This window comes from Chamaea fasciata, unplaced genomic scaffold, assembly GCF_029207755.1.
Source record: "Chamaea fasciata isolate MVZ Bird 193981 ecotype frontalis unplaced genomic scaffold, bChaFas1.0.hap1 SCAF_13, whole genome shotgun sequence".
NCBI classification, from domain to species: Eukaryota; Metazoa; Chordata; class Aves; order Passeriformes; family Sylviidae; genus Chamaea; species Chamaea fasciata.
In genome coordinates, this window is record NW_027094098.1 from 18201646 (window position 1) to 18489388 (window position 287743).

General features: G+C 44.7%; 1 protein-coding gene across 3 annotated transcripts; it reads left to right on the forward strand.

Annotated features, from left to right (window-relative positions):
- Nucleotides 1-82263: 82263 nt before the first annotated feature.
- CHL1 (cell adhesion molecule L1 like) lies at nt 82264-218088 on the forward strand. Of its 3 annotated transcripts, XM_066195711.1 has the most exons (30): nt 82264-82463; nt 91927-92065; nt 113725-113806; nt 132253-132361; nt 160013-160202; nt 162073-162178; nt 164335-164525; nt 172678-172800; nt 173537-173707; nt 175524-175571; nt 177467-177587; nt 180343-180527; nt 186210-186341; nt 186921-187058; nt 188219-188330; nt 189007-189173; nt 190729-190894; nt 192083-192207; nt 194299-194400; nt 194598-194795; nt 195938-196008; nt 198631-198853; nt 200369-200484; nt 200641-200845; nt 201077-201199; nt 203052-203231; nt 209868-210029; nt 210689-210820; nt 211567-211639; nt 213544-218088. In XM_066195711.1, exons 5-30 carry the CDS (start codon nt 160112-160114, stop codon nt 213758-213760), a joined length of 3678 nt encoding a protein of 1225 aa, XP_066051808.1. In that variant the 5' UTR covers nt 82264-82463; nt 91927-92065; nt 113725-113806; nt 132253-132361; nt 160013-160111; the 3' UTR covers nt 213761-218088. The 3 variants fall into 3 exon arrangements, with proteins under 3 accessions (XP_066051808.1, XP_066051809.1, XP_066051810.1); XM_066195712.1 differs by lacking the exons at nt 82264-82463; nt 91927-92065; nt 113725-113806; nt 175524-175571 and having other exon boundaries at nt 130271-132361; XM_066195713.1 differs by lacking the exons at nt 82264-82463; nt 91927-92065; nt 113725-113806; nt 209868-210029 and having other exon boundaries at nt 130272-132361.
- Nucleotides 218089-287743: the final 69655 nt, after the last annotated feature.

The following is a 287743-nucleotide window of genomic DNA, read 5'->3' on the forward strand; positions in this document are numbered from 1 at the left end:
GAGTGTTCCAGAGAGCCTCTCATCCCAAAGAGCAGGTAGGAATGGGGAGATTTCTGTTTGTTGGGGTTCCCAGTGCCAGATTTAGGATTTTGGGAATGGGATCTGAGACAACAGCTTTAAAATTTAAGATACATTCGTGTGGTGCAGCTGTCCTGGCTCACTGGATGGCATCTGAATAATGATTACTTTACTTTTTTTTTTTGTCCCCAGGGAGTACAAATCTGGGGAAAAAAGATCATTTGGACAGGATTCGGTATTGAGGAGTGGTCCTTGCTGTGGTGGCAGAGGGCTGAAGGGATTTTAAGTTCTTTTGTATTTTATCAGCTGTACTTTTGCACTCTATAGCTATTTTTAAGCCAAAGTGGAAGATGAAATTGTAAGATAAATACTAAAATGAGAAGAAGAGAGACCAAGGAATCTCTTAAGAAAGTCAATTGTTAAGACTCTTTCTTGTAGTACTGACAAGTAAATCCCTCAGCATCCTGGGGATCTGTTTTTTTCCAGGAGAGGACACCATGGATGGCACCTGCAGCTGAGAGCTCTGAGATCTGGATTTTGGGGAAGGTAACTCAGCTCTTGGCATCACGGAATGCTGAATCTGGGATGTGAGAAAGGCACAGAGTTCCACAGAGGGGACCTGTGAATAAAGGGAATTTCTACAAATGGAAGGAAACCAATCATGAAGGATCTTGGAAGTTTTTCCTCCAAGTGCCTTGGGAGGTTTTTAACCCCTTGTTCCCAAACTCTCACAACAGCTCTAAGGCAAAGCAGGCTGTAGAAAACACTAAAAACTTTGTTTTAATGGTTTTCCACTCCTTTACCCTGGGAAATTGGTGGCAAAGCAGCCCTGAGTCCATCAGAAGCGGCAGAGCAGGGCTGTGATTTTTGAAGATTTTTCTCCCAGGAGCCCAAAGCAGGTGGAATCCATCAAAGGCAGCTTTGAGGTCGGGCTCTGTGAGAAGCTCCCATGTCTTTTCAAACACGAAGTGGTAACGAGGAGTGAAGCTCTGGCTGTCACTCATCTCTGCAGCCACAGCTCCTTCCCTTAATGACTCCCAGGTAAACACAGGAGTTAATTCAAGCTCTGAGGACATTAAGGGCAGTAGAATAATCCTTAGCGTGCTCTGAGCCTTGTTCAGTGATGCTCTGCTTTAAAGTTTGCTACTTGGAAATATTTTTTTTGCCGTGGGATTGAATGTGTAAAGCTCAAATTAAAGGAATAAGTCATCACTCCTCAAAGGAAGCCGACAAACTTTGTGTATGTTTTTTTTTTTTTCTGCTGTAGTTTTTTAATTTGCGTCCTCCTCGTCTTGCTGCCGCTGCAGTGCAGAGTTCCCAAATAAGCTGAGAACAGCCTTATTAATCTCTGATTAGACAGGCACCTCTTTAGTTCTTACCAGAAAGACTTAACAAGGGCAGGAAGGCAGCAAAAGCTTCAGCTGAGCTCAGAGAACAACTCGAAAGTTTCACATAATGAGCTGCTTAAATAATGTCACACATTTTGCCATTGTCAAATTAGGCAATTTTTATTTTTTTCCCATGCCTTATTTCACTTGCAGGTACCTAAAATATTGAAGGCTTCACTTACTGAGTTCTTTTCATTTCCTTTCTTTCTTAAAAATGGAGAGGGGATTTACCTGAAACAGGGTGAAAGATCGTGACAAGGTTAAAGGTCTGGAAGTTAAAAGTTACACAAGGGAGTGAAATTGCATTTATATCAACGAAACCTTTCTGACCTTTGAGGTCAATGCATTTATGGCTGGTTTATTCCAACTCAGGTGTTTTATTCAATAATAATGGATGCTGGGGTTTGAGACACCACAATTCCTTCTCCCTGTTTTGGTTGGCTGAGAGAAGGAGAAGCATCAATCCCTCCTGTTTTCCAGATCAATTAGGAAGTGGAGGCAAAGAACTAAAATTCCTCTGAGAATCTTGGTTTAAACCTGAACCCTGATCTTTATTTTGGGTTTCCTGGATTACATCGAGCTGCTACGGAGTTGTGGTGCTGCAAATGTGGGGTTTGTTCTCCCTCTTGTGTTCATTCCCAACCCTTATTGCACTCAGAGCCGGGAAAGTTCATCTTTGAACCTGTTCCAACTCTAATTCTTCTTGTCACGGGTGAAAAAAACCGAGTCAAATTCTTGGTGAAGTTACTTAAATTAGTTTACAAAACAGGATGTTTTGAAACTTACAGGAGATTTCAATTTCTCTGCTGAAGGAAAAGACTGGAGAGAAGAAAGGGGAACTTTCTCTCACGCTAAGAATCTGAACTCGTAAAAATTTTCTGTCCTTCCTTGTGTTTTTCACTTTTTGTCCTGCACCACTAAAGGTTTACGGAAGTGAGAATTTACACAGTGAATGGAGTGCTCCACTGAGCAATGTGCTGGATGTCCAGCATTTGTGATAAATAAAATTCCCCCACATAGAATTATTTGCATGATTCCAAGTTAGTTCAAGTTTTCATTGCATTTGGGATCTCTGAGAGCATCCCTTGCCCCCCCCCCCCATGTGTTTTCTTCTGCAAAATCTGGCACTATCCTCAATAATTATGAAATTGCAGCCTGATTTTTTTATTACAGGACAGTGAACGTGGCAGTGATAATAAGGAAAGGTAAAATCAGAGGATAAAAAATAGATATGACCATAAAGAGTCATTTTTAAATATTGAATAGGGTGTAGTTCAGTGTATTAAAATGCAGTGCCTCGTTCTGCCAGCAGTTGACTGGCTGTAAAATGCTCTGGGGTCTTTCAGGATCTCAGCTGATTACCCTGTGCTCTTTCCCTGAGTCAGAACACGAATTTCTGCAGATCCTCTCATATGTACATTGCTTTTTACAAGCCTCGGCACATCATTCCTGTTTTTCCAGGCGGTGCAAATCCCATCAGGAGTGACAGCTGCTTTTACCCCGTGCCCCACACGCTGGATGACTTTTCCTGGAGTGATGTTGTTGCTCTCCTATCTGCAGCCTGGCAGCTCTCAGGGCTGTGTTTGATGCTGCAGGTAGCCAAGGCAGCTGTATTTTCACCAGATAATTGGGTGTTAAGATGCAGAGGTGAAACTTGCAGGCAGCTGTGAGAAAGTCCCAGCTGCTGCTTTCCTGCATTGCTTCCCCACGAAAGAGTTTTGAAACCTGGTCCGTGGTAAATCGTACTGGAGTGATGGGAGAACGCAGCAGGGAAAGTCACAGAAGGGCAAAGAGGGAGAGTTAAAAACCAGCCAGTTCATCAGGGTTTTATTAATTACATTTTTCAGGAAAGACTTGTCCTGCTGAATTACAGGGTAGTTTGATAAGCACGGTGCAGTCAGCACACGTGAGGTTATTTTACTCTTGGAGATTGAGGGGTGGATAATTAATGACTCTGCATCATTACTGGGTTCCAGCAGGGATTCAGGGCTGAGCTGGGCTGGTTTGGCAGAGGACTGGAGGAGGAGGAGGAGGAAGAAGAGGAGGAGGAGGAGGAAGAAGAGGAAGAGGGGGAACAGCTTTTCCTGGTGAATCCCCACTGCAGCTTGAGGAACTTGCACTGTGTCACCTCTGCAGGTGTAAGACAAACCTGCATTTTCCCACTCATGGATCTTCATAAAACCATGGAATGGTTTGGGTTGGAAGGACCTTAAATCCCACCCAGTGCCACCCCTGCCATGGCAGGGACACCTCCCACTGTCCCGGGCTGCTCCAAGCCCCAATGTCCAACCTGGCCTTGGGCACTGCCAGGGATCCAGGGGCAGCCACAGCTGCTCTGGGAATTCCATCCCAGCCTCTCCTCACCCTCACAGGGAAGAATTTCTCCCCAATCTCCCATCCATCCCTGCCCTCTGTCAGTTTAAAGGCATTTTCAATTTTCTCCTGGTTTTCTGTGTTTCCTTTCTCCCCAAGGCTGTCCCAGCAGAGGCTGGACCAGCAGCACCCTGATGTCAAGGAAAGACAATTTCTCTATTTCTCTGCATTCCAGCTGCTGTGGTCAAGGTTTTCCTCCTCCTCTTTGCTGCCCGTGGTGCCAAAATAAATGTTGGAATGCTGGAAAAGAAACCATGGGAGGGAAATTTTAAAATCCATGATTCCTGAAAGTTGGGCTGGCTCCCTGCATAAACTCTGAGGTGCAGTTTAGAGCAACCTTCAAGCAGCACTGGATCACCAAATCACGCTAAACACATGCAAATTGTCAAATTATCTCTCTGATAATTCCCCCTAATTCAAAGCCCACGCCAGAAAAAAAAAGCCTATTATTAATTCTTTTTTTTTTCCTTTTAAAAACTAATGAGATATTTTCTTGCTTTAATTGACAAAAATAGGTTTGATAGTTTTGAAGCATTTAATTATTTTGCTGCTATCTTTGATCTGTCATTTGCTTGATTAGCTCAAATGTTGAAGGGAAAGGTTGTTTAGAAAAGGGAAATCTTCTGAGTTTAATTTTGAAAATGCCAAAAGAAGATCTTTTGGTAATCTTATCAACTTAGGAAATGTTCTGATTTGCAGAACTTGCTGTTTGTTTCGGGTTTTTTTTTTCCTGCAGGAGCTTTGGTTTTGAGGATTAATAATTTTTCATTAAAAAGGGATTTTTTAAATTGTTTTCCAGACTGATGACTTCTGTTCTCCTGCTAAAGTGACACACTGTGATGTTTTAGAGAGAGAGACACCTCAAAAACTCACTTTAGGGCAAGTGGACTTCAGAGTTTTATCAGAGTCCAACTTCCCAACAAATCCGTCTCTTTACAGAATTTTCCTACAATTCCCATGCAGTGATCTGGTTTGCTTTGTTCTCAAATATTCTTCAAACTCCCAGCGACTCTCATCAGATTGCTCTGCAGAAAGAACTGAGGAACACACAGAATTATTTTTGGAAGAGAAACACTTTCCGTAATTGGTGCTGCAGAAGGGGCCAGGTTTATTAGCATATGATTGCATTTGGGAAGTCTGAAGTGCTGCTTTAATTGGAAACTAATTTGACAAAGAGGAGGGCAGACACATTGTCCAAATTAAGAAACAGAGAAATAAATATGCCCGAAAGAAAGTCCTGGTGGTGTTTAAATTGAGTGGGAAATACAGAGATATCTATCTTGGAATATTTCAAAGAGCAGGGATTGCTGTGAAGTCCCAGCTGCATCATAGAAACAAAACACTTTGTCAGAGCTGCATGTCTCGACAAAGAGTGAGTCGCCCAGAACACAGAGGCTTCATGAATTTGATTTTTAGGAATAAAACTGATTTGATTTAGAAATAAAATGTACCATTGCTATGGAATGTCTGCTTCTCCTGGAGCTCTCCTCTCCCTGCTGAGATCACTGAGGCTGTTGTGACCCTTGGAGGTGTCCCAGGAGCTCTCCCCAGGGCCAGGAAGGTGATCCCACCACAGGAGTGCAGTGGGCACGGGCTCCCCACGGGGTTTCAACTGTGGAATTGAAGATGTTAAGGGAAACTTCTCAGAGAGTGGTTGAATTATTCTGATTTTTTCATTCGTCATGTTGGTAACCAGAGCACACAAAAACTGAGGGTTTCCTTTAAAATCCAAGTTAGCTGGGTTTTGATCACATTGATATTTCCTGTATTTGTTTTCCAGGCATCCAAGACATCGGACAAAAAGGGGTGAGAAGCAAAATTCAGAGTAGTCCATAGGAGTGAGATGAAATGCAGAGCCAGGTTCAGTGTCCCGCAGGCAGGCTCAGCCTGAGGAGCTCAGGAATTCAGGAATTCAGTGCCTTGTGACCCCTCATGGCTCTGGAGTGGACAACCACACTCTTCCCTCTGTTTTTAAAACTCCCTGTGTTTCTATATTCACAAATCCTCACTGATCTTCCACCCATTTTCTCAGGAGGATGTTCCCTCCTTTTCCTAGGCTTGATCTGGGCCCTATAGGAAGAGTTTTTCATTTTAGCGTATTTAAGTTATTTAATGTGAAAACTTAACTTGAAAAACTGATTCTGATTCATCCTCTGTGCCCAAGGAAAGTCTCTAAAATTACCTAAAAGTAAAAATAATTGCCTTCTGCCTTTCCAGGTCCGGATTTAGTAAAGGAATTGATCGACTTTGAGTGGCTGTAGAGCTGGCAGTGCAGTCTATTAATAGATTCACTCTGCAGAGGTCCTGCCCTCAGTTAAATAACCACTGCTGCCACTTGGTGGGACCTGTGGCCTTGTCACGAGGAGCAAAAAGAGACCCTGGCAGAACAAATGTCAAGTCAGCTCAGCAGCTGGGATGCAAATTGAGTTATTCCGGATAAATGACGCAGGTTCCACCTGCCAGAATGGGCCCGTTACTGCTCTTGTGGGGCCACTGCTTTTCCTGCAGGGATGTGTGGGAATCCTTCCAGCTTCCCGTGCTGCTGGAGGTTTGTGTGATGTCTTCATCCAGGAAGGAATAAGAAAATAGCACAGAAATGGATTCCCAAGAGGGATTGGCAGAGGGTAGGAAGGAAGAGCTTGGCCACCTTGGAAATGCTCATGGCTGGCATGAGCTTGGGTTGGCCTTCAAGCTGCCATAAAGGCTTCAGCACCCTAAAATCTGAAAAAAAAAAAAGAACTAAAAAGTGTCTCACAAACCTTTGTTTTCCTCCAAAGCAAATGGCTGAGGCGGAGTTTGGTCTCCTCTGCTGCGGCACCAGTGAAAAGGTGAGAGGAAATGGCCTCAGGTTGTGCCAGGGGAGGTTCAGATTGAGTTTCAGAAAAAGATTTTTCACTGAAAGGTTGGTCAGACGCCGGAATCAGTTGCCCAGGGAGGTGGTGATGGAGTCACCATCTCTGGAACTGTTCAAGAGGCTTCTGAATGTGGCTCCTGGGGACAAGGTTCAAGGGTGATTCTGGTGCTGCTGTTGGACTTGATGATCTTGAAGGTCGATTCTGTGCTCACTGCTTGTGGTTGTTTTGAGAGCCCAGGCGTGGAAAATAAACAATCTAATATTTAATAATTTAATTAATAATTTAATTAAATAATTCTCCATCAGCGCCGTGAATGCAGACCATGATTGGTTAGACCTCCAAGGAGGCGGCACAAGAGCCAACAGCATTGCCCATTTCCCTGTTCCTTGTTTTCAAGAAAAGAAAGGTTTAAAATCTTCCAGATCTTGCAAACTTTAGGAAGAATGCAGGCAACCACGGAATGCTTTGAACTCCCACAGAAGAAGGCTGTTAAAATCAGTCTCTGTTAGAAATTCATTCTGCTGCGGTGGCTGTGAATGTCCAAAGCCAGACTTGGACTAGATTTATGTGGAGTCATACATTATGTATCAGCTATAAAAAAAAAAAGAAAAAAGAAAGAAAGGAAGGAAAGGTTTTATGATTTAGCACTAAATTTTTAGAAAATAAAAATTCTGCTGAAAAAGGAGCTGTGCAACATTAAAAATGCCAGGCTTGTGATCAACACCTCCTCCTCCCCTCAGCTGTCTTTGATGCATTTCTATTTGGCCGCATGCTGGTCGGGGTTGTTAAAATTACATTTCACGTCGGAGTCAAAAGTCAACTCCAAAAGCTGTGGAATTAGCATTTAATTATGAAACAGTTAGAAAAACCAAGAGAAGCAGGATTTTGGTCTTAGTAAAATGAAAGACTAAAAAAACCAGTTATTTGTGAAAGGTTGATTGCTTGGACTCCATTGGAAAGGTGTTCAGCACTCGGAATTTTACCCTCCATGAACATCCACCAGGATGAGCAGAGGGATGGAGCAGCTCTGCTGGGAGGAGAGGCTGGCACAGCTGGGATTGCTCACCTGGAGAGGAGAAGCTTTGGGGTCACCTCACTGTGGCCTGGCAGGGCCTGAAAGAGCTACAGGAAACATGGGGAGAGAGAATTGACAAGGGATGGAGGGGCAAGACAATGAGAAAGGTTCACACTAAGAGGAAATAGGTTCAGATGGGATATTGGGGAAAATCTGTGGGGACGCCCTGGCACAGGGTGCCCAGAGCAGCTGTGGCTGCCCCTGGATCCCTGGAAGTGCCCAAGGCCAGGCTGGACATTGGGGCTTGGAGCAGCCTCGGACAGAGGAAGGTGTCCCTGCCATGGCAGAGGTGACACTGGATGGGATTTAAGGTCCCTTCCCAACCCAAACCATTCCAAGAATCTGTGACCTTTTAATACTTGAGAGTCTTTCCTGATAAAGATGTTTAAATAAATATTTGATAATGTCATAAAAAAAAAAATAGTTTCCCAAATACTTTCCCGAAGAGCAACAAGTGAAGATGCTCCCTACTTGGATCAGATAATTCTTTAAGTACAAATGAAACCAAGACCCTCATTTTGAACTTCAGGGCAGAGCTGGGAGCTGCAATGAGGTTTGGAAAGAGAGAAGTGGCTCTGCTGGAAGTTTGACTTGGGCTCAGAGTGCCTAGAAATAAATGGAAATCAATCACTGCTATAGGTCACGTTTGACAGCACTAAAACTTAATTAAATGGTGTAATTTTCTTTTCAAATTACAAAAGAGCCAGTAAATTGGGTAATTGTGAAACATTTCCACCCTGCTGATTAGAAAACTGAATACACAAAGGGATTTATTTTAAACTGAGGGAAGAGAAGGGAGAAGGGTGAGAGGAGAGCAGATGTGAAGTGTGTAGGGTGAGGAGTGGGATGTGTGAGACTGAGCAGCCCGTGGTTCCCCAGGGTTGTGTGGCTGTTGAGCTCTGTCAGCAGCACCTCCACGGGCTCTCGGATCTGCTTGGCAAGGCAGATTTTTACCAAAGTGGGTAAAAATGGTCTTGCTGTAAACAGTGAAACCTGGTGTGAAAGCATGGAAAAATTCAGCTTTATCCTTCAAACAGGCGCCGAAACTCCAGGTTTTGCTTCATCTCCACAAACACACCTGGAATTACCAGGGCATTGTCATATCACTGTCCTCAGGGGATGAGCCACACTCTTGTGGGGTGGTGTTTCATGGTCATTTCTGGATGTGTGCTCCTCAAGAAATACAATTTTGAGATGGGTCAGGCACCAAAGTGCAACTGCTTCCTTCAGGGACAGAACTCAGCCTTGCTCCCGGGGGAATATGTGGAAACAAGCCTACCTTTAAAAAGTTAATTTTTTTTTTTATTATTTTTTTTTTTTTTTTTTTTTGAGTAGGACTCGACACAAAGATCAGCACTTTATATCACATTGTTTGGATGACTTAGGTTCAGTACTAAAGCCTAAATCCGATGTTTTTGACTCATCAGCCTCAGCCTGAGTGACACCCAAGTGTCTCGCACTGAGAGCTGCCACAGCTGGTTCAGTCAAAGTTTTCAAGGAAGGATGAACTGGGCCCACAAAAAAAAGGGTGGAAAGCTGTCTGGAAAAAAAAAATAAAATTGGAGCTGCTCATCTGTTCTGCATCTCATTTACCTAAACTGTGCACAAGATGGAAACTTCAGGGGGTAGAAAACAGTTCAGAGGCTCTGATGAGCATGAAACCACTGAAATCCAGATTTCTTTCGAAGCACTGGGTTTTACTGCTAAAAGCACATGATCTTGTCATCTTTTTTTTTTCAAAAATATTGAATATTTATGCTACTTTGGGGTCAATTACAATTAAGTAAGTCCAGTTTATCTTTGTCTCACATGTGCATAAGAGTGAGAAAGTTGAAAATCTTCTTTGGATTATCCCAAAGGTATACTTAGATATTTACTAATAATGCTACGATATTTACTACTAATACTAAGATATTTACTAATAATGTATGTAAATACTGATATTTACATACTAATGTATGTAAATATTAGGCAATTCATTGTGGAAATGCTTTGAAAAAGGAGAGAAGAAAACAACCTCAGTTTGTTATACTTGGAAGCAGCTTTTCATTGGGAAGGTCTAGGGACTTTCTCTGCTTTTTGTTTAACACAAAGGAAAGTTATGTCGGATTTGTGGCTGTCTAGAAACTTCAACTAATGAAAATAAAGCTGTAAAAAAATTATGTTTCTCATATGTAGTTGTTGAAAACCCTAACTAATTTGCAGTAGTCGTTGGAAAGTTATGCCACAGAGCAATTACTACATAATTTAATGCTTGGCTCTAATTAATTTGTACAAAATACTGCTTTCTCAGCCTTTTTATTGGTGTGGCAAATTTACATTGCCTTTTTTTTTTTTTTTTTTTTTGCACCCTGTATATTGAAGCTCATGTAATTACTGCTCCTCCCGCTGAGCAATTAGTGGGAAGGAGTCCCAAAATTAAACTAAACAGTGCTTTAGAGGTGCTGTGAATTTCTGTCAGAGATTTTGAGCAGTGCCACACGTGAAGACATCAAATCCTTCCTACTAAAACTGTGGGCTTCAGTTTTAGAATTGTTAATTGATTTAATAGGCTGTTAATTGATTTAATAGGCTGCTAATAGGCTAATTATCAGCATTTCCTAAGTAAGAATGGAGAGTCAAATCACTGCATTTTCTTTCAGTGTCTAAATCTTTGAGCAGCTTGGATGGTTTTTACATCTTGCTCTGTACAAAAAAAAATAAATCCACTTATTAGGCAGATAAAAATAGAGAGAGAAGTTCATTTTAATGTGCGCCTTTAAAAAGCTTGATTATTCTCTGCATGTTTACCTTTTCAGCTTTATGGTTCTGTTTTCCCCAGTTTACTGTCTGACACTCCACTGAGCACCTCGTGCAAGGAATTTTATGGAGGCATAAAAGTGAAGCTGAACTATTTCAGTGGAACTGGTTATCTAAACAGGAGCTGGTATCTCCTGGAAAATTCCAAAATTCACACGTCTGTGATGATCCTTGTAAAATTCATTCTCTTCTCGCGTTCTCTGAGTTTGGCGATGTGTGGAGAAATCCAGGTTTCCTTTTGTTCCATCACATCATTCAATTTTCCAGCTGAAAGCCCCATCCCCATTTGTGATCCTGCCTTTCCATGGTGACACCCCAGATGGAGAATCATTTGAAGGTGAAGTGTACATTCTGAAGAAAGATGAACTCCACACTCCAAACTTGAGTTTTCAGTGAGTTTCAGCATAAAAAGAAATATTAAACCCCCAGAATACTTTAAGGCAGAGCTGCTAAACTTTTCCTGGCTTCCTATAAGTAGTTCTGCATCTCTGCCTCATGAGTCAGCCCAGCCTGGGTATAAATTTAATAAAATGCAGTTTATATTTTGTTAAAACCAAGCTGTTATTTTAAAATTCAAGTTTGTCTATTGGTTCTTAAAGTTGTATTAAAGATGCCACCTTTATTTCAGAGCAAAGCCAGGTATGAAAGTGATTTTATGGCATCTAATTTTTCAGTGACAGTCAGTGACCCTGGATTTTGGTTTTGCTGGGGGCTGAGATTCAGGAATATCAGGAATATCCATCCACAGCAGGAAGTGGCTGTTAGAGAAATTTGGGATAAAGACCCTGGGGATAGGTTGATTAAATCTTGTTGCCCGCGTTTATTGCTTCTTGATTTAGCTCCAGTTCGGGAGTTTGCAGCCTCGGGGGTGTGTTCACACCTATTCCTCTGCCTCAGGAGGGTTTTTTATTTGTAGGGTTTGGTCTACCTGTACATTAAAAATTCATCATTGTGGCTCAGAGTGCTCATTAACAATCACTCAAAACCAGCCCAGAGTGTCTCAGTCTCTGATTAGAAGGAATGGGAATGTTTTCATTCAAACCCCCTTCATGCTGGGGAATTTTGGATTTTACCGTTTTCCCAGGGAAATACTGGGGAATACAAATCCAGCAGTCAGTTTGACATGGAGTTATAATAAAAAAATGTATAAATCATAATAAGATATTGATGATAATAAAATGATAATAAACTCCAAACAAATGTTGTTGTTGCTGTAGGAGTTCATAGCGTTATAAAAGCATATTATAAAGTTGGCTTTTTGCAAATATTGAAATGAATACTCTATGTATAATTGTACTGTATTATCTTTTACTAATAGACTTTAGAAAGGTGATAAATGTGTATTTTCTGATTGTACCATAGTGTTAACAGTAAAAAGACTAGGTTTTTTTTTCTCTAAAAAGACTAGGTTTTTTTTCTCTTTGGAATATCTAAATTGACCAAATCAGAAGGTTTGGAGGTACACCTTGCATTCCTGCATAAAAGCTGCTGACTTTCTCTTATTCAAATGAAGATAACCAAAAACCTCAGGAGAAGAATTTCTGAGTCCCATGTCACCAGACAGAGTGGAGCCACCCACAGATGGATCTACCAGATAAAATGATAGGGGGGGAAGTGAAATCAAACCCAAAGAGAATGTCTGAATCATGCATTAGGGTCTATTGAATGTGTAACACAGAGATCCTTAAAAACAGAAATGTGACAGGGTGAAGGTGTGCTGCTGGCTGGCTTGATGCCAGGCACCCTCCCACGAGAAACTTTTGCTTTTCTGTCTCCCAAATTGTCTATTTTTATTTTTTATTAAACTTACAAATTTTTCTAAGAGACTCAAACTCGTTTTTCACTAGAGGGCCACAGACACCGCGGTGAGGTGACCCAAAACCTGGAGCCAGCTCTGCTGATCCCCGGAGCTGTGCAGGCTTGGGATCATCCAGGCACTGGGTGCTGTTTTATCAAAGAGAGCCCCCAATTCCCCGCAGACAAATCCTTTGAAACTGCCCTATTAGAACAGGAAATTGTTTTGTTATTGCCCCAATTTTCTCTGACAAACTACTTTGTCTAATGAAAAGGATCTGCTTTCTCGCTTAGGAGGGAAGTATTAATAACTCTAATTGCCACTTATTAGCAATTTTACAAGATGCTGAGCACATAAGTACACTTTCTAACAGTCTATAAAAAAGAACAGCATTAAAGATAATACGATCGCTGCTAATGGTTTTCTGGCTGGAAAACAGGATTTTTACAGAAATATTTGAACATTTCACATATGGCTGTACTGGGATGTGGAATGAGATCAGCAGCATTGGTATTTTCAGGGGAGAAAAATACCAAATTTTTGAGAAATTGAGAGGGAGAGGAGTCATCTGGTACAACTAAAAATTCTCCCTCTGAATTCTTTGCAGCCTCACAAGATTCAAAGTCAAGATCTGAGTGTTGCCTGGTGCTCTTCCTGATGGAAGCAGTTGTACAGAAGAAAAAAACTGCAGGTAAATGAGTTATAATCTTTATAAAGCAGTTTGGCACAAGCATTTCTGCAGGGTAACTCCTTCAGGAGTGTCTGCTCTGATTTGGGGACGTTCTGGTTTTATTCGGCACTGGCAGGCTCCAGTTTCTTCACGACAATTCTGTAATGAGGCTTTGCATACAAAACTTGATTTTTTTTTTTTTTTTTAAGTATGTTCTGGATTGGATAAGAATCGTCCTTTTAAAAGTTCAAATATCTAGTTTTAACTAAAACTGCTTGCTTTTGCATTGGAAAAAGGAGATATAATAATAGGTGTGTGTATGTAAACAGAAAATCACAGAATCATTAAGGCAGTAAAAGAACTGGTTCTGCTGCCACACAATTCCTGATACTCCGTATTTATTTATTTCCCGATCTCACACCAGCAAACTCCACAGAACGATGTCCTCAGTGGAGGAATAGCCTCTGATATAGATCTTTCCTCAATGGATTTGCCTTTGGAGGAACAGCAGGCATGGGAAATTCCTCTGGAAAGTGAAGAGCACGAAGAATAAAACGTTGTGACTGACACCAAACTGCTCCTCTCCCACCAGTGAAGATTTCTTCTCTCCTGTTTTGATCCAGGGTGTTCAGACCCCTCCATTTATCCCCCAAACACTCCTGCACACCGAGGTTTGTGGGTTTTTCACACCCAGCCTTGCCTGCGTCTGATAGAAAACCCTTCTGTCTGTGGGGAGAATGGTTCCATTGGAGCAGAGCACACAAGAGAACTGATAACGTGCCAAAGGGTGCTCCACATCCAAACGCTATGGCTGTGTCACCGTTAGGGAAAAACGTGTTTTCCAACACTCATTCAAGTCGAGGAACATCTCACTGGTGCTCAGTCAGATGAATGATTTATTTCGTGCCACGTTTTATGCCGGGCATTTCAAAGGGGCACAAAGGAGGCAGGAAATCAGGCAGGGAGAGCCGAGTGCCTAAATGAATTTAGCCATTCACATGTCCACGAGTACCTAAGTGGATTTCTTAAGGAAAATCAGCAGCGCTGCTCCTACAGATGGGCAATAAATCCTGTTTCATTACAGCCAGTGGTATTTTAAGATTTCAAATGAAGACCGATTATATCGAGTGAGATGCGCACGGTAAGTTGTCATTGTGTGGATGGATACACCTTGCTCTATTAAAATTGGATTTTTTAGGTTTGCTCCACGCTTTATTTTTGCAGCTCATTCCTGATGACAGTTCATTCCTCCCACACCACATTATAAATTCAGCTGTGTTTTAGCTTTGGATGGAACGGGGGGGAATGTGTGTGTTGGGGGGTGGGGAGGAACTTTCTTTCTCTTTCCCCCCCCTGTTTTCCTGTGTCAGTATTTTACACAAGGTCAATAACAAGCTCCAGTGTGTTTACAATTACCAAGAGGATGGGATTTGTTATTGTGCCCCGACAAATGTGCTGATGCCTCCATTATTTATGGAGAGGAGATAAAAATCGTGCAACGTTCTGAGACAGAAGTAAGGTGTGTGTGGTTTATATCTGTGTTTTTGATGAGTTCTCTTAATAGGCATTGGGCAATGCACAGACCTGTGACCGTGGGATGTAAATTTTTCCATGCAGTAAAGGTGTCAAAGGTTTGTGGGGTTTTTTACGACTCGCATTTATGCAACTTGGGGGGGAAAAAAAAAAAGAAAAAAAAAATCTGTCTTCCTGTAGAATTTAAAGCCGGAACTGGTTGGTTTGTAATGGCTGTGGTCTCAAGAGGTGTGAAAATAAGACAAACATATTCACTTAGTACTGAGGGTACTTGTTTGGAAAATTTTATATTGAGACTGGAATTTTTTTTTTTTTTTTAAGGGAGGTAATTCAGTTTTTAGAATTGCCAATAATATCTGTATTCTTGTGTTCATCTGGAATTGCTGAATTACATCAAGAGCCTTTGGGATGAGGAAGAAAAGAATCCAATGCTGGGCAAGGTTTTAGAGCCCTCACCCACCCCAGCAAGGGCTGTGGCACAGTTTTGGGACTGTCACCTCCTTTTCCTGCTGGGACACAGTGGGATCAGTATCCTGCCACCAGATCCCCATCTGGGGCTCCAGGAGCCATCAATGAATGTGTGCCCAGGGATAAGATGAGGAAAAAAAACCTGATTTCTACTGCTTGGAAAGAGGTTCATGCGAAACCCCTTTTATTTGGTCCATCCCTGTGACGCCAGCCCCTCACTCCCGACGGTGTCACCCTGGTGTGACAGCTCTGTCCCTGCTCCCCTGTGACGCTGTTTTACACCACAACGACACAGACTCCGAGATTCAGAAGGCTGAAAATGACTCTTTTACTTTTGGGATGTGTCTCCCTTTTATACTATTTCACACAGACCAATTCGATTGGTGGCACAAAAGCAAAACCCCTTCACTCACATTGGTCAGGGCAGAGGGACACCAAGAAGTCTCTCCTAGGGAAAGGAATGAATGACAAAGTCACAGTTACAAAAAACACTTCTCCTGTTTACAGAAAATTCCCTGGGAAAAGAATTTCAGAAAACCAGAACACCTCAGGCATGAAACCAGGGCTACACTCGTGTTCCACCTGTGGGTGCCACAGCAGTGGGGATGGCAACAGGAGCCACCTCCTGCCCCAGCTGAAGCTCCCAAAGAGCCATCCCAGCAAATATTCCTTCCTAAGGGTGGCATGGGAGGGATTTTGTTTCGGGAGAAACTCAGAGCACGTGTCTGAGATTTTAAATTTTAAATTTTAAATCTCTCTCCTTTTTTTCCCCTGAACTCGGGGGAGCAGGGAGTGCTTTGTCTCCTCCTGTGGCTGGAATTTGGGAGCTGTGGATCCCTGTGTCTGTGTGAGGAACAGCTCCTGGTCCTTTGAGCTTCTGAAACAGATAAGAGCGGATTCCTTCTGCTCTCATTGGCCGAAGTCACTTGAATATGGATTTTTCCCGAGGATTTGCTCCTTTACCTCCCTCCTCCCCTTCACAAGTCGCTGGCTAGATCCAGGCAGTGCTGCTCTTTCTGCCTTTATCATGAGATGTAAAATAATTTAATTTGTTTCGATTTTTTTTTTAATGAGAGAATTGATTTTGGACTATATTTTAACAGCTTGGTTTAGGTGGAAAAAAATGTTTGAAAGTGAAATTTGATTGAGTTTTGCTTTATGTTCATCTCACAGACTCTTTATTCATTCTTCAGCTAAGCTGGATGCTGAAAACCACTTTGAATTCCAGAGATGTACAAAATTCTTGTCAGTCTGTAAGAGATTCCTGAATGTTTTATTCCCTGGTGGGAAGGGAATATTTGCTAAGGCTGGGAGAGCCCCTCCATAACTGAGCATGGGCCTTTAGTGGGATGTGAAGTCTTTTCTCTGGAGTTATTTTAAAGATCTCGAGAGCAGCAGCTTTTTCATAATTGGGTGCTAAGAGTGAATTTTGTCTGGAACAAAGTTCTTTATGCACTTTTTTATTTTCTCTGCTGCCACTGCTGTGCAGCTCAATAATTCCATTTGTTTCAACACCGCCAAGCTACTTAAATTTTAAATTTTTTCTCCATCACACACTTCAGATCTACCTCAGCTGCTGAATACCTTATGCAGGAGGGCTGGCAAAGTTTCCTGCTCACACACTCAGCATTGTGTTGTGGATATAGAAATGGTTCCTGGAAGAATTTTTGATTTTCCAGAAAACAATGAACTCTTGAATACCGTATTAATAATTTCTATGTTGCTCTGAAATATGTTTGGTTATAACTGAGGTACGATGGGAACTTTTGAGCTAAGTTTTGCTTTGGAATAATCTCAGAAGAAATTCTTATTAAGGGAATGCAAACCTTTATTTCCTGAAAAATTTTTATGGGAATCTTGATGCATTTAGGACGGAGATACACTTGGATAAGGGGGAAAAGTTGTGCTTATTTAAGCTTTGAGTGAGAGGATTAAATTCTGCCTGGTGTGATTATGAAGCACAGAGCCTTTAATTGCATTTTGGGTGGCTTTGGGCTTTGTTTGTTTTTTCTATTCCTGGTTTATTAATGCTCAAATCCCAGAATGGTTTGGATTGGAAGGGACAATCCCATTCCACCCCTGCCACAGCAGGGACACCTTCCACTGTCCCAGGATACTCTAAACCTGTCCAGCCTGGCCTTGGGCACTGCCAGGGATCCAGGGGCAGCCGCAGCTGCTCTGGGCACCCTGTGCCAGGGCCTGCCCACCCTCCCAAGGAGGAATTTTTTCCCAATTTTCTCATCTCATTCTGCCTGTATCTCATTCTCCATTACTGTCTCTCCTAACGCCTTGTTATAGTCAAAATTCTGTTGGTATTTAGGGAAGCTTTGAGCAGCAATAGAGAAGGCAAAGCAGTCAGAAAACCAGAAAACTGACATTTTAGATCATTGTTGCTTTTCCTTTCGGTACAGTGAACGTTTGGTTGAAGGGTGAAGGTCAAGCTGAACTAAGCAGGAATAAATGACAGCACAGACCAGGTATAATCGGTAACTAAATTAACCTAAACAAGTAGTCAGGATGATAAACAAGACTCTCCTGACTTGTTAACAGCTCTTTTTAAAGTTTAAAGAAAACAAACAAACAAAAGTCAGAAGAAAATCTGTAAAATTGCTCTTCACTACCCAACTTACTACCCAAATTCTACTTTTGCTGAGCAGGGATGGGAAGGGCTCTTCAAAGACTGCCACAATTTCCATGCCTTTCACTCTAGGAAATGCTATTTATTATTTAAAGCCTTTTTTGTTAGTGTAGCAGCAAAAAGGGAAAGCAAATATTCACTTTAATGAAGTTCATTACAACTCTCTCATACACGGCAAAGTTAGTGACAAACTGCCAGAGGTTATAAATATCTGCTTATAAATATTTTAAAAAAAAAAATCAGTCATTCAAGCATCTCCTTGTCATCAGCAAAGCAAACTCTTTAAATTTACAAAAGCAATTCCTCTAATAAAGTGATGGTTCAGGGCTGCCATCAGCTCCTGCTGGTGATTTGTCACTTTGTGCTGATTCAGGCAGTGCACCGCTGCTGCTGACATTCCCTGGGAGGGAAATCTGGTCTCTCTCCAGGCAGGAGGAACATTTCCAATGAATATTCCTCACTCCTGGGCAAGCAGAGCCTGCCTGGGACTGGAAATGAGGAAGTTTTGTCCTGCTTTGCTTTGTGGTGAACCAGGTGCCAAGCAAATCCCAGGGGTAACAAACACTTTGGTGCATCTCAGTGAGTGAAGTGGAATAACAAATTGGGAGAGAAAAATCCTTCTTGTTTTTTTTTGCTTTTTTCCTGCACCTTTATTACCGTAGTGAAGTTTATGTGGTTTCAGGAAAACAAGGAAATTACCATTGATGTAAAAAGCGGATGGAAATAAGAGTCAAGAATTCCACTACCTATTTCTTACCCCCAGAAACTCCCCTGGCAGCCTCTGCAGGTTCCTCTGATGGAGTTGAGCCAATATTGCCTTTAGAGCAATTTTAGAGCAATTTTAGAGCAATTTTAGAGCAATTTTAGAGCAATTTAAAAACTTGGAGGCCTAAGAAATAACTCAGATACATGGGTGTAGAACCAGAAAATATCTGTCCTGCCGTGCTGGATTTGCACAAGTCACAGCTCGGGGGTCAATCAAATTAAATCAGGAGTCGCCTGAGTCATCCCTAAAGAAACCTGGGAATTGTGGTCCCAAAACAGCGGTGCAGGAATCAGCACAAAGTGACAAATCACCGGCAGGAGCTGATGGCAGCCCTGAACCATCACTTTGTTAGAGGAATTGCTTTTGTGAATTTAAGGAGTGTGCTTTGCTGATGACAAGGAAATGCTTGAATGACTGATTTTTTTTTTTTTTTTTTAATATTTATAAGCAGATATTTATAACCTCTGGCAGTTTGTCACTAACTTTGCCATGTATGAGAGAGTTGTAATGAACTTCATTACAGTGAATATTTGCTTTCCCTTTTTGCTGTTACACTAACAAAAAAAAAGGCTTTAATTCCAGAATTACTCTATATTTCTGCTCACAGGATGCTCCTGAATATCCCCATTACGGATCTGAAGCTCCCATCCTTCTGGGAACTCCTTTGGGACCAGAAAGTGGCTCCAAAGCTCCTTCTCCCAGCTCTCAGGACTCAAAAGACTTAAAGTGATGGCATTATTCTGCTTCTGCAGTGTGCATTCCAAACCCTCTAACAAACCCCAGCCTTGCCATGAAACCTGGGGTGGTGTAAAAACACAAAGCTGCCAAAACATAATGGAGTCTTAGAAATATTATTCCACAATGTTGGGGAAAATTTCTTAATATAAAAAAAAAAATCCCCAGTGTTGTTAAGGAGAGAGGATAACTCCAAATATTTGGATTAATCCTTCGATTTCTAAATATGGAGGCGTTGGCCCAGCTGTACAAACAACACCCAGCGTGCTGCTGTTCCATAAAACATCCTCACATTTCACACCCTCGCCCTGTTTTATGGTGTTGTTTTCATTTACCTGCTTTGCTCCTGTGTTCAGTTCACACACAGGTGTTTTGGGGGGGTTCCTTTTTTACTGTTTAATGCGAGGGGACCTCTGGAATTTCTATAAACATTAAGAGAGAGTAATGGGGAAAATTTAATATGTGTTTGCTGAGCTGGGGAAGGACAGGACTGCTAAAACAAGGGAGGAAAAAGGTAAAATGTGACTTCTTTGATTTCCCAAATCTAATAGAGCTGGGTGGAAGCTCTGCCTCCCATCCAATTTGTGCTGCCAGAGTGGCTCCAGCGAGCTTTTTCTAAATAAAATAAATAGGGATTCTTGGTAAATACAGGAATTAAGTGCACACAGAAGATAAGAATTACGGGGGAAAATATTAAAAAGGGGAGATTTTATAAAAAAAAGGGTTCTGCAGTTGTTAAGCATCCCGGCAGGAAGGCAGGGAGCTGTTTCCTCCCGGCATCACGAGAGGGCACTCAGCAATTGCATTTCAGCCTTTTCTGCCTCCACGTCAGACCCACTCCGCGTTTCCCTCCTCCAGAATAAAAGCGATTCCACACAAAGGTTTCACGGCAGGATTTGCTGCTGCTAAATAATCCTCAGCAGACATGTGAAATAATTGTTGTGCATAAACGGAGTTGTAAGACACTTCGGGGAGCGAAGGAAGTTTTAATTCCAAGTAACAGGTTATTTATTCGTGTCTGATCAGAGGCTGGGTGCTCTCGAGTCCAAACATTCCCGGTGCTCATCTGGGCAGGGCAGGGAGCAGCTCCCAGCAGAACATCCTCTGAGAGGAAAGAAAACCAAAAAACATTCTGGCAGAAAAGAGGATTTGCAGGGTTTGGGAATGGGGAATGTGTCGGGGAAAGGCGAGATGGGAGAGGAGGGCTGATCCCAAACACCAGCTCCAGCTCTGCCCCTGCCAGTACAGACAGGTAAACAGAAACATTTAAGAATAAATGCAAACAGTTAAACGTAAGTATTTAAGAAAAAATACAAATACAAACGGTTAAATGTAAATATTTAAGAATAAATACAAACAGTTAAATACAAACATCTAAGTATCAATACAAATACAGTTAAATATAAGCTTTTTAAAAAAATACAAACAGTTAGATATAAACATTTAAGTATCAACACAAATACGGTTAAATATAAGCTTTTAAGTATCAATACAAATGTCAAATATAAACTTTTAAGTATCAACACAAATACAAATGGTTAAATACAAATATTTAAGTATCAATACAGAGACAAACAGTTAAATATCAATCACTCTGGATATTAAGTGCAAAATCCACCAGCTCTGTGCTGGTGATCTGTGCTTTCTCTCCTACCCAAGAACGGTGGAATCACAGAACCCTCGATGATGGAAAATGTATCCAGGATCATTGAGTCCAGCCAGAGGGAAGAGAAATGGACAAAGTTTGTCCATCAGGACAAAGGTTTGGCTTTCACTGTGTGGTTGGAGCTGTGTGTAAGTTGTTGTGGCAACATTTTGTGGTGAGTGTGGAGCTCTCCAGCTCTGGAAGGCTCTCAGGAAATCCAGGAGAGGACAGAGGATCCTGCAGGACACTGGAGCATCCCAGTGCTGAGGCAGCTCCCATCAATGCTGTGGCAGGATTTTGCCTGCACTCATCAGTAATTGTTTGGATCAACCAATTAATTCTGTTGAGATTGCTTTTGGAGATTTTTTTTTTCAGGTAAATTACCTATTGGGAACACAGGCTGAGGTAGAGCCTTGAGCCCTGCTGTGCTCTCAGCTCTGAGCAGGGCTCCAAGCAAGTCTTCTTTGAGGTTTTCCATCACTCCACATCCTTTTTCCAGCTAAAAAATTGCTACTGAAGCATTTGGAGCTTCTCTTATCTCTGGTTCCATGTGCCATAAGCTCTCTTGTTTAACTTAAGCCCCTCTGTTTCCATCAGAGGCTTTCCCAGGGAGAGGACTGCCCTGGCATCCTCTGCCACCCTCCTTCAAAGGGGAGTCCTGAGCAATTCCGTGTGATCCAGGCAGTCCTTCCCTCTGTGCTATCACCAGGAAACACAAGGTTCTTAGCAGATGAGAGGTTGGGAAATTCTTGGCTGTTCAAGGCAAAAGCCAGGCACAGCAAATCTCTGTCCCTGCCTCTGAGCCTGGCTCAGGGTCCTTATGGTGGTGGCTTTGCCTTTAAGCCAAGCTGGAGTCACAAACCCAGAGTTTTCCTACTGGGGTGTTTTCTCCTTTTGTTAAAAGTCCATCATTTGGCTGCCACCAAAAAGGAATCTAAACTTTATCCCAATCAACCTGTTTGAAAGGAATTACATCCTTCAGATGAATGCGCTCTGAAAGGACAGATACAACGTTCAGAAAGTACTAAAATCCTGGGCCCTGACCCTAGAGAGGAGTGCTGCTGTTTTCCTCCTTCCTGTGCCATTCCTTTTGCTTTTCAAATCAGCTGTAGTCAAAAAAAAGGATGTGGTTTCTCTTTTTAGGAAAGAAAGGGGAGCAGGAAGTTTATTTATACTGAATCAAACATTTAATGTCCTTAAATGATCTGAAGTGTTCTAGATCTGAGTTAGAGTGCTGTTTGAGGTCTCAAGTTTGTGCAATCCTAAACCCCACAAAACCTTGATGTCCCGCACAGCTGCAGCATCACAGATGGATGAATATACAAAAGATGTTGGAGCTGCAAGGTCATGAACCAGAAAAGTTGCCCAACAAGAGTGCAGAGAACAGTGGGTCCTGTTCAGACCAGAAATCTTGTGGTTACAGCGTGGAAATGCCAGAGCTGTGATGGGCTCAGTCACGTGGGGTCCCTTCATCCTGACAGAGGATGTGTCATTTTCTTCAGGGGGAGAGCCAAGGGTCAGGCAAATGTTCAGGGGAAAAGAACAATTCCAAGTGCTGAGTCATTTCTGCGCCAGTTCTGAGAGCAAACGCTTTGTGTGCCGGGTTTGTGCAGCAGAACATCAAACGCAGGCACCAAAGCACAGACCTGGTGACACACAAAGGTAAAGGAATCAGGTGGGGAGCTGGCAGGGAAAGGCTCATCCTTTTCAAACCACAGCTCTGTGAGCGAGCTGTGCTGTGATTTTTAACGGGAAACAATGAGAAACAAAAGGCAACCATCAGAATTGGCCAGAGGAATTTTGCTGTAGTTGGTTGGGGAGATTTCTCTCTGTGACAGCGGAGAAATCTCAGTTGGTGGGTGAGGGAGAGTGAGTCAGACAAGCTGTGATTTTCCTGGGAAAAGGTTTAGTGAGAATGTGAGGGGAAAGAAAAACTCTAATTTGATGGTTTGCACTCCTTGGCATCTCTCCATCTCCCAGAGATCCCACGTGTTTGGCATGAGAAGCCTTTAAAGTTTGGAGTGTTCGTTTCACCCGTGGTCTGTGACCCTCCAGAAGGAGATTTCCCCTTTTCATGGAATGCAGCAACTCATCATCAGCCCCTCAACTCTCTCCAGTTGCCCAAAGCTGGTTTTCCTGCCTGCTGTAGCTAATAATCAATAAAGGAGGGCAAGAACATTGATTGGGGAAAATAAATGCCTTATGGAAAGATCTTATTGAGGCATTTGTGCCTCTCTCTTCCACGTGGGCTGCAGCTGCTAAAAATAACAGGACAGAAAACCAATTCCATAATACACCAGTGAAATTTTCATTCTTTTTTTTTTCTTTTTCTTTTTTTTTCTTGCCCAGATTTGACTTCTGTTGGTGTCATTTGAGGCTGAGGCCTCCCAGCTTTGCTCACTGCACTTGTTACACCAGGAATTTGCTGCAATTTGGCAACTTTGGGCAGAGCTGGTCCCTGCCAGCCTGAACAAGGACACCCAAAAAGTGGGATACCCAAAAGGCTTGCCTGCTCAAAATAACAGATAAACAGAGTGTTGGATTGGTTTGATAATTGCTGCTGGCAACTCGGCCGTCCTGCAAAAAGGGGAGAGGGAAAGGTTATGCTTTAAATGTGTTTGAATAAAGCGTTGTGTGCTTTAAATTTTTTAAACAGCTTTTGTGTAGAAATGAATTAACTAATTATTAGATTTTTTTATATTATCTAGGTAAAATTGAAGGAAAGTCTTTTAGTTTTGATTAGAAATTCAGAAATGGGAAAAACTGAAGGTCTATTTTAACTAATAACTTAGGGTAAAGGATATGCTTGTGTTTCTACAGCTTTTAGTTTGAAGTAGATTTCTTTGAAAAACGTGAAGTTTTATTAATTGCGGATACACGTAAACAATTTTAAGAGTAAAATACAACCTGGTTGTATGTATGTATCTTGTTAAATACAACCTGGGAATGTTTCATGCCTTCAGTAATCAGATATTTTTGATATATTTGTGGTACCTTCTGCAGGTTGGAGGAACTTGGCTTTAGGTCTGCAGGCTCCGAGGCTCTGGAGCAGTTCCAATGAGTAACGGTGGATAATTTAAAGGAATATTTTACTATTACAATTACTATAATCCTCTCATTATGTTGTGTTTTACAAATTCCAGTGGTAGCAGCAATGGAGTAGCTGAGAGTAACATTTCCTAATAAAGATCAGGGAAATGAAGATGACAATTGCTTCCCATTTTTCCTGCATCCTGGCATGATGTGAAAATTCACAGTAATTTCACTGCACAGAAATCTAATTAATCAATACATTGGAATTGCAGTCGCAGCAGCTACTAAAGTAGGGCTCAAGATTAATTTTTTTTTCAGCTCTGAGATTCAAACAGCCTTTCTCTTTAATTCCACAATGTATTTCAGCACACAAAGTGCTGCACTTAAATAGGAGCTGGATTATTTAATTATTCAAGTTGATTAAGGTGGGTAATTAAATGCTTCTGCTAATATATTATGTATTTTACATTTTATTTCCATTAAAAGTGATTTTTAAGTACAAACTAAAAGGATTATTTGAGTTTCCAAATCCACTTTTCTACTGCTTTTTTTTTCTGGATTGCCTGATTGCTCATCCCCCAGTATTTCCAGCTTTGAACCGAGAATCAGAACAAGCATTTATGGAAACCAACTCAAGTTCCCACATTTGCAGCTACTTGTTTTAGTAACTCTTTTAATCTGGCATTTTAATTCCACCTTTTCCAGTTGCCTGAAACACTGTGAGCAAATTACCCTCAGCAAGTCACCCGTATTTTCTAATTCACACAACCATCGTTTGATGTGCTGCTGATTTCTCATTTTGGGTGAGGTTTTTTTGGTTGTTGGTGTTTGGTTTGGCTTTTTTTTTCCTTCAAATTCTGCTTTCGGTGTAGGAAATGTCCAAGGAGAGGTTGGATGGGGCTTGGAGCAGCCTGGGATAGTGGAAGGCGTCCCTGCCCATGGCAGGGGTGGAACCAGGTGTAGTTTTGGGTTCATGTGGTTTTTGATGTCTTTTCTCTCCCTCAGCTGTTTGAGCAAGGCACCAGGCCTGAGGGATGAAGTCTCAGAGCAGTTTCTGTGTCTGGCTTCCCTCTGGAAGCTGGGAGCAACCAGTTAAAGTTGAGCAACTTCCAGCCAGGAAGTCTCCATGGCTACCAGAGGCTCAGGTTCTTTTCTAAGGACAGTGCAAAATCAGGATGTGAAAATATTGCAAAGATTCCTTGTGTCTTGTACATAGGGCAGTGAAATCCCTCCATAAAGAAATGAGCATTTATTTAAAAAATCATTTATAAAAACACGGGCTGGGATGGGGGGAGTGTTACACAGAATTATGATCTGAGCTTTTATATTTTTCATATGTTTGTAACCCTGCAGTTCTTCAGTGTAGAACTCTCAACTCCACACACAGTGTGAGCTGCTGCTTCCCCGTTTTGGGCAGACACAACAATTCCTCTCCAGGCCTGGCGATCAAGGACACCTCACTGCCTCAGGCCTCAGAGATGGGAACAAAAGTGAGTTGGGGGCAGAAAACTTGGGGTGAATGACTTCATGAGCTGAAGCTGTAATTGGAAGATGAACCCCCAAAATGCAAATGGGCCAAACTTATCAAGGTGTGAAAACTGTGACCTGGGGTCCATTTTTGGGTGCAACTCCTGGGGGGCTTTGTCTGCCCTAAATGCACCTGAAGGCCCTTCAATAAATAGAACAGCTTTTTATTCCCCTAATTCTGTCTGGCCTCTGTTTTCAGGGAGCCCCAAAAGGCATCAGCTGTAGGACAGGTTCCAGAGTCCTTCCCCACTCAGAGCATCCCAGCAAAGAGCAAAAAACCATCCAGGGTGATTGCTCTGCTTTGTGCAGGGATCACCCCGTGGCTGACAGAAGCCCTGGTGACAGAATGGGCCCTAGCCAAGTTTTAGGGCTGATCTCTTGTGCATGAATCGGGTTTCTGTTTGAATTTTGGCCCTCTGCAAAAGCTGGCTGCTCATTTTGCTAAGGCAAACCCGGAATACTAAACAGGTAATTAACTTCTGTTCTTTGCCAGGAGTCAAAAGGCAGTGCTCCCCAGGCTTCGAGGGCTGTTGAGGATTTTCATGAAGCTGAGCATTTAAAAAATATATCAGGAACACATTGCTAGAATTTGTATGCAGAAAACATCACCAAGTATCGCTGATATTCACAAATTATTTTATTAGTGCCTGTGTTTTTTCTTCTGGCTTATTTAAAAACGCTCTTTGTGGTGCAGTTGTGTTTGTTAAGAGGCTCCGAAGCTCTCTAATGAGCTTGGGGTGTCTGACTCACTGGTACCAGAGCATTTTCCTTCTTGCAAGTGGAAAGGAGTGAGCCAAGCGGGATGAGGAGAAGGCTCTGCCCCCAGGGCTCAAATGAGACCTCTGTGTTTCCCTGGGAGCAAAAACAGGAAGATGAACCCAGACTGCCCCAAAAACACCCTCATGAGCTCATTCTGCCTGTTTGGTCCTGGCTGCGTTTTTCTGTGGAAGGAGGAGAGGGTGGGAGGGAGGGAGGGAAGGGGCTGTGGCCAAGCAGCTCTTTGGAGAACAGCTCCTGCTCTCTGCTCAGCTCATGAAAGAAGAAATATTCCCAGTCAAAAAGAGAGATCTTAGGGAGCTCCAGGCAAGCTGGGCAGGAGAAGAATCAATTGGAAGCAGAGTAGGAGTTCTTGAGCTCCGTGATGAGGGAAATCTCAGGCTGACTCAGGGCAAGGCTGTGAGCTGAGAAGTTCTTTGCTATTCCCAGCAAAACAGTGGAGAGGTGCAAATAAAGATAAATCGCCTTGTTACACGGCCAGAGTGTGTAACTGAGGACTCCAGCCCTCTGAAATGGGGAATTCAAGACCCTGGGCTGAAGGAGCACTTCTTGTCCAACACACGACCTTGGAAAACTCATTAGGAGCTGTCCTGGAGAGCAGCTCAGCCACTGATTCCTCCCTGACCTGGTTTTCTCAATAAACGCCTGCCTGCTCCTCACCACCTGAGCTCTTCCAGAACCACCAGGCATGTGGGATTTGGAAGGACAAAAGAGATTTGGAAGCACCAGACCTGCATGTGCCCAACTTGCTGCAATATTTCTCTGAGCTGAGTGAGAGGAGCTGACAAGACAAAGCCTCTTGGAAGCTCAAGGCATCCCAGAGGGTTTGTAAAACAAGGAGTTTTTACAGGAAAATCGTAACTAAGAGAACCCACACTTGTTTAGCTCCTCAATTTAGACGGTAGGCTGCTGTTTCGGAGGATGTGTTTCCACGTGCTTAACACTCAGGGTGGTTTTGACATCCTCCAAGAGTACGTGGGTATTTTTAGGGCCATATTTTTTATCCCAAAAAATGCTCCAGCAGACATTCCTGTAGCCACCCTGGCAGAAACTGCAGCCAAAAAAGAAGGCAAAGGCACTGCTGCGAGGCAGCATCGCTCCAACCCCATGTGTTCAGGAAGCAGAGCAGAATTTCAGCCAAACCCAGCTCATCTCTCACCATTTTAAAGCTCTAAATGTCAGGAGAGCTTGGCAGCTGTCAATAGAAAGCATTTCCCCTTTCACACTGGTCATTATCTGAGTTTTATGCACGCTAAATTATTTATTAATTTGCCTTAATAGAAAGGAAATTGTCTTTTTTAAATCCCCCGCTAAAGAGCCGATGGGATATATAAACTGAATTATGTCCAATATTGATCTGATCTTGTGTATATATACTGACTTCCAGTCACTTAAAATTAATATAATTGACTCTAGAAGTGCGAGGCACGTTCCTGGAAGGCAGATTAATGATCTGGTGAAGTGATCAAGCACTTAGTGGCTTTGGGCTGATAAATCATTTCAGCTCCTTGCTACATAGGGCATTTAATTATGGTCATTTAACCACTGGTGACTGTTGTGCCACTGTATAAACTAAAGCAATCGAAACATTAACTTGAGAGTGGGGCTGGAAATTATTTTATGCACAGCCAGTTCCTGTATGAGCAATGCTGTCAGTTCAACCGGGACAAATTTGGCTCTTTGAAGAAGTCTCAAATATTTCAGGGAACTTATTTCTTATTTAGCTGTTAGTTTGAGGGGGTTACTAAATGTTTTTATTTAGTATTTCTCTGTGCACAAAGCAGACATTCAGGGTTATTTAGCAATACCCAGGCTGCCCAGGGAAGCTGTGGAATCACAATCTCTGGAAGAGTTCAAAAAAGGCACTTGGGAACCTGGTTTAGTGGTGGATTTGGCAGTGCTGGTTCGGTCTTGGAGGGCTTTTCCAGCCTTAAGGATTCTATGTTTATATCAAATCAGGAACGGAATAAACGCATCCTGTCCCAGCTGGGAGGAAGGGCTCCCCTGGGGATTTCACATCAGATCTCCTGCAAGTGCAACTGAACCAGTTGTTCTCGGGCTGCTCAGGTGTGAATTTGGGAGTGTTCCAATATTTTCCTAATGTTCTTCTTCGGCAGGGTCCCTTGCAGCGAGAAACCTTGCAGTGGAACCACAGGCTAATCAGTTTTAGCCCAGAAATAGGAATTTAAACCTGAAGCCCCAAACAAGATTCTTTTCTTCCCGCTGGAAATCACTTTTATCTGCAGAGCAGAGCTGGCAGCAGGTTTGGCTCTTCCCCAGGGAGAACCTGCCTGTGCTGGAGACAGAAAATCCTCCTTCCTCCCTGATTTCTGCATTCATGCTTGGAAAAAAAGTGCAAAAGTGCCTGCCTGCTTAATTTTACTGTTCTCTTTCTGCTAATCTCCACCTTGGAAATATTTTTAAGGGGGTGCAGAGGAATGAGAGGTTGATAGCAGAGGGCTGAGCCACACAGGCTCCGGTTTTTGGGGTTGTTTTAATAATAAATGAGATGAATTAGGGCTGGGGGCTGCAGGAGAAGCTTGGGGGCTGTCAGAGGGAGCTTGGGGTGCTCCTGTTGTTGCAGAACCCCACCTGATGACCCTTCCAGGGCTTTCCCTGGCTCCAACAGCCTGCCCTGCTCCCTGAGTTGGGTGTGCAATTATTGAGTGGGCTCGGAGCAACCTGGTCGGGTGGGAGGTGTCTCTGCCATGGCAGAGGGCTGGGATTAGATCAGCTTTAAAGTCTCTTTGAGCCCAAATCATTGGGATTCTGCCACTTTTGGGGTTTTGGAGGGAAAATCAGAGGAATTGCTGAAGCCAGGGGAGACCTTTTCCCCCACAAACCACAGAGGTGCTGCTGGAGTTCCTTTTGAGATGAGACAACTGTTACATAATTCTGCCGGGATTTTGGGGGGAATTGTTTGTTTTTCTGGAGTAACCAAGGCGCCAGTGCAGCTGATGCCTTAAGTTTGAGCTTTCATGTTTTTCACATTCTGTGCTGTCCAGGGGTGCAGTTCTGAGCCTCTTAGTGAGTGCTAGTGAGCTCTCTTCACAGAGCAGGCAGACAAAACAAATCCTTCTCCTGCTGCACACCAAGGACAACTTTCAGCCCAACAGCACAAACAAGGGTGGGCTGGAGGGAGGGACAAGAAGGATGGGAGCTCACAGCCTGGAGCTGGAATTGGACAATTAAACCCCAAGATGAAAATGGACCAAAACTTATCAAAGTGTGAGACCTGGTGACCGTTTGTCCATTTTGTGCCCATTTTGGGTCCACCTTGGGTGCGGCCCTGGCCAGGCTCTTGTCCTGCCCAAGGTGGATCCTAAAGGTCTTTGAATAAATCTCTACTTTATTCTCCAGCTCTGTGCAGTCTCTGTTCCAGCTCAGCCTTCCCAAGGCATCACAGCCAGTGGGAGGCTTTTCCCAGGGCTGGGAGGCTCTCCCTGCTCACTCAAGAACTTCCTGACAGCCCTGGTGTCTCCACACAGCCACTGCCAGACTCCTCAGTGTCCCTTGGTGTGGGAGTGGTGGCCTCGGGTGACCCTCAGCAGTGGCACTGGGCTGTCCCTGGCTGTCACATCAGGGGGAAGAGGAGCTGCTCCTCACCAGCCCACTGGCAGGGAATGTGTTCATGGAGCTCCTCTCCATGGGAAAGCAAATGCTGAGCGGCTGCAGCGGGCTCAAAAAGCACCCACTAATTAAATTAGGCTGAATTATTAACCTACGAGACTTAATTTTCTGTTTTCATGTTCTAGTCTGAGTGGAGAAATAGAGATATAAATACAAATAAGCCAAAGAGGCAATGCCACCAGGAACTCTCCGATTTTGTGAGTCCAGAGCTGCTGAGGTTGGCCGGGAGGTTTGGAGGGCACCAGGGAGGGAGGGAGGCTGGGGCTGAGGAGGGCTCTGGCAGTGAGGCCTCAAAATGGGTTTATTTGGTGATGTTTTACATGATAAATCATTAATTTTTTTGCCTAACCTTTTGTTGAACACGATTTTAGACCATTGATGCTAGAAATGGGCACTTAGTACTTTGGTCCTGGTGATGTCAAGGTTATTTCTGGCCCTTCTGGGGTCCTTCTCGGGATCCTTCTGGGGATCCTTCAGGTGTCTGGCAGTGAGGCCTCAAAATGGGTTTTTTTGGTGATGTCTTACACAGTAATTCATGGATTTCTGTGCACAACCTTCTGCTGAACACGATTTCATACCATTTGTCCTAGAAATGAGCACTGAGCACTTCGGTCCTGGCAATACCAAAGGTTATCTCTGACCCTTCTGGGGTTCCCACAGAGATCTCCCTGTTGGAGTTAATGTGCTGAACTAAAGATTGCAAATTACAATTAAACATTTGATGACGGGGAAAAAAACCTCTCAGATCCATCTTGGGGTGGACTGAAAACAAGGAGACCAGACAGGAATGAGGGGCTCTTTCCCCTTTTCTGCTGCTTTGGGTCAGTCTTTCATGGCGTCTCCTAAATGGACTGGGAATTCCTGCTGTAAGCAGGAGGAGGAGCTGTGAAAAGAGCGTGACTTTTGCTAAAATGTCACCGCAAGCTGTTCCTGGAGGAGGAATGAGGGAAAACAACGCCGTGGTGTGCGAGGCACTGCGATGCCTTTGTTCTGTGCCAGCACAGCTCCCAGGGCCCGAGCAGGATCTCAGCCCTGCTGCAGTGACATTTGTAAATGAGACAACGTGGCAAAGCCCGAGTTTGGCCAGGATAAAATGCTCTTTTTAAGGGTGGGGGATAAAAAAAAAAAAAAAAAGAAAAAAAAGAAAAAAAAAAAAGAAAAAAAAAAGTCTGGCTTAATGGAAAAGGGGAATCAGTCCAGGGGGGAAAAAGAATATAAAAAGGTTTAAGAAGCAAACCAGAATTTGGAAAGAGCAGAGCACGAATGCCAAATCACGCAGGAGAAAAGGGCCTTGCAGAGGTAGAATGAGGAGGGCTGGGAGGGAAGGGACAGGGAGAGGGGGAAAACAGCCTCTGGAATGGCACCGAGGCTTAGAAAGCTAAAATGAAAACAAAAGGCCAAGGGGGGACATTCACATGGATATAAGGAAGAATGAATGGCTGTAAGGCATTTGAAGAATGCCTCTTACAGCCTCTGAACTGAAGGATCCTTTTAAATTTGTTTGTTATGAATTTTACCCTCTGTCCTGTTTTGCTGTTTGGTCCGAGGCTGTTATGTGAGAAATACAGGGAGCTGCCATTATTCCCTGGGATTTCATGGGTCTTAGCACTGCTTAATGTCTCCTTTCATCGTGCTGGGGAAGTGACAGAGTGACTGGGGGTATCTTTGACCCCGTTTGTGCACCACGTCCCTCTGTGCTGTAACAAGGGCCAACTCTGAACCACAACATTTTAAAAACGCGATTTGGGGAGAGCAAGAGGAACAGCAGAAGCTGTTTGTCCCAGCACAAACCCTCAGCAGCAGCTGGTCAGGACTGGTGACCACCACCTTTGTTTTTTCCCCTTTGCACCCCTTTCTGCCTCCTGCCTAATGAGGCACGGGCCATTTGTGAGCACAGAGCTGCTGGGGCAGAGCTGGGAGTGTGCTGAGAGCTGCCCCCTGAGCAGGAGGACTGGCAGCAAGGCTGGAGAGGGACACCAGCACATCCATCCCGGAGGCCAGCCTACATCTGACCCGTTAGAGACATCCCCTGAGCTCCTCCAGGCTCCACCTGGAGGGGAAAACACCTGGGGTTTGGTTTATCTCTGCCCTCGGAGGGGTTTGCAGCCTGTTCCCATGAGAGGAGAGGGGCCAGGTGAGATTCTTGCCCTCAGGCATGGACAGAGGTGTAGTAAAGCAGTCCTCACACCCCCAGCAGGTGCTTCCAAACAGGGAACGAGTTTCAGTTTACCTTTAGACACTTTAGGAAGTTCACCTGGATTTTTCCATCCCCTCCTGGCAGTGACTGGCTCAGGGCCAAGAGATAAGCACCTACTGGACCTTGTCACCGTTTCTTCAAACCCTGCATCTCTCTCTAATGGCTGCAAGCCAGGTTGGCCCTCCTCAAACATTCCGTATTTAGGAAGGAGCACAGACGAAGAAGAGAGGCTTTTTGGAGTGTTTTAGCAGGGTGTCAGAGGTTTCTCAGACACAGCTTGTCTTTTGTTTTCTGTAACGTTTGTTATTTTTACTTATTAAACCTTTTGTTTACAAAACACCTCCGAGAAACAGTCTCACTCAATTAATTTTAGCCACTTCTCTGCACAGGCTGGACCCTCAGAGATTGATACATTTACACTCTGACCACCTGCTAAATGTGTATCACACAGGGACTGTCCACAGCCCATGGAATGATCTCCTGGGGGTTTGGCTGCTCCAGCCATCCGTGGGCAGCCCTTGGTCCTGCCATGCTGGAAGGATGTGGGACACAACTTCAGGGCACCCTGCGCCACCTCTCCACCCTTCCATGGTGGAGAGTGGAGATTTAGATAGAAATGGAATTCTCGACATTTTTCTCTCTTAATGGAGATGGGAAGCCGTGTCTTCCAACACTATAAATTAAGGGAAAAAAAATTCCAACAAAACAAAGGCTTTGACTGGCAATATAATTATAGCCTGGATTGATTATTGAGTTATTGCATTTTCTGTCATCATTTGATGTTGACTTACAAGAGCTGGATGTGCCTGCAGTGGCTGGTGGATTTTGTAACCAGTTCTTGCAGTTTCATTCCAGAGCTTTACACATTCCCCCATCAATCCTGTGATTTCATTAAATATGGGGTTTAAGTAAACCTCCAAACTGAAATTCATCTGCTCTGGCATTAGAACCGTGTGAAAACGAAACACATGGAAAATGATGGGTGAGATTGGGCTATTAAGAATAATTAATACCGAATTTAATTGACAATTACTTAGCAAGAGTGATATTTGGCTTTCAAAGGCCATCTACATTTACGGTGCTACACAGAACAATAAAAAGAAGCAATCTGTTTTAGGGAGATGAACATAAAGCGGGGGGGGGGAAATGCAAATGTTGGGCTCCTTTATCCTCGGGCAGTGCCTGCTGGAGCCGGGCAGGTACACGGTGGGAGGTGCTCACACCTTGATCACAACTTCAGAAGGCATCTCCTAATTGTTTCTGGTAGGAACAGGCTGGATTTGAATCCTTTTGGGAAAGGAGACTGAGAGAGCTTTTGGAGTTGGTGTTATTTACATATAAAAGATTCATCTGTTGTGTTAACGGAGCGGAGCTGCGGAGCCTGACTTCACCCACAGGCAGGTGACTCACAGCCCTGGATAAATTCACTTTTATATTCAATCCCTGGTACTCTGTGATGCCTGGGAGTATTTTTCATGGGTTTTGGTTGGTTTTTTTTTTCCTGTTCGTAGTTTGAACACTGATCTCCTACACTCTCCTTTGTTCCCATGCTCGTATTATTACCATTTTCTCACCCTTTAGGCTTTCCCCCCCCAACTTTGTGAAGCCTTTAGACGCAGACAGAAAGGAAAGGGGATAAAAATGGACAAATTAGTGAAAGACTCTGTAATGGAATGAATGAAAAAGCCTGAGCACCATAAGGAATCAGTAACTAATGAGTAGGAAGTACTGTACAGTATGTCATTCATTTAGCCCGCCCTGCTCAGGGTAGCAGCAGATGGTGCCCTGAGGGACTTGGATGTTCCCATCCATGCTCCAACACTACTAAAGAGGTGAGATGAGAAAAGGAGACGAGATGGATCACACCAATCAGCCCAGCAGAAAAATGATTATGATTACATAACTAATGACCCAGGGAATTAGACAATATCAAAAATAGGAAGGATGCCAATTTGTGCTGTGACACGTCTGAGCAGCACCAGCAACGTGGGGGCTGTGCAGTGAGAGCTGTGTGGTTAAGAAAGGAAGGGGGGGAGTTCCTCATCAAACCTTCAAAAACAACCCTTTGATTTGACAAATCCTTGACATTTTATTTATCCTTTTCTCTGGATGCTGAGAAAACCCCAATACTGGGCATTCCTGCAATAATCCTGCCTAGGCTGTGCACTTACAAGTTCTCTTTTTTTGCACATTTAGCTCAGCTGGAGACATGTCAGAACCTGGTTTTGCTCCAGTGGTGTCAGAGAGCTTTGCTGTAGGAATGGGACTGAGCGCCCAGCAGTGCAGCTGAGGAGCAGCAGCTGGACAGGGACTGTCGGAGTGGATCCTGCTCCTGCTGACGGCGCAGGGAGTGTGCAGCTCCCTGCTCCTCCAGGAACAGCTGGCACCTGGAATGTGCCATGGAAGTGTCCTCTGTAGGACCAGGCAGAGCTCCTGGTCACACCCCTTAAAAGGATGAGATCACGACCCTACAGAAAACTGACCCATCCCACATCCAGGTATTCCAGGGGAAGGAATATTGGATGAAATCTGAATTTACTCAGGAAAAGCTTTTGTTCAGCTGATCTCCCTCCCCCAGTTCTGATGTATTTTCTTCTCCAATTCATTGGTTTCTTTGTAGAAATGTCTGGACTGAGATTGCAAAACTCTTCCTGTCTGTGCTGCAATCCTGATTCCAGGATCCTGTTGGTGGCTCCATACGTGCCTGCCAGCTCCTCTGACGGAAAAAGCTGACTTTGTTGTCCCACAGCTCAGAGGTCTGGCAACAAAACGTGGAGCAGCCCAAAAAACGATCCGAAACTGCAGCTTTTTTGCCATCTGCTGGAAAATGTTAATGAGCTGATGATCTCATCCTCGATTTCAGACAGGTGCCCACATCCCCAAAAATGTGACGAGAAATGACATCTTTGTTGACAGTCTCATCAGATTAATTGGGACTTGAGGAGCGAGCTAATTCTCACATCAAGAGGCTCGAGAACGTACTGCGGGGAGCTGCGTGAAGAACCTTGAACCCCTGAAAAGATCATAACGGCTTTGATGGGCTGGATTAGGAAATCAATATCCACGCATTGCCATGCTAATCCCCCCAGGGACACTCATTAAACTCCGTTCAGAGCAGGGGCCACAGCAGAGTGTGTGCCATCAGGAGCCCCAGCACAGGGTCACGTTTCATTTGGATGCTTACAAACAGCTTCATACAAAACTAAAACGTTAAAAATATATATATATATTAGGCTCCCCAAACAGTGAATTTTGGGTGTTGAATGGAACCTGAGGTGTTAAAAGCACGAGGAAGGGCCAGGTTTTGCTGGTACAAATTAATGGGGAGAAACTCCAGGGAGGGAATGGGATCTGCTGGGTCATGGGTTCAGTCCTCTGCTGTCGGAGATGTCCGTGCCATGGAAAACCTTCCATGAGGTGCTCAAGTGCCACTTGAAAATTAATTAGAATTTTTGTCCTCTTGGGACTCTCTTCTGTGACCTTTCCCCAATAATGGGCAAGAGGCTGTCATCTAATTGCAGAATAAACATATTATAATTTATATCAATTTTTTCCTCTTTTTTTTTTTTTTTTTTTAACTTACAAATCCTTTTCACCTCACTGGGTGCATTTACAAACAGGAATATTTACTCTCCAAATAGATGGAGACTTTTCCCTCTAAGGCTGGTGGATTGCCACACTTGGTGGATGTAGTCCCATTAAAGCATTCCTGGTCTTTGCTCACCTCAGTATTCCTGGTTTTTTTGCACCAATTCCTGCAGGATTTGGGGCTTTTGAGCATCAGGATGATGCAGTGACATCACTTTTCCTGTGCTCCACATCACCATCATTCACCAGCTTCCACTGCTTGCCTTGCACAAACCTTCCAGTCCTGTTCTGGGACAGCAGATGTTTTTTTCCCAAGGAGCCAGCTGGGGAGGTGGCTGAAATCCTGCCAGGACAAGTGTTCTGGTGGTGTTACATTTGCCTGAGGGAAGGTGGGGAAAAATAATAATTAAAAAAAACCCAAAACAAAACAAAACAAAAAAACCCCTGAAATATCCTGAATAAACTCATTTATATTTTACTCTTCGGACTTCATTTTCTGTAAGAAGTTGCTGGCCCTGTAATTAAATAAATAGAATTATTTTTGTTCTAGGCCATTCTGGGATTCGCAGCAGAGATTCAAGTCACTGTTAATATTTAAATATTTTTGTAAAGAGGAAATAAAGCAGCAGCAGCATTTCAGGTTGGATATTTTAACCCCTCAAACCATTTTTGTGGGCATAAAAGTGTGCATGATACTGAATGTATCAGTTTTACTCCATAAATTCCTCACTATTCTTTCTATTTTTTTTAAAAAAAAAATATTTCTGTGGATAAAGACAGCACTTTCACAGCTCACCTGAAAGTCCCCAAATGTGGAAATTTAAAATTTTTAAAGATCAAAAAGACCCAGTGAGGCTGCTGTTACCTCTGTTTAATGCTTCACCTGGTGAATTACTTCCTATGGGGAAATGACTATTGCAAGTCCCAGATGAATTAAAAAAAAATAGGATTTAAATGTTTTGGGAATCAAGCAGAAAGAGGAAGGACAGCAAAAAGGGTTGGACGGTTTCATTCTCATTCTTTATCAAATCTCATATTTGTGTGTATTACTTGAAATACATGGTCAGCCAACAGGAATGATGGCAGAGGGTTTGGATTTGTTGGGCTTTTTGGTTGGTTTGGGGCTTTCTTTTGGTTGGTTTTTTGTTCCTGGCTTGTTTTGGGTTTTTTTGGTGTGTGCTTTGTTTTGGGGATTTTTTGTGTATATTGATTGAAATATTATACTTACTCATTATTATAATTAGTCTAGCTACTAAAAACCCCATTATATCACCTATTTAGGGAAAAAAAAGCAGGTTAGCCCAACACATATAACACCTCGATACGAAGTGAAATAGAACAATGTTTATTTCCAGGTTTTGTGAGCTTTGTAGCTGGCTTCCATCGGATTTTCCTGAGTTTACAAGATGGAGTGAGACAAGGATACTGTAACTCTTTTCCTCCTCAGTTGCTCCCATCGCCTTGTTTTACCCCATCATGATTTGCTGCAGCTTTCCCAATTCAAAGGGCGGCTGGGCTCCTTTTTTTCCCCTGTAAAACCTCTTTTTTCAGTTTCCCAGCTCCTGAACCCAGCCCCTGCTGTGGCTGAGGGTCACACCCAGCCCTGCTCTGGAATTTTCTCCAGCAGGAGAGGCTCATTCTCATCCCCCCCAGGATGCCCAAGTCCCTGTTTTGTGGGATGGTGTTATCAATTTGGACTTCAAATAAACATCTTACAGAGTGTCCCTGACTGTAAATTATAATTTTTTTTTCTTCTTCATTTGATCTCCCTGCTCTTTCTTGATCCTCAAAGCAGGCCTTGCAAGGCTCCGTTTAATTGATTATTTGGCTGTTATCTGTTTCATCTCGCATGATTATCAAACGCTTCCTGGGCTGGCTTTGGAAGGTTTGTTAGCAGAGGGATCAGCTGGATCAATGGCACAGAACAGAGATGTTAATTGCTTTGTCTACAGCCACTCTCACTTTTTAGTCCCCCTTGTCAATCCTGCGTGTCACGGTGGCGCGAACTCTTGAGAGACTCGCCAAATATGCTGCAAATTCAAATTCACTCTGTTGTTTTTGTGTTAGATGTGTGAGATTTAGCCTCAGCTGACACAGCCTTTGGGGGAAAATACCAAGTTTTTGGGCTCTTTTCTGGTATGAAACCAGATTTCATCTGTCGGTGCTGTTGAGTTCTGTCTTATTGAAATGTTAGCAGAAAGTTGTATAGAAAACAGGTGATGCTGCAATTCTACCCCCTCCAATTGTACAGGTTCCGCAAAAATTGCTTTTGTAGGGTCAGCGTGGGCCAGAGAGTCCTGGTGGGCGTGGAACTCCTCTGGCTCTGGGTTTAAAGGGACTTATTTCAATGGACAGCTAGAAATTCACACTCGTTTTCAACCTGATGGAAACCAAAATGTCAGAACCTTTAGAAAAGCTCTCTTGGTTTGCAGACAAGATAAAACTTGGAAGTTTAAATTAGGTGTTGGGAAGGAATTCTTCCACTGTGAGGGTGGGGAGGCCCTGGCACAGGGTGCCCAGAGAAGCTGTGGCTGCCCCTGGATCCCTGGAAGTGTCCAAGACCAGGTTGGACATTGGGGCTTGGAGCACCCTGGGACAGTGGGAGGTGTCCCTGCCATGGATGGAGATGAAATTAGATCATCCAGAAGGTCCCTTCCAACTCAAACCATTCTGTGGTGCTACGACTCTACAACCTTTCTCCATGGATTTATGTTTGAAAATGTTTTAATACATTTTTTTAAAGTATTAATGATATTTATTTCATGTGAGATGTGGGAGAAAACAATTACACATGAAGTTTCTAACCAGCTGCCATGTAAATCATAAAAGCTCATTGTTATCACTGGTGAGGAGCATCCCTTTATGAAAGAGATTATTTTGTTTATTTCGTGTTGTATAAGGAGATATTTGTCTGGTGAGAATAGCATAATTGGGAGCGAAACCCAGCAGATTATTTTAGGCGCAGGTGACAGGATGACAGAGAATTACGTATCATTACAGGAGACAGAGAAATTTGTGTAAATATTAATGCAGAAGCGGGGAAAAGAATGGAAAAAGTTGAAGGGGGAGTGAGGAGGAGAAAGAACATGGGTCGGGTCAAGAACGTGGCAGCTTTTAGTGCAATGCCAGGAATGTTTTAATGTGTTGAAGAGTGGTGCAATCAAAGGAGAGGTGATGGAGCCGTAGGACAAGGATGTGACTGGTTTGTCAGCTCGGGGGTTGGAGAAATTCTCTTTTTCTGTCTGAATCTCTCCCCTTTCACTCCTCAGCAGGAAGGAATTGAATTCTCAGGGGAAGTTTTGTTGTATTAAAAGGGATCGGCTGATTATGCTACAAACCTCATAGAAATCAACTGCTTGAACTGGAAATTCTGCAATAGGATCTGATCCCCTTTGGGATGGTGGCTTGGACTGAGAAATGCCCACACTTTGATGTTGCCTTCTCCTAGCAAACCTGGGAGCACTGAGGGGTTAACACAGGCAATACACTTTGTCTTTTTCTGTTTGTGTTGTTTAACCAACTTATCTTTGTCTGGATCCAAAACAAGAGGGAGCTTTTAAAGCCACATTATCTTCCCTCTCTTCCCAAGCCTTAGGTTTGAATAGAAATGTGTAAATAATTGGTCAATAGCAGGAGGAGGCACTTACTGACAATCGTGTGAGGAGCCTTCAAGGTCAGATCAGGAGAACAACCAGGGAGATCTCCTGTGAAGTTTGGTTTTATTCTGTTCCAGCATTTTTCTCCATCCATTTTGTAGCCGTTGTGGGGAAACGGAGGATTTAATGTGTTTATGTGTCTATTTTGTGTGTGTTTGTGCAGCACAGGTTGTGCACGTGCTCACTGGAGACACATCAAAGGCAGTGATTGATTTGGTAGACAATGACCAAACATGTTTAAAACACTCCTCGTTCTTGTAAATGATAATTGTTCCCTTTTTTTTTTTATCTATCCTGAATAAATTGCCCAGACACAAAGTGTCATTAAATGGTCCTCTTTTAGAGCTCACCATTTCCCCATGTCCAAATTTCAATATTAACACTGTGTTCCTTTGTGAATTGAGCTTTTATTCATTATATTCCTTTTTAGACTAATAGTTATTATTATGCTGCTCATACTTTAGCTTCAGAGCTAATTATAGTCTTTGGCTCCCTCCTTCTGGAATATAGATACTGATATATATTAATGCCACGTACCTTGCTCTCCAGCCAGCACTTATTTCACAAGGATGCTGTGATTTTGTCCTCTTACACCGACTAAAACATTCCAATTTTATTTTTTTCCCCCTTTTTTTGGCATTATCCTTCTGCCCTGCTGAAAAGCTTTATCTGGGAGAAATCTCTGCAAAGAGAGATCACACCCCTCCCTGCCAGGGTTGGAAATCCCTTAATACAGCCATGTACTGTCAACTCCGACATAATGAAAATGTCAATAGTGCTCAGATTGGAGCAGTTTAAAGGCACCGAAACAGATGTAGCTCCACACAACATAAATCTATTGAGCAGAGATGGGGGGGAGACTGCTTGCTCACACAGTCAGTAAAGAAATAAAAATAAAACCCAGCCTCTGACTGAAATTGGCCCTGAGAATCCTGCCAGCAAATTACGCAGAGGGATGAAGTCTGGCCCAGCAGAGTCGTGGTTTGGGTGGTTGGATCCAGGGGGATCCAAGGGAATGAGATCCCAGTTCCTGCTCCCTGCTGAGGGGATGGCAGACCCTGCAAGCCACACTTCAGCTCTCCTGGCCTTAACACAGCAAAAAAATCATGATTTTGTTCAACCTTCACCTCACTAAATCCTTTGCAGGTGGGGTAGAAGGTGGAGAGAGAAGTTCTGGTACAGTCACGGACACAATTCCAGTAGAGCAGACATGAAAGATTTGGAAAAAAAAAAAAAAAAAAAGGTTTCCTGAGGTTTTCCCTCAGGAAAACTTGAGCTCTTCCTTTCATTTGGCATTCCTGCTTTTGGATTAGCTTCTTCACATTTAGGTGGTTCTCAATCAAGAGGCACAGGCAACATCTGAATCCATTCAAGAAATTTAATGTCCTTTAAACAGTGCTTTGAATTTTCATTTTCATCTCCTGACAGGTCTTTTTAGATCGATGTGAGTAATACACAGTCCGTTAAGACCTGCAAAATAGTCACAAAATTACCCGAAAACTGCTGTTTAATAAGCAGTGGAAAAATAGCTCCCGTGGAAGTGAGTGACCAAAAGGTCACACAGGTCCCAGGATTTATGAGCAGGGTAGTATTCACACAATTTGTGCAATTCAGAAATTTCAGGGAGCACAGAGAAGACCCAGAGAATGGTGAAGTGGTTGGGAAATTTGTCTGTCAGTAGGAGACTGCAGGTGCAAAGGGAATATTAACAATTCACCCAATGAGTCTCTCTGCCTTTCCCTGTGAGAACCCAAATGTGGATAATCAGCTCCTTCAAAAGTTACTGTGAGATGCTTGTCAGGGGGAAAAAAAGAGTCATAGTCTCAGCAGGCAATTAACCATTTCAACAGCTGAATGTTTTTTTGTGGATTTCCTCTCAACAGCACTTTCCTTAGAAAAAATTATTCCACCTCCTCTATAAGATCTGCTTTGCTCCAGTGAGGATTTATTCAAAAAGCTTCCAGGAACAGTGAGAGGCTGTGAGGTAAAATTAATGACTGAGTGTGTAGATACCAGCAAGGTTTCTAAACTACTTGTAGTCCTGGAGAACTTAACAGTGCCCCTGAAAATAGTTCAGGAAAGGCTGGAGAGGCATCCTTTAAATTCAAGAGGATGTGAATAATGCTGTGGTGAGAGGCATGGCCTGTACTTGTGTTTACAGGGTTTTTTACTCGACAGAGCAGAGCTGTGATCAGCAGAGATCTCCTGAAGCAAATGCACCTCGGCCTCACATCCTGGCATGCACTTACAGGGAAAAGGGAACACTGATCCCATTTTTCCATGCATTCATCATTTCCTCGCTTGCCTTGCCTGCACACACACAGAGATCAGGATTTTCCTCTACATTTCCTCCCTGAAACCTATAAGCTGTTTGTATTTACCTCCTCGACGGCTTACTCTGGGTTGTTTATGGTATTTATTTACCTTCGAAATCGCTCTTAATTCAAAATCCCATTAATCCCGTTTAAGGGCTGGCCGCTTTGTGTGGCATTGATACCCTGCAAGGACACGCAGGAAGGACACAGGCAATATCTCTATTAATGGGAGATAATCTTATTAATGAGCGAAAATAAATCAGCCTCCTGTTCAAAAAGATAACAATGAGAAGGGAAATTACGCCACGAGGAAATGGAACCGCACTGGGGAGGTTTCCTTGTTGTCTAGAAATTCTCCTTTTAAAGAGTATTTACAGGACCGGGAGAAGAAATGCCTACAGCGCCCAATATTTCAGTGTTGTGGGTGGGATTTGTTACTCTTAGAGCAACGTTGTTGTAAATTAGTCTTTGCCAGATGCTTTGTCTTGTGGCCTAAATTGCTGTAAAACCCATTAGGGTGTATAATGCACATAAAAGGGACAGAGAGGAGTCGCAGAATCACTGCGATAAGGGATTATGTGTTCCTTGATTGTTATCCATTAAACAAAAGGAATTTCATCATCCCACTTGAATCTTGCCTTAGATGCTTGTGTTTGAATCCTTAATGAAGATTAAAGGCTGGAGCTGCAATCTGCCTGTGGAATTTCTCCTCCCTTACGTTATTGTTCATTAAATACCAGTTCTTCCTTTGTGCTGCTGCAGAATATAAAGGTGACAGGGAAGCGCCTGGGATGCTTTAAATCACAAATGCAGCTTTTGGGCTGTCCTTGGCCTCACTCGTGGGGCTGTGCCATTGTCCCCCTACTCCAGACTGAGAGGACACAGCTTGTTTATCGGCCCAGCAAAATGATGTATTTACTCTGAGATTCTCCAGCCTCGCATCCATGGCGTGGCTGTTCCTATCCTGCAAATGCTTCATTGTGGGCTGGAGTTATTGGGGAATTAGTGGGGTTTAGATATTCTCCCAAGAGCTGAGTCACACAACATCACTGCTAGCCCTGGCTGTGTGCACCAAAAAAATTGTAACCAAGCAACAAACTGCCTGTAGTATTTTATTTTTAGGAGGTTGTTTTTTATTATTTACACTCTTGGTTTGTTTGTCTGCTTGGTGGGGATTGCAGTAATACAAAAGAAAATTTAAGAATAACTTTCAAAACTATTTGCCAGTACAATTCCTGTGGATATTGCCATTCTCCCATGAAAATCCATGTGAAATACATCCTGTTATGAGTTTTGGGTTCAGAGTTAAAATGCTTGAAGAATTGATTAGAAAATTAGTGACCTGTGATCCGTTTGCCTCAGCTTTCCTTCCATCAGTTCATTTTCACTCAAAGAGCTGAAATTTCCTTCCTTACAATCTTGGCGCTGTGGTTGTTTAGCTCTGAGGATCGTGTCAGGGAATTTTCTTTCATTCAGCAGCTGCTGGATGTGTCACCAGCTGATCCTGAGCTGTCCCGACGTCAGCTGAGCTCCAGCAGATGGTGATGAGGAGGAGATGAAGGTCTGGCCCTTTTCAGGCTGTTTTTGAGGTCACTTCTTTTGGTGAAAAATCTGCTTCAGAAGCTTGGCAGGCTCGGATTTAACTCCTTCTACAGACTCTGCTTCTCGTGTGTTCTGGTGATGGTGGAGAACTGCAGTTCACAGAATCACAGAATCACTGGGTTGGAAGAGACCTCCAACATCATTGAGTCCAACCCAACCCCAACACCTCAACTAAACCCTGGCACCGAGTGCCACATCCAGTCTTCTCATAACCACATCCAGGGATGGTGACTCCACCACCTCCCCGGGCAGACCATTCCAGTAGTTTATCACCCTTTCCATAAGAAACTTTTTCCTAATATCCAAGCTTTCCTATTTAGGAAATACCCTAAATTTCCCTCGGTGCAGCTTGAGGCTCTGTCCTCTCGTTCTGTCAGTTGTTGTCTGGAGAAAGAGACCGACCCCACCTGAGCACGGCCACCTTTCAGGGAGTTGGGGAGAGTGATCAGGTCACCCCTGAGTCTCCTTTTCTCCAGGATAAACATCCCCAGCTCCATAATTTCCTTGTCTGGGAAGGATGAACCTCTGCTAAACTCAGCCTAGGGGTTTCTGGCTCCCCCAGAACTGGGGGTTTGAGTTCCTGGGTGATTCAAGAGAGAAGGATCCAGCTCAACTAAAGCCACATGCACAGACACCTGATCACATCACCCTGGAAGAAGTGGGTGTACTTCTGGCCTTTTTTCCTCCTGGAATCCCTGCTCCGGTTGGGCTGAGGTGCAGGTATTGAGTTTAACACCCTGGCTGTGAGTGAGTGAAGGAGGTGAAATCTGCTTTTGCCTTTTCCCGAGGTTCACTTTTCCGTGACTCATTTTTCCTTCTCTATTTTTTATTAGAGAAATTACAACTGTGCCCTCTCTGGGGTGCCTGCAGAGCCAGGTCTGGAGCTCTGGCAGTGTCACCTGTGAGTCTCTGACACTGTGAGTCCTGTTGTGATGTTTTTGTGTCACTGCAAACGGGAAGAAAATATTGTGAGGAGAATGCAGATCGAGCCACTTTCCTGTTCTTTCAGGTAGAAAGCGGATGATACCTCAGGGCTTCGTTGTTATTCTGTTTTTCTGAAAGCAATATTCAGGGGAACGTCTGCATCTGCTGAGCCCACCTCCTTTCCCTTCCCAGCTCAGAACTCTGTTTCTTTGGGGACACAACAAGAGCGCGAGGGCTGGTTTTAATATTAATTTAGAATCCCAGGGTGGTTTCTTTTCAAATAGAAAATTGCTCCCTGTGCTGAATGATGCTGATGCATGCAGGGCTCAGAAAACAGCCTCGTGTCTTGTTGAAGGCTTGGAAATTGGAAAAAAAATTTCAAGATATGATGAGTGTGTAGATTTCCTGATTCTTTTTGTCGTGTAAGAGCCTTGGAAGATGAGGTGTCGGGGCGATTTCATGCTGTGTGAGATCCTGTCGTCGGCAGAGTCTCTTTGGTAATGGAATTTGGGTTTTTCAAAGTACAGAGGCTGCTAAATCAGCCTGCATGAAAAGCCAGGGTTTAGGGCTTGCAATTGTGACACTTTCAATGAGAAGCTTAAAATCTGATATTAAAGATAGTGCTACTGCCCGGAAATGTCTCCAGAGGACAAAGGTGTAGGACAGAATGGCCAGTGGAGGAAAAATGAAATGAAATCTGGTTGCTTAGGGTTGAAACCAACTCCATCTCTAGCAGCAGGATAAGATCTTTCAGTCCACCTGAGTGATCAGGAGGTAAAACTGGTGCCTACTCTTTATTTCATTTTGCTGCCTCTTAAAAATCCTCTTTTTAATACAAATGTAACCTTCCCCCAGTAATCTTTAGTGGGCTTTTTACAAAAGGAAACTTTAAGTCAGAGTTTGAGTCCTCTATTATAAAGTTCCATTTTTGGGGCAAAATAGATTCCACTTCAAATTTCAAAGGGTTTGGAAGTCTATTGAAGATGGAGATAGGTGATTATTTTTTTTTTCCTGGGATTTTTCTCCCCAGTAAGGCACATGGCACTTTTGTCAAAACAGTAGTGAAAGTTCTACAGTCTTTCATGGTTATTTTTGATTCTGTGTTGATTAATTATGGAATCTTTGATTGGTTTGGGTTAGAAAGGGTCTTCTCATCCAACACCCTGCCATGGGCAGGGACACCTTCCACTATCCCACATGTCCAACCCAGCCTTGGACGTTTCCAGGGATGGGGATTATAAGCAAAACAAGCTGTTATTAAAACAACTGCCAAAAAAAAAAAAAAAAAAAAAAAAAAAATTGTGGATTTTTCCTTTAACCACTGTTTTGCAACACTTTTGAAAGAGGAGCCGAGGGTATTTGTGTGTGTGCTCACAATGAAGCCATGAGACAGAGATCCTGAGTGTAGCTCCAGTTAGAAAAATAGAAAATTTGACCAAGAAAATGTTGATTTCTACCATTTTCAGGGCGATGGAGTTTATCCACCTTCTCTTAAACAAGAAAAAAAAAAAAACGAAACCAAACTACAGGCTGAATGGCCTGGGGTTTGGAATGTTACAAAGACGAAATAGGTGTGACAACCCTGGTCCATTTTGTGGTGGATCCACGGGGTTCTTGAACCCCACTGTGCCTGGCAGAGGTTCCCCTTCCTGTCCTCTCCTTCTCTGCAGCTGAAGCTTCTGAACTCTGCACGTCCAGATTGCACAAACTCGGATTTAGGGCTGGGTGTTTGTTCTCAGGGTAAATATTTGTTATGGATCCCCGAGGCCTCAGCCTTCTGTTCCATGCATCCACAAACTCTCTCTGCCACCAGCTAAGGACGTGGGCTGAATTGGCATTGTCCCCCTCGGTGCTGTTCAGCTCCACATCCCCTGAGCTCAGCTCCCTGCTCCAATTCCTGTTGGTTTTTTATCTTCTTTTCTCTCTGTTAGAGCTGGGATTAATGCATGGGAGTCACAGTTTTGTGTTCAGACTCGGTGTTTATTAATTCTTATCTAAAATACAGCCTCACAAGTTGTGAGCTCCAACTAACAAATGGCCTCATCTCCAACTCTTTCCAAGGTCTTTTAGGCACTATTAATCCAATAAGGGGATGACATCCATATTATTTATACTTTTAACCCAATAACCAAACACTCGGGGTCTGCAGTGTGGACTTTTTAATCCAATTAGGACAAAAACACTCAAACCCATGAAGAAGAAGGTGAAAGAGGAAGAATTTAGCCAATCCCCCAAATCCTCCAGATTGCTCTCTACATGTTACTGTGTACTGGAATCTTTAAACTCTAAGTTTTCCACCCTGTGATATCACACACTTCTATTCAAACTCCACACCCATAATCCCAGCGCTGTCACTCAATTTTGGAAGCCTTTTCCACAGCCTCAGGTCAAACGCAGTGTTTGCTTGAGGGTCTTTCAGCACTGAAAACCTGAAATTCTCGGCCTCCAGGTTTCCAACACATTCCCAGTGCACATTTCAGCTCAGCGTCACTGCCCAAGCCAGGGCTGCCCACGGTGTTTGTGCCGCCCCTGCGATTTATTTCCATCCCCCTGCCCTGAGCCCAAAGCAGGAATCCTCGCAGTGAAGAAAATTGCCATGCCTGCGGACACCAAAGCTGGTTTGTTTTTTATTTTAACCCGAAGCAGGTCTGTGGCTCTTTCTGGTGATGCACGGCTTTTTCCCTGGGGGCTCTTTTACTTTTTCATGTTTCCTCCGGTCCTGCAGATGGTCGTGTGGGCTTCCAAGGGGATGGGCCAGGTGTTTTCCTACACTCGTGCAGAGCATCCACTGAGAGAGTTATTGCCTCACACAGCAAATGGATGTGGCTGGACTCATTTTTACGCTCTGCAAATGAAACCGTGGAGTTTATTCGGGCTGGTTGTTTACACTGAAATCCTTCATGAGCCCTTGAATTGTGGTGCTTAAAGATTTCTGTGGAGGGCTGGAGCAGAGGTTTTTTTAGCATAAAAAATAACAGTTGTTGAGTGATGGCACATGATCTCTGCTCCTTGTGTGAGCAGATGAGAGGGAGAGGGAGGCAGAAGTCTGAGGTAGGGAATATTTCTGTAAAATCCTGCAAAAAATAGGTCGATCGTAGGAATAAGAGAGTAGCTACAGCTTCTCACTCACACAGAACACAGGAAAACAGAGCCTGAGCAGGTTTCCTCTCAGGAGCTCTGAGGAGAGCAGAGCGATGGCACTGATGCCTTAAGTTTTTATCTTGTTTTTCAGATTCTGTGCTGCCCAGGGCTGTGGATTCAGGTCAGTTTTCCCAGCACCTTTGGGTGATGAAAACAAAAATCCCACTAAAACCCCTGAGTTGCCTCTTTCCTCCAGCACTGCCCGTCCTTTCCCCTGATAATTTCTGAAGGACCCTGGCTCGGGAGAAGATCTTGGCAGATGAACTCCTTGTTCTCTCTCGGAGCCTGTGCCGGGGAGGGGGGATGAGAACGGAGGGAAGACTGTGGTTCATTTGAGGTGCCCTCAATGGGCGCTCACAATTAACAGCTGAACGCATCAGTGCCTGCAAATAGCCTGACTGCCGTCATTCATGGCCCGACAAAAACCGGCCGCCTCATTAACATTTGGTGCAGCTTGAATGTTGAACTTTCTCTTTCCAGATTTCGGGGGCTGAGTCGGGAAGTCTTTCCCTCTCCCACACACACATCTGTTTGCGCGCTGGGAATGGATCTCTGGGAGGAGGGAGGCGAGGTTTGGCTGCTTTGTAATTTATTTTTTAAATGATTTTTAAGTTATTATCTATTTTATTTTATTTTATTTTATTTTATTTTATTTTATTTTATTTTATTTTATTTTATTCGTCACTGAATTGTCAAAGCGACCCAGCAGAGCTGGGATAACACCAGTTCTGAGGGAGCTGGTCCCATATTCCAGCTGCTGAACTCTGGGGCACGGCGCCGAGGGAGGTGCAGTGAGCAGGAATGTCAGTTTTAAACGGCTTCACACAAGACACAGAGGTTTAATTTAGTGGAAGAAGGTGGATAACAAACTTGCCCTATTCACTGGCACCGGGATCCCTGGATCAGATGGATTTCATGTGTGACTAAATATTCATGTACGAATGGCAATGGCCTGAAATCAGAACCCTGCCCAACACGGAACTACATCTGAGCCCTCTCTGCAAATGTGAATTAAATGGGAAAAGCAGCCACGCACCTGGGGGAAGGGCTTGTTCGCAAATCAAATTGAACATAAAAAGCTGAATAAATGCTAAAAATTAGGTTTTGATGAGAAAGCGCTTTTTTTTAACAAGGTCTGTGAGGATTTTGGGATTGTGTTGGTACATTTCCTGTAATGAAAACGTTCACGAATTGAGGCAATTTTTTGAGCATGACCATTTATTTCCAGTGAATGGATTAAAAAAAAAGCTTTGGGAACGCAGAAGGTGTGAGTTTAACTGCGGAATGTCAGAATTGCCACTGTGAAATCTATAATTCAATCTTGCTTTATCATCCTAAGCAAAAGATGGATTTCCAGTAATGGGTTGTCAGTTTTAAACGGCGCTGTAGCTTTTTGTAACAAGCACAAGTAGATTCTTGTCACCCAGACATGCAATATTTTTCCACATAAATGTTTTCCCTTGTAACATTCTGTCCTGCTGCCTGTTCTTTTTGAACAAGAGACCACTCTTCATGAGGATATTTCCTCACATCACCCAACACGAGGGGTGAAGGACTGAGAGTAAAATGCCTTTTTGCAATTAAAATCATCCAGTTTCGGTTGAAATCGTCCTTATTTATGCAGGGCAGCCGCTCATCATAATTTATTCAGTGATTTCTCTTTCTTCTGTACCTGAAGACAGGCCTTGCAAGTCAGAGGTTATAACCCTGCAAAAAGGAGCCAGTAATTACACCTGCCAGCATCTCCCCCTGGCCACTGGCACAACCACCCATCAAGGATAATTGACAAGTGGCTAATAGGATAAGCTTTTGTTCCTTTGGGTTGTTTTCCTGTGTTTCCCCCCTGCTTAGCAAGGGGAAATCCATTAACTGGTGAGGCTCCAGCAGGAATGTGCTGGTGGGCACACGAGGACTCGAGTCCTTGAAGCCACAGGGAAGGGACAAACATCTTCAAGGAGGAGAAATAGACGTCTTTCATGTTCTCTTTGACGTCTAAATGCCCAGCTCGGTGGCTGCTGGAGCTCAGCACGTGCTGGGGCTGCCCCACAGGAGCAGCAGCCGTATGGGCTCCACCTGAGCTGGGCTGGGCAACAGGTTTGGTTTTCCCTGGGGTTCAGCTCAACGAGGCTCAGCTCCCGGGTTTTCATTCGAGCAGCTGTGTGTGGGACAGGAGGAGACCCCTGAAGCTCTGGGAAGGGCAGAATCCACACCCTGAGAGCTGAGGGATGAAGAGGAGCACCCAACATCCCTCTTATTCCCATAGCAGTATCTGTTCACAGCGTGGTCAGAGCAAGCAGAGCTCACTGCTTGAGGCTGTCACAGCAAAGGTGTGAGTCCTGAGGCCAGGAAAAGGGTACAAGTCACGGGGACAGGATAAATCCCAGCTCAGGACACCCAGGGGGATATGGGGGATGAGGATGTCCAGCTCCAGCAGCGCTGACCAGGTTTGTGGTTTGCACCCCAGCCTGGCCCGTGGTGCTGCTCTGACGTGGGTCAGCTCCTCCTCAGGCAGAGGAGAAAGGGAATGTGAATCTTTCCTCTCTCCAGGCCAGATCCACAGCAATTCCTCTGCATTTCAGTCAACTTCTAAAGATGAAATCAAACCCAAAATTCCGCAGCAAAGGGAGACCTTTGTAGGTCAGAGAGCAGCCTGGGCAGTCAGTGCTCACTGGTTGCTGATAGCGCCTCTAAACCCACCTCTCCCTCAGCCTGGGGAGGTTCTTAATGTATTTTGCCAGAATGCCTGATTCCCCTTCCTGCATTTCCCCTTCTAGAGCTACCTCTGGCAGCTGCCAGTGCAGTGCAAGTGATGCCTTCAGTTTTATCTTTCCTGGATTTCAGGTTCTGTGGTGCCCAGGGGTTCAGCTCTGAGCTCACAGTCAGCGTCACTCAGCTCTGCACAGAGCAGGGACACAAAACAAATCCTTCTCCTGCTGCACACCAAGGACAACTTTCAGCCCCAAAAGCACAAACAAGGGTGGGCTGGAGGGAGGAATAAAAAGGATGAGACCTCACAGCCTGGAGCTGGAATTGGACAATCAAACCCCAAGATGCAAATGGACCAAAACTTATAAAAATGTGAGATCTTGTGACCAGTTTGTCCATTTTTGTGACCATTTTGGGTCCACCTTGGGTGTATCCCTGGTCAGGCTCTTGTCCTGCCCAAGGTGGATCCTGGAGGCCTTTTAATAAATCTCTCCTTTATCCTCCAGCTCTGTGCAGTCTCTGTTCCAGCCTTCCCAAGGCATCACAAGTGTGACATGCCTCATGCAGCTGCATTTACTGGAGTGCAGCGATGCTCTTCGGATCCACTTCAGGGCTCTCCTAAGTGCCCCATTCCTCCTGTGCCTGTTCGCTGGGGATTTCAGGTTTGTCCTATTGCCATTTTCCCCACACAGCTCAAGGTCTGCGTATCAAGGTGTGTTAAAATTTCTGAAGGGATGTTATTAACTCGAATTATTTGTGTTTAAAATATGCAAACCCATTAAGTCAAATCTCACCTGCTGGTTTCCTGCTGGATTTCGTTTCCAGAGCAAATCCTGTTACCTTTGAAAGAGCACAAAAAGTGGGTTCTAAATAGCTCCTGTTAGGAAAAAAATCAAAATTATGAATAAGGACGTTTCAAGCCCTTTAAACCATCTGCATGCTGCCAGCTTACCTATTGTGCCTTTAATTTAAAAGGAATGCTAAAATGAGTGCAAACACCGGAAATTATGGCTCTCTGTGGAATACTAATCCGAAATATTTGCATATTTCTGACATTTTAAAATCCCCCAGCCTCTCATTCCTCCATGCTGCCGTCAGGGCAGTTTTGAGGACATTCTGTGGTTGTGAGTAAGGAATGAGAGCTGAGAGGATCTCATCAGGGTGCTCTGTGTGACTTGGAGAGCCTCCTGTAATTCTGGGATTTGTCTGACTAAAAATCAATACTCCATCCCTTAACATGTAAGGAGGCTGTAAGAACCATGATTCCATCAGGAATGCAATAGGATTTTCTTTAATCGTCCTCTTTCTTTGTCCTGTTTCACACTGCCAGTGAGGACATTTATCCTCCAGCCAGATCCTAAAACCAAACAGGGTCAGGATCAGGCTGAAGGTGTGCTCAGCCCTTTATAAAACACCTGGGCAGGATGGTCTGGATGCCATAAGGAGAGAATTTTTGGAACAATTTGGAATTTATATTTAAGGCTGGATTTTCCCCAGCTTCTTCTGCCTCAGGTGACTGCTGACTAAAATGTTGTTCTCTGTGGATCACAGAAAACATGGATTTTCTAAAAGGAATGGGAAGGATGATTCTTCTGCTCACCTGTGAATGTGTTTTGTGGTCTGTTGCTGTAATGTGTAACTAATTTTGGTCCTGGGAACTGTGTTTTGGGGAGAAACCAGTGGCACCAGTCAAGTTTGGTTCTCAGGCTGGCCCTGCTTGGCTGCACTGAAGAATCTTGTCTAAAAACCAAGGCAAGACTAAATCAAGTACACAGAATAAAAATCAGTTCAACTTTCAAGTTGAAACAGATGTACACAGATTTACACAGATGTAAAACCGAAAGCAAAACGTGCCATTTTGGAACTTACTCCAACACTAACTCCACACTGCTGCAGACATTCCTCATTTCACTCCTTCATTTCCCCTGCAGAACTACCAAGGCCCAGAACTTCTGCTGGGCTTTATCAGGCCTTATCTCCATCACCCTCTCCACTAGTTCAGAAGGATGTGACTGCAAGCAATTAACATTTTGATGCACTTCACCACGCAGTTGCCAGCCTTTATTTTCTCCCCATTAAAATCGTTGGCTCAGTTTACAGCTGGCTTGGTTTTTAATCTGGTTTTAGCTATTCCTATGGTAATGGAATCCATTCAATTAACACTCTGTTGGCTGGAGGGGAATACCAATCATTAAGCAACGCCTGTTTGCCCTGCCCAAGCCTGGAGGAGGGTTTTTGCTTTTTGCTCTGTCAGGGGTGAAAATTTAGAAATTTTACGCTGTCAGGACTTCATTTTGTGAGGAACCCAGGTAATTATTGGGTTTCACCTGGCTGTTGGTGTGGGGAACCTCAGTGTTAGGATACTTGAGTGTAAAAGAGACAGTTTGGCTTTGGGCTTGTATTTGGTGGTTTGGGGTTGTTTTGTTTTTTTTTTTTTTTGAGAGAGAGCGTGTAATATTTTGGAGGTTTGGGGTTTTTCTGGTTGGTAGTGCATTTTTTTTTTTTTTCATTTCTCTTGGATTTTTGGTGGGTTTTGCTGGGTTTGTGGATTTTTTTGATTGAACCAACCGTGTTTTGTACAGCAAAAGAAGCCCGGTGAAAACGTGTTTGAATTGTGCAGCCCTGCCTTGTGAGATGAATAGCATGAGAGAACAGAGCAGAAACCAGTGAACCTGAGGTAGACTTGAACTTTCTGGACTTCTTTTGTTGTAGATTTCTTTTCGTTACCACGGGAGGCATCTCACTGTTGGTCCTGAATTCACAACAACGCCCCTCAGTGGGCTCAGTCACAGCCCTTGGGGGGAAGCAGACCTTGAATGCGGCAAGGAAAATATTCATAGAAATTTGACCAGGATAAGGAATCTTCCTGCCCAAGAGGGAAGGAATCCCACCTGGAAGGTGCCTGGAATTGGGGCACAATTATTTGGGAATCTCTGAGCATCCATCACTGACCCACCAGGTCTCCTCTGGCTGCCTCCACATCCTGTTCTTTTCTTCCCAACTACTTCAAAAAGGATGAGGATCATGGCCAATGTCCCTTTTTCATCTTTAATAGTTCTATTTTGGAGAGAAAGCAGGTCCAGGGGCTCAGATATTCTGGTATGTATTCATTGAGTGGTTGGACTTGATGATCTCAAGGTCTTTTCCAACCTTGGTGATTCCATGAGTCTATGAAAACATTAATAGGTCGGATAGGAATAAATCTGCCCTGCCAGAAATCCTATTTCAATTCATGGTGTGATCCACTGTTTTAGTAATCATGTGGACATTATGATGTTTTTTTTCCTGGGGAATCAAAAAGCAACAGACAAAGTGAAGAAAATCGACAGTGTAACAAAAAATGCAAAATAAGCTGTGTTTTCCCAAGTTCTGTTCTAGCAAACCTCAGTGCATAATTCACAGCAGTTTCACACTCAGACCCATTACACAACTGGTGCGTGTTTCAGGAGGAAAACGCACCAAATGTTTCCTGTTGGCAAATCTCACAAAAATCAGGGGTGGTTTTCAGTTTCACCACAAAACAGGAGAGCCACACTCCCGTGGTCTTGAATTTTGTGGTTGGAATGTTTCATTGCCAGAGGGGAAAGAAAAAAAAGCAAAAGGCAAAAAAAAAAAAAAGCTGAACAGCCTGTTCAATTAAAATCAATGGAAATTTTCCCAGGGACTTCAATGAAACTGAATGTGGGCACCAGATCAGTGAAGATGGCTGGAAATGGTCCGTGGAGAATTCCAAGGCAGGCAGCTTTGAACTGGATATGAAATAAACGGGAAAACCAAGTGCAAGTGGCTGCCAGTGGGGCTGTGATAAGGCAATGTGCAAACCCTTCCTCTGATAGTCCTGGAATTAGCTGCAATTAAGTGTGATTTTTGATGAGGAACACATGGAATTTCCAGTTCAGCGCCGTGAGTGGCGCTTGCGTGAAATTCCTGCAGCAAACTGGGAGTCTCTGCAGGTGCTCCCTAAGGCTGGCTGTGTGTACAAAGCCTGTGAAAACTCCAAATTTCCGAAAAGTGGAAGAAATTGGGATGCAATGGAGTGAAAGATTTGCCAAATTGGAGTTGGATGAGAGACTGGAAATGGAGGAAGCACCAAAACCTCTGTGAGAAACAGAAAGAAGAAATGTGCAGGGCTGCAGAGTGACACATGGAGTGTGCCAAGCCACCTCCTCTCTCAGGTGGATGCAATCCCTGAGCTCACCAAGGTCTATTTTGCTTTTATTTTCAGATTTATGCTCTGGTTCACCCAGTGCAAACATCAGGGATAACAATCAGGTAGCTGCTGGGGCATTTACACGCTCCATAAAGCTGGTGTACGCTGTAAATATGGTGCACACAGTAAATATGGTGCTAAAAGAAAAAAAAAGATTTTCGTATTTCTTCTCGCTGTCCCTTCCTTTCTTCTCTTTCATCTCCGTTATTTTGGGCTGGGTGAGGTGGTGTTCGACCTCACTGCTTTAAAAACTGCTCTGTTTGCATGTCCCTGCCTAGGCGGTGCCTAACTTAGGGGATGGTGAGGATCCCTTAAGGAATTCCCTAAAAAGTAACCTTAATTACTGTTTCCAGCTGTATGGAAATGTGCCTGCCCCTGGCAATGCAGGGGATGATGCTGAATGGTGACAACGTTGTCCTCCACCTCCTGAGCATAATAACTCCTGATCTTTCCTATTTCAGCACGTGGAGGGGCTGAGCCTGTCTCTGAATGCCCCCACATGTGCTTGCCCTCATAAATTATATCTGTACAGAGCATTTTCTCAGTGATTTTGCTTCAGGAAAAGGCAAGAAGCACCATGCACTTAATACCAGCTCCAGCCCAGAACTGATCATCAAAGGTGTCCTGGTTTTTAGAAAGCCTCACAGAAAGTAACTGAGCCACCTGCATTTGCAGGTGGAATTTAATCCAAATGGGAGCAGAAGAAATGTGCAGAATGAGCCCAGGAGTGGCTGGGCAGTGCTGCTGTGGCAGGGCAGGTGAGGGAGAGCAGGGGGAGCTCACCCAGCTGCTGGAAAATGATTTCTGCCCTCAAGGAATTTGTCGGGAGATGCTGTCAGCTGCCTGCACTTTGCAGTGACAGGGTTTGTCTTTATTCCCCCCCAAATAATGTGCCTGCCTGCATTTTAAAATGGGACAGAGGATTGTATTTTAGCTCCCAATTGATAATTTAATTCATTGTCAGGGGGTTTTTTGGATGAAGATTGCACCAAAGACGATGTTGTCTGAGCCCAGATGAAGCCTGTAGGCATCAGGTGGTTTGGAGCTGCGCTGTGACCACACTCCAGCCAAGTTTATGTTTAATGAACCTGCTGGCATCTCTGGATGTCCTGTGGGACCATCAGCCCTTCACTCTCTCTGCTGCTGAGACAAACTTCTTCATGTGGGGTGGTGCTTTTATTCGGGGGGGAGGGGGGCTTTTTACTGAGAATATTTGCTGGTTTATAGCTCTGTTTCTCTTTCCAGTGCCTTTCCCTTGTTCCTGTGGTGCTGGAGGCGAGTTCTGCCCTGTTGATTAAACGGGGATCAATGCAGAATTCCCTCACCATTACCCTGTGCATTTTTACATGAGAACAATTCATGTTTTGATTTACCATCAGCTCCTGCAGCTCAAACTGCTCCAAAGGTGGGGACACTTATTGCAGTCGTGGTCTTGAAGGACTTGACATTACATTTAATTCTGCAAATGGCAGAAGTGCTGAGGAATTTGGAGTTGGGGTGTGCCACACACATGAAAATCTGCATGTTTGTACCTGCAAAAGCCTTCCTGCAAATGCAGTTATTCTTTAGTAGGACTTAATTTGGGCAGCTGAATCTACCTGAGCCGGAGCTGGGATGAGCCATATCCGTGCTAGGAAGGTCTTTTAGCAAGGTTTTGTGTTTCAGACAGCCCTTACATAAAAATGATGAGTTAACAGCATTACCAGAATTTCATGCCTTCATGCCCACAATTTAATCCACAATTTATGGTGGGATCCAAACCCTGCAGCTGCTGCTGGCAGGAAACTTTTGTTCCTACCTTAGGAATTGCTCAGCATTTCCCTTTTGTCACTCAGCAGGGTGAAAACCACTGGGGGAAGATTCCTTTATAAAGGGCTGGAGAGCAGCGTGGTCACTTTGGTTCCTCTCTGCAGGAAGGGAAGCAGGACCCCACATCTGCAGAGTTTTTGGAGTTTTTGTCCAGCCCCTCCAACAGCAGAGGGTCACAGAAGGTCCTCAGTGAAGATAGTCAGCAGCATTATCCCAAAATTCCTTTCAGGGATGTGCAATGAGGAGCTGGACCCCACTGCTTTGACTCTGAGGTTACTCAAGTGAGTGAGAGCTTTGAGATTTAACTTCCTTGCTTTTCACTGGCAATGTAATTGCATCTGCGGCAGGAGATCCATGGAGTGACATTCAAAACAGGGACAATATTCCTGGACTGGAAATATCTTGGCAATAATTAGAGTGAAAAAAAAAAAAAAAAAAAAAACAAACAAAAAAAAAAAAACAAACAAAAAAAACCAACCAAAAACCTCCAAACAGAAAAGTAACAAATGGTGATGCCCTAAAATAAAAAAAAAGGGAAAAACACACATTTTTTGACAAATCTCTTCACCTAAGCCATGCAAGGTAGAGAGAATGTTTGTCAGAAGACTTATTTTTTGGGGAATCAATCTTCTCAAAGAGTCAGAGATGAGTTCACCCATTAAAATTGACAAACTGGCCACGTAATTTCAATGCACTCCATGCACACCTTCCTTCTCAGAGATGGATCACCCACTCCTGCCCAGTATTTTATTTTCCTTGGTGCAGAGGTGATCCCAAGGCAGACGTGAGGGTCATCCCTGTCTGGAGCAGTGTGGAAGTCCATGGGCTGTGCTGCTGGGAGGGTTTCATTTCCTGCTTTCTTAGGGCAGGATAAATTCCAGGTCTACCTAAAAGGGTTGTGCCAATGGGAAAAATGTGCACTGGTCACTGCTTCAAGGAGACGGATGATAAATGATAGAATGAGTTAATGGTTTGTGTTGGAGGAGACCTCAAAGATCCACCCAGTCCACCCCTGCCACAGCAGGGACGCCTCCCACTGTCCCAGGCTGCTCCAAGCCCCAATGTCCAACCTGGCCTTGGGCACTGCCAGGGATCCAGGGGCAGCCACAGCTGCTCTGGGAATTCCATCCCAGCCCCTCCCCACCCTCACAGGGAAGAATTTCTTCCCAAAATCCCATTTAAACCCACTTCTAAACACTTCCACCTTCCCTTTGCCACTGGGGATATTGTAGAGGGTCCTGTTCAGAGCCAGAGTTCCCAAAATGATTTTTAGAGACAAGGAGCTGGGTGTCTCCTGGAGAAGATGCTGAGCCTTCCTCAGAGAGGGAGAACATTGCAGGTGTTTCTTACTCATCCTTTACTCCCTGTGAGAAGCCACAATTTTCTTCAAAGTTGCTGAGAAACGTATGGCCAAAGCCCCCAACCCCAAAAATCTGATGGTGTGGGGACGAGACCAGGCTGAGCGTGTGCAGTGGGGAATCCCAGCACTGAACTCAGTCACACTTTTCCAACGCAATACTTTGGATTTCTTTAGCATGAGATTAATATGAAATACTTCTAGAGAAGGAAAATCAGCTGGTTCTCAAAGCCCCAGCACTTGGCATCCCAACAATTTGTACTGATAGCTCCAGGCTAACTATATTTTTTCTTGACAATTTATGCTGCTCAGCCCAAAACAGGAGATATAATTTGTCTGCAGATTCACGGGCAGAATGAAAAGTCGGCTTCCAACTGGATCTCAGGGCTCCACAGAAGGACCCTTGCTGTGGCCTGGTGCAATGTTGTTCTTTTATCATCAGATTTGAGCTCTAAAACTCTTCATTATAAGAGGCATTACTCCGATTCCATTTTCAGTGTTATTTATTGTTATTTCTAAAGCTATTACTTGGTGCATAACATTATTCCTTAGCCAGTCAGCAGGCCTGAACATGAAAAGATGCAAATTGCTGATATATCTGGCACTGAATATGTATGTTTGAAACCAAACTCTGCTACTTGTGAATAATCATTACTCTTAGCTCTCAAATCTCCAACTGTTTAAAAGACAAAGTTCATTAAGTTAATTACAATTTCTCGATGGCAAGTCATCCTGTTGGCAAAGTCACTCTCCATGGGAAAGCAAGAAAGTGGCAATGTAATCAGATGCTGCTGCAGAAAGCGGTTTAAAAAGGCAAAATGATTGAATTTAGTGCATTTTGAAACTCAAGGCAAAGGCAGTGTGTGCCAATCCCAGGTTGTCTGTGTCTTTCCTTTAGTCAAACAATTGATTTTTGTGTATTGTTTTTAAGTCGGCCACTACAATGGGTAATTCATCATCACTGGGAGATAGAAGCTCAAGCGGCCTCCAAAAATAATTGAATTTTTCAGAAATTCTCTAAGGGGGTGAAAAATCCATAACAGCCATTAAATCCTGCTCTTTGTAGAAGGAATATGAAATACTACAATTATGTTCAAGAAAAAAAACCAAACCCTCTTTAATTCCAGTTGCTGAGCCTAGAAGAAATAATTCGGTGTTTTGTTATGCTGCTCTACAGTTTCAATGGAATTTGAATGGAAAAATGTGATAACACATATCAAAAGATGTCATTTATAAGGGGAGAGAGGAAGCTGTTTAGGAATTCCAGACTGACAGATGCAGGAGATGACAGCCTTGATCTGGAGCTGTGCTGCGATCTGCACAGGAATTGGCGCTCCATGAATGAGGAAGCCTTTGGTGCCTGCCCTATCCTGGCATTTCTGTGGGATCTTCATTTCTAGAACATCTCCGGATCTCCTTTTCATTCTGCCCAGCTGTGATTCCCGGGATTCACTGTGCAATTTCAGGCCATGGGAAAGAGGAAAATCCACCTTGGAAAACCCATCTGCTCTTGGCAACATCATGATGCAGAAACAGCACCGAGAGCATGAGCAGGATCCAGGTTTGAGTTCTTTATTAAGATTTTTCAAGGCAAGTATTATCAAGAAGGTTTCCAAAACACATGAAGGGAATTAAGACAGCTTCTCCAAGGTATTTTGTTCCTCCCCTTGTACCTGTAGGATTTGAGTTGTCCCATCATCTTCAAAAATGGATCAAAATTCTTCATAATTCTGGTGTTTATCAGTAAGACTTGAGTTCTAGTGGTCCTACGCCGAATATTTGCTATCCAGGAGAGGTACGACAAATATCTGTGCTTACAAAGGGCTCACAAATATTAGGAGACGGATCCATGTTGTTGGAAATGAACCTACACTGGCGTGGGTTAAATGGGAAAGGGAGCAGATATTGAGGAGTAAATAGAGCTGTGATAATTTATTACAAGAGATTTTTTCTATATACAAAACAGCATGCTGTAAAGCAATAGATCATGTGAGATGAAGCCATAGCATGACAAGATGGATCATTTAAGATATTAAATGATGCTTTGCTGTGTACTGTTGTTCTCCAAAGTCTATTAAAAAAGTATAGGACAGGATATTTTTTCCCATCACTCTCGTGTGCTCAGACCTGGCTTAGTAAATCCACTGCATCATTAGCTCCTGACTGAGTTCAGCTTTTAGAACAGTTTACAGTTCTGGAACCATTTCACTGAGAATTGTCATTTTATTAGTGTGCATTTGGGAAAAAATCATTTGGGAACAAAGGAAAGCAGTGCCCATGCTGTGTTGTAGGATCCATACCCAGTTCTGGTGGGAAAATGTCGTTGTTTGAGTTCAGGTACAAAGACATGATTTTGTGTTGGCTCTTGAGATGCTTCTCCTGGCTGCTGTGGGGGTTTGCTCTCTCTCAAAGAGGGTACAAACCCCAAAATGTGTGTGGGGCAGGGTGGGGACACAAAGCAGGAGTCCTGCTTGGGGTCTGTCCCAATTGAAGGGTGAGCAGTTCTGTTTGAAGACCTCTGATGATGCTCCAGGCTTAGTTCTCAGTGTGAACACACTTCTAAGGCAATAAATCACAGAATCCAGAGGGTTTGGGTTGGAAGGGAAGTTAAAGATCATCCATTCCATCCCCTACCATGGGCAGGGACACCTTCTACTATCCCAGGCTGCTCCAAGCCCCATCCAACCTGGCCTTGGAGACTTCCAGGGATGCAGCCAGAATATTTCTTTTAATGTAAACCCAGAGTTATTTCTGTGGTAGCCAAGGAAATATTCACTGGGTTTGCCATTATCTGTCAGTTTTTATCTGAACCTGTCCCTACCAGTGACTCCCAGTCCTGGTTTGAGGCACTGTCACAAAGGAAGGGTCACGGAGTTGCCATTCTGGCTGCCCCCCTTGGAGAAAGGGAAGAGTGACTGCCAGTAATACCCTTGGCTTTATGAAGTGGAAACATCTTTATTTACAAAGGGCACTGGGATCATAAATTTGAGGCAGGGTTGATGGGGAGCTGGGTTATAACCCGAGGGGGGAAAGCAACTCTCGCTTCCAGCCACCCAACACCCAGCTGAGCTCGGCTCCATGACAGCCAATCTTTGCTCTGAATTAAACTATGATTTAGTTTAACTAAAACTCTCGGTTTTGGCTTTTCCCATTTTTTTTTTTCAAAGGCCGTCTTGCACTTTGCTCTCCTGCTTCTCGTGTCTTGAGGCATTTTGTGTTTCTGAGGCACAGAATTATGAGAGGCTGGATTGTCTTCCACTGAGGAATTAACTACTAGCCAGTGTTGAAAGAAGGAGATAGGATTTCATGGACCAGCGGGCTAATACGATGTGAAATCCCATTTTCCTATCAGCCAAGTGTCTACAGAATTCCAAGTTAATGTACTTTATACTATATGGTTGCCACCTGTTTATATTATCAGTAGTTTGAATATTTAAGCATGACACACTCCATTTCCTACCAATTTGCCTGTATTTCCAGAATGGCTTCTCCCAGTGTTTCCACACTTAATTTTTGGTCTCCTTTTTTTCCCCTCAAAATGAGTATTGTGGCTTGGCACGACAACATTTAAATTTTCATTAAAAAAAAATGATATAGCTCACAGCACAGATTTAATTGATCACACCCTTACCTGGTGTAAATCAACCCGAGCAGCATTAATCCTAACAAGATTTCTCGCCAGCTGAGGATGTGCTCCTGTGGATTTTTGTGCTCCCAAAGCCGGGGAAGAGCAAATCTTCAAAAAACCACCTTTGAAGATGAAAATCACACGTGGGGAACATCATAAATCTCCCGTAAGCAGCCCCCTGGTTTGGGTGCATACATTTAAATACGTGATGATCCCAGGGCCCGTGGAGCACAGCCGGGTGGGTGGGTGGCTGTGAGCACCCCGGGGTCGCCGGCTCGTCCCCACATCTGGACTAATAAACGGGCGACTGCAGTTAATGGGGAACAATGAATCCTGGAACAAAGGGGGGGGAACCGCGCATCTGCTGAAGGGAAGATGTGCCGAATACTGATTAGGAAAGAGATCTGGGAGTTGTTGGGGGGAAATCTCTAAAGCATTCAGCTTAATGTGCGACTGCAGAGAAAAGGGCAAGCGGAGCGCTGGCTTGTAGTGCTGGGGGAAGGCAATATAAATCAAAGCAGCTGCCTTTGTTTCCATCAGGCATTGTTTTGACATCACCCAAAGAACTGAACTTTATTTGCTATTGGCCACTCTGGCTTCAGAAGAATGTGTTTCTTACCGGAGGGGATTTGCTGCGCACTAAAGTAAATTACCATCTTCTGCGTTTTCAGATAAGGCAGAGGAAGAAACAGAACGAAAAATCAGCTCATTAAGAAGTGAAGCGACCACTCTGATTGGGGCAATTGTTGTCAGAGAAGAGCAGCCTACAACTTGACCTGAGGTTCAACTTCAGGAAGAAAAAAAGAAGAGGATGTGGAAATATTACCTAAAACATGGTTAATTCAGATTGAGAAATAAATGTTTTGTTGAAAATCTCGTTTTGTGCAACTCTAAAATGATGTGAGTTATCACTACAAAGACAGCAAACGATAGAGGAAAACGTAACTGCTGGGGAATGAAAAGACCAGAATAATGAGCTCAGTGCTCTTATCTGCTTACCAGCATTTGGATTTTGTCATGTTTTAATTTTACAAGACGCCCAGACCAAAGGAGGGACGATGCTTAACCCAAAACTTACAGCAGGACCTGCTGCAGCTTTTGGGGGCCGTTCGTTCAGCATTGCCATCACAGCCCCTTGCACAGAGGAGTCGTTGATTCGGCCATAAATAACCCCTGCTGGTTGGAAACCTGGAATGCAAAATTCCAGCTCAAATTCAGCCACAGGGGCTGTAAAACGAGACATAAAGGAGATGTTTTAAACAATAGGAATTTGTCCCGTCTATTCCTGCATTCAGTGGGGATATGGGAACCTAACGCATTTTGTTATGGCCTCAAGTTCCACCAGGGGAATTTTAGATATCAGGAAAAATTTCTTCACTTTAAGGGTGGCAAGGCATTGAAACAGTCTGCCAGGGAAGTGGGGGAATCACCATCCCTGGAGGGATTTACCAGATGTGTGGATGCGGCACTTGGGGCCATGGGTCAGTGGTGGCCTTGGCAGTGCTGGTTGGACTCAATGATCTCAGAGAGCTTTTCCAGCTTTAATGATTCCTTGATTTTTATTGGATTGGAGAAAAAGATACAGAATATTTATCTTCTTTTCTTCTCGATACGCTTTGAGCTTTAAGCCCCTCCCATGGGCTTGTTAAAAATTACTCTGTTTTCTCCTAAACCTTCTCCATAGAAAGAAACCTGAAGGTATGGCAGGAACAGCAGCTCTGAGCACCCCATGTGGTTGTGCTGCCCTGATGTGTTCCCTCATCCCTGGGTAACTTTTCACAGAATCCCAGAGTCACTGAGGTTGGAAAACCCCTCCAGGACCATCGAGCCCAGGCTGTGCCTGATCCCCACGTTGAGGACTGAGTGTCATGTCCAGTTCCTTGGACACCTCCAGGGATGGGGACTGCAAACCCCCCTGGGCAGTTCCAAGGCTTGAGCACCCCTTCCATGAGGAAATTCCTGCTGATGTCCACCCTGAGCCTCCCCAGCACAGCCTGAGGCTGTTCCTTCTCCTCCTGTCCCTGTTCCCTGGGAACAGAGCCCGACCCTCCTGTCCTGTCCGGGAGTTGTGCAGAGCCACGAGGTGCCCCCTGAGCCTCCTTTTCCCATTTTCCATTTCTCTCCAGCCCCAAAACCTCTGAGAACATCTCAGTATCACCAACCAGGCACTTCTCGCCTTCCTGTCTATCCATCCCCTGTCTCAATTTCTGACTCTGATATTTTATTCTTCAGAATTATTCCAATTGAAGTCAAACAACAGGAATAAATTAGAGAAGAGTGGTGAGCTGAACAGTTTTCACTTTAACAGTATCTTAATAATCAGCAAAGTCACCCATGTATGGTAATGATAAATTGCTTTGCTACAGGCTAATATAAACTTTACAAGTATAATAAATATTTCTGCTTGGCCAAGAAAACTGAAAAACTGGAAACTGGAAACATGTGCATCAGAATGAATGAAGATGAAAAAGCGGGGAATATTTTAAAAAAAGCTTATGGTTTTTTGCAAATTAAATCTCAACCTGTCGTTACAGGGATTTGGGTCACTGATGCGTTTATGGTCTAGCTGAAATCAAGGAGATTTTGGCATCACATAAGTACAAAACTTAGATTTATTTCTTTTCACGTTGCTGTTATTGAGATGGGATTAAAAGATTCAGGTTATTTAAAAGAAATATGTCCATTTCAGATTTTTCAGCTAGAGATTTGCTTCTGGCACACCGTGTTGTTGAGTCAATAAAACCCACTTTTTTTTTCAAAGCAGAGCCCTTTCTTTGGAGAGTTACAGACGTGATCCATATCAAAGACAGTATTTATTAGAGAAAGAATGAGATTTTTATAACAGCCCTGGAAAATTAGTTTTTGGAAGTTCCCACTTCCCATCAGCAGCCAAGGGATGAGGGAACTTAATATTGTGATACCAGGAATAGCCTGATACGAAAACACAGGTAATAAACCCAGAAAATGGTAATAATTTTATTAGGTCCTTTAACCCCATTTATGGCTGGTTGGAAGTTAACAGGGAGAAAAGGAAGAGCTTCACCCCACTTGGAAAACTGGGATTGCAAGCTGGCTTCCAGCTCTGTTGTCAGTGCTTGTGACACCAGCCTCTCACTCATTCCACACAGGACCCTTTCCAGCTTTATTCAGTTTTCTTTCCAAAGTTATTACATTTCTCTCCTGCCAAGAAACATCCAACTTCAGTCAGAGCATCCAGCTGCAACAGCCTGGTTTTCATCTGTCTCTTTTCCCCCTGGATGTTGTCAGTCACTTCCATCTCAGCAATCCTTTATAGCAGATGTTTCATCCAGGCTTTCCCAATATTTTAAAGAGATTTTTGCAGTTTTTGATATGACTTTAAACTAAATGCCAGGGCGTTCCTGCATCTCCCTGTGAACCTTTCCAACGTGTTTTTCCTTTCACTGCCTTGTATTGATTTTTCCTGCACGTCTTTTGTTTTGCTTTGTTGGTAGAAGTGGTGGATGGGGGAAAAAAAAGCTTTCCAGTTTCTGCTCCTGGTTTTATTTCTTCATCACCTTTTTCCCTTCTTTCTCTTTGCATCCCAGCTCTGTCTCCACAGGAGTGACAAGGCACTGCTGAGGGTTGATGTCACCAGTATTTGCACTTCCTCTGCGAGGGACAAATGTCACGGAAACAGGTGCAGAATAATCTTCTGCCAACACCATAATCCCCATTGTGAGAGATCTTTGCAAGGTCAAATTGTAACAAAGGATTTGTATATTTTCCAGATCTGGCCCTGGAGAAGAGTGGCATCATTCAGCTTATCCTTAGGACAAGGAGAGCTGGAAATCTGAATTGACCTTTTGATCCCAGCTGTAAGTTTGCAACAAAATCTTGCTGATGGTCTCCTCCAATTTTGTTTTATATTTCCTTCTGTACTCTTTGATATATGGGTTTGACTCCTGGAAGTGCAATTCCTGTCAGGAATAAGCAGCATTCTGTCTTTGCCAAATAGAGGGAGCATGCTGTGCTGCAGGAGGGTTTTTGGGTGTCATTCTGGTTCATTGCCCTCTTCTCCTGACTTTTCAACTCTGCTGAATAATTCCACTCAAATTTCTGATTTGTGTAAAGGCTGGGGACAAAAATCACTCTCTGAGACGCAGCAGCTTTTTAATTCCTGTGTGGGTTTGCAGCAGATAAGACACTCAGAGCTGGGAGGATAAAAATGGAGGTTTGTGTGCTGGGGCCAGAGCTGGACTGACCCCTTTCCGTGGCCCTTCTGGTGCGCCAGTGCTCCGGGTCTTTTGTAGCTCAAATTGACTTCAGTGCAGGAAGGGGCACATTCGGGAGCCTAATAACCAAATAAAGATGATTAAAGGGAACAACTACACCCTGTTCACTCTCCCATTTTGTGAGAGCACACACAGACCTGAAGCTTGATTGCCAGGGATGCTCAAGAGGTAATTTCAGCACCGCAAAATGGTCTGTGCACGTCACTGATGCTCTTGGGGTCAAACCAACGCCCAGTCCCGCCTGGGCAGCCTGGAGGTGGCTGCAGAGTGACCCAGGGGGTGCTGCCAGGTGTGGGGCAGTGTTGGTGGCCTGACCCTGCCCCTTCCACCCAGTGATCACAGCTCCCTCCTGCTTCATGCCTGGGGAGGTGTGGGGAAAACCCAGAGCTCACCCTCAGGGGAATTTTGCTTTGGGACCCATTTGTGACGTGATTTACTAAGAACACAAAATTCAGTCACGAAGAGGAAATGATTTTATGAAGTTCGCACTTAGCCTGAAACACAGGAAACTCAATTTTTCTCTTTTTATTTTCTTAGCCAAGGATGAACGCATGGATCTGTGTCTCAGAAGGGAGGTGGGTCATACCCTGCTCTCTCTGCAGAGGCCTCTGATGATTCTCCCAATTGTTTTTCTGCTTGAAACACCCATTTTATTGCTCTTGCTGCCACAAACAGTGCCGATATTCCTGCTTGGCACAGCACAAGCTTCTCCTGACGGGGCAGTCAGAGATTCCCAGAAGAAGGAACTCGCAATTCCCACCCATGTTGGGAGCACCTCACGCCCCTTCTCTGTTTGCTCAGGAGAATGGTGCAGGCAGTGGGGATTAATTAGGATTGATTCCTGCTGTCTCGGTGGCACACATGGATTCTCCTGTAATTGAGAGAGATTCCAGGGATGGAATTGAGCTGATTAGGCTGAACAAAGTAATGTTGCATCCACATGCATGCTGCCTCCCTGTAATTAGAATTGTTGGTCTTCCAAGAACAACTGGGAGCGGAACACTGGGAGCTAAAGGACTCTGTTCATATTTAGGAGCACAAGGTTCCTTCTCCAAGGTCCTTCTGGCCTAAAAGGAAAATTAGAAGGTGAGAACAGCAAGGGAAAGAAGGAGGTGAAGGATTTTCCTGAGATGATATCGCAGGGTAGTTGTTGTACTGGGTAGAATAGAAGTGTCCAGGGTTTCTGGTCCTTCATTTCTCTCACTGTGTTACATTCAAAGGCTTTAAGCCACTGGAGTACAGGCACCTTTCAGTTTATATTTTTAAGGTCTCTGTGCCTTTAAATGCAAAAATGAAATACTGTTAGTAAACGGGGACTGAGAGGATGTCAAACACTGGTGCAGGTGCACCCAGCCCTGCATGATGTCACCTCGCTTTGAAAATCAGCAAATCGTCAATGGATCCAGAATGGAATCACACAAAAGTTGATATTTTATTTGCAATTTGCTGTCTAGGAAGATTCTAGAAAACATCTTTTTTTTAATTATTGTTATTTTTTTTGTTTTTGTTTTTACCATGAAAAGTGCTGTCCTCAGTCCTGGACAGGTGAAATCTCGTGGCAAACCTCTTTAAAAGACAGATTTTGTTGGGTTTTTTTTCTTCTTCATGATTTATTGAGGTATTTGAAAGGTTTATGGCAAAAGGAGCTCTGCCATCCCACATTTACATAAGCTTCTTATGTCAGACAATACCTTTGTTTGTTCCTGAATACACCATGTATTTTTCCTCCATGTTTAAATGTGGATTCACATCAGGGGATGATAACAGCATTTGAAATTAAACAGTTCCTGAGTTAATCACAGCACCTTCTTTCAATTAGGCCTTCATACATTATAATAATCCCTATTTTGAGGTTATTCCACTATGTAAATGGAAGATTATAAGCAAGAAGGCTGAGAAAGCTCCTCTCCCCCACCCAATTGACAATTTATCCTCTGAATCTTTCCGTGTAACACCTTTCAACCCACTTGGATCCAGTTCTGCCTTTACTCACTGAGTCTCACAAATGTTGCGCACTGATGAAAAATTTCTGGGCACTGATTTTAAAACAGTTGGGTTTTGGCAAAAATTTTCAGTCCTCATCAACACCTGGGATTCAAAAGTCAGTGGGATGAGCTGTTAGAGCAAGATGTGTAATGAGCAGCTGAAGGAAGGGCATAGGGCTCCCTGAGGATACTTTGATTTTATCAGTATTTTCTGGAAAATGTTCACAACTGAATTTACCCTAAATAGAAAAAAGGAGTTTACATGCAATACCAGTCTGTGCATTCGTTTTGGTTCAAGTCTTGAGTGACAAAGGCAAAAATATGTCTTTGTTAGAGATATTGCTTAGTAGTCCTGGCCTTTCAGAGCCCTGTGGAGGGGAATAACGCCCTGCATCATCTTGGATTCCTGCTGTGCCAATTTATTTCTTTCCTGCATCCCAACAGCTCTTGTTGGAGCAGCTGTGGACTGGAGTCCCTGCCTCTGCTGAGGCTGGATGTGTTGGGCAGTGAGGTACTGCCCTGCAGGAGGAAAAAGCTCCAGCTGATGCAAGAAACTTGTTCAAGGCGATGGGAGCTCCTCATCATGGAATCTGAGGGTGGCTGTGTGTGAGGACGACTGGAGGAAGCAGCACGAGCCATGGCGAGGGGAATGAGACTTGAGGAGTGATTTTTTCCACGTGCAGGCAGTGATGGATAACAGGGAACGGTTTTAAACCAAAAGGGAAAGGATTTCGATTAGAGGTTAGGAGGAAAGTCCTCCCTGTGAGGGTGGGGAAGTGCTGGGATAGAATTCCCAGAGCAGCTGTGGCTGCCCCTGGATCCCTGGAAGTGTCCAAGGCCAGGTTGGACATTGGGGCTTGGAGCAGCCTGGGACGGTGGAAGGTGTCCCTGCCATGGCAGGGGTGGGAGGTGGGACTGGATAATCTTTACGGTCCTTCCAACCCAAACCACTCTGGCATTCTCTGACTCTGCAGTCTTCCAGGTGTCTTGCTGAGCCAAGGACTGGCTGATTGTCCACGGCAGCTGCTGCAGAGGGACAGCGGGACATTTATCCCATGTCTCACAGGCAGAGGGACAGCAGGACATTTATCCCATGTCTCACAGGCAGGGGGACAGCGGGACATTTATCCCATGTCTCACAGGCAGGGGGACAGCAGGACATTTATCCCATGTCTCACAGGCAGGGGGACAGCGGGACATTTATCCCATGTCTCACAGGCAGAGGGACAGCAGGACATTTATCCCATGTCTCACAGGCAGGGGGACAGCGGGACATTTATCCCATGTCTCACAGGCAGGTTCTTGGAAAGACTCAGGTCACTCTGGGCCCTCAGTGACACAAACAGTGATGAGATCATGAAACTGCACACCATAAAACACCTCCTTCAGCCTGTGCACAGCTCTGCTTCCCCAGCCCTTGGTACTTTTTCTAAATATCTGTTTAGTGTCAGCCTCATTTGTTTTAATTCACTCCAATATTCCACACCAGCTGAAACACCTATTTCTGCGATTAGTGCAATCTTGCTCCTGCATGGTAATCTTTTCTCCACGCTGCTGGCAGCTCTGAGAAGTGCACTTAGAAGGGAACTGGCTCTCAGTTGGCTTCAGGGTAACTGGAAGTGATGTCACCTTCGGGAGCAAATACTGGTGGAAAAATACCATGTAATTTAATTTTTAGGTGGAGAGACAGACAGTAGAATTCCAGATTTCACCTTTTCTGCACTGAAATTAGAGGTCTGATGCACTATTCAGCAATAAAAAGCTGTCCGTTCATCACAGGGCTTTGTCCTGCCACTGTGCCACAGTGACCTAATGCTTTTCTTGTGAACTCAGGAGTTATGAAGAACTCAGGTTCTTAACTGATCACACTTTCCTGTAGGGAAGGACAATCTTTGCAGAGAAAGGTCTTCTCTGGGTTTTGTTTTGCGTCCCCAGGACAACTCTGACATATCTCTTCTGAAGTTCTGATGAATGTGGATTGATTTTTTTGGGAAGCTCCCACAGTGACTCTGCCCACGGAGCCAGGTCTGCTGTTCATGAGACTCCTTCCATGAGAAAGGGCTTTTGGTTTTATCAACCTCAGGCAGCGCAGAGCAGCACAAAACCAGCCTGGAAGAATCCCAAAGAATTTGTGTCAGCTAAAAACCCAGGATCATTTCACAGACCAGACCGTGTGGCTGTGGTGCTTCCAGGAGAAATGATGTGCTCGTGTGTCACTGCAGCATCACTCCTTGCCTGGCCAGCCCTGGCATGGTGACACATCTCTTGGATTGGTGGCACACCCTCTCTCTCCCAGTGTGTGAGCTTTGCTGGTTGAATTCAGAGTTTTCACAGACGCATAAATAAACATCAGTGCCTCGTGTCAGTCCAGCAGCAGCAGCCAGACCACACTGGTGGTCCCACTGCCACGGAGGAGCTCTGGCTCCAGGAGAGGGCATCACAGGCCCTGACTCTGTCCCAGTGTGGCCCAGGGCTGGAATTTCCTGCTATCCAACCCTTTTTCTTCCTTCATTCTCATGTCCAGCAGTAGCTCACGATCTGACGTGGAAGTGCTGAGGCTTTGATGCCTTGGGAAGGCTGAGCTGGATCAGAGACTGGACAGAGCTGGAGAATAAAGTAGAGATTTATTAAAAGGCCTTTAGGATCCACCTTGGGCAGGACAAGCGCCTGACCAGGGATACACCCAAGGTAGACCCAAAATGGTCACAAAGATCTCACATTTTTATAAGTTTTGGTCCATTTGCATCTTGGGGTTTGATTGTCCAATTCCAGCTGCAGGTTGTGAGGTCTCGTCCTTTATATTCCTCCCTCCAGCCCACCCTTGTTTGTGCTTTTGGGGCTGAAAGTTGTCCTTGGTGTGCAGCAGGAGAAGGATTTGTTTTGTGTCCCTGCTGTGTGCAGAGCTGAGTGACACTGACTGTGAGCTCAGAGCTGCACCCCTGGGCGAGTTAGATTTTCCTGCAGGTGACACTGAGTGGACAAACACTCCTCTGGAGAGGCTGCCATCCCAGGCTGGCACTACCCAGAGCAGCAGCTTTAGCAGAGAGCTGAGGAGCTGCTTGGAGAGGAGCGAGCCGCAGACGATCCGGCTCCTACACAAAGGTGTGAGCTTCATTAGGGAAACAGCGTCGGGCAATTTGCCTTCCCTCTTTTCTCCCGCCGAGGCTGTGTGAATTGCCTTGCGATGGTTTTGTCCTCTGCTTAAACCCCGCAATCTGATTTACAGCCTTTGAACAGGCTGAGGCAAACTGTGCGGCTGAATAAAGAGGGAGGGAGCAGCGAGAAAAACTCGGGGGAGAAGCAGAGAAGCAGAGAGGAGCTGCCCCATGGATGGACTGCAGAGAAGGTGGGACAGAAAGCCCTTGGAGAGATTAATCATCTCTCTCGCCCTTTTTTGCAATCAGACACATTTTCCTGGCCTGCTCACACGAGTCCATGTGTCTGCCAGCTGCCTCTTGCAAGCTCTGAAAGAAGTCATTGAGTGTCTCTGAGAAAACTGCCTTGGCTCACGGGCTCAGAGCATCAGACTGACTCCACACAGGGCTGGAGCTCCAAAAAAACCCCCAGTCTGATCTGCCAAGCAAGGAACTGGAAGCAGAGGTTTGGAGGATGCATGTTATCCTAGATAAAATAACACATTTGGAATTATTATTATTATCTCCAGCCTTAGAGCACTGAGAGTTGTTGCATTTCCTCAGGTGTCCTCCTCCAAGTCCCCATCATCCTGGCACGGGTATATACCTTCAGGTCTTTGATCCTGCAACTTCAGGAAATGCATGAAATGAAATGTAAGGAAATTAAATAAACCGCAGAAACAGAAGGAATGTCCTAACAAAACGTGCACCAGGTGAAATTGGGTGGAAGGAGGCGTCCCCTCAGGCCAAAGCTCTGGCCTTCATCCGGCAGGGTGATGCTGCACCTGCCCACAGGTGGGTACAGAGGTTCACACCAGCAGGCTTCCCTATGCGTATGGCCACCCTGGGAACGCCCCTGTGACGGTGCTTTTGGCTCTCTGCGCTTCTTTAATCCATCTCCAAAATAACATCCTCATCTTTATTCAGCTTTGAAGCTGCACAGAGGGATTCCCTGTCTACCTGCCCTCCCTGCACATCCAGGATTCAGGAGCTCAGCAGCCCTTGGACAGCCTGTTTCCATAACAACAGAGGAGGAAAAAACCTGAGAAGTCCTCGGTAACTGCATGCAGGGCTGGTTGGAGTGGTCCCCCTGAGGCCTTGGAGGAGACCCCAGAAAATTCCCTTTTCCTCCCACCAGCCTCTCCTCCCACCTCCCTTGAGGAAAACTTGAATTCTGTCGAGGTGGGAGCCGGAATGAGCAGCTCAGCTCTGATCCTCACACGAGGGGCTGATGCCTTTCAGCTCAATCAGTTAATTTTTATCCATCATCCCTCTGCTGTGCATCCTCTCTCCCCCTCTTCCCCAGGGCAGTAATGGACTCAATCCCCCTGTGCAGACTCTCCAGGCACCCCCTGCTCCCTGGGGATCCTGAGCTGTATTTAAGGAGCACCCGGAAGGAGTTTGGGAGCCCCAGGGACAAACCTCCTTGGCCAGTGAGACCTTCAGAGTGCCATGGGCATCATGGAATCACAGAACAGAATCACAGCACGGTGAAAAATAAAAAACCCTTTAAGTCTATGAACACACATTTGCACTGCCAACATTCCCCACTCCACTGTCACGGTTTGCACCAGCCCCTGCCTGGTTTCTGTATTTTTGGATCTTGTCTCAGGAGTGAGCACACAGCCCACGTAATGCTGAACTCGTGGTCATTAGTGCAACAGAAATCATAATAAATTATTCTGCGAGCAGAACAAACCCTGTGCAAATTGGACAGCAGAGATGCCCCTGCGGCAGCTTTAATTTGGGGGAGTTTGGTGTTTTTTCTCCTGGTTCTGAAGTGGTTCACTCAATGAGCAGAGGTCTCATTCTGATCAGGGTATCCCAGTTTCACAGGGTGTCACTCCCCTGCCCATCAGCATCACTCCTGATTTATCCCAGCACTCAGAACGTGCTCCTCTCTCACTCAGCCCTCTTTCTTTATTAATTCCAGCTTGTCTCTGCCCTTTCTGGCATCCATAACTCCAGAGGCACAAGTGAGAGCACTTACTCAGCACAGGTGAAAAGGCAGATGCCAATTAAATCCCCATAATTCATCGTCACTCCCAGCCCAGACAGAGCCCTGGAGTGGGAACAATCCGTTTATCCTCTCCTTGGGTCACACTCCAAGCCAATAACCTCATCAGCCTAAACACCCTTAAGCTTCCTTATCCTCTTCATCACACTTGAAGCCATATTTTACTTTCTCTTGGCTTTTTGCATGCTGAACTTGCAATTTCCCCGTGGCCTTGCTCAATTTCTCCCACTGACTTTGCAGTCACCCCACAGAGTGAGTGCAAATCTCTGGCTTCCCACTTTTTCGCCCAATTACCTCGTTTTCTTTGGTGGAAAAAAAAAAATAGATTTTTCTGGGAGACACATAAGCAAAGGTTCCCTGGTCATGAAGGGAACTAATGCTTGGGACAAAGGTAATTATTTATCTTGAAGGATAAATGAAATTATTGCCATAAAACTGTAGGGAAAATACTGTTATTTCACCTCTACTGTTGTCATGATCAGTATCTAATGAGCTAATGCACAACATATTTTAAAGAGAAAACATAGTTCCTATCTAAAACTACTCAATTTTGAGCTACATCGGTCATTTAATATGCTAGGAACCATCATAGGTGTCCCAAAGGGTTATCTTGGCTTTAATACAGCAATATTTAAACCCAGCCTTGGCTGAGTGGTCCGTGACCACATCTAGGCCTGGTTTAAAAGAGGCTTTGTCAGCACTGGGCTTGTCACAGCCCTCAAAACCCTCTCTGCAGATCCACAGCCATAAATCTGCTGCAGCCTGCTCAGTGTTTTAAGTTCAAATAACATCTTTTAATCAGACAACGTGAGTCAAAACACTGAAGTGTATTTCTCACTGGTCTTTGGGTTTTTTTTTTTCTTCCCCAGTGTATGAATCACTGGCAGCATTCACACCTTCAGCCATTGCTTTGAATATTTCAGAGATTTTTAACTTTTTTTTTTTTTTACCAGAAGACTTTTTTTTAAATTTTATTTTATTCTCTCTCATCTGCTTGTGATAAACACAACTCCTTTTTACATTTCCCATACACAATCCCATTTTACATTTCAGTGTGCAACATTAAAAGTGATTGAGCGTTTCAGGTAAGTCAATAGTGTCTTCTCTTTAAACACATAACCTGCTTGGAAATTGGAGTGCGTTTCTAACTGCTTAGAGCTTTTTAACCAGCACTGCTAATATTTAACTGAAATTTAAATAACATTAAACAGCAAATCATCCTCGTGTGAATTTCTGCTGCCATCGACACGTCACCTTTGGACACGTGGTGACAATTTTTCAGGCCATGCTGAAGTGTCACCTAAGGGTGGCACAATGGGGGGGGGAAAAAAATCCATCTGGGCTGGATTTACATCTCCAGTCTGGCACCAGAAGGAGCTGAAACCCCTCCCAGATTTTGTCAACTCCTTGGTGTTTCAGTGCCTTGTTCTGAGGGCTCGGAGCTGTGCCAGGTGACAGCAGAAATTAAATTCCAGCGCGTCCCTCTGCCCATCTGGAAACAGCAATTCCGGCTGTTTCCCACTGACCTCACAAGATTAATTGGCACTTGATAGCCTTTATATTCTAATTTTCCACCTAAGGGCCCTGTTGTGTTTCAGCTGCCGGGCCTGCAGAAGGGCAGCTTGGTGTGGAATTAAAACTTGTGTGAGTGAAACAATTCTGGTCAGAGGGACCTGCTTATTTTGAGATCTTATTTTGTCTTTTCATCCCTGATTACTCCAGCTTTGAGGAGACAGGTTAGCTCACGAGGATTTCCTTTCTCAGTGGTTTGTGTCAGGGGTTTTTTTGGCTTTGCTTTTGCTGCAGCTGCATTATTTAACATCCTTCTCTTTATTTTCAGTCAGTCCAATCTCTTGGCAATAAGGATGGAGGAAAACAAATTGATTTTCAAGAAATATACAAGATTATATATGACTGACTATTGTAAAAAGAGAAAATACAATCCCTTAGTCCCTTACAAATTAGGAGATAATTAACAAGTGAATGCTGCAACTATTTAGATTGGAATGAGATGTAGTCAGGTAGAAAAGTCAGAAAAAAAGTCAGATTTAAAAGAGATTTTTATTTGATTTATAATTTGAAAGAAAATGATAACTTCACCCTTCCAGCTTCCTCCACCAAGAAAACGTGTGAGGCTTTCAATTTATTTTAGATGGCACAGGGAAGGAAACTCATTTTAGCAAAGATAAGAGAAACATCAACGGTTTGAGTGTCCAGAGCTTTAGAGAGGATTGAATATCTCTGTCTGGAAACAATTCCTTTTAGCTAAGTTCCTTTAGTACAGTGGTGATTACTGTCATCCTGGGAGAATGATGCCTGCCTCGCATTCCTGCCCAGGGGTTGGGTGTTGGCATGGGGATTTCTTTCTCTGCTGCTTCTCTAAGGGATGTGTGCAGCTCCCCAAGGCGGGATTTTCTTCAGGGCTGTGCCATGGACCCTGGAAAGGCTGGAAATTCACAGCCAAATGTAGATCATTGGATCTGCCATGTTTTTAATCGTTACCCATTTGTGTTACGCGTGCATTTAGCTCCCAAAAGAGGCAGGACACTTTTAAAATGTCCTTTCTGTTGTGCATTTCACTGCTTTAGTGTGTTCTACAGAGCCACTGCCAGAGAAACTCCTGTGGAACCAGCAGAAAAGGCAGGTGGCAGAAGGACTGAGGGAGCAGATTCACCAAAGCTGAAATCTGAGAGCTGTTAGAGATGACAGAGACACTTAGAAAAGGATCCAGGATGAATTTCCAGCTGATGGAAAGTGTCAGAACCAGATTAACTTCAAGGAGCTGGAAGTCAGCTCAGCTTGGACTTCATGGTCACTCTAAATTTACTTCTGATTTCTGATACTTCTTTGTTTCTGATTTACTTCACGATCACTCTGAATCATTAAACCAGAGTGTACCTTAGCAGGACCCTAAACACCGGTGGATTTGTCAGGGTTTTCCCCTGGTTTTGCCTCCCCTCCCGGCTGGAATTACCCAAACAAGGATGCATTTGTAGGATGACATCTATCTATCTGTCTGTCTGTCTGTCTACCTTTGTTGTTGATTTCTGAGGGAGCAAATTACCTCCTTGAGGAAATTTTTGAAGCCCTCAAGCAGGACCTGGCTGCTGTAACAGGATTTTTCCTGCTCCTTCCCAGAGCTGGACTGTGCAGCAGGAATAAGATGTGGAGTTTGCCGCAGCTGCAGCCACTTCAGAGTCAGAAAAAGTCTCAAACCCAGTTTCCTTTTGCTGACAGCACTTGGATTAATGGGTTTCTTTTGAGGTCACCTTTGTGAATCCTTGGCTCATTCCAGGCTCCTCTTGGCCTGGATCTTGTGCTGAGTTGGGCTTTTGCCACTGCTGGGCATCAACCTCTGTGATCAGCTGACAGGAACGTCTCATATTCTACATCCCCAATTTAATCTTTTTTCTCGACCTAAAAAGTACTTTAAAGAAAAATATCTGGTCTTGGTGTCATAATGGCCCATCACAAATGATTTACCACAAGTAAGAAAAATTAGCTGAAGGGTTCATCAAACTCTCTGCTTTGAAAAGAAGCCACAAAATACAAGAGCAATAGAGACTTTTTATACCTATTCCATATTCTCTGCTCATTCAGTTGTGGATTTTGCAGCCCTCACACAGATAAGGTTAAACCTGTGGCTTTTAAATCCCTCTCAGACTTACGTCCCACTCAGAGCTCCGTGGGCATCCCAATCCCATGACCTGAATTCCTCGTCCTTGCTCCATCCCATCCCGTTTTCTGGATACTCTGGAAGAATCTCCTGCTTGCTCACAGCCAGCCGACCAAGGGGTTAAAGTCACCCTGCATCATTTACTCTTAGGTTTGAGCTGAAAGTTTTGGAAGTATTTATCTTCTTTATTTAAATACTGAAAAAGAAAATGCTAGACTGCCTGCACAGTCTATTGAAATTATTACGATATATTATCATTCTTTACAAATATAATTCTGAATATTTGGGTAATCCTCAGCGCTTTAAGTCCTTACTTTCATTCTTGCAGGAATATAATTTTTGACTCATGTTCATCATCTTGCCCTAGTGAGAACATCTTCAGTATTTACTAAGTGATCCTTATTTTTAATAACATTTCTTGGTTTCCCATGACACGAATTTATATATATGCATTAAAAGGTTGAAGGGTTTGCTTTTTTAACAGTGTTTTCCCAATTATTTTACTTGATATTCCCATTACTACATTTTTTTTCCTCATTGAATGTTTTGTCTGAAGGACATTGAAGAGGGATAAATCATTTATGTGCTCTGTTTCGTGAGAATTGCCAATATTTTTAAAGAAGCCTCACGTTGTTGGTCAAGCTATCACTTCCCTTCTTGATTAATAATTTTCTATAACTGATCACAGCCTGACTGTGCCAAAAAAAAAATTGCTTTAATATTGAATTATTTGTATGCTGTAGTTTCCTGAGCCCTCTAGACTTCCGTAACTTTGTCTGTCTGGTGGAATTTAAAAGCAGTCTGACTTGTAATTGGAAAATGTGTATCATAGCTTGGAGTGTTTAGAGGCAAATTGGCTGGGCTGAAATTGCTGATGCAGGTGACCTATTGAACACCCTGTGAGCCACCAGCCACATTAAATTGGTAAAGGAACACAGGAAGCACCAACGGGTTCAGCGAACACCCAGCTGTTGTTTTTGGGGGGGGGGTTTATGTGGATTTTAGTGCAGGTTATTGCAATAAAATCAGCTCCATGGAAGTAAAAAATGGGAGAATACAAATGACAGCATTAGCCAGGCCCAGTGTTTGTCCCTGTCTGAGGAGATGAGGGCCATTTCCTCCTCTCTCATGAAAACCAAATGAAGCCCAAGGCAATCATCATGTCCACGTGTCTGCACGGTTTGGGAGGGGGTGTCTGGTAATTCTGATTTAGCTGTTGATGTTCGGTTTCACGGGTAGCCACAATAATTCTGTAAGTGTTTGCTGTTATTGCAATCCAAAGGGGGTTGATTCTCAGCTAAAACCATTTCTTTACAATCCTCGATTTTCTTCTTTGTGTTTTCTCAGCGCAGGGTTTTTGCAGTAGAAATTTTGTGGCATTTATGTCAGTTGACCTTGACAGGAAGAAAGAAAGAAAAAAAATAAAAATTGCCACAAAGCATTTTATTCAGCAGTTGGTGAGCAATAGGTCACTGGAAAAAACACGACAGTGCTCATGGATTATCCAGGCAAAGGCTCCACTCTCCACATCCCACCTCCACACTGGGCAGGGATCAGAACAACTGCAGGACCTCGTTGCTGTGGTTTTGTCCAGTGAGCAGCAGCTTTTGTTCAGGAATAGGAAATCTTTATTTCTGGGCCCCTTTAATCTCTTCCACAAATGAACGAGATCGACGCCGTTGTACTGGCGTGAGTCACGATTCCATTTCTCTGAATGTTGCAGCTTCCTCCTCCTGGGCTTTGTGCCAGTTCTGGCAGAGACCAAAAGACGCATTTTCACACAGCTGGTTTTGTGAGGTGAACTCACTTTTCCTTATAAATGTCCTCCTTCCTCTGCACGGACAGGGCTGTTGCTCCATCCTTCCCTGTGAGGGTGGGCAGGCCTGGCACAGGGTGCCCAGAGAAGCTGTGGCTGCCCCTGGATCTGGAAATGCTCAAACCTGGCTTGGACGAGGTTTGGAGCAGCCTGGGACAGTGGAAAGTGTCCCTGTCCATGGACTGGATGAGCTCTAAGTCCCTCCCAACCCAAACCATTCTGAGGTTCTATGGAAAACCAGGAAATGCTCAGCTGTGGCACCACTGGAGCTCAAACCATCCTTCCATCAATTCTGTAACAAAAGTGAGGCCCAGTTTCGCCCCAGCTTGGGTCCAGGGAATCTCCAGTTATTTTCTGCTGGATGAAATGTTCTCCAGAGCTCAGTCTGTCTGTCCTGAAGCAGAGCACAAACCTGTGTGGAGCTTCCTGGCCCAGCTGGGAATTAAACCGAAATCCCCATCTCCAGGCTGAGCTCACTCATCTCCTGCTGTGCCTGTTTTTCAAGGAAAAGAGACCACGACCTCATTTTTTTGATGGAAACATATGGAAATGTGTGGTTGGCCATAGGATACCCGAGTCAGCCCACTCTGTGAATTGTTTTCCATCCTGATCTTTGGACCTGAACCTGTGGATGAACCCCCTTGCCTAAATGATCTTTCAGATGCACCGTTACATTCGTGCTCTTCGGTGTTGTGGGGTTGTTTGGTGGGGCTTTTTTTGATTTGTTTTCAACCTACATCTTGCTGCTTTCTTTCAGAAGGATTGTAGGAAACTAACTGGAAAACAAGAACCAAATATTCCCCTGAATTTGAGCCTAAACCTCTTTGTGTTTGCACAGCAGACAGGCAGCTCGCTGTATTTTGGTGTCAGATTTGTTATTACAGATTAGATCAATTGTCTGGCTGCAGTAGCAAAACACCCCCCCCTTGTAATGCACTTAGTCAGTTGTGAAATCATGGGCTCAGTGGTGGGAAAACCAGAAAATTCTCCATAACCCCTCCAAGCCATCAATTTATGCCCTGAAGCATGAGATTTGATTACCATTGTTATTGTCTTAGCTTGCATAGTTACAAATGTTGTTAGCAGTCATAAAATTATCCAGCCTTAAAAAAAATCAGATTAGGAAAAAAAAAATTAAAAATCCCAACATTTCACTCTGGGTTCTTCAAGGCCTGAATTCTGGGATTGCTTTGAACTGTGAAAAGTGGTAATTCCTTTAATTCACTTTAAATTTGCTGTCCTTTGATCACGCGGATTTCTCCTGGACTCTCATTAGGAAAGGACAGATGAGCATTTTTGGCATTTCTGGAGTTTGTCCCTGGTCAAGACCCATCCAACTTTCAGCATTTCAAAGCTAAGTGTTGATGAGGCGTGTTTATAATCAGATCACTCAGATCTGTGTATAATAAACCATCAGCAGGATGTGCATCACCCTCTCTCTCGTCTGTGGTTTTCCCTCAGTGATTCAAATCTTTTCCTCTGAACTCCAAGCTCCTAAAGCGCCTCAGTGCTGCTCAAGCTGCATCTCAGCTGATATAACTTAAATACTCTAAAAATTCAAAAGTTAAAGAAAAGACCGCTAAATGTTGCAGCAGGGCAATAATTTCAAAATTTAGATGGCATCATGTCAATTATTTCAGCAACTCAATTTGTCCATGACCAAACCAGATTCCCAGAAGCTTATCCCATATTTTTTTTTAAGTCCACATCAAATTGTGGTTCTTGACATTCAAATGCGTTCCCATTTTTGCATATCTACCTATTCAGAAAATTACAGCATCTTTATTAAGGAGCTCTGCTGATGGGATATGCGCTGGCAATTCCAAGCAAATTGATTTCCTCCAAAGAAAATCTGGCCAATCTGTTCTTTTGTCCTGAGTATTTCATGTGTCTTCAAGGGCATTTAGAGCAGGACTGGGAATCTTTTGAGCCTGCCACCAGACTGATCTGGGTTTAAAGTGGTGGGTGTTTCTTGAGGGAGAACATTGAGGGAATAAGGTAACAAGTTATAGTTGGGATTGGCAAAACACACCCGCTGTTCCTTCAGTCAATGCCTGAGATAAATATTCTGAGGGGGTTTTCTCACACTTGATTTCAGACAATATTATGCATTTAATGTGTATTGTAAATGTGTGATCAGTACCAGCCTAGAGAGAATTAATTTTTCCCAGTGTTTCCAGCAGTGTTGCTCTCTCATTCTCGCACCAAGCAGAGGGTCTGATGAAAAGGCCCCTTGATTTTCAGCAGGAAATCCCAAAATAAAGAGCAGTTTTGTGAGACACAGAGAGGACCACACTGAGCTTCTCTGTCCTTATTTTTGCTTGGTGCAGACTTAAGTGCGACGACATTTGCCCCATTTCGTTGCCCAGTGAAATGCGAAGCACAATTGATTATGTCTATTTACACCCTGCTTAAGGCAAACCCTATCCTCAAATAGATTTAGCTTGTGCCATGTTATTATTATTTTTAACAAGAATACATTTTATGGAGCTTCTGGGGAAGCTGCTGTAACTGGGCTTTGCCATCAGCAGGAGAAAAACCTTTTCTGTGTGAAAAATGAAAACCATTTAATGCTTTCCATAATATGTATGGCTTCAAACCTGAACATGGGAGAAGACCTTGGGAAAATCACATTGACAGAGAGGATCTGAAAGCTGGGCCAGGGAAGCAGGGAAGGTCTAAGGGGTGGCTGCATTTTGCAAGCCCAGCTTCCCTCTGTGGCACAGGGATGTGGGGATGGGCAGCCTGGGAAGAGGCTTTGGCAGCAGCCCTGACTCCAGCAGTCTCTGGAGGTCACTAAATTGGTGTCTCTCTTCTTCCTGTCCTGCAAAAATCAGCCTGGAAACTCCTGGTACTGCTGAGGCATCCCCATCAGGATGGGCTGGGGAAGATGAGAGTCTCTGGCCCCGTTTTTCATCCCCCTGGCAATGGCAGGAGGGGCAATGCCAGCTCCCCCTGGCTCTCCCAGCTCTCTTATCTCTGCTCCCAGACAGGCAGCTTCCCACCCTCGGCATTTCCAGTTATTGCCAAGGCTCCAGTGAATCTCCAGACCTCTAGATTGGAGTGAATCTCAATGGGTCAAATGGCTTTTCAATCCACAGGCAGCTCTCAGCCGTTCCTCTGGAGCTGCCTCCTCATCCATTTATCTCCTGAGTTTCCGCTCACAGGCACAGGTCTGTTGCTTAGCTCTTGGTGGCTTTGGAAAGCAATGTGCTGTAAACATAACATTTTACTGTCTTGGGATGGAACAGGGACTCAATTCAGGATCTGGCGTGGAGGGCAGGATCCAAAGGGAGGATTCCCAGCCCTCTGTGTGTGTGTGCTCTGGGCTGGGTGTTTGCCACAGAGAAATCTGCCCAACTTCACAGCTTCCTCAGAGCTTTCCATGCTTTGCTCCATGCATTTCTATTGGTTCACTTATGCATAGTTTAATATAAAAATTCTATGTATTAACTGCCTGACTTTCCATGACTGCAAACTTATCATTGTTTTAAGGGTTTCGCATTTACTTAACAAATATATCAAACTATCCTGCCCTTTTCCCTTCCAGTTTTCAGATTTTTTTTTCCTTTTCCTGCCATCTTTATAATCCCTTTCCTTAAATTCAATTATTTACTTCCCATCCGAAAGGCAAGCTCACCTAGCTAAATCTGTTGGAGATAAACACCACCAGTTGGCCAGTACATCCACAAATTCCAACTGCCACTGCCCCCCCCCCAAAAAAAAAAAAAATATCTTTAACCCAAATGCTAATCATCCCCGGGAGTGCCACTGCGATTCGCTGGGGTGGGTTTATGGTTTAATGTCCGCGAATGTTACCGTGTGATTATTGCTCACTGCATCAGGCGAGGCTCGGAGAAAAAGCAAAGCACCCAAAGGTCAGCAGCGAGACAGAAACGTCTGAGGAGCCCGAGCCCTCATGAAAATGATGATGTCTGACCTTCCCCACCTCTCGGGATGGAGTGCTTAAGACAATGACTGGCAGGTTTGTGACGACTGTCTTTACCAATCACTTAAAAATGTAGCCCGTTCCCGGCAGGGCTCAGAGGATGGAGGAGGCAGCCAGGCAGAGTCCGGGCGCTCAAGCGGGAACCTGAGCTGGTTTTGTGGCCATGTGCAGCACACGCAGCGAAAATCACACAGGGGGGCACTGGCAAAAAGATGGATCGAGGAAAAGAGGGTTTTCTGAGGTTTGCTGTTGGGGTGGTTTGGGTACGCGAGGGTTTAGCAGGGGAGAGGGAAAGGGCTAAACCCAGTCGTGGTTTCCTTAATTTTCATCCTTTCCCCTGAAAAGCAGCGACAATTCTACACCCGAGAGAGGAGCGTGAGACCAGGCGGGGACCGTCCCTTCCCCGGCAGCGCCTCCCTCCTCCTCGCCTGGATTTTGGCGGAGCCCGTGCCCGCCGAAGCGAGAGAGAGCATCCCGGCTCCTCCGGGGCAGCGCCCTCACCGCACTTCGGCCATTCCTTCCTCCTCCTCCCGCCCGGTTCTGGGCCGGCCGGCACCGGGGGTCCCTCTCCGGCACCGGGGGTCCCTCTCCGGCACCTGTCCGCCTGCGGGACGGCCCCCCCGGGCTGGGGGCGGGCAGGGGCTCCCCTCGCTGCCTGCTCTCCTCCCTCCCTGCATCCTCCGGCTCCCGGCGCATCCCCAGGTGCCGCCCGCAGCAGCGCGGGCGGAGGTGCCGCTGGCAGCCGGCTCCGGCCGAGGGGATCCGGATCGGGCAGGTGGGACCCGGAGCGGGGCCGGGGCCGGGGCCGGGGGTGGCTGTGCCCCGGGGGAGGCTGCGGGGAGCGCGGGGGCTCGTTGCCATGGCTCCCCGCAAGCTCCGCCGGAGGAGATAGCGATGCCAGTCACGGAGGGACCTTCTCCCTCCTCGTGGGTGTGGAGCGGGGCTGGCTTTGGGGTGGTTGCGTTGGGTTTTTCCGCTCCCCCTCCTTCCCTTCCCCCCTACACCCCTCCTTTTTTTTTTTTTTTTTTTTTTTTTTTTTTTTTTTTTTCGGGGTGGAGCGTTTAATTCGGAGCGCCGGGACGGGGCTGCGGAGCTGCCGCCGCCACCGGGACCCCTCGGCCCGCCCCGGGCTCAAGGTACGGCGGGGACACCGGCACCGGGGAGGGGTCCGGGGCTGTCCGGCCGCTGGGCTGCCCCGCCGGGCTCTCCCAAAGCGCTCTTTAATTATTCTCGCTCTGATTTCAAAACTGGTTCTCCTGCTCCCGGCACCGCACCTGCCGAGCCAGGAGGAAGCGGAGCCCGGCCCGGGGGGCGGCTCGAGGGGTCCCCCCGGAGCCGGTCCGGCCCCTTCTCCCTGCCCCAGCAGCCGCTCGGGTCCCGCGGGCGGAGGAGCCGCTGCCCGCGGAAAGTTTCGGGGGTTGCGGAGCCGGGGGACAGCGCGGAGGGTGCGGGGACAGAGCCGGGGGTGGCCCGGGGGCTCGGCTGGGCACTGGCGGCTCCAGCCCCGTGAGGCTTTAGGTGGCCTCAAGTTTGCGAGCCCGGGTGTCCTGCCTCTGTGGCCAACACTTGTTTCTGCTCTCCAAATGGTTTTGGGGTGGTTTTGCTGCAGTACCTAAATAATTACCCAAGTCCCCAGGTTTGTTGTTGTTGTTTTTTTTTTTTTCGCTGGGGGAGCGATGTGCTCGTGTTGCGCTGCAGGAGAGCCGATGGGGTGTCTCCAGCTCGGTGTCTGGGCTGCGTGTCACGGATTTGTGTAGGGCATCGCTGAGCTTGGCAACGCGATCCAAGGAGGTTCTGTTTTCCAGCGAATGTACGTGGGCTTTTCATCTGCCGCTTCCATCAGCAGTGATACTTGGCTTCTTTTTGGGGTAGAAAGGAGACTAAGCTGTTGTTTTGTTGGATTACGTGCAGGCATTCAGCAGCTACCTGGGAATACTTTTGCTTGAAACGTGGTTTTGGGAAATTTCACCAGAGCGGTGACAGGTGGCATTTCTGTGCCGTTGCCAAGGGTTTGTTTGGTGTGACCGAGTTGATCTGTGCTGTGTAGCTCCCCCAAACCCCATTCCATAAGCAATAAATAATGAGTGTTGTGATTTTAGATACAGGTCCGAGGAAAGGAGAGGAGGTGAAAAAGCTGTGCTTTAAATAAATATGTATTTTTTGGCCATTTATGAACGTGAAATGTTACCTCGTTGGAGCTGTGCTTGTCATCCTCTGGCCATTGCTTCCCACGTGCCTTTGCTCATCTTCTGATGTGAACTATCAGAGTGCACAACTCCTGCCGTGTTAACACTTCCCTCTTGCTTAAAAGTAATAATTTTTCTTTGCCTTTCATAAAAAAACCCCAAGACAAATAAAGCCCTGTCTCAGTGGGTCATTAAAAATTAGGAAATTCTGGTTTTTTGGTCTCTCGTCCTCACTTAGACTGAACATCTGCTGTCAGTGGAGTCTGGCTTGCAGAGGAACTACAAGTCCAGATCATGTGGCATTAAAATAAGATGCACAGGATAGGACACCGAGATTTGCAGAAGAGAATTTCTTCAGAAATATTGCCCAGTGTGTGTGAAATTAAATATCTTTAGTAAAAAAACACCTGCCAGCAATCGAGAAGTTGAAATTTTGCCATATGCGGCACACAGCCTGGAAACCAATTTGTTTCTAAACTCCTCCTGTTTATTATTGATTTTTTTTTTTTTTTGTCAAAATAAGGATGGGATGAATCTTAAATATGAGGCTGAAATAAAGAGACTGTACTTCAGCAATATACATATAACTCAGCGAGTGGAATTATTGTGGGCATTTAGTATGAGCTACTTCAGTAATTAAACTTCAAAATATAACAGTCCACTTCTCTACCCCAAGAAAGCCAACAGATAAGGCTTCATTTAAATGAGAGATTACATCATTCACAGCTTGGATGTGTACCTCGAGTGGCTTGGACTGGAGCCACCTTGTTCGCCAGTGAAAATTTACTTTATCACTTCTGCTTGGGAGGGGGAAAAAAAATGGAACAAAAAGGAATCTGTTCTTTACATGAAACGATGTTGGGGACAGTTGCTTCTGTGATGAGAAAGGATCTGTTCCTTTCCCCAGTGGGAGAGGACAGGGACTACTTTAAACACTACTAATTAGTTCAGTTTATCTTGCGCGCATTACAATGCTGTAGTTAGTTAATTATAGCTTTTGCCATTAGCGGTATGTTAAGGATAATGAATTAACATATCACGCAGATCAAAAGAACATCTACAAAGTTTATCTTAGAGGAAAGAAAGTGTTATTGTGTGTCAGGAAGTCCCCCGGCTTTCCCAAGGCACGGATTTTGTTGGAATTCCTGAGCTGGTGCTTCAGAGCCCCATGAATGACTTGAATTGATCACAAACAAGTGACACTGGAGCTCTTGGTTGCTTAGCAACCCACCAAGATGCCACAATTTCTTTTGGTATATTTGTCCAGTAAAGTAGAAATTCGGTTTTGTTACAGATCATGGGTTCTTTGCCAGCACAAAGCCCACCCTATAACAACCCTGAGTCATGGAGAATGAAAATTGATGTCCCAGCTCGGAGTGTGGGAGCAGCATGGGTGTGAAAACAGAGCAGGAATCTTGTAACCATATTCTGGTGCTGATGTGCTCAGTGTTTTACAGCAGCTTCCAACTGTCCTTTCTTGGTTAGACTCCTAAAAACCCCAAATCACTAGTGGGACAAGTTCCATCAAAGGAATTCATCCACCAGGTGCTGTTTGAACAGCTCCCCTCGTGCTGTCATGAGCTGTGAGATCCTCTGGGGTTCCCCTGCACTGCACTCTGAAATGCAGCCTGGAGTGTGTGCTTTGCTTGTGGTCTGGATTATCCCATGGCCCACAGGGCTGGGGAGCTCCGCTGGCTTCTCCTCACAGCAGACCCTGGGGCCCCACCAGGTCTGTTTGTGTAAGGGAATAACAGGTTTAATACTGCAAGACCAGAAGGAAGATAAATGTTATCACGATTATCTACCTGAGGTACCAACATCAGCTTCAATGGATTATATTTTGGTCAGTGAACTTTTTTTTGTAATTCTAGTCCCACATGTGCTGCACCTTAGCCCTTGGGAGGGAATCCCGCATCATCCCATCGCCACTCTGTGCTTTAGTTGGGGTTACAGGGAACCAACAAGGGTGAGTTTTGGCTGAACCTGAGCCAGGATATTTCAGGAGCTCACTCTGTGCACTTCAGCTGCTCATGGGCTTTCCATCCGTGGCCTCCTGAGCTGGAGCTAAGCTTTGCAGTGTGTGTGGGTGCACCTGGGGCTCCCAGCACCCTTTTGCTCTACTTATCCCCACCCTTCTGAGCTCTTTGCTCATACAGGCAAATCCTCATCCTGCTCAAACCGTACCTAGGAAAAGCTGGGAGAACTGCAGGGTGTCATGGCATTCATTCCTCTTAAACAGCAGTGGCATTCTGGAAGATTTCTCCCCTCTGGATGAGAGAAAGGAATCCAGGTCCTTCTCTTTATAAAATCTGAGTATTTTGTAATTTACCGTGTGTGGGACTAGAGGGGGATGTTGGAGCAGTTCCCACAGGAACTGAACCCCTCAGAACCAAATCCCAGCTCGTTGTCACTGCTCCCAGACTAAGATCATTGCAGTTCATAATGTGTGTACTTGTAATTAATTGCCTTTCTAGGCTCAGACAGACTTAGGTGAAGTGCTGAGGGGAAAACCTGTGAGCTTGGCTGACTTTGTCGTGATGTTTTTTCCCCATGTTGTCCCCGCGTAACAAAGTCAGCGCTCGAAACTCAAGGTTGTTGTATTTAGCTTTTTTTTTTCCTCCCTAGCTACTCTCTTCTGTCTGTTTTATTCGTTGATTTCTGTAAGTGCATTTGCATTCCCAGATGCTGATTAGTGATTGCCCCTGCACAATAAACAGATGAAGGTACTTGGTGATATTTGGCACCTCGGGTTTCTCCTCCCAGCGTGTCCAGGCACCCTGAGTGAAGCACACAGTGTGTGATGGCTGCGGTGATGTTGTTTTCTGGGGTTTCAGCACTCCCTAGCAGATGTTCCCTTCTTCCTTCATTGCACCTGGATGTATTAAAAAAAAAAGAAAAAAAAAAGAAAAAAAAAAGGCAGATGGAGAACAGTTTATCATTAAAAGCAGTGTTTATTGTTACAGCTTAACTAGCTTGTGGTTTTCAGGGTGATTTCCAAGTGCAGATCCCGTTCCGTGGAAGAAGGACAAGATATTGTTGCTTTCTTCATGAGAGCTTCTCTTCACATTTTCTTTTGGCCCTTGCTAGCCCTCTCTTTTCTCCAGTTATGAAGAAAATGACCAACTTCAGGAGGCTTTCTCCTTTTGTTTGTTTGTTTTTTTTTTTTTCTCTCTTGCAACAGGATGGAATTAAACCAGAGGTGTGGTGAGGATGTGATTCAGGTTAAGGGAGGGTGAAGAGGAGGTTGGGGAGGACAGGGAGGAGCCTGCTTGGATTGAGATGTCTGGATGCTGGCCTGAGCCAGTGGTGGAGCCAGGGCAGGTTCTGTGAGAGTGCAGCTTCTGAGGGGATTTTCACCAGCTGGTTTCCAGTCTGGCTGTGAGAGCCGGCCTGAGCTTGCCTGGGGGCAGCCGAGCTCCAGACAGGTGACCTCAGCCAGCCACTGTCCCTGTGCCAAAAACACAGAGCTTCCAGTGTCCCTGCTGAATCCTGCGCGTGTCTGCCGCCAGGGAGGTGTGGAGAGGTGACCCCTGCCATGACCTCCATCCTCAGTGCAGCACCAAGGGGCCTTTGCCTTGCTCTGGGGGTGCTCTTGGTCCCCTGCCTGCTGATGCTGCTGCTGCACTCACTGCCCCCTCCTCCTCCTCCTCATCAAAGGCAGCACCTGGGCTGTTCATTTCTGTGTCTGAGAGGGCTTTAAAGGTGGGAGGAAGCCACGTGAAGGGGCTCTGATGGCTGGGGAGTCTCCGTGCCCTCCTGCAGAATACAAAGTGTAACTACAAACAGGCCAAGCAGTGAGAGCACGAGGCTGCAGTCCCAGAGAACTCTAAACACACCAGAGAGCCAAAGCCCTCTGACCTTTCAGTACAGCTCGGTTAGATGGTTTTTAGCACTTTCAGAAATCTCATTTCAAGCTCCTCGGTTTTTTGGGAGGCCCATGGGATGACTCTGCAGGGTTTAAGTCACTACTCAGAACAGCATCGTGGCTGGGATGAATGGGAAAGGCAGAAATCCGCTCAGAGGAGTAGGAAAAAGGAAAGAAAGAAAAACAAAAAAAAAACCAAAAAGGAAGAATCGGGCCCATCCACCTTTCAGTGTGTGTCTGCTTTGGTGACTTTTGGAGTGTGACACAAGCAATTCCCTGTCAGCCTTCCCCGCTGGCTGACACAGAAGAGGTGGCTTTGAATGCTGCCTGCTGTGCTCGTATGGCACTTGAAAGGAGAGAGGGCTGCCTCGAAGGAGTGTGTTCCCACAGTTTAAAGGATGTTTGAAAAACGCAGCGCTCAGCCCCGTCACGTGCTGCTCCGGCGTTAAACCCGCTGGAAACCTGGAACAATGTCTCAGGAAAAAAAAAAAAATAAAAAAAAATAGCCTGGTGCCAGTGTGCATCAAATAGAATTAGTCCTGATGAAAGGTTGCTCTTGCTGATAGGGAAAGTAAAATTAGTATAGTGAGGCAATTTTGTTTTTCTTTTTCTGTCAGAAAACACCCCAATAATGCTTTCAGCTAAAGGAGGGATTAACTCAACGTTTTGGGGGTTTTTTTAACCCATGCTCACAGAATGTACCATTATTTTTTGCAGTTTACTGAAATCAGAGAATGGTTAATAAGGAGAGATTGTCTGTAGGTTTGGAAGCACCCACATGTTTCTCCCAAGGTCTATCTCGTAGGTCTGTGTGTCCATCACTAAAATCCTTCCCTCTGGGGCAGTTTGTGTTGGTTGAGCCAGGTCTGGATGTACGTTGCCTCCATGGCTGTTTGTCTAATTTTGTTGATTTTACTTCTTTGGAAACAAAATACTCCAAACCACAATCTGTGTGCTGAGTTCAGTGAACTTGTTACCTAAAATTTGGGTAATTGGTCAAGTGCTTTACTGAGTTAGGGCCCAGTGCTTTATTTCTCACAAGTTTTTCTTTCATATCACTCCATCGATGGCTTAGTTCCGGTAAAAGTTCATTGAGAGGATAGATTTGAGAGGATTTCTGTTGTAAGCCAGAGGAAGTCCTGTCTAATTTTTTAAATATTATTTTTATTACTCAGTTTTATGGGAATAAACTGTATTCAGTGCTTGCTTTGAGTTCTGCCAAGGCACTGGTCAAGACTGCAGTAATATTGGTCATTGCTATCCACATTCCTTTGGGATAAGTATTCCTCGTGTTGAAGGAAATGGTACAGAACTGAACAACTGCTGTCTGCCAATACCAGTGGCAGATTCTCTTGAAGATGCTTTTGGGGTAAACCATGGTGACTTCCAGGCTGGATATTGCCCTGGTGAAGTCATGGCGCCACTGAAATGGATGCTCAAACTCCCAGTGACCTCAGCAGAGTCAGGTTTTTGTCCCAGGAGTGACGAAAATCTAATTTACAGCCTAACCAGTTTGAGGAGGAGGCGTAATGGCTGGGATCCTTGACTGATACAAATAAGGGTGGTTCAGCCGAGGGTGATTGAGTTACCCTGACTTGAACCATCAGGGATTTTGGAGAATCCGGGATCCACGTGGGCTCTGGAGAGTTGGGAGCTCTGTGACTCTGCCCTCCTCCCAAGTGCCATATCCCCTGTCTTGTGTTTTGAGTGGGAACAAATAACCAGGAAACAGCGGGGAATAATTCCTGTTTTCTGAGGCACACAGATGACAACTGTGGCGTGCAGGGTGTGGAGGAGCAGTGATTAAAGGGCTGTCCCAGCTGTACAGAGCTAAGACATACCTGCTCCATTAAACTGACACTGAAATCCACGGTAATTGCTCAGGGTTTACCACCTGCATGACAAATGCACCTTTCTGTTATTGCCTGCGTGAGGCCGGGCTTAAATCACCTAAATCTGGGATTTTTATGATCTCTGCTGAGCCTGTGGAATTGCAGCCCCCCTGCTGCCCCTGTGTGTGCTCGGCCCGGGGTTCTGCTCACCCTGATTTTTGGCTAATTCCTGCCCAGACAGTGCCTGCCTGCTGGGAGAGGCTCGGCTTGTCTTTTTGGCTTCGCTTTATATCCCAGGGAATTGCTGAAAATTGAGCTGGTTGAGGTGTTTTACGGAACACAGCTTTATTAAAGGTGAAGTGGAGTCAGTGTGGTGGCACCTAAAAGTAATCACAGAGTGACAGAGTGGCTTGGGGTGGAAGGGACACTAAAAATCATCTCATCCCTCCCCCTGCCATGGGCAGGGACACCTCCCACTGTCCCAGGCTGCTCCAAGCCCCGTGCAGCCTGGCCTTGGACACTTCCAGGGATCCAGGAGCAGCCACAGCTTCTCTGGGCAGCCTGTGCCAGGGCCTCCTCACCCTCACAGAGAGGAATTTCTTCCCAATATCCCATCCAAAGCTGCTGTTTCAGTTTGAATCCTTTCTCCCTTGTTCTGTCACTACACTTGTAAATAGTCCCTCTCTGTCTTTTTTGTAAAAGTTATTTGGTGATGCAGCTTTCCCCTAAAGAAAAGGGAATTTCTCCCATTTCCTTCCCCGTGAGCAGGATGCTGCTGTTTGGAGCGTTGTACCTCATTATCCTGCCAGAGCAGCACATTTTCCCTGTCAGCCATTCTCCCCCTGTCAGACATCCCTGTGCAGTGAAACCTCACAGAATTCCAGCTGCATAGCGAGAGAAAAATTTCATCTTTGGTGCATTAAATTATGCCTCAGTGTTTATTAAAAAAAAACCAACAAAAATAAAACCCCAACAAAACAACCAACCATGAAAACCACAACAGGCAACAAACCTGGAGGGTTATTCACAGTCTTATCATGTGTACCACAAAAAAAAAAAAAAAAAATTGGAATAATCTTTGCATTCAGCAGATAAGCAGTGGTCTCCCTACAAACCTCTTCCACTGTGATCCTCCAAAATCTATGCTGAGCCTGTCTGTGCACAAAGCTCCCTGAAATGGGTGGTTAGACCAAATTTTTTATCCCCGGCTAGGATACAGTCGGGAATGTTGTGTATTTTCCCTGCTAATTACATAATGCACTGACTGAAAAGAATAATGTATGCAAAGTTTGGATGCTCAGGCAATGACAATCCATTTAACCATTTATAGCTTTATGTATTTTATAATCCCTGAACCCAAACGTCCCCGGAGAGGGAATGTGCCCTTAAAAATTTTAGGCCTTTAAATTAAGTGAATTTAAATTCCCTCATTTGCATATTTTCCCCCTTTCTTTGTTCTGCCTGAATGAGATATTACTCCAGTAATTGAACTGTAATTCCAGCCCAGGTAAATGATGTCAGACAGGCGAGATTGCGGGCGCCGCCTGAGCCGCTAATCCGGCGATTTGCAGCACACCTTGGAGAGGAGAGGCTGTCCACTCCACTTAGCATCACCCAGCCCGGGGCTGGCACTTGAAAGTTCAATCAATCTCTCATGCTAAACGTGCTCCCGGAGCAGGGGCTCCATGGGATGTGGTTGGGGGAGGGAATTCCTGGGAAAAAAACTTCTCACTGAGCTGGTATCAGACGGAATTCCAGAGGGGTTTGGGTTGGAAGGGACCTTGGAGATTGTCTTGTTGCAGCCAAGCGCAGTCCAGCTTGTCCTTGGAGACTTCCAGGGGCAGCCACAGCTGCTCTGGGCACCCTGTGACAGGGCCTCTCCACCCTCACAGGGAGCAATTCCTGATATCTCACCTCAATTTCCCCTCTTTCAGTTTGAACCCATTACTCCTTGTCCTGTCGCTCCAGTTTCCGATGAAACACATCGATGGGTCAAAGCTGAATTCTCCTAAAAAGAAAATTTTACGGCCGAAACAGAGCACTGAAGCTTCTGAAAGGGTTTTCATGAGCAGGCTCTGGTGGTGGCTTTTTGGTGTGTGTTGTTCTCAGCCCATGGATTTGGCATCCCTGTGGGACAGCTAAACTGGGATGGGTGGACAGGACTGGGGGGGAGAGGTGAGACTGTCAACGTCTGTTGGAAAAATCTTGGTTATGATCTTTGAGAAAGGTTGGGTGATGCATCATACAAGGATGGCGAAGTGGTTTTGGCTCCATTATCCTCTTGTAATGACTTTTCCCCCTCTTCACTAAATGTTAATCAATGCAAAAACCAGCACACCTGTGTGTCTTCTGCAGGAATACGGGAGAAGCCCATGTCCACAGGGGGAAGGCAGAGGAGGTCGTAGATGATTGTCTGGAGAGCTTGGCACCAATCCCAGAAAAATAATGGAAAAGTTGACAGAGGACTGAATTAAAATGGAATTAAAGAACAGAGGTAATTTAGGCCTCTCTGGAAAGGGGGGAGTTACAGGTTTGGTAAATGAGGGTAACTGAGGTTTGTGTCAGAGTTTCCTGGTGTTAGATGTGGTATGCCGGGAAATCGCAGTTAAAACCAAACAATCCCAACAAAGCTGGTGTGTGGAATTAGCAGCAATCTTGATTCATAAAATTATGGAATGGTTTGGGCTGGAAGGGACCTTAAATTCCATCCAGTTCCACCCCTGCCATGGGCAGGGACACCTCCCACTGTCCCAGGCTGCTCCAAGCCCCAATGTCCAACCTGGCCTGGGACACCTCAGGGATCCAAGGGCAGCCCAGCAGGCTGAAGGACAAATAGGATCCTTTCACACAGGGATTTTATCTGAATCCATGAGAGTGCTGGAAAGCTGGGGTCAGTCTTGGTGTCAACAGCTGAAAGAAAGGGTTTACAAACCTGGAGAGTCAAGGAAATAACCACAATATTGATTTGAAGAGTAGAGGAAATTCCCCGCAGTGAGAGATTTAGAGCTCAATCTGCTTAGCTCATCAAAAAGAGGATTGAGAGGGGACTTGATTACAGGGACAAGTATTTTCATGGGGAAAGCATATCCAGCTTTTTAATCAAGAAGAGAAAAGAAAAATCAGATCCAATAGCTGCAAGCTGGAGCCAGACAATTTTAAATTAGACATTAAAGACAATTTTTTTTTTTTTTTTTTTGTCTGTGATTAACCACTGGAATGAACTGTGATGTGCTCAGATGGAGACTGGGTACCTCGTGTGACACAAGCAAACACGAGTTGCTGGATATGATTTGCAGAGGATAGGAAAAACAGAATGTGCTGTGCAGAGAGGTGCAAAGGCCTTGAAATCAGTGAGTGTTGAAAGGGCAGTCGAAGGAAGAAGAAAGAAAAGGGAGGAATTTCCATGGGAAGCACAAAAAGGAGGAATGGAAGCACAAAAAGGAGGAATAGAAGCACCAAAAGGACAAAGGAAGGAGTTCCAGAGCTTCTGTTTGGGAGTGTTGGAGCATATGTGTGAGCAAAGTGAGTCTTGGCATTGGGAGCACCTTGGGTGTTGGCAGAGCTGGAGTCATCTGTTTCCCAGTCAAAACAGCAATTTTGGATTCTGGGCTTTGTTAATGATGATAAAGAAACCTCCTATTTGTGGTCTGGGCTTTTTGGCAGTGTGGTGGTGCTGGGGGAGAGGCCGGTGCTGCCAAGGGATCCCACCAGGAGAGTTGTGCCACCTTCCCCCGGAGCCAAGGGCACGTCCTGCATTCCTGGTCATTGATGTCCCATTGCAGCACGGAGTTTGTCACTGTGGGCTCTCATCTCTCACCACTGTTACACACACAATCATTAAAAGAAATTACTGACTTCACATTTCCACCACTGAACCAAATTTTCAGGAAATCCCGCAGGGAAATCTTTGTGGTCTCGGGATTTTTGATGAGCTCGCTCTCTCTGTGTTTGTCCTCCTGAAGTTGTTTCACCAGAGCAGTGACTGAGACTTCTTTTTTCCAAGAAACATAATTACAACTGCTTACAGTGCCTAATAATTAGTTAGTCATTAATTTAAACCTAATATTGTGGTTTTTTTGTGGGGTGGTGCAGTGGTTCAGTCATAACCATGCTGCAGGTGACTTTGTTGCTGGTTTTTTTTCCCCCCTGTGGATCTTCAGCTATAACAAAAGTGCAACAGATGCCTTAAAGACTGTCAGTAACTTTGCTTTCATGGGAGCTCTTGAGCCAGGACTGGTAATCATTTTTCCAGCAAAATTTCCAAAACTCTTCTATACCTCCAGAGCAGAGAATATTCTTTCATGGTTATGTGGAGGGAAATCACTCACAAATGCTCTTTTTTTTACAACTCCATCCCAAAGCTGTTACCTTTGTTCAGCAACATTTCCTGCATTGTTTTCGGACTGGAAGAGAGTTGCTATTGCAGGATCTTTTCAGTGGAAATAGGAACATGTTTTCTTTGGACTATTTAACAAAGCCATAAAGCTCTTTGTGATCAATTAGAACTCCAGTTACCTCAGCTCTGTTTCTGCCTTGGGTGGCCGTGGACATTTTGCACAAATACCAGAGTGGAGAATTGAGCTGGTTATGGCCATATTCTCCTGGGAACTAGGAAAGCTGGTAAGTGGGAATAAACTGATTTATTGGGATTAAAAAAAAAAAAAACAAAACAAACCCCCCAAAAAAACCAAACCACAAAGCAAAGGATGTGGGTCCTACTGGTAAGAACTGGCTGAGTGGGCAGGAATTATTCCAAAATCCTGTTGGAATGTATCGACTTTGATGATCACTTTCATTCTCAGTGGACATCCCAATAATTGTCTCTGCCTAAGGATGCCCTGGAATCTGCTCTCAAATCAGAGCAGCCCTCCAGCATTTAACTCCTGACATTGTGACATCCATTAGGAACGCAGAGAGGTAGGACTTACCCTATTCAATCTGATTAAAGATCCAATTAAGTCGGAATCCTCTCTCTAATTCCACATGACTCAACACCCTGAGAAAAGCCCCAAACCTTCCTCCCTCCTCCCCTGAACTCTCATCAGAATTAAGGACCAAATTGTCCCTCAAAGATTATTTTTTTATCGTTTAGTTTAGTTTATTTTTCCTTCTTCCCAAGCACATCCAGCTTGGCTTCCATCCTGAAACATGAGATCAATAGTCCTTACAAATTCTTCTCCTGCCTTGGGAAAGCATTATTATTATTAGCACTTTAAATACCTGTTCATTCTCCTAATCATCCTGCCCTTTGTATCAATAACTTTTTTTTTGGTGTCAGACAGGTTGCAAAGTTAATTACGGTGATTTTCTTTCTTGTTTTAAATGTGCTGTGTCTTAATTCCAGTGTGATCATTGGAGTGGCTGCTTGACCTTGGCTCACCTGTTTTCATAAATACTTGTGTCTGCCATGTCCATTCCTTGAAGCACTTCATCTGTGCATGAAATCCTGAGGATTCTTCTCATTCCTTTCTTAAAGGGACTTCTAACATTTTCCTTTTTTTTTTTTTTTAATTGAGTCCTTTTTACCTCTCAGATTTTTGAATGCAGTTCTGTTTGGTGTCAAAAGGCAAAAATAAAGCAGCACATCTAAATTGCTAATAATTAATATTAATAATTATTTTAGTCCTTTTTAAGGAGTCTTGTACAGAGTCCTCATCTCAGTTGCATCTTGAGCACCTTGGGCTGCTGAGCAGATGCTTCGTATTGAAGTGATTTTTATTCATCTCTGTGGAAAGCAAACAATCCAATTGAAACCCTCTTCTCCTGAAGGCCAGGGGCTATTTGGTGAATTTAACTTCAGTTACATCAAATGAAACAAATCCATTGTGACCCTTGAGGAAGCCTCATGTTTTTAGATCACAGGTCGCTTCTAAATATAGGGATGGGAAATTAATGTCTCCCTGGATGGATGATCCTGTAACTGTCTCCTGCAAGGGTTTTCACCATTTCCTTTGAGCTGAGTGGCCTGGTCATTTCTGAAGAGGCTGAAACTTGAGTGGATAAAGTGTTTAAAATACATATATTTATGTTTTTATACACATATATGTGCACAGTTAATTGAATTACTGTATTTGTATGGTTTTGCATAGAATCATTTAACCATCGTGGCAGTTTGTGGAAAATAAAATCCTTTGGGATACATATATATGTATATCTATCTTTATTTTTGTTTCAAAACCATTTTGTGCAACAGGCAGTAGCTTTAGCCTTGGGCTTTTGAATCTGATACTACATTTATCTTCCCTGAAAATAATCAGAGTACAGCAACAGCTGATGTGCCTAAAAGGGAAACAAAACACAAGTGAAGCAGCGAAATATGGAGCAGGTGAAACGTTTTGATTTATTCCTGAGCTGTGAACTTTGATGTTACACACCTCTAATGTGTTTTCATGAGTGTCCTCATACAAGTGCACTTATGCCTTCTATTCATAAATAAAGATAATCGGCGTTTTGCCTTGTGTGGGCACATGAGGAGTGCTGGAAAGCTCATACACTAATGTTTATTTCTTTCTAATAATTACCTGAGAGGTGGTTCAGGTGCCTTCTGTTTTGGGATATTGTTTTCATTTGGGTGCTCCTGGAAGAGGAACAACTTCATCCTGGCTTTGGCACTGGCACTCTCATGGCAGATGTTATGACTCAAAGCAGACAAGAAGATTCAGATTTATATTTTCTTCTTTTTTTTTTTTTTTTTTTCATTTTTTCATAAGTGACTTGCCCCCCAGGCATGTTTTGACAGGGAAGATATAATTTCAAATTAAATGCGAATGTGGAGGCTTTCCAAAGCTCCAAATTGCAGAGATTTCTCAGCATGGCTTAAGGAGAAATAAACCTCTCCATGCTGATGGGCTGCTGTGATGGGAGGGGGCAGCTCTGGTACCAAACCCTGAGTTTATTGCCTTGGTACAAATTTGGACACTCTGTCCATCGCTGCTTTCACGTCACTCTTTTAACAACCCTTTTCCTTCTGAGAACCTCAGGAAGGACAACGGGGCACATCTGGATTTTCCCTTCCACCTTTTCCCTTTCACCTCCAGATGGTGACTGGTGGTTTAACATCTTATTTATCAGCCGATTATGCAGCTTCAGTGAGCACAGGTGTTTTTAAAAGAGGAAGAACTCGGTGTCAAAGCAGGCATTCCAGAGGGCCAGGAAAGGCTTTTTTTTGGCCCTGCCAAAGTGTTTGTTCTCATTTTGGAGGTGTGGTGAGGAGAGGACGTCCCTCTTCATTGTGGTGGGTTTTTTTCAGCTATTTCAGGAAATTTGATGTCTGTGATTTGTATGGCTTTTGAAGGAAAAAAAAAAAAAAAAACCCACCAAAACCCCCTTAACACTCCAGATCTAAAACATGTCAAAAGATGTCCCCAAGTTTAAGAGCAGGATTTTCTCCCTGATGAAACAGAGCACAGAGGAACTTCCGTGTTCCTGGCCTGAACCTCCAGATTTCTGTCCCAGCCCTGACGAGGTCAGGTTTGCATTGTCTGGAGCTGCTCCTCTTTGTGTGGGTTCTGCCTGGCTGAGGACGCGGCATCTCCTCGCAGTTTGCCTTTCATTTCCCCACCTTTATTCTCTTTTTCACCTTTTGTTCCAGCGTTTGGCCCGTGTTCCATCTCTTGCCCCGCTCCTCCCTCTGCAGTTCTCCTATCCCCACCACTGCTGGCTCTCCGGGCAGCGGGTGGTTCTGCAGCCCCTGGAATGTCCCCAGGCAGGATGTTTTGGGGTCAGCGAGGTTTGATGCTGAACAAGGACTGTTTTCATCAGGCATCTCTTAATTCCCGCATCTCTTGGAAGTCGAGGAGTTGCAGGAATGTGTGTGCAGGCACGATCTGTCCCTCTGCACCAACATCTCTCCCTCTGGAGCCCCTTTTTGGGACATGGCCATGAATTTTCCTTTGTGCCCCCACCTTCAGGAGGTTTCTCCTTCAGTGCTGAGGATCCAGCCTCGGGAAGGAGCCAAGCCAGCTCGGAGAGCTTTAACCCACAATAAGTCAGATGTCCTCGGGGAGGAGAGAGATTAAAGAGCCCAAATTCTCCAGGAGATTGTCACTTGGCTAATGATGATCGTAGCCCATGGCGGTGGGGGGTGATAGGGCTGATACTTAGCAGGGGTTGTGAACCAATTAGTCTGCTCAACAAAATACTGGGTCCACTGGGTGCAAATGTTAGGAATATTTATAGGGCTGGCTCCGCAGTCAGCTAATCAAAACTGCAGGAGAAAAAAGCGACTTAAGAGCCTGTCCCAGGCTCTGCAGAGGCCCTGAGATTACACAGCTGACAGATAAACAAATGTTTGCCCGTGTAAATATTAGGACTCAAAGACCGTATTTGAACTCTTTCTCAGTTTCCTGGTGGTGTAAAATCAATTAGGGGTGATTAAAACACGCCGGAGTGCCGCTTCCCTGCGGAGAGCAGGCTCTGATGGTGGCTGTCCATGGGCAGTCTCCTGCTGGCTGCTCCCAGCTCGGCTTTTGGGGTGTCCCATGGTCCAGGTGGGGATGTCACATCACCTGGCGCAGGTGAAATGGCAGCAGCACAACGAGAATTCAGCGTTTGCTGAGGTGGTTTGCACTCATTTGCTGCCTGATGCTTCAGCCCTGAGTGTTCCTATCAGCTCCTTAAAGAAATTAACTCCCGAACCTGCTGATTTTCCAAAACATGACACTACCGTAAATAAACACTGGTGTCACAGTTGGTGCTGTCCAGCACCTTCTGCTACTGAAGCAGAGACTTGGGCCTTGCAGAAAGTCTGATAGTAGAGTTGGAGAGAAAATAATTCATCTTAATTTACAGGCTGGCTAAAATGTTTCCGGGGGGTTTCTCTATTGGCTTGTTTGTTTATTTATTTGCACTTCATTGCAATTTTTTTTTCTCTCTGATCTCAGGCCTCAGCTGTAGAAACAATTCTGTAAACCAGACAAGAGTAAGAAAGATCCACAGGCTTCCCTGGAAAAGCTTTTTGAAAGCTGAGAGTATTGATTGCTCAGACTGAAGGCATGAATGTAGTTTTGTACGTGTCTTTACAGAGAATCTGCAAATAGAAGAACAGCTTCTCACCCTACTACTCAGCTCCTCACCAAAATATTCTGCCTTGCTGTTTTCCAGCTGTTATTTTCCAGCAAGTGATCATTTTGAAATACAACCATTTCAGGTTTGGGGCTCAAGGTGATTTTCTCCAGTTTATTTCAGAAATGACATGTTAAACTGGGGCATTTATGGCACTTGGCAAGGTCTACACTAGGTCTTTACTTAAAGAAAAATAGAATTTTAAAAAACGCCAGGTTGCAGATTGTTCTGGCGAGCACAATGTGATTTTATTCTTTTATTATTATTATGGGTTTTTTACACTCCCCCTGTGAGTAAAAGCTTTCTTTATGCTGCTGCTGTTCTGGCTGTAAATGGCTTTAAGTGCAGTGGGTTTTAACATACAGATGCTCTTTCTGATGCCTCCTATGTGTTGAAAATGACATAATGTCTTTTTTTGAGCCTGAAAAGCCCCGTTCTCATTGGTCCTGGTAATTGTGTTAACAGTGCTCTTTATTTGTAGGTTTTCTTGGGGGGATTTTTTTTTTTTTTTTTTTGGCTATCTTTTTGTTCATGTGTGTATCAGAGATGCAACACACTGGCAGTTAAATGGGGTAAAAATGATCTTTTGGAGAGGACAATCCAAATCCATGGAGACTCTCCAGGGATCTCATTAAAGCATTCTTTCCTAATCCAGTGTAGTGCAATATCAGCTCTCCGAATCCCCACAGTGTGGCTTCCTGATAGGTTAGTTTACACAGAATTAATTGTCTAATTTTGCAAACAGCCAGCACAGTGCACATTGATTTTCATTTATTTATTTATTTAGCTGTCTATTTTTAATCTGGTGTGTTGCTCTAGTGGATTCTGCTTTGTACTTCAAGGCAGTTTTTACAACCCATCTCTACTTACACCAGCTTGTCATGGCCCATATCACACAGGGATCTTTTTTTTATTTTTTAGTTTATTTTACCATGCTTCTTTTTGTCCTTCCAATATATAAGAATTGCTGGTAAATTTAAGCAACGATTTTTCTGCATTAAAAAATAAATATAAGGAGGTTTCAGAAAAGCAAATTAAGGTTGTTTAAGGCTTCAGTGGTTTAGATGCTCCAGAGACTACGCCTGAGTGAGGAGCTTGGATTTTCCATGTCCTCAGAGGTCTCCTGGCTGCTTTGGTGGCACTGGAATAGCCCAGGGAAAATGAGCCTTGCCCAGAACAAAGGACCAGCAAGAGGAAATCAGTTGATACAGAAGCACAGAAAAATGCATTTCAATAAAATCTCATGGACTGGGCTGCAAATTTGGCTTGAACAGGTTTTTTTAATGTATTTGGAGGATCTGTTTTAAGGTAAAGTTCTTGAAATGTAGGATGCACACAGAGGATTTTTGCATTAGAACCAGAGGATTATTCAGGTTGACAAAGACCTTCAAGATCATCAAATTACTTACTACTTGTGGTTTTTAACCGCATGAGAAAGATGGAATTACTCTCAATATCCCTCAGCTTGCTTTGGCCAGGGTGGCTGCTAAAAACCTGCTGCTCCCAAGCACCTGCTGCAGACTGCTCCCAGCTTGGCTCCTCAGTCTGCTGCCCTCAGGAGACAGATTCCTTTTCCCTTTCCCCTTTCCCCTTTCCCCTTTCCCCTTTCCCCTTTCCCCTTTCCCCTTTCCCCTTTCCCCTTTCCCCTTTCCCCTTTCCCCTTTCCCCTTTTCCCTTCTCTGGAAAAGCTGACGTAGTTCTGCTGCTCCCCTAGGCTGCTGAGAGCTGTGCCCCGAGGAGCAGCTCTGCTCTCTACAAAGCTCTTCACAAATACAAACCCCTCCGTCAGGCTGGGGCTGTTCACTGCCATCAGCAGTGGCTGCAGGAATTGGTGTTTTCATCCTCAGCTGTTGTAACCTGGAGAAGGTTTATCCTAAATCCCAAACTGGTTCTGGGAGGGACTGTAAAGCTCATCCAGTTCCATCCCCTGCCATGGCAGGGACACCTTCCACTGTCCCAGGCTGCTCCAAGCCCCAACCTGGCCTTGGGCACTGCCAGGGATCCAGGGGCAGCCACAGCTGCTCTGGGCACCCTCTGAGTAAAGAATTTTTCCTAATAGCTGATCTAAACCTGCCCTCCTTCAAGGTGAAGCCATTCCCCCCTGTCCTGCCACTCCATGTCCTCACAAATAGTCTCTCCATCTTTCTTTACAGGTGGGAGTTCAGGCAAAGGGAATAGAAGTGAAATGTTGCAGAAATGAGATACTTTGGTTTTTGTAAGTGAGGGAGATTAAGGCAGTAGGATGAGGTGAGAGAAAGGACAACTCAGAATATTTGGAAGGGACAAAAACCCCAAACAAAGCAGTAAAATTATCCTCAAAGCCTTTTGTGATTCAGAAAATGTGTTAATCAACACTAGGATTTTGTCTTCTGTTTCTCATTTACATACACAAAACATTTTCCAGTGGAAGTTACAACTTCTTGTGTAAGAAGTGAGCGTTTTGGACAATGTTCATGTTCTCTATGTTCCCTCCTTTGCCAGCATGTCTGGGATGGTGAATGGAAAAGAAATCGGGCAAAGTTTGCTTTGCCATCTCGTTTATTGTCCTTTTAGCTCTTCCTTCGATTGAAAAATTCAGGAGCAGCATACAGTGGGAATTTATGTTGCCACAGCTGTCCCAAACTCCTTTTGCAACCGGGACTGTGTCTCCCTGTTACACACTGGATCTGAAAACTGAGAAAAAGTCTGTGGGATTTCTCCATCACCCCCAAGGAGCTGCACACCGGGCTTGAGCAGACCTGGGGCTGTTCCCTGTTAGGAGAGAACGTGTCACAACCCTGTCTGGCCCTGTGACAGGGCTGTGACAGCGAGCAGAGCCCCCAGAGCCGTGTCCCATCCTACACACGTTCTCCCCCTGTCAGTTGTTATCTCGGGCTGTTGACATCACACACCAAATAACACTTAAGGCAGGTCTCTTCCCATTCAAAGATGAATTCCCATCACAATTGAAATCTCAGGGGCCTTTGTCAGGGACTTCAATGGGGCTCAGCTCCCACCTCGTGGCTCCATGGGAGGAGAGAATAAATTGCTGTGGAAGTCGCGGCTGTCGGTGCCACGCAGGGGGAAAGGATAATTAGCAGTCAGTCACGGAGCTGATGAATAATAGAACTGAGTACAAGTGAAACGCTGCCTTCCAAGTGGGTAAAGCGATTTTAGCAGATTAGCATGAGTGTAGGCAGCCAGGAAATATGGCACGAAAACCAAGTGTGAGAGGAGTTCTAGACAGAAGACATCAACTTTTCCGTCTGTCTGGCGTCCCAAGCAGGCTGTGGATTTTCACGTAAATACTGCACCAGGAAGTTGTTGGGGATCAAGAAGACAAGGTCTCGTGCAACTCGCATTTGTCTCTTCTTTATTCCTTTTTGTGGAAGTGTGTTGATGTTCTTAGATGAGCATGAGGGAGATTTCAATGAACGCTCTTCTCCCTTTTTGCTTCTTGTCAAAAATACCTTTGGAACTTGTCAGAGGAGCTCCTTTGTAAGGTGTTCAAGACCAGCTTGGATGGGGATTGGAGCAGCCTGGTCTAGTGGAAGGTGTCCTTGCCCATGGCAGGGGCTTGGAAAGACATGAACTTTAAGGTCCTTTCCAAACAAAACCATTCCGTGATGGCACGAGGACGATGGACCGCGTTTTATTGGAAACTCTGATTCCTAACAGAAGGCTGGTGAGACCAGCTGGTGCAGCCAACCTGTGGGACAAAGACAGGTGCTGGATCTGCAGATCTGTTACCTCTGAGAAAAGCCAGCAACAATTAAAGCAGAAGAAAGGCAGCCCAGTGTAGTTTTAATCATTAGTCTCAGTTTGTCGTTGGTCTTAACGCTGCGTGAAGCTTTGTGAGAGCATAAAGGCAGCTCTGTAATGCCGAGCCTTTTAACCAGCCCTGTTTGTGCATTGTGATTGGCAAAGCCATTGACTTCATATTCTTTCATGTTCTTTCTGTTCCCTCCTGTTTTGATGTTATCCTGCAGTCATCTTAGCTGCGTATTAAACAAGAGACTACTTCAATATAAAATGATCAAAGGGCTGAGGGAACACAGGGCCATAAAGAATATATGGAGAGCTGGGGGAGAATGGTGAGTTGAATTTAAAGGCTTTTTTTCAAGCTGCTTAATTCCTGCTTAGATTTCTGGTGTCACCAACAGGCAACAGTCCCTTTCTTTAAATCTTTTACTGAGGATTGACTGGCAGAATCGCTGTTTTACATGGGGTTTAAAGAGTAAAAGGCCACCCTGAAGGTCAAACCCCGGGAGATTTCCTCTAAGAGCTCATTGATTCTCCTAGATTTTTGACTTGGAGAGAGACCACTCCTTTCTAGATGTGCAGCTTGGATACAAGTGCCTCAGTATGTGCCAGCACAGAAGGCAGGAGCCAAAGTGTAAGGGCAGGAAAAAAATTAGAGAGAAAGATGCTGTGGGGCAGACAGACAATGATCTCAGTCTTGTGTCATCAAACTGGTGACATTATTAGCTACTGGTCCATGAAAAAAAAAAGGGCAGTATTATTTTATCTGTCTCAGAAATGGATTATGTTAACAATGAAATTGGGCAGGATAAAGATTTATGGCCCCATCCTCAGCTTGAGTAAACAGGCAGAGGACCTGAGTGCGTGGGGATGGAAGAGCTGGGATGTAAATGCTGGGGATCTGGCTTTCTTCACATACAGACACAAATTCAAGGGTGCTGTGACTGCACAGGCAAGTAACTGTCTCTTTTTTTTAATACCAAAAAATTCAGATGAGCCTGTTTTGCCTCTCTAACCTCATTAAAGTGTTGACTTTGTGAGCTGCCCAGTGCTGCGGTAGTGATTAGCAAAAGCCTACCCCATAAGCAAACTCTGTATTTCTGCTATCACCTACTCCTGTGATATTTCAATCTGATTCATTAGAGAAATTAGCATTTTTATGGACTAATTAGGGGAAAATGTTGCTCCTACCCTTCCTGATATACAGAGATTTTTTTCACACAACAAAGCCACATATAACTGAAACATGATTCCAACCCCCCCCAAAAAAAGGAAGAAAAGCAAAATGATTATTCTAATTAACACAGAATTGTGGGCAGATTTGAACTTAAAACCAGGAATTAAGAGAAGGTTAGATTGTTGCACTACTGGCAGTTTGTCCAGTCTTTTTGAATTCGAAATTCCAGCTCTCTTTCAGCTATTTTGGTTCTTGAGGCATAAAAATATTTTAAAAGCTGTCAGTCAGTCACTGAATTTTTTGTGACAGTTGCAAAACGCACAGTAATGAGAATGAATAGTAATGAGTGCATTATTCAGCGGCTATAAATACCAATTGATTTCCACTGTAAGTTTATATATTTCAGTCAACATGCATTTTTAGCCTTATTTTTTCCCTCTCTTTAAAACCAGGCTCAGGTTTTTATTAGACTGTAGCTAACAATCATTCAAACATGTCTTGGTTTCCCTAATGAACCACTTGCTTTTGAAGTTTAGTTCTAAATCTGCCCGCGTGTCGCTTGCTCCTACTCATATTTTCTGCTTGCCAGGAGGGTAAAAATGGGTGTCTGGGACTAAACATCTGAGGTCGGCTCTGTGCAGGGGAAGTGGTTATGTTTTTTTCTTTTCTGAGAGGGTGGAATAGCATATTTTTAATCAATGCAGACATTTCCTGTTTTGATGGTTATGTTTTGATAATGATGTTGCTTTGCAGAGGTTCAGAGCGGCGAACCCCTCGTTCTGGGCTTCTGTGGAGAAGGCAAAAACCTCCGTCTTGCACAGAGGGGAGAAGTTCAATTAGGCCTTCTGGTGCCAGGGGAGGCTGATCAAGCTTTAATTGGCTCCAGCTGACTGGCTTTTAGGCCACGCTATTCCTCACCTTCAGTTGGATGCTTCTCAAATATGTATGGAATTTTGTATTGCACTTGAAAGTGTGACACAAAGGCAGAATAATTATTTAAAATGGTACTTTGCAGTGAACGCACTCTGATAAGCACTAGTGAAGGAGAAACCATTGACACTGTGGAGGAATATAAGTAGGAAGAGACTTTTGGAGGTCCTCCTGTTGAACGTTGGCATGACTTTGAACTTAAATCAGGTTGCTCAGGGCTTTGTTGGGTTGAAAAGAGGAGTTAGGCTTCTCTCTCTTCTCCTAGCTCTCCTCCTAAGTTATGTGCTGCAACTCTCTCATCATCCTGCTCCGTTTCTGCTGAATTTCTGCCTGTTTGTCAGTGTTTTGTACCAGGGAAACCTAAACTGGACATTCTGTTCCAGATGCAGCCTCACAAGTGCCGAGTGAGGAGTAAGAATCGCTGTCCCCGACCTGCTGGCTCTGCTCCTGCAAACAGAGCCCAGCATGAGGGTGGCATTTGTCACCATCGCTGCCAACTCCCGCTCAGCTCCCAGGCTGTGTTCCCTGGAGCTGCTTTCTGCACTGTGGGCTTCAGTTTGTGTGTTTTGTTGGAATGCTGGAAGGTTTCTGTCAGAGGCCCCCTCCGTCGCCCCTGAATGGCCACCCCACTCTGCAGTTCTGGTGTCACCTGGAAACTTGCTGCTCTCATTCTCCAAGCTGTTAATGAAGATATTAAGAGGTTAAACAGCTTGTAGTGAGGGAAGATTTGCTCCATAACCTTTGGGACTGAGGTGAGAGTCACCGTGCAGTTGGATGTGGGTGTTTCCTTCTTGCCCATCTGGAGGATGCTGATGGCCTTTTCCAGTTGCCACAAGGATCCACCAGTTGCCCCAGCATTTCAAGGACACGAAGAGCAGCTTCAGGATGATGTCAGCGTGTCTCCTGCGCACTCACAGACCTAATCAAACTCACAGCTTGATTAGGTGGTTCCTAACAAAGGCTTCTTCTGTTGTATACCAGACTTCCCTACCCCACACAAAGACATCAGGACCCTGCAGCTGGGCAGCCTGAGGTGAGGCCTTGCCAGTGAAGACTGAGGCAAAACCTTCACTCACCCCCCCCTTGTACCCTTTGTCGGTAGTTTTGGTGACATTCTCACGAGTGACTCACATTTCCCTGGTTGTTTCCTGCAGCTGCAGCTGTGGGTGAACCTTTCTGACCAGCCACCACATCCCTTGCCACCTTCAGCTCCGCCTGGGATTGGATTTGCCTTTCCTCATTTTTTCCCTGCAGTTCAGGCCAGGCTTCTGTAGTTCTCCTGGACAGTCCCCACTTGCACCTTCTGTTCACTTTCTTTCTGTGTTGGAGCTTGGTCAGGGATTCCATGTCCAGCCAAGTCAGCCCGTCTGCCACGTCTGCTCCACTTCCCACTCATCGGGGCGGGTTGTTCTTGTACTTTGAGGAGGTTTTCCATGAAGATCACAGAGCTTTCCTGTGCCCTTCTGCCCCCAGGGCACCCAGCCATGGCCTTACAGCTCCTCCCTCCCTGGTCAAGCCAGACTGCTCCCCTGAATTTCAGTAATGTCAGGAAATCTCACTCGCTGGTGCATCACCTGGTGCCATATTTTGTGAAGGCTGACTCAAGTTTCATCCACCTCCAGTTCTTAACTGGGTGATGGGCAAACCCCCCAGCAGTGTCCTCCTTGATGGCCTCTCATCCTGACCCCCAAGAATTAACTCCCAACAAACCTATTTAACAGCATAAAATCCTTAAGAAGTAATTCTGACTCATTAATCTCTTCCGAGGAAAATTCTGATGTCTTGGCATTGTTTTAAACTCCTTTCAATCCCATAGAAGTCTTTTTCCATGTATTTTTTTTCTGATAGAAAACAAAACAAAAAAAATGAAATCCTATTGGACTCCAAATACTTGGACTACCATAATAAATTAAAGCATCTTCTTGATGACCTTCCTTGCTGAGGGGTTGCTGGTGAGAAGTCTTTGTGCATGTCTGTGGGCACACTTCAAGCCTCGAGTGCCAGTGTAAAGCACTCATTGAACTGATGAATTTTTTTCAGTTGCACTTTTCCTCCTTGTGCTTTCAGCAGTTCAGAAGTTGGGATGCTCAAATTGCCCATCTTGACCTCAGCTGTCTCCTGTGTTAATCAAATGCCCTGTGCTGCTACTTAGGCCATTAGCTGGGACTCGGAAGTTTTATTTCTGGCTCTGCAATTATCCCACTGCTGCAATTTCCTTATCTGGATTGGGGATAAATGACAAAGCTCTCCTTCTTCGTAGAAGGCTCGGAGATTTGATGATGAGAAATGCTAAATAAGGGTTCAATGTTGTTGTGGGAACAAACATCACTTTGTTTGCGTGGCTTGACCGTCTTAACGAGCAAGAAGAGAGCTGATGACCAAATCAAGATAAGAATTGAACAAATGAGGGATAATGAGCAACTTCAGACTGTAGACTTCATTTTTTCCTCCTGCTTGAAAGTCATTCACTTTTATTCTGTCTGTAGACAGATTTTTTAGTCTGTAAATCATTTGCCAGTTGGGTGTAGAAATCTTCCAGTTTGCTTGTTTTGTGATTTGCTTATCATTTTAGATGCCAAATAAGTTACTTATTAGTTTGTGTGTTCATTAGCAATCTCAGCACAGAATCACATATTATAAGGTTAGATTTCCAATTTTAATGTTGGACAATTTTCAAGTGCATTTAAAGGGCACTTCCTGGGGTGGGAAAAAAAAAGGAAAATTACAGTTTAACAGTGAACTATCTTCATAAGAGGAAAAAATCGTCCTTCATTAAAACTGTGCTCTACATCTGTTATGAAAAGGGCAGCAGAAAACTGATCATTTAAAAATGTTTTCAGACTTCTTTGCCTGTTATTTGCACTCAGTGCCATGGGTTAGGTCCTTCTGATCTTTCAGAGTTCATGCTCATGACAGCTTGTATGGGATTGACTTCTGGGTTGTAGAGTGGAAAAAAAACCATCCTCAGTTCAATTTGCATAAAATTTTTAACCAGGAAACATACGGAAATGGTTTGTCAGATGGGGTTAAATAAATTTAACTTCAAAAACCTACTCTAATTTATTTGAGTTGAAGACTATTTGCCTTCAAACTGAGAGAATGTTTAGATGGGATATTGGGAAGAAATTCCTCCCTGTGAGGGTGGGGAGGGGCTGGGATGGAATTCCCAGAGCAGCTGTGGCTGCCCCTGGATCCCTGGCAGTGCCCAAGGCCAGGTTGGACATTGGGGTTGGAGCAGCCTGGGACAGTGGGAGGTGTCCCTGCCGTGGCAGAGGTGGCACTGGGTGGGCTTTAAGGTCCCTCCAACCCCAAATCTTTTGGGGCTTCTGTTTCTCTGTGCTGAGAGTTGCTGCAGAGTGCCTGAGAATGACCATGAGTTTGGGTGTGAATAGCTGAAAAATCAGGGGTTTTTCGAAGATTTTATATCTTCAAAAACACAGAGCAAAGTTTCCTGGCTGCTTTCTCATTCCTGAAGCCCCAGTATAGTGATAAGGTTCCATGGGTCTCCTGGAGAATGGTGGATGTTTCTCAGCTGGTGTGCAAACACTCAAGATTCTGCCTTCCCACTCGGAGAAACCCTTTTGTCAGCCCATCTGCTTGCACATCCTCCGTGGTGCGGAGCTCAGAGCGGGGCTGTAAGGCAGGTTGGAGCATGAGGAGGTTGTTAAACCCAGTGCCAGTGCTGCCTGTACCTCGGGGGACATTAAATCCAGAATGATTCTAACTAACAGGCAGGTAAAGCGTGCCAAATTTTACCCCAAAGGGCTCCCAGGCTGTCGGTTTTGCTCGCTGACTTTTATGGGCTATAAGGATATATTGACCCAGCAAGGGAATATTGACAGAGGTGATTCTGCTCCAGTCCCAGCTCCCCTTAAGGGGCAATAAGAACACCTGGTGTGCACTGTAAATTTCAACTCAACTCGTGTGTGTCGTGGTTTAACTGCTGATGGTGTGAACATGAAACCTGGGTGATTCTGCACAGACCTTGACATTTTCTTTAGGGAAGAAGTGGCTCTGCTGTCCCTGGGTAATGAGAGGGCTCAGAGAGAGAGACTGAGCAGCAGTGAGGGTGCTGGAGCCAAGGTGATTTTCTCCTGGTGACTATTCTAACAGCTTTTTAGCGCCCTACATCCATATTATTAAGCTCACCACCTGAATTATGTACTGGCAAAGAGCTGTAACATTTTTTATGCCTGAGTAATCGAGGACCCAAATCTGGCCCAATAGATTTGATTTACAAAAACGTGTTCATGGCTGCCTCCTTTTACTGGCGCAGTAAATCACAGGAGTTGTCAGCCAGCATCATGTGATGGGCCCAGACAGCTGTGATTAGTATTGCAAGGCTCTCTTCATATTCTGATAGCACTTCCAGTAATAAATAAACAGATATTTGAGCAACTTGTAGCACTGGGCTTGGAGTAATTATGAGCCACCTTATTCTATATGGGCCACAGAGTTGAAACTTATTTTTATTAATTTCTTTTTCCTGGTGGGAAGAGTTGAAATATGGGCAAAGCGTGTCTGCTAAACTAGACTTCTTCATTTTATTCCTGTAAAATTAATATCTCCTAGTACTGCTAAAAAGAAAATAATCATATTATTTAAGGAACAGAAAAATGCTTGTGCCGGCTCTTCTCAGCACACTGTGTCTTTGCTGGGTTGTGTTGAAAATGCACATGGGTAAAATTACATGGAGAATGTTTGTTTCTTTATTAAAGAGTTTCTTTTCTCTCTTGCTGTTCTTTTTCTCAGCCAATATTAATTTTATGTACTTGGTGTTAGTCAGAAGACATCACTGTAAATACTCCCCTTGGCACATTTGCATTGATGTGGGATCCATAAGCTGTGAGGATCTTGACCTTTTGCTGGGGAAGTTTATCCATCTCATCCGTGCTATTTTCCAAGCTGGTTAAAGCATCTTTTTATTGCCTGACAGAGCCTCCTCCTTGAAAACCCCTCAGCTGTTGACGTGCAGCTTCTGTCTCGCTGGTGGTGCTGGAGCTGATGGGGACAATGCCCAGCCCTGGGTGCTGGGATTTAGGTCCTTTCATCCCACGTTCACCCACACAGCCCTGAAATAGGATCAGCCTCGGTGGTGTGCACTGAGAGCAGTGTCAGGGCAGGTTTGATGTGCAGAGCACAGTGCTGCGGGAGCAGCAGGAGCAGTGCCAGGGCTCCATCCCGGCCAGCACTCCCCTCCTTTGATGCCATCCTTCTCTCTCAAGCCCTCCGGGACAAATCTGTGAATTACCTTCCTCTGCTTTGCAGGGATCTGCAGCAGGCGCGATTCAAGCGCCATTTAAATATTTATTTTGTCATTTCCAGAGCATCGTCTGAGCCTGACTGGCAGGTTTTTACTCCTGCCATTTGTGTGTCTGTTCGGGAGCAATGCACGGATGGAAACGTGAAGGTCACATTGCAGCAAGGGCTGCTCATCCCCCTTTGTTTGCTCCTCCTGTGCCAGCAGGAGGTGCAGGAGCCTGGGAAGCTGCTGGTGCCATCTGTGGCATGGCCAGAGGCACAGGGTGATGCCAGCCCTACTCCTGGTTCTGCTCAAACACCGAGAAGCCCTCTTGCATTGTGCGTTTCCGAATTAGGAAAAGGGGGTTCAGTTTTACCCCTGACTTTTATGGAAAAGCACCAGAACTTTCTGTGTTTCTCTCACCGTGGCTGGCCCAGAGCCAGCACAAGGACACTGGTTGGGCTTTGGAAATGCTTCTCAAAACCTGGGGCTGTGTCTGTGGGAGCAAGCCAAATTATCCTTCCTTGATAGTTGTATACTCAAGAAGGAGCTCAGAAGTGCTCAGTGCTTTTTTGCCCTGTCCCCTTGCTGTGCCACACGGAGCTCACTGCCGGGCACGGGCAGAGGCAGGAGTGACCAGCTGAGCGCATGGAAATGTGAACTGCATTCCCTCGCCTGTCAGCTCCCTCCGACCTTTGGGGAAACGGAGAGACGGAGTGACTGTGCTTGTGGCACATCAGAGCAATAAAATGCCTTTGCACCCCAGACACTTTGCCCATAGCCACAGAGGAAAAGATTTGATTTTAATGCCTCGGCTTTAAAAATCCCAACAGATCTACCACACTGGGGCACCTGACTTTGATTCAGGCCACAAGGTTTCTAGGACAGTCATAAATCCCAGTTGGGAAGGGTGCAGGTTTTCCCCTTGTAGTACTCAAGGCATGGAAAAACAACAGGCTGAGTTTTCATTGTAGGCTGGAGACAGACTGGAGACGGGTGTTCTCATTAAGACAGACCTGCTTTCAGTTATCCCTCTGTGAAATCAGCCCCGTGGTTGATTTTTAAAATTGAAGAAACTTGACAGAGAGCTCCCAGCAAGGGAGGCCAGAGCTGGCTGTGCCTCGTTGTTCCACAGGAGGAGTGGAAGCTTCCCTTCCCTTCCCTTCCCTTCCCTTCCCTTCCCTTCCCTTCCCTTCCCTTCCCTTCCCTTCCCTTCCCTTCCCTTCCCTTCCCTTCCCTTCCCTTCCCTTCCCTTCCCTTCCCTTCCCTTCCCTTCCCTTCCCTTCCCTTCCCTTCCCTTCCCTTCCCTTCCCTTCCCTTCCCTTCCCTTCCCTTCCCTTCCCTTCCCTTCCCTTCCCTTCCCTTCCCTTCCCTTCCCTTCCCTTCCCTTCCCTTCCCTTCCCTTCCCTTATCCAGTGCTATAAGTCAGCTGATTGACGCTTGTAGAGATCTTGTATTTTTTCCGCCCAAGTTTTCCTACACTTTTCACTGGAAATGCTTTTGATGGAAACCCTTTCCTTCAATCTGACAGTCTGGGGTTTTTTTTGCCTGTCCTCTCGTCCATACAGTCCCCTAATAACTTCAGCCCCTCAGACCTTCTCTCTAGGAAATGCCATTAAGATTTTCTTTTAGCAAAAGTGAGCAGCCCTTCAGAAATCCTTTATCAGGCCTGGTTTTTCCTGTTGTGGTTTGCCTCTTGCCTTTTTTTTTTTTTTTTTTTCCCATGGATAGATGTAATTTAAAGCTTACGAGATCGATAAGTCCAAGATGCACAGCGTAAATGGGAGAAGCAGACAAACAACTGGTAAAGATAGGAGACAGCTGATGAAAATGAATTCAGCTATAAAGCATTTGAGTTACTGTCCTCTGCTGTGATTTCTGAGAGAGATTAAAAAATAGGAGGAGGGAGAGATACAAATCATCCTTCCCTCCTCCCTCGGAATCTCTGGTTGAAATAGTGGTGGATTTCTTCTTTTTCTTCCCATGCCTCTAAATAAACAGGAAATTATTTTTTTTACTATTATTATTTGGAGGAGAGCTTTTAATCAATTGCAGGAGAATTGGCTTAATAGAGACCTGAGGGAAGTGCAGTGGCAGGAAGTCTGGAGCTGATGTAACAACAGCATCTTGTCCCGAGCTGCCTGAACCCAGCCCTATGACAAACTGAAATCCTGAAAATGGCCCCTGTTCTGCCCTGCTTGTGGCAGGAGGAGGATTTTTCCACTCTGCTTTGCCGCCCTGCTGATTCTGCGTTGGGCTGGCTTGGGCTTCGCTCTGTTTTCCAGCCCAGGCATGTCTTGCAAAGCTTCAACCAGGCTGGCACAGCTCGGTTGGGCAGTGCCCAGCTGGCACAGGCTGTGGCTCAGGCGATTTGCATTTGGCATTACAAATTGCAGGCACATTGCTCCGGGGAGGTGGAGGCTCTCTGAAAGGCCGACTGTGGTGCCAGCAGGAGAGCAAACATCGCTGGGCTAAAGCCTCAATAGGAGTCAAGAAGGATTAAGGTGCAGCTGAAAGTAGAATTGGGGGTCCTAAATCACCGCAGAGCTGTAGAAAATGTTTTCTGTTCACATCAAAACCGTAATTTATCGACAGAGGGCTCAAACTGTAAAATAGATGTGCTAGTGAGTTGTGCTTCAGTGAAACGGCAAACTTCTATTGATGGGGAGATTCTTACAAATGTTCCCAGTGTGCCCATGGCCACAGAAACTCCCTGGAAGGCTAAAGATGTGCGTGGCAATAAGCACTGACACGTTCTGTGTTTGCATCTGTGCGTGCTGAAGTTGTCTCTGTTTGCCCCGAAAGATCTGGGGCACTTTGCAATACGAATTTGAAACACTCTGGGAAAGGAGGTCCAGGTGCACCTGGGCACCTTGGAAAGCGGGATTGGCCTTGTCCGTGGGGAAATAAGTCTGTCTCCACCTGGTGAGATGAGAGCAGATAAAGAGATTATCCAGTAGTGACAAGAAAGAAAACAGGTTAGCTGAATTCCTCTTGATCACTTCTTCTCCCTCAAGACGTCTCTCTGAATATCTTGTCATTCATACAGGGAGGCTGGGGAGAAAATCACTTTTAAAGGTGACCCACAGAGGTAAAAACAGACCCTAAGGGTGCCTGTGTGCTTCTTCTGCTCCTGGGTGACACCGGAATTGATGTGGTGTTTACACTGTGTGTGTTGTAGTATTTGGGAGAGCAGGAAAAGTGGGATTAGAGCTCCAGAGTCTTTTCCCTGCTTTTGCTGCTCCCAGCACACAGTGGAGCATCCTGTGGCCCAGCTGAAGGTGGGAATATTGAGGTCAGTGGCAGAGTTCTGTCCTGTCTTCGTAGAAAAGATACAGGAAAGCAGCTCTTGGTCCGTGTGTTTAAAGCAGGTGGAATATATTAGGGAAAAAACCAAACCCAAAACAAACAGTTAAGGGATCTGTTTCCTCTTGGATGCGCTTTTCTTCCCACGAGCCTTTTTTATTTCTTTTCCTTTAAAGGCAAGTAACTATTGAAAAATCACTTTGAAACGTGTTTCATGTTAGGAGAGCAATAATGTAGGTGGTGATTGATAAGATTTATTGTTTCTGGGCTCGTGTTATCTTGTGATTGTGAGGAAAGCTGAATCTTATCTGTTTGGTGCTGTATAAACACTTAACAGACTTCAGAGAGCTTGTAATGTAAGCAGACAAGAAAGGCAAAGCAAGAGAGGGGAACTGTGCACAAAAGTGCCTCCTTCCAAGGCCACAAACCAGATTTAGAATAAAGATCAGATCTTCTCACTTCAGCCCGTTTTTTTTCCTATTCCGTGGGGTATGTTGCTTCTGTTATTCAAAAATGGAAAAACCTCTCCTTTTCCAGGTAAATGAAGGGCAAGGAGAATGAGATCAGACAGAAACTCGGCACAGAGGGGGGAAAAAATAAAACAAAGGACTTGTACTGATAAAGGTGCTGGTTTTAGATAAATACAACATATGACATGCCATTACTCAATTCATAATTCTGTCTTTATTTCTAGATGCACTAAAGTGGGGAGAAGGATTCAGATGTAAAAACTACAACCTGGCCATGCACTGAAGAGGGAACAGCCACATGTACTGGTCAGAAATGCACTTTTTTTTTCTTCCGAATTAAATATTTGTGGTTTGGATGTGGATTTTATTTGCCTCTCTCTCTGAATCATCACGGTTAAAGTCGTTGTAACCACTCTGGACCCGTTTGATGCCATTTCTGTCTGGAAGAAGCTCTATAAAAGCACAAACAGGTGTGTGGGGATCTGTTGGTGCGTGTAGGTATGCTCTGGAATGATTCCCTGTGATTTTAATTCCCTGGAGGATGTCGACATGCTTTCAGAGCCTGACAGCTCCGAGGTCAGATGGAGCTTGTTTGTCTTCTCTTTTTGCAACTCAAGCAAACACTCATTTGTTATTGTGTGTGTGGAGCTGAGCCCTAAGCCAGGCTTTGTCCTGTTGTAGCAACTAATTGGTGAGGAAATTGTGATTTTACATTAAAAAAAAAAAACAAACCCTCAGTTCTGGAGAGAGAGGTGCTGTGACCATTCCACCCTGATTATTTCAAGGTCAGTGTCCCATTCTGCTCTCCAGCAGCTGCTGGTGGCCACCAGGGCGGGGAGGGGCTGGGTGGATTTCCTAAAAGTTGAAGAGAAATAGCGGAAGAGCAGGGCCTGCATGGTGGCACTGCCAACAACTGTTCATCCGGGGGGAAAAAAGGCTTTGGAGCCCTGGAGTTATTTATGGCTTGGGCTTCTCCAGGACAGTTTGTTTCCACGGGATTTTAGTGCCCATGGACCCTTCCTGTAGGGAGATGTGCCTGGAGGAAGTAATCACACTGGCAAGGGGGTTCTGTCTATTTATTTAACTATTTTTAAACCCTATTCAGAAAAAAAGAAATAAAAAAACCCTCCTGTAATTCTATTTTCTTCTTGTTTGTGGCTGCTGGAAAGGGATTTTCAGCTGGCAATATATTCATTTCCCACAAACTTTTCTTAACAGGAGCTTCAAGGTGAAAGTTTTGCCTTTAATGGGAATTATTCACACCATAACTTCCTTTTGAGCTGCCATTTTTTAGGATTTTGTGTTCTGCTCGCCGGCCTTGATTACTGTAAAGAGCAGGTTTCTTTGTATCTGCTGCTGAATTTCATTTTGTGAACTCCTGTAGTCGGTAAAAATCAGAATGAGAAAGTTATGGACAAAATGTAGTTTGTCTGAATAGTGTTTAAAACGTTTTAGGGTGGTTTTTTTAAATTCTTTTCTTATACCCACTGATAAATGGATCTTTTTCCATTACAGCCAGCGATTGTTCCAAGTAGAAAATAATTTACTGATTTCTAATTAACCCCAGCTAATCAGGCAGGCAGTGGGATCCAGCTGCTGTGGAAGTCCAGATCTCCATAAAATCTGATTATATTTTCATTTATCTCATTGTGGGAGCAACTCTGACCTGAAAAGCTGACTTCCTTGTGTGCTTGTGAGTTAGCTGATGAACTTTCCCTCTTTCGAGACCATCCAGCTGGAAAGGCCGCCATGGAAGGCTGGCTGGTTTGGGGGTGTGAATGAAGAAGAAGAGAAATTTACTCTGCTTTTCTTGGGGGACAATCTGTGGTGTTTCTTCTTGCACACCTCCAAAACCTTCTCCCACCTTTTATCCCCCAAACCTTCTCCTGAAGGATTTACTCTGCTTTTCTTGGGGGACAGTCTGTGTTATTTCTTCTTGCACACCTCCAAAACCGTCTCGCACATTTTATCCCCTGAACCTTCTCCTTGAGGATTTACTCTGTTTTTCTTAGGGGACAATCTATGCCGTTTCTTCTTGGACATGTTGTCCTACCTTTTATCCCCCAAACCCTCTTCTGAAAGATTTACTCTGGTTTTTTTTAGGGGACTATCTGTGTTATTTCTTCTTGCACACCTCCAAAACCTTCTCCCACCTTTAATCCCCCAAACCTTCTCCTTGAGGATTTACTCTGTTTTTTTAGGGGACAATCTGTGTTGTTTTTTCTTGCACACCTCCAAAACCTTCTCCCACCTTTTATCCCCCAAACCTTCTCTCTGGGAGGGTGTTCCATGGGCTGAGCTGTTCCATTTCCAGGGAGGAAGTGCAGGTACATTGCAAGTGCAGACATGAGCGTCTTCCTGCATGGAATGACAGAATCATTGAGGTTAGAAAAGACCTTCAGGGGCATCAAATCCAGCACTGCCAAGGCCACCACTAACCCATGTCCCCTTGTCCCCAAGTGCCACATCTACGCAGTTTTTGAATACCTAAAGTGGTGCAGCCTTTAGAGCTGGAGCCTGGCTGTGCCTGCAGTGTGGGTATTGGGAATTGGAGCATTTCTTCCCTTTGGATCCCAACCCAAACCACCCACTCTTGTGTTTTTGTGCTGTTTCCTCTCTGACTGAAGCCTGTTCTCAGGGCAGGGATCAGCCTGGTGACCTCCTTGCCCTGCATGACCAGAGAATGAACCCAGAGCCATTCAGATGGGGCTCCAGACTGGAGTTAATCTGTGCTGCCCCGCAAATAACTGCATTTACTCACACAGGGGCTTTTTATTTAAATGCATTTCTCCTCTTTGTCAGAGAGAGGAATTGTAATTAAGATTCCACTGTGTGATGAACTCCCTACATTTAGAGCATTATTGGTGAATCTGTTACCTTTTAAAAGATATCTGGCAGTGGGAAAGTTGGTAACGGTTCCTTTTCATTTAAAATTCAGGGCATGATATGTGAGGCTGTGTTTATGAGGAGGGTACATGGTCCTGTCATTTTCTGCTTGCTTAAAAGCTCCATAAGTGGCTGAGGAGGCTCCCATCCTGAGGAGAAGAAAGGGCTCATTAAAAAGATTAGCTCATAGAGAACAAATTAAACTTCAGTGCCCTGCATAAAGATTATAATAACTGTAATAATAAATGAATTAATAATGCATTAAAGGAGAATTCCTCCAGTCAGCTTGTCACACGCTTATCCTTGAAAATTGACTTCAGTGAGTTGTGTCACATGAGCTAATGACCTTAGCTGATGGATTTGGGATTTTTCCACATGCCAAAACCCACTCAAACCCATATTTCTGCATTTTTTGACAGCTAGTTTTCTGGATAGACACGCAATAAGGTGGGCCATGTGGTGCTGCAAGCGGGGGGGATGGAAGTTCTAGTTCTAACCTCAGGTGATCGGAATGGGTAAATCCTGAGCACTGGGAAGGGGAAAACCTGGCAGTCCAGTGCTGGGGGCTGCACAGCTGCACCAGAGCTGAGCATCTTGGGCTGATGTGGGGCACAGCATTTATATGAAACTGACAGGGAGTAGGTTTAGATCAAATGTTAGGAAGAAATTCCTCCCTGTGAGGGTGGGCAGGCCCTGGCACAGGGTGCCCAGAGCAGCTCTGGCTGCCCCTGGATCCCTGGCAGTGCCCAAGGCCAGGTTGGACATTGGGGCTTGGAGCAGCCTGGGATGGTGGAAGGTGTCCCTGCCATGGCAGCGGTGGGATTGGATGTGATTTAAGGTCCCTCCCAACCCAAACCAGCCTGGGATTCTATCTGGGGAACTTCCATAAATTCAAAGTTTTTTTTTTTTTCCCAGTGTTATAAATATGTAATTACCAGGATTTAGGAGTAAGTCATTCAGTTCAGCACTGAAGTAAGAGGCATCCACAGGGTTTTAGTTGAGGACTTGTAGGTGCTGAGGCATCTCTAGGCAGCAGAAAAATGAGAGTTTGGGGATTTCTGCTGTCTCCCATGGGTAAGGGCTGAGTTTCTAATGGTTATTACACTGGGGAAAAATCGAATTAAGGGAATTGATTATCCAGACATGGTAAGCCAAAGCTGGTTGTAAAATGCCTCTTTAGGCACCTGGGTACCTTTAAAATTAATCCATTATTCACTCCTGAAGCCCAAACCTGCTCCTCTAACCCTAGGCACTGCTGAAGATGGAGTTTACGTGAGCCATGAGGTGGTTGATTCTCAGAATCTTGAAAGAATTGAGGCCGGAAGGGACCTGGGGACGTTCAAAGAGGAATCTGTGGGTTCCAGAGATTATGGGGGACACTTGTCCTGTTCCTACAAAATCATGGAATGGTTTGGGTGTGAAGGGACCCCAAAGGTCACCTCATTCCAACCCCTGCCATGGGCAGGGACGTTTTCCACCAGCCCAGGTCGCTCAATTGATGATGATTGTGTCACACTGGGGCTTCTGTGTGTCCTCAGTTACACCTGCACACAGGTATTTGTAGGTGTTGATTTAACACTGAGCTTTGCCTCTGATAGGCACGAAAGCAAATTCCTTCTGGGACGCATTTTTTTAATTTGAAAATAATTGAAAATTCATCTCTAGTGTTCTGTTGCTTTTGTTGGAAGGGATTTTTTAATAAAAGATCTCATTCTGCATAAAAAGGACAACATCGATGGGGGTTCTTATCAGTGCTCTGCATCATGTTAATACCAGAGCCAACAAAGAGTTGTGCAGGTATTATACCAGAACAAAGGAAATTATTCCAGGGATTTTATCAGAGGATATTTTGAGTTTGCTTGTCAAGCCATGCAAGATCTCCTCTGCTTTATTTGCTGGCTGCTGTCAGAGCAGCCGAACAGTTGCTGGAGTTTGCACAGGGATTCTTTTCTCTCCCTGCACTGATTGGCTTGGGCACATTATTTGATCCACGCTGGGAAAACAGTGAGACATCAAACAAAAGTGAGGCATTAATACCTGGGATTGTTAGAGCTCCGAGGAGTTTTGCCCCGGCATCATTTGAAGCGGTCACTCGGGGTGCTGCAAGCACAATCCTCTTTCTCAGCCTTCCCAGCAATAAAGGCCCAGCAGTGAATTCTGCTGGATTTTGGGGCAGAGCAGGTGCCTGCAGCAGGGAGACCCCAGGGCTGGCGGTGGAAAACGAGGGAAGCACCGGTCTGCCTGCTGGGCTGGATCTGCTCCTCCAAACCTCCCTGACTCCCCTCTCAGAGCGGCAGAGTACCGGCGTGTTCTTAAATTTCCAGTAACGAGGCTGGCCTCATTAGCACTCTCATCGAATGGCTTTCAGTCGCTATCAGTCTGACTTGGATTTGAATTGATGACCTTGAGATAAAAGGCTTTTTATTCTATTACCCATCTCCTGAGCCATCAAGTCTTTAATATGCCGTGTAAAATCAGTTTTCAGATGGTATTTCTTTTAGATAATATCGTCATTTGTTACTAATGATGTCTGATTTTGGGCGCTACAAGCTATAATCGTGCACAACAGTACTTTTGTTATTCCTATTATTTCAGATTTATCTGCTGTATTACCAGATACTTGTAGACACAGAGAACATAGATTGGTAATAGAGTGTAATCCAGTTTTATATAAACGAGTTAATAAAATCACATAAAAACACAAAGTTAAGTTCAGCATCAGCAAAGCTCATCTGTTTCTTCAGTAAATGGAAGTATAAAATTCTGCTTTGATGCTGAAACAAGCTTTACTGCAAAGTGCTACATGGGACCAGCAAATGTATGGAAAATTAAGGAAAAAGCAGTAAGAATACGTTATACAAACATTACAGTGAAGGAAGTTTGTTACATGCCACCCTTTTCCTCCTGAAGGCTTTTCCTCTGAGGATAATGTGGAGAAGATCACGTTAAAAACCCAATGTACACAGGAGTGTTAGGAGCTTTTCCCAGTTTGCTTTTATCACTGTGTTTGTTTGGAAAAGACGAAACTGGGAGCACTGGGATGAAGAGGTGCCCTTAGGGGGAGATGATTTGGGAACTCTCAGGTATGGACAACTTGCTGTCCATGGTTGAGCTGGCTTGAAGGTACCCAACATGAATTTGAAAAAGAAGATACTACAAGGCTGGTGCCGCAGCAGTTAATTGTGCCAAATTAAATGGTTCTGTTCCAGAGGAGATAATAACATTTTATGAGATGTTATTTATTGGGTTTTGACACTGAAAAATAAGGAGCGGAATAAAAATCTGGCACAGATTTTAAGCTGAGCCCTCTGGAGCCCAGTGCATCCCCTGCCTCCTGCGGGGGTGGTCGTGTCAAGGTCATTTCAGAAGCTCCCAGCAATGGGTCACAGCAGCTTTCTTGGAGATGCGTATGAAAATGATTAACTGTGCAGCCCAGACAGCTTTCCATGCTATCTGTCCTCAATTTCCCTCTCAGTGAATTGAGGCAGCCACTCCTGGTGTTCCCAAAGCACAACTGATTGGAGGCTTCTTAATTAAACCCTGTCATGTGCTGGGATATTGCTGCCATGCCCCTTTTCCAGCCCTCTCTCTGGATGGAGCGAGCACACGTCCTCCTTTCTAGGTCATGTTTTCTGCCTCTCACGTGGGTAATTACCTCCTGTGTCCCGTGGTGAACATCTGGTGATATTTCCCCACACACCACTTGTGTCTGGCAGCAGCCTCTCCTTGCTGACTCATGTTTGGGTTTTATCCTTTCCAACCTCTGTTCACACTGCCTGTCTGAAAAAAACACTTTAAAGCTTGCTCTTGGTTATTCCCAAAATAAGCAGGAGTTTGAATATCTTTTTATTAAACTATCTTCATTATTTCAGATTGTTTTTCACCATCAGTGTTGTCCTTTAGGGTCCTGGTGGATCTCTCACACTGTCAAAAGTCAAAAACCTTTGCGGGTGTGCTGGTGTAGGCCCCCAGTTTGGAAGTGGACAGACAAAAAGTAAACTCACAAGTCATTGAATGGACCTTACTGTGACAAACATATGCTGTTTGTCTATTCAAAATGTATCACAGCTAATTCCCTCCTGTGATAGGATAATTATCCTGATTAAAAAAAAAAAAAAAAAGAAAAGAAAAAAAAAAAAAGGAATTGGGTTGGCATGATTAGAACTTCCCATCTTGGCAGTTTCTTCTCACTTTATATTCCTGGAGGCACTTATAATTTAATTGTTTATCCGTTTGTTCCTGGGTCTTCCAGTGATCTGAACTGAGGCTTATGGAGACCTCCTTTTTCCCATTTGTAAAAACTGCTGCTCTGTTCGACCATCTCTTGCCCTCAGTCATTCCCAGAGAGTTCTAGAAACTAATTCTGGTAGTTTATAGAGAAACTCAGCAGATTCAGAAGCATTTCAGAAGGAATTTAACCCTTAACGACTTATCCAGATGTATCTTACCCACACAGTCCTCAGCTGTGTGCTCAGGTTGTGGTCCAAGCTCCAAGTTAAAATGAATTCTCTTGAGGACCTGGTGGCTGTAAAACATCTCTTTTTTTTGTGAAGATAGAGGTTAAAAAAGATGCAGAAAACGCCAACCTTTTGTGATCTGCAGTTCTTTCTCAGGTAGACAATGGACGAATTTACCTTTACAATCCCTTTTTGCAGGCAAGGTAGGAAGAAGGGATCTTGTCACCAAAAGTAAAAGGTTCTTTTGTAAGTGACCATCTTTCTGGGATTTTTTTGATTAATCATAGTTAATTCAACTACTGAAGGGTTAGAAAAACTCATTAGGATATATATGAATTACTTCTTATTGCTTAATTAGTCTTCATTAGTTGGATTGGAAGACTTGAAGATCCACATCTCTGCATTACTCACCCAACCCACGATGACCAGGCACCTTTACTGTTATTTTTACAAGTGCACCGCCGGTGTGGTTACGTTCCCCTGGCACGTTTCCTGCCCTTTTTCGCTCTCCTGGTGTCTGATCCTCACTCAGGTCCAGGTCAGCCACTCTGAGTGGAGCAAATCCAGTTTAACAGCAGCAGCAGGAGGAGGAAGAGTTGGTTTTGGTCAGCTCAAGCATCCAACACAGAGGACTTAGAGGGGTGGGAAGGGTTAAACTGGAAATCTCGCCCACCTTGGTGTGCACTGGGATTTTTAGAGCTCGGTAGCACTGCACTGTTTCCCATGACGGTGGCAAAAGGCCAATTGGAATAATAAGTACATGGTAAATATGATAAATGTATTAAAAAGGGGTGATAAACCACACGTTCTGAGATCCTCTCAAAAAACTGCAGCCTGTTGTTTTGGGGGTTTTTTTTGTTGTTGTTGTTGGTTTTTTTTGTTATGCTTCAATAGTTTATTCCAAGTCCTGCCCCTGCAGATTTGGAACGTTAATGCATTTCATTCTGCTATGAAGAATATTCCTCTTTTCTGCTATGCCACCTTCCACTTAGGGATTTCTGAGACAGATGTGATATTAAAGTACCTTCAGTCCTGTGCTTTGGAATAAAGGAAATAATTTAAAAGCAAAAAAAGCAACACAGTAGCCGGCAGAAAATGGAAATATAAATTCATTTTCTGGAAGTGACTGAGCTACTATTGAATTATTTTCTAGATTCATTATTTGACAGAATAGCATAAGAAAATGCCAGAGAATGGGAAGTGATTAAAAATGTAAGAATTAATAGCAAAAAAAAGATAAGCAAATGCTGTGTGTACAGATTTACATCCTGTGAGGTAAGGAGGATTACAGAATTAATTTACCAATGGCATTTATTTTGGAAGCCAGTTCAGGTAAATAAAACAGCCCTAACAAAGTCAGTGGGGCAAACCCAGAAATGTCAGTTGAGGAACAGGAAAAAAAAAACAACCCAAAAATTTATATTAATTTTTTTCCTTTTCAGGTAAAATACTAAGTTAATTTAAAAAAAAAAAAAAAAAAAAAGGAAGGTGATCAGTGTAGAAATTAGAATTGCAATTTTCTCTGAAGTTGTGGTATCTTGGAAGGCCTCAAAAAGCCACAGTGTGCAGATGGGATTCTGCTGGCACTGCCAGTGTTCCATCTGGAGGCAGCAGTGACTGGGGTGGCTGTGGAGGAGCTGCCTGGTTTCCTGACAGTCTGAATCCCAGTTCTGACCCTCAGATCCCTCCTGGATTCCTGATCCTGGTGGATTCCCTCAGGATTCCCTGAGCTGAGGTTTCTCCAGGAAGGAACAACCCAACCGCACGTCTCCAGCCAAGGCAGAGGAGGCAGAGGTGACACTGGCCATTCCCTCCGTGCCCTGGGGACGTGCCGGCTCTGGGCAGCCCCAGCCCTGCCCGGCTGTCCCAAGGCAGGCGTTGGGTGCAGTGTCCATCTGTCCTGTCCATGACAAGTGTTTGGGGTGGTGACAAGGACATGCTGGCACAAGCTGCTGTTCGCTCCTCTCCCCGCCCCGGTGTTCCTGCCCCTTAGGGGATGGATCCCAGCTTTCTGTGCCACACCACGGGCTGAGGAGACTCCCAGGATTACACCGTGCACCTGGCAGCAGGAGAACAGGACATCTGAACCCACCATCAGTGTGATTGAGCAGAAGCTGGTTTATTGTTCACATGAAGTCGCAGCTTCAAAGCTGCTTGTTCAGGTGATCGTGCATTATTTGATGGGTTCCTCTGTCTTGTCCACGTGTCCAGCCCACACCCTCTGGAATCATGGTTGGTCCCAGGATATCTCTCTGTGGGCCTCCGTTATCTGGGTTTTACATTCTTGCTAGTCGCTTTCTCAGGCTCTTCTTATTTTAGTCCCGCTGTTGTCTCAGTAACCCTGATGAGTTCCCGAGCGCCCTGAAAACAAAAGCTGCAGGTGGTTTGTTAAGGTTACTTACAGACAGTTTGGCTGGTGCACAGAATGGCCCAAGTTGTGCAGACACATTGGTGCACCTGGAGGAGCAGGAGGCTGGAAAGTCACTGCAGCTCCCGTTTGTAAAAGCTGCTGTCTCCTCACGGAGCGCCTTGCTCGAGTCAGGCCTGACAGAGCTGTGACAAATGACTTGGGGGTTTTCTTCAGGCTGCTGAGCTATTGACATGTTCCCTCCAAACCCTTCCTGTCAGGCCACATCGTGAATTGCTGCTGTAGGAGTCATTCCTGAGCAGCTCTGAGATGGATCGTTGTGCAGTGGTACCGACAGCCCGTGGGTTTTAATCTGTTTATTTGGCTGCACCATCTCCTGTGGCTGCCTGGAAACAGGATTTCCAAGCAGGCAGATCTCTCTTGGAGAATTCTCACTTTGCATATTTCCTCACTACTCCATTTGAAAAAAAAAAAATCAATTTCTTCTTAATGCTTCCACGCCAAGCTTAGCATTTTTTATCCTGCCAAAACCAAACTCATTGGCTGTGTGTGAGTGTGGCAAAGCAGGGCAATGAGTTATTGCTCAGTGCCCTGATGCACTTTTCCTCCTCAGTGGAGTTATTCCTCCTGCACAGGGCTAAGGGTAAGTACAGCACAGGGGCTACTCAGTGTCTGGAATAGTTTGGGTGGAATTTATTTTCATTAGCAGGAAGGGCAAAGCCAGTTGCCACACGAGTTCATTACAAGGGAATTATTTCCATATGGACTTTTAGGAAGAGTCAGCCCTAAAGTGCTTTTGCCTCATTAAATTCAAGGATTTGGGTCCTTGAATTAGGGTTAGGGTTAGAATTAGGATTAGGGTTAGTGTTGGGGTAGGGTTAGGGGTAGCGTTACGGTTTGGTTTTGGGTTGGGGTTGGGTTAGGGCCGTTATCTCTCTCCCAGATTGAACACCCACAGCTTTTCCAAAGGCTTTTCCCTGGAATCTGCTGCCTGGCAGGCAGACACCTGAGAGATCCTTCAAGAGGAATCCAGGGTGGATCCCTTCCTGGGCTGGGGGCTGGAGCTCTGCAGGCTCTGGGCCAGGGGCTGCTGGAAGGTGTGCGGGCCCTGGCATGGGGCCAGGATGGATTTTTCCCTAGGATTAGGCTGCTGAGGAATAACCACCATCCTTGCTGGCAGTTAGGAGCTGCCCACGAGGTCTCTGTGGTCACAGCACAAGTTGTGTCTCGGGGACAAGGGTGAGGGGACACCCACTAACGAGGGACTCAGACGTGAGACAAAGGGACACTGTCTGGGCTTGTCATCCTTCATTTGGGAGTTAATGAACGGGACACCCGGGCTATGAAACCTCTTCCACTGGGCAAGGAAAGCTCCTCACCGAGTTCTTGCTGCTTAATGATTTCATTTTGGGTTTGAGGGACTCTTTGTTGCTGTGCAGTGGTTCTGGGCAAACTGGTTTTTGGAGGAGGGATTGATGTTTTCAAGGATGCTCCATGCCTGCGTTAGAGAAATGCTTATTTTTTTTCTGAATTCTTTCATGAAATCCTGCAGAGTAATGATGCAAAAAAAGGCCTTTTTGATCATCTGTTGAGCTGCTGTGTGTGTCCCCACAGGGTGGTTGTTTTCATTAACCAGCTCGGGTTTACAGTTCTACAATGCAGATTTATGTTAAAAAGTTCATAACAACCCTAGAGCACAAAATAACAAGGAAAGCAATTCTCTGCAGGTGGTTAAAAAATCGAGCCTTTCTGACAAAACAAGGTGTTCTGTAACCTGTGAACCCGAAAGGTTGTCAGCACGGGGCAGAGCTGGTGCCTGTTCTGCCCTCCTCAGGAGATACTCCTGGGTTACTCACAGCCCGTGTTCCGCACAGCCTGCCTGAGCTGCCAGCAAATGCTCTGAGATTTGCCAGTCAGCTGCTCTCAAACTGAATTTGCAATGTCTTTTTTTTTTTTTTTCTCAGTGGAAGCTCTGGCTGGAGTTTCTTTTCTTTTGCAGCTCCTCTGCTTGGCAGTGTTGGGAGGGGGTTGGATAGCTGGGACAGGCTGCACAAGTGTAAAGAGCCTCATTTCCTTCAACAAGCTGTCCCAGAAAAGAGCATTTCTTTTTTTTTCCCCTTGCCCAGGGAAAAAGAAAAAAACAAACCCAAAAAATCCACAAAAAACACCCAAAATCTCCCAAAAAATAATAATAAAAAAACCCAACCCCCCCAAAAAAAACCACCCAAAAATAAAAAAAAACAAACACAAAACCCCCAAAACAAACTAAAACAAACAAACAACAACAAAAAAAACCCCCAAAACCCAACCAACCAACCAAAACCCACAGTTCTCATGAATCCAGTCCATTTCCACATTATAACCTTTATCCCCCCAGTCAAGATGTGCAGTTTCTGCCAAACCCCTGCTCGTCACACAGGATTTTAATCTCTCTCTGAAGGGTTTATATCTGAGTTTTTATCTTTGAGAATGTTGGTGACGTCCTGGGGAAGGGCTGTTTTTGGGCTCTCCCACCACCCCTGGGCTGCTGGGGTGGAGTTTAATTCACCATTTTCCAGTAAAACCCTGAAAGCCCAGCCTGGCATTGAATGAATGATAATTCCACCACAAAGATGATAACAGTTTTAGGAACATTTTATTGGGAAGCAGTGGCTTTACCAAAGGCTTCCATATTTCAGCTTTGCCAAGGTACTCGTAGAACACTGAAACAGCCACAAATTCAGAAAACACTGGGAAAACTTGTTACTTGCTTTGCAACAAAGAGCTGCTCTTGATGCCACTCATCCAAGGATTTCTTCAGCCAAGGGGCTGGAACTGGGACATTTGTCTCCCTCGGGGCTGCTGGTGCTTTTGACAGGTTTATTTGAAGTTCCCATCACGAGCTGTAGCCTTTGGACTCCCTGAGGATTGCCAGCAGTGGCCAGCCCCGAAACTTGATTTGCCTTTCTTGCAGGAAGTATTAAAGAGCAGGGAGAGGAAGTTGCCTGGTGTTAGGATGAGCCTGAGCTTGGGTTTCTCGTGGCGCTGCTTCTGTTCAAAGTCATTGTCCCACCTGCAGGACAGGAATTTAGAGCTGTGTCAGAGGGAAAAGTGCCCCTCTGCATCCCACAGGAGGCAAAAACCAGGGTCTGGATGCTGGTGATGGGGGATGATTGCGCCACAAGGCAGCAAAGGAGTGCTGTGCCACCATTTTGGGGAGAAATACATCAACGAAAGGATCATGTGTTGAAGGAGTTGGGGTTTTTTTTTTCTGTGTGTGTGAAAGGGTAAGGGAATGTTTTGCTGCAGAGTGGCAGAACTGCAAAGAACACGGATTTTCAGACTTAAAATACCTAATTAATAGCACTGATTTGTTCGCCCTGCTGTGAGTTAAGTGTCCTTCACAGACCACAGATGTGTATTTGTATGTCGAAGGAATAAATATTGTGTTCCATGTGCTCAGGTAGCAGCCCTGACAGCCAGAGCCCAGGCTGGCACCCTGCTCCTTAGGGACTGGGCTCAATTCCTGGGCAGGGAATAATTCAGGAATATTATTTTGGCATTAATCTCCCCAGACTTCCATCATCCCTCATTTCACTGAGAAGTCCAACATAAGGAATTAGCTTAATTAGTGATTAGGCATTGTTAATTTGTGACAGTTTCTGTGCAGGAGGTTGTCCAAGTCCCTGCTGAGTTGTCCAAATTAGTGACCTGGATGCGCTGGATGTTATTTCATTGTTTCACAGCAAGATACGGGACCAGATCTCTTTCATTCCTCTTCCCATGGGTTTGGATGAATCATCAGATTTCTCTGACTCAGTTGGGTTGGGTTTTTTTTTTTGTCTCCCAAGTCTGCCACTTTCACCCATCTGCAATCCACTGAAAAGACAGATAAAAGTATTCCCCAGGCTTTTATCTCACCAGGAAGTTGCAGGGAAGCAGCAGCTCGGTGTCGCAGCAAAGGCAGGTGCACGCTGACTTCTGCTAGAAAATCGTGAACAATCAAAAATAATTTAGTGTTTGGAAATGGGATTGATGAAAAAGGTGCCGGACATCATAAACTGGTGCAGCGTCTTCTGGTGAATCCTGAGACCCTCCTGGAAGGAATGTGGTCCTCTCTGTCATTTGCAGGTTCAGGGTGGAAAAATGGAGATGTAGAAATATTTCATGATGATCGAAGAGAAATTGTGTGAGAGGCCTTCATAGCCTAGGATGGACCTGCTGGTAGTGATCTTACTTGAGTGTTAATTATTTACACACTAATTACTCAGAGTTTCATGGTGCTTTCAGTAATTTGGCTGCATAAAATTTATTGATCAGCTGATTCAACAGAACCCCTGCAGAAAATGAAGGCAGGTGTAGGGGATAGGATGCTGGTAATTCCAAAAAAACCAAAACAAAACAAGCAGTAACAAAGAAAAAAAGATCTTGAAAAGTTTCAGATAGCTCTGAGAGTCAGAGATGAGCAGAGTTGAGGAATTCATTAAAAAAAAATTAAAATATCATTTGCTTGGCTGTAACAGAAAATAGAATTTATGTCTTTCTTGGCCAAGTTCAGCTGACTCTCTCTAAAAGAGGAGTTAATTGAGATAGGGCAGAAGGACAAACTCAGATATTTTAGGATTGCCCTTTGCAAAGTGCCACATCCAGGAAAATCTGGTGCTAAAACGCTTTCCCCCCCGATCAATGTGGCTCTGCTGCCATCTGATCCACATTCCCAGCTCTGGGATGTATCACCCTGCAAATTGCAAAACTCGGGATTAAGAAATTCGCCTTGAAAACGTGCCAGCCCAGCTCCTTAAAAGGCTCCCAGCAAAGATGAGTCACTGCTTAAATGGCCACTCAGTGCATCTGCAGAGCATTTCAGGTTAAATCCCCTGGAATTGTCAGGGTTCCTCGGGGAAGCTGCTCTAGGGGACAGAGGCAGCAGAAATCCTGGAGGGAAGGAGGTGGCATCAACCCAGGAGGAGCATGAGGCGACAAGAGAGGTCCCAAAGCCACCCAGAGCAGTGAGGAGGAGGAGCACAGAGGCTACCCCAGGAAGGTCTGGAATTTCTGAACTGGTTAGGGGGCTGGTTGATGGCTGGTGTCACCAGAAAGGAGATGTGAGGTGTTGTCTGGTTCATGGCACGTTCCTTGTCTGGTTCATGGTGTGCAGGGCAGGGTTTGGGAGCTGTGGTGGTGTCAGAGCACCTTGGGGAGATGTTTGTGATGTGTCCCCTCAAGACTGAGCTGGTGTTTTTTGGTTTTGTCTGTCTCCCACCTTCCCTTTGTCTCTTTGCTGTTGCGTAGCTCAGAGCCTTGGTTGTTGCATGTCTCGGTGTAAGATCAGGGGTTTTGTCCATAAAGGCACAATTTCTCAATTCTGGTCTTAGCCCAGACGCTTTGTGGGTTTTGTTGTTGCTGTTATGAATTTTTTTTTTGTTTTTTTTTCCTTCTATCTCTTAAGAAACCCTGTTTCTCAATCTCTCAGCTGTGCCCAACGTCCCCTCAGAGCTGCTGGGCAGAGCTGAGACGTCTGAGTTCATTCTCAAGTGCCTGGTGCTCTCTTGCTTCTTAAAACACATCGAAAACAACCTTTACTGGAACAATTCCTTTCACCTTTTCTGCCTTCTGGGTCAGAGAGGAATGAGATTTCTCAGCCAGATGTTTGCTGACCGGGTTTCCTTTGCTGAGTGTGTCTCTGACACATCTGAGCTTCCAAAAGTTCAGATTCGGGTGCTTTGTGGGGACCTTTCAGAAAACTCTGGACTTCCTCTGCTGGAAATCAGATTCCCTTCAGCACTGCCTGGATTTTTAGTGTCCCACCACCAGCATTTGGAGCGTTGAGCACTCCAGCTGGCACCAGGAGGTGCAGTCAGTCCCCAGGGCTGTGCAGGAGCTCCCGGCTAATGAGCTCCAGCTTTGGCAGCTCTGGGATGTGCCAGGTTTTGCCTGGCAGTTTTGTTTGTTTTTTTTGGGTTTTTTTTTTTCTTCTTCTTCTTTCTGGCTCCTTCTGAGGGAAAGCAGCTTCTTTCTGTCTCTGTAATAAACGGGACAGCTGCACGTTGAGGCAGTGCCCTTCCAGATCCTGAAGATCTATCCAAACACTGCTGGAGTTTCTTGCAGTTCCTCCTGGAGGTGAGAGTCAAACTCTGCTGGAATCTCTTGCTAACTTTGATGTTACCTCAGTGCTGAGTCTGCCTTTGGCTCTATATGGACAGTCAGCAAATGGCAATTATTTTTTCAGACAGGGGTCCTTGTAGGGATAAAAGTTTCTGATTTTCATCAGGAAAAAAATAGTGACAGGACACGGGGAAATGCTTCAGACTGAAAGAGAAGAGGGTTAATGGGGTAGTGGGGAGGAATTCCTCCCTGGGAGGGTGGGGGAGGCCCTGGGATGGAATTCCCAGAGCAGCTGTGGCTGCCCCTGGATCCCTGGCAGTGTCCAAGGCCAGGTTGGACACTGGGGCTTGGAGCAGCCTGGGACAGTGGGAGGTGTCCCTGCCATGGCAGGGGTGGCTCTGGGTGGGATTTAAGGTCCCTTCCAACCCAAACCATTCCAGGTTTCTGTGCCACATTTAATGGGACTCTATCCTCGATTTTTGTCATGAAAGCTCAGAATAGAAGAACATAAATAAAATATATATTTTTTTAATATTTTCTACATTCTTTCTTATATCTTGTTGATTTTTGTTCCTTTTCTGTTTCTTCCCCATTGTTATTTTTTCTCCTCTTTTTACTTCTTTTTTGTTTCCCTTTCTGTTTTTTTCCCTTTTTTTTTTACTTCAAAGTTGCAGGTTTCCCTAATCTGTGAGGTACACACCAGAATTTTAATTTTCAAGTAAATTCATTTACTTTTCTCCTTTGACAACTGCATTTTTTTTTGTTTTGCCACTCCATGTTATTACCAAGTTTTGAAGTTTTGTTCTTCCTCCTCCCTCCAAGCTTTGCTCCGCCAGAACTTCCCAGCCCATCCAAAGCATCTCTGCTTTATGATCACTTTACATTTCTTTATGGCTTCTCTTCAGGCAGGGGAATTGCATAAGTTCATGTGAATAATACTAATTATTTTGGATCTGTCACTGCACGACTGATGATGAATAATGCAGATACTGCTCTGCTGCTGGATGCAGTTGTTGGGGAGTTTTGCCTTTTTCTGCTCGTCACCTGCCTTGAAGTATTGTGACACTGGATGACACGGATAAACCCGGGTTCTGTAATTAAGGTTTATTTTAATGATCCTGGAGAAGACTCAGTTGTGCGTGTTCTCATGGTTTAAATGTGGTTTAATCAGTCCTCCAGTTCTCCTTTCTGCTCAGAGCACTGCTGACGTTTCTCCAAAGGAATAACGGGATAAATATTCTCCTTATACAAGAATATCAGTAGGATAAAGGTTCAGAATGCCCCCCATTGGCATGTTTAGGTTTTCATATTAATGATGATAATTTTGGGCATTAGATCAAGGAGTTTTTCCCATCTATCTGTGGAAGGCCTGGCAAATACCACCAAGGAGGGAATTTTAGAGCCAATGGATCTGACTTTCCTAACAGAATTCGCCTTCTTTTCCACGAGCATTGGGGTGAGGGGGATTTTTTCCACTCCTGCTTCCATAAAAGAAGCTTTAATTCTCCTTGTACAGGCTTTTGCAGCTGCAAAAAGATGAAATTTGATGAAAGCAGTGACTGAAACCATGGGCTCCTCACCCCCTCACGGCACACTCTGCCCAGAATCCAGGGAATAAATACAGGAAAAGCTCTGCTTGGGTGGGATCTTATTTTCCCCCACAGTTTGCCAGCAGAGCTGCTGCTCGCTGGGCTAAAGAAAAGTCATTTATGAGTGGTGGGTGAGGAATCTGTGAATCTTCAGCTCATCTGTCTGAGCTGACACTGAGCTCTGGGAGCCCTGTCCATAGCTGCCCAAACTGATATTTTCAGGCTGGATTTGATTCCCTTCAGGCACCAAAACTTAAGAATTAAAGAGGGATTTTTTTGGTTCATTTTTCCTCCCATCCCCTCCCTGTTTTTTCCCCCCTGTTGCTGTTTAATATTAAAACGCTGCATCTCTTGGTAGGGAAGTCAGCAGGGATGCTCCAGCTCAGAGGGGATGTTAATTATCAGCAGTGCAGGTTCCCAAACCTCTTTTGGATGGGCTGAGGCTGCCCAGATTTGCTCTGGCAGAGTGGAAAGCTCAGCCTGGGATTCAGAGGTGATTCCTGGCAAAGGAGGGCACAGAAATCCAGCTCTTCCCCAGAAGGGAAGGTTGGAAGGATGCTCCTGCAACTCCAGAAAGGGGATTTTATTCTGTCTCAGGCTTGGAAATCAATCTGAATGTATCTTTGGTTTAGCCAGCCCTCTCAGAGTGTTTGGGAGTAGGAATGGTGCATTTCCAGCTGTCGTTTTGTTCCTCATTTGCAGGTGAAAAGGTTGTGGAAAAGGACTAAGAAAAGAAAGAATTGGCTGTTTGTTGATTCTTCCTATAGGATAATATCTTGAAATTTTCCAGTTCAACTTCCCAAAGTCACAATTCCCACTCAGGGATGATGTCTGTTGCAGTAAAAAAGCCACCTTGGTGTTCCCAGGAAATAATGAACTCAAAATGTATTTATTGACTGTATGGCTTGAATTCAAAGATCTTTAAATGAGAAAGAAAGAAAGAAAAAGAAAGAAAGAAAGAAAGAAAGAAAGAAAGAAAGAAAGAAAGAAAGAAAGAAAGAAAGAAAGAAAGAAAGAAAGAAAGAAAGAAAGAAAGAAAGAAAGAAGCCAATTTTCCCAGCAGAAACATTTATAGTGGGAAGAAATAGTTTGAAAAATTTAATTTTTTAGCCTGAGGCCAAACAGAGCAATCACATAGAGGATGAATCAGATGGATTTCATGTACAGAATGCTGGGAAATCTGCTTTGAAGCATTAATCAACACTTTCGTGTTATGATTTTTAGCTTTGTAATTACAATCACGCCATATTTACCAAGTGTGAGTACTTACACTGCCGGGATTTGTTATCAAATTGGACGTGGGGCTTAATTTAGATTAAATTCAGGAACTCTGTGTCTGAAAATCACTCAGTACTTTGTGCCTTGTAGGCAGAAAGTGCAGAGGAAGAACGTGAGAAGGAGGAGAGGAAATAAACACCCCAACTGCAGAGACAACAATATTCTGATTTTTCTCCTTGAATGAACAAAAGAAGTTCAGGTATGAGAATAGAAACAAATCAGCTTGATGTGAATTCATTGCAAATCAGAGGTGCACTGCAGATCCCGAAAGATTAAATAGTCCAAGCAGAGTCCTCTGGCAGCTGGGTTTAGGAGCTGATTATTGTGAGGCTGAGCCTAAGTAATAAGCATGAAATATTAATTAGGCTCCTGGTATCTCCTGAAATAAAGGTGCTTTAGCATTAAGAAATGAAATTGAACCAGATGTAGAAGAAACATTTCAAATTATTTTGTGCGGTAAGCTAACACAAATATTGACTCCCTGGTCCGTTAATGCAAATAAATTAAATTATTAGGGATTAGTGGCCGGTTGAAACTGGAGAGAACCCAAAGCAAGGCAGCTTTAACCTTTTCCCTCCTCATCCCTGACACTTGGGATGAGCAGCAGTCGAGTCTCCTGCACTGGAGCAATGCCGCTCTCCAGGGAAGTCTTTGGTCAAATTAGTCCCTAATCTTTGATAATGTGCTCTCCAGAGGCTCCTGGGGCTAAATGCTCTGATAAGTAATAGGATATGCAAAGCAGATCTGCCCTGGACGTCCTAAATGAGTGAGTTACAGCAGGGAAGCTGAAACCTCGACTGGCAGAAGTGTTCTCTGAAAGTCAGGTGTGTCCCAAGGCCTGGTTATCCACTGATGTAAAGTCTGTCAAAGCTGGAATTTGGATTCCTGCCTGCTGCCCAAGACCATCTCCTTAATTAAAGACACCCCAGTGATTTGGGAAAGGGAAGGGCTGCAGCGACAGGGTCAGATTTGAGATTTGCAATCCACGTCATCTTGCCCTGAGCTCCTGTTCGGCCTTCACAAAGTTTTCACAGAGTGCAGGGAAGTGTTGATTTGTGTCTGAGGCTGCCAGAGCCCAAGCCCAGGCTGCCAGGGCCCTCACTGCCCACTCCTGCCTCGCTCTTGGCCCAGCAGTTTTCCTCGTGCACCACAGATATCGTGAACAACCACCGGCCCAATTTCTTGTTTCATTATGGATGACAAAATAAAACATTAATATATATATTTTTTTTAATATGAACTGGGAGTTAAATATTCATTATTTCTTATTACTTCAATGTCACTAAGCCTTTGATGTGCTGGAGCTCCAAATCTCTTCTCCCTACTCTCCACTTGTACCCTTTTAGCTCCTGGGTGTGAAGGGCTTTGCTTGTGGCTCCTTCCAGGGCTCAGCAGCTGCTGGGGCTGTCACTGATGGATGGACCTGGGCTGGGATCTGGGCTGGGATCTGGGCTGGGATCTGGGCTGGGATCTGGGCTGGGATCTGGGATGGGATCTGGGATGGGATCTGGGCTGGGATCTGGGATGGGATCTGGGCTGGGATCTGGGATGGGATCTGGGCTGGGATCTGGGATGAATCCTGAGCCGTGCCTGACTCCTGGCTGAGCTTTGCTCTGGGCTCACTCCTCCCTAAAGCCAGGACACTTGTCTGTCACTGTTTGTGTCAGTGTCACAGTTTGTGTCAATGTCATTGTGTCAGTGTCACCCTTTGTGTCAGTGTCACTGTGTCAGTGTCACTGTGTCACTGTCACTGTTTGTGTCACTGTGTCAGTGTCCCCCTTTGTGTCAGTGTCACTGTGTCAGTGTCACTGTGTCACTGTTACTGTGTCACTGTTACTGTTTATGTCACTGTCACTGTCAGTGTCACTGTGTCAGTGTCACAGTTTGTGTCAATGTCATTGTGTCAGTGTCACCCTTTGTGTCAATGTCACTGTGTCAGTGTCACTGTGTCACTGTCACTGTGTCACTGTTACTGTTTGTGTCAGTGTCACTGTGTCAGTGTCACAGTTTGTGTCAATGTCATTGTGTCAGTGTCACTGTTTGTGTCAGTATCACTGTGTCAGTGTCACTGTGTCACTGTCACTGTTTGTGTCACTGTCACTGTGTCAGTGTCACTGTGTCAGTGTCACTGTGTCAGTGTCACTGTGTCACTGTCACTGTGTCACTGTCACTGTTTGTGTCAGTTTCACTGTGTCAGTGTCACAGTTTGTGTCACTGTCACTGTGTCAGTGTCACTGTGTCAGTGTCACAGTTTGTGTCAATGTCACTGTGTCACTGTCACTGTTTGTGTCACTGTCACTGTGTCAGTGTCACTGTTTGTGTCAGTGTCACTGTGTCAGTGTCACTGTGTCACTGTCACTGTTTGTGTCACTGTGTCAGTGTCCCCCTTTGTGTCAGTGTCACAGAACCGTGGCCTGGCTTGGCTTGGAAGGGACATTAAATCCCATCCAGTGCTGTGGGCAGCACCTTCCACTGTCTCAGGGTGCTCCAAGCCGTGTCCAACCTGGCCTGTGGTTGAAGTTCATGGAACATTGAGGAATGGCTGTTAGGAGGGAAGAGAGGCACTGAGTGTGCCGGGGGGGTTTGGCGTGGCAGGAGGGAGCAGGGAGGGGGATGTCACGTCCATGATGAAACAGCAGCCAAGGCGAGAGGGATGGCTTTGCATTTCATCTCTTAGAGCTATTTTTATCCTCTCTTTCACCTTCAGAGCCCCCTTGTGTGTCTGCATTGTTGTCTTACTCCTTTACAATCCCAAATCAGCCTTCATGCAACTCGCTATCCTGAATTTTCCCCTTCGGATTTAATATTTTTGTGCTGCGTTGTGCTCACAGAATCCCAGAATGGTTTGGGTTGTGGGGGACCGAAAGATCATCTGTTTCCACCCAGGGACACCTTCCATCATCCCAGGCAGCTCCAAGTCCCATCCAACCTGGCCTTGGGCACTGCCAGGGATCCAGGGGCAGCCACAGCTGCTCTGGGCAGCCTCAGGGCCTCACCATCCTCTGAGTAAAGAATATTTTCCTAATATTTAATCTAGCCCTGCTCTTTCTCAGTTTGAATCCATCCCCCTTGTGCTGTCTCCGCATGCTCTTGCAAATAATCCCGTTTGTTTCTGAGTGTGTTCAAATGTTGACTGCCCGCTGTCCTTTAATGCCAAATATTCTCCAGAAAAAAGGCATTTGAATGCCATCTGCATTTCTGTGGCAGTTTCCCCAGAACAGGAGCAGAATCTCTATAACTTGTGTGTGAAATATTTGTGTCTTACCCTTTCTCAGAGCTTAGTTCACACCAAGATACCACAATCACTATTTTTGTAACTCACTGAGGGTGTGGTCTCAGTGCTACTGAGGGAAATAAGCAGCAACTTGAAAATCAGCATTGAAAAGGTTTTTTTTAAGGTGGGGAAAAGGTGTAAAAGTTGATTTTATTTATTAAGTATAACCATGAATTATGAGTTTTGTGTACATTGGCCTGTTATTTTAGATTCTTGTATGGAAGTTGCATCCTATGGGCATTTTCAAGTCCAAAGTTCCTCACAGGCAGGTTAAAGAGAATTCTTTATCAGTGACATGATCTCTTCTGAAAGAAAGTTCACACTCTGCTTTCCGTGCAATTAAACATTTTGCAAAACGATTTAATTTAAAGCCTAACTTGAAAGCAAACTGTTAGATTTGTGCAAAGGCAGGCCTGCAGTGCAGCAGACACCTGGGGAGGTGATTGCTGTTCTCTGCTGGACTGGAGTTTGGCTGTGAGTAGTCAAAAAAAAAAAAAAAAAAAAAAAAAAAAAAAAAAAAAAAAAAAAAAAAAAAAGAGGTTGAACAAGTGATAGAATGAAGGATATTTTCATTTCATAAAAAAAAAAAAAACCTTCCCCAAAAGTCCAAATTCCCAACACAAATGCTGATTTCTCACTCCTGGGTGTCGTGTTTCCAACCTGGAGCAGGGCATGGCTGAATTCAGAGTGTAGGGAGGAGCTGGAATAGCACCAATCCTAGGGACAAACCTCAGCACTTGATGAAAAAATAATACAATCAATTAATAGATAATCAAGTGTTAATAATTGAGATGAACTTGGCGATGAGTCTTTTTAATATTTAAACATTATTCTGATAGATAAAGATGAATCACAGCATTACCTGTCTGTCGGGAGGGGTGCTGGGGAGAAATTCAAGTCTGCTCCTTTACACAGTGGATCTGAAACCCACTTGAACATCAGCTGATGTTCTGTGGTTCAGAAGAGGCTCAAAATGTACTTCCAATGTGTTATCTCCGTTTTTACAATCATTCAGGGAAAAGAGCATCAATATCTTCAATGAACTACGTTTGAAAGAAGAGCTGGGGCTTGCTTTTGGTGGGTTTTTTTGGTTGGTTGGGGTTTTTTTGTTTGTTTTAGTTTGGTGTTTTGTTTTGTTTTGGGGGGTTTTTGCAATTTTTTGCCTTTTTTTCCCCTTTTTGTTTTGAGATTTTTGTTGTTGCTTGTTTGGGGTTTGGGGGGTTTTTTTTGGAGTATTCAGAGGATGTTGCTTTTATGTTTCTGCCTCAGGTGACGGGGCAGCAGCAGAGCCTGTCCTTCACCGTGACCCCTGGAGATTTTGGGGTTTCCAGGCCAGTCTCAGGTGCCTCTGGTGCTGATCCTTGGCAGTACATGGAATATTTTTCCAGCTGCTCTGGCTGTTTGTGGCTGTGACACCTGAAATCTCAGAGGAAAGAAAAGCAAACCTGAAGTTGCTCCTTCAGGTGTAGGAACGGAATAGTCGAAAGATGAATTTACGAAGCGATGGCTCTTGGTAATTCCAGCTGTTTCTCCAAAGGTTCTTCAGCACATGCTCATTTGAAATTAGTTTTCTTGCAGCATTTCAGTTCTATAAATTGCTTCAACTGCAAAAAAACCCCTGGAGGATTGGGATTTTGTTACGTGTTTAATTCATCAAACCTGAGCGCAGGTGTTTGAATTCCTCACTGGAATAGATTTTTTGCTAAGGGCAATGAACAACTTTGGAAAATTCAATAGGTACCAGGTCACCAAAGGGAGCAGAGTGTAAACTACACGAGATTATCTTGGAATAAGGAGTAAAGAAGGGAGCATCTTAATCTTAGGTTCTGGATTTATACATGCATGGCTTTTCCAGATAATTTTAACTTCAAAAATTCGTAGCAATTCATATATTTCAGTCTTGAAAGTCAAAGGTTTTCCAGCTCCATAGAAAAACCTGTTTCTGTTGTCCTTGTCCCGTTTTCCAGTTCACCTTTCAACTCTAAATGCAATAATTTATTGGCAGCACTTTGGATTCCAGTAGTTGGTGCTTTATTCAGTGGCTCTGCAAGAAAGGCTGGGATAAAAATTTGAACTCAGGAGAGAATCCAGAGGTTTTTATTCACCTCATAGAGAGGAGCACTACACTCCTTCTTGGAGAGCTGCTCTTCAAGGCATTTGCAGGAAAAGGTGGTTGAAATAGTTTGGAAGTGAGGAGTGTGGCAAAGGGGGAAGGGATCTGAATCTCTGGGAAAAAAGTCCTAATGAAATGGCACTCAGTTTTGTGTTCCTCGTTTTCTCTCCTGACCTGTTTTAATCTTGTTTTAATTTCGTTTTAATTTGTGGGGTTTTTTTTGGTTGGGGGAATGTGTGGTAATGGAGGCGCGTGTTTGACAGACAATAAACCGTGTAATGACCGTGATTAACATTCACGAAAGGTAATTCAGGTGGGGAAAAAGCTCGGCGAGCCTAATAAATGCTTCCACTTAAGGTCTGCCTCTTAAATTCTTGAGGGGAATTACACGAACCACAAAAAGAAAACCCAAAACCCGCTCTGGGATTTTCAAATTACCCCTGAGATTGGGCTCACAGATTACTGGTGGTATTGACGCGAGCAGAGCATCCACATCCCTGGAAATGCTGGTCCCCATCGTGTGAGATGCCTGGAGGACTCTGTCCTGCAGGGACTGGGGACTTTGGGCTGAATTCAGCTGCTCAGATCTTTCAGCCCGCCGAGTCCCAGGGTTTTAAACGAGCTGTGCCGAGTGAAATTCCTGAAATTTGTGAGCGAAATAGAAATCAGGGAATGTTTCCTGCTCTCTGCGGGAGGCAGAGCTGGGCTGGGGAGCTGGATGGGGTCTGATGTTCAGCTTTCATCAGGGCCGCTCCTGTGCTGGCTGGCACAATGTCACCTCTGGTTGTCTCTTCTGGGCATGTCATCTGTCACAGCTGCTCTGTCTGCTGGCCATCGATGTCCTTTTGGACAGATTTATGTCACACGCCGTCCCTGCACCGTGACCAGTATCACAGGAAACAATGAAGGAAGCAGATGCACATTATTTCTTAATTATTATTACTTTATTGCCATCTATAAATAATTTCTCTTTCCCCCCCCCTCCAAAACCAGGTTCCTGTTTGTTTTCTTTTTTCCTTTTCTTGTTGTTACTCTAATGGGCTGTCTCAGCTCCACAGCCATCAGAAATCTTGCCTTGATGAGGCTGCTATGAAACATTTAAAGATTTAAATTATAAACTCAGAGGGAGAAAACCAGTGATGCATGATTAGTTGAAAGTTTTAAACATAATAGTCGTATTTTTCATATGCATGTACAGAAATGGCTCATGTCAACTGTAATGTGATTTTTTAATACATATTAATAGAGTCTGTTGCAGTGTGGATGGTTTGAACACCTTTTGGCAGATGGCTGTGGTATTAGAGAATGCACAATATAAATGAGTCGTTTAGGGAAAGAAAACAATGCCGGAGTGCTGAGGGTGACTCTGCTCAGAGATGTGGTTCCAGCACGTCGCTCCTGCAGCCAGAAACACTGGAGGCAGGATTAAATTTGCCAGGGGAAGGAAACAAATGAACAGATAAATCCCTGTGTCAGAAAGGAGCTGGCTGTTGGTACAGCTTGTTCACACCCCTGGATGTGTCTCTGTCTTTTAGCTGCTGTTCCTGTAGAGATCAGAGGGTGCAAAGCCAAGGCCGGGGCTCAGTTCGTCCCTGGGAGCGTTGGGGCGGAGCAGAGCCCCAAGGCTGGGAGGTTCGGCTGTGCTGGACCTGGGGGATGGAGCAGCTCTGCTGTGAGGAAAGGCTGAGAGAATTGGGATTGCTCAGCCTGGAGAAGGCTTTGGGATGAGTTTATTGTGACTGGGATTGCTCAACCTGGAGAAGGCTTTGGGATGAGTTTATTGTGACTGGGATTGCTCAGCCTGGAGAAGGCTTTGGGATGAGTTTATTGTGACTGGGATTGCTCAGCCTGGAGAAGGCTTTGGGATGAGTTTATTGTGACTGGGATTGCTCAGCCTGGAGAAGGCTTTGGGATGAGCTGACTGTGCCTTTCAGTGCCTGAATGGACTCCAAGAGAGCTGGAGAGGGACAGGATGGGAGGGAATGACTTCAGACTGAAAGAGAGTAGGTTTAGATGGGACATTAGGAAAAATTCTTCTTAGGGAGGCCCTGGCACAGGGTGCCCAGAGAAGCTGTGGCTGCCCCTGCATCCCTGGAAGTGTCCAAGGCCAGGCTGGACAGGGCTGGGAGCACCCTGAAATAGTTGAAAGTGTCCCTGCCCAGGCAGGGGGTCAGACAAGATGGATTTTAGGATCCATCCCAACAAAAACCCTTCTGTGGTTCTCTGTGGAAGGCAATAACCACTGTCTTAAAACTGATGTAAAACATGAAAGAAGCTGATGGCTGAGTATTGTCTCCTTTTCGTTTTGTGCTGTTCAGAAAACAGAATTAGCCGGTGATGAATCTGCGAGTCCTGTGAGTGTATTCCACTTTCCAGGTCGTGGCCGGACAAATGGCAGGGGTTTTGTAGGAAATCACTTTAGCCAATGCTAAAGGGCACTCATCTCTGAGCCAGAGAGCAGCAGCTGCTTGGGCAATTTATTGCTGTGCTCAAATTATAATCGAGGCGCTTGTTTGTATCACTCTGCCTGGTAACCCCGGCGTGGCTGGGGGGAGCCTAGAAAGAGACATTTCAAAGCAATCTGCATTTTCTCCCTTGGAAATCTCGGGAGCCATTCTCATTCCTGGAGCTGCCAACAGGAGAGGCAGCAGCTTTTGGCTTCTGCTCCGTTGGGATGATTGTCAGGGCGCTGAACGAGCTTTGTGTAGAGGTTTAGGAACATATGTGTGCAGCGGGAACCTGGCTGCTGCTGGCAGCCCGCCTCTCCTGAGCCTCGTGGAGCATTGCAGCGCTCCCAGACACACGTTTGCAATCAGGGCTGCAAACCACTACATCCAGCTCATCCCATTTAGATGCTGCTCCCTGGAGAAACCGAAGTGGAAACGGATTGTAGCACGAATCACAAGGTGTGAGCAAACTGCCTATTCCCGCTGGGTAGGGCTGTGTTTTCTCTGCAGAGAGAACTGTGCTTCCCAAACCTTCCCAAAGCAGCTCTGTGAGGTGAGGCGGTGGCTGGTGTGAGTGCACAGTTACAGGCTGACAGGTTCGCCCTGTGCTCCGGTGTGAGTGCACAGTTACAGGCTGACAGGTTCGCCCTGTGCTCCGGTGTGAGTGCACAGTTACAGGCTGACAGGTTTGCCCTGTGCTCTGGTGTGAGTGCACAGTTACAGGCTGACAGGTTCGCCCTGTGCTCCGGTGTGAGTGCACAGTTACAGGCTGACAGGTTTGCCCTGTGCTCTGGTGTGAGTGCACAGTTACAGGCTGACAGGTTCGCCCTGTGCTCCGGCGTGAGTGCACAGTTACAGGCTGACAGGTTTATCCTGTGCTCCGGCGTGAGTGCACAGTTACAGGCTGACAGGTTCGCCCTGTGCTCCGGTGTGAGTGCACAGTTACAGGCTGACAGGTTTATCCTGTGCTCCGGTGTGAGTGCACAGTTACAGGCTGACAGGTTTGTCCTGTGCTCCGGTGTGAGTGCACAGTTACAGGCTGACAGGTTTATCCTGTGCTCCGGTGTGAGTGCACAGTTACAGGCTGACAGGTTCGCCCTGTGCTCCGGTGTGAGTGCACAGTTACAGGCTGACAGGTTCGCCCTGTGCTCCGGTGTGAGTGCACAGTTACAGGCTGACAGGTTTGTCCCGTGCTCCGGTGTGAGTGCACAGTTACAGGCTGACAGGTTTGTCCTGTGCTCCGGTGTGAGTGCACAGTTACAGGCTGACAGGTTTGTCCTGTGCTCCGGTGTGAGTGCACAGTTACAGGCTGACAGGTTCGCCCTGTGCTCTGGTGTGAGTGCACAGTTACAGGCTGACAGGTTCGCCCTGTGCTCCGGTGTGAGTGCACAGTTACAGGCTGACAGGTTCGCCCTGTGCTCCGGTGTGAGTGCACAGTTACAGGCTGACAGGTTTGTCCTGTGCTCCGGTGTGAGTGCACAGTTACAGGCTGACAGGTTTGCCCTGTGCTCCGGTGTGAGTGCACAGTTACAGGCTGACAGGTTCGCCCTGTGCTCTGGTGTGAGTGCACAGTTACAGGCTGACAGGTTTGTCCTGTGCTCCGGTGTGAGTGCACAGTTACAGGCTGACAGGTTCGCCCTGTGCTCTGGTGTGAGTGCACAGTTACAGGCTGACAGGTTTGTCCTGTGCTCCGGTGTTAGTGCACAGTTACAGGCTGACAGGTTCGCCCTGTGCTCTGGTGTGAGTGCACAGTTACAGGCTGACAGGTTCGCCCTGTGCTCTGGTGTGAGTGCACAGTTACAGGCTGACAGGTTCGCCCTGTGCTCTGGTGTGAGTGCACAGTTACAGGCTGACAGGTTCACCCTGTGCTCTGGTGTGAGTGCACAGTTACAGGCTGACAGGTTCGCCCTGTGCTCTGGTGTGAGTGCACAGTTACAGGCTGACAGGTTCACCCTGTGCTCCGGTGTTAGTGCACAGTTACAGGCTGACAGGTTCGCCCTGTGCTCCGGTGTGAGTGCACAGTTACAGGCTGACAGGTTTGCCCTGTGCTCCGGTGTGAGCGCACAGTTACAGGCTGACAGGTTCGCCCTGTGCTCCGGTGTGAGTGCACAGTTACAGGCTGACAGGTTTGTCCCGTGCTCCGGTGTGAGTGCACAGTTACAGGCTGACAGGTTTGCCCTGTGCTCCGGTGTGAGTGCACAGTTACAGGCTGACAGGTTCGCCCTGTGCTCCGGTGTGAGTGCACAGTTACAGGCTGACAGGTTTGTCCTGTGCTCCGGTGTGAGTGCACAGTTACAGGCTGACAGGTTTGCCCTGTGCTCCGGTGTGAGTGCACAGTTACAGGCTGACAGGTTCGCCCTGTGCTCTGGTGTGAGTGCACAGTTACAGGCTGACAGGTTTGTCCTGTGCTCCGGTGTGAGTGCACAGTTACAGGCTGACAGGTTCGCCCTGTGCTCTGGTGTGAGTGCACAGTTACAGGCTGACAGGTTTGTCCTGTGCTCCGGTGTTAGTGCACAGTTACAGGCTGACAGGTTCGCCCTGTGCTCTGGTGTGAGTGCACAGTTACAGGCTGACAGGTTCGCCCTGTGCTCTGGTGTGAGTGCACAGTTACAGGCTGACAGGTTCGCCCTGTGCTCTGGTGTGAGTGCACAGTTACAGGCTGACAGGTTCGCCCTGTGCTCCGGTGTGAGTGCACAGTTACAGGCTGACAGGTTTGCCCTGTGCTCCGGTGTGAGTGCACAGTTACAGGCTGACAGGTTCGCCCTGTGCTCCGGTGTGAGTGCACAGTTACAGGCTGACAGGTTTGTCCTGTGCTCCGGTGTGAGTGCACAGTTACAGGCTGACAGGTTCGCCCTGTGCTCCGGTGTGAGTGCACAGTTACAGGCTGACAGGTTCGCCCTGTGCTCTGACACGTTGTGTCAGGGCTGCCAGGGATGGAGCCGAGCTCTTTGCGATTGCAGATGGAGCGATGTGTAATTCACCGAGCTGCTTGTTAATTCTGCGAGGTGTTGAAATCTCCTGGGCATATAATCACTACAAATGTTTGCTCGACTCCACCACGTAGCTTGACATTATACACCACAAGTCTGTACCTCGCTGAAATTACAGCCCCGGCTACAAAACGCCGCTGTTAGGCAGCAAAATATTAAAGAAGTATGGATGAGACTGATGGCATTTTAAAAATGCATTCCACGCCTTGGAATTGCAACCATTCATCCCATCTCCTGCTGGTTACACACTTTGTAATAGGTATTGTTTCCACGGCTGGGGTTTAATTCTCCTCAGCACGTTGGCAGCGCCGGCGTTCTCAGTAACAATCCTCGCAGCACGGCTGCAGGGGCTGCGGGGAGGCCGGCGGGGAGCAGCCTGACTGACAGATATTCGAAGCCTTTTTGTGTGGTTCGGGATTAGTGGAACGTATCCCGGGCAGACCTGTTGGAGTGGGTGATCCCTGGGATCCTGGCTCACCCTGTAGGGGAGCTGCGGTGGCTTTGGGGTCAGGTTGGGGTCGTCCCTCCCTGCAGGTGACAGCCCGTGATCCCTGGGGCAGAGGAAGCGCCAGATTTCCAATGAAATTAAAGCCACCCTCTCACTGTTCATGGCTGAACTGCTGCTCAGAGGCTTTTCAAGGCCACAGGTCAGCCCCAGAGCGCAGGGGTGTGTTTGAGCTGAATATTTTGGGGTGTAGGGGTCACCAGCAGGTGCTGGGTGAGGCTCTGGGACATGTGCAACACCATTCTACAACACCATCTACACAGCAGTCACAGGGTCACTGAGCTTGGAAAAGCCCTCCAGGATCATCAAGTGTCCCATCCCCACCCTGTCCCCAGCCCAGAGCTCTGAGTGCCACATCCAGGTGACACCTCCAGGGATGGGCACTCCAAACCTCCCTCCCTGCCGACGCTTCTCCACCAGGTCTAACAACAGATGAGCCACATTTCGCGCCAGTCTGGACGTTCCCTGCTGGATTGTCCCTTTGGATAGGGAGGAGTGGGGCTGGAGACACCATCCAGCTCCTGGGAGGGCTCCTCCTCACCTGCAGATTCCTTCCAGCAGCCCTGGAGCTGATTTTGCAGCGAGTGAGAGCCGCTCCCAGACGCTTGGGATGCCCAAACTTGTCCTGGAGTGTAGAAGCTTAAAGTATTTGTTGAAAACACTGATTTCTCTGAGTGTAAAAGTGGCATCCCTTGTGCCCAACAAGCTTCTGTGAGCCCATTTAAGCATTAGCCAAGTTGGAGTATGGAAACAACTTTCACTCCAATAAAGCTGAAGTTACAAAATTAGAAATGCTGTTATTACAAAAGAAAAGCAGACAAAATTAGGAGACAGAAACTTCTTTTGTGCCTGGATTAGGAGCTGGTGAAGGCGTTACCCCCAGAGGAGAAATCGTGTTTGTCTTTGCTTTGGTGAGTTCAGCCTGAGAGTGCTTGGATTTTGGACAGGTCTCGTGGGGGTGGAAGCTCACCTGGAGATTTCACTCTTTATTTTTTAATTTTCTGGCTGCTCCATAATGTAAGAGGCATTTTAGAACAGCTCTCAGGCTGCCCTGATTCCTGCACTGTTTGGAAGGATCCGTGTGTGTTGTCAGCTTGGATTTACCTGCCTGGTGCCCAGGAGAGTGCCAACGACCTTGGTTTGTGGTGGATGGACCTGAGGGAAGCTGAGGGAATGGGGGATTCTGCTGTTTTCTGTTCCACACATAACACACAGCATTGCAGTTCTTTGGTGATCTTCATAAACATGATAAATCATATTAATAAATCCCCCCAAGAATGATTTTCCTGAGATAAGGTAACAGAGAGTGGCCCCAGCCCTGTTTTTCTTCACCAGTTGCTCCTGTCACTGGAAAGGCAGCGAGGTGTTGTGGTGCATGAGTGGAATTTGACAGGTTTCCCATGGAAACAGAGGATCAGATTTTTATTTCTTCTTTGTCAGTGAAGCTGATGTCAGTCAGGAGCATCTGTGCTGTCCTCAGAGGATACACCACGGTGTAGATTGGAGTGAGTGAGGACTGAATCCTCCTGTGCCCATGAATAGTTTGTACAGCCTTGTCTGCCTTAATATATCTTATTTATATATATATTTAAAAATCGTTTGCTGCTATGATACTGGTATTTCTTTTTGAAATAAATCCCCGCTGTTGGCTGCAGCCTGGGGAGTTCAGACAGGTTTGAAATACTCTCAATTGCAGATTTTGCTGCTTTGCTCTCTGATCCCCCCAGACTGCCACTTCCATTGCAGGGTCCCCAGTTCCCTGCTCAGGGCTTTGAGACCCAGGCTCTCTTTCATTTCTTCTCCAGTGAGCTGCTGCTCCAGCCTCACAAATTCGCCCAGGTCCCTGTGCTGCCTGTCTCTGCCCAGCACTGCTCCCTGCTCGGCTGCATTCCGGGATTTTGCCAGAACCATCCCTCTCCCAGGATCTGTTCCCTCTTCTCCCATGGATGTGGGGCAGCAGCTGCTGTGAGGCCCCAGCCTCCTTCACACCCCAGCCTCGTGCTGCTGCACCAGCCTCGTTTGCTGCCTGCTCTCCTTTCCTTGTGTGCTCCTCCTGCTGCCTCCTGTTCCCTGAAGCCTCCCTCTCCCCATCTCCATTCCACACTCCACATCCTGTTCTCCTCTGTCCTGCCTCCTTTTCCTTGAAACCCCCCTCTCCTCATCTCCATTCCACACTCCAAATCCTCTGTGCTGCTGCTCCTCAGCACTTTTGTCCCTTCAGCCTCATGGAATCATGGACTGGTTTGGGGTTGGAAGGGATTAAAAGCTCATCCTCACTCTGCCATGGGCAGGGACACCTTTCCCTGGCCCAGGGAGCTCCAAATCCTGTCCAGCCTGGCCTTGGACACTTCCAGGGATCCAGGGGCAGCCAGAGCTGCTCTGGGCACCCTCACAGGGAGCTCATCCCTTGCTGCTTCCTCATTTCTGCATGGAGGGGGACCCCGAGTGTCTGTTCCAGCTGTTGGAACAGCTTTGCTCAAAAACCATTCCATTCTTTGTTTCCCTTTCCTGTCTCCAGTGTCAAATTGGCTCTGATGAAGTGTTTGGGTTTTTTTATTTTTCTTCACACTCACTTGGCTCTGCTGTTTCCAGTATGGAAATAGGTGAGAATCTCAGTCACACCTGGAGCAGGTAAAAAATGAGTCAAGACACATCAGCTTTATGAAACATCAGTTGGAGCTTTTCCCCAAACAATCAAGCCTTTGCTGGCATCGGGTCAAGCCTTTAATGCTGTTCCCAGGGTTACCTGCTGGGAGGAACAGAGGGAACAATTCCGTGCACATCAATGGCAGAGGAAACCCAAGGCTTCCCTGAGCCCGGTTGGGAAATACCATCAAACATCCCAGAGGCATTGCTGGACTTGCCTGCTGACTGGGAGGAAATTCTGAGTGCAACGAATGTGTAAGAAAGCTGTTTGAAATCCGTGTTTCTCAGGAATTCTCTCATTCACGTCACAATACTCAGCTCCGTTTCCTGCCTCTGTGTAAACCTGCTTACTGTGGGTTGTGATATCACTGACCTGATCTACTCCTCTGTAATTGGTGCGAGAGAAGAGAAGAAAAAACCCCCAAAAAATCTCTTTATGAAGTGCTCTGCCAATTTACCATGCCATAACAGAGGTATGCCAGTTACTACCGAGGTCTAATTATGTAAATGACATCATTTAATAATCATTATTAAATCCCAGCCAGCTTTATTTCTTTTCCTTATTGTTGATGGTTGTCCTTGATAGGAAAATGTCACGATGCCTATCATAAAAATTAATTTTTGTGAGGATTTCACACCCTTGCAGGGGCTTGGAGTGCAGGAGGCCTCGCAGGCAAAGGCAGAGGCTGATTCCTCTAATCTTTGCAAGAACAAATGTTGTCCACAAGGAGAGCAGGGAGGGGAGAGAAAACTCTCACAGCAGCAAATATTTAATTAAAAAAGCTGCTTGGGCCAACTAGTTGTGGCAGCAGCTGCTTAAACAGAGATCTGTCCTCTAAATAACTCCAGCTAAATAAAGGAGAAAGGAGAGTGCAGGGGAAAGCTCCAAGGGCTTGTGCTGTAATTGCAGAAATGGATTTCAATTTTGCGTTTTTGGTGTCTTCAGCAGCCATGAGCTCCTTCTGTGCCTGTCTGGAAAAACAGGAGGGTTTGAGCTCTGGGAGTTTTACAGAGAGGAGAGTGTCAGGAAATCCAATGCATCACCTGCTGCCTGTATTTGAGGTGTACAAGGTCTCGTGAGGAAGGCTTTTCTGCCATGTAGAATAAAACAGGGTTTGGTAGCTACAGAACGAGATCTTTTCTTGCTGCTGAACCTTCTCTGACTAAAGGAGAGGTAGCTGAGTGTCTCTGCTGCAGCAGGGCTGACCTTGTGCCATCCTGCCAGGGAGATTTCTGCATTTAATATTAATTCTGCAGACTCCTGGTGAGTTCCCTCTGCACCTCCTGCATCTGCCACGTCGTGACCTGGACTTCTAAAGGCTTCACACCATTTTTTGAATGTGGAATGTTATTTATAATAACGTAGTCCCATTTTTTCAGGGAGCACCTCAGAGCATCCCAGCTGCAGTTCAGTTCCATGATAAATAAATGTTGTTTGACCAACCAGCTGGGCTGGGCAGGATAAAGGAATGTGAGGTGTCCGTGCATGGGCTGTGTCAGGGGAGCTCTTTGAAAGGCTCAGATCCATCAGGAGTAAATCCATGAGTGTCTTCCATGCTCTGGGGACATTTCCAGGCTCAGGGCTGCGGGGAAACATGAAGGAGCAGGAGTTAAGTCAGAAATATTTGAGAGATGAGTGTAGGGAAGGCCTTGTGCATGACTGACTCCTCAGTCATTTTTAGGGGTTTTTTAGCCACTTTCTGGTTCATCTTTATAAGGGACATAATCAGTTTTTGTGAGGTAATGATTAGAGGGCATTAAGTTTATCCATGATGTGACACAAATGAGATACAAACAATTTGACCAACAGTATTAACAGTTTCTTCCTTTTTTGTTGTTGTTGTTGTTGTTGTTTTAGGGGTTTTTTTGGGGGTTTTTTTTGTTTGTTTTTTTTTGTTTGTTTTTTGTTTTTTAAGAAGAAGGCAGAGCAATGTCTGTGATGCTCTGGATGAAGTCTGTAATGCAGTTTTCATGCATATGGCATGGAAAGCACTTCTCCCACTGTGCAAATAAATCATTGAATAGAGCAACATTTCTGCAGGTGGGCTGGGGAGCAAAAGCCACCCTTGTTCTTTGGTGACTTTGGTGCTGTGGACGGAATGGGCACTGAAATCCTGGTTCTGCCTGTTTGACATTCCACATGAAGCTTCCCCTTGCAGTTTTACGTAACTTCAGCAGAGTTTAATTGCTCAGGCAGAACTTTTCCACTCCTGATATTTGCCTGCTGCACTTCTAATTTGATTTTATTTACTTTCATTTCCAGCAAGGTGGAGTGGAGGTTTTTTTTTTCCCAAACTGAGGGATGATCATGGTGGGTTTTTTCTGAGTGCTCAGAAAGTCACAGTGTGGGGAGCCAGCAGCAGCTTTTGAAACAAAGATTTCATATTCTGTGGTGGGGTTTAGGTGGGTGAATTCTGCTGTTTGCCATGGAAAGCAAACCCCAAAAGTAGAGGAAAAGCAGGCACCTAAATTGTCCTTAGAGGTCACTTCCTCAGGTTGTTTAGAAACAACCTTCTTGTGTGGCCTTGGGAGATATTTTACCAACCCCTCAGGAGCTGAAGGAATAGATTTAGTTTTGCCCAGTTTCCTTCAAAACATTTTCCCCCGGGTACTGGGTAAACAGGTAAATCATATTTTTCCAAGCAATCATATTTTCCCAGGGTTTTCAGGCTGTTTGAACAGAGTGTTTTGCTGCCTGTGTTGCTTTCTCATTGTTTTCTGCTCAGCCACCTGGCTGGAGACAAATTGTACTTCTAAAGATCAACTGTGCCTTAAAATCCACCCTGGGCTTGTGATGTGCCTGATGAAAAAACATCCCCGGTGATCACCTGAAGGCGCTGCAGTCACTGCCAGCTGCTCCTCTGCATCCTGCCAGTGCTGAAAGGGAGGATGGATGTGGATCCCGAGGAGAGAGAAGCAGAATTACAGAGTTCTCTTCCCTTTCTTTCACAGCTACAGCAGATATATTCAATATATTGTCAGCCAGCTGTCTCCAGTGGGGTTGATGGATGTTTTGATTTAGTGCCTTGGAAAAAAAATGGTATTAATGGAGAAAAGTAACTGTTGCAGCTAGAAAATCATTGGGGTTTTGGAGTGTTTTGAATGATGCTTTTCCCTTACAATGCTAAAACTACTGGAGCAAGTGCAGAAAATTGCTGCTGTGCTCAGAAATAATCCTCACCTTACCAACAACTTGATTTCCCTGAACGCTTTGCCAAGAAACCATTTCCATTAACAGGAGCTATAGAAACAAAATGATGACCAGGTAAATTGCAGCATTATGCTCCTTAGGAGGATGTCTCAGGCACTCCCGGTACAATTCTGAGCTCTTTCCTCCCTGGAGATCCTGACAAAAATTTGTCCCATCTTCCCCATGAGCCTGTAAAAATGAGCTCCTAAAAATGCAGGTGAAACAAGGATGTCTCCCCTGGCTGGGCTGGGCTGCTGAATGTGTGGGTTTATTTAGCTTTATTGGGGGTTTTATTGAGCTGTGAAGTTCTCCATGGGAAAAGGAAATTGTTACAGATTCCGGGTGAAAACGGGGAAAGTAGGAAATGCACAATCAGGAGGAGTTATCCATGCCCCTCGAATGCCATCCTGTTTGCTCAGGTACTCAGGTTCCTAATGCACAAACTGGGCCAAACCCTACAATTATTGCCATAAATCAGTTCCTGTGGGGTTCTGCCTTGGCAGACTGTAAGTCCCACTGGATCCTCCTGCAGAATCAGACCAGGATTCCCGAACTGAGAGATGCTGTTCCCTGTCCAGCCCTCAGGGCACATCAGGATTTCAGGGCGATGTGGATGGCGTCTCACTTGTACCCTTGAACTCTTCCATGCAGCGTCTGAGTGAAATCACTACATTTCACTTCTTTTTTTTTTATTTTTTTTATTTTTATTTTCTGAGTAATCCCTTGTATCTCTGGCAATATAGAAAATGCTGGAAGCTTAATGGCCTTGACTTCTCAGGAAAAGCAAGTGTGGGGAGATCCTCCACGAGGCTGGAAGAGCTGATCTCTGCTTTTACAGGGAGGGAGGAGAAGCAGAGGCAGGCAGGGAGTTCAGAGGCTGCTCGCTGTGAAACCCTCCGTGGTCACAAGTCACTGGCTGCAGTTTAAATGAGGAACACGCAGTGTCCCAGTGACTTTCACTGCCCTTGTGCTGAGGTGCAGGGCAAAACTGAGAGAGCAGGTTTCCTGCAGTTTTGGGGTCAGGTTTTCTTGGGGTTTCAGATTTTGTGTGTGAAGCCCAGCAGGATTTATCTCTCTTGGGAATACGATGAGCATCTCCCGAGGCACAGAAGCTTCTCCCAAGTCCCTGAGGCAGAGAAGCTCTGTGAATGTGCATTTTTCCTGGCACAGATAAAACAGAGAGCTCAGATTTTGGGGTATTTGATGTCTGACAGTATTGCCGGTGTTATACATCCTCAGTGAGTTCACCTGCCTGGGATGCAGCAGGAAAAGATGATCCTTAATGGATTGAGTGGGGATAGTGGCTGTTTTCTGCTGTTTAGAGAGGTAATTCATTGGCAGTTAAATCCCTTTTCCCCCTGTTCATGTTGTCACCTCGTTACCGGCACAGGGATCTCTCCAGCAAACACGAACCCAGGCTGTGAGAATCACCAAGTGGAGCCCTGAGTGCCCTGCAGTGATTTCTGCCGCTGTCAGGTGATTTTCCTGGCACTGGGATGGATCCTGTGCCTGGACCGGAGCCCATCAGGGGCTGGGTGTGTGAATTTTCCCCCTCCTTTCCTACCTGAGAGAGTTCCCCCCATGGCAGGATCCCCTTGGCCGCGCCTTTGGAGTGTGTTTTGTGCTCTTCTCCCCGAGCTTTCTGCTGACTGAACAGCCTCATTCGCCCGAGGCTTTTGCCAGAGCTGTGCCTGGCACTTCCCTGCCCACGTTTCCCAGTCAGCAGAGCTCTCCTGGCTCTGTGTGTGCCAAGGATGTGCTCCAGGCAGGGGCTGGGATGGCTCAGGGTGGCTGTGCCTTTGCTGGGTTCCCGGAGAGCCTCTCAAGGTGAGGCAGGGCTGCTTCAAGGAGGAGTTGCTTTACTGTAACTCCTGTTTGTTCGTATTAACAGGGGAAAGCTCATGATTTCTCCCATTATTATGTGTTTTGAAAGAGGCAGGATGAGCGTACAAGAGGAGCAGGCACCTTTGCAAATTGGTGTTGAAATTTCGGGGAGTTTGCATCACCCCTGTTGGCAGAGGCTGTCGCTGGCAGTCTCATCTGAGCACAAACTGCTGCCTGCTCTCCTTTCTTTCCCTTTCCTTCCCTTTGTGCCTGGCTGCCACAGCCCCAGCCCCATCACCCACCCCACCTGCTGCTCTCTGCTTCACGCTTGACCTGTGAGCTGAAATGCTAATGGCTGTTGAAAATTTCAATTAATACAAAACCAGCTTCGGCCAGAAACGCGCTAAACTCGTTCAGGAGATGCAGCATCTCAGGGAAATGCGGAATGGCAAAATCCTCAGACAACAGCAGCTGAATCTTTAACAGGCTGTGCTTTCAGGTGTGTCTGCAAAGCTCAGCTCTGGTTTGTGACCGGCGAGGAGGGCGATGGTCACTGTGTGTTTGTAGGTCGTGACATTCCTCTGCCGCAGCGTTACCTCCTCGTGCTGGAATAATTTCTGTGTTTTCATTGGTTGAAAAAGGAATGGTGTGTGGCCAGACTTTCAGGTGAAGGGGATAAAGCAGACACACTGAGGGGATTAGGCTGCTCTTACATCTGTAAATGTGCACGTGTAAAGCCAGACCCTGATCTGACGGTGACTTGTACAGGAATTATGCAAAGTGCACTTTACAGTGCAGTGAAGGAACACAGTCTAAAATTTCAGCATGGTGCTTTTAATTCCACTCTAAATACCTTAGAAACTTGCTAATTGAATACTTGTGGGTTTCTCAGAAGTCTGCACATCATCCCCACAAGCAATTTGTGCTGCAGGATGTGGTACATACACCTCGAGTACAGTACATTAAATCCAGATTTTCCCCTGAAAGAGAGGTTGGTGCCACAGCAGAGCTGGGAGAAGGCTTAAAGGGGATGAATGTAAAAATATGGATTAATTCCCACTCAAGAAAAGATTGTGTCTAGAGACTTAAACTTGTCTGTCACAGGAGCAGCTGCAGTGGCCCAGTGCTCCCAGTGCTCAGAGCTGCTGCCCAGTTCATCCCAGTCCAAAACTGAACTGGAGAAGGAGCAGTTTTATGTGAAGTGAGAATGGGCAGGGAAGCAATTAAGAAAAAAGAAAAAGGTACTTATATGGCTTTCCTGAGACTCTCCTCTCTCTAATGCTCCCATAGTTCGGAGCATCCTGTTTTTCCAGACGGGCACACAAGGAGCTCATGGCAGCTGAAGACACCAAAAACGCAAAACTGAAACCCATTTCTACAATTACAGCACAAGCCCTTGGAGCTCTCCTCTGCACTCTCCTTTTTCCTTTATTTAGCTGAAGTTATTTAGAGGACAGATCTCTGTTCAAGCAGCTGCTGCTTAAATTTCTGGAGGAGAGGCCTGTTGGTATTAAAGAGCAGAGGTTTGATCAGATCTGGCCCTGCTGCAGGAGGATGGAGGCTTTCTGTTCTCCCTTGGAGCCAGGGCCGCTGTGGGGTCACCTGGTGCCCCATTTCCCTGCTGTTCTCCTTTCAGACCACTGCAGATGTTGGTGTTTGCTCACATGCTTGAGAACATCCATGAGGGGGGAATTTGCCTGCAGGGCACTCAGCTTTGTGTGCTCCTGCTGGAAGGAACAGCTGGTTATCTCAGTTTACTGGGATATCATGTCAATAAAGTCATCACTAAAATTTAATGGGAAGTCCATCACCAGCAATGGCCCATCCACAGTTCACATTTATTCCTTTGGCCATGAAGAGGCTGAAGCAGGTATTGATTTCCACCCCGGGTTTTCTTGGGAGTCTTTATTGCAAGTGCTGCTCAGAGGCATTTTGAGGTTCCAGCAGAGCAGGTCTGATGGGGCTGGCAAACCTGGGCTGCTGAGTGGTTTTGCAGGTTAAAAAACAACATTTCTTCAGCTTTCCATCCCTGTGTGTGTGTGAAAGCCCTGCAAAGCTTTAAGAAATGTGGTCCTTGCGCTCGGTGCTTTGCTGCCAGATGGACAAAAGCAATTAAATCAGCTCTCCCAGGTGCTGGGCCATTATGTGGGCAGAGAGATGACCAGGAGAAATCATTTATTGCTGGCGTTTAAGCCCTTTCAGAGCAGAGGGTGTGATCTGATGAGACTTGAGGGGATTGCACTTCAGGGTTTTGTTGGCAGCAGGTCAGGGAGTGTTGGTGAGAGTGGATGGCTGCTGCTGGCTGCCTCCTCCTGGGCTCACACACTTGGATCCCAAGATGTTCTTACACCTCTTGCTTCCCCTCAGCTCGGGGTAGATCTCCAGCAGAAACTCCAGAAATTGAGTTTCCGCAGGGTCAGCACTGGCGTCAAACTGAGCCAAGGGTCACAGCAGCATCTGTCACCCTGCCCTGCTCTCCCAGGCAGCCAGGGCCTGCCAAGCTGGGCTCCCAAATTCCTGATTTATCCCTTAAAACTTTGGCCCAGGGCAATGAATTCTAATGCCCTCTTTATTGAATTGAATGTTTTACTGCTGCATGGTGTTACAGCCTTGCATATTTCTTTTTTAGTTACATTCATTCCATTTTTAGAGGGGTTTTTCAGTTTGGGAACTGAAAGACTGATGGATTACAAAATTGGGAAGGCCCAAAAGTTGCAGTCATAGTTGAAGCACATAAATTTTGTGAGATAATGCTGAATTTTGTGTAACTACACTGAAAACTTTGCCTTTAGATGTGCTGTCCGATAATGTTCATGAAGTCCTTGGCGAGATAAATAATGCATGGACTTCTCTCACTAAACCTCCTGAGAGTGGAATTGCATCTGAAACAAAAATATCTCTGTGCCTGTTGTGTGCTGCAGTGTGTTTGGAAATGCTTTGCCACGGAAGGAAGAGCAGCTTTCTGATTTGGGTGATTATTTTAATCACCTCCAGCATATGCATCATGGGCTGCTTTTTTAGGAGCTGACAACATCCCAAAATAGGCGACTGGGGAAGAGTCAAGTGAAGGTTATCCTCTCCCTGCCACTGACACTGGGATGTCAAAAAGCTTTTAGGGGAAAAGCAATGGGTGACATTGACATCTGAACTAAAACGGGGTCCTTACGAACATTCCCTCTCTTTTCCCAAACTCTTCAGGGACTCTGCACATTGGGGGGTTTTCTGGGGAACCAAAAAAAGAGATCTATAACTGGTGCTGGAGGAGCACATTTATAGCTGAAATGCAGCAGAAATCTCCACCTTTCCTGGCGAATTGGTGAGGTCGGGAGCTCCTTGAGGTGTGGAAAAGCTGAGAGGTGATGGATTCATTCTGGGAGCCCCCAGGGCTGCCATCCCTCTTCTGGGAGCTGCTCTGGGAACATTTTGAGCACATTTCCTTACCTGGTGAATTTTCCAGGCCCCACTTGCTGGAAGGCTTTGCAGTGTCTGTAACTCTGTACCACTGAACTCTTCCAACATTAACAATTCCATGTGGAATCATTAAACAACCAAACTTCTATTTTTTTTTCCTTCCAGAAAGCAATTTCTTTTTTTTTTCCCCCAGATTTTTTTCCTGTTGTTCCATGACTGGGGCCACGTGGGGAGGCTGTAATTTCTAATTACAAATGTTTACCAGTCCTGTAACATCCGTGTCACTGAGAAATTAAACCTGGTTCTAGCTAATGAAAAGCTCAGCCAGGGGATGCACCAGTGTTAAGCTGTGGGGATCCATTACTTTCCTCGAGATTTGTGCTGTACAGGATTTAAACAAGGAATGTTTGAAGAGGGAACCAAAGAGCTGAGGTTGATGCCATATTTAGTAGTGCATTATAATTTCTCCTGGAAGCGGTAGACCAGTAATCTGGGAATTTTGGCTGTCATCCTGCTACTATTTATGAGCAGTTTTAATGCAGTAATTACATGCAGGGAAAATTGTTCGCTAGGTTGATGAGATAAATGGAAATTTAATCTTTTTTTCTTGTTTGGCTGTCCAATATTTTTATGGCGTCCTCCTGGAAGCAAGGGGATATAATAAAAGAATCTGGAACTCCGTTGCTCCTTGGAAATGCTGATAGTTTGAAAGATTTGCTCAGTGTAAGTTAAAGGCAGCTCATTAAACAAACAAATGAGCTGTCCTTAGAGCAATCAGTATTTACTATTAACTGAACAGCACAGTAAATAATGAATTGCAGGTAAGGAACTACAGATAAGTATTTGCAGTGAATTCAAATTACTTGACTTAAGCCTGAGGCGGAGAAAAGCAAATAGGAAGACAGAAAGGGAAGGAGGAGGGGGAAAGAAGAAGGGAGAGGAGGGGTGGCAAATGTAACATTTGTTGTAGCATTCCGTGTTCATTTGTTGTGCAGAAGAAAGGTTTGCTTGGGCCATCTGCTGCCCCCATCCCTGGTCCCAGTGGTGCTGCCGCCAGTCCACGTGAGAACAGAGGAGGATGTGAAATTCCTGGGAAAAAAAGAGGATGTGGAATTCCTGGGAAAAAGCAGAAGAGAAGGCTCAGGGGAGACCTCATTATACATTTTTTCCAGTACCTGAAGGGGAGTTACAAGAAGGCGGAAGAGGGACTTTGGACAAGGAGTGCCAGGACTCAGGGAACGGCTTCCCACTGCCAGAGGGCAGGGATGGATGGGATATTGGGAAGGAATAGCCTTATCTCCCCACCCTGGGAGGGCGGGCAGGCCCTGGCACAGGGTGCCCAGAGCAGCTGTGGCTGCCCCTGGATCCCTGGCAGTGCCCAAGGCCAGGTTGGACATTGGGGCTTGGAACACCCTGGGACAGTGGGAGGTGTCCCTGCCATGGTAGGGGTGGGAGAAGATGATTTTTAAGGTCTAGTCCAACCCAAACCATCCTGTAATTCTGTGCAAAGCAGGACTCTGGGCCTCCGACTCCCAGCTCGGAGAGCAGGGCTGGTGTTTTTCCCAAGGTCAGGATTTTGCAAGTGGGTCCCTAGCACTCTCCTGCCCCAAGGACAGAGCTGAGCTTTGGCAGCAGCGAGCCCAAAACCCGCCCACGGCTGCCAAGTGCCTGCACTGCTCCCTCTGTCATTCCTCCAAATTACTTAGGCAGCAAAATTGTTCATTTGCTGGGAACTGGCACAGGTTGAGGAGTTTGGGTTTGGAGTTTAATGACTGTTGGAGGGCGGGATTGTGCTGCCTGAAGTTTGGGTGCGTGGCTGTGCCTGGAGCCAGGATGGATGGGCTGTCAGGGGGATATTGCTCATTAAGGAAGGGGCTTGGGGTATTTTGGATGCCGAAAGCAAGAGGGGATTAATCGGGATCTCTGCAGTTTCACCTGAGGCCTGGTGGGACAGCCAAAGGTGTGAGAGGCGTCTCAAACACCTAAAGCTTGGCAGCCCTGCCTAAATGTCACCTTGAAAAGGTGAAGAGCTTGGCCCAGGTCTCTGCAGGGAGGATGTGCCTCACCTGGCTGCCTGCTGAGCACCAGCCCTGCCCACAACAGGGCACAGAGGAGGGAGCAGTGAGTGGGGCACATCAGGGGAGGTGTGTGTGAAGTGTTGGCATCCCATAATTGCTGTCACAGCCGGGATATTGCCTCTGCTACTCCCTCAGGGATAACAGACACGGGAGCAGGAGGCTTATCTTGCTGGTGATGCCTTGGGAAGGCTGAGCTGGAGCAGAGACTGGGCAGAGCTGGAGAATAAAGTAGAGATTTATTGAAAGGCCTTTAGGATCCACCTTGGGCAGGACAAGCGCCTGGCCAGGGCCGCACCCAAGGTGGACCCAAAATGGTCACAAAATGGACAAACGGTCACCAGGTCTCACACTTTGATAAGTTTTGGTCCATTTGCATCTTGGGGTTTAATTGTCCCATTCCAGCTCCAGGCTGTGAGCTCCCATCCTTCTTGTTCCTCCCTCCAGCCCACCCTTGTTTGTGCCTTTGGGGCTGAAAGTTGTCCTTGGTGTGCAGCAGGAGAAGGATTTGTTTTGTGTCCCTGCTGTGTGCAGAGCTGAGTGACACTGACTGTGAGCTCAGAGCTGCACCCCTGGGCAGCACAGAACCTGAAATAAGTGAAAGATAAAGCTCAAGGCATCACTGGGAGGTTGTCACAACGTAAATATCTCCACAAAGAGCCTCTTCTTGGTTCGCATCACCCCAGGACTTGTGGGCACCTTGTGGGAACCCCTCAGAATAAACCACCTGAGGTCCAGCACAGCTGCAGGGAGGTTTCCAAGTGGAATTATCTGCTGGGTGTGCACAAGCCCATCACTGCTGGTCCCCCTGTGCTGGCTGCTTCCAACTGCTGCTGCTGTCAGCCCCCAGCATTAGTATTCAAGCCAGGGAGCAGGAGTGAGGTGCTAGACGGGCCGACTAATTACAGCAGCCAGCAGAGGCAAGTCGGGCTGCACCACATGATGAAGGACATCCTGCTTACTTGGAACGTTGCTGCTTTGCTCTGGCACTTCATTTAAAAAAAAAATAAGAAAAAAAAATAAGGTGTGAGCTAATTGGTTTGGTTAAGGAATCGAGCTGTGCTCTTTGTTTTTTGTTTTTTTTTTTTTTTTCTTGAATTTAATCTGAATTTATTCAATGCTTTGTGACAATCATCTAGAACAAATCTTGCTGTGACCTTAGCAGGCTGCACGCCTCCTGGAATCCCAGCTCCCCTGCCTCTGGGTGGCATCCTGACCTGCCTGCCCCTGTCCCCAGAGCTGTCAGCAGATGGGGGAGAGCAGGCTCTGGCTGCCACCAGCCCACCATCTGCAGGCAGCAAGGCTGGGCAGGCTTTTGTGAGCCTGGATTGCAGGTCTGCATCCAGAGGGTTTTCTGTCAGAGCATCTGTTCCACCGCCAGTGACACAGATCTGGGGCTGAGCGTGTGCCAGGGGCAGGTGAGGAGGGGGAGAGCCCCATCCTGCAGTGACAGCAGCCATCAGGTGGCCGCTGGCTGGGGCTGCCGCGTGTCCTGCGTGTCCCCTGCGCTGTCACGCAGCCCAGGCTTGGGCAGGCTGAGCTTTGGAAAGCTCCAGCGCTCACAAGTCAGATCCAGGAGAACTCAAACTGAGGGAATATCAATTGCCACGAGCAGAACTTCTGGTGTTGCCTGGTTCTGGCTGATTTACACCCAGCTGAGGCTGTCCCCTGTCCCTGTCCCCTGCAGGGCAGGGCACTAAGCAGATTAGTCAGCTTCTTCCATCAGCAAATACTCCAGGCCTAAGATACTTAAAAGACATCTGGTTTTTAGCCTCGTTTCTAAACAAACGAGGCTTATGTGATTACAGTGTCTGTCGCTTGCCCCTCGTTGGCCAATTTCAATGCTCAGCCCGGGATTTTGGCCTCACAGATGTGAACTTGCAGGAAGTTTTTGCGGGCTGGTGAGCAGAACCCGTCCTGGAGGGAGGGCGGGCAGCACAAGCTGTGCTCATGTCAGGGTTGATGTCGGAGGGAACGTGCTGGGGGAAAGGGATATTTCCCTCTGTTTTTGGGGAGAAGCAGCCGTGAGGAGAAAAGCCCCATGGGCTGGAGGGTGTGTGGCTGAGCTCTGCCTCTGCTCCAGCTGTGCTGGGCAGGCACAGCCACCGCAGTGCCACCTCCTGCTTTCCCCACATGCCAACTGCTCCTGTGATGCCGGGATTGCTTTCCTGAGCCCTGGATTAACGGGCTGGGATGTGCAAAGATCCAAGAGCTGTGTGTGAGGCAGGCTCAGCTGGGCAGGGGATTGCCCTGGTGCAGCTTTGTGGAGCGGAGCTGGCCATGGCTGGGCTGCCTGCTCACTCCGTGCCTCCTGCACGCTGGCCTTCTCTGCAAAATTGTTCTTTCAGAGTTATCCTGACAACTGAGGCCTAAATTCTCCTGAGACTGATGTCTCTTAGCACTGTTAGAGGGTGCACAGGTAAACACAGCTTGTGTTGGTTGATAATTCGCTCAGGTACTGTGGATGGTGACCGGAATTCTCCGTGCACACACTTGTGCAGAATCACAGAATCCCAGAGTGGTTTGGGCTGGAAGGGGCCGTCAAAATCATCTTCTTCCACCTCCTGCCACGGGCAGGGGCACCTTACACTGTCCCAGGGTGCTCCAAGCCCCGTCCAGCCTGGCCTTGGGCACTGCCAGGGATCCAGGGGCAGCCACAGCTGCTCTGGACACCCTGTGCCAGAGCCTGCCCCCTCACAGGGAAGGATTCCTTCCTGATTTTTGATCTAAATGAGAATTCTCTCCTTTGCTTTTCTGTGAATTTCACTGAAATGCTCATTAGAGCTGGATCTGTCTCCTTTCTGCAGACACACAATGTCCTTGCCTTGCAATTCAGAAGCTAAGGATGCTTAATGGAATGTGTAAAACCCACGTAGAGTAGTTCTGGGACTGTGGGGGAAAAGCAAAGGTTTCGTGTTCTGGTTCTCAGTAATGAACTAAATGAGATTGTGTCCTTCTTTGAGCATAAATGAAAGATAAAAGACAGATGAGATTTATGAACAAGGTCATTAGTGTACCAAATTTCTCTCATTAGATCTGTTACATTACTTTCCAACTTACACGACTCTCATTAGAAAAATTTATGAACTGGAATGATTACAAATACACCCTATTCTAAACCATCCCTGCTTTTAATTGCCAAACAGCAAAAAAAATAATGATACTTCTGTGCAACAATAGAGCTGCACTTCTGTGCATGTGTTTTTGTTTTATTTTTGTTAGAGTTTAAATAGAGGTTGTTCTTGCAGCCAGGGGATGTGGCGAGACGAAAGTGGACCATTTAGTGCAATTTAGCAGCAAACTCGAAGCATTGCTTTAATTTTCTGCCCCAGGTTGATATTGTGGGCTAATATTGCTGTTTGTTCTCCTCACCAGACTCCCACTTTCCCGTCCCCGTGCCTGATTTGAAGTGACAGTGAGAGGAAGCATAAGGTATCTCTCATTCTGTTTGGACTCCTTGTTTACAGAAGAGTGATGGAGATGCTATTAAGCACAAAAGGCATCACCATATGCCTGTTTTTCTTTGTATTGAGTTTGGCAGCAGCTATTGAAATACCATTATCAGGTGAGTTGTAGCTATTTGCTGTGCACTTTGCTGTTTTGTTCGGTGTTCCTTTGCAGCTCTCCCTGAAGGAAACAACATTAAATCCTCCTTTGCAGTTGCGCTCCGTTTGGAATTTAATCTCGCCTCGATGTGGCCTGTGGGAAATTCGGGTGCGATCCAAAGCTAAGCTGCCCTGTTTGGGCCTGCTTAAATGGGGCAGTAAAGTTGTCTAACAACATCTCCCTGGTGTTTGCCGTCCAGCACAGCGCTTGGCTCCGAGGGTTTTGGGTTTGTCCTTCAGTTCCTCATTTTGGCTCTGAATCCCCCTGAAGGATTGTTTGATGTGCGTTTATCCCTCCCTGCTCGTCGTGCAAGCTGCCATCCCAGCCTGGGGAAGGAGCAGGTGGATGTCTCAGGGCAAAAGTTGCTCCCCAGAGAAAGATTTCACACTCTGCATCCTGCCCCAGGGAGCAGCTCCCGCCTCCCTCGCTGGCTGGGATGAATTCAAACTGCTTGTTTTACATGGATCATGAGCTTCCAGGACACGTGTAAAATACAACATGAGGCTCACAGGGAAGCCAGAGGACCCCTCCTGCCTGGAGTACAGCCCAGACCTCCCGAGCTTTGCATTTTTCAGACATAAATGGACCGGGAGGGTTGAAAACTGCATTTTGCTTTGTTGTTTCAGTTGCAAAACCCCTCTCCAAAAACACCCAACAAAGCAAAACTTAACAATAGTAGGGTTTATGAATTATGGTGGAGAAAAAAGTAAAGAAGTAAACCCAAGGAATGATAAATTCAGGCTCTTTTCAGGGTCTCAGAGTAGGACATGGGCCAGTTTCAGGGCATCCTGTGGATCTGCCATGAGCTCTTAGCACTCTGGAGCCTGCCAGTAGCCCTGGCTGCAAGGAGGAAGCCAGCCTAGCAGGTTTATAGGATATTTTTGTAAAACTATCCAAATTTGCATTGGGAAATAGAGGGTTTTAGGTTGTTTTTTTTTTTTTTTTCAGGAAGGAACTGCAGTGGCTCCTTATGTTTCAGTAAAACCCAAGTGGAGCTGTGACTGTAAAGCACAGGCAGACACTCTGGGCATCCACTGCTTTTATGAACCTACCCCAGGGAACCACCTAACCCTTAATTAGCTGTAATGAAGCATTTTATATTATAATAAAAAAGTTATTTCTGATCAGTGGAGCTGGTGGGCTTGCAAGTGTTCAGCTTTGAGACCACGTGATATATGACAAGACTCCGCATTTCACTCCAGCTTTGAGCTGCCTGAACTTAAAGCATCACCCAAAGAGCATTTTAATTCTCTTCCTGGCTGTTTATAACAATGGGGTGATCCTATTATCCCAGCTCCACTGCAGGGAACATTCTCCTTCCTCCGTTACACAGGCTTTTTGCAACACTTTAATTCCCTCAGAAAAAAAAAAAAAGAAAAGTTGGTGCAGCCTCCATGCGTGACCACCCTGGGGCAGATATGAAACCAACCCTGCAGTCCGTGGCTTTTCCTGGCAGTTTTCTCCAGGATGGAGGCAGCAGTTTGTTATTTCATGTGTCTGGATTAAATCCAGTTACTGACTTCACCTCTGAATAAATTTGCCAGGTCACAGCCCGGTGCTTTGGTTCTGGCTCTGGCGTGGTCCCAGCTCCCCTCTGTCCTGGGTGGGTTTGGAGGGGAGTGAGGGTGGGCACTGTCCCTCTGCCAGGCCCTTCTTTGGCCACAGGGGCAGTGACAGTGAGCAGAGGGTGTTGTTTGTGCCCGGGAGGTGATGATCATCTTTGCCCACTTTCGGCAGGAATCATGCAATGCTGCCATTGTCCCTCTCCGACCAAGGGGAGCCCAGTTTGGCTGGAGTGGTGTTTTAACCCAATTCCTCTCTGTGTTCAGTTTCCCAGCTCCCAACAATCACGGAGCAATCCCACACCCAGGTTGCCTACCCCTTTGATGAGGATTTCACCATTAAATGTGAGGCCAGAGGAAACCCCCAGCCCACGTGAGTACTGCTTGGAGAAGCAAACAGAAGCTTCAAAGTTTGCTTTTAACCTTTGCCAAATATTGTTGTGTCTGTCAGGAGCTGCTGCACAAAGACCTGCTCATCATCCTCAGTGGGGTTAAGGTTTGACTTTCCATTCAGCTTTTGTTGCTCCATCACTTCCCCCTCACCCTGTGAATAGATTTCAACACGGTTTTCCTTGCTGGGGGATGTTTAATTTTTCTGGCACGTGCCAAATTCACCCCCATGGTTTAAAAAAAACCAAAACCTTGTCTGGGTTGTGCTGCAAAGGATGGGGCCGTGTCATGGTAATCAAAGGGGCCCAGCTGTTCCTCTGCCTTTTCCGCAGCAACCCTAAAAATCCCAAGCACATTAAACTGTGTGTTCAAACAGCACATTTGCATTTTATCAGATACCTTGTCTGCACCTGACCTCAGCAGGGTGTGGTGATGGTACAGACAGAACCATAGGGAGTTATGCAGATAACTACCCAAAGATAAGCTCTGTGCATTTTACACCAGTGTGGAAAAGAGAAAGATTTTTATGTGAAAATGTGATTAACAAGAGTGCAATAACAACACAGTAAAAACTCCTCCTGAGGCTTCCACCACTGAATGGTGTTTGGGCTAAATTAATAGCTGGTTTGAATGACATTTTTTTTCTCTTTAATCCTTCCCTTCTCCTTTGCAATGCAATTTAAACTTTAAAAGGAATTCTTTTATTTAGATCAAGGCGATTTGGTAATTTTTAATTGAGCTCTGAATGGGGATTTGTAGCATGATAACAAATTCCCTTTGTTCCACTGTTTGTCAGTGCATCAGTGAAAAGTTTCCTGGTGTATTTAAATGATGTGGTTAGGTGAGGGGATTCCCATATTCCTTCCATCCCAGAGCAAGGATCCCATATTCCCTCCATCCTGGAGCAAGGCAGTTCTGCCAAGAGCAGTGAAGTGCCAAAACAACAGTTTTTTTGGCATTATTTATTCTCTTAAAACAAAAAATGAAAGGTACATCTGCCACTGAATTGATGTTGCGCTGTAATTTCCAGCTGCCTGATTTTAAATCAGTTTAGGCAAATTTCAATCCTTGTGAGAACTGCAGGTACAGGAGCTGTGACAATTCCTTCAGCATTCATCAAAACCACGCCCCAGCAGCAGCAAAACTACAAACGGTTCTGTGGCCAGGAGAAACTCCATGGAACCATCTCAGTTTCTTCTGATTCAGCTGTGGTGGAGGGTGGGAGAAGCTCTGGTGGATCTTTGCCATTCCAAAGCAGCAATTCCACTCCAGCCACAGCCTTTGTAGACCTCCAGGTCCTGTCACTGGAACCCTGGAAGCTGAGAATTTTAGGCTTTCCGTGCTGACAGGCACTGACCCCCAAGAAAACACTGCATTTGACCTGTGGAAGAGGCTTCCAAAACTGAGTGATACAACTGGGATTATGGGTGTGTAGTTATACAAAGTGTGTGATATCACAGGGTGGAAAACTTAGAGTTCAAGGTTTTAGAACATAGTAATATATATAAAGCAAGGTGGAGGTTTTAGGGCAGAGGCTGAGTCCTCCTTTATCACCTTCTTCTCCGTGGGTTTGGGTGGTATCTGGTAATTGGGCAGAAAAATCCGCATTGCGGGCCAGGGGTGGTTGGTTATTGGGTTAAAAGTAAAAATAATTTAGGTGTCATTTCATTATGGGACAATTTGTGCTTAAAAGACCTGGAAAAGAGACAGAGACAGAGCCATTTTCTACTCTGTTAGCTAGAACTCACAACTTGTGAGACTGTAACATAGGTAAGAATTTATAAACATCTGAGTCCAAATACAAAAATCCACCTCTTGAGCGTTTAATCCCGGCTCTGACAGAAAAGAAGATCACAAACCCATCCCCTGTCTGTCCCTGTCCTTGCTCCAAGCTCTGTGCGCTTGTCTCATGTCACAGCCAGTTGTCCAGAAGCAGAGTGTGTGGAAGGAGAGATGTGCCCAGGAGGCAGCACGAGGCAGAGGAGCACTGTGGTCATTGTGCCATTCAACTCTCTCCTCTTACATTGAGTTTTTTCTTTTATTTTGATAAAACCCTCTTGCCCCGCCCCTCCCCGCCTTAATTAATATCAAAGTGCTGTCCTGGGGCCTGCCCACTGTAACATTTCTTTTCTTTCTCAGCTTTAACTGGACTAAGGATGGAAAACCATTTGATTTATCATCTGACCCGAGGATAGTTACATCTAACAACTCCGGGACTTTTGTGATCCAAAACCGGGGAATCATCAACAATTTCCAAGGGAAATATCGCTGCTTTGCATCCAACGTGATGGGCACTGCCATGTCAGAAGAAATTGAGCTGATTGTTCCAAGTAAGGGCTTCGCTTTTGGTTTGAATTTGTAATTATTACATTTATTATTAAGATGAGGACTGTCTTTCCTCAAAATAAATGGGACAAAACTGCTCACTGAGGTGGTGCATGGCAAGACACGAGTTATTTGTTTCTCAGTGAACATTCGAAGACAAAAAATGTGTTTTCTCCTTGGAATGATTTAATTGAATTCCTGGTTTTGAGGACAGAAAGCAAATCTGGATGCAGGATTTCAGACCACTGAACTATCAACTCCCACAGGTTATTACTGCAAAATAGCAATGGATGCAAATGTTGGAAAGCTCCAGGGGAAGTGATTTGATCAGCTGTGAGTTCATTAATCTGATGTCAGCAGCATTCAGGGTTTGGGATAAATACTGATGGGGAGAAAGAATAAAGCACTGGAACGGAATGGAAAACAAGCTTAAAAATAAAGCAGGGAAAATGACTGATCCTAGAAATTTGTGCTTCCACTATTAGCACAGAGGAAGGGCAGAGGGGAAAATGAGGGATTAAGGACCAGGTTTCTAAAAGTGGGATGGAATTCATGGATGAAATCAAAGAATCATTAAGGTTGGCAAAGAGGTCTCCAAATCATTGAGTCCAACCCTAAACCCAGCCCAGCCAGGTTCAACATTCAGCCTCGTGCCAAAGCTGAAACAACTGGTTTGTGCCAACCTGTTTCTTCACCTGTAGTTTGGAACACGAGCCCACATTTTGGTTCTGAATTCAGGATTGAAACATACGAAATGAGAAGAGGAAAATCAGGAGCTGGATCTTCCCAGTGGGAGCAGAAAGGACAAGAAACCCCCCCCAGCTCCACGATGGAGTGGGGTAAGAACCTGAAGCAGGTTTTACGATGCAGGTCAGTGGCAGAGATGCAGAAAAGCAGCAGTGCAGTGGATTTTTTCAGCTTAGATCCTGCATTTCCAAGCTCCCACGGTGTTTTGTTATCATACACCTGACAGCTCCATGCTCAGCTGGAATCCGTGTGGCAGGGGATGCATCCCCAGCCTTCTCAGCCCCACAGTGACAGGAGGTGGCTGCTTTTGTACAAAACCCACTTCTGGCAGATCAGTGCAGGTGAAATGGGCTGTGAGAAACATGAATAAACATTTTTGTCCTGTCTTCAGCACAGGAAATAATCCTGAGAAGCATTCAAGACACAGCCAGGGCTGGGAGGGTTCCTGGGAGGCAGCTGCTGAGGATGCCACGTAAATGTATTTTACGAGTGCTCCTCATGAAAGACACGCTTTATTTTCCTTCCGTGCAGTTTTTATGGATTTCTTTTTTTCCTTGGGAAATCTGTTTCATGTTGCAATGTGCAGCACAGTAATCCTTGATGCCAGAGCTTGGTGTTGGGTGAGGAATTAGCAGGATCCCCGGTGGTGCTCTGTGGTTTAGTCTCCACCACCTTGCAGCTGTTTTAAGCTATTTCCGGAGCAGAGGAGAATTGCAGAAAGCTTTAGGACAGTAAATTGAGGTTTATTGGACTGTTGGCTCCACAGGGAGGACAGGACAGGCAGGGACAGGAGAGCGATGCAGTTAAACTTCAGACAGGACACAGTTTTTCACTTTGGAGTCTGGCCAGGACAGTGGGGTTAATGCAACTTCTCTTGAGCAAAATATCTCAAACTCATTACATTTGAGATGAGTTGAAGTGCTCAGTGTCATGTCTGTGCCTCCAGCAGCAGAATATTCTGATAGTCCATTGCTGCTGAACTAAAAAGGATGCTTAAAATGGAAAACAAGGAGTTGATGTCTGTATTTGGGATTATTGACTCTGTATTCGGAGAAGAGATTTTTTTGCTTTTAATGAAAAACAGTCTAGAGTGGCTTAAATAGATATTAAGTATGTTGGGAGTGGATGGCAACAAATTTGTGGAGAGGTTACAAACGCGGTTATTATCAAAAGCAAGAGGAATTTTAGTGCTAATATATGCAAAGTCCTAAACCCAGGAAAAAAAACCCCAAAAAACCCTACATGGTACAGATAATGTATTAGAGGGATTTACCCAACTCACACGTCTCTTAAAGCACATTTGCTGTCGTTAGAACTCCTCTGCCATCAGTTCTTTCATTTACGGGTGCGGTGTAGAAGCTGCAAATTAAATCAGGATTCAGGGAGGAGTAGAAGGCACCTTTGATTTCCTGAAGTGCTTGGATGCTCTACAACTGCGGCCCAGTGAAAGAGCTGCTGGTGCGGAGCCCCGCTGGAAAGCAGGAGGGGCCGGGGACAAATCACCCCTATTCACGCCCGGGTTTTGAGGCAGGGACCGGTACATGTGAGATCACTCCGTGCATTCACGGTAACGGTGCAGAGGTGGCAGAGCTGTGCCAGCTGCATTCAAGTCAGATGGAAAGCTCCTTGGCAAAGTCACCGCGCCAGGGAAGGGAGGAAAAAAAAAAACAAAACAACACACCAACCCCAGCGAGGCAGAGCAGGGCAGTTTCTTTCATAAATTACATTTCCACTGCAGCAGCAGAATACTGGGTCTGCGAGGCTGCTGCTGAAAAGGAGAACAAAAGACTGTTTACTCACAGTAGTCATTGCGGGGAAGCAATAGAAATGTCAGCAGAAATGATCATTAAATCTCACCTCCATAATGAAAATACCCCACCTCCCCTATGTAGGATGACATTAAGGAGAGGGGGAAGAATGGGCTCCGAGGATCTCGATGTGTTTGCAGCTCTAACAAAGGCCAGATTGTTACAAGATACATTCAGCATGAAAATGAATTTAAATGGTGAGAACACAGACTTCAGCTCCCCTCCTCCAGCATTTCGGGAATCTGCTGCTTGAATTAGTGAGCAGGCCCAATGCCAGGGGAAGGAGAAGAAGTACAGTTTAAACTTCTTTAATTAACTGTGCTGTAAAAGACTCTTCATGGCAGACTGAGTTAAGATTTATGCTCGGTATTTCTAAAGCTGCTGCTCCAAAAGACCAGAGACCTGAGGATGGAAATCTTGGCTGAATGTAAAATCATCCCATGGCAGGCTGTGCTCTGGCAGAGATGTTCATGCAAGAATTCCCAAAGAAAGCCAGACCTGAGTGAATATTCAAACGCTCAGGTGTGAATATCCTGAAATCAGTGAAAGATACTGAAGTAGGAGGTCTCAGTTTTGTGAAGGCTTTGGTGTAGCCTGTAGGGAAAACAGAAGAGAGCAATCCACTGAGACTTTGCAGGTGATGGGAATGAAATTTAACTCTCTTCCCTCCTAAGCCAGTGACTTTCACCTATGGCAGCTTTTCTGGCCACCGAAATCATTGGGCTGACTCTGGTCCTTGCCTGTGGCTGTCATTTTGAAAAGGATAAGAGATTTACACAGGGAAAAAGCTGTCACCGATTCTGTTCCACATCTCCGGCAGTGAGCGCACTCGCAACGCTCTTCCCGACAGCCAGGCTTTGCTAACTCTTTCAATTTAAGGCAGCAATTAAAAAATCCATAAACAAGCAGGGTCATATCTCATAAACAGTTCAAAGGCTGCAGTGGAAATTGCAGATTTAACTACTGCTCCTGCTCCGTGGATCAGAATATCAATTGAGGCATGGAGATGAGCCCTGGAAGCTTCCCAAGCTTCACTCAGTGCAGCTCAACATCAGGGACTGCAAGGCATGGTTAAGATTCCTTAAAATGTTGGGCTGTCTGCTGTACAAGATACAGATCCGTAGGAAAAATCATAATTAAATACTAATTTAGGTGTCTAAGGAGCTGGAAATTTCGAGGTTATAGGAATTTCATGACTAATTCTTCTCTGCCTCGCTTTTACATCCTTTAAGGATTTGTCTGCAAGGAAAAATCTGAGACTACCCATGATGGATCAGGGTAAGCTCTCCTTTACCCCAGGATATTTTCAGTAGAAATGTTATAAAACCAGGCCTGGGTTACAGTGGTGCTTTTCTACAATAACTTCACGATGTATTTGCTAATTGCTGATTTACCATCCTGAATTCACTCCCATTTTACACCCTGACACAGGGATCTCAAGGACAGGTTATACTTTTCCTTCGATCAATTTCTCAACACTTGACCCCAAAACACGCAAAATACTCGATGGAACGGGCTCCATTCTCACATAAACTGGAATAAATTGCCATAATTGCTCCTGTTTTAGTGTGAGGACACTGTGATCAGCAGTAGGACAAAAAACTGAGCTGTAGGACAAAAAACTGAGCTGTAGGACAAAAAAACTGAGCTGTAGGACAAAAAACCTGAGCTGTAGGACAAAAAACTGAGCTGTAGGACAAAAAAACTGAGCTGTAGGACAAAAAACTGAGCTGTAGGACAAAAAACTGAGCTGTAGGACAAGAACTGAGCTGTAGGACAAGATGTCCTGAATGGATCCCTGAGTTAATCTGGAGCAATGTTTGGGGCTGGAGTTCCCAGCTCTGTTTGCTGCATTTCTGAATCTCTATTTCTGTTAAAAATCAAACAAAGCCTTTCCATTGCACTGTCTCTAGACATTGATCTCCCTCCTGTTTGCTTTGGGTTGAGAAACTGCATTTTCTGAAGGGATGAGGAGGAGAGACTCAGGCTCCTTTGTGGGTTTTCTCCCAGCCCCCCCCCCCGAATTTGCCAGGGGTGCTTCAGGCTGGTCTCAAGCACAGCTCAGTCATTAAACTTTGATTCACCCCAGGGATTAAGCAGATCTTGGCTCCTTGCACAAATGACTCTGGCCACTGATAATCTTCCCTTTCCATGGTTCACACACTGTCAGAGCACTTTAATTCTGGGTTTTGAGCGCAGCCTTGACAGGGAAAAACCCCTCGGTCAGCAAAGCCTTTCCCAGGAGTATTTGGAGAGGTGTCACGGTGGGATTTTAGGAGATTCTCCATAGCTGGAGTTGGGAGTTTCCACCTTCCCCGTGGCTGTTCCGCTCACACCCCTTGATTTGAGTGTGCTGAGAATCCTCCTGCATTTCTCAGAGTCACTAAATCCCACTGCTCTCCCCGGTGCCATGGAAATGTAGGAAGCAGCACCCAGGGCTGGGTTTTCTCTCCCCTCTCACCACGTCGGTTTTTTGGGGATTCCATGGAATATTGACCTAACAACTTCAGTGCTGCCGCTGCAGAGACATCAGCTGGATTTTTCAGTGGCCATGTGCTGCACTGAGAACTCTGTGCAATGTTAAAACACTTCCAGGGCACAATTGATTTTTGTGTGATGCTGTGGAGTTTAACCCAGCTAGGATGGTTTCTGTGATCAGCCACAAATCAGTGGTGATTGATTCTGGAATATTCTCTAATTAGAACATAGGAGCCCTGCAAAAAAGATCCAAGATATTGCCTGAATACACGTCCTGAGGATTGATGCAAAAGGCAAAGTCTAATGTGACAGAAGCTTTTTACTTTTAATAAATCTGAATTCAGAAGCAGGTATTTTTTTTAGTCTTCAAGACCAGTGGGACCCCAGCAAAAAAAAATTATGCTTGTCAGAAGGCTTGGCTCAGGAATTTATCATGAGTTTTCATCTCCTGTAAAGCTTCAAGGATTAAACCATTCAAATTTATTCATTATGAGGATGAAAATCAGAGTTTTTCAGTGCTTTTCATGGTGAACTAAGTAAAAAAAACCAGCATGGAAGGACCCAATGCCCTGATCACCTGTGGTGCAAGTACTTGTTGGAGGTGGAGGACATTTGGGGTCAAATTGCTGCTTCCCCCAGTGAAGTCCAGCTGCCAACATCTGGGCCCACGTTGGAGATGAATGTCTGTGCCGCCAGCTAATGACACCGGGGCTGTGACTTGTCACCGTCTCCTGGTGGGACTCAGTACATTTCTGTATAATTCTGTGATTACTGGCCACAGAAATTCACTGAGAAGCCCAGTGGTTATGGCACCCTGCTGGGATATCACAGACCCAGATTTAGTTCTGCTAAATGAGGCAAAAAACGGGTTTGAGCAAGGGGTTCCAGTGTCCTAAATAAGTCATCCCATATTAGTCCATTTGCTGATCTCATCGCTTTGGTCAGAAATCCCTTATCCTTCACCTGATCCAGCTTATTTAAAGTTTTGTTGGGAGAGACGTGCTTTGGGGAATAAATAAGCTTTAGATCAAGAAATTGGCTTTTTCCTGCTGGAAAACATTCCACCTCTGCAGTCAGCAGATGTATTTCCCAGGGCTGGAAGAGTGCAGGTTACTGAAGGTACTGGATATGAATATGCAGCTCTTTCTTTTTTACCTGAAATTTCACCTACGGGGTGTGCGATGCTCATTAGCTGCATTTTGCCTCTCCTAAGAATTCCTAACGAATTAATAACCCTCCTGGAGATAAAATCTCTGCAGAGTCTGCATTCAGGCAATCAGCACCGCGGTGATTGCTGCTTTTCATGTTTACTAATCCTGAGACGTGTGAAGCGTCCTCGGAGCCCCGTCCCTGCATTTCCCCCCCACTCTCCTTTCCTTTGCCTCCTGCTCTGCGGTGTTGCAGGTTCTCTGCTGGAACGCTGGTGTCTCAAGGTGCGGAGTTGCTCCCTGTGGTGATTTGGGCACCAGGGAGGTGATGTTTGCCGTGCCAGTTTGACTCTGCACAGCCAGGACCGTTCCCCATCCTTTGCTGTTTAATTGCTTCTCGTTTTTTTTGCTGCTTGATGCTGGTCTGGAGTGAAACTTCGGCCGGTTTGAACTTGCCTGAAATGAAAGCGGGAGGCGACGTCAGCCCTGAAACTGCCTGAGCTCAGATCCTTCAAGGAGTGGTTCCATTTTGCAGGCTGGTTTCTCTGTGATCATCTCCAGGCTGAGTCTGGGGTGGGCTCCAGCCCAGCTCTGCTCCCACATTTTCCCACATGAGCTCCCCAGTGGAATTTGGGCATCCAAATTTGCCCAGGTGTGCCAAGCACGGATCAGGCTTGGAACAGAATGCTGGCATCACGTGCTGTGGGTGATGAAACATTGATCCAGTAACAATTTAAGCTGTGTTTAAGCCCAGCTAGAGCTGCGCTGTGAGCTTTGTGCCAAGCCTAACCCGGCACCCTGAGCCTGCAGGAATCCGCAGCTGAGGAGGCAGCAGAGGTTTCACGCCAGCCTTCCTCTGGTCCTGGGGATGGAGAAGTGATACAGCCATGGCCAGAGTATGGTGAGCCCCCTGAAGATGTATCAGGCTCTGGGGGTTGACCTGCAGCCTCCCAAAATGGCTCAGTAATATTTGCGAGACGGCTCTTCAGGTGTGTTTCGTGAAGCAAAGGTTTTGATAAAAGAGAAAATAACAAACGATACGGAAACAAAAGAACAAAAGCCGTGCACAGCTGTGGGAGAAGCATCTGACACCTGGCTAAGACATCCCAAAAATCACCGAGCACCTCTGTGCTCCCTCTTAAGTAATGTTTTAGGAGGGATTTTGGCTTTTAGGGAGGGATTTAGGAGCTGGCAATAGAAACAGCCACAGGTTTTGAGAAATATTTCCAAAGCCCAGCCACTGTCCCTGTGCTGGCTCTGGGCCACCCACGGTGAGAGAAACACAGAAAGTTCTGGTGCCTTTCCATACAAGTCAGGGGTAACATTGAACCCCCTTTTCCTAATTTGGAAACATCTCCCTGGCCATGGGAGGGTGCAGTGCAACAGACAAGAGCTGGGACAACTCTTGAATTGTCCTGATGTGTGTCCCCAGCTGCAGCGACTTGCAGTGGGTCCTTAGGAAGGATGTTTTATCCAAGGCTTCCAAAGCATTCCACACTTCCCTGGTTTCTGATCTCCTGGGAGCAGCTGGGGCCCCACCAGTGCTCAGCCCTCTGTGCCAGGCTTGTCCTTAGGGACCCTGTGGCCATGGGTGGTCCCTTCCAGACAGCACAAAGGAGCTAAAGAAAGTGTTTGAAAAGGATTGTGTTACAGTAAAGGCCAAGCAAAGCACAGGACATCACAAACAAGTGTTAAACATCCCCATTCAGTGCCTGGCTTTGGATAGGACGCTCCAAGAACTTGGTGAATGAAGGGATTCCTGTTCTGAGCGTCCCAGAACGCAGGGATTTCCCACTCTGAATAAAACTCATCATTGCTCTGTGCCTCTGTGGAAATTAAAATCGGTATTAAAGGCAGAGAATGCAAAGAACGATGGAAAGGTAAATTTTTTATTAAAACTCTGTCAAGGGGAAAGCAAAAGGCAGCGTTTCCAAAGGTACCAATAAAAGAGGAACGTCTTTGCTTTTTTTGTGCAGGTGTACCAAAATTCCCCAAAGAAAAAATCGAGCCTCTGGATGTGGAGCATGGAGATTCTGTGATCCTGCACTGCAACCCCCCGAAAGGCATCCCCCCTTTGCATATCTACTGGATGAATATTGGTGAGCTCATGGGTTTTGCACCGTTCATACAAGGGGGCTCAAAGTATTTGTCTTTCAGAGCGGTTTCGTTGCAGATTCATCATGGATAGGAATTGCAATTGTGCAAGTGCTTGGGAGGAATATCTGGATGTTGAAGAACAAAATTTTAAAAAAGCAGAGGATGGAGATCTGGTTTTACATGACCCAGAGTTAAGTTGTTGAGTGTGTTGACACAGCATCTCATTAAATATGAGGTATCATATAATTTCTATATTGAGGAGTTCTGCCAGTGATGAGGATTCCTCATTTAAAGGAGAGAGGATATCACGTGTCAATATGTTATTTCTATCGTTGTTGTTTCCCTCTTTCCATAAATTGATGGTTGATTTATAAGATTGACCCTAAGGGAAAAATAACCCACCAGGTTTACATAATTAGTTCCTTGTGGGTTTCTGTCCCGTTATTCTGCCGCGTTTGTGTTCTGCAGGAATCTCTGGCTTTTGGGAAGCAAAATCACTCTGTTTTTTAATTATCACTTTTTCCTTATCAGTTATATAGGTATATATGATTATATTAAAAAAATTATCACTCGTATATTGAATATTAGTAAATAACCCATTGGCTCTGCTGGATTTTCTGCCCCTTTTACTTCCGAGTTTCATCCTCTGTCTGCATCTGGAAGGAAGCACAGGCGGGGGGAGCACTTGATGAAACAGCCCCGTGTCGTCCCCACCTCACAATTCCTTTCCCTTGCCAGATTTGCAGCACATCCCCCAGGATGAAAGGGTCTCCATGAGCCTGAAGGGAGACCTCTACTTTGCCAACGTGGAGGAGAGTGACAGCAGGAGTGACTACTGCTGCTTTGCCGCCTTCCCCAGGCTCAGGACCATTGTGCAGAAGATGCCCATGACGCTCAAGGTTTCCCGCTGTGAGTGTGGGGCTGAGCTGATTCTTTGCCTTTAGTTTCTGAGCTGCCCAGGCAGCAGGGCATGCAGATGTGTGCCCTGGCTCTCTCAGCAAAGGGCACCTCACTGTGTTCATTCCCTGCATTATTAACCTCGTTCTTTGGGTTAATTTGGCTGAGGAAAGCTCCTTGCTCCAGCCATCAGTTTTTCCCATCTGGGTGGCCAGAAACTGGTGCCTTGGGATGGGTACCTGGAACAGAGGCTAGACAAGATTAAGAGAGTAAAATCAGGGATTTATTAAAGGCCTTCAGTAGACACACCTTGGGATGGGTACCTAGAACAGACGCTAGACAAGATTAAGAGAAAAAAATCAGGGATTTATTAAAGCCCTTCAATAGACACACTTTGGGCAGTCCAAAGTTGCACCCAAGGTGGAAAACGGTCACGAGTTTTTCAGACAATTATAAATTTAGTCAGGGGTTAATCCTCCAATTACAGCTTTAGGTAATGAAGTCATTTACTCCAAGTTTGTTCCCTTCAATTCACTTTTGTTTCCATCTCTCAGGCCTGAGGCAGTGAGGTGTCCCTGGTTGCCAGGCCTGGAGAGGAATTGTTGTGTCTGCCCAAAATGTGAAGACAGTAGCTGACACTCTATGAGGAGTTTAAGTTTATACACCAAAGCAGTACAGGATTTATAAGCAGTACAGGAAAAACATAAAGGCTAAAATACCAAGGCATCAGAATCAGACCCCAAAAGTGCCCTGTCCTTCCTCCTGCTGTCCCCACAGTGAAAACCAAGCGTGCATTAGGGAAATCTGCTGCTCTTGAGTCCAGCAGGTGCCCCAGGGATGGGACTTCACTGGGTTTTGGGGATTTTGTGGCCACCTCCTGGCTGGGCAAGGCCTGGTTTGGTCCAGCGGCAGCAGTGAGGTTGGAAGGATGATGTTCTCCAGGTTTTTCCAGGCAGCCTGGAGCATCAGAAACACAAGAAGTGTTTCCAGTTCCTCAGTGAAATGAAGTGGTAGGGAATAAAAGATTTCAGTTGTTCATTAACAGCCCACAAAGCCAAGGAGAATTTTGTCTTCAGGAATGAAACCCTCGCGTTTAATATATGATTTTTTGAGAGTTTTCTTGTTGGGATAAAAAGGCAAAGGATTAATAGTGGCTTCGTGTGTTTGCTTAGACTATATCTTGGGATATTAATTGTGAGAAAAACACCCAAATTAAATGTTGCTCTCCACGGCTTTTCAAATGGGTTCAGTCCCTCACACATGCACACAGAGATTAGAGAAAAACAAGATGGGTTTTGGCTGCTGGTAGCCCTGGAAGTGGCCCAAAAACCCACTTCAGTGTGTCCACCTTGTCATCAAAGCCACGGGACTTGGGCCAGGGAAAGATGAGAGGCGTGAACTGAGAGGGTTCTGTAAACCCAGCTTGACATGGCCCACTCTCTCTGTGCCAAGGGCCTGGTGAGGGGCTGCATTAAAAATAAACAGAGCAAAAAGAAGCGGTGAGAAACAGGAGAATGGGTACATTTATAACATTTCTCTCTGTTGATACTTCGTGGTTTTTATTACTGTGGATGAAATGCTGAATATGTCACCCATGAATTATTTTTCAGAATAACACAAACCTTTAAAAGCATTTTCATTGTGTTTTCAAAACTCTGTTGCTCATCTGTTGCTTTCCTTTATATTTTTCATCCTTTCTTTCTTTCTTTTGGGGCAGGAACTGGGAGGTGGGGGGAGTGGCATGGTTTTGTTTTGGTTGATTTACGGTTTCTTTTGATTCTGTCTCAACCCTGCATGTTTGTTTGGTTGTCATTTTTATTTATTTCAGTAAAGCATGCTAATGACTCAGGCTCACCTAACGCTGCTGTTACTAAGGGTGAGTTGAATGCATCTGTTTTTAGCCTTTGAACTGAGACCCCCACCAGCTGAGGTGAAATGGGAGCTGCTCAAAAAACACATCCCAAAAGCCTCTTGATTGTGACGGGATGGATTTAAGCATCCAGGGAGCACAAATGGCTCATCTTGTAGTTTCTGAGAGCAATCTGCAGGGGTTTTAATTAAAAAAAAAAAAAAAAAAAAAAAAAAAAAAAAAAAAAAAAAAGGCGTTTTTGTTTTGTTTTTTTTTTTTTACTTGAGAAAGGAGCTTTGTAAGGAGGTGGAAGTGAGAACATTGATGTTCTGGGTTCCTCTTGTTGTCAGTTCAGAGCAGGAGCCAGAGCTGGATGCTCCAAATCTTTTCCTGGCAGTTCAGAGGACTCTGAGGTGACACAGCTGGTTTGACACCCTGAATTCATGTCTCAGGGCTCCCCCTGGGGCTGCATTGCTCCAGCATGAGCTCAGGGTGTGGATTTATGGGGTTTGGGTGCCCTGTGCTGGCTGTCCCCATCACCTCGGTGCAGATGGGAGGTGCCTCTGTCTCCGTGGTGCCCTGCCTGTGTCACCAGCATCGGTGACACCACAGCAGAGCACTTCTCACCCCGTGGGTTCTCATCTCCCGCTGCTTTGTGTGCCCCTCTCTGTGCAGCAGATCCTGAAAATGTCCCGCTCTCCATGCAGGCAGCAGGGTGGCTCTTCCTGCAGTTCTCCACCTGCTTCCTTTTGTTCCAAATACATGAAATTTAGAGTCTGTAGCTCTCGACTCTTCATTTCTTTGCTTAAATGGCTTTTTAAAGGACTTTTTTTATTATTATTTTTAATGCCTAATTTTGACCTCCTCTAGGAGATGATTTTTTTTGCCAGACAAGCACTGAGGTTTCTGAAAAGGAGGTTATCCTGGAGTGTTTTGGGATGGATAACTCGGAGCACTCATCACTCCTCTGACTTTGCCCTGGGAGCAGGACAAGCAGGGCTTGTTCCGCTCCGGGAGCAGTTTTTCCCTCCACGGGATGTCAGAACTCATGCTGGGAAGGGGGCCTGCCTCCTTTGGCAGCAGGAGGTGGAGGGCAGATGGGAAACGCGTGAGTTTGTCCAGAGGCACCGCCGTGTTCTGCTGCAGCTCAGAGCACTCGTGGCACAGATCTGCACAGATACAAAGCAAGGGGAAATTCAAATTAAAAATGAGAAAACGGTTCAGGGAGACCTATGTGGTCTTCTACCAAATCATCCAGAACTGGCTATTTTTTTTTTTTAAAGAACTAGCACCATTTGGGGACTGATTCATTAGTTTGCTAATTGTTATGATTGTGATAACTGGGCAGCCACTGAACCCTGCATTTTTCATGCTAAACCCCTTGTTTGGCAGGCTGGAACAAATGGGCTGTTGGAATCAAAGGCAGGTCAATCTTGTTCTATTATTTTTACAGTCTTCCTTACAAATTGTATTTCCATTTCTGTAGATTTAATAATAGGAGCAGGTGGGACAATTCTGTGGGATGCTCAAGGCAGGAAAGGTGGGGGTTTCACTTGAGGTTTAAAAGATGATGGAGCCAGAGCAGAAGAAAGGTGCTAAGAAAGGTGGTGTGGGCGCAAAAAATCAGGATTTGAGAGGATCAGACTGCCTGAGGGGTGATAGGAAGGGCCAGTACTAGGGGAAAAGGAGATAAAACTGTAGGAAAAGGGGTTTCCCAGCACTGCTGCCAGTTGACACCACTGCACCTCCCTTCTGGCTGTTACCGGGTAAATAAGGGTTCCTGGGGCAGTCTCAGTGTGTATAAATAAAAAACAAATCGCACAAATCGATGTCAGAAACCTTCTGTCAGCAGTGATGCTTGTGGCATTATTGAAGAATATCCCAGATTTCCCACCTAACTCCTGCTTTGCTTTATCTTTCAGCGAATTTTATCAAGGAGAGGAAACCCAAACTGCTGATCCCTCCTGAATCTGCTGGCAGTACCTCATCAGTCACTGTCATCAAGGGAGGTGTCCTGCTCCTCGAGTGTATTGCTGAAGGGCTGTGAGTAATGAAAATGCTGCACAAACTTAATCACCTTTGGAGGTAGAAATGAGCAAAGAGAAAGGGATATTAAAAATTATGCAACAGTTTTGAGTGGAGCTCCTGTGCAGAGCTTTTTGCACCTGTAAAGCGGCACAGAGTGCATGTATTGGTTATTGCTGTAGCTTGTAAACACGTAATTAAATCACAGTGTGGTAAGTATGGAATTTTTTACTGTTCTATTAAAAGAAGTTGAATTTTTTTTTTTCAGTCGTGCTGCTTTCGAGATGTTGAGAAACTAAATAATATCAGCATCAGCTTCAGTGCTTTTGTTCACAGCCTGTTACGGGTTTTATCTGGTTTGGCCAATTCAGTTTTGCTTCAAAATTTAAAATTTTCCAGGTGTAAGATCTCAGGTTTTTTAAAAACAAAGTTCTTGAGTGATGTAGCACAAGCCATCCTTTAAGGAATGGGAAAAATCATCGATCTCAGCTACAGCAGGAGGTGCTGGCTCAGGTGTGAATGTGAACCTGGTGTTTTCTGTGCCCAGCATCCAGAATTTCCATCAGGGATGTTCATTCCACGGTGTCCTCGCAAATGTCAGGATATCGAGGAACAAATCCATGGCTGTCTAGGAATACATTGAACCAGTATCAGCTGTATTAATTTGATCCTGCTAAATCCAACAGCAAAGGGCAAACCTCAAACCTTGGGCACTGCCAGGGATCCGGGGGCAGCCACAGCTCCTCTGTGCCCTGTGCCAGGGCCTGCCCACCCTCACAGGGAAGAGGTTTTTTTTCCTCAAAAACCTTCTAAATCCTCTCTAAAGCTTCTCTCAGTTTGAAGCCACCCCCCCTTGTCCTGTCACTCCAAGCTCTTTTTAAATAATCTCTCTCCACCTTGCTGACTCGCTTGAGGTAGTGAAAAGATTCATACAGGGAAGGGTTAAAACAGCTGCTTTATGGTGGGAAATCAGGAGGATTTTGTCCTTGTAAACAGCACAGGGCAAAATGAGGGTAAGGAAGGGAAGGAGCTGGGAAATGGATGTTGAGTGCCCCACTCACAAGGAGCTGTGATTCCCTTCTGAGTCCTGCTCGCTCAGCCACAAGTCTGGCTTTGCTCTTCCAGTTTCCCAGTTTATCCCACGTGCAAAGTGGAGCAGCCACCAGAGAAACAGAGAATCTGAACGCCCAGAGAAAGCAGAGTCCCTGCTGGTTTGGCTGGGACAGAGCTTTAAATCACCGTCCCCTGGTGCTGCTCGTGGAGCTGCAGCCTCTGCTTCACACCGAGATAATTCCCGTTAAAGGCTCTGCCATTGCACTCCCTCCATAAAATCCCAAAGTCAGGATGTTTATCTGCCTGCACGTGTTTTTTGGGGCATTTTGTTTTTTCCATATGGGCTTGGACGGGCATGGCTGGTGGAAGCTGGCAAGGAGTTGAGTTGGCATTCCTGAAAGGAGGTGAATGACCTGGATTCACTCCAGGTATCTGCAGTTGAGTTTTGCTTCCCTGTTGCAGCGTTTCCTTGTCTAATTCACTCCCCATCAAGCCAATCTGCCTGCCCACAAACCGCCCCAAAGCCACAACTCTGATTCTAGAGGGTTTTCAAGGGGTTTTCGTAGGGAAATCACCTTGGGAATACTCAGAAATGAATTTTGATGTGCAAGCATGAATATCAGAGAAAGCCAGAAAAGTCTTTCTGTCCCTTTGGGAAAAGGAAAAAAGAAAGAAGTATTTTTGTTTCCCTCAAAATTTTCCAGGAAACTCTTTAGAAAATTAATTTTTTGAACAAAAAGGGTTGGTTTTTTGTTTTTTTTTTTTTTTTTTTTTTAAGCAGTCACTTCAGAAAGAACACAAAGCACTTCTTTGTCTTGGCACCGAGCACATCTTGTCATCGAAATCCTTCAAAAATGTAACTTCTGGAATAAAATGTTCTTTTCCTTCAGTAAAATTCCCCCTTTTCAGCAGAAAAATGATCAGCTTTGCCTCCATCTCTGCCAATCCATGCTGCCAAATGTCCACAGACCATGGAAGCGGATTTCCAAGGAACTCAGATCGGGGGCACCCGACTGCAAAATAGGGAATTAAGGGCATTTCCAATCTGTCACTTTTTAAAGATTTATCCCCTGAGCAGTGGCAGTGGCAGGAGGGCACGGCCTCGGAGCTGGCTTGGGGACGGGCGCGGGATGAGGGCTCTGGGAGGGAAAAATGGGATATTTGCAGGGCTGGTGGAACACCAGAATTCCTGGGTGCCTTTGTGCCTCCTGCCTGGGCCTGGAGCCAGGGGGACAGATGGGCACAGGAGAGAGCAGCTCTGGCTCCGTGGCTGTGTGTCCTGAGGGGTGTCAGGGTCACCAGCGATGTCTGTCCCCAATTCTGTGTCACTTCTGGCGCTTTCTAAGGATGGGAAGAGCCTTTCAGCCACCTCCAGAGAGGCAGGCAGGGAGGGGGGCACTGCAGGGGAGTCTGGCTCTTCCTGGCTGTCCTCAGGTGCCCTTTTGGGGCGGGATGGAATGAGCTCCATCCCCTTTTCCACGCCAGGACACATCCAGGGAATACAGCTTTGCCCCGGTGAAAACCCCCCTCACAGGGGCTGGGCAGAACAAGGAGCAGCAGAGTGGCTGTACAGCATAACCCCCGAGTTTTTCAAAGTTTTGAAAGCTCAAAACCCTCTGAAAACACCTCCCAAACCCCGGGTGGGAACTCCACGTGAAGCACCACAGCGGCTTTTTTTTATGTTCCGCTCAAAATCTTTCTTTTTCCCCTTTGTCCTCAGCCCAACTCCTCATCTCAGCTGGGTGAAGGTGACGGGAAACATGCCCAAGGAGGAGCCAGAGACAGAGAATTTCGGGAAGACCCTGAAGATTGAGCAAGTGACAGCAGCTGATGAGGGGACGTACCAGTGCACGGCCAGCAACCCCATGGGCAGGGCCAGGCACGAGTTCCACGTGCACGTGGAAGGTGCTCACTTCTCTTCACTAAAAACTATTGTTTAGGGACAAAAAAATGTGGGAAAAGGGAAGCGAAGGGGGATCTTTGTTAATATTTCTCAAGCAACTCCACCAGTTTGTGCCAGCCTCTTGGGTTTGGGAAGGTTTGCACAAGGTAGCGGCTCTAAAACAGCAACAAAAAAATATAAATAACGCTTTTGGTTTTCTTTCCCCCCCTCAACCATGAAGGCCTTAAGGAGCAGGGAACAATTTAAATATGTGAGCAGGTTCAATATTCTGAAGATGGGAGGGAGTCAAGCAGAGATATTGATGAAAGGTCTTGTGCTTAAGCTGAAGATCAGAAAAAAGATCTAATTATTCCTTTTGCTCTTAAAAACTGTGAGAATGGCTCTGCTGGGCTGGATCAGAGGGACATTTAGCTCAAGTACTTTCCTGTGGTTTCCATCAAAAGTGGGCTTTTAGGGAGGGCTGTGAAAATTCAGTGTGCAGACAAGGTGCCACCCCTCGCCTCCTTCACCCGTTCCTTTGCTGTGATTTTTGTTTCGGATATGCACAACCTGAGCTGGCAGTGTTTTCTGGAATCCCTGAAAAGTGTCATAAAACCTGTGGAACAAAGTAAAAAGATGCCTTCTACTATTTTTCAGCAGTTAAAAGGACGGAGATATGACCCCTTTTGTCACCTCACTGAGTACCCTGTTGGAATCTTCCAAGTGCTTCGTTTTCGTCAGGGCTCCTCATCCCTCAGTGGTCACTGGATTTTGCATGGGAGAAAAGCACTTCTTGAGCTCCCTGCTCTGTGTTTGCTCAGCAGCTGGGGAAAAGATTTCCTCCCAGTGGCTGATGAGTCCTCTCCGTTCACTCAGCCCCACCTTGTGCCTTGCACTCTTTTCTTTGCTGGAAGTGTGGCAGAGGAGGATCCCAGGGCATGGCAAGTTCTCAGCTGTGGTGGAGGGGAAGTGCTGACTCCTAGAAATCCTTCCAGATGGTTTGGAGCATCTCTCTGCTGTAGCAGAATATTTTAACAATCTGGCTATGATTTTTTTTCTCTCGGCTGCAGAAATCGATTTCCTTCAAAGAAAATTGCAGGAGCTGCAAAAACTAAAATACCAGAGAAATAACTAACATTAATTTTGCAGTTTAGAATATTGACCTTCTTCTCCCAGAGTTTCCAGAGGAAGGGAAACTTCCTGGCAAAATTGTTTTTCCTGCTATTAACAAACAAGAAAAATATTATTATTATTATTATTATTATTATTATTATTATTATTATTATTATTATTATTATTATTAGAAAAAGAGTAAAACAAAAGAAATTATCCCACTGCAGCCATTGCAATGTCAAAAAAATCCTTTCCCAATTGCTATTAAATCCATTTTCCATGTGTGTTCCTGTCAGCAGCAGGGGTTCTTCCTATTAGGAGTCACCTCACATCCAAGGCGCCAAGGTAAAGCTGAGCTCAAACTCCGCTGTCTTCCACAATTCCTGACAGCAAACGTCGCTGTCGTTAATCAGGGACGGACACGTTCATCACTCTTGCAGCAGCTCCTGTGAGCGCACTCAAGGGCAGACCCTCAGCATTAATTCCAGGAGGTTTCAGGGAGGTGCTGCCGATGTTGGGCTCCTCACACCTGACGGGTTCCTCTCACAGGACGCGTGCGGGGAGAAGAAAATGAAATAGGGAAGAAGAATTATCTGTTGTTAACCTGCAGCCGTCCTCGGCGGAGTGCTGGGGGGTAAATCGGGATTTTTCTGTCACTCTGCCACATTTTCTGGTGTTTGAGGGCCTCAAACCAACACCCCACACTTCTAGATACCAGTTTTAATGATATTTGCATGCAGCCCACTTGCTAATCCTGCCGAGTGTGAGGGCAAAGATTCAGGCAATCATTACCAAGCATATGAAAATATTCAGCAAGCAAATTGCTTGACTGCTTGAGCATTTTAATCTCTCTTTGCAAGGGAAGATGTAGCCCGGAATACCTGAGCAGACACAAAATCCCCACTGTTGTTATTAAAATGAGAGAGAATTATTTTTCAAAAACCCAAAAAACAGCAAAGCAAGCCCACAAATTGTTTTGACTTCAGGTGTTTATTTGGTTGTTGCTCGTAGTTCACCAAACTCGACAGAAAATGAACACACAACCTACAGATCTTGCAGGATCATAATGATCTAAAGTTACTTTGATCTCGATTGAGGCTTCTAGGTGGGGTTTAATAGAAATAATTGTTACAATATAATGATTAATTATAGTAATAATGTCATAGCTAAGGGCCTTTGCAGTTACGTCTCGTCATACTTTTATTACTCAGCCAGGGCAAAAGAAAAGAGATTAAATTAATGGGAAGCAGAAGCAGAACTGGGTGTTTAAATCAGCCTCAAAACTTCCTGTTTCACTGGAAAAATTGTTCCAACAGGGAGGCAGAGCCCAAGGTGGCAACAGCAGCTGCTGCTGGCCCTGGAGTGGGATGGATTCCCAGCCTCTGGGAAGGTGGGAGGAGAATTTGACACAAACTTCACAAATTGGGAGAGTGGTGTGGGATGAAAAGGATGGGCTTCAGTAAGCACAAGCGCAGAGCAGTTCTCACCAGGCAGCACTAATTGGCTCCATCAGCACGGGCTGGGAAATGCCTGGTTGGGTTTATTGGGAGAATCCACTGGATGGCAAGAGGTGCATGGCTGGGAAGAGTTAGCCTGGCAGAAAAGGGAAAAATCATCCTGGAAAATAGAAAGAAAAGTGTTGCTGTTGAGAACTGAGAAGGCCTCGGCTAACGTAAGCAGATTTACAACTTAACCTACTTCAGGAAAAGGCAGCCGGGATGGTCATGGAGCTCAAAATCATGGCCTTTGGGGGTAAAAAATTAGATATCTTTAATTTAGGAGAAGTTACACCTGGGGAATGCACAACAGCCTCCAGAGGAATGGAAGTTTCTCCACAGGGTTCCCTGGGGGTGATGGAAGACAGGGAAGAGTTAAGCAGCAACAAAGGCTGGTTAGATGTCCCAAATTTGTTCTACCCCTGGGAAAACACACTGGGAGAGGCTGAGGGGAAGGTTTGGATCCTTGGTGGGTGTTTTAGATGCAGATGACCCTGCCCTGCCGGAGATGCCCATTTTAGATCAGTTCCATTTCTGGATCTGTCAGCATTTCCCATAAAGACATAAACTGGGAACTCTTACCAGGAAGGATAAATGATGCAGTGAAATATTTGCCATTCCAGATTAGCTATTTGATTATCCAACCCCTGGATTTTGTAGTTGCTGAAAAATCTGTGTGTGTTTTGTTATATTTTGGATACTTTATAGCACAGCTGCCACGTGGACGAGAGGTTCTTCAGCCTCTCTGTGAAATTGCATTTCACACCTGGCAAAATCTCATTGCCTCTGACTTCACAGCCTCCTCACTTCTTTGGAGCACCCACAGCAATTCCAGTGCTGAGAAAGGAAAGCAGTGACATCGAATATCAGCTCACACCTCCAGAGTGTGGGCACAGGTGGAGATAGGGATCCTTCAGGTGGATTTTATTTTATTTTATTTTATTTTATTTTATTTTATTTTATTTTATTTTATTATTTTATTTTATTTTATTTTATTTTATTTTATTTTATTTTATTTTCGTTTATTTTATTTTATTTTTTGGTGTCTCCAAAACAAGGAATGTGCTCTCTCAGTTTGTGGCAGATTTAGAGGAAAAATTCCAAACCAACGATTTAATCAGGACTTCTACAAACCTTTTCACGTCCATGCCTTTGACTCACTCATCTTTTCCTGCTGAAGCCATGGTGTACATGAGAGAGAAGGAACAAGATCTGCAAAACCAAAATATTCTGGTGTTTGCAGAGTTTTTCCTTGGAGCCAAATACCAGGAAGCTAAACAGATGTGGTCACGTCACTGTGGGATGGGAGGCAGCGCAGAGTGAGGGTGTCGGTAGAAGAATCCCTGCTGCGTGAAGGAAACGGGATGATTGTATCATTTTAAATAAGCTTTAGTGGCTGGAATTTGACTTCGGTCTTTATATGTTAATTAAACCATTCCTGGGTGCCCTCCTGTGGGAATGCTGGTCTGGGTGTGGAAATGCATCCCAATTTAGGGGTGTTCTTTTTGAAATATCCGTGTGAACGTGAGCAGTGACGTTTTGCTTTGGCGTATCTCACTGATAACATCTGTTGCCGTATTACCAGGCAACAGCTCTGTGAATCTTCAAAGCATTTTATGAGCATTCACTGATGAATCCTCACCATGTTTTCCCTACATTAGCTCACCTTTTTAATAGGGAAAGAGGCCCCGTGATCTTCCCAGCACTTGCAGAAGAGGCAGTGTCGGGTCTGGTGTTAAAATCTTTTAAGTTTGGTGCCTTTCAAGGGGAAATGATGAATTCAAGGTTGTGTTTTGGGTTGAGGCTGCCCACTGGAGGCTCAGGGAGCTGCGTTCAGTCAGTGAATTAAGCATTTATGAGATAAATCCTCTTTTTCTCCCCTTCCCTCGTTATGGATGTCTATTCCCAACGAGGTTTGGGTACCTGGTGCTCCGCAGAGGAGAGTTCTCCCTGGAATAGCCGGGAAAGGAGAGCGCGGGGAATGCAGCAGCACATGGCTGCTCCTCTACCACCACCCTGTGGGCTCCCAAACCCCTCATCCCCGGTGATCAGAGAATGTTTTACCACTCCTAAATGTGTTGTGGATCAGCCTCTGCTCTGAACACACGATGGAAAATGAGGAAATCAAGGTGATGGTGCATTTCCTCAGCACAGGGAGAGGGGCAGGTGGATCAGTCCTGGCCTGGAGCTCTGTCAGCTCCCAGGAAAGGTGATGGGAGCCACTTGCTCCTGCCTGGGGAGAGGGATTCGAGCTGGATGGATTTTCACACCTTGTTTGTCTTGCTGAAATAGCCTCACTTTAATTCATAAATCAAATTCACGTCTGAGGGTCTTGTGGAAATGCCGACGCGTTCTCTCCTTCCCAGCCTCTCCCCTCTTGTGGGCATTCGTTTCCCACCTGGATAAACGCCGCCCGTTCCTCCACCCTGCCTGACCCCCACCGAGCCTGCAGGGCAGGACTGGCGTGTGCTGACGCTGATTTTGTCTTTCCTTTACATGGGAAGTACAAGGAATCCAGTTTAGCCAGTGACTGGGCTGTGAGCAGCAGCTGGGAAGTGTTGGTGGCGTTTGCCATCTCCTGGAGAATCCCAGCAACAGCAGAGGCACACGATGGGCTGTCACTGACGCCTTTGGATTTCAGCTTTTATCTTTTTCATAGATTTGTAATCCTGCAGCTCTTTAGTGTGGAACTCTGAACTCCACACACAGTGTGAGCTGCTGCTTCCCCATTTTGGGCAGACACAACAATTCCTCTCCAGGCCTGGGGATCAAGGACACCTCACTGCCTCAGGCCTCAGAGATGGAAACAAAAATGAGTTGGGGGAGCAAACTTGGGGTGAATGACTTCATGAGCTGAAGCTGTAATTGGAAGATGAACCCCCAAAATGCAAATGGACCAAACTGATAAAAGTGTGAAAACCCGTGACCTGGGGTCCATTTTTGGGTTTTTCCCCTGAGGGGCTTTGTCTGCCCTAAATGCACCTGAAGGCCCTTCAATAAATAGAACTGCTTTTTCTTCCCCTAATTCTGTCTGGCCTCTGTTTTTAGGGAGCCCCAAAAGGCATCAGCTGATCCTTGTTCTGTCTGTTTTCCCAGAGCCTCCCCAGTGGCTGAAGAAGCCCGAAGGTGGCGTTTACAGCGTGGGGACAAACCTGGTGCTGCTGTGCGAGGCCATCGGGAACCCCGAGCCCAGCATCCAGTGGAAGCTCAACGGGATGCCCATCGATGGTAGGTGCAGGGGCCAGGGGGCTCCTCCAGGCCCTGTCCAGGTGGGATGTGCCTCTCTATCACCCAGTTTGAATCCTAAAGAGCTGAGTGATGGCCGGTTTGGCACCTCTTCGGATGTGAATGGTTTATTTACTTAAATAAACGAATATTTAAATCGGTTTTTTTGGAGACGGTAGTGGTGAACATCACCCACGTGGAGCAACGGTGCTGCACCTTTGAGGTGCTGCCTCTGCCTCACCTGTCACTCTCCCATCTTTTGGGGACCTGGGGCAGCTCGAGGCCACCTTTGTGCTTGTGAGTAGGCCCAAATGGCTGGGGAGCACTGGTGTAGCAGCATTATTATTATCATTTTAAAGAGTCTCTGTGGGAATTTACTGGAATTCAGTGCTCTGGACCACTTCTCTCAGGCCACAGCGCTGCTGGCAAATGCAGAGCCCTGGAAGTCACCAGCAGTCGGGCAAGGTCTTGGTTGGATCTTCAAGATGTTCCTTCCTTGGGCTTCCAAGCAGCGAGGAGAGCCTGGGAGCTCCCCTGTCACGGTGTTCCTCCAGCTCCTGACACAATCTGGTGTTTTTCCAGGCAGGACCTTCCGAGGGAGAATCTCCACCAGGGAGATCAGCCTGACCAACCTGCAGCTGCAGGACAGCGCCGTGTTCCAGTGCGAGGCCACCAACAAGCACGGCACCATCCTGGCCAGCGCCAACGTCAACGTGCTCAGTGAGTCCCCCGGGCTGTCCCCTCACGGGGATCGCAGCCAGCAGCCCCTTGCAGTGCACCCCCACACCCCAGCAGCTGGGCCCATGTTACGAAAGGATTTGGGTTTCGTTCTTTGCTTCACTTACAAGGGAAAGAGCCAGAAACTTCCATGTGCCTCTGACTGGCCCAGTGCCAGGACAAAGGCACCTGTTGGATCCTGGAGCTGTTCCTCAAGGAATGCGGTTATTTTCTGTAGGGCAGCAAGCCAAAAACCCCTCCTAGATCACTGAATACCTAAGAGAGACCACGGAGTCTCTCAGAGCATTTTCAGGGTGTCTTAGCAGGTGCAAGGAACCTCCCTGCACCTCACACGGCTTTTTACTCTTTTGTTCTGTATAGTTTGTTATTTTCACTTTAATTAAAACCTTTTTGCTTTTCCAAACACCTCTGATCATGCCATCTCGCTAATTTTTCAGAAGCCAATTTTTCAGAAAGGCTGTTGGCAACCCTCAGAGCCTGATAACACCTTCGTGGGGCTGAAAACACTGTGGCCTCACACAGGGGTGTATCAGCAGCCCAAGGCTGAATCCTCAGAGCAGCCTGGGGCTTGTCACCACCTCATGGCTCCTTTGGACTGGCCCCAGATTTTAAGGAATATTGTCCAAATTTATGCAACTGGTTTTATCGTGGGCAGTGTAATGTGCTTAGCACAGGCACTCCTGAGCTTTGATATGTTTTTAAAACGCGGTTGTGGTCGGGCTCAAAAACTTGAATTCAAGCACAGTGAAACCACTGGGGACTGAATTGGGACATAATGCTGGTTTTGAATTACTAAGTGTATTTTTAATCTTTGATTTCAGTTGTGATGCTCAGTCTGTTCTTTGAAGGAAGGGAGTGAGGGGAATTTATTTAATAATAATAAAAAAAATCTCTGGAGGCAGCAGAAGTGGGTCTGTTTTCTCTCCTGGATGTTTCAATTTCTGCCATGTCCAGCAGTAAACCCCTGTTATGTCTGCCAGTGAAGCTTCTGAGAGCTCAGCTCCTCGGTGCAGCTCTTCCAAACAGCTGTGAAATTGCCATTAAACACCTCAGCCTCTCCCCCATGCTGGAAAAGGGGAGGATACAGGACCAATATTTATATTCCTGGTTCTGAAATGCATGAAATGAATTCTCTCCTGCAGACATTGCCCCCCTGATACTGACCCCGGACGGGGAGAACTACGCCACGGTCGTGGGTTACAGCGCCTTCCTGCACTGTGACATCTTCGCCTCACCTGCAGCAGATGTCAAATGGTAAGATAACTGGGAATTGGGTCTTTGTCACGTGAAACGAGTTCCTGCAGGCTTCCCCAAGTTTGAAAAGTCTGCTAGTTATTATTTCTGTGGAGTTAAGAATAGAAATCTGCAACGAAACTCTATGTAATGTAAGTTTTCTGTGTTTAAATGCGCTTTTACGAATTCTGAAGAACAGGTTTGGAAAAGAACAGTTCCTGGAAGTCCCCAATTGCTGTTTGAGACACATGCCAGGCTATACATTAATCCAAACCATGCTGTTTATAGCCAAATCCTGCTGTAGCTTCATCAGTTTAATGCTGGCAACTCTTCAAGTTTGGGCACATTATTGAGGTGGGAAGGCAGTGACTTACAGAACACATTTGCCTGGACGTGATTCCATAGGGTTGGAAATCACAGGATTGTCACAGCTGGTGACAGGTGCAATAACATTGCAGGTGGCAGCTGTAGATTAAAGCCAGTAATTTAGAGAACCTTTTAGACTCTGTCCCTTTGGGTTTGCTGCGCAGGACTCTTAAGTCCCTTTATGATTTTCTGCACGTGGTTCAAGTGCCTCACTAATCCTGACTTTAGTTGCTCAGGGGCAAAGCCGAGTCCCAGAATTCCCCTGCAATAACCCTTAACCATGAACTAACACTTCCCTGCAGTAACCCAGGCCTGCTTTTATCATCTTTAGGACCAAGGATGAGAGCATAGAGCCCCTTTCAACATTTCGTTATGAGCTGAACAAGAACGGCACCCTGGAGATCAGGGACACCAAGAAGGAGGATTCAGGGTCCTACGTCTGCTGGGCTTCAAATTCTGTGGGGAAAAGAGCAGTCACTGCTAATCTGGATATAAGGGGTGAGAACAGAACAAAAACTTTCACAGCTGCCGGGATTTTCTGTCTGTCATTTTTCAGGAAGTGGTAAATATTCAGTCCAGGGCATAGATTTATTCTGTGACTTTAGGAATTCTCTGGATATTATGACCTGAAATTGTCACAGGTCTCATATATATGTTGCCTTTAAAATAGTCCGAACTTTTCAGCTGGATTTCTCCATGCTCACACACAGTGCTCATTTTCTTCTGGATGCTTGCAGAAGCTGCACAAGCCACCAAAATTTGGCATCTACACTTTATCTTGAAAGGATTTTTCCCTCCTTTTTGTCACTGCCCTGTTACACTCAGGGCAGGCTCTTGGCTGACCCTGGGGAGCTCTCCCTGTGCTCCTGGGCTTGGTGGGCTCCTTCTTGATCCAGATGTGTTCTTGCTTCTCCCTCAGCTGTGGGATTCCCTTCCCTAAAACTCCTTCCCATCTGTTGATCAGAAGGCGCATCCCAAACCAGATTAACTCCTGCAGGGGACACCAAGCACGTTGCAAGGTTCTGCTGGCTGAAGGATTTTGTGCTGGGTTTTTGCCTGTTGGTTGATAAATATTTTTTAACAGAGCATAAAAAAATCCTCTTGTGTTTACTTATGAATTTTAGATGCATCCCTTGCACTGCAGCTCTGCTTTGAGGGATTTGTGTGCTTGGTTGGCAGGAGGGATTTTCCCTAGAGGGTGTGATGGCAGTGGGCAGCTCCTGTTGGGCACTTAGTGGGTTTTCTAAAAACTTACCCAGGATTTTTAAGGCTTGCCAATAAAAAAATAATACTTAATTACCTAAATACCAAATTAGCAAAGCTCTCTGATGTAGGTTTGCTGTGACAAACCTGAGGAAAAAGCCCACTCTTTGTTTCCCATTCCCACCCACTCCCTCGGCTTTGGGAATTTTACAGTGATAATAAACATGAAAATGTACAATGAAATTCTCACAGAGCAACATTTCACTGCAGAAATAAATTCAGCTAAGCACTTTCTTCTTACTTATTCATCTGTTTCTGCATTAAGATTACAGTCAATTAAAAGAACAAACTTGATTGCAATAATTTTTTCACACTTGACTTTAATAAGCTTGTAATTTTTCTTGGATCATTGCCAAAGCTTACTTCAAATGGCAATTAGACATAAAAATTATATTCAATCCTTTTTTTTTTTTTTATCATCCATTTCATGACAGGCTGCTAACAAGGATTTTCACCTGTAACTTTTTTTTTTTGTGGATTTTTTTTGTGGAGATTTTTTTTTTCTGCAGCTCGTTGGTTTGGAGTGAACTAAAAATTGTTTCAAGATAAAAAAAAACGTTTGAAGATTAAAAAAATGTTTCAAGATTAAAAAAAAAAAAAAAAAGAATTCCTGGCAAATATCTCTTTCAAACCCACCATCCTTCACTTGAAATGTTTGTGTATATAACAAAAAAATAAAAGACATGATTGTTGCTCCTGAGGTTGATTTGTGTAGATGAAGTGCTTGGTGAAAATTTGATGTAATAGACCCTCTCTCACCTAATCAAAGTGTTTTTCTGTGATCAATCAGATGCTACCAAACTTGTTGTTACTCCGAAGAACCCCCGAGTGCTGAAATCACATTCCATTTTATTGAAATGCCAGGCTGAGTACGATTCCCACTTGAAACACAGCTTTAAATTATCCTGGAGGAAGGATGGGGATGAGCTGCCAGTCAACAGCACGGAAGGTGGCAGGTGAGTGGGGAAGGACCAAGGCTGTTCTTGATCTCAGCTGGAGAACCTGGTGTGGTGCTGGAGCTGCAGTTCCATTAAACATGAGCCTTAATAGCTTGAAATGCAAATTCGTGTCTGCAAAGAATTCTTCACGTGACGCGTGAATAGATCTGCATTTTATACATTATTTTATACATTTTATATCTATGTATATCTAAATATAAATGCAGCAATGTGAGTTTTGAGCCAAATGGGTCTGGGTTTATTAACTCTGCTACCATCATAGCAGAATATAAAGTTATGTATTAATATGTACATAAATATATTTCTCTGTGTAATGTAAGTGTTGGCCCAACCCAAAAACACATCCCTGACCCTGATGCAGGTTGTTTCTCTACTTCAGTGGAAACAGTGTTTTCTTGCAGTTTGTACTTATTTGGCCAAAACAAAGTCTTTGCAATGTTGAAGTGATGGCAGACAGGTTTCAGGGACTCTGCCATGAATTTTTCCTACAAATGAGTTTAGGATTTGCAGGTCCAGGCTGAATTTTGCCCTATTTTTGGGTTTGCATTGACCTCAAGGGGCTGGAGCTCAGCCTTTATTACACAGAGGGATCATGCAGGCAGCAATCAGATGTCTTCATTAATTAGCACGGGAAAGAGATGGTTTCCTAAATACTGGAGAGGCTGAAAATCCTTCTGAGCCCTGGTAGGATGGTGAGGAGCTGCCATGGAAATTCCATGTCTGCCACAGAGCCCATGGCCTTGGATTCTTGGCAGCTTCCCTGGTGCTCTGGACGTGACACAAGTGCCCTGGGCATGCTCAGTTTCCCTCAATCTTTCAAAATTTCCATCATAAACCCCATATATTTGTCTCATTAATGACGTGCCAAAATTCCATGTCCCAGACACTCATCCAGCACATCTCAGTGTGGTTCTTTTCAGAGCAGGATTGACAGGCCAGCCTCCACCAACGGAGGCTAAATTGCCACAAAATACAAATAACAGCCCTCAGCACAGTGTGGAGCAGAGCCACAATTCCATTTTAATGTACCAGGCCTGGAGTGCAGCTATTTAATGAAAAAGTCCTGTGCCAAGTTCTCTTACAAACAGTTTTTTGGAGAGCAACGTCTGTGTGCCATGCTCATCTTACAGATTTTTCTCATCCTTATTACCCATTTTTTTTTTATTATTATTTTTTGCCCTGCAGGATAATTCTGGACAGGGATACCCTGTTCATATCCAGCGTGCTCCTGGAGGATCAGGGAGTTTACACGTGCCTGGCCAGCACTGCCCTGGATGCCGCCGAGGCCGAGGCGCAGCTCATCGTTCTGGGTAAGGTCGATTTTCCCTGCTGTGGAAGCAGGAATTGCCACTGCAGCACTTTTGCTTCTTTTCACAGAGCCTCAATAACCCAATTTCACAGAGCCTCTCACTCCTTAAGCTCGGCTGTGCCTTCCCTTATCTGCAGGAAGGGCGATGCTGACACAAACTCGATTTATTTTCATTTCTGGTACAGTCAGATGAGGCAGCATTTTTGCCTCAGTTCAGTGGCTGCAGGAGTTGCCCGGGTTGGAAGGTGTGAGAGCGTACTAAGGATGGTTCTGCTGCTGCTTTGAAGTCTTTGGCCAGTCCTTCACTTCACTGAGGAAAGAATTGGACTATTTTTTGAAGACCATCAGGCCAGTATTTGGATGTGCAGCTCCTCAGAAGATCAGTGCGAATTAAGCACCGAAAAGGAACTAATTTTATCTGAGAACCTGAGCATGAATGATTGTCCAGGGGCCAAGAGCAGAGGAGAGCCTTGGCCCCCTGGGTGTGAAGCTTGGCCTTGTGAGATCATCCTCACAACCACCTGCATCCCCACCTGAAGGACCACGTGAAATTTAGAGGATGAATTTTTGGAGTGCTGTGCACCCGTTGCACCCAAGGCCAGCAGCCAAAATTCTGCTTTGTGGTCGCAATTTTGGCCAGCCTGGCCTAGGTGAAGGTGTCCCTGCCCATGGCAGGGGGCTGGAATTAGATAATCTTTAAGGTTCCTTCCCACCCAAACCATTCTGTGGTTTTATGATTCTCTGACAGCTTTGCATCATTTTAATCGCACTTATTTTTGCTTCATTTTACGTTTTTATTTATTGCTGGCAGTGATTGCAGCAAGAAATAAGTCAATCTGCCCTTCAAGATGTTTTCCCACTTTAAAGGAGTGATATTTTTCAGTAAATAGTAAATTAGGAAGATGCTGTGCACATTATTTATGGTGCTGTGTCCTTCAGTGCTGTATAATTCAAAATGTTTGTCGGCTATTCGTTACTTCACTTATGAAAATTTCATAAAGCACTTTATTCCTTTTTAAAAGAAGGAAAACAGTTTTGCGCTCTTTTGCCTTGTTTATTGTATACAAGAAAGGTCTTGGTGAATTAACAACATCAGTTATTTTCCAAGTGAAAAATTCAGGTTTTTTGCAATCAAGGACTTGTGGGCTGGCTGAAGAACTAAATGGAGACATCAGATTAGGGGCAACTAAGAGTAAAGTAAATATTAAATTAGAATAATTCTAAGTATTTGTTGTGTGTTTAATGAACAAGTAAAGGGGTGAGAATATTTAAGATGCACCATCACCATCTTTAAATTAAAATATTGAATTTTAACCAGCTGGGCTCCAAGGATAGAGCAGCAACATGGCTGTAGATTAAATTGTGCTTTCCTCTTTTTTTCCCCAGGTGCAAGAGAAATAGGGAAAGAAATGCAGAGAAAAGAAAAAAAAAATCCAAATATAAACTTTTAACTTCTTGATGTATCCTGAGATAAAAAAAAAAATCGAAAAATCAGTACAAACACAGTGAATTTTTTTCCACAGTGATAAAGACAGTCGTGGTGGTGGAAGTCACTGGTTTTTCTGTAAGAAATGACATTGTCAGTCAAAAGTTTTGTTGGGACGGCATTAGTTGAGCTGGCAGGTAGTGAATTTCCCAATTCCCTGGTAATGTAGATCCCATGGCTGGGATAATGAATGTTCTCCTTTCACTCACACCCTCCAAGCCAAGTTCAACAACTGCCAGAGCTGAGTCACCTTCTCCCAGTTTGTCCCAGGGTAAATCCAAGCAATGTTGGCACAACGTCCTGCCCAGGGCAGTGTCAATACCCTTCAATGACTGAACAGATCTTGGGGCTGATCTGGAAGGAAAAACCTGTTGCTGCAACACAGTAATGAGAATAGAGAGAGATGAATTCGAGAAGGATTTTGTGTTTTTGAGGGAAAAATCAGCAACAGAAGAATTGCTGTCTTTTCAAGCAATTCCCACTTTCCACAGTCTGTCCATCTTGAAATCAGGAGGTTTTTCACCACCATCTTCTCTGACTGTGCTGTTCCAACCCTCAAACACAAATATCTTGCTGTGCTCCTGACACTTGTCCTTCATTTCTCAGATGTTCCTGACCCACCAGAAGACCTCCAGCTCTCGGAGAACCAAAACCGGAGCGTTCGACTCTCCTGGAAAGCCGGAGCCAGCCATAACAGCCCTGTTAATGGTAGGAAGGGGTTTTCAGCAGGATTTTTCAGGGCTGGTCAGAATTGTGGTTGTCCAGGACACAGACCCTGCTGATGGCCCAATTTAATCACTTCAACTATGACAGTTTATTTTAAGCTTATTTCCACCCGTGTTGTTCACACTAAGTTGTACTTTTTTATCTTTTTTCCTTTGTTTTTTGTCTTTTTTCTTGCCCAGAGTCAATCATAGAGTTTGAAGAGAACCACTGGGAGCCGGGGAGGTGGCAGGAGCTCAGCAGAGTGCCAGGGAATGACACCACAGCCCTGCTGTCCCTGGCCCCGTACCTGAATTACCAGTTCCGAGTGGTGTCCGTGAACGCCGTGGGCAGGAGCCAGCCCAGCAAACCCTCCCTGCGCTATGCCACCCCCCCAGCTGGTAAACCTGCCTCTGCTTTCCTAAATATTGGTATTTTCAGGGTGTTTTTTGGAATTTCTGTGCCCTCCTGTGCTCCAGAGGGCGTGAAAACATCACAGTCGCTTGCACTGCACATGGCAGCCTCAGGGATTATTAAAAGTAGGTCTTGTGGTGGGAATTACCCCGAGGTGGTTCAGGGGGCTGGAATAACCCTCAGTAATTTTGGTGAGGACAGGTGACCATTTGAATTGACTTTATTAACCAAAGCAGTGAATTTTCACAGAGGTAAAATCAGGTGGAGGATGTCTCGTGACAAGGCACATTCTGATATTTTAGATATTAACGAGATGGGAACCCTGCTGGGAGGAAATCTTCAGGGATTGGTAAAAAAAGAGCAGCCCAGCAGTTGCACATCAAATGTCCAGCCGTTGTTTTGAGCATTTGAAGTGCAGTTAGAACAAATCTAAATTTTAATGACCCAACGTGCTGAGCTGCATAAAATTCCCGAGGATGCCAAAGGGAGGAGTCCACACTGCTGGGTTTTCCTACACCTCCAGCACCTCACTCAGCTGATTTTCCACCCTTTGCAGACCTCCATGGACAAACAGTTCCTGGAGGAGGGCTGGGTTTGCAGGGAGCCTTTCAGGAGCGCTAAGCTTGTCAAAAATCTCCATTTACAGAGCATTCACTGGGGCAGAAAACGTCTCCTTGCGAAAGTCATTTCAGAGGCCAACTGTTCAGCACAGCATTTGCATTCCTTGGCATTTTCTCTCTTTTTTCCCCCATTTACACCAATTTCAGGTCCTTCTTCAGCTTTCCAACTGTGTGTGTACCTCTAATGATGCACCTTCTGTTTGCTATCCCCACAGGGAGAAAAAAATCTCTTCCTCATAATCCCCCCACATCTGGTGCTTTCAAATCCAAAAGTCACAGTTCCATTTTAGCTGGTGGCCCCCTCCAACAGGGGCACTTCGGAATCCAAACTGCATAAACGACGTGTTTGTGTCCCATCAGCTTTGTAATTCAAGTAATTCAACTCATGAACGTTTTTGGTTTAAGTGTGTGTCACTAATAGGGGAATTTCCAATCCCTTTTGGCATTTAAATGCTAAATGCAAATAAATGGGACGTTGCAAACTAACCTTGTCACTTGTGTGGTTTCAGCTCCAGATAAAAACCCAGAGAACATCCGAGTTGAAGCTTCTGAACCCAATGAAATGGTGATGAAATGGGAGGTAAGGCAAGATTAGCAAATCCTACAGGAACGATCCTTTATTCTTCTGAAAGGTGAATTTGACTTAAATGTATTCTGGATTTTTAACCCCAGTACCATTTTTGTTTCAAAAGACCGGTTTTTATGTCTGACTTCACAGGATATTAAAAAAAAATACAAAATTCCTGTAAAGCACAGTGAGAATTCACCAAAATTTGTCCTTCTCTGCTTCTTGTGTGCAAGAAACAGCTTCAAATAATTGTGATTTTATCCTACTCTGCAATTAAAATTACCAGCCAGCCCCAGGGAGGGGATGGCTGGCTCATGGCTTCTGCCCTTCCAGCCTGGAAGTTTAAAAACACCACACATCCCTTGCCCAAGAGAACCTGAGCTTGAATTTTTACACCAAGAACTAAAGGAATGTGGATAAACCTCCAAAGCCTGTGATGTGCATCAAAGGAATTATGTAAAAGTCTTGAGGACGGTTTCCAGACTTCAAATTTCCTGGGTTTTAAGCCTCGAGCTTCTATGCCAGCAGTTGAGTTACGTGTTCCTTCATTTAGTACAAACATCCAGAGCTGTGGAAGGAAGCGGGTTTTTGTTGAGGCTGGAATTACACACAGTTTGCATGAGATTTACTCTTCAATCTGCTGCTCCCAGCATAGAAAAACAAACGTTTCCCCAGTGGGAAGTCATGGTTTGGGGTATGATTGCACCCAAAGGGAGGTGGCCCTAAAGATCCATGGGTTTGGATTTGAATGGAATTTTTTAGCCCAGGGTCAGGGGAGATAATCCTGCCTCTCAGAAAAGGTGGGATTTGATCTTGGAGGTGTTTTCCAACTTTAATGAACCAGTGAAACGCAGAGTTTTAGTACCCAGTATATTTGCTGGGAAATACTGGGGTGGCAAACACATCTTTGAGCACCAGGAACTTGATAATCACTGCTCAGACAGGGCAAAAGTGGAGGTGAAAGCTGAGCCTGGAAGGAGAGAATGGGATGGAAAGGCTTGGTTCAATCTTGTTGAATCATTAAAATGTTGTTAAACAGGATATTCATTTATTTATGGCACCTCCTGTGAGCTTTTCAGAGGAACTGCTGGGCACTGCACATGCTATTTCTGACAGACAAAGGCTGCAGAATGATGCTAATCTGCCTATTTTGGATTAAGAGACCAGCTGAGCTCTAGTGACTGGGATTTTCAGCCAAGGATTTGCAGCTTTAAGGGAGATCAAAATAGGAGTCAAACAGTGCTGCAATTTATCTCTATATGAGAAATCTTTTTTTTTTTTTTTAGGAGAGATTTTTTACTCCTCCAGCTTCTCTTGCAAATCCCATTCCCTGGGATCTCTGCCATGGAGGTGGTGCCTGTGAGAAAGCTGCCCAATCTCCCAGTTCCTTTGCCACAGGCACCCCAAAGGTCCTCACACCAGAGCAGATCAGGAATTTTTGCAGATCCCCCAGATTTAGGTCCCCCTGTGCACGAGGAGCATCAAAGGGGAATATCTTTCTACTGGTATTTGATGCTATTTCCTGTCAGACTTTTTGGATACAAACCAGCTCTTACATATTTCATATTTGCCTGTATTTAAATATTATTAAAAGCAGCCTATATGGTGAGAAACACCCACAGCTGTTCCAGTGTCTAGCTCTTGGGTAGGTGACTGTTTAACTTTCTTAATTAAAGTAGTGCATTTTCAGAGAAATAAACTCAACTTGAGGATGTCTCACGACAAGCTATTGCTACACATCTCCTAATATTTTATAAATTCATGTTAATTAGCTGGAAACCCAGCTGGGATGAATTCTCCAGCTGATTGGTAAAAGCAGAGTGGCCCAGCAAGTTGCACATTAAATGTCCAGGCGTAATTTCAAACATTTGGTGTGCGGTTAGAACAAATCTAAATTTTAATGATCCAACTTGCTGTGCTACATAAAATTCTGAGATAAAATGCAAATTTTATCTCTGCTAAAAGGCACACACAGCCTTATGCCAAAGTGTGCAATTGAGTTGTGAAGGCATGTGGTTTTACCTCACACAGGAAAACCTGTGGCAAAACAAAACCTGACGTGTGTAGGAGGCAGAAATACGGCTGCTGGCAATTAATCTGGATTTTAATCCAAGCCTTTCACCCTCCTTTCTCTTGAAGTAATGGTGTTGTTGTTCCAATCATCTTCAAATTACAATGACAGCAAAAAGTCAAAGCTTGGAGTTTTGTCCCTTTTCTCTCCCCGTGTTATAACACAAAATCCGAAATTATCCCCTGTAGCCCTGGTTCCATGGCTGAAGTGTTTTGGTTTTTGGAAATTGTTTTCCCAGGGAATTTTCTTGAAAAAAAAGAGAAGTGTTTTTGTAACTGTGACTTTGTTATTCATTCCTTTTCCGGGGAGGGACTTCTTCTCGATGTCCCTCTGGTCTGACCAATGTGATTGAAGAGGTTTGTCTTTGTTTCACCAATCAAATTGGTCTGTGTAAAATAGTGTAAAAGGGAGACACATCCCAAAAATGAAAGCGACATTTTCAGCCTTCTGAATCTCAAAGTCTGTGTCGTTGTGGTGTAAAAAAGGGTCAATCCCCCCTCCCCTCAGCTGCTGTTCTGTGATTACAACAAAGGCAGACAAGATCTCTTTTAACTTTTCCCCAGCCCCTGAAGCCCGTGGAGAGAAACGGGCCAGGGCTGGAGTACAGAGTCAGCTGGAGGCAGCGGGGTGTGGAGACGGACTGGAACGAGGAGCTGGTGAAGAAGCACTCCCTGAGCGTGAGGAACGTGCCCACCTTCGTGCCCTACGAGATCAAAGTCCAGGCTGTGAATAATTTAGGATCTGGCCCGGAACCCAACATCACCATTGGATACTCGGGAGAGGACGGTGAGTGGCAGGAACTTGCCTGGGAAAATGGGGGTTTCACAGAATCACAGAATCACAGAATGTGTAGGTTGGAAGAGACCTCCAAGATCATCGAGTCCAACCCGGCCCTAACACTTCAACTAAACCCTGGCACTGAGTGTCACATCCAGTCTTTGTTTATACACATCCAGGGATGGTGACTCCGCCACCTCCCCGGGCAGACCATTCCAGTATTTAATCACTCTTTCCGTGAAAAACTTCTTCCTGATATCCAACCTATATTCCCCTTGGTGCAGCCTGAGGCTGTGTCCTCTCGTTCTGTCAGTTGCTGCCTGGAGAAAGAGGCCAACCCCCAGCTGTCTACAGCCACCCTTTAGAATGCTGTGGAGAGTTTCTTGTGCTGCAGAAGGCTGGGGTGGGGAGTGATGGATTAGGCAGCCCAGAGCTGCTGGAATGCCAGTGCCCAGCCTGATGGGCTCCATGAGGCATGGACATGACCCGTTGCTGGGTGCCTGGGTACCAGCCTGCTGGAGTGTGAGAGGGTTTTTTTTATTGGAAAGGTCACTTGGCCTCTCATTAATCTCAGTTGTTGGCTGGGTCTGGGTACTTGTTTGAAGGCCACAGTCCATGAGAAGTCTCTGAAGTGTAGCAGTCGTGTTGTACTTGGTGGGGAAAAAAAAAAATCAGTGGGTTCTCTGAGGCTTGACCCGACAGTTTAACGCTGTCAGAAGTTAAATACTCCAACAACTGGGGACAAACCCGCAGGCACTGGGTGTTTGAGTGAATTTACAGACAATGCCACGTGTGTTGGTGTTACTCTGTCCATGAGTCCATGAGGAATCTTTTCCAGCCCCATGGTTTTCCATGGCTCCCAGGTGTAGTTTCAGTGCTGGAAAGGTACTTGGTGGTGGTCGTCCCCCCCCTGCCCACCCAGAGGTGTGAACAGGAAGGTCTGGTGGTGCAGAGGAGGTGGTGAATAGCGAGAACAAGAAGAAATAAACCCCACAGCCTGTTTATTTTCTTTGTCTCTATGTGATGAGTCCAATTTTACATCTACCAGTGGAAAATCTTCCTCTCAATTCAGTTGTCGATGGATCAAGGCCTCCTTTTTTTCAGGCCCTGTAATAGCTCTCTGTGTTATGCAGTGATTAAAATCCTACTGTTTAATGAGCTTAGTTGTAAAATGAAATTGATTATAAAAAAACCCTTTATGATTGCCTTCTTGAGTGCCGTGTTAATCATTTTTTTTTATTCTTCTCACTGCTGTAAGCATTGCTTGAAACAGGAAATCATAAATACTGCTGTAGAAATTCATGTGTCCCGGTGCACATGTATCCCAACCCTCAGCAGAAAAATACAGGAAAATCATGTTTATTGGCCCATTCCACCCACTGGATGCAGGTGGAATGGCTTTTTGCTTGCCTGCAGTGAGACTGCATGAAGTGGCACAGCTGGAGCTGGAAAGCCAAGCCCTGGAGCTGTGAACAGTGTGAATCTTGGAAGTGCTTTTAACACCTGGGACTTCTGTTTTTACAGTTCCAGATGCTGCTCCTTCGGGCGTGTCGGTGGAGGTTGTGAACAGCACCCTGGTCAAAGTCTTCTGGTTTGGGATACCAAGGGACAGAGTTCGTGGGCACTTAAGAGGCTACAAGGTTACACATTTCTCTACAAATATTTGTATATAGTTGGATAAATTATTAAATGAGTCCTGCATTGCATTCTCTCATTTCTGGGAAGGTGAGAGAGATCATGACTGTGCTCATCCCCACACAGTATAATCTGTTATAGAAATCCCAATCTCCTCGCAGGTCAGCTGGTGGAAAACAAAAAGCATGCTGGATGGAAAGAGGCATCACCCAGAGAAACACTTCCTGACCTTTGTGGGAGACAGGAACTCTGGCATGATTCCTGGCCTGGAGCCCTTCAGTGAATTCCGCTTGACAGTTTTGGCTTTCAACTCCAGAGGAGATGGCCCTGAGAGCTCCCCCGTGGTGTTTGAAACTCCAGAAGGAGGTAAGACAAGAGGAAAAGATGGGATGGAGGGATATAAATTGAATTTGTCCTTGGGATAAGCTGAGTTGATTCCCTTATTTAAGGTGATAGTAAAAACTCCATTATTCGTGGTAAAACTTCACTTGAAAGGGGAGCTGTGGGTGTTGAGCTAAATGATATCCTCATTTAACAAGAATTTGTGGGGACAGACCTGTTCGCTCTCCTCTGAAAGCTCATCCCTGTGTCTTCCAGTCCCTGAGCAACCACGTTTTCTCAGGATCCTGAACTTTGACAAGGACTCAGTCACTCTGTCCTGGGGACTTCCCAAGAAAGCCAATGGCCACCTCACTGGCTACATTCTGCAGTACCAGATAAGTATGTGCCTGCTTTGCTTTGAGTTCAGAATTGAAGCAGGATTAGTTAAGGAAAACTCCCAGGTGTGATGTGCACAGAGGCTGCCAGAGGGCAGGCTGCACTCAGCTCCCAGAGCTGAGAGTTTTCCACGCACTTTTTTTTTCCCGTGGAAGCTCCCATTGCTGCCATTTCCTGTCCCACATTTATGGGCTGATTCAATTATTTCATATTGGCAAATTGCACCCAATGTAGTGGTTTAAAAGACCCATAAATTGCAGGTGCATTTTACTGGAGTGAAACTCATTTAATACAAAGTGAATTGTGATGAGAGCACTCTAGGAAGCCACATTAATGTAAATCATTATGTCTGGGAGCTTCTCCCCCTTAAGGTGCCTCAGCAGAAACGCAAAGAACCACCTGAGTCATGGTGTTGAGTAGTCACACTGAAAACAACCAAATTCCAGGGGATTTCTTCCTTTCTTGCCTAAGGAAGAAATGGGAAACAGAAACAACCTCAGGCAAGACCCAGTACTTAGCCCAGACTGCCACAACACCAGTTCTGTGGTGTGGTGATAATTCAATCTATTTTTATGTTCTTTGAGGGTGGAAAAGGACGAGTCTGTGCCCTATTTATAAAAAAAAAAAAAAATCACCCATGCACTTTACACCTCTCTCTACTGATGGTGGAAGTGCTCAGATGCCTTTGCCAACAGGCTGGGGTCTGGATTTTCCCTTTGGTTTTGCTGGTTATGGGCAGAGAGTGGATCTGTCTACAGAATCCCAGACTGGTTCAGTTTGGAAGGGACCACAGAGTTATCTCACTCATCCCATAGCATAGGAGTGTGTCCAGATGGCTCTGGAATATCCCCAGGGAGGGGAAACTCCACACCCTCTCTGGTGTCCGTTCCAGTGCTCAGTCACTGCACAGGGAAGTTCATCCTCATGTCCAGGTGGAACTTCCTGGGCATCACCAAGTCCAGCCTGGTCCATCCTCTGACACCTCCCTTCAGATATTTCTGTATATTTATAAGATCCTCTCTCCATTTTCTCACAACCCTTCCTTCAGCTGCCAGCTCTGAGGAGCCAGCGCAGCTCACATCACACCAACCACACCCTCTAAGTTGCCGGTAAAAGTTTGCAGACGTTTGGAAGCAAAGCAAGGAGCAATTCATAGATATTTAATGATCTAGGAGGCAGCCATTCTTACCTCCCACTCAGGCTGTGCGTATGTGCAGTCACAAAGCTTTTCAAGAGCAGTGATAGCTGTTGGGAGATGGACAGGGAGGACGCAAATCCCATTTAACACCGGCAGGAGGGGCACATAAACTCTCCCAGCCTTCCTCCTCCCCTCTCCCTGCCCAGTGCTCCCTCCTGGGGGTGCTCAGGACACATTTCCATGGCTTTGATGATTCCTTGGGAAGGCTGAAACAGGGACTGGAGAGAACTGAAGAGTAAAGTAGAGATTTATTGAAAGGCCTTTAGGATCCACCTTGGGCAGGACAAGAGCCTGGCCAGGGCTGCACCCAAGGTGGACACAAAATGGTCACAAAATGGACAAACGGTCACCAGGTCTCACACTTTGATAAGTTTTGGTCCATTTGCATCTTGGGGTTTAATTGTCCAATTCCAGCTGCAGGTTGTGAGCTCCCATCCTTCTCGTTCCTCCCTCCAGCCCACCCTTGTTTGTGCTTTTGGGGCTGAAAGTTGTCCTTGGTGTGCAGCAGGAGAAGGATTTGTTTTGTGTCCCTGCTGTGTGCGGAGCTGAGTGACACTGACTGTGAGCTCAGAGCTGCACCCCTGGGCACCACAGAACATGAAATACATGGAAGCTCAAGCTTAATGCACCACTGACGGAGGTGTTTTTCCTTTGCAGTCAACGAGACACACGAGGTGGGCCCCGTGAGGGACGTGAGCGTCGCCAACCACTCGGCGCAGAGCTGGCGCCTGGCGGGGCTCAGCCCCAGCACCAAGTACAAGTTCTACATCAAAGCCTGCACGGCCAAGGGCTGCGGGAAGGCGGCCACCGAGGAGGGGCTGACGCTGGCCCAAGGCAGTAAGTTCCACAAAATCCCCTTTGGTGTGGAGGAGCTCTAAGAATAGCAGAAAAATGTTGCGTATTGGTAAAACCTGACGAAGTAAGGGCTGTGACACCACTGTAAAATCGTGGCTCAGGCCTGTTACTTCAGCAAAATAGAAGGTGATGCCTTGGGAAGGCTGACCTGAAACAGAGATTGGACAGAGCTAGAGAATAAAGTAGGTATTTATTGAAAGGCCTCCAGGATCCACCTTGGGCAGGACAAGAGCCTGGCCAGGGCTACACCCAAGGTGGACCCAAAATGGTCACAAAATGGCTGACCAGCCACAAAGTCTTACATTTTTATGAGTTTTGGTCCATTTACACATTGGGGTTTAACTGTCCAATTACAGCCTCAGGTTGTGAGGTCCCATCCTTCTTGTGTTCCCTCTTCAGCCCACTGTTGTTTATGCTGTTGGGCTGAAAGTTGTCCTCGGTCCTCAGCAGAAAAAGGATTTGTTTTGTCTCCCTGCTCTGTGAAGAGAGCTGACTGACACTTAATATGAGGCTCAGAACTGCATCCCTAGGCAGCACAGAATCTGAAAATACGAAGGCTAAAGTTTAAGACATCAAAGGGAACTGTGGGAAAGTGACTAAGCAAAAAAAAGTATTGCTTATTGGTAAAACCTTACTAAATAAGGGCCTTGTTACCCCTGTAAAATCATGGCTCAGGCCTGTTACTTCAGCAAAGTAGAAAAGGACTATGGGAAGGTGAGTGAGCGGAAAAACGTTGCTTATTGGTAAAAACTTTACAAAATAAGGGCTTGATATAAGGGCCTTGTTGAAATCATGGCTCAGGCCTGTTGCTTTGGCTAAGTAGAAAAGGACTATGGGAAAGTGACTTGGCTGAATCGGAGGTAGGAAAATAAGTTATATAACCATGACGTGGTCACATTGCGGTTTATGGCGCTTGGTTAAATTATATTTGTTATCCTTAAACGGAATGCAGCTGATGATGGCCTAACTGCTTAAAAAGGCCTGGTTTTTGCAGTAAAGGACTTTCCTTCGCACCTGCCTGGGGGCTCTGCATTATTCTGCTCCGTAACAGAAAAATCCATTGGGAATAATCCAGGCTTGACGTTTCCTTTGTAATTAGGGGAAATAGGTTTGTTTTCCTTGCCATGAGAGCAGTCAATGGACTTTTTAATGTGGCCATGGTGCTCTTCAGGGAAGCAGAGCTCGTCTGTTTCATTTTGCTGTGCAATCCTGTTTCTGTTCCCACCCATCAACTCCTTAAGCCATGCTGGAATAAGTGAATTGCATTCAGGCACGAACAGAAAATTGAAGATGCAGATAATCTGTTCTCAGTAATATTATAAATACAAATTCTGCCCATGCATGAAGATGGGGGACTGCCAGCAACATTAGGGTCAGCTGTTCGACATGGGAAATCCAGATAAACATCAAGTTGACTGCTTCTGCTCCATTATTTATGATTATTTTATCTAAGACCAGGAGTGAGCATTGGTGTGCCACTTACACCCTGTGCTGAAACACTGATGTTCAGTGATTTAAAGGAAAATCCCAAGCACTTTATGATGGCTCATCTTTCACTTTCAGCTGAAATGAAATAAAATGTACTGTGCTCAGCAAGTCTGAGAACTCCACAGTACTGAGGAGCAGCTCCTTGCTATTAATCAGAAACCATTGCTGTGCACTTACCCCGGGGAAGGAGAAAGAGAATGTGATAAGCAATAGAGTCCTGGCCACATCATTTTTAGCAAAGATAACAGTCTGCACCAATGTTGATGTAAAATAGAAAAATGGCCCGTGTGCTGGTGGACTTCTAAGTTGCAGAATTCTTTTCAGTTACTGGTAAAACAGGTAAAAAGTGTTTTAAATCTTCATGTCCCAGTTCCAGATCCAGTCAGGAGCTGCCATTTGTTTTCCCAAGTGGTAAAACTCCTTCTCAACTCTCTTTTGGCCTCCAGTCTCACTGTAGGATACAGGTAGTCACCTGATAGCAACTATGAATCACCATGACTTAAAATTTATTCCTCATTAAGAAAAGAAAAATGTCTTTTTTTTTTTTCCCAAGATAAAAATACCCCATTTTCCCTCATTAGTTGCCTTTTTTGGCCTTCACTGGGCAACCAGAATAATGTGTTTCGACTCCCTGAAATAACCTTGTCATGGTTTAGAGATGTTGACATTAATTTTGTTCTCGTTCTCTACTTTCCTAAACTCTGTTTCAGCGGTGGCAACACCTGATTCTTGTGAAATATTCTTAGACTAGAGTAGTATAATTAATGAAAGCTGCAAGGGTTCAGTTCTATGATTTATGTGTGCTCCTTGCTGCTTCTCAAGCCACCCTAAATTAGGGCACTGCATCCGTCACCGAGTTGCCATTAGAGTTCTGTGTCATTATTTGCTGGCTAAATTGTTCAGATATTTTTCACCTAAACATGATAGACCAGGGGAAAAAAAAAAATAAAAATCACTCTTTCAGTGACCTCCTTGGGGTTTTAGGCTGTGGTTTGGGGAGCGAGGCAATTGCTCAAAATTAAAACAATCTCTCTTTTTGAAGGAGGGGAGTGATTTCAGAAGTCAGAGTTTATCATTTCAAATGACCCGCATAAATGACAGATATAAAATGTGGTGCCCTCTGAAATGAAACTCCGTGATGGAGCGCTCCACGTTTCTTTGGGGGTTGATTCAGTGATTCTATAACCACTCTGTTCCAGTTTAATAATAAACCCATAAAGCTCTCGCTGTTCATTTTAAGGCTTTGGAAACTTCCATTGCTGCAATTCAGCCTTTGCCACGGGTATTTCAGAATTTCACAATGCAATCTGCCAGGAAAGTGGAGATGTTGAGGTGGCAGCTCTGGATTCATTGACATTTTATTTTTTTCACTTGGTCTCCATCACTGCCGTTGCTTTGATTTATTTTAATTTAAGTTATCACTGCTACTGTTGTCTGGAATTAGAAAGAAAAGGCAATTTCCTTATTTAAAATGTGTGAGGATTCGTGTAGCACCACTGAAAACAAGTCTGTACAGGGAAAATAATTCAGATATGAAACCCTGATAGGCAACCTAAGATCTTTATCATTTCTTGATAAAATGATTCTTGCACCTGAGCAAAAGGGAATTTGGATTGTACTACAAAATAAATAATAGCTTAATTTCTGTGGTTTCATCTTGGTTTCATTCCACAGAAGAAAGTATGTTGTCCTTAGAAAATGACTATAATCTCTGTCTTCACATTTTCAGGCAGTACGTCTTAAATGCCCTCCAAACTAATTAATTTTCCCCTTGAAAATGTCAATTTCCCCAAGATCATTAGCCCTCAGAAACATAACACAAAGTAACGTTCTTCCAGAAGTGAAAAGATTAATTTAATGTAGCAGCCCTTCTTTAACACAAAGCTCCTTTTCATCTTGTCACCAGTGTTGCTCGGGGATTACCAAACACGTATTACATATTGAGAATTATCATTGTGTGTCCAGAAATCCAAGCATTAATGAGAAATTCATCCACATGAAGGCACACAGTTGTAGGTTTATTCTCCAGAGAAGCCAGGAAATAAGAGTTCACCAGTTTCATTATATTCCAGTGGCTGTTGGCACGGTATTCCCAAAGGCTTTTGGAAAATCTCAGGGAGAGGGTCCTATCCTTCAGGACCAGAGGAACCATTTGGAAAAAGGGTTTAGCTCTCTTTTGCCATGGGCACAGTGGAAAAAGCAATCATAAAATACCTCTCCTATGTGCAAACCACCGGTGCTGTTAGCAGCAAACCCTCTTTGCTCACCATCAAGAAAATCTGATGAAATCGGTGAAAGTTTCTTGATCATCACCTCACCTACAAATTTTCCTCAATAAACTTTACATACAACAGGTTTGCTAATCTCTGTAGTCCAAAACAATGTAAATTTAGCATGAATTACCTCCTGCACTGAAAAATCCTTAAAAATGAAGGATACTTGTGCTGCATATTTATACATTTTTAATAGCCAGGCAGCGGGGGAAAATTAATGGAAGTTCAACTTTGTATTTCTTGCAGCAGATGTATTTAGACAGGTATGGTTATAAATTAAGATGCTGCCCACAATTAGCATTTAGCTCTCAGACTGCCAGTTTTTGGGTTTTTTATATAAGTATATTTTATAACAGATGTGCTAACTTTTGGAGAACACTCTGGAATATCTTTGGGGGCGGTTTCTATTGTTTTTCCCTTTATACCATAAGCTTCTGTAAAAAATGTGTGTTCTGCTCTCCTCATAAATCCTGGAGCCCTGTAGGAATATTGTAAAATTGCAGTTCAGTGTTTAATGTTCATGCAAGTCCCATGGTGTGGCTGATAAATAGTGGGAGAAGATGAGAAGTGCTGGTGATATGCCTTTATTACTAATGCTCCTTCTCCCTTATTGGAGATTAAAAACCCGACCCAACTGCTTTCAATTTTCTGCAGCTAATTCCTGCAGCTTCCAGGATGTTCCTGGCCTTCCAGAATGTGGAGCTTTTGCCTTATCTGTGTGTCTTTGCTTTTATTTTTCAGGAGGCCACAGTGCTTTTTCTATTCCAGCCGCCAAACCCGCCCCCATTAGCAAAGCTTTCTCCTCTGTAGGGCCCTTGTTGGCCGTGTCACACAGACCAGGAAGAAATGGCATGGAAAGAAACCTCATCATCACCCAGAACACCTGTTCTGAGTTTTAAAGGGGGAAAAAAAGAATGTTTTGGGATAGGAGATGACAAATTGAGAGCTGTTTGTAAATCCCCAGCGCCAGGTTAGGCTGGGCTCATTCTCATCCCAAATTGTCCCTGAGCTGCTCCATGTGCCAGGGCAGTGGCAGCCGCAGCATCAGACAGAGCTGAGCAATAAGTGGACAGAAAAAGGGATTTTTTCAGCCATCTCACTTCCCTCTTTCTGTTTCTCTGAAGAGCTGATGATTCAGAAAGAGGCTGCCACAAGCTGGGAATAAATAGGGGGCAGAGAGGGACTGGTAAAGTTGATTTAAGAATATGCACCATGAACCACCTGCCAGGAGCTCAAGGTTTAGGATTTGCTTCCCAGGAATTCAGGACAAATTCTTCCTCATGAGGCTGCTGGTGCGAACACTTTGGATCATGCAGTTACCATGTCATGCACGAGTGTTATGTGGTATTTAACAGATATTGGGTGGAAGGTTCATGTTCATTCCTGTTCCTTTATGGATAACATTCCCGTTTTCCTGATGCCTTGATTTTAGAGCGTGTGATTAAAATGTACCTGTGGTATCCCGTTGCTTAATTTGCGGTTTGATTAAAAACTATAGCTGGGTTTCACATCCTTCATTTAGCAAAAACTACCGATGGATGGATTAATTTATGCTAATGAGCTGTGCCTCGGTATCAGCAGTGTTTCAGCTGGATGTGTTCTCTCTGGGTCCCAGTGGTCTGCTCATTTAACTGCTTATTGTAATACATGGAGAGTTGCCTTGAAAAACTTACCCTGAACTGCTGCTTTGACTGTGCTTGGATTTATCTTAATCTTTTTTTTTCTTTTTTCTCTCTTCAGCTGTCAACTCAGCCTTAATCTCCAGCAGCTTCTTGCTTTGCTTAGTTACTAGTTGAAGTATTAATGAGCATTGTTGCCCTGTCAGTGCTAATTGGCCGAGTAGTTTTCAGATTATGCTTTGTGCTCAAGCCTTAGTTTAGGTGGCTTTGGACAAAACAGGCAAATCAGGCGACTGAGAACAATTCAAGAATAATTTTTATGAAGTGCAGCCCCCCCAAAATTCTCTGCTGCCATCGAGGACAGGGACACTCCCATGTTTTTAGAGATCCCTCCATGTCACACACGGTTCTGAATTTGCTGAGCAGGCTGTTCATGTCCAGGCAGTGATTGTCAACTGCTGTAATGTCCTTTTTCCTGCTTTCCACAAAAGCTGTTCTGAAAAATCTTATTTAATGCCCACAATCTGAATGCAGATGGGTTTACAGGAGGTGTTTTGCAACTAACAAGGTTCCATAACCAGAACTCCTGGAATTTACCTCCTCCTAATCGAATATTAAACTCATCAGCAACACTTAAATGGCTAAATATCCATTTAGAACCGAATTGTTGAGTTGTTTCTAAACCAGTGCTTTGTACAGCATTGTGGAATTCAATAGGACACAGAAAATCCCTGTCAGGAGAGAAGCAAGGACAAACCCTGCTGTTAATTTTTTTCTGGGAGACATACAAGAATCCATATCCAGCTAACAAGCTGTCTGTGCTTCCCTGCTGAGCTCAGTTCAATGGGAGAAGCATCAAACCCCAGATTATCCATACAAAGCAAGCCCGTTTGCAAGTTGTAATTTTTTAAGTACCCATTAGTCAAGGCAGATCCATAATCCCCCATCAATATTAACTTTCATCCTGGGAGATGTCCAAACCTCCTTCCTAAACATCGGGATTACTCCAGTCTGCTGTGGATTTCATCTGATGGAACGTTAAAAACCAAACAGAGGGAATGTTCGGGGGTATTTTTGTGGGGTTTTTTTGTTTTTTTGGTTTTTTTTTTGCTTTGGAAAATCAGATTGCCTGATGCCGAATGTTTAAAATTTGTCTGTTGTTTGTAACTGTGCATTTCCTAGGCCTTCTGTCCGTGAATGCCATTAATCCCTGTGCCTTGAATGTGTGCATTCCGTAGGTAAAGGGAGCGGCAGGATTTCAGACGCAGTAAAGCCCACCCCAAAGTTTCAGCCCAGCGAGGCCCTTGAGCCTGGCACTGAGTACACAATCCGCCTAGTGACTAAGAACTGGGTGGATAACAATAGCATTTTTGAAGATGTAATTGAGACCAGGGGGAGAGGTGAGACACGAAGCCCTTCGAGGTGCTGAACGTTTGTTTTTTGTTTTTTTTTTTTTTTTTTTTTTTCCGTGTGAGTCGATGCTGAGGTTCCATCCTGTGCAGTGTGAGTGTCCCAGACTCATCCTTCCCTGCTCCGGGGTTGAGGTTGGCCCTTGCAGTTGAATCCCACGGCAGCACAAACACGTCCCAGGTTCTTGGCTGAGTTGCTCTACGGCGACCTGGAACAATCCCAAACCTTTACAAACCTGTGCATTGTGAGAGGGCAGCTGCGATAAAACCCACAAACGGCCACTTTGGTGATTTGCGTGTTCTGGGGGGCACTTTCACCTCTCTCTCTTCCGCAAAACTGCTTTTGCATGAGAGGCTTAACAACTCCGTGCTCAGCTTTCCTGTGTGGTGCTAATCCTGTGAGTCAACTGCTCTCTCAGAGCCACCTTGCCGAGTGTCTGTGTTGTCCCTTGTCACCCTCACGCTCCCCTCCAGCCCCAAATGTCCCACTCGGGACGCATCCCTGCCTCGTGTTGAACACCATCCGTAGTGATAGACTGATTCCGTTAAGATCCAGGGAGGAACGTGATGTGTTCGTGTTATCACGGGGCGCTGCCCTTTTCCCTCTGATTAATTTTCTCCCTTTTTCCTCCTCTCCCACCTCCCCAAAGCCTACGCCGGCATTTACGAGGGGATTTCCACCCAGGGCTGGTTCATCGGGTTGATGTGTGCCATCGCCTTGCTCACCCTGCTGCTGCTAACGATCTGCTTTGTCAGGAGGAACAAAGGAGGCAAATATTCAGGTAAACGGATGGATTGTCCTTTCCCCACGTTCACATGTTAATAACTACCATCCTTCAGAGGTTTCTCTCTTGGGGGGACAGCAAGGCCGCCAGCACAAACATCCAATTAGGGTTTGGAGCTTGTGATAAATACCCACGGAAGGGGTTTTAATGAATGGGAGTGGAGCTGTGTGCTGTGTGCTGGTCACAGAGCCTGCAAAGGGCCTTTCCCGGCACTCCTGGAATATTCCAGCAATTTCATCCTGGCTGGCAGGACTCCCTGCCCACCTTCCGCCTGGGAGCTGCCGCTGGGCACAGGGACAGAGCTTCCACAGGCAGCTTAACAGTGGAATATTTTGCTAGAAATTGTAATTTTCCAAGCAGTGAGTAAGGATTTAGGTAAATGGATTGAAGTAGGAATCTGGTTGCCCGAAGAGATGGTGGATGCTCCACCTCTGAGAACATCCAGTGCCAGGCTGGATGGGGTTGAAGACCCTGGGATAGGGAAGGTGTCCCTGCCCACAGCAGGGGTGGGAATTGATGGGCTTTAAGGTCCCTTCCAACCCAAACCACTCCATGATTCTATAAATACTTGCTGACAATAAATTAGAGAATGGTCCCAAACTCTTAGAAGTTCACAGGTTGTGTCCAGCCAGCTCCAGGCCAGGCTGGAGGTGATTGCAGATGATTTTCCCATTCCCCCGGGGAAAAGAAAAATCCATGGCAGAACACAACACAGAGACCTGTCCTTTATTTTATTTGCACAGTGAAAGAAAAAGAAGATTTGCATCCCGATCCCGAAGCTCAATCAATAAAAGATGAAATCTTTGGGGAATATAGGTAAATAGGACCTGCTTTCACGAGCCCTTGTGTTTCTTGGGGTTTTGTTTGTTTCCAAATGCCATCATTATTTCGGGACATTTTTATGGCATGCAATTAACACTGTTTTTCATTTTCAAAGCAAACCTCATAGGAGTGGATAAGAGTAGGAATATAAAGGTATATCCAGTATATTTCAATCCATCCAAGCTGGGATATAAGGAAATGTTGATGTATTGGTGGTAATTTTTCACTTTTTCTGGTTTTTTTTTGTTTGTTTTTTTTTTTTTTTAAATTAGCATTGTATGAATAATGTAAATATATATGATAATTTGGGGTGCTGCTGAAAAGCCCACTGAAGTCAATGGATTGAGTTCTGTGTCTTCAGTGGGTTTTTGAAACTCAGACCCAAATCACGTAATAAGGGGAATGGTCATTTTGGGGAAGAAAACAAAGAAAACTTTGAAATATGGTGAAGCATATTTAAAAACCAAACACCTCTCTACAGAAATCCCTGTAGGAGAATTGAAATAACCACTTTGGCTGTTTTAAAATAACTAAAACTTCTAGCAATATATAAATGTGATATGAAGAAAAACCACGTAATTATAAGAACCATGCTGGAAAACTGGTGTTGCTGCCCTTAAGAGCATAAAATTGCTGTTAAAATCCCACTTATATATCCTACATTATTTGTACTGGAGTAGGGCTTCTTTTTTTTTTTTTTTTTCCTGCATAATTTCATCTTTATTTAATTTTTAATGCTTTCTAATGGGACAAATATTTAGAAAGGTAAGAAAGCCCTGAGGGTAAAAACTTTGACCCCCCTCCTTTCCCCCCTGAAATCCAAACTTGTCTTTTTTTCTGAGGAGAAATGCCCTGTGCAGAAAAGTAGCGAGGTTTTGGGATTTTTTTGTGTTGCTTGTGCACATATTAAGTCCATCCTGAAGAAATGAAGCTCAGGTTCATTTCTCTGTCCTCCCTTAGATAAAATTGCCAAAGATTTGACACTGAGTTGGCATTAGCAGTAATAATTACTTGAGTAATTATGTCCCTAACCCAGAGGCCTAATTTAGGGGTTTTTTTTTTAATATAATCATGTAATGTTTTCCCAACCCCCCCAAATGTCCTGTTCAGGCTGTTCTTGTTCCTCTTCTGTGGTGCCATTAGGAGGAATGGCCAGCAAAATTCCCCCTTTTTTTTTTTTCCCAGAATTTTGGTGGTGGGCCTGTCCTTTTTCCTGGAATTTTCCCTGAACAGAGACTGCAGATGCAGACATTGATTCTACTTTGGTTTTTCCCAGTTCCTCCCTTTTAGCAGAGGGCAACTCCAGTGAGATAAACGCCAATAAGATAAAATAATAGTAGGAAAAAAAAAAAAAAAAAAAAAAAGGAAAAGTACCTTTATTGGTCATTTAAACTCAAGGAGACGCCCCCAAAGCAGTGAGACGTGACCCACTGGTGTGACATCACTTCATCCACTCACCTCAAAAGGAAAATTAAATAAATAGGTCCTGAATGTTGCCCAGTGGTTTGTAAAATGAAAAGTGTCTCACTGTGAGGTTCCAGATAGTTGACATCAGCCCTGGTGGCTGGAACAGACTCCTCCAACCCTTTCCAGCATTCCCTTCCCCTTCCCTTTCTGTCCATTCTGTCTGCCCAAGGCAAAAAGGGAAAAAACCCAAAGCGACGGGTATTGTTAATGCCCATTAACCAATTAGTTGGTTGGAATAATGATAAAATCCTGTGTGGGGGAGCTGGGGTTGCGTGGACATCACCCAGGGCAGGACTCAGAGGTCAGACCACCCTCACTGACACCTTCACACCACCCACACGTCCCTCACTGTCCCCTTCCCGAGCCGGGAGCAGCTTCCCTCTCGGCCGGCGCCAGGCGGATTTTTGGAAAGGCGTCTCTTTGTTTTGTAGTGACAGCGATGAAAAGCCGCTGAAAGGCAGCCTGCAGTCACTTAACGGGGACATTAAAGCCACTGGAAGTGCTGATAGTCTGGTAGATTATGGAGAAGGGGAGCATGGCATGTTCAATGAAGATGGTTCATTTATTGGAGCTTATTCTGGATCTAAGGAGAAAGGATCAGTGGAAAGCACTGGGAGCTCTACGGCAACTTTTCCTCTCCACGCCTAAAACAGTCGGTGTTTAATTGTGATATTTATCCTGGTTAGCTCTCCACAGTTCCCACCTGTGCTGGGGAGCAGGGGGCCACTTGAGCCAGTCAGGAAAATCCTGACATCCAGGTAACACGACAACGAGTCACTGCCACTAAAAGATGATTTTCCCATCCCGATTTCTGTGTGTTTTCTTCTCGATAAAACAGGATAATCCTTTATTCTACACGATGTGTTATTCTGAGCAAACCGGAGTTTCTCGGTGGTACATCTGGATCCTCACCTGCTGCTCCAGGTGTTTCTTAGGCTTGGAATATGTTTCTCTGTGTAATATTATAATATTGTTGCCCCGTATGTGTAAAATTCCACGGGTGTATGTGTAAAATTCCCTCGTGGCCTTGGTTATAACGTCGAGGTTATGGCACCAACAAAACCAGGTCACTCTGCAAAGGAGGAGAATTAGAATTTAAAATACCAGAGAAATATATTCTATATATTGTACAATTTTCCTTAAAGAATTAAACCCCTTTGTGTATGATACTCAAAAAACTGTTTTAGTGGTTACAGCTGACTTCAACTACCAATACTTAGGAATGCAGCTTTACCCGCAGGAGAGTGTGGGTGAAGCTGCTGCCCAGTAGCTGGCACTATTTCCTTAAATAAGTTAAGCTGCAGCTCTTTCCTGTGGCAAGGCAAAACAGGGTTCCCATCCGCCATCACTCGAAATATTTTTTTCATTTTTCCCAGCTGCAAGCTGCATTTCTAAGCGAACTCCTTGGTGTCTGTCTCATATCTGTATATTTGTGAGCTAGCCAGCATTTCATGGAGACGTTGTACATATGATATTAATATTGACACAAGTCCAGAGCAGCCTGGTTTTATTTTGAACTGAGACATGTTGCTAGCATGGGTCTGTATAGCTGTGTAGGAATGAGTAGAATTGCTTCTCAATATGGATTTGGACCAGCAAAATTAGTTTTCAGAAGGAGTCGTGTGTATAGGAATCATCCAAACCTCACACCATTCAAGCATCACCTGAACTAGACCTACCTGGCTTTTTCAAGAGCTCATCTCTTTTCAGCCTATTCACTGTTAAATAAACAAGAGCAAAAGCAGAGAGAAAATATTATGATAGAGTTTGGTTTTTTGTATTTTGTTGACCGAACGCTAGTTTAAATCTGGTTCTTTGCCTCTCCAACACTAACTCAGCCGAGCTGTACAGCACATTTTTTTGGTCTTTTTGTATTGGAATCTCCTGAATCTCTTTTTTTAGTAGCGTTTTGTAATTTTGAATCTGCTTGTTTAAGTAGAGCATCAACCGTGGCTTCATTTCTTGTCACTCCGGTTACAAAAGTTTTGGAGTAGTTCCTGCAGGAGGAATAGATCCTAAAAGCTGTTTGGCATCCCGATAGCAATTAGGCAAATATCCCTAACTGGCTCCTCCATGATTTCAATGGAAGAAAGAGAGGGAGCAAGAATTACTCACGTGGTTCTGAGTTTCCAGCAAGGGCTACAGTTAAGCCCAGGGAAATGCAGATTTTTCCCTGTGGATCCCACACGGCTCCTCCCAGGCTGGAGCTGCTCGTCAGAGCTCGGCAGTTTCTGGAAGTCTTCGGTGCTCAAGCTTCTGCTTCTCTGTGCCTCTTTTTGGGTTGTTAATTGGAGCTTTTAAAGGCTTTTTATGTAACGTCTGCTTGGGAAAAGCAAACCCCAAGCAGCCACCCCAAAAGCCCCATTCAGGCTGTGCCTGTGAGCATAAAAATGTGAATGGAAATCTGCCCTCAATCAAAAATTATCCCATCCCATATCAGTGACCCACATTATTCACTTTTTATTATTTATAAAGTTCTGTTTTCTCTATTGTTTTACTCAATCCAAACACAGAAAAAGTCCAAAAGCCTTTTCATTTTTGGGGAAAAAAAGTAATTTTCCAAAGAAGGGAGTGCTCAATTAGAGAAACGTGAAAATTGGCATCTCAAGAACAGAGACATTTCCCAGCAGCATCTTTATCTGCTGACTCGTGTCTGCTGCAGCCCAAGCCAGATAAAATCTCAGAACTGATTGGGCTTGTGACAACCTGCTGCTTGCTTTGGGCTGGTTTTAATGTATTTCCTTCGGGAATCATCTGCAGTGTTCGAAGGTCTTTGAAAATTAGGGAATAAAATTAGGGTGGGCTCCCCCAAATCCTCACTTTGGGCTGGGGGGTGACTGCACACACACACCACATTTTCCTGTGGGTCCCTGCAGATAGACCAGACCCCAGAAAATGCCTCTGTTAGACAAAGTTAAACTTCTCTGTTAAGTTTCAGACCGTATTAGTGGGTGTCAAATGATGCAATAATGGGTGTAAATCCCCCTCGTGCAGCTCTTGCTCTGCTGAGGTGTTTGTGATGTGCTGCTGCTGCTGCTCTTCCCACTCAGATTTTAATTCACAGCCTTAAATCTTCACGTTGGTGTTCCACCATGCCTCAGGACCTAAAAAAATCAAACAGGGAGGAAAAGATGTGCAATGGAACGTGGATTTTTTGAACACGGGTTTTGAGGAATATGCCCAATGAATATTAAACAAGTGGCTCAAACTCCCAGGAAATCTCACTCACCTGAGCTGTTTTCTCTTCCCCCAATCATTTCTTTTCCTTTTCTTCCCCTGCATTGAGATTTGATTTTTTGCTGTAAAGTTACTTGGAAAGTGCAGGATCGTGATGGTTCTTTTGCAATTTTTTTTTTTTCCAAAAGTAAATTAACAGCTGAGGTTTTCCTGAGGAGTTGTTGGGGTTTTTTGGTTTTGTTTTTTTTCATTTCAAGGAGCTGGGCTGTGTTTCCATCTTGCTCTGTACAGGTGAGAGGAAGTGTGACCATGTGGCTCAATAAAAGTGTCACCAACTGCACTGCACAGTTGGAAGGGACCCACAAGGTCATCACAGTCCAACTTCTGCCCCTGCACAGGACAGCCCCAAAAATCACACCTTATTCTGAAATAGTGCACTGAGTATTAAATCCTTGTGCTGGTTTGTTTGGGACTTTCTTGGATTTTTTTTTTTTTTTTTTAAATCTTTCTGTGGCCAGGAGTGTTTATTAAAATTAGTTACTGGAAATCCCTGGTGATTTCATTAATCAACGCCTAGCAGGGAATTCCAGCTTGCCTGCTGGGAAGAGAACAGGGAATTTTCAATTATCCAGTGCCATGGCTGTGCTTGGGTTCCATTTGCCTCTGACACATTTTGCCTCAGTCCAAAGCGGGAAATGGCACTTTCAGATTTGATATCCAGGCCAAGCCAGGATGAAATTCCAGCCATCAGGGAAGAGGCGTTTCCCTGGCCCCACAAATCCAGGTTTGGGGATTTAAACAGCCTCTGGAAGAAGAGAGGGATGGATCTTGCTGAAAGAGTTGGGCAGTTTTGACTGCTCATAAGATTAAACAAATAAAATCAGCTCTTCCTAAATAATGGGGGAAAAAAAAACCCTCTCTGTCCTTTCTCCCATGGGAGCTGTTTGGATTCCCAGAGCAGCATAATTTTGATTTTATGTAGATTAATTTTCCTCTAATTTTTATGTATATATACACATATATATGTTAATGTAATTACATTATCAAGAAGTTGCAGGAAGAGCCCCAGCTTCCCTCTCTGGCAAAATTCAGCGATCCCATCTCCAGAAGCCCTCGTGGCTCTGCACTCCAGCAGGATAAAAGTGCAGCAGTGGGCACCAAAGCCCTGCTGGGGCTGGATCTTCAGGTTGAGCAGAATTAGGAATCAAATCAGAAAATTACTTTCCTCCTCTGGATAAAATCGTGTGTTCGTGTGAGGAAAAAAGAAAAAAAACCTTCATTGTAACTCACACCTTAAATGGATCTAATTAGCAAATCATTTAATGATTGGTATTTGTTCTGATTTGTGTTCCTGTCACACAAATTCCAGTGAGTAGCTCTTTTCCTGGTGACTGCTTCCATTGACTGAATGGCTCCAATCCAGTGCACGAGAGGTTTTCATCAGAGTTTTCAGGCCAATGTTATTTTTGACATGAGAACAAACAGTAGCACAATACTTCTATATTTAAAAAAACAGAAAAAGAAAAAAAAAAAAGGTGGGGTTTTTAAACAGTCATTCCACATTTTGTACAGAAAAGTTAGAATAACATTCGCTGCTCCTTGAGCTTTTGAGAGGAAACCTCAGCCTCATTTTTCACAGCCATCATTTTGCAGATGAGAAGCGGTATTTAGGTTCTTTCGCTTACCTGTAAGAACAGATAGAAAGAAAGGAAATTCTTCCTGGAGAATTCCCTTTGTTTGCCAATGGATCACACCCTCAGCTGCATCTCTGTCAGCGTTTGTGACAAAAAAAAAACAAAGGTACAAACCACGCTGGAGTGGCAGGACACGTTTACATTGCAGCTCTGGATCTCTCATGTCAAATCTCAAGTGATCTGCACTGATTTGTTCTGTTTTCCAGGCAGGAGCCCCTCGGGGTGGGGGGGTTTGAGCCAAAGCATTCTGTCTGTTCTTTTTTTTGTATTATTATTATTATTACGGTTCTGACTTTAAACAAGAGACTTTGTAATTTCATGAGAAAAAGATCAAAGCAAATGTGGTGTCACCATCACGATGTTACTTTTTTTTTTTTGGGAGCTAAATGTTAGTGTGCATTGATTAAAGTTTAGAGGAACGTGTTGTACTGTAGTTGCTGTTTGTACCACGCAGATGTGCACGTACGGTTTTGAAAAGATATTTTCATTTTACATGAAATACAACTTTGCTAATAAAAGTTTGACTTGATGTAATCTTCAAAAGCCTCGGCTGCGATCTGCAAGTTTCTTTTGTTTGATTTGGGGGGTTTGCTTGGTTCTTTTTTTCATTTGACGCTGTTTATTTGCTGGGAATCTGATCTAATTGTGACTCACCGCCCTCTCTAGGCTGTGACCTGTGGGGTTTTTTTTTTTGTTTCACACCGAGGTTGAGCTGCCCTTGGCTTTCACTGGGAATTTTGGACACCATGGTTCATCAGCCCTCTAAATATGACACCAAAGCAGGATGATGCTGACCTGCAAACAGCCTGAATTCAAATTCCTCAGTGGTTCCATGTGATCCTCTCCTGGACCAAACCGCCACCCTGGATATTGTGAGCGTCTCTCACAGGTTTTATTCACCCCGTTAGCAGCACAAAACCTCCCAGCACGCAGAGTTCCTACTCCTCTACATTAAAGATCACCAGAATATTGGTAATCTTATAAATACCCAGGTGCATACGAACCCAATAATACCTTTTTTTGTTGTCGTTTTTTAAGGAAAACTACACTTGCGCCTAAAGTCTGAAATCTGTACGTATTCATTTTATAGGAATTTTGCAAATGGGCTTTGTTTGCCAAGGAAAAGACCTTGGTTCTCTCATTACTCCCTCCCCTCTGCCCATCGCCAAGAAAAACTCTGTTCCAGGATTAATTCCACCCTGTCTGTGCATGGGGAAGGTTCTGCAGGTGAACACAAACCCACCCTCCTGATACCTGGAGCAGCCGATCTGAGGGCTCATTAAAGGACAGCAGACAAACCCATGGCGGCTGATACTGGCTGAGAAATCCCTTTTTAAATGTGTTTAACAGGAATCTGAAAGATCTGGTTGATGCTCAAGTGTGTTGAGTATCACCCTTGATGCTGGTGCGGCTTCTGTGCTGTTCTGAGCGTATTTAATTGAAATATTCTGTGCTGTTCTGAGTGTATTTCACTGTATTTCAGTGAAAGAAATTCTCCCTTTTTTTTTTTTTTTTTTTTTTTTTTTTTTTTTTTTTTGCCACATGTTTTTAGCTGCTTCACTTCAGCAGGAAAACTTCAGGACTTTTTTTTTTTTTTTAAATGCATTCTTCACCTGCAAGAACTGAATACCCTCAGTGGGAATGCAGGCCTATGCTAACAGGCAGTCACCTTTCAGGGAGGCATCAAGGGCATCCCAAGAAGGTTTTATTATAATTCATATCCTGGAATAATGAGATTTACACTTTGCTCAACAGCATAATGGGGAGGAGAAAGTCCTACAATCATGTGCTTCACTGGAGTGAGGACAAAGGTGCTGCTGCCACCAGCAGGTGTGTGGGAGCAGATCTCACAGAAGTTTAAGGATAAAATTCGGGATTAATTTTCTTCTAAGTGGCAATTTATATGAAATACACATTAAAAAATTATTCCTGGACTATTTAAAATGAGAGTGGAGTAACAACTTCCAGTGGTGCAGGAGCTCTGGTGAATTATGTGTAATTTTGAAAAGACTTGATATTTTGCTTTTGGGACAAAGTTGTCATCATTAGACCTGTTTTGGGGGCAGAGCATTCCTTCTAATGCTCCGACATTTCACTCTGTTCTTCAGTCTCACAAGGAGATGTCACCACTTTTCCACTTCAGCATCTGGTAATCAGCTGGGAACGCAGGGGAGTCGCTGAGTCACCCCCAGGGAAACGCCAGCACTCACTCTGCTGAAATGTCTGAGCTCCGCGCATTTCTAAGCCTCATTTAACAAGACTTGGGTGTTATTTTCACCGTGTTTGGAGCCCATATGTGGCTAAACCCACCCAGGAGAGCTGCCCCACCCCATGCCCTGGGTGTGGAAATGGGCATTTCTGTTAAAAAACACCACTCTTTATTTTTTCTGCAGAGTTTTTACTTCTATGCTTCGTATCAGGGTTACAGCATGTTCTTCACCATTTGTTTGGGACACTGGGGCAGGAATATCTCAGACCAGAAAACAGGCAGCAGTACCCGGAATTTGGGTGGGTCATTTTGCTTTTACCACCTGGTTTGGTTTGGGAGTCCCAAAACTTTTTTGCAGTATTTTTATTGACTTAAAACTCTAAAAATCGATGGTTTTGGTGGCTGTGCTTCACCTGGGATGTGAGGAGGGGTGGGAGGCTGGGGAGCAAGGGCAGCTGTGGCTGGCACAGGACCAGAACTGGACCATTCCCCATTGTTCCTCTTGCAGAAATTGAGGTACAGGGGGTGACCCTTTGTTAATTATGCTGGTGGCAAAATCAGCTTTTCCTTCCAGTTTGGGATGGAAATACCTTCGTGGCTGGGAAGTGACTTTCCCTCAGCTCTGCACTGGTGTTACAGCTCCTCCTGTGGGAGCAGGAGCACAGGCTGTGGCTCCCACACCTCTCCTGGCTGGGGATGGAGCTGGAGCTGCTGGAAGCCCCATGGAAAGATGGACAAGGTGAGGATAACCGGCTGTGGGAAGAAGGGTTTGGTGCTGCATTACCTGGAAGAGAATGTCAGGAGACCTTGCAGAGGAGATCTGGGCAGGCTGTGATCCCTCCCAAGGGGGTTTGCTGTACCAGGGCTGGTTTTTCCCATTTTTTCCTTGGCTGGATGATGTGGCTGCTCTGCTTTCTTCTGGACTAAGTTTTGTTTGTCCCTAAGGCAGCCAGGCTGCCTCTCCTGCACAAGCTTTGTTGTTTTCTTCCCCGTCCTGACTCTATCAGGATTTATCTGTGTTCACCACTCAACTCCTCCACTCCTTGGAAAAGTTCCAGCCTGTTTTGTATCTGTGCTGTGTTTGAGGCTTCTTCTTCTCCATGCATATTTCTCACCACCTGTAGCCTCCCTCATCTCTCTGGGGGAAGTTGAATTTCATTGACAGGTGCACCTGAGATTTTGAATTTAGCGTGGATTGAGGTGTCTGAACTTCCAGCCTTTATGATACTTTAAAATAATTTAAAAGAAAACCCCAAACACTACAATTTGTCCAAAAAAGTTCCCATTTGCTCCTCTGGGTGATGAAGAGAAGATCTGGGCAGGAGCTCAGGCCCTCCCCAGTGTGTTACTGGTGTGGGCACCTGCCTGAACCTGGTCCTGGGGTGGGATATAACTGGGAATTGCTGGTGTTGCTCCCTCCTGTGCATCCCTGCAGGTGGTTGGACACAGGAGGCTGCTGCTGCTATTTTGAAACGAGATCTTTTTATGATTATTTATTAAATAATGAAAAGCATAAATGCAGTTTCTAATAAAAATCACCTTGCTATGTGTAAGCCTTTATGACTTCAGGCAGTCACCGTTCGGAACATTTATTTTCCCCTAAGTGGCAATTTATATGAAACGTGCATTAAAAAAATATTCCTGGACTATTTAAAATGAGAGTGGAGTAACAACTTCCAGTGGTCCAGGAGCTCTGGTTAATTATTTATAATTTTGAAAAGTACATTTTCCAAGCTCAGCATGGAGCCTGGAGGCCAGTAAGTAAATAAATTTACATAAAACACAGTGAAATCAGATCATTTGACACAGTAATTCACCTAATTAAAAAATAAAAAATAAAAGTTTTTGAGGAAAGGTGCTGCAGAGAGGAATGCCAGCAGAGGGATTTGGAAGTGGCAAGTGGAGTGGGAATAGCTCTGGAATACTTCATTGAGAGATGGAAGAATTCCATGGAAGCTGCTAAAGTCACTCGTTTTCATTGTAGCCTCATCAGGACGAGGAGGAAATTGTCTCCTGGAAATACTTCCTGTTTCATTTCCCACAGCCATCATCAGTTGTTGGGAACTTAAAATTTTTTGATTGGTTTCTTGGAAAGTGTTTACTGAAAAGCCAAAAACTCTTCACTTTTTTATGACTCCAAGGCTGCAGATTATTTCCTGTCCCAGGTTTTATCCATTTTTCTGGGTGTAGTTTTCCTCTGCTGGGCTCAGTCACTCTCCTGCCAAGGTTTTCACTCTGCCAGGGCAGCAGCATCTCCTTGGATTTACCTGGATCCAACTTTTCTGAATTTTCCAGCTCCTGTAGTCCCACAATGACAGAATTAAGAATAAGAGAAAGAATTCAAGTGTTGTGCTTTCAGATTATTTTAATAAGGAAAAAAATAGAAGTACAGCCTACCTCAAGGAGTAAAAGTCACCAGGTTGTCTGATTTATTGAGAGTTTTGCATTGCAGATCCCACTTTTTAAAAAGAAATAGTTACCAAACTTCTTCCTTTTGACCACATAATGCCATGGGGGAATGGAAGAAGGAAGTGCTAATTGTTTAAATATTCAGAATTGTTACTCTCACATTGACTCTGCCTTTCAAAATTGAGCATTTAAGCATTGGAAAAGCCCACATTTGGGTTCATTCGGGCAAACCTCATAAAAATACCCATTTCTCAGTCCTATTCTCTCCCAGTTTAAATTTCTCCACAGCTCTCTTTGCCGAATATTAATTTTTTTCTCACATCTGCCAATGGAAGTTTCCAGTTGAGGAAACTCCCAGCTCCGTGGGCTCGTTTCATCAGTCACTTCTCAGCTCCCTTTGTACCTGGAGCTTTCTGTCAGCCTGAGCCAGAGCTGAACCCATTTCTTCTTCTAATCAAGATAATAACTGCAAAGAACGGATGGATTTTGCTGCCGTGGAAAACGCAGACTAATTCTTGCCATAATTATCAAGTCTTTAACTGGTAATTGCACACTGTTCCCATCTATCTGCTGTCAGATTTATTTCTGTAATTGACCTCCTGGTCCAGGAGTTAGAGACAGCCTTTGATTATTGGTTCAATTAGTCTTAAAATATCATAGGTTTTTCTTTCTTCTTTTTTTTTTTAAGGTATTTTAGCTCTCCAGCCCATCAAAGGAAGCATAAAAAATGTCACTAAATATTTCTTACCTTTATCACTATTAGTACCTGCTGAGTCTCATTTTATTCAGTCTGTACAGATACAATGAGGAGGGTTGTGATGAGAAAGGAATGACTTTGTGCTTTTTCTTACCTTTAACCTTTAAGGACACCTTTTTGGGGACAAGGGAATGGCTTTTCTGTGGTGGTGGTGGTGGTGGTGAGGTGCTGCGTCCCCACCTGACGTGTTTGTGTGGAGTTTAAGAATTGCTCCTAAGCTTGAGGGACGTGGTGGAAGAGTTGGCCTTCAGTCAACCCATTCATTAGATTATTAAAATATCACCAGGGGTCAGGGAATTCAGAATTCTCCCTCTCTAACTTCACCACTGCATCAGAGTTACCAAATATATGGATTTTTTTTTTCTTTTCCCCCCATACAAAACAACAAGCTTAGCTGCTTCCCCGAGACTATTCGTTTTCACCACATCAGGAACTTATTAATTCTTGATGAGAATTCAAGCATTAATCAATTCTTGATTGAATTCTCCCCAGAGGGAAAGAGGAGAAACTGGGCCAGATTTGCCTTTTGGCTGCTTTGAGTTCTGTCTCTGTCTGAGCACACATGGAGCAGTGGGATAATCCGTCTGCTCCCTATCAAGCACGTCCCCAGAACTGAGGGGGAACTCTGAAGACAATCTCTCTCTACAGGTGAGGAAAAAGGGGTCAGAGACCCTTTGCAAAAATGCTTTAAAACCTCAAGATAAAAGTGGTTTGTAAGTGTTGCTGATATTTTCTCACTCATGCCGGGAAAAAACGAAACCCAAACATAAAATCTTATGAAAAATGTGTCAAAACAGCCCAAGAAAGTGTTGTTCCTGCAAGAGAGAAGGAGTCATGGAGGTCTCGGGGGTGGCAGTGCAATCCCAGAATGGTTTAGGTTGGAAAGGACCTTAAAGATCATCTCATTCCCACCCTGCCATCAGCAGGGACACTTTCCACTGTCCCAGGCTGCTCCAAGCCCCAATGTCCAACCTGGCCTTGGGCACTGCCAGGGATCCAGGGGGAACCTCAACAGTGCAAGGAGCCTCCTCAGTGTGTGGAACTCTCAAGGCCAATCTCCACTTCCAGCCCAGCCCTCATTGCCCCGCTCGGGAGCCTTTGGCAGCAGAACCACCACTGATGCCTTCAGTTTTATCTTTCCTGTATTTCAGGTTCTGTGGTGCCCAGGGCTGCAGCTCTGAGCTCACAGTCAGTGTCACTCAGCTCTGCACACAGCAGGGACACAAAACAAATCCTTTTCCTGCTGCACACTGAGGACAACTCTCAGCCCAACAGCACAAACAAGGGTGGGCTGGAGGGAGGAACAAGAAGGATGGGACCTCACAGCCTGCAGCTGGAATTGGACAATCAAACCTCCAAATGCAAATGGACCAAAACTTATAAAAATGTGAGACCTGGTGACCGTTTGTCCATTTTGTGCCCATTTTGGGTCCACCTTGGGTGTGACCCTGGCCAGGCTCTTGTCCTGCCCAAGGTGGATCCTAAAGGCCTTTCAATAAATCTCTACTTTATTCTCCAGCTCTGTGCAGTCTCTGTTCCAGCTCAGCCTTCCCAAGACACAGATCTGGAGCAGCTTTTAAGCTCCTTCACTCTGATTTTTCAGGTTTCTGAATGGTAAAAGTGTGGTCCTGGCTGCCGTGGAGCAAGCAGAGGGAATGGGATCAGCTTTAACCTCGGTGCTGGAGTGTGGCGGGAGGATCGGGGCTGGAGGAGTGGAACCAGAGGGCTCTTGGTGGCCCAGGAGGTCACAGCTGCCCAGGGCTCCGTGCTCTCTGCTTTGGGGCTCAGAGCACCAGAATTCCCTGCTGTTATTGAGCTTGTGCCATGCTGGGGCATCACCAGCAGTGCCAGGCTTTAGTGACACCACGGTGACAACGATGGTGGGTTCTGCAGAGGGAGATGGCAACACAGCCTCTGGTGTCAGCTGTGAATGGCTCCAGTGGGTTGAAATGGGTAAATAAAAGGGAAATATTGAATTTTTCTCTTCAAAGACACTTCATGCTCAAAGCGTTAAGGCAAATCCCCCGGCAGTGATGGCATTCAGTGGGATTGGGGGTTTATGGACTGCCGCCCTGCCTCTGAGGGGAAGAGAGAACCTCTATTTCAACCAGTCTCAGCTGGGCAGGAAGGGTAGAAAAAAACAGCTTTGAAAGGTCAGGAGGGGAATAAGGGAGCATTTAAAAGAAGATGTCAGCAATGAAATGGAGATTTATCATTTCTAGTGACCTGCATAAACAGATGAGAGGAGTTGTAGCTGGTCACTTAAAACCGTGTAAATTTAATTAAATTGGTATTGCTTGCGGGAAAGAGACAGGATTGGATCTAACAATTAGCGGCTCTCTGTGCCCTTTTGGGAGCAGCGAGTAGGAAGCAGGCCCGGGGAAATGGCACTTGGAGCAGGCTGCGGTGCCCTCGGCAGTCCCAGGCAATTAATACAAATGAGCCATCAGCATTCCAGGTCGGCTTCCTGAGCGCTGAAATACAGCTTGGGGCACTTGGCCACGGCTGCCAGGAAATGAACCCCGTAGGATGTTCTTTACTTTGGTTTTGCAGGATGGAAGGAGCTGGTCCTTGGGGAAAAACCAGGGAATTTTTGGGAAGCCAACACAGAAGGGCTGGAGCAGCTGGTGGGAGATTGCCCTGAGTGTTTCCTAAAAACTGTGGCTGGTATTGTCCTAATTCAAGGTACATCCAACGGGATGGAGCTCTAGATTAGATCCCATCTCCACAGCAAGAGAGCAATTGATCAATGCATGGAAAATTAGTGGCTGCTCGCTTTGATTGTGTCTGGTTTTGAGGGGAAAAAAATTAAAAATCTCTATTTATTTACCGTTCTCCAAAAGATCCAATTTCACAATGAGGAAAACAATCCAACCCCCCTAATTCCTCCACCCCTCTCCTGTCCCTTGGCCAAATACTCTGTAAATGGCAAGTGGGATGATCAGGAGCCCATGGCAGGGAATGGAAGTGAGGAGTTGGATAAGACTGAGAAGACAGAGCATGAAAAGAAAAAAAAGTATGACCAGCGAGTTTAAACTTATTTCATCACATCCTTTAAGTGTGACAGGAGTGAACGGAAGTGCATCAGGCCATTTTCAGCTGGATTCCAGGGCTGCTGGTGCCTCTGTCCTCTCCCTGGGAGGGAGGGAGGAAGGTGATGCTGCTGCCTCACAGGAGGGAAGAATTTATCTCCCAGCAGTGATTAAGAGGCAGTTAAACAGCAGCTCCTCTCATCAGACTCTGTTAAATCAGTAAGTCTGCCTAACTGGCACCTAAAATTTTTAAGAGCCATCTGAGCTACTCGTTGGATCGTTAATGTTTATTTTTAATAAGTCCTGCCTCGCAGGGGAAGTTCCAATAGGCTGGAAGAAAGCTTGTGCTCTGCCATTATTTAAAGAGGGTAAATGGGCTGACCCGAGTAATTACAAGGCTGTCAGATGAGCGTTCAATCAATAGGTGTTTGATAGCACCAAATGTAAGGTCATCTATCCGGGAATAATGAGCGGAGCTGGTGCAGGCGGCAGGGGAGATCTTATCCCGAGGAGCAGCAGGAGAATACTGAGCAGGGCTGGGGAGAATCCCTCACCCTGGCACGGGGGAATTTCAGGAGGGGATGCTGCCGGCCTGCTTTTGTGTCTGCAATTCACCACGACACTTGGGAATTCAGGGAAAATTCGCCAGAGTAACGAAAGGTTTTGCACTCCACCATCCAAAACTGGAGTCTGCTTAAGCCACAGATGAAAGGTTTTATTCATTTTATTTTCTCTTCAGAAACCCATGAGCTTCATGATTTTAAAGCAACCATCAAAACGTTGTCCTGTCTCTTTATTTTTCCAGATTAGTTTTTATTTAATTGACAAAATTAGCAGCGACAATATCTGCCCTGCTTTTCACCTTTAATCGGCCGTTGGATCTCCTGAATGAAATTGCTGTTGGATTTTGGATTGTGCATTACTAGTACAATTTGCATGTTAAAGTTGGGTTTGTAAATGGTTTGCATTTCAAAAGAAAGTGCCAATGTCTTTATGAAAAAAAAAAAAAAAACACCAAAAAACACCAAAAAACAAGAGAAGACACTAAAATCCAATAGTCCAGTAAGAACTGAGTGTGGAAGGGCTTCTGGAGACTGCAGAGCAGCTGGATCTTCCTGGGTACTCCCAACCTGATTTCTCACCAGGAGTTAAGGAAATGTGGAAATAAATGGTGTGGTGGGAATAAAGCTGCTTTTGGCAAATTTCCCTGTTAAAACCCTGTCTTTTTAAAGTAGAGTTTGACTTTGTATTTAAGTTCAGATCTGCTTTTCAGGGTTTCAATGACAACTTCTGTTCGGAATTTAAATCCATCTTTTGGAAGGTGAAACCTAAATGAAGTCCATCAGATCATCCACCAGGGGAAAGTTCCAGGCCGCAATGTTTGCAGTGCAACTTTCCCACTCCATTTTCCCATCCTCCCCCAGGTTTAAGTCTTTAACCTTTCATTTCGTTCCTCAGCAGGTGAAATTTGATATTGATATTTCTCACAAATGAGGCCAATATTTATTTCCTAGACCTAGCTGGGAGTAAAAACCACTTTGTGAGGTGCAGGTCCCTGGGAGCAGCTGGACAATCAGGTTGGAATGTGGATCTGGGAACGAGGGAATGGCTCCCAAAGGCTTTGCCAAACCCTCTTCTGTCTCCCCTGCTGTGCTGGGCTTGCAGCCTCTAAAATGTATCGATTTTCAAAAATTCACTTGTCAGACCCTCCTTTGACTCTTTCTTTCCCTTCCTTTCTTTCTTTTCCTTCCCTTCCCTTCCAAATTCCAGTTCTCCCCTCTCCAGGGAAATAATCCTCTGACGCTTCCTCACTTTATTCACAGTAATGTTATTAAAATTTTTATTGGGTTCCTTCATGTGTAAAAATTCTCTGAGGAGGGTTCCAAGGGTTGGGAGTCTGGTCTGGCTCCTCCTCCAGCCTGGTAAATCAATTTCTGCTCATTTCAAGTTAATGAGCCTGATTATCAATATTTCACCAGCAAGTAAATGGAATTCTATTGATTCGGGTGGAGCCAAGTCAGATTTCTAAGTTAACTTTTAATCCACAGGCTCCAACTCAATGGGACACAACTGGCAGGATAACATGACTTTTTAATCCAAATCCATTATCAAACACCTTTATTCTTTTCCTGAGTGCTCACCAGCCTACAAATCTTATTTTAATGTTTTTCCTAATGTGCTCTGCAGCTCTTTAGTGTGGAAATTAAGAAAACAAGCATTCTTTTAATTATCTAACAGCGGTTGGTTTGTTGGCTTGGTTTTTTAATGAGTGTTTCTTTGTTCTTATCATTAAAGAAACCTCTGCCAAAAGTCAGTGCTTTTGCAAGTGCAGCATTTCCCAGCGAGACCAGCAACATTCAGGGTTATTTTTGGAGAGAATTTTGTCAAATAATGGTCACTTTGGGTTACTGTGGACAAAAGAAATAAAAATTCCCTGATCAAGCTGACGGATTGTCCTCAGTTTCCAACTCCTAAGAAAGAGAAAATGTACTATTTAACTCTTAATAGTTCCAAATGTGATTTGCACAACTGGGCAAAGTCACAGTCAGTGAGCACACATCCCCCTTTTTGTGAAACATGTGGAAAGCACTTTTTATAGGGTTTCTAAGGAAGCCTTTGTTATTGTTACATATCCATATTTTGAGTGTTGTTGTTGTAATATGTCAGTATTTTGAGAGTCGTCAGGTTGTCTCTCGTTGGTGTTTGTGCTATAATACATTAGCTGCCAAATGGCTGTGAATCCCAGGGAGCTGTAGTTTTATTTAAGAATTCTGGTCTCCACTTGAGCGGCTTGGGAGGAAATTATCAGGCACTTAATATGGAACTTTGATCGTGTAACCTGTTTTTGGCTTGTTTATTTGTTTGTTTGGGGTTCTCTTTATCTTTGTGGAGAATTACAACCCAGAGAAACGAATAAAGCAGAATTATCTCACAGGGTGTGTTGATCACCAGGAAGGGATTTCTAAGGAATGTCAATCCTGCAGCATCTCTGTGGAACTGTGACATTTTGGAGCTGTAAATTGGAAAGCAGGAGTGGAGGATTGTCTGTGTCCTGGCCATCCCGCCATGGGTCCTCTGCTGCTGGCTGGGATGGGTTGGGGGTCCCTGCTGGGCTGAAATGATCAAACTCATGGTCTTCTTCAGCGAGGAAGAAGCTGAGGAAGAAATGTGGCATTAAAAAGAGAGAGAGCAAAGACTCCCAGGGCTGGGATGCTGCTGATCAAAGCACACCCAGGGACGAGAGCTCGGCTCAAAGGCTCCAGCCACGGCTCTCATCCATCCATGAATATATTCCTTCTATTTCATCCTCTGCTAGTTATTATTTCTGTCATCCCTGTTTTCCTTAGGAGGTGGTGCTCGTTTCATGGTGGTCATTATTTCATGGTGGTCATTATTTCCTGGCCCTGCTCCAGTCATTATCAATTGATGGCATTGTTTCATGTTCTTCACAGAAGAAACCCAGTCAGGATCTCTGTCCTGCAATTCCTGTTTGTGGCCAACAGAACAGCAGGGAGGGGAAAAGTGGGAAGGCAGTTTCAGTTTGTTGGGTTTCAGCCCAGTCACTTCCCCAAGTTGTGTTCTCCAGCATCCCATGGACGCTGTAGCACAAATGAAATAATGACCCCACTGAAATTTTGGGGGTGTTTCACCTCTGTATTCAAAGAGGATTTGCAGCCCAGGACACAGATTCCCAAGAAAATTAGGGGTATTTTTGGAGAACCTTTTCCTTCCTGCCCTGGAGGCTGAAGATTTTGGGTCTGTTTTTGTGTGTTTTTGGTTTTTTTTTTTCTGCCTGTGTGTGGTTGGACTGATCCTGCTGTCTCCTGGGTGGTGAGACACTGGAAGCTGATCAAAAACCACTTGGGGTCATCCTAATCTTCTAAAATACCTCGTGCAGAGAAAATACCTTCATAATAATATCTTCAGATATTATTACAATCATATAATACCTTATAACATAAGAATGCGATAATTATTGTCTCTTTTAATGAAGACATAAGAATATCTTCAGAACAACTCTTGGGTTTTTGCATGATGCAGAGGTGTCACCACGAGGCTCAGCAATAATATGGATTTAGAACCCCCAGATGTCAGACAGGGAGGAAGTTCCAGTTCTGTGTTGCCCCTTGTTTCCAGGAGTTAACTGAGACCTGCGAAAGGAAATATTATTGATTATCTTTCAGGGTAAAAAATTAGCTATGTTTGCCCAGATATGTTCAGCATCATTGTATATTGACTAAATGTATGAAAGATAGATAAGATACAACCGTGATAGGCACATCCTGTCTGAAGCAATGGCCTTCATTAACTTGATTATTAAAGTGAACATATCAACTCTGAGTCCTGCAGCCCCTCTGCCTCCCTGTGCGAGCAGCAGCATTTCAATCTTCTGTTCACTGAGCTCTAATTCCAGTTTTCCAATGATACAACCTTCAGCATAACGTTTCCCATGCTCTTCTGAGAGACAGGGAAACAGAGAAGGAATGAAAACACCGCCCTGAGCAATTTGGACTAAGTATGAGGAAAACCCTGTTTCCTTCACATTAATAATTAAATTTGTTTTCACAATTTGTTTGAAAAATGGGAAAATCACTTCTTTTTTCCAGATAACCTGATTCATCTGCTATTTGCAAGGTACTGCTTGATGTCCAAAAATGAACATTTAAGCAGCAGGGATGTTGTCACTGAAAGAAAAACAAGGATGTGCTCACCCTGTTGCTGGGCTCGCTGTGCTGCACTGAGGTTGCCTGGGCCAGCTCCATTTATTCCAGACTTCGTGTGGAATTTGGATAGTTGCTGTGATGAATTAAGGGGCCAAGAAGATGAAGTGCTTTAATCATAATTGCCTGTTCAACAGCCAAACTTCAAGGCAAGGGTTTAATATCTTTAAGTGCAGGAGTTGATAATAATAATAATAATAATAATGGCAAAAGTTACATTGTAAGGAGTAATTTCAGTTTCTAAAATAAGTCTCTGGAATAATACTCAACCGAGTAATTTGTGTAGCTACATAAACATTCCCCGTGTTCCTTAAAGCAGCTCTTTTTTTTTTTTTCTCCTCAAGTCTGCAAATTACCTTTTTATGAGATGCTGTACAAACTAACTACTATATCTATTCAGAGTATGATAATATCTCCTTGCCTTTGAATGAAATATTTGGCCCTCGAGGATATGCCAGTAGCTCTCCTCACAAAATACCTGGAAATTGAATAAGATCTGCAGCTTTATTATGTACATATAATACTGGAACCTGTGGGATTATGTGTAGTAACCTTATTTACAGAACCAGGAGATGTATTTGCAGAATATATTTTAGGCTGGGGCAGCTCAGTAACACATTTATGACATCCTTTGCTTGTGTGGATTGATCTCAGAGAAATGCCAAAGGACTTAGAGAAAGGACAAGGGCCCCCAGTACAATCTGAGTATTCAAAGTGCAACATTTCAGAGTGGCGGGAATAATATCTTTACCTGACACAGTAATGAAAAATCAGTTTCTAAATCCTTTTGGCTCAAAATGCAGAGGCCTTGTAAGAAAATGCAGCTTTTCTCTTAGAAGAAAAGCTCATGGGTGGTGTGTCCACAGTTACTCTTCTTTTTGAACTGGAATAGGGCCATGGATTCTCCGGCATCAGAAAAATAACCTTAGTGAGCTCATGCTGGTGAAAATCCTTTAATTCCTTCCAGAAGTGGATTCTCTCCCCTCTGGAAGCAGGACAGAAAATCTGGTGAAGATTTTCCCCCAAATATGTGAAAGTTCCCAACATGAACTCCACTTCCTTTGGAAGAAAGGAGGGAAAAAATATCATACCTCTCCAAATAAGAAATGGGCCCATGTTTGGAAATTGTGAGTGAGTTCCAAAGCCTTATTTTTTGGGAAGAAACTGGGAAAATGTTGCAACATTCCCTTCTCAGAAGTGTGCACCTCAGCTACTCTCTGGGCATGAAATCCTCCTTGACCAAAACGTGGACACGTTAGAGCTTTGCAAAGCACTGTTGCGGTTTTATCCGCGATGCCAAAGGCCTTTATGAAAACTTCTGAGAAGTCAAAATACAGGACAAACCAGCTTTATCTGAGTTGAAGGAAAACAGAGCTTTCCAAACTCTTTTTTTTTCCCCCCCGATCCTCTTAGCAGTTCCTTCACAGATAAATAATTCCATTACACTGCTGTTTGAAACATGCAAGCATGATCACTTTGGTGGCTTCAGTCATTCTATTTTTCTTTACTAAGCTGTTCTTTACAGGCCTTTTGAGGCACTGGAACCGAATCCATGTCCAATCAAACTGATCAGCATTTCTGGGCATGACTTTTCCATCACAGCATGATGTTCAGTCATTTAATGTGACTTTATACAACAGAGCTGTTTGGATTATTCCCTAAAGATTATCTGCGGGATCTTCAGGAGCACTTTGGGCAGCTCAGAAGTTTCAGGACTATATATATTTTTCATTACTTTCCTGCTGTTTCTGTAATGTTTCCAAAGTGTCGGTGTTGGGTACAGTAACGGGAGAGTTTGCAGTTTCCTTCAGTGAGACAGCAATGCTGTCTAAGGTGAAATTAAAATAGACTTCACTTATGTGTGGAATTAATTATTAAAATGTGCTCAGCAATCACTCACATCAACCCTCTGTGCTTACAGGGCTGTTTGTCCCCTCGTGCAAATGCCACCAAAACAATGAGAGGTGGTGCTGGGCTGCTTTGCTTCAGTGAGGGCCAAACCTCCTGCTGCCTCTTGCATTATTTAAAATGTGCCTTTCATCAGTTATTCAGTGCAATGCATTTAGGGGGGGGCAAATTAAATCCTGATTCATTTGCATCAGAATCTAAACCTGTTTTAGACATATCAGTCTAAAAATAATAGGTTTTGGACTATTATTTTCATTTGTTTCTTTCTAGTTGTCAGTTTCTGAGTTAGGCTCAACTAATTTGATTGGATTTTTGGGTTTAGGCCTGATTGGGTTTCTGGTTCTCCATTTGTATGGCTGGGGTGGTTTAGGAAGAGCCTTGTGGAGTCATCAGGGAGTCGTGGAATGGTTTGGGATGGAAGGGACCTTAAAGATCACCCAGTGCCACCCCTGCCATGGGCAGGGACACCTCCCACTGTCCCAGGCTGCTCCAAACCCCAATGTGCAGCCTGGCCTTGGGCACATCCAGGGGCAGCCAGGGCTGCTCTGGGAGAAGAGAAGGGCCTCCCTGCCCTCACAGGGAACAATTTCTTCCTAATAGCTCATCCAGCCCTGCCCTCTGGCACTGAGAGCCATTCCCTGTCTCCTGTCACTCCATCCCTTGCCAGTTGTTTCTCTCCGTGTTTCCTGTGGCTCTCTCAGGTCCTGGAAGGTCACATTGAGGTGACCCCAAAGCTTCTCCTCTCCAGGTGAGCAATCCCAGCTGTGCCAGCCTTTCCTCCCAGCAGAGCTGCTCCATCCCTCTGCTCATCCTGGCGCCTCCTCTGGGCTCTCTCCAGCAGCTCCAGGTGCTCCCTGTGCTGGGCCCAGGGCTGGGGCAGCTCTGCAGGTGGGGTCTCACCTGAGAGGGGCAGAATCCCCCATTTTCTGCTGGGATCAGCTCGGGGTTCAGGGGATTCTGGGGTCACCACACACACCCAGGGCATGAAGATGACAAAAGAAACCTCACCAGAGTTTCCTGACTTTCAGCCTCATTAGGAATCCCTGGAATGAATTTTGCCTGTGGCTCTCAGAAATCACATCTCCATCGCTCTGTGGCTTCCTTTAAGAGCAAGTGTCTGTGTGTGAGCGCAGCCTAAAATTGAGGAATTTGGGAGTGGGTGTGAAGCGGGACATTTAGGAGTCTCTCTGCTGTGAAGGAACAAGGTTAAAGGTCTGAAGTTGTGTTTTTTGTTGTTTTTTTTTTTTTGGTTTTTTTTTTCAGAAGAGATGATCTTTGAAATCTTTTCCATCAGTTCTCTCCACATTCCAATTTCAGTTTTATAACACCCCTCACTGTGCACGCCTTGGCAGGAAACTTGCCCATCTTGCAGAGCCTTGCGTGAATAATTCATGGCAGCGTCATGCTGATTCTCAAAAGGCTGGAATATTTCTTTGGAGAAAATGTTTAATAAGATTCTCCCAAACAACACAAACCATGGCTTTGTATGAATTTTATGGAGCAGTAGCTCTCGAAAGGTTTTGCACGATCAAGGATTTAATGAACTGAAAGCCCAAACATATGGTAGCCCCCTTCTACCTATTTGTTTCCTGGGTTGAAGCAGGGAGATGAAGCTGCTTAATTGGAGTCAGAAACTTGAATTTGCCACATCAGAAGGCACAGAGAGAAGTTTCAAGAAATAGGATACAGCTCTTATCTGGCTCCTTCTATTTACATCTTCATTTGGGTGATATTACATGACAGTGATGGGGAATGAAACAGCTTTTTACACTTATTTTTTCTCCAAGCCAACAGCAAATATCATACAGATCCTGAAAAAAAAACTCCAAAATTCTCCCAGCGGCACTGTGTCCCAGAAATTGTGTTAAACCAGGTGTCATTTAACCCAGCAGAGAGAGAGGAATTGAGGCATTTGCAGTCTTTGGAAAGAAAGGTGAGTTCCACAACAAATTATGGATATCTGGACCTTCCTGCGGCTGAGGGTTTTGGCTTTGTTGGTTTTTCCTTCTGAAGAGAACTTTTAAGTTGGCCTTGGTGATCTAAGAGGCTGGTCTGAAATGGGAAATCCCTTGAAATTTTTCAAAATAATTGGGTTTTTTTTTCCTTTTTTTTCCTGGCTATTTTAGAATTATTCCAGTTTTTAGTGGGTGCTACTTTGCCAGGAAAAAAAAACCCCAAATAACAACAAAGCCCAAGTCAAGAATCAGTCAGTGTAGTTAAAATACAACATCACATCAGTCTTGGTGTTTGCAGGAACATATTTCAGGGTGTATTTGGCAGCTAAAAAATTGGGATAAATGTTTGGTGTCGTTCTGAGGGTGGGAAACCATAGGAATGCCTCAGGAGGAAAACTCACAAGGGAAACACTGGTGGTATGGAATTGGTTCACATCATTGAGCTCTCCAGTTTAGGAAAGGATGGGGAGCCTTCTCTCCAAATTTTCTCCAGCAGCTCTGGAGCCGACTGCCCAGGGAGCTGCAGAACCTCCATCCTTGGAGATTTTCAGAATTTAATTAGGAAAAAATTGCACTTTACTTAACCCAGCAGGAAGAGCTTTATTTTGAATGGGGAAATTGTGATTTCCTGAAGTCCCTTCCCACCACGACTTCTATGAGTCTATGGGATTTTAATGGCAAGAGTCATTTAGGATTTCAGAGAGACTTTGCATGAAAGGCACCACAGACCCAGGAGCAGGGAATAAATTAAACCTCCGTGGATTTCAGTGCCAAGATTCCAGCAGAACTCCCTGGATCACCAACCTGACCGTGCACATGTGCCTGCTCCCCACCTCCAGGATGCAGCCTATTTTCTGCTCAAACCCTGTGACTCAGACTTGAAAACCTGCACATTCATTCCTACTGAAACGCATTCCTACGTGGATCCTGCTCCTCGCAGTGCCTTCCAGGGAGCTCATTTAAAGATTACGTTGGTGATTGGTGGTTTTCAGTGTTGAAGTTGTTTTCTTAATCAGGATATAAAAGAACTCCTCAAACCAGCTGATTTCTTTTTTTCTTTCTCCTAGTTTTGTCGTTTAGTTGAAATTAATATTGTAATTGCTTTCTCTGGAGACTCTGGAACTTTGTGCACTCTCATTTAGGGAGAGAAATATGGATGATGGGTGACTAATGATGCTTGGTTAGGCGTTTTTTTTTAAAAATAAATACAGAATCTGTCAATCTGCTCTCTGTCAGGGAGAGAAGCAGCTCCTGTTTTCACACAGTATCTTCCTTGAGGGGATTTTATCTTGGGAAGAACTGTAATAGGCAGAAGTGGATGGGATTTGACTTTTTTTGGCAGTTGTCACCCTTCCCTTTGCAAACACCCTTCCAGTTTTCCCATAACATTTATGGGGGCTGAGAGTGCATTGCTGGCAGAGAGGGAATGTCTTGCAGTGACACTGACCACAGCAAGCCAAACCCTTATCCTTCAATTTTATAAACAAGGATAATAAAAGTTGGACAAACAATATCTTTAGCCTGAGGAATTCAGTTTAGCTGTATTGAGCAGGATGTTGCTATGTGGATTTAGATTAGCTGGATGTGTCCTGGGGGGTTTAGACAAGGTGGATTGGTGTGTCTCGCCCTCTCTCTGCCTCCTTTGCCACCTGCTTACTGATAAGTCCTTTTTTTTTTTTTAACCTATCAATAGTCTGGTGATTGATTGACTCAGTTCAGATTCCTCTGCCTGCAAGGTTCAAAAGGACACATTCTCGTTTTGCTCATAAATATACAATATTTTATTCCCTTCCTATTGACTCCTCACTCTTCAAATGTTCATTCCTTACCTTTCCTCTCCTTGTGAACAGTCTTGTTTCCTGCTTCTTGAAAAAGAAAAGGCAACACTTAACTTCCCAAGCCTTCCTAAGGGTCAACCTCGCCTCTTTTTAAAATTAGTTGTGTGCTGCAAGGTGCAGGGCAGCAGAGGGTGGAGTATGGCAGGGTGAGCAATCAGCTTGGATCCAAACAGAAAAATTCATGACCTAAATGATGCATCTCCCTCCAGATGTCAGAGCAGCAACTAAATCTTTCATAAACTTTGCTTTCCAGGTCAGCTCCAAGCCATGATTTTATGGTGGTGGTTTAACCCTTAATGTTTAGAGAAAGCAGCACAAGGAGCAGGGAATGTTCCTGGACATCTCAGCTCTTGGGAGTAGTTGTAGCATCAATGCCTCCAACCAGGAAAAACAATGTGCAAGACAATGATGCCATAATCTTGAGGATGAGGAATATCATCCCATGGATTTTCTTTGTAGAAAAATCTGAGGAAATGGTTTCCCAACCCTGTGAAAATACATCAACAGCAGGTTCAGCACCCTGGGGCAAGAGCAGAGGAGGCTGGTCCTACAGGAGCCACACCAGCCTCCTGTGGGGTCCAGGACACCTCTGTCCACCCAGGGAAGCTTCTGTTTGTACAGTGGGATGGAGAAAAGTAGGTGGTGGGTGACTGCATGGAGAAAGTGAGGGCACAAAGCCAGGATTATGTAATTAAGTTCGTGGGATGAGCATTTTCCATCGACTCGATCCTCACAGCTGTAGAAGCACTGGGGGCTTTATTTGCAGGTGAAGGAACAGCTGTTGGGGCTGCAGCATCCTCAGAACTCAGATCCCATGAGCCAGCCCCGTGCTGTTGAGCAGAAGAGGTGCCTGGCACCAAGTCCCTGCTCTCTGCAGGATCCATCCCCGTGCTCCAAGTGTGGGAGATTTCCCTTGGGGCAGGAGCCCTCTCATGGCAACCTGGGCCTTGTCCTCAGGCGGCCAAACGTGGCTGCACACCCTGCACTCGCCAACAGGGCACGGGGATTGTCAGCAAACTCTGCTAACAAGTGGCAGGATTGATGTGCTCGTGGCTCGCTCCGACGCTGGAGATTTATGGCCTTCTCCCTTCCCGCTGTGCCGCCGCTGCTGCTGCTTTGCAATTAGAGGGAGGCTGGCATTAAAAACATCTGCTGCCCATGTTGGCCTGGAGTTGCCAAACTTCTGGCTCTCCTTGAGCCGGGGAGGGCCTTGCCAGCAGCAGGGATGTGTTTAAATGTTAGATCCGCGGGCGCCACTGAATCAGCACTAATCCTGACATTTCACTCAGGGAAGGGGAAGGATCGGGGAGGAGGAGGCACAGCCAGGAGCTTAATTAGCATGGAAGTGCAGGAGAAAAAAAAAAAAAAAAAAAAAGCGGCATGTTCTACAAAAGAGCACGGGGAGAGGTTATTTCCCGTGTTTTCCCCGAGATTCCCCAGCAGCTGCTGTGGATGTGTTGTTTGGGAGCCTCTGGCTCGGCTCCAGGCTGTGGCCCTGCTCTGAGGTTCCTCCCCGCTGGTGACAGCCAGGACACTCAGAGCCCGGTGTGGGTGTCCCATTTATCCCCAGAAGTGTCAGATCTGTCCCCTTTGTCCCTCCAGCTGTGTTTTGGTGAGGTTTCCCTGTAGTGCTGGTGCTCCAGGTGGGTCAGGGCTTGCTCTTTGTGATGTTCCGCCAGGCACTGAGACTTGTCCCCGCATCCCAACGTCCTTGCCACGTGTACTCACTCTATTTAAACTTCCCTGTTAACCTTTTTTTCCCTCTTTTTGTAAATGTTATGCTTTTTAGTAATTTGGTTATGGGGGTTTGGGGGGTTTTGTGGTTCTTTTAGGCTTTGGGTTACTTTTAGGCTAATAGAATCGTCTTCATTTTCTCTGACTTTTTCCAGTTGTGACATCACTCAGTTACAGGTAAGAGCCTGACTGTGAGTAAGAAGTGCTGAAAGCAAGTTAGGGACCATTTCTTTGTGACTCCATGGGCTGGTTTTACTGTCCTGAAGAATTTCCTCACCTTGGAGCAGCCAAGTCTCGTGGCAGGAGCTGTTTGCAAAATGAGACAGTTCGTCTCAATGTACAGCTGCCATATGAACACGCAAATCACTTCTTCATAATGCATTAACGATGTTTCACTTGATCAAAAAGGAGAAGATGAAGTTTAGCAGCAACCAGAGGGGGCTTGATTTCTGATATGAAGCGATTTTCTGATTTTATGACATGGGAGAGATGGTTTCACTTCCAGGCAATATTGCCAGGAGAGGTTGTTGCTAAATACCCCTGTTGTCCGTATTTCCTTGGAAAGATGGTGGTGAGGGCACAAATCCCATTCTGTATTTCTGTGTGTTTGAGCTGTGTGCTGCGGAGTGGAGCTGCCAGAGCCAGGCATCGAGCAGCAGAGGGCACTGATCTAACAGGAGTGGGAGAAAAAAAAAAAATCGTCATTTCACTTCAGCGCAGTCTAAATGGCCCCAAGATTAATCTGTTAATATCCTCTCATTCCTTTCCCTCCTATATCAGTGTTAATTGCCAAACAAGTGACAACTTTCCCCAGTATATTATACTGGTCCATTATACACTGCTGCTGTAGATATGGTTATTTGCAAATTCGCTACAAACTCCTCCACAAACTCCAGAGGGTTTTATGTTGCTCTTGTATGTATGAATACAAATAAATAGAGGCTGCAGTTCCATCTATATCGAATTTAATCTGCATGCTGTTTAAAGCAGTCTAAATATTAAAACCAGATTATTGGAGTTTTCCACGGGAATCATTTTATTTTTCAGAGTTTACTTCCAAATCAACTCGTCTCTTTCCTTTGGGTTTGTTTGCCTCCAAAAAGACGCTTTCTTCTCAGGATTACAGTATTTTTATTGGCTCTGCACTCACAAGTGTATTTAAGGGATGGTTTATACCTGTTGTCAGCCGAGCTGATAAATGCACCCACCGCGGAGACTTGGCATAAATAGCCACCGTAAAGCTGGCTGCACAAAATAAACCCACGGCCTGCAATCCAAAGGGAAAGGCCAGCATGGATGTGCTGCGGTGAAGGAGAAGGCGACCAGGGGCAGAAATTCCTGCTGGTGGTGCCTGCAGGGCTGAGGGAGCCCTGTGGCTGCAGACAGGACTGGAGGCACAGGGTGTCAGCAGCCCTGATGGAGCTCGGCGTGTCTGCAAATTGCTCTGACAGCCAGGGCCCTATCAAATTTTAATTTGAGGGATGAACCTGCTCTAAACTTCGCGAGCCGAGCTCTGCGGCTCGCGACTTGGGCAAGATTTTTTTTTTTTGCGGAGATAAATGAAAATGGACTTAAGGAGTCTGACAGCGGCCGGTGGGCAAGGCCCTGTCTCGTGTCTGACAAAGAGCCCCGACCTGTGTCACCGAATTGGGGTCAGTAAATAAATATCAGCTGCTGTAAGCATGTCTGCGGTGTCACAGCGTTATTAAAAGCCTTTCAGGGCGAGCAAAGGACACTTGTGTGGAGGTAGCCTTGAGGTCTGGTCACCTACAAACAGTGGTTTATTGTCTGTTCTGTGTTAGCCTTACTGAGAGCATGATGTCAGATGTAAGTGCACCCTGCAGAGCTCTCTGAGGTTTGGCTGCTTCGTTGGTTTTGGAAGAGTTTTCAGTGGAAAAACCCCTGTTACTAAAGGTGCGTTTTGGTTGTTACTGAACATCAGGGCTCAGACCAGGACAGGGATCTCACTCTGAGCTGTTTAGGGTGAAAAGCCAAAACTAAATGCAAATGAAAACATTTAAGTGGGATCACTAATGACAGCCCCTTCTTGCTGTTTTCTAATTACAATTAAAATGGGAAAACATCTTGAATAGTTGGGAAGGGGTTACCCCACCTCCCAAAACATGCTAAAAGCAACTTTTAGTGCATGTTTTGGGAAATTCCTGTCTGAATACAGGTCAGGCTGTTAGCAGGCAGCAAACAACTGTCAGCTTCAACAGAATGATACCAAATTAGGGCTCTCCAGCTGAAGACAGATGCCCACTTAATATGTTCAAACACATTCTTTTCAAATATGGATGTAGCATCTTCCCAGCTGATGGGCAGTGAAGCTTTGTGAGCGCTAACTACTTTCCAAAATATTCAGGTAACACGGTCATTTCTTTAAATAACTTTTTTATGTAAACTGCTTTAAATGTAAGTTTTGACCCAATTTTTCTGCCTTTTCCTCCACTGGGGGCTGTTTTATCCCCTCAATGTGAAGGCAGCTGCATTTTGTGCTTAATTACATTTTACATGTGGCTTAGCAGAGCCCATTTGACAGAGAACTTATTCATGACTCTGGATGTGAAGCAGAATCTGGCTTTGGTTCAGTCTGAGAGGCAGCAGGTCAGACTTTAATACTTGGTGGCTTTCTGATTTGTTTGTTTGATTTAGTCTTGTTCAGCAAATGCCAAAAAAAGAATTTCCACCACTGAGTTAGGTCATCTCAGTCAGAGTGGGCTGCCCAGAAATGTCCCTGATTTGAAGCTGTGTTTTAGTTTATTCCTGGCAAAGGGAGACAGGATTTTTCTGCTGCTACAGCTGCTCTTGGGCTCTGGTTCTGTCCATGAATTGCTTCCCAGCTTAGGTCCCACTGCAGGATCCAGGCTGGACTTGCCCAAAGTGTGTGTGATATATCTCCTGAGATGGATTTCCATATTTTATTAGTGTGAGTGAAGCAGGGAATGCCTGAGCAGAAAAATTGATGTAGACACTGCATGAAATCCTGAAGAACAGAGATGCATGGGAGGGTTTATCAGATACCACAGAATCCTGGAATGGTTTGGGATGGGAAGGAACCTTAAAACTCATCTCATTCACCCCTGCCATGGGCAAGGACACCTTCCGCTAACCCAGGTTGCTCCAAGCCCCATCCAACCTTAAAATATCAGCTACTGCAGAAAGAGAAACAACATTCTGCTTTTGGATTGGCAGAATCCAAAAGCAAGAAAAATTCTTTGTTATGCTCCAGAAAGGAGAGAAGAACTTGGTGTTTCAGTTATGAGACCTCATCCTGGTGAAAGCACTAGATGGGTATTGGTTGAAATACCCTCATAACAACTGAAAGGAAAGTTAAAAGGGAGAAAAAGAAGGGAAAAGGGCATTTCAGAGCAACTGTAGGAATGTCACTGAGTTAGGAATGTGAGGGAGGTGTCCAAAGAGGTCACGCTATTGGGAGCTCAATGGGCTCCTCAAGGAGGTTTGGGGTCCCCATCCCTGGAGGTGTCCAAGGAAGGGTTGGAGGTGGCACTCAGGGCTCTGGGCTGGGGACAAAACAGGGATTGGGCACAGATTGGACTCTTTGGATGATCTTTGAGATCTTTCCCAACCTCACTGATTCCATGACTGAAGGGGAGAATTGTGGCATCCGTCATTTTCAATGGTCAGTGCAGAAAACTCACCAATTCTTACTGTACATGATTTCCTAAAAAAACCCCCCTTAGTTTTCCTCGCCAGCCCTACTGCCATTTCCCAGAAAACAAAGATACAGCCAGGAATAATTGCTTTAGCCTTTAGTTTTGAGTGGAATTTTTTCTCTTCCTCTGCCAAACAAATAGAAAAAGCACTTGGACTGGTTTAACATATACTCCTATCTAAGAAAAAAAAAAAAAACCAATAGAGATGAAGATAACTTTATTTCTGTCAGCAAAGAAAAATATATATTTGATCCAATCTACACTAAACTTTTCTTTGCAGTTCTTGAGAAATAAAAATGAAAAAAAAAATCTATATACCACATTCTTGGCCAGTATTTGATGACATTCCCCTTCAGTTTTTTTTCCTTCTGTTTTCTTACTAACGGCAACAAAAAAGGGAAGAGTGTAAGTGTATGTACCAGAAAAGGTAGAGCAGCAGAGTTCCCAGGCACCTCATTTTACAATTTGCTTTGACATGAAGTGAGAAATAACTGAGCACAACCTTTACTACAATAATTGGATTTTTGCCATCAGGAGAAGCTTGTTACATTTGTGTCCTCTGAGAAATAAAGACGCCTTTTAGGTTGAGTTTTATAGACTCCACTCCCTGTAACCTTAGAGGGATGTGATGTGCAGGGGTTGGATCCTTCCCTGCCCGAGCTGATCGTTCTCTCATCGTTCTGTCAATACTGGGGCTTGGTTTACACCACCACAGCCTCAAAATCATTTTGTGAGACATGCCTTAGAACACAGGCTAAGTTTAGAGCAGGCTCCTCTGTCTTCTTCTTTTTATTTTGCTCTTTTTTTGCTTCTGTTGTTCCACGTTTTGCCAGAGATTTTTCTCCCTGTGTGCAATTTCCTCGAAGAATCATGGGAAAATGGAATTAATTATGAAATCCACATGGATATTGCACCTGGAAATGTCAGTTAGGTCAGAGCCCAAGGATGAGTGAGCCTTGTCTGCTGGGGATAGGAAAATCCTTTAATTTTAGCATCTCAAGTGTTTTGAAGTTGCCTGTGGTGTTCCTTACCACCACATCTGGGCTCTCCCAATCCAAAAAACTGCTTAATTTCATTCATCTCATTAAACATGTGAGTGATTTCATAGATTTAATTAGTACGACCTAGAACTTTACCATAAATGTTGATGATCATGTCCAGGTTTGTCAAGGATTGTTTTTGTCATTCTCCAGCCTATGCTTGAAGCTGAAATGAAACCAATATTGAAAAGAACATTAAGAATTGTTGCTTCAGATTTTTTTATGATACCAAATTCCAAAATATTTGTGCCTATTATGATATTGCTACAGTGCTATGAGTACATGAGCAGGGAAAAGATAACATATGAATTAAAAATATTCTATTGTGATTTTTTTTTTTTAATAGTGTAAGAGAAGCAACAGGAACATTGCACATGAGTATCACCTCTGGTGAACCATTCATGACCCCAAGAGACTGGCATTTCAGCATCACCAGGATTATTTATCCTATGAGGAATGTTAGAGTTGATGAAAGGATTAGATATTAGGAAGGAATTCCTCCCTGTGAGGGTGGGCAGGCCCTGGCACAGGGCGCCCAGAGCAGCCGTGGCTGCCCCTGGATCCCTGGAAATGTCCAAGGCCAGGTTGGACACTGGGGCTTGGAGCAGCCTAGGATGGTGGAAGCTGGGAGGGACTGGATGTGCTTTAAAATCCCTTCCAACCAAACCCATTCTGTAGCATAATGTGATCTGAACCTGTTCTATTTAAATGTAACCAATGTGAGATGGGAAGTGTGAAGTGGTAAAACACCATTTTAGGAGCGGGAGATGGATATTAAGGTAAAGTGCCGTGTACTCAAAACCAATTTGAATTTACTTCAAACTTTGCATAACCTTCTCCTCAGAGTTATACAAATGTCTTGATAGACTCATTAAAATCTGGAAAATGGGAGAGAAAAATCTCAAGATATGACACTCCTAAACGAGTGGAAATAAAAATCTATAACTGAAGTGTGAAATGAGAGTGGATCAGTGAGAATTTTAACTTTCAATTTCTTTCACTTTGCGGCTTTATCACTCACTGTTACTTCACCACTTTTATGGGGCAGAACGTACATGTTACAACCTATTTATTCCAATTTATTTTTGCAGGGTCTTCTCTTTGGGTGTGTTCTCATTCTGCTTGTGGAGTTCAAGGTGGAGACCTCTATGGAGTCTTTGAGAGAAGAACCAATGCGAGTGAATCTATGAGAAATAATGATTTTTGAGCTCTCCTTTCATTACCTCGCTGGCCAAAAGAGGAGAGATTCTGATTTGGGATCCTTTACAAGCTCAAAGTCCCTCTCCTCCTTCTAGGAACAGATTTCAAATGCGATTTACCTCATCAGGGGATGTGCACGAATTTGTTTTCCAGAGTGTTCTGACTAGTTACTGAGCACCACAACTTGTATTTCATGTTCTTGTCTCCCTCCAAACAGCACAACTGGCAGCATTTTATTTAGTCTCACAAACCAAAATTGTTTTCTCATATCTGCTGTTCCAAGTGGCTCTTGTCCTTAGGGATGCCTTGAAATGAGACTTTTATTCTGACAAAAGTTGGGTTTTTTTTAGTTGATACTCCCATTTACACCCCAAATTGATGGAGAAAAATTGAGATTTTCTTTATCATGATGGTACAGTATGAAACAAATTGCTTCAGATTATGATTCCCTCCAGTTTAAATTGTTCCATTGTTTAGACTGGAGCTGGCTGACAGTTTCTTCATTTATCTTTCTTGGCTAACGCAGCCCTGGACATATTTGAGGCATTAGGCTGGGGCTGGTTTGTCAACCTTGACCTTGTGCCACATTAGCTCCTTGCAAAGCTGACACTCTTCATTTCTCAGCCCCACATTTTGTTCTAAGCCCTCTGAGCCAGGATTAGCCGCAGCTGCTTGTGAAATTTGTATGGGCAGAAATCAAAAACCATCACACAGGGTTTTCTTTTTCACACTCCCTCTTTTCACCAGCTTGCATTCTAGATCAGAAACAAAAATCTCATCGTTCACGCCCCATAATAAAATTTAATTGCTATTTGTCTTAACTCTGATTTATTTTATAGACTTGGCCTGGCTTAAAACCAACTTTTACACTTGAAATCTGGGCCATCAAAATTAGCAGTGAGTTCTTGCTGCTTAGCGAATAGAAGTTATCAGTGAAGGACATCCTGGTGATTTCTTCTAAAAATGGGCTTTGGTCAATCCATAGACTTCATTTTAGGAAAGGAAGCAGCTTTGGAGCTGAAAACTGAGGAAGTTGTGTGACTTAAAGCTGATACAATTGTGTAAATACTTCCTTGAGTGCCTGGAGTTTACTCCACATTCACTCTAAATTGGATAAAACTAATCCCTGTTCCAAAGCCTCCTGGAGAGGCAGCCAGCATGCTCTCATCTGTTTCTTTCCAGCAGGAAGGTGGCCTCACTTCTTCACAACAATTTCTTGCAAACTTTGCACGTTCAAAAGGCTGAGCCTCATCTTTGCTCCTAATTGGAATTAATAGCACCAGGGAGTTCTAGCGGCAGTTGTCTCTTCAGAAGAACGATGGTGTGACTCACTAAAAGTTGCCTGTCTGGTTTTCTTGCGGGTAGGAACCCATGAGGAGGGGGAGAAAAAAAGCCACATTATTCAAGAAACAAACAAATAAACCAAATTCACGGTGACCCCTCACAGAGGGAATCCCAGACCGGCTCATTTTCTGTTGTCACTCACAAACCTTAAAAGACAACTTGGCCTGAAAAGGTCTCAGGTGAATTGTGCAAACCCAAAGCATTGGGAATCAAATTATGGGGGAACATGAAAACTAAAGTGTCGATTGCACGTACTGGGAGGAAGCAGGTGAAGCTCATCCCAGCAGGGAGATTTTTCCATGGCTCAGCTCTGGAGTGAAGAGCAGCTCGTGGAGGAGAGGGAGGTCTGTGGCATCCCCAGCTCATCCCTGAGCCCACACGCAGCTGTCTGGCTGCCAGATGCTCTGGTTTTAATGGGTGAATCACAGCTGCAGCCCTGAAAACGCAGCACTTCCCTCTCCAACCTCTGCTGTTCAGTCCTGATGTCTCATTCTCACTCTGCAGATTATTTTCAGGTCTTTATAATAATTTTTTTTAGCTGTTTCTTTCTTTTTGTTTTATCCTGTGCTGTTAGAGATCTTTGTGAGACACCAAATTCTGTGTGGTTATTCAAGTAAAGCTTAAAACAGTTCAAGTCAAAGATATTTTAATATGTTTAAATATTACAGAATATAGCCCTAAATCAATCAAGTTGAAAACTGTAAGGAACTTAAATCAGCCATGTAGGAGGCCCTGGAGGGCTTTTTCTCTCCCCAGGATAAATGTTGTGTTCCACATGGTGACAGACACCCAAAATGCAAATAAGGCTCCCCTCCTAAATTTGGGTTGTTGTTCCACAGATTATTCACCTTTATGGATAAATCATCTCTAACTGGATAAAGAACCAAAAATATCTGCCCTTGGTGAGTCCCAAATAATAGAGGAAGGTTAATGAGCTGTTCAGGAGAAATCTGAGTGGGAATCAGGGAAGAGCTGGCAGTTTGCAGGAGCCCAAAATCAGAATGACTCTCAGAGGGCACAAGGTCAGGGAGTGTCCAGCAGTGGAGTTTCTCATGACTGTGCCTTCACCGTGAGGATAAAATGTTGATCTTTATCATGTCTGAGCTATCTGCATCATCTCCCTCCCTGACTGCTGAGCTTTCTGAACAAATCCTGCAGCAAAGGCACAAAAATGTTCTGTTTCCTGACTTGTTTTGGGCAAGATCCATCCCACCCAGCACTGCAGGATTTGGAGAAGCTTTTGTCTTCACCACCAACTTTTTGTCATCAGTGGAGCCTGGACTTCATCCTTCCTGCTGGAGCAGCAGGAATCTGTGAGTCTATCTGTGATAGAATCATGGGAAGTTAAAGGGCTGGAATGGGTTTTAAAGATTATTTAGTCCCAACACTTAAGGTCAGGGACATATCCCACATGTCACTTGTTTACATGTGAGAAGTGAGCATGATAATTCCCCTCAAGAGCACTTCACATCTTCTTTTTCCTAAGTCAAAACTACATAATATATTAATTTTTATTGCCCTTTTTTATGTCAAGTAAGACACAGATGAAGCTATGCACCATTTCACTTATTTCTCATCCTACAGAAACAATAATTTATGTCAAGAGCTGTAAACTGCCAGACCACAGGGAACTGCACGAAATAAATATTTCCTAAAACGCTTTAATATGAGAGCTAATACTCCTAATGTGTGTGTCTTGTAGCTTGGTTTGGCCTAAACGGAGAGTTAATTGGATTGTCATACTTACATGGGCAAGTATTCAAACATGTCTAAACTTCATAAAACCTCCTGGAAAGAGACACAGGCAGTGTCAGAGCAAAATCAAACCCAAACTTTTAAGCCTGTTTGCACAGCAAGCTCAATAAGCGCTTTTGCTGATCTGCCTGAAACCTGGACAATTCAAATGCCATTATTCCCTTTGTCAAATGCTCAGGCAAGTTCTGGTGCGAGTGGAAAACCTAAAAAACATGAAGTTTGCCTAATAAAACGTATTAAAATGGGTGGCATGAAACTGAATTATTTCAACTGGAATGTATACACTGGGGAAAAGCAAGATCTTGAATATTCACATTACAGCTCATTGAAAAGGCAATGGGCTATGCAACAAGATTGACAACAAAGGGAAAAATGATGAGGAAAATTGCCTTACTTATCTGCTAGAGTGCTCTTGACTGCCAACTGTAATTTTATGGTTCATTATATAAAAAAATACCATTAATGTTAGTACTTGTGTATCATAATCACGAGAAGAAGGGAAAAAAGTTCATTGAAATGTGCTCCATTTTTAATCAAGACACCATAATTGTGTGTTTTTCAGGCATCATCAATTTCCATCAATTTTACTGCTGCACAAATAATGTGCTGCTGTAGCTCTTCCACAGGTCAATTCCTGCATGAGGTACATTGACTGCAGGGATGCAAACTGTAAATAAACTGTGGCATAATTTATCTTCTCCGATATTGCTTGATACAGCACCAGCTTTACGTTGATAAGGGGAGCAAATGGAAGGGCCGGGTTTGAATTGCGTGGTGCATCAAAGACCTCAGGAATTGTTACATAAATGTTGTTATATAAAATGTCAGGCAGCAGCCAATATTAGCATCACAGAGCCACTGTCACACAGCAAACGTGTCTGTCAGCTTCGCTGGGTGTTTTTGAGAGTTCTGAAAATCACAGATTGGGTAAAATTGTCTGAAACTACAGCAGGGGCTGTGCTGGGACGTGTCTGTCCCCAGCTCAATCCAGCTCTGGCCATGGGAGAATTTGTGTTCCACACCCCCAAAGGGAAGTGAAGGTGTCCCTGATCCTTCTCTTTTTGGAAAGGGAGCACAAGGGAGCTCTAGTGCCACTTTTGAGTGCACAGAAAGGTTTGTGCTGAACACGTTCTTTGAATTCACATTGCCGTTATTCCATGGAACAGGAACGTGATGTTCCATATAACAGGATGTTATAGTCCATATATTGCATATAACAGGATGTCAGGGAACAAATCTACAGCAGAGCTTCAATCCCAGAGCAACCCCAGACCAGAGGAGAGGCCTTTCCCAAGGATTTTCTTCTTGATAAAAGAGACATCGCTCCCAGATGATGTTTTCCTAGATGGAAGATGCTCAGGCTTTCCTTATTCCATGACTCTATGGTTGAGACTGACTTTTGGTAAAAGCTGCTCTTTTCTCTTGGGCATGTGCTGAGTTTTGAGGCCTGGGTAAGTTAAATTTTGTTTACAAAACTGAAGTTTAAACCAAGTCACAGCTGGCCAACTAAGTGCAAAAGGTTCCTGTTACGTGTGCTATCAATGTTTTCAAGATCTTTTTTTGTCTACTGGGGCAGAATATTGATAAAAACTGATGATCTTTATGGGCAGCCTTTGTGAGATCTGACCCTTAATCCCATTGGGCACATCCCCTTCTTGAAGAATCAGTCATGGAATCACAGAATCACAGAATGGGTTGGATTGGAAGACACTTTAAAGATCATCTCATCCCAACCCCCTGCCTGGGGCAAGGACACCTTCCACTACCCAGGGCCAGAACTACCACCAAGGTTTCTCTTCCTGCTCACTCTTTTAATCCCAGTCTGAGATTGGGTTTCTAATCTCAGTTAGAACTGGGATTTTAATCCCACTCTGAGATTTCTTGAAGGAAAATCTTCATGTAGATGCCTGAGAAGGGAGCAGGTTGTTACACCCCATGAAAGCTGCCCTGGCACACACCACAGCCAGGAATAAACACATTTTCTCTCCTCTCTCCCTCTTTGAAAGCTCCCTGTCCTCAAATAAAGGAGGACAAGCTCAGTACACTGGGCAGGGCTGGTGCTGAGCAGCTCATGTTAGGGCAAACAGCTCGTAAAAGTGGCATGGCTTGGATGATATATTCATGCAGTATTTCAGCTCTATTAGCGTCTGACACTATTGGACTTGTGGAGCTTTAATTATAAATTACTTGATAAAATAAGGTCAGCTGTCAAAAGCCCATTCCAGTGTCTGAGGCACTCCAAGTTTTGTTTGGGGAAGGAGGGGAAAAAAAAAAAGCAGTTTATTTTATCCCTGAAGAGTCTGGGGAAGTGGAGGATGATGAGATAGAAGCTGAGGGGCTTTCCTGAGGCTGACAAGCCCTCCAGGAATCCCAGCACTTTGCCAAGGCAGCACCATCCAGGGCTCTGGGAACAAACTGCTGCCAGCTGAAGCTCTCCTGAGCTGAGCAATAGGCCTGAAATAGTCAAAATAACACCAAAATAACCAATAACACCTGAAATAGCTGCCTCTTTTCAGCTCAATAGGCACACCTCACTCTTGGAAGTGGGATCCTCCTGCAGAGGATGCTGAGTGAGGAGTGCTGGAGCAGCCTCTGCTTCCTCCTGCCCCCAGCAGAAGGGAATGTCTGGGATCGCACTTTGCAAATCTGCCTGGAAAAACACGGCATTATTCATAGTGTATGATTAGTCTTGCACGCTCTCCTTGTTATAAATATGTAACACATGCTCCAGTGCAGAATGTGATAATGTATTCCAACATGATCTTTATTGCTGATATTTAAAAACCTGTTCCTGAATATGCACAGTTTAAATCTCACATGAATGTACATCTCCCATTTTTTTTTTTCCTGGTTTGAAGCATAAAGTCTCTCAGGCAAAATGTAGGTTTTATGTCAATCCATTTTTACCCCTTTCCTCAGCTCGTTTGTCTACAGTTAAATATTTTCTTCATCTTCCACAGGAAAATATGAATTACTCTAAAGCACCAAGTGCTGCAGTGTGTGTGCATCTGTGTTTGCTGGGAAGTCAAAACACAAACAGTGGAGAAGATATCCTCATTTGTTTTCCATTCCAGCTTTTAAGTGATATGTTAGGAAGCAATCATAATAAAGAGGAACTGGAGGAGCCAAAGAAATTATTTCTCAGTGAGACAGCAGCCTGCTGTTATCTCTAATCTAAGAGGCACTGGATAGAGGTCATCTTCTGATCAATGAAGTGAATTTCACTTTATGATGCTGCAAACAGACAGAGAATGGTACAATCAAGTGCTCTCTAAGAGAAAACAGAAGCAGCCAGAGAGAGAGGGGAGAACCATCACGAAAACAACCAGATTTATTGCTATACAGGGCCTGTTTTACAAGGGCCCTGTAGTGTAGGAAGAGGATGTTGCCCCACTTCAGCGCCCTGGAAATTCAGAGTATTGCCAAGACCTGAAATCACTTCAGCTGCCCAGGACAGTGCTCTGGACAAACAGAGTTAACAACGTGCTCTGCCACATCCAGAGATTGTTCCTCATAAAGGAAAAGCAATTTAGGTTCCAAGCTGAACACTTAAGCACGGGATGGAATGTCACTTTCAGTAATTCTGAACAAAGAACGCTGACAGCTTTTTGTTCCACAGTCTCTACACACTTCAGGCCCTGGCTCTCTGTTTTCCCCCACATTTTGCTTTTCAAGAGGAATTTGACTCAATCAGGTCTTACAGCACTGTCTGATACGATTTTGGATCTCTAAATAATATGGATTTCGAGGCCTGATCAAAATGTTTGCTGCTGAAGTTTTGTAGTTTGGAGTATTAAGTATGGCCATATCTTGGTAATTGAGCAAAAATTGGATGTGTGATGCAGCCTGTGCCACAGGAAAGCCTTAAAACGGTGTCTGCTTCTTTTTTTTTCCCAGACCTTGCAAAATCAATGGAAAGTTGACGAGGGCCCTTGCTGTCAGCATGGATTAATCTGGAATTCCCTGGCATCTTCAGATCCTTGTGCATCAAAACACGAGTTTGTATCAAAAGTTTGAACAGTGGCTCAAAGTGCTCAGGACTTCAAAAAAAAAGAAAAATAAAAAAAAAAGACAAGAGCCAGCGAACTAAAACACCTCCAATCCAAGTGGTTTGCAAACTTCAAAAAGTGTGATTGTGCCGGGAGGCTTTGATCTCAATATTACTTTTTTATTGCCTTTGAAGTCCAAAGCAAAGGGCCACTGCAGCAGGATCTGGAGGTGCTGAGTGTTAATTCCCTACAGCCACGTTCAAGGCACAGCATATTAGCTATTGACCACCGGCTGCTAAAGAATGTAACCATAATAGAGAGGATTTTCTTGTTAAAGAAGGTTTCACACTCAGCAGCGTTGATGCAGTTTGAGTTTTCCCAACAAAAAGGTCGCCGATGCTCAGGACCTCAGGAAAATTCTAGAATATCCCGCATTTTTAATAATCAGCTGTTACAGCTAGGCAGGAGTTGGAATTCTGACTAAATTACCCACCAAACAGCAGCATGTGTTATTTTTGGAGCTGCTGAGGGAAACCTCCAAGGTTGGTGAGGGGCTGGAATCTCTGCCTGCTCCTGAGATGGGAACTTCACTCTGAAAATTGGCACCAGCATCTGCCTCCGAACAGCAGAACTGGGAAGGAAAAACGGAAAGGGCTGCATTTATGTGGCTTGTAAAATATTCATCGATGTGCTGTGCTTGGGGAGAATCGATCTCTGGAGAGCAGGAGGTTTCTTCATCTCAGTCACATTGCATTAGAGGGAAGAGCTGAGGGGGGTGAGATGTCGTGGGGACAGTGATGGGGCCAAAGAGGGCAGCACGTGCTGGCCCTGAGCTCTGGATGGGGCAGGGGGACATCAGGGCAACAGCAGAGGGACCTGAGCTCATCCCTGTGCCTCTGGGTTTTGATTCCACTCAGTGGCAAATTGAAATTGTTTTTGCAGATTTCAGTGACTCGTTTTCTCTGCCCAGTTATAGCAAGGTTAAAGAGGGAGGTGATGGTTTGTTCCTTTTACCTGCAGGTACCTGCTGGGATTCCTGGGGTGGCCTGTGCAGGGCCGGGAGCTGGATTTTGATGCTTCTTGTGGGTCCCTTCCAATTCAGAAAATTTAACGAATCCATGATGGTGAAAATGAATCTATTTTCAAATGGGGCACAGCAGGTTTTGCTTTGCCCCTCCACAATTCCCTGTTGCTCCCAGACCCTGGATGTGTTGCAATATTCCATGGGATGGGATCTATGCAGCTGGATTTGCTTTCTTACCATGGCCTCTTGAAATCACTTCATGAGTAGTTTCCTCTTGAGTTGAGGAAATTTCCAACCGTTGGATTCTCTAGTGCTGGAACCCTGGGGGCTGAACATTTCAGGCTTTCTGAGCTGAGGGGTGCTGACCCTCAGGCAGGCACCGCATTTGACTTGAGGCCGTGGAACAAGCTCCCGAGATTGAGTGATGGCACTGGGGTTGTGGGTGTGTAATTTGAATAGTATTGTGTGATCTCACGGGGTGAAAAACTTAGATTTAAGATTTTAGTATTTAGTAATGTGTGTGAGTCAGGATGGAGGACTTTGGGCATTGTCTAAGTCCTTCTTCTTTACCTTCTTCTTCCTTCTTCTTCATGGGTTTGGGTGGTTTTCTGTAACTGAGTAAAAAAGGTCTGCACTGCAGGCCTTGGGTGGTCATTGTTGGGTCAAAAGTATAAATAAAATAGGTGTCACCTCATTATTGGGGGATTATTTCTTAAATACCTTTAGAAAGAGTTGGAGGTGCTCCATTTTACCTTGTTTCTCTAACTCACTAGTAAGACCTCACAGCTCATGAGTCTGTAAATAGAAAAGATATAATGAACAACCAAGTGCAAACTTGAAATCTACATTTCCCATGTTATTCATCCTGACCTTGGGAGAGAAAAAGAAACCAGAAGTGTCACACTCCAGACCTGCCAGAGCCCCAGGCAGGGCTGTGCAGAGAATGAGAGACGTGGTTTGCCAGTGACCAGTGCCACCAGTCCAGTGGTTTTTCCAGTTAAAAAACCCTTCCGAGGTTTTAAGTGAAGCATTCCATTTTGAATGGGATTCTTTCCTGATTTTCCCGATGTGACGGACTCGTAAAGGATGTTAACAGCAGACTTTTTACATAGTTAAACTGAGAAATAGCTCCTCTAATGTTTTCAGCTTCTCCTGACAATAATGTCTTTACCTCGGGAGCAAAGTATTCATGCTGATGTCAATAAAGGCAGCGGTTTTGACAGCAGTTTTATACATCAGCATAGATCTGCAGTGCTGAATATTACCTGTGTTATCAATTGGCTAACACTTTCCACGAGAGAGATGTCTCTTTAGAAAGCTGTTCCTTTTATGAGTGTCATCAACTCCTGTCAGCCCGACACCGCCGGCTTTGACTGGGTTTGAAGTTTTTTTGTTGTTGTTTAAATTTGTGATAACGTTAAGTGAGCGTTTTTTTGAGGAATGGATGTTGAAAAATGTGTTCTGTTCACATATAAACGGCTTCATTCAGCTGCTTTTTTTTTTTTTTTTTTTGTGAAAGCTATGAGATCTGTGGAGGAAAATACTTAAGTAATGGAGTGATTTGCCGTGCTTTTGGTGCTAAAACAGCACAGGTGTAGCTCATGCAGAGGCAGTGACTTATTGCAGCTCTGAGGATCTCTCAGTTTAAAAGCTCTGGGGTTTAAAGCTTTGTGCGGAATCTCCTTTGGATTTTGGGTAACCCAGGGGCAGACAGGCCCTGGGAACACATAATCTCATCCCAACAAGGAATGCTTCATTAGCAAGGATCAGGAATATTTATTTGTCCGTGTTCAGAAAGAAAAAGAAAACCAAACCGACTTTTATATTTCTAACAGTGCAATTTGGGGTGGATTCACAAATTATGGATGCAGAAAGAGCACAGGCTTGCTGACAAACTTCAATTTTTCACAGCTGGTGAAAGGAACACCAACAAAACCAGATGTAACCTCTGGCACAGCTCAGCACCAGCTCGTGTCTGGGACTGCTGCTCCAGGCAACACTCCTGAAGAAGACCAAGGAGGCATCAGCCATGATTCCAACAGACGACATTGAGTCTTCCAAAAATGTTAACTGCCAGCTCGTAAGGGCCTGGTATCAACACAGAATCCCATGAGGGATTGTTGGGAGGGACCTTAAAACCCATCCCATTCCTGTCCCATGGGCAGGGACACCTTCCACTGTCCCAGGCTGCTGCAAGCCCAACCGAAGCTGTCCCTGGGCACCTCCAGGGATCCAGGGGGCAGCCACAGCTGCTCTGGGTGCTCACCACTCTCACTGGGAAGAATTTCTTCCCAATATTTAATACGTTGTACCAACACGCTGAAGTTGAACATGGATGGAGAGCAGGGAGCAGCTGCTTTCATTATGGGAGGCCTCTTTCAGAATATTTACATCTGAGATATAAATCACCCCTAACGCGTCACTCAGTGTAATAGGTTCCTGTAATTAAATGAGAGCTTTATTGAATAAATTGCACACTGTTAATTACACGTGTAAGACTCTCTGGCAATTCCTTTGACTTTATTGCAGATAAAACAATGACCTTGTCTATTTTCATAGGGCTTGATAATTTAAGAAGATTGAAGAAGTGTTAATTGTGAGGTGGCCAAGAAGCCTTTAAAATGCTTTAATACCTTTAATAGTATTAACTCAATATTGAGATAAGATTATTCCTTGTGCTTTCTGTGTACTCACAGTGCCAGGCACTGCTCCTCTCACCTCTGGAACTCACCTGTGAGAGCAGCGGGGCTTTGGGTCGGGAAGAAAAACCAGGAAAATGTTGATTTAGTCTGTAATATCCACAAATCGATTTTTCTTGATGGAGTGGAGAGCCAGGAATTATCTGCATCAAATCAGCAAGGATTTTATGCAAATGAATGCAGAATTAGAATAGCAGAGTGCGACTTGATGTCATTGGCCTTATTTTTTGAATATTAGTCAATAGTTGCTAAGTTTACACTCTTCCCTTTGCCTTTGGCGTCTTTATTTATAATTAAGTTATTTATACATGCACACAAGTACAAACTCACCCATTGGACACTGAAATTAAATCCCAGCGAGGCTTTATTTTTATTTACTGCTTCCTCCAATAAATGCACATCTTTCAAATCTCTGCAGAGTTCCATCGATTCCTCAAGTATCATCTCCCAGTTTCTTGAGTACAAGTGGTGACTGATTGTCCCCTGACACTTCAGCAAGGACTTAAATATACAAGAAACAAGTTTTTAAATAGGCTACGGCTTTATTAAGACACCACCACATCTGGCAAATTATTTGGGATGGTTGGGAATTTCTTGATAATTTTTTTTGTCCCCCCCACACTGAAAAAAAAAAACCCAAACCTGCTGATTTGCCCAAATCCAGGCTGTTTGCTAAGCAAAATTTGATTCAACAGATCCAATTAAGAAGAAAAAGAAGCCGGAGCAGTAGCAGGTTGACACTGTTAACAGGAGATTGTGCTTTTCCTTGTGATGGCAATTTTTCAACATTTTAATGAACTTCCACTTGAAAAAAAAAGAAGAAAAAAAAAAAAAAAAAGGAAGTTGAAACCAATTAATTTCAGTGGCCTGACAAAAAAAAAAAAAAAGTCCAAAAAAACCAGGGGGAGTGTTGGTGGGTGGCAATGTGAGATCACAGCTTTACACCCTGTCTCGTACAGAACTTCCCTGCAAACTGCTGAAAACCTGGGGGAAAACCAAGCTCAATCCACACTCAGTGGGGAACTTCCTCGCTGCTCTGCTGATATCCTCCAAACTTAGAGAAAACTTAGGAATTTAAAGGGAAAATCAGCATTAACAGCCTGGAGTTTTATCTTTTTGGTGTCTTCTGCTCTCCTGAGAGCAGCTTGTCTCCATCACCAGAGTCGAGCTTGGGGTTCTGCCTGTCACTCATCTCTTCTTAGCCAATTCCAGCCCATTCCCAATCCTGGTTAGCTTTGCTGGGATCTTCCTGAGATTCTTCTTTTTGCCTCAATCCTATTGAACCCAATTTTTTTTTCTTTTTTTTTGTGCTAAACAATATTGATCCATTTCTAATCATGACTTTGCTTGAAACTGGCATTGCTGCAAGGCCAGGATCTTGTCGAGTTAGTTTGAAATCACTTGAATTTCAAGTTTGAAACCATCTTCCACTTAAAACAACATTTTGAAAATTAATTTGCGCCTGTGCTCAATAGGGCACAGGAAGAACAGGAAAGCTTTTCACCAGGGTTTGAAAACTGCAGCAAATAACTCCTCCAGTCAGAGAAAAATAACCTAATAGCAGCTTTCTCTGGGAACTCGCGGGATTTCTCTATTCAGTGGAGCAGGAAAATGCATGTGCTTTGTATGAATATAGAAATGAAGAAGTAATTTATCAGGCAAAAATATAGGTATTTCTTTGAGGATTTTCATTGCTGTGGAAATATATTTTTTCTTTTTTGACAGAGTTTTCCTGCTCTCCTGTCTGATGGATTGGTCTAAGATGGGAGAAGAAGTGCTTTCCTTCCTTTGATGATAAAGAAAAGGGAAGGAAGAAAAACTAAGCAGCATTAAGATGCCAACATGTTTCATCTACTTCGGTTCTGCCTGAGACAACTGTTCAGCAGTTTCCCCTTTTTCAGAAATCATTGCTTCACCTTCTCTGCCTCTTTCCACAAGTTTTCCTATTTCTTCCTTCGTTTCCTAATTTTTCCTTGGTATTTTACCATTCCCAAGAGCATAAAGCACCTGCTGCCTGAGGTTACCCAGAAATGTCCCACCTTGGCAGGTGGGTGAGGACAAAACTTCTGCTTCGCTATTGAGACTCTCAGTTTCAGAAGTTTTAATTTAATTAGTGCGCTTTACCCGTCCACTTTGAGAGGAATATTGATCAGTTCTCTGTCTCCAATATCATTCTTATTTCTCTGAGACCTTTTTATAGAAAAATGGTGCCTTTCTCTAAATGCAGAGCTTTATTTATTTCAATCTCCTTCCTCAATCACTTAAATTAATATCAAGATATCACCTGGAGACAGAGTGGAGGACCACGGGGTATTTTTCCTTGATTGAGTTTCTACTTGTACATCTCCCAAAGCAAATAAATCCAGCTTGGAACTGAATTAAGCGGGTTCACACGACAGTTTGCATTGGTTCATTTAGGAGACATCAAATCCACCTAATTTAGTTAATTCCATGCAAGGTGTGTCAGTTTGAAACTTGTTTATGTATCCAAGCAGTAATGGATCTCTTTTAGTGGAGTTGTGGTTTCCTGAAACATGATGAATTTTTAAAATTGTGAGCAATAATCTCCATGTTCTTTAACCAAAATCTTCTTTACCCACAGGGGGATTTTTGAGAAAAGGATTTTGGATGACTTGATAGGCACCTGTCAATGGAGACATCCCAAATCACTTAAAATATTTAATATTTTTTGTTTAATTTTACAGCTGGACTCTTCAGGCATCTCCAGAAATCAGGTTGCCAGCTCTGCTGAACTTCAGTTTGAGGAGACTCTCTAAAGCTTACAGGAAATTCAGATTGCCAGTAGGATTAGGAAAATAATAAGATTCCATTAATTTTAGGATTAAGAAGCATGAGAAGCATGTTTACTGAATTCTGATAGTCTCACTGCGATCAAACACAATTTTCCTGTTGCAGTTCTGGCAGTTATCAAATGGAAGAAAGAAACACTAAACACAATCAGATAAAAACATTAAAGCCCCCGAGTGGACCAAAGCGTGACGTGAAATGCTTCCACAAAACCAGGATGGGTGTTGTTCCAGTGGAATTCCTCAGGTGAGTGAAAATCATCTTTTTTTTTTTTTCTCCCTGTTTTCATTGCAAGATCTCAGTTTTGGGGTGGAAGTCTCCTGTCGTACAACACACCAGGAAAATCTCAGCGAGCCGCCAGCTCCACCAGTGTTTCCCCCAGTTCAAATCCAAATCCAAGCCCATTGCCCATCTGAATATTTAAATCCTTGACCTCAGCGATGCCAGCAGGGGCAGCAAGGCCAGGTGAATTTTCTCTGCAGTCATGAAGAGAACGGCGACAAATCCCAGCAATGCCTCAGAGGAAGGTCAGCGCTGCACACAAATGACTCTGCAGCCTTCGGCTGGGGCCTTGCTCTCCAAAGCAGGAATAATTAATTGGAGGCTCCCAAATTTCAGCTTGTGAAATTATTTGGCCTCAGCTTGACTCAATGACAGACGGTGGCACTGAGCCCCTGAGTCTGCAGCTTGATTGCAGAGCATAAATTGTGCCAAATCAAATCCACCGCCTCCTTCTGCGGGGACTGAGAATACTGCTGCAATGGGAAATATAGGAAACTCAGGAAAATTCAGGAAAGTTCAGGAAAACCCTTTTTTTCCCCCTTTCCCCCCCTTTTTTCCCCCTTTTGCCCCTTTTTTCCTTTTTTTAATTTTTCCTTTTTTCCCCTTTTTTCTCTATTTTTTTCACTTTTTTCCCTTTTTTTCCTTTTTTCCTTTTTTTTCCCTATTTTTCCCCTTTTTTCCCTTTTTTTTCCCTTTTCTTTCCCCTTTTTTCCCTTTTATTTTTCCTTTTTTTTCCCTTTTTTCCCTCTTTTTTTTTCCCTTTCCTTTTCCCCTTTTATTTATTTCCCGGGGAAGGGAGAGGAGGACGTCGTTGAACTAAAACCTTCTCATTTTGTGCAAACTCCTCAGCTTTGCTGGAAGTTTCAAAGCCCAGCTCTCTGATCCACGATCTCACGGGTTCTGCTCAAAAGATAACATCCTCCAAACTGAATTATTTTCCTGGATAAGGCAGGAAAGATCTGTTTTCAAACCCTTGCTGTGACTCAAGCCCAAGAAAGACTCCAAACCCATCCAGTGCAGGCGCGGGCTGTACTCAGAGCTGACAACACCATCACGGGCAGGTAACTTTTGGGTCATTTTGTTTTGTGTTTTGTTTTTTAAACCAATATTGATTGGCTGGCTCTGCAAAAACGCTGCAAATGCGGCAGGAGGAAGGAGAAAAGCCTCGCTGATGTTCATGGAGTGCAGGGTGCTGGGGTCAGGGAGCACCACCAGCCAAGGGTGCCCAGAGCACATTTTAATGAAGTCTGACATCGAAATTCAGCGTGACCTTGTGTTGTACGAGAGCAGGAATATCGTGAGCTACATCAATAAAACCCGAACAAGGTCTTTTTTTTTTTTTTTTTTTTCAGCTGAAAGGAGTCTCTGACACCTGAGCTGCAATAAATATTCATTGGGGAAACAGACCAAATGGCGTTGGAGGGTTATTTTTAGTGGGACTGGGGGCTGCATTCGGGTTTATGCCACAAGAAACGAAACAAACTGGGGATTTTATTTACGAAAATATGGTATTAGTAGGAGTAGTTTAAATTAGAGTTTCAAATGGGGGTATGGGAGTCTTTCCACATGCATTTGCTGAAGATATTTAGAGAAGCTGGACACAGATTGGGGTTCACTAGTGATCAAAATTCCTGAAGTGTTTTACAGCCGGTCTCGATGAGATTATTTTACAAGGCCTGTTCTCTATTTAAATTCTCATTTTCCTTTGAATTATCCCAGGATATTATCCAAAATAGGAGAAGTACTTCATCCTTTCTTAAGAAGAGTTCTCTGATCAGGGCAGAGCAGTTCCTGTTGCTTCAAAATAACATCTGCATATTCACAATATGGCAACACACCCTTTGAATACACTTGTATTTGGCTTTTGTTGGTTAGCATCTTGTTGTTCTCTGCAATGTAAAGATTGGGACCAAAGTTAATAATAAACTTCAGTTTTTCCCCATCTCAGCTCTGGGAAACTTCTCCAAGGTGAGCAGAGGGATGGAGCAGCTCTGCTGGGAGGAGAGGTTGGCAGAGTTGGGATTGTTCAGCCTGGAGAAGAGAAGCTTTGGGGTCACCTCACTGTGACTTTGCAGGACCTGAAGGAGCTACAGGAAAAATGAAGAGAGACAACTGGGAAGGGATGGAGTGACAGGACACAGGGAATGGCTTCAAACTGACAGAGAGTGGGTTTAGATGGGATTTTGGGCAGGAATTCCTCCCTGTGAGGGTGGGCAGGCCCTGGCACAGGGTGCCCAGAGCAGCTGTGGCTGCCCCTGGATCCCTGGGAGTGCCCAAGGCCAGGCTGGACACTGGGGCTTGGAGCAGCCTGGGACAGTGGAAAGTGTCCCTGCCATGGCAGGGGTGACACTGGATGGGATTTAATGTCCCTTCTCACCCAGATTATTCTATATATTTATATATCTGTATTTATATCTATATCTATGTCTAATCTACACTTCTCTCAGTTGCACACTGAACTACATCGGCATATCTGGATCATCCTGCACAGATAATTCCAGCAATCAGCTGCCCTGCCCAGAGCCCTCTCCTGCAGGAAGGCAGCCCAGCTGCTCCACGTTTGAGGACGTGCAAGTGGCACATCCCAACCCTACAGAGGAACCACTCCAGCCAAATGTAGGCCAGGCTCTGCTCTCCTGCTTATTAAGCCCCATTCATCACCACACACTTCCCGGGCCACAGCTGCAGCTGGAAATGTTGGTCTTTGTGAAACAAAGACACCTCCTTAAACCGCTTTTTCAACGTTATTTTTAGCCTTTAGCTATTGCTCAGGCTTAAGGTGCAGGCACTGTTGTTTTAGGGCCTTTTTAACATCTTCTGGCCACAGTGAAACCAAGGATGTAAAAATATCTGCTTGTTTTAAAGGAAAATTCATAACTGTGCTTCCTGAGCTCAGTAACAGCCACAATCTGGCTTGCCTTTTAATTTTCCTGCTTTGCCACCTTGCAGCTGCAGTTTCCATGCAGGCAGATTTGATGGGAGCTTTGTGCATGTGAACGTTGCTGGCAGAAGCTCTTTGTTCCATGAAAAAAGGAATACCTGTATTTGTAATGCACTTAATGATGTATAAATACATAAAAATATAACATAATATAATATAATATGATATAATATAATATAATAAATACTACATTATATTTACACATATTTACATATAAATACATAAATGAATTATGTATTATTATTGTGTATTGATGCATGTTTATTATAAGTACACATATTTATGTATAAATACATAAATCAATAAATACATCCATTTTAAAGTTATCACAATTTTGCTTTTGTGATTACATTTTTTCCAATTCTTCCCTCGGGGGCGTTTCTGGCCCATCATGTGTTGATTTATTTTTCCAGTGTTTTTTTGGTGCTCAGCTGCTGGGTTGGTGCTGGGAGGGCACAGAAAGGCTGGAATGAGGAGATGCGGGAAGAATTCTGTTATATTTTGTGTTCAGGCAACCCACAGCTGGAATTCTGTCATCACTGCCCAGGTGTTATGAAGTCATTGTAGAAATAGGAAAAAACCCAAGTAAGATTAACGTGACCTCCAGGTTTTCCCAAGCACATTTAAATTGTTTTAAATTGTTTTAAAGAGAACAAGTTTTCCCTAAGTTAGCTGGAATTCCGGGTTGGTATTTTATTAATCCACCCCCCCGCCCCCCACAAACCCTGATGTGATAAATGCACAGCACAGGATGATGGGTGGTTTGAGGAGAAGAAGAAAAATATCTTCATGTTGGGGAGATTTAGAGATAAGACCTCAGGAAAAAAATTCCTCTTGGAAAAGCTGTCAAAGGATTGGAACAGACCACGCAGGGCAGCGGTGGGGTCCCCATCCCTGGAAATGTTCCAAAAACATTTGGATGTGGCCCTTGAGGACATGGATTAGGGCTGATGGTTGGACTTGATGAGTTTAGAGGTCTTTTCCACCCTGAATGATTCTCTGGTTCTGTTCAAGGCTAAAGGATTAGGAGTTTAAAAGGCTCCAATCCTTGATGATGTTCTCATGTGCCTGTAGGATAACCCCTAATTGACTGATCAGACACAATGAAGAGCAGACTGTCCAGAGAGAGAAAAAGAGGGAGTTTAGCCCTGAAAAAGGATGGGGAATAGAAGGGAGAATTAGCAAAGATACAGGAGATGCAACCTAAGTTCAAATAAAATATCCCTGCTGGTCTCAGGGCCGGTGCTTCTCTTATTTGACAAGCTGTGCTGAGCCCACAGAGTCCTCACCACAAAATGCTGCCCAGAGATGCTCAAGAAGGTGAGTAAATGTGTGTCAGGAGGAAAAATAACACTCCCGTGCAAGGATGATTTAAGATTATTTTGCTCCCACTTCTGCATGAGATTGGATGTAGTGTAACCTTCCCAAACCTTTGTTACCTTTGTAATTTAAACCGACGGGTTAAATGCTAATGCAATTGATGGGGGTGAACAAGTGGTCAAGGAACAACCTGATCTGACTGCATAATGCGTCAGAGAATTGCAAAAATATGCAGGTCAGATATAATTTTGACAGAAAATGGCTCGCTGCAAGGGTTTATGTTTCCCTGGATGGTCTTAAAAAGAGTTGGACTATGGTAAGTACCACGGCGCTCGAAAAAAAAACCAAGTTAAACTTGATGGAAAAAATCCAAGTTCTCAATATCCTCAGATTTCATTATCAGTTTTTATTGGAGCTGGGATAATAAGATTACAGAATTAAGAGAAAAGTTATACCTATTTTCTTCAGCTCAGCAGCCCTAATGTGCAGAAAGGGAAGTGACACTCATTTCTCACCATAAATACAGCAGGAACTGCCTGGAAAAAGAAGTCTCTGAGCATGTACAGGTCCTTACTGAAAATTCTGTTACCTCAACAGGCACTGGGGCACGGCAATAACCCTTAAGGGTGGGTGAAAAGGTGGTTTCGCATCAATTAATCCTGATGCTGAAGATTTTCCATTCGGCATAACATGGCCGTGGAGTGGGACCAGGCAGGACGTGAATCCTGGAGCAGCTGCCCACAGGAGGAATTGAATTTTACCTCCCTGGTCCAGGGGTAAAATGTGTACATGAAGTGAAACAGCAGAGAAAGTCCAAGGCAGTTCAACCCAGACCTCTTTATTTTCAGTTTAGGGACTGCCTGAAAAATAAGAGACATATTAAATCCCTCTGCTGAGTGCTTGAGGTGATCTGAAGCAGAGGGAAAGGGAAAGCTGGGCAGCTTTCCTGTCCACCAACACTCTGTGAATCCCACCTTTATTTCCTTACATTAATAAATGTGCTTAGAAAAGCACTGGTTTAGAACACAGATTTATTTCCCATTTTGGGGGACATGACAACAAACTGTTCAGTCTGAGGATTACCAAGGATATTGGAAGCATAATTTTTTCCCTGGGCCCTTTCTGAGCAAGAAGAGAGTTAGTGACTTCAGAATTTTTCAGCACTGACATGATGCCGGTGGATTTTGGCACCACATTCCTTACAAGAGTGTCAGGTTGTTTTAACTCTGAAAACCCAGGAATCCCTCAGACCTTTTCCTCTCCCAAGCACTCCTCACTCCAAGAAGCCACCAGCAGGTGCTAAATAGATCAGACCAAAGACAGCAAACACAGATATGACCACCCCCTTCAAGAATTTGACTTACTGTCAATATCTTCCTGATTTGTTTACTACTTCAGTGAGGTTTTTTTTTTCTCCCTCAGAGGAAATTTCAGGGTTGAATCTGTCCTCCCACCCGCACTCACTGGATTCTTCACCTATAGAGTGTTTAGAAAGGAGAAATTGAAATGTAAATTGACTCAGTGCTTTTAAAAACCTTAAAAAAATAATAACTCAGTGCCTAGTCTATGAAATGGAACTCTCCCGGCTGCTTTAACCTGCCGAGCAGGGTAGCATAACATGAAATCAATTATTGTACTCGCCATATAAAAGCTGTCAGCTTTAATACTTAACTGCAGTATCTCCCCTGAATGTTTGATTTCCAATCATCAGCCCTGGGAAGCTCCAGAAACGCAGGGACATAAGGAAGATTCCGGGCTCAGAAATTTATTGGGCTACCCTGAGTTATAAAAGTGAAATCGGGGAAGAATAATACACCCTGCAAACACGGCTCCCTTTTTAATCAAACACTGCCCAGCCCCATAAAACAAAAGCAGAGAACAAACTGCAGAACAAACATTGAATTTCCAGTGTGGGTTGGAATAATTGTGACACCATTTCACTTCTTTTGCAGCTTGTCTGGAAACAGCTTTTGTTGGAATATAATTCCCATTCTTTTCCATCCTCTTCCTTGAATTTCTTTTTGGGTTGTTTTGAGGTTTGGTTTTGGTTTTTGGGGTTTTTTTGGTGTGCTTTTTGGATTTTTTGGTTTCTGCCTCTTTTTTTTTTTGGTTTGGTTTGGTTTTTTGGGGGTTTTTTAGGGTTTTTTTTGTTTGTTTGGTTTCGAGTTTTGTTTGCATTTTTGTTTTGTTTGGTTTGGGTTTTTTGGCTTTATTTTTGGGGAGTTCTTGGGTTTTGAGGGGGTTTTTTGGGTTTGTTGTTGGGGTTTTTTGCAGGGTGGGTCTTTTTCTACAGAGGGAGAATCAAATAGAAAAATGCTTCGACTTTCACAGCTCTTCTACTGCTAAACTTTATTCTATACTTACAACACACAATGCAAATAATTATTGATCTCTTTTCTGGTCTGGGCTTTATGGTGTGACCTTGCTGTGGCTAAAATTGCAATCTCAGATGTTCCACCTGTAGTGGCGACCACGGGCAGCAAATTTATCTTTTGAGAATCCTAAAAATGATGAATTAAGGGTTGTGAAGTGCTGGTGTTAAGACAGGAGTGGGAATTGTTTGTAGCAAAGCTGGGACAAAGGGACAAACTGGTGGGAAAGGAGTGAAAATCGTGGCTCTGACTCCTTCCTGCTGCATTTCTGCAGGGAAAGGGGGAGGTTTGAGAATGCAGGAAATGGAGTGGCAGGACAAGGGGGAATGGCTTCAAACTGCCAGAGAGTGGGTTTAGATGGGATTTTGGGAAGGAATTCTCCCTGTGAGGGTGGACAGGCCCTGGCACAAGGAGACCAGAGCAGCTGTGGCTGCCCCTGGATGCCTGGAAGTGCCCAAGGCCAGGTTGGACTTGGGGCTTGGAGCAGCCTGGGACAGTGGGAGGTGTCCCTGCCATGGCAGGGGTGACACTGGATGGGATTCAGGGTCTCTCCCAAACCAACCCAGTCTGGGATTCTTTCCCTCTGAGCAAAGTCACCTTGGAGCCTGTGTCCTGCTCACTGAGCCCCCAGCCAAGCCCAGAAACCAGGGCAGGTTTCTGTGAGCTGCTCCTTTGTCAGTTTGAAGCATTCCAAAAGCAAACCCCAAACCATCTGTAGGGTGTGGTTGGAAGCTCTGTCCCCTGACAGCTTTGGGGAATTGCTCCTAGCAGCAGAAACATTGCCTGCCCATGGTCCAGAGCAGCTTGGAACAAAGAGCCATAAAAGCAGGGAGCAGCAGACAGATTTATCTCGGTGTGTTTCAAGAAATGATGATCCTGAATTGATTCTTGCTCTGAAATACAAACTCCATGTTTAGCTCTTCTGAAATAGAAAATAATAAAAAACAAAAAGGGGAAACCATAAAATAAACCAGGATTTATCCTCAAGATCAACCCTCATTCTCTTTCAGAAATTACATTCTAGACAATAAGTGATCATTATGTGCCAACAGAGCTGAGAATCTGATTTTAACTTCCAGGTAACATATTAGGGCCATAACCAAATCTGAGAACTATTATCATAGCCAAATGACTGTAATGCTTCAAGGCTGTAACAGTCATCACCTTTTTATCATTCAGATTACCAGCCAACCCTGAAACAATGAATTTCTTTAACATTATTCTCCCATAACCTTTAACTGTATGCATTATTTCAAACATCTGAAATAATCCTTTATATGACACAGTAGAATAATACTTGTGCCACTCACTGCACACTGGAATTTGTTAAGCCCAGAGCAGTGCAAAGCCCACAGTCTGTTCTATCTGCCATGGAAATACATTTATTTCAATTGCGCTGGAGTGATGTTTAAGTGATAAATAATTTGAAGGAACACTGATAGGAAGCATAAGGTTCATAAAAGTCCAGAAATGCTGCTGCAGTTTTATCACCATTGTAAAAGTGTCCTGCTTGCCTTGTTTTGGGAGGGCTTTACTTGGCCAGCTCTCACATATTTCACGTGGAATGTACAGCATAAATATTCCACGGGTTCATTACAGAGCCGTGTTTGTGATGAAGCTTCCCAGAGTCCTTTCAGGAAATGTTTATTCCTGTTCTGTCAAGTGGGTGCTAATGCCCCACGCCAGCTCTCTGCACAGGCCACGCTGATAAATAATCCTGTGTCTGCTCTGCTGGTTCCGTGCATAAACTCTCCTGTATCTGAGTTACTGCAGCTCCAGGCCCTGCATGAATCAGATTTATAAACACTACACTGTGTTTCTTACCTGTGCTGAGGCGTATTATGATGGCAGAATGGGCATTTATCTGGACTCTTGGTATAAAAAGGTTTCCAGCCACACAAGCAAAGGCATGAAAATACAAAAGCAACTGCTTGAAATATTGCCAGGGAGAGGGGTCTTGAAAAACATCCCAGGGAGCCTCGAGGCCACTGAGCACAGAACACTTTGGAACAGGCCCTTGGAGAGCACAACCTCTGAAATAACAAGGCTGAAAAATTAACTTGCGTCTTCTTCAGTGTCCTCATGATAACTGTGTGCCTCAAAAAGGTCTCAGCAATACAGAGCAGCAGCTTTTTAATGAAGCTCAGCTGCCTCCAAGAACTCGAAAATATAGGCTTAGAAAATCTGAATTTATTGAAATATTTCTAAACTGCATTAAGGAGAAGGGATTCAGGTATAAAAGATTCAGGCTCTGGATAAGGGGCAATTATTCTTGTGCTGAACAAGCAAAAAAGTGTTGGACTTTGAGTCCAATTTTTCTGTGATTTCTCGTGTGACCTTTCACAAGCCACACGCAGCCTGCCCAGGGAAGCCTCAAAGTGATTTCATTTGCGCTGGCTTCAGTGGAGGAGAGAATCAGCTCCTAATTTCTCTTTGAATCAGTTTTCTCATTAGTAAACGACCGACCTCAGAGCTTAATGCTTCCGATGCTCTTCAGTATCCTTGAAGGGGAAGGGATACTGGAGTGCTAACTGTCCTTACTGCCAGCAGCCAGCGAGCAGAAAATCCAGATTAATCGGGGCCCTTTGGTGGCCATGGCCACCACGTGGACCCCTGTTCCCTCCACCCCAGAAGAACAAGGCAAGAGTCAGAAAGTTTAAACATTTCAGCTCAAGAGAACGCCGCTTCCTCAGCAGGCACCTGGATTTTCCTGCAGGTTTTGCTGTATTTTAGGACAGATTTTCACCTCAGAGCTCTGCACTAGAGCCCTTATTTCATTCACAGAGTTAATCAGCAAGCTCACATCACCTGGACTGGAAATTTCTGGAGCTGAATATTCCCCTTGTTCCAGGACTTCAGGGCTGACAATGTTTCCACAGGGCCACAAACCCCGAGCTCAAGGAGAGGCAGAAGTTGTTCATGCTGGCAGTGCTCAGCCTCACACAGCAGCACCTGGCAGGAAAAAGTGACCACTCCAGGGGAGAAGAAACCAAACACTGACAGCAAATTTGCTGGTAAGTATTTAAAAAAAAAAAAAAAAAAAAAAAAAAAAAAAGGTCAGTCGTGAACATTAAAGAGGGCCAGCAGGAAATCATTAAATCTGAGTGATAACGTGGGTTTATTTTAATTTGCTGGCCGGGATTCTCATTGACAGTGAACGGACGGTGCAAGATAAAATAAGCTCCATAAAAATGGGGAGTTGCCCACAGCTTGCAGCAGGACTTAGAAAATCACTGTAATTACCCAGATTTCCTACCCCTATCTCCCGGGGTAGTTTTTATCTGTATAAGTTGCATCACCAAAAGAGTAACTTCTACGCAGTTTAAGCGCCACCTGCTAGAGCCACTGGAGGATTTCAATAATTTTAACTGTGGGTTTTGATGCAAATATTTCAATTAAAGCCCTCAAAACTTCGGCTCAGATGCCACCAGGCCCTGGAGTCACTGGCTGCTACATGGCCATGTAGATGAGCCTGAGCCAGAATCCCCCAGCTGTGATTCCTGAAGGATCCAACCCAGGGTGGAATTCCTTCCTCTGGATGTCCTCCATGGATCAGGTCACCATCAGGGACAAGTTCTCGGGGATCTTTCAAGGTTATTCAACTTCCATAAACTCACCTGCTACAAGGCCTTCATAAACTCATGGAATAGGGGCAAAAAAAAGATTTTTATCCCTTCCCAAGGTGGCTGCTTGAGCCTGTAGCCCCTGTGAGAATCAGAAAAGTTGAGGCTGAAAAGACCTTCAAGAGCCTCGAGCCCAAGCCAAGGGACTGTGCCTTTTCAGTAAATTAGAAAAGAACCATCCATCTCTGCTGCAGAGGATCACCTGACACGCCTGCTGATTTATTTAACTAATTTTTCATCCCATAATTCTCCCAATCTGTGCTCAAATGATCTCATCCTGCATTTCTGTGCTGAAGGTTACCGAGCTGGCAGAGCCGTGTCCTTCCGATGACGGATCTCCCTGACGCTCTGTTTACCTGCCTTTAATCTGCCCCAAGGCTAGCACAGGTTTATTTTTTGTTCTTTATTTTCTGTTCTCACCCACAAGGAATTCAGGAATACCCTTCCTGCCACGCCCCAACCCAAGCAGGAGGGGTTTTGCACGGCAATAAATCCTTTCCCTTAGGTTATTTGAACTCCTGAGCTGGTGGCGTTGTCAGAACGGCTCAATTTGAGTCATTAAATAATTGGTCCTGGGAATCACCTCAAACTGGTACCAGCGGCCACCAGCACCTGCTCAGCTCCACTCTTTGTTGTCCCAACAATGGTGCTGGATTCATTCCCAGCCCCAGGGGCCAGCAGGCACCGTCAGGAGGGCAGGAACCTTCTCCAGTTATTTGAAAAGCCATCAATTTCCCCAGGTGTGCTGTGCTGAATTAAAGCTTGTCCAAACTCCTCACCCTGGTCATATTTCTTGCCCATCACGTTGGATATGTCAGCTGTTGTTTCGCCACCTGTTAATCCGTCTGTGCTCGGGCTGTACATGTGATTGATGGAGGTTCCTGTGTCTCACTTGTTGCCTACATGTGACCAATGCAGCTATTTTTTCGTCATTCTTGGTTTTCTTCATGCTACACCCACCTATTTTTATTTTTCGTATTATAATTATTTTTAATTTTTTCACAATCCCCAATTTTAAGATCGGGAAATACGGAAATTTTTACGTCCACAGCACTCATTGAAGTTTTTTTCTTCCTTTTTTATGGTGAGCTATTGAAGTTGTATTGACACAACAGATATTTTAATTGACGATTTTCACCGCCCTCATTCGCTGCTATCAAAAGTGGGTTTGAAGCACGGGTGACACACAAATGAACCTGATGATTTGTAATCATCAGCAGCTCAGGTTATAAGGAATCTCCTGCTGGGGTTACACATCAACGCAGACAGGAGCAAAATTGCTTTGCTCATAACCTGCCGTCATTTTAATAATTTCATTTCTGTTTCTTCCCCAATTCTGAGAAACATTAGCCAGATGATGATGCCTTTTGATTAACAAGCCTGTTCCCTCTTTCAGAAAACAGCTTTGGACTGCAAGAATCACCTCGAATGAGGTTTCTTTGGGCTGGTTTTGTTTGGGTTGTTTTTTTTCCCTATGTTATCTTTGTGCCAGAGTGTTCCTGTTTTTTCAGTCCTACTGCCCTGCTCCAATATGCTCCCAATATTTTTGCTTTTACTGGCTCATTTACCCTGTGCAATAAAGATGCTTGTCATGTCATAAGGTAAGTATTTTCCCTAGAAATTGCTGTAAAACTTTGTATCAAACTGGACATTTCTATTGATTTTTGAATTGATATTTGCAGGTCTCTTTCTGCTTTCTTTTTAACAATTGACTTTTAGACCCCCACATTTCTTGAAAGAAATATTGCTGTAAATTGCAGTGATCTTGACCTGCTCTTTTTCTCCTCTTATCCCTCAGAGCTTTGCTATTCTAATAGCTTTTCTTATGCTCCTTGCAATTAGTTCACAGAAAATTAGAAGAGATAATGGTTAATGAACAACTGCCACTCACTGTCAGTGAAGTGCTGCAAAAAAAAAAAGAGGCACTTTCAGAAGTCAGAGAAATGAGAAAATATTACAGAGACAATGAGCATCCAGAGCGGGGGGGAAAAACTGTGAAGAAACTGAAATTTTCCTCCATCAAGACCCTTTTGAGAATATTCATCTCACACCAAGCCCTGAAGAACTTTCCCAACCCTGCAGACATACAGTGAAATGACCTCATGTCAGTTTAGGCCAGGGATCTTTTTAAAATATCTTTCGTAGGCTTGTCTTGGACCCTTTCAAAGACACACAAAAAACCAATTATGATTTTTAAATCCATGCAATATAAAGTACCAATATTTACACCCTTCTCACCGAGTGCCTGCATTGAAGTTGCGGTGAGAGTGCTGAGAACACAAATTTATTCTGACTTTAGCTGCAGAGAAATCCACAGTGTCCATCTCATTGGGATAGTGATTTTCCTTGCAGGATTTTTGCCTTCATTTCTCCAGGGTGAGAGCAAAAATCCCAGAGGCGTTTGGGTTGGAAGGGACCTTAAAGCTCATTTAGTCATGGGCCGAAATCTCTCCAGTGAAACAGGGAGAAATCTTTTATTCTGCTTTTCTTTTGGGTGTAAGCCCAACCACATCAAATTTAAAGTGATCCCCTTCAGAACAAGATCCCATCCAGGACAAACCACTCCAGCAGGATGTTTCCATTCCTTATTTCACAAACATCCCCAGATGTGGCTCAGAATGTTGTTTGCCTTCACCCAGGAGAAAGATCAATTCTGTTGTGGAAACAGTGCACAGCATGGGATCACTCTAATCAATCTGAGCAGGCCTTGGTAAAACTATCTGGTAGTCTGCAATCCAGCAGCATCAAAGCTAATTAATACTTTAGTCAGCTTAATGAATGTATTAGTGGTTAATATTTGTGTGTAAGCTCCTCATAACTCAATAATCCTATGGCATTTGCATTATTAATAGCACAGGTATGAGCTGATTGATCATAAAACCCATTAACTGAGATTTCTGCTGCCTTCAGTTCCCTCCAAGGAAGAGCAGGAATCGCCGAGGAGGGCAGGGAGCAGACTCTGGAAAGGCCTTTTCAGATTCCGGGTGAGTGGGGCTGAGGAACTGCAATGGAAAGTTGCATTTTAAACCAGACATGAGCTGATCTAGGTGGTGATGGATGTCTAAACCCAAGGGCTGAGCGCTCAAATTCTTTCAGGTCAAAGCCGCTCTTCAAGGCAAGAGAAACAACCAGGAAGGAAGGGGAGAAAGAGGGAGAGGAATAATCCACTCCACAAAACAATTTCCCTTCATTTCCTCTCCTCTCTTTGCCCCACTCCTCACATAAAAACCACGGAGTGGGAGCTGATTTATTGAAATGAACCTGGAGGTTGGTCCAGGTGGGAGACAAGTAAATAAAACAAGCGCTTCCAACGCCTGCTAGAGAAGAACAATATTTTGCAATTTCCCTCCTACAGGCTTTGTGTTCAACAAAGAGAAATAAAAATAAGAGCTCCATCCTCTCCAGCAGCCTCGAAAAGCTTTTCTTTGCTCACAGCCCCTCACAACAGAGGGCAGATAATCCTCTGGAAGGGGAAAGCATCGTTCCAGTGCTGCGGAGAGAGCGTGCAGGCAGATGAATTCCATTGGAACAACAATAAAAAAGAAAAAAGAAAAGAGATGAGGAAAAAAGCAGCTCATTCCTTTGGAGACTCATCTTTTTAATGCACCATTTCCACAGGATCTTCTAATTGCTTCTTGTGGGATTGGAGTGTTTTCTCTTTGCAGCCTCGCTTAGGAAATTTGTTACATTTCCTGGTACGACGTTCTCCTGCTTTTTTTTTTTTATTATTATTTTTTAGGTTTGAAGAACTGTTTTCTTATCCTTTTTTTTTTTTTGTTTTTCCTTTCCTGAGATATTTTCCCCATCTCTCCCATTTCCATGTTCCCGTCGTTATTATCAGTGAAATTTAAGCTTCTGCGGCGCTGCTGTGAAGCTGAATCCTCTTTTATTGCCACGCTTCCTTACGTGGTGGGACAGCGGCGAGAGCTGCTGGTTAATCACTCCTGAAGTCCTGCATGTGGCAGGGAGATGTGCTGTGAATCACCCAGCGAGCTGTACCTGCGTGATTAACGAGCATCCATTCAACTCCAGTGCTCCTCCAGTTCCAATTCCTTTGTTAGAACCTCGTACGAAGGGGATGAAAGAGGAGAGGAGACAGGAAAAACCTCCAGGAAAGGAGTTGGTGGCATTAAAAAAAAAAAAAAAAAAAAGAGCAAGCAGCGATGTCACTGCTCCCAGGGCTGGCCAGATGTTTGCTCATCTGTTCAGGCACAGCTCTTCATTGTCAGCTGCCGCACAACAAGTGGCAAAGTTAAAGCTCAATGAGGAATTAAGACAGTCTGCCATAAAAAAAAAATGAGAAAAAAAAAAGAGGGAAACAATGTCTTCCACCTCTTCTCGTGTGATTTAACTGGTTAAAAATGTTCCTCTATTTCGCATAGAGCCGAGCAAATCACTCATTATAAATAATGCATTAACCTAATTTCATCACTTTCACTCTGTGAAATGTTCCTGACTAGATTTATAACTATTCCTTCTCGAGAAGTACTGGGACCTGGAAGCAAATCAGCAGATATTTTACCTGCTCATGATAATTCCATACAAATAGGGAGTGCTGTAAATTGAGAAAGTCTAATATTACCTCTCCAGGTAGTATTTGAGAAATATTTAGGAAATGGCTTCAGCGAAAATATTTATAGCTGAAATCAGTGTGTTGGGAACATTTTGTGCACCTGAAGCCCACTGATGTGCTTGAGGAGAGTCATTGTCAAGGACTGGGGGCCAACTAAAAATTAAATATTCCTTAATACGCCAGTAAAATGATTGCTATCACTGGATCTGCTTCAATTAACAGAGTCACAGCTTTGTGAGACAGACACCACCACCTCAGGTGTACAAAATACCCAGATACTGCAGTGCTCCAACACAAACTGTCGATCTTTAGCTAAACAGCAAATCTTTATTTCCCTTGATGCAATTCCATTTTTTTCCTTTGAAGGTCTCTGTGCAGGGAGTTCAAACAGCAGGGAAAACACGTCCTGAGGTAATGCAGGAAGACAAAATATGCAAAGTGTGTGCAGATCTCTGTTTTGGAGAAGAAATTGCATTCCTGGCAAAGCAGCAGAGATCAAATCAGGCAGCAAAGAGCCTGGCTGCCCCCAGCCTGTGAAGGGCAATGAGAGTGAAGAGAGGATCAATAAATTTTGCGTAAGGCCTTGAAAGAGATTTTTAAATGTGCATAATTAGCCAGTGTTGGAAGTGTCACAGCAGCTCAGAGCAAAGCAAAGCTCTCCTGTGGGTGTGAAAGTGTGGGGATGCAGATTGTAATCCCTGAAACCTGGGCTGGCCACCATAAAACCATGAGAATCCCAACTAAAACACTGAATTTATCCTATCAGCCATTGAGGCTTTAGAACTGGGAGAGGGTGAATCCAAAATTTCATGTGAGGGGCTGCAAAGCAGCTGGGCCTGGCCTGTGGGGTGGGGAATGTTCTTCAGAGATTTGTCCTGCTGTAACCACACCTCAGAAATCACATCCCCACTGCAGCTGAACAAGCTGACATTGAATTTGAGCTTCAGGATAACTTTATCCTGTGAAGAAGGACAGGTTGGCACCCAGCAGGGCTGTAGGAATGAGATCCAAGCAAGCTTTGACCATTGGCTCCTTCCTAAACCAGAATTTTCCCTGCCAGGTTCTTTGTGAATGTTTGGGGGGTGCAGAAGTTTGGGATGTGTTGGGTTTGGGCCCCTGCTCCGGTCCGTTGGAACTGGGATTCTGCCTTTCGCATCTGGGAGGTGTCACCAGAGGAACTTGGTTCTGCAGTTAAAAGTTCACCCTGTTGGTTTAAGAAGCGTGGCTAAAACTCCATTAAATCCATGCAAAAGTCAGATTTCCAAAACGATCTGGTGGACTATTTATTATCCTCTTGGTGTTAGTTCATAACTCTCAGGAATTCAGATTAAAGCAGGATGGAGGGAAGGTTTACAAATGTCTGTAGCTCTGACTGCAGCCACTCCAAAAACACCAACACAAAAAACAGATCTTCTCCTTCACCCATTGCAAAATCAGCTTTTATTTTGCAATTAATAATCCACAACCAGATTTATTTTCTGACTACCTAGCAATCCTCAAACCAGAATTTTTTTTTTTTTTTTTTTTTTCCCCTGGTACAATGATGGAAGGAACTAGACTACATGAATAGATTTCCTTCTTTTTACTCTCTTGTGATATTGGACTGGCATTTGAGAATTATCATTACAACTCTCAGGTGCTTTCAGAGCTGAACCCCAGGAACTGCAGGAAACTGAAAGAAATAAAATCCATTTTCAGGGTGGGATCGTGCATATCCTCTGCCATAATGTACATAACACAACACAGAGCCACTGCTCGCGCTGACTGCTACAGGATACACTCAGACTCTCAGTCTATTTATTAAAGATCAATTTTTGTGATATCATTGATCCCCTGCACACTGGGATTGTCATCCTGCCTCAGGAGCAGCTGAAATTCAATCCTTTCTTCTCCATCCCTCTGTGGATTAAACCCTGGGACACACACAATAGACACTCTCTGGGAAGATGATGTGCCACTGGTATTAGACAAAAAAAGACAATAATGAAGGAATATGCTGTTAAAAACGGTGAAGAATAGCAGCCTGATCATTTCCTGCTCTGTGCCCAGGAAGATACCAGGATAAACAGCCAGCCAATCTATTTGAGCACTCAGAAGATAAAGGATGATAAGAAAAGAACCAGCGTGGATGTTCTGGGAAGAAATCATATCAAGCCACCTTCTGCAGATAAGGTGGATGGGGGAGAAGGGGAGATGTGTGCAGGAGCTGTGGTGGTGGGTTAGTAACCGAGAGAAACAGAGAGAAAATCAGGACGAATGAGCAGGAACAACATTTTCAGTGTGCAGCAATTGTTCAAGGCTGCTCCTCAGTAACTCTACAGCTGGAATATCTGCCTTGTCTTGGGCTGAAGGGAATTCTGGGGGGAACGAGGCCAAAATTCCAGAAAAAATGCAGCAAAAAATGAGGAAAGCCTGGCAGGACGGAGCTGGGTTGATCTAAGGGGGGATGGAGAAGGAAGGGAAATACCTTCACACGTGGAAAGTTCTTTTAGAACCTCCACAGCATCAATTCCAGCTCTGTCCTCTGTGAGAGGAAATATTCTGCCATCAGTGAGGGAACAGAATTTCCATGAAATTCCAAGGGAAATTTTGGTTAAACAGCAGGGGAATGTCCAGCCTAAAGGCCAGGTGGGTTCTGGAGTAAAGAGTGGAGGATCTGTGGGAGGACAGATTAAGCAGACACCCGCCAGACACAATTTAAGTCTGGTTTATGTTATCTTGAGATAAAAATAATGTGCCTGACTTCATTAAAAAAATCTTTTTCCATTATCCCTGCTTTTTACACTTCCATTTTGTCCTGACATCCAGCTTAAGCTCATTAATTAAAACATCTGAAGCCAGATAATAAATCTAAAATTTCTGCTGTTTTGTATTTTGCTTGGGGAAACTCAAGAGACACCGTGTATATTGTTAGTTGTACGGATCCAACCTCAATTAAAAATATTCATCTTGATTTTCTTTTTAGAGCAATGAAGGCTCAGGTATGATCTCGCACCATCGATTCCACAGATTTAACTCGTTCTGCAGAGGCAGAGCCAAAGGTTTCTTTAAATTAGATGCCCAGTAGCCAACAAATATTTGTTGCTGTTGTTTACAAAGTGCTGTTCTCATGAGATCAGAGGCAACTTTCACATTTTCCTTTGCTGAAATAATTTTATGAGCTCTTCAGGCTTGGTGTTGTTTCGTTGCTTATTGTGTGTTTTGCTTTTCAAGATTGTTTTCATGCAATTGTCCTTCTCTAGATTTACAGTGAAAACAACTGAGGACACTTTGTACATAACCCTTTCATCCAAAGTGATTGAAAAGTTCAGCTGAATGTGCTCAGTGCATTTTTTTTTTTCACTTGTCATCTTTCACAGCTTCCTTTCTTTACATTCCACCTCCAAATATTGTTTTGTTTAAGGAGGAAAAAAAGAAAAAGAAAACCACAAAAACCCATCCTGGTGACAATTTGCATAATATGTTCATGCTGATATGCATCCAGACATCTGGATGGCATTTTAATATCTCATTCTCATTCAGACAAGTAGGAACCACACAGATGGGAGAGACAATTTGAAGAGCATTGTTGTAAACAAATAAGGCGGCCAGGAAATCAAACACACTCCACTGATGGGCTTTGTGTGTGAGGATGTGCTCGTGGTGACATGTTGTGACTGCAGCAGAGAGCTCCCTGCTCCTCTCCCAGCTACCCCAGGAGGTAAAGGCAGGGCTGGAAATGGGGATTTGGGATCTTTTCACGGGAAGTTCCTTTCCCAACCCAGCAAAAGTGGCCCCTCAGATTACCGAGGTGAGATGGAGTCATCTGGGGCTCTGCTGTGGGGTTTGTTTTACCTTATTTTCCGTCAGCACCAGAAATATCAACAGTGCTGATTGCTTCAGTGAGGAGACCTGTAAATGGTGCTCTCCCGCCCCACATAATCATCCTGGTAAGCGATTTGCTCCTGCTGTTAAAAATTCATCTCCTCGGGAATTCCCTGCAGTCCCCTTTAATCTGCTGCTGGTCTGCAGCTCCTCACAGGAGTGTGAAGGCTCTGAGCATCCTCAGCCGGAGCTGGTATTTTGGGTGTCTGCTCCAGCTGTTGGTGCAGGAGCCATGAGCAGCCTTTGCTGCAGGTGGAGCTGGCAGCTCAGCAGATGCTGCACATTGCTGCCTCTCTCAGGATTGCACTAAAAGTCACAAAATCAGAGGATTCCCAGGAATCTGGACCCCACAGGGATCACCCCAGTCCAGCTCCTGGCCCTGCACAGGCCAGCCCCAAGAGCTGCTCCTATCTTTTCCAAAAAACAGCATAAACTGATAATTTTCGCTTCTTAGCAGCTATGGCTACAGATCCCACACAAGTAAATTCCCAGAATTTTTCAGGAATTCAGCTTTGTTCAGTGAAATACGTGATGAAAGAGTCCAGGACTCTTCCTTCATCTCCTGGAACAGAGGTAAAAAGTTGTAATTTAAATTCTACCCCTTCCCTTTGGAATCGGACAGGGCTCTGAGCAGCCTGGTCTAGTGGAAGGTCCCTGCTCATGGCCTTTAAAGGTCCCTTCCAACCCAAACTATTCAATCATTTTAATTATAAATAAAGGAAAATACAAGAAAATCTATTAATTTTACGTTACTGAAATATGTGTCTAAGCCTTTGCTTTTCAGGTAGTGAAACATCAATGAGCTATTTAGGAGACCAGTTAAAAATTTGTGTCTGGTTCAGTCTGCTTAACTGAAGAGCAGGGGACTCTCTGGAATTAAAGAAAATGTGGTTAGAAGCTCAAAGAGATGGGTGGGCAATGACCTCAGAGAGCAGTTTAGCAAGGGAACTTGTGAAAACAGCAGTTCCTAAAATAATTCTGCTTCTCCTCTCGCCTCAAAGCTGCAGATTTGCATGTGCAAACGCCAAGGAGGGGTGGAATGAGAGGCAGAGGTAATGCAAACACAGAGAAAGGCCTTGATTCGTGTCTCAAAGCTGGGAATAAAACCAAGACTGCAGCATTCAATAACCTGAGAGGAGCCTTCCAGACTGAATGGTGAATAAATCAATTTTCCTTCACAACTACAACCTCTTCCCTGAGTTGTAGCAATGATTCCAGGAACCATTCCCATCAACCCGAGGATGATTTCCACCACTGGGTCTTCCCTTTTTTTCACGAGGGAAGTTTCTCTCATGCTCTGTTTCTCTCACTTTTTCCTTTTCTCTGAAGCCAAATTTGGGTGCTGTGTCCAAGCTGTGAGCCAGGTAGCAGCAGATTGAAACTGTCACCAGGATTGGGATCAGGAGCTCCTGGCAGCAGAACTGGAAGTTGGAATCTGGGCCAGGAAGTGTCCTAATGCAGCCATGAAAACTTGATGTGCCATCTCTTAAGTTTGCCTTAAAATAAAAATTAAAAAAAAAAAAAATAAAGCCAATAAAACTTTAATCCTAAGCACGCAAACGTTGACAAATTTAGTTAATGTCTGGCAGAGAAGGGAGGATAAAAATAGTCATTTAATTTTTAGTCTGCAAATTGTGAGACTGCAAACAGGGCTTGCTCTCCAAGAGGATTCTGTACTTTGTTCACACAGCTGGATTTTTGTGATGGCTGGGACAGGCTTAAAGAAAATCATGATCTAATTGTTCCTCCTCCAAGCCTGGTGATGATGGAGCTGTTGTGGCAACCAGAGTGTGTGGAAAAAAAAATACATTAATAACAAATGATTCTCTGATCACAGAGGCTGGAAAGCAGGAAAATGATTAAATTATGATGGGAATAATCAGAAAACAGGAGACAGAGGCTTTTAAAGCAGAGATTTATTAGTTTAAGGCAGGTGACGTTGGTTCTCTCACCAGGCTTAGCAGGTCGTGCTCATTCCATGATCATCCCTCCACCTTCCCTTGCTTGGAATTTCCCCCCTCCCTGAATTAAGGAAGCAGCTCAGAGAGCTCAAAGTCATTTTTGAAGTCAATCATTTTCCCAAACATCAATCTTGCTGCACCTCAGCACCCAGCAGAAGCCGGCGTTTTTATAGGATTGCAGGAGCTCTTGGTGGAAGGTTTCCATAAAATATGTATGAATTCATCGTATACACACAGCAAAAAAGGAGAACACATAGATCACAGCAGATCATATTTTTGTGTCATCTTTGGTGAGAAAATACAGATCAATCGATCCTAAACTGTTTTCTGGGACTGGAAGAGCACGAAAAGCACTGGGTAACTGATGGTGACACCACAGGGAGAGTTATTGCCTAATGAGTTCTCTCCATTTGGACCTGTAACACACAATTCCACCTTGAATGGAATTAAATTTGTTGTCTCCTTTATCAACACGTGAAAAGCAGAGAAGGAGTTTCAGGGGTTTAAAGCACAGCCACATTAAAGCCCTTCAGCTGAAAATTTACAGGAACTTTTTCACGTGAGGAATGTGATGTCTTGTTCCTCAAGCCTGTTTCCAAAGCGAATGTTCTTTTCAAAAACACTGAAATGTCTCCAAAACAATGAAGCTGCTCGTTCAGGCTGCATGATTAAATTTGAGGATTTGAAAGCAAGTGAACACAGAGCATTAAAGCAGCCAGTATTGATCTGCATTATGAACATAATCCCCACTGCTGGAAGAGGTGGAGAGGAGCAATCACAGTGCCTGGAGATGACTTAAAGCTGCTCTTAATTTGTGCAGCCCTGGTTTGGCAGCAGCAGATCAGTCAGTAAATTGAGGGATCATGAGGGCTGATCTTTTAAAGGATTTTTAAAACTATTCTCAGGAACTTGGATACCTTGATGGCTGTAAAGAAGCTCTCAGTGCAGGTTAAGTCCCACAGCAGCATCAGGTGGACACAGCGAACTTTCTAGCAGAGATTTCCAAGCCTACATTGTTAAAAAGAGGTTTAATTAAAAGGGAAGGGGCTCCTTTCAGGTTGTTCCAGATTTTAGCTGCTTCCTTTAATCAATTAAAAAAACCCCAAAAATAAAAGGTGGGATTGTCTCCTCCAACAGATGAGTGTGGAAAATCCTTGTTTTTTTACAGAGAAGTTGACCAGAAAAGGCAGAATGGAGAGACACAGGCAAAGCCCTGGAACTCCAGGGAAAGGGGATCTGATCCTGCTAATCCTCAGTAATTCCTTTATTTTGTTTTGCGGACCATGTGGCAACAACCCTGCTGCTCCTTTCTCCTCTCTCATCTCATGTTTTTAAAAGTCCCTTCCATCCTCGATCTCCATGCAAAACAGGTTGTGTCCTAAAATGGTTTCAACTCAGCAAACTCGTCCCGAAAGAACAGGGAACACTCCTCAGCATTTTGCATCAAAATTGTGGATAAAAACAGTGCGTTCACCCTCTGTCCCTCCAGCTGGCAGGAGGGAGGAAAGGCTTTGTTTTTTATCCCTGTATTATGTACAGTATTCATAATTGAAATGGTAATTTTTAATGTTCTTGGCTGGTTTTTGTTCAGTGAGATCCGTTTCACCCTCCTGCCTTGGGAGGAGGACCTTAATCATATTTATAGCATTTATAAAAGTCATTCAGACCTTATATTTTATGAGATCTGAGGCAGGTAGTGAATGTCTACTGAGAATCCTCTTTTTTTCCCCCCCTCCACCCCAACAGGAGAGAGGGACTGCATTAAATTATCTGAAATTTAAATGCATTAGCTGTTAGTCCAGGGCGAATTTTCATATAAATTAATATTGTTATTGTATTTTAATAAAGCCACAGCATTTATGGAATTATGCAGACATCAATTACTGGGAGAGATATCTTGGAACAATTATTGACTTCATGCATCAGCTATTCCCTCCCTTCCAAACCAGTTGCACTCTTCAGGAACACCATCCATCAACAGGCCATAAAGCACATTTTCAAAGCCTTCCAGCCCATCACTGTTAGAAAAAGCCCCCTGAGCCCACGACGTCCTAATGTGTGGCTGTGTAATTAAAATTTTGACATATGCAAGGAGTTGTAGGATAGATAAAAGAGCCTGGGTTGTAAATAGAAGTTGAAAGGCTCCCAGCAGATGGTTGGGTTTGTGGGCAGAGCCAAGAGATGACAAACAGATGGTTTAGGTGTGAAGGACGGGCTGGGAGAGCTGGGGATGGAATGGGAGACAACTCCCTGGCATCCTGCTTGGAGAGGAGGTTAAACATTTTACATGTTTCTCTTTGCACCCACAGAAATGTGGCAGTGGAAAAGGGCCAACAACGCAGCCTGAGAATAATAAAAATAATAATCAGGATCGAGTCAATCCAGACAGGCTTTAGGGAGGCAAAATCTGCTCTCCCTGGAGTGAGAACACAGCCACTTCCACCCCAACTCCTGTGTGTGGGCTGGGTTGTCTTAATTCAAACAGAAATATTCAAAATTGCGGCAAAATCAGGTTGCCAATACTCACAGGTGCCTGAAAAGCAGATTTAGTCGTGTCCCAAATGAACAGGAGCTTGCAGGCTCCTTGTCTCTAAGCTTTGTGTTCATTGTGTGATGAGTGAATTCCTTTTAAATTTAGGTGATTCTGCACCCAAATCATCACCAAAAGGAATCTCCTCTGGGCAGAAAGATCAAATCAAATGTTACTGGTTTTTTTAAAACAATGGCAAGTCTGAAATCACCATCAAATTAAAATTACAATGCTGTTAATCCTGTCCTTGGGTTTAGCTCCCTGTTACGTTTTGACTCTCTCCTATTTGTCACAGAAGCTCAAAAACTGCATCAGCAGCTACAAAGTAGAAGAATTTCTGCACAATAAGGGGCAAAAGATCCTTTTTAGTAACCAAAATCAAATTTCCTAAGAACAATAAAGGTGCAGGGATTTTGAGGGTGCTCCTTGACCAGATTCTGTGGGGAAATTTGATCCATGTAGTAAAAGGGAGACATTTATGAAAAATATTCAATCCATATTTACTCTTTCCTCTTACTACAAAAAGGTGTTTGTATTTGAAACAGCATTTCTGGTCATGAGAAGTGAATTTCTGCAAAGCAATTGTTACATGGGAAGCATCTTTTAGGCCTAAGTGAGTTTAAACTTGCAAAAACCCCAAAGTAATTGTGAGTTTTGTGTAGGTTTTTTGCTCAATATTAGTAAGAAATCGTAGTTTTAGCAGTAGAACACTGGAGTGCTGATAAAACTGGTGCATTCTATAAAGGCTCGGAGGTTTTTCTCACAACTGTTTGAAAGATCGGCACAATGTGTTGCTCCAAGAATCAAAGCAAAGTGTCCTGCAGTAAATATTCCTGAAAGCAACACCTGCTTTGTCTTTGAGGAGCTCCCCCAAAGTGGTGAAAGACAATTCACAAAGACAATTCACATTTTCCTGCTGCACGAAGGCCAGGAGTTGCTCCAAGCCTGACCTGGGAAGGAGGTACCTTGGGAGGTGCAGGTTTAGGTTTTATCTCTGGCCGCAAACTGGTCAAAGATAATTCATTAAAATAATTCATGTTCTCCTGACCTGGGAAGGAGGTGCCTTGGGAGGTGCAGGTTTAGGTTTTATCTCTGGCCGCAAACTGGTCAAAGATAATTCATTAAAATAATTCATGTTCTCCTGACCTGGGAAGAAGGTGCCTTGGGAGGTGCAGGTTTAGGTTTTATCTCTGGCCACAAACTGATGAAGGATAATTCGTTATAATAATTCGTGTTTTCCTGCCTCAGGGGAGTTGTTCTAAGCCTGACCTGGGAAGGAGATGCCTTGGGAGGGGCAGGTTTAGATTTGATCTCTGGTTTGATTCCATCTGCATTCACTCTGCCGGCTGAATTATCTGTTCAATCCCTGCCAAGCTCCCTTTCCTTGCTCTTTTGTGGCTGTCTGTGCCTGGTGGATCCTGGCTCAGCATTTCCCAGCTGTCACCACTCCTCAGGGTGACAATCCCTGCTCCTGCCAGCTTCTCCCTGATTTTCCCACTTCAAGCCCTGCTCTCCATCCCTCTGGCACTACAATCATGCAGCATCATCCCCATCACTGATCCATGCTTTTTTTTCCCCAGGATGTTAGCAAATTTATCTTCTTTTTCTGCCTGGAGAGGAGCTGTGTATTGGAGCTATAAATTGTTCTCAGGATTAACTTATTTGACCTCCTCTCTTTTTTTTATTTTGGCTAAGAGACTGTCACTTGTGGTGGTTTTTCTGTTTTTATCTCACTCCTGTATCCCTGGTTGTTCTCCTTGATTTTTTCCTCTCTGCCAGGTATCACTGTCCAAAGGAGGTGAATTTTCTTGTTGCTCTGACAGCTGAGGCTGTGTCACAAAAATATTCCAAACTACATCCTGCACAAGTTTTTAGAGCCATAAACATTTGCTCTAGAAACCCGTGGCTGATTTTGTTGAGGATATTATTTCTATAAATCTGGATGATATTTATATAAATCCTTTATTAATAATGTGCAAATAAAATACATTGATATATTCTCAAGGCCTAATAGAAACCACAGAAGCACAAATGTCTGACAGAAATAACAGAAGCACGTAATAAATGTGAGCACAGATTGGTCTTGTTTTTCTGGGGGGATTGTTCTCCCGTAAAAATGATATTTGAATATCAACCAGCCAGACCTATTCGGGGATTTGTATTTTTCAATGTATTTAAAGCATTGCAATTATATTTAGATATAATATATATTTATATATTCGCAGAAGGTGTAAAATACAGGGGGTGTAAAGTACAGGGTGTGTAAAATGTAAGGTGTGTAAAATGTAAGGTGTGTAAAATACAGAGGGTGTAAAACAGAGAAGGTGTAAAATACAGGGCGTGTAAAATGTAGGATGCGTAAAGTACAAGGTATGTAAAATACACAGGGTGTGTAAAATGTAGGGTGTGTAAAACACAGGGTGTGTAAAATGTAGGGTGTGTAAAACACAGGGTGTAAAATATCAGGGGTGTAAAATACAGGGTGTGTAAAATACAGGGTGTGTAAAGTATAGGGTGTGTAAAATACAGAGGGTGTAAAATATAGGGTGTGTAAAATGTAGGGTGTGTAAAATACACAGAGTGTAAAGTACAGGGGGTGTAAAATATACGGTGTGTGAAGTTCAGGATGTGTAAAATACAGGGGTGTAAAATACAGGAGAGTAAAATGTAGGGTGTGTAAAGTACAGGGTGTGTAAAATGTAGGGTGTGTAAAATACAGGGGGTGTAAAGCACAGGGTGTGCGTAATGTAAGAGAAGATCTGCACCTTCTCAGATGAAGAGAGGATGAACATCTTCTGGGCATCTGCACAGAAAGGGCTGAAAAGTTTGGGATTTGGGGAATTATCCCACCTCATTCGGGACAGGAAGCCACAAGGGGTGAGCCCCAGCTCATCCCCTCACCTCTTCCTGAGTCTCTTCCAAACCCATCCCCTCACTCAAGGCTCCAATTCCATCTGCATCTTGGCAGAGCTGCCTCGAAGGATCCAATTCTCCGACCCAGCTCCGCTTTGCTGCTCTGCTCTTGGCCTTCCCCAAAACTGGGCTGTGAAATTGCACACAAACATTTATATCGCAACATATGCATAGGTCATTGTATACATATTTATATATAAAATATATATATGTATTTTTGCAGGTTGAGATTGCAAACACACATTGAACCCAGTATATTTTAAAAGAGAACAGAAGCTTTTAGCAAATGAAGGTTAAAGAGATCAGGTTGTCAATGAAAAACTCCTGTTAAAAGGCAAAGAAAACAGCACTGAGTACAACAACTGTGATCTGGTTCCTGATGCATCATTAGAAAATATTTGAAATATTAAAAATATTTTAAAATAGTAAAGTACTAAAAATATTAAAATATTTTAAAATAGTAAAATACTCAAAATATTTTAAATATTTCAAAATATTAAAAATATTTAAAATTATTTAAAAATAAGGAGGAAGCAGAACAACTTGTAGTGCTGACACTGAAGCAAATGGAATCTGCAAACCCCACAAGGCACAGCGCTCCTCAGAGCAGAAACACATCGTGGAGAGAGGCTATTTGACCGTTTGACCAAGATTCCATTTGTTGACAAAATGATCAAGATCACTAGGCTGAGCAAGGAGACGAGATTTACAAGAAAAAGGAACAGTAACATGGAAAAAGAGAGGTGAAGGGCTCTGTTTGAACTGAGAAATTGCATTTATTATTTAAACACTGCGATCATCAATTGTCTGGGTGCCAGAAACAGCCTGGAAAGATGAGATTTAAAAAGAACTTCAGTGTGAAGCTGGAGAGAAGATCAGCACATGGGCAATGAAAACCAGAATGCTGGACATTGAAAGGGTGGGTTTGGATGGGATATTGAGAAAAATCCTTCTCTGGGAGGGTGAGGAGGGGCTGGGATAGAATTCCCAGAGAAGCTGTGGCTGCCCCTGGATCCCTGGAAGTGTCCAAGGCCAGGCTGGGACAGTGGGAGGTGACCCCTGCCCATGGCAAGGGTGGAATGAAATGAATTTTAAGGTCCCTCCCAACCCAATGTGCCTGTGCCATGATTCTCCCTGAGCCGTGGGACCTGCAGCAGCAACAGCCTCAAAATACCCAGCCCCTGCATAATTTATAAATCAAATAATATATAATGCCCACAAATGCAGACTCAGAGAATGCCTTTTCATCCTTACTCAGAGTTTTGAGCACACACACACACACAGATGCTCACACGTGGGGATAGAAATGCATTTTTTTTCTGCTGGTAGGAGTTTTCCCTGTCCCCTCTGCTAGCATGAAAAGCCAAAATAATTCAGTCTCAGGCTGGAATAGATCTGTTGTGAGCAGCGACGCATCTGGGGCTGTGCTAACATAAACAATCCCGAGCAAAAAAATTTATTTTTCCGGAGAATCTCCCTGTTTAAGCTGCTTTTCCTTATCCTTCGAGGCCACGGCCTATATTCATCTGGAGATAACTTCTCTAAAGCACATTTCTGAACTTCACTCCAAAGCCAGGGCTCCTCTGAGTTATTAAACCATTGAAGGCTTCTGTCACTCCCAATATCGAGGTTCCTCATCAAGTGATTAAGGCAGTTAAAAGTTCCAGCTGCAGCAGGAGAAATACGGCACTTTTTGAAAATACAGCACAATTGAAGCCACTACAGGCACCCATTCTGGGAGATCAAGAACAATCCCAGGTGGGTTTTACGTGTCAGAACTGTGATCAAGTGTTGCTAATTAAAAGAGAGCGGAGGGAGAAGGAACTTAAAACATTTTGCTCCTCATGCTATGAAAAGAACGTTGGTTGATTCTTCTTTGCACTAAGGAAATTCACCTTTCATTTCATTTAAATGTATTAAAAATCCGGTTAATGTGATTTAGCTGAGTTCCTTTAGGTTTGGAGGCAGAATGTGCTTGCAAGATGGGGAGTGACAAATCAAGAACAACTCTGCCTTTGCTCTGAGCAATCAGCAGCTGCTTTGATCCTGAAAACCCCTGAAACCATGGAGTACAAAGTCCCTAAACATTGCATACACACTCCATGACTTTTTGAGTCGGAACTTTGCCAGCACACAGGGAAGAGCTGGAGGAACAATCCCTGCGCAGAACTGAGCCTTGAGGTGAATTTAACTCCAGTGTCAGACCCACCTTGAGGGAAACCCTGGGTCTGGTGGGACATTTCACCTGCCAAGGAAGGTTAATTCCAACCCCAGCACCATGGAGAAGACAGAAGTTTGAATTCCCTCGAATTTCTGTGGAGCTGAAACTTCAGTGTTGGTTTAATTGGGGTTTTTTCAGCTGCTCACCGCCTTGAGTGCACCTAAGAGCTCAGATTTATCAAATCTTCCTTCTAGGAGTAATCTAGGAAAAAAAAATCCCTCATTTTGGGCTAATCTCCTCTCGGAATTTTCTGTCTCCCTCTGTGTTTTGTGGTGGGTGACCACTCAGTTATTTGTAACCCCATCAAGCAATGCTAATTTAACAATGATCACTCCTTGCTCCAGCTTGTTACCTTCTGGATTTGGGCATCCCTAATTAGTTTCCTTACTGCAACCACTGGAATTATTCATGTGCTTATCTGTGTGTCTGAGCATTTGGCTGTTCAGAAACTTATTTTTAAAACGCCAACCAACAGCTGGAGTTAATGTTACGTGAAAAATATTAACTCAACTGACATTTTCAGTAACTCTTCACCTCCTGAATTTCTGCATTTGGATTGGGATCATCCAGACTTGTTTTTTTAAGTGTAAGCTACTCTAACAAAAAGACAAAAAAGTGGATTACTCAACAACTACATGTAAATGTATGAGTGTGTACACATATAAATAAACATATTTGCAAGCTGTTTTTAATAGGCAGTGGAAAGTTGGGAGTTTGCTGTAGAAACCTTTTTCCTGCAGGAGAGACGTGTTAAAATTCATTCAAGAAATCTTGCTGACAACTTCAGAGAATTCTATCTCTGCTTCTATTCTGGGCTGGTTTGTGAAGGATTTATCAGGTTTGTGAAAAGCTACAAGATGGTGTTGTGCATTGTGGGGTGGTTCAATGAATTCAGACTCGTGCAGAATGGCACAGACTATTTCAGCTTCATGATGGGCTGCTGCTTAGCAGGCAGCACCCGAGTTTGGTTTAGAGAATGAAAACCAGTTTTGTCTTTCAAGGAAAACGAGGTGTTGGGGCAGACCAAAGTAACATTTTAATTAATGTGATTAACATGTCTA

Coding starts and splice junctions, on each gene's coding strand:
- CHL1 (XM_066195711.1), top strand. CDS start 160,112: ATGGAGATGCTATTAAGCACAAAAGGCATCACCATATGCCTGTTTTTC. Junction 180,528..186,209: donor GTTCCACGTGCACGTGGAAG/GTGCTCACTTCT, acceptor CTGTTTTCCCAG/AGCCTCCCCAGTGGCTGAAG. Junction 188,331..189,006: donor CCTGCAGCAGATGTCAAATG/GTAAGATAACTG, acceptor TATCATCTTTAG/GACCAAGGATGAGAGCATAG.